The sequence below is a fragment of the Ursus arctos genome, unplaced genomic scaffold (assembly GCF_023065955.2).
Source record: "Ursus arctos isolate Adak ecotype North America unplaced genomic scaffold, UrsArc2.0 scaffold_31, whole genome shotgun sequence".
In the NCBI taxonomy this organism is placed as follows: Eukaryota; Metazoa; Chordata; class Mammalia; order Carnivora; family Ursidae; genus Ursus; species Ursus arctos.
Window position 1 is genome coordinate 11,532,369 of NW_026622997.1, and position 218,604 is coordinate 11,750,972.

General features: G+C 47.8%; 1 protein-coding gene and 1 long non-coding RNA gene across 13 annotated transcripts; one reads left to right on the forward strand and one right to left on the reverse strand.

Moving 5' to 3' along the window:
• Positions 1–20,205: 20,205 nt before the first annotated feature.
• Positions 20,206–38,703, reverse strand: LOC113264195 (uncharacterized). 4 transcript variants are annotated; one of them, XR_008956681.1, is made up of 5 exons: positions 31,271–33,276; positions 27,625–27,756; positions 22,882–23,011; positions 22,050–22,092; positions 20,206–21,228 (listed from the first exon to the last, which is right to left on the reverse strand). It is a non-coding gene; the product is annotated as an uncharacterized LOC113264195 (long non-coding RNA). The 4 variants fall into 4 exon arrangements; XR_008956680.1 differs by having other exon boundaries at positions 27,545–27,756; XR_008956683.1 differs by lacking the exons at positions 27,625–27,756; positions 31,271–33,276 and adding an exon at positions 38,647–38,703.
• Positions 38,704–38,967: 264 nt separating this feature from the next.
• RREB1 (ras responsive element binding protein 1) lies at positions 38,968–210,529 on the forward strand. Of its 9 annotated transcripts, none has more exons than XM_026511441.4 (13): positions 38,968–39,184; positions 143,379–143,486; positions 146,842–146,967; positions 147,591–147,803; positions 152,711–152,800; positions 154,065–154,228; positions 175,507–175,651; positions 176,191–176,324; positions 189,062–189,251; positions 190,287–193,185; positions 199,655–199,819; positions 204,828–205,655; positions 206,972–210,524. In XM_026511441.4, the coding sequence occupies exons 4-13, from the start codon at positions 147,633–147,635 to the stop codon at positions 207,487–207,489; spliced, it is 5,304 nt and encodes a 1,767-aa protein (XP_026367226.1). In that variant the 5' UTR covers positions 38,968–39,184; positions 143,379–143,486; positions 146,842–146,967; positions 147,591–147,632; the 3' UTR covers positions 207,490–210,524. The 9 variants fall into 9 exon arrangements, with proteins under 9 accessions (XP_026367226.1, XP_026367224.1, XP_044244668.1 ...); XM_026511439.4 differs by lacking the exon at positions 38,968–39,184 and adding an exon at positions 84,064–84,136; XM_026511436.4 differs by lacking the exon at positions 38,968–39,184 and adding an exon at positions 84,177–84,428.
• Positions 210,530–218,604: the final 8,075 nt, after the last annotated feature.

Sequence of the window (218,604 nt, forward strand, 5' to 3'; positions counted from 1 at the left end):
AGAGTATGAGGACTCAGGGCTCTGTGGGGCAGGAGAGCTCAGCAGGCTTTCTCCAGGGTGCCAGCTCCCTCTGTTCTGACTCCCCACCACCACCACCACGAAGCACCACTAGGAGCATGGGGACCCTGATTACCAGAAAGGTATGCCCCTCTTGACACACAGGCTTACCTATCGTTCCTCTCAGGGTTTCATTGTCATGAAGCAACCAGAACTGTCTGGGTGAGGAGAAAAAATTAAGTCTCGGGCTCTACAAAGCTAAGGATAGCCCTTATGAGTGTGATGGTCACATGCCTGTCCACCCCTGTGAGGACATGGCTGCCAAAGGGGCAGCTCGACTCTCTCTGTGACACGGCTTCTGAGTGACCAAAACGGTAAGTAGGAGAGCAGACTTCAAAGGGACCCACAACAAGAAGGGGGACTTTTTAGCAACCACGCCACAGAACAAAGGATTCTGGTGCTCAGGTCACCTTTTTGACATGGTTAGGAAGTGTGGGCAATATTTAGGCCAAGGAAAAAGAGCACATTCTCTGTTAGGTAACATTTGACCCGAGTCTCACAAACAATATAAACTCCGGGACTAGATTAAGGGATAAATGCTCCCAGGTTAGTAGCCTAAACAGTAGAATGCCAATAAAGCCCTCAAGAAAAACTATCAAATAAATTACTTCAGAAAGTGTTTTTTCGGGGCGCCTGGGTGGCACAGTGGTTGAGCGTCTGCCTTCAGCTCAGGGCGTGATCCCAGCGTTACGGGATCGAGCCCCACATCAGGCTCTTCCGCTATGAGACTGCTTCTTTCTCTCCCACTCCCCCTGCTTGTGTTCCCTCTCTCGCTGGCTGTCTCTATCTCTGTCGAATAAATAAATAAAATCTTTAAAAAAAAGAAAAGTGTTTTTTCATTCTGTGTCCAAAAACAAACAAACAAAAAAACACACCAAACCACCACCAACAACAACGAAAACCCCACCTAACTAAAAATCTTAAAATTAAATGGGGTGTTTACTTTTTGCTTAACTTTTTCCCCTGTTACCACACTCTTTCTGGTACTAAAAAAAATACTTTAGAGAACATTAAGGATGTGTGCTGAGAGAACAAAACTGGCAAAGGGCAATGGTAGACACCACCGAGTGGTCACCTGAGAGGACCGTGAAGGGGGTGATATGTATCAGTCAGCTACAGCTGCCATAACAAAGCACCACAGACGAGGGAGCTTCAACAACAGAAATTCGTTTCCTCACAGTTCTGGAGGCCAGAGGCCCAAAACTGAGGTGTCAGCAAGGTTTTCTCCTTCTGAGGACTGGGAGGGAGAATCTGTCCCAGGCCGCTCTCCAAGCTCCTGGTGGTTTGCCAGCAATCCCTGCCTTCATCATCACATGACGTTCTCCCTGTGTCTGTGTGTCTGTGTCTGTGTTTGTTTTCTCTTTTTTTTTTAAGGACACCAATAATGCTGAATTAAGGGTCTCCCATCCCCAGTCCGATACGACCTCATCAGAACTAATGCCATCTGCCATGACCCTCTTTCCAAACAAGGTCACTTTCTGAGGTGCTGGGAGCCAAGACTCCAGCATTCGAATGTGGGGGGACACAAGTCAGCCCCTAAGAATATTCACACTGAAACCTCCCGAAGTCCTCTCTGCTTTTCACTCTTTTCGCAGTTGCCCCTAGTTATGCCTCTTTTCATTCAATGTGAAATGTATTAAAAGTAGCCTCTCTGAAGCCCCAGGAAAGCTGCCAAAGGAGTAGAGAAAATCTGACAGAGAATCCCTGAAATCAAAGGATTTCGAGTAATAGAAGGTGGCCTGGCCTGGACGTCAGAACACGTGGCTCGGACTCCAATCAGCGGGAGAAATGTGAGCAAGCCACGTGGCTGCTGAGCTGCGGTTTCCCGCTCCGTGCGATGGAGGGGCTGTGCACCAGCTGGACGGAGCCCCCCACCCCCAGATCCTGGCTGTGTCAGAGCCAGAGAGCCCCGAGCTCTTCTTGCCTGGACTTTTCTCCACGTGCACTCTCTCTCTCTCTCTCTTTCTCTGAGATTCCAGGCTCAGTCTGTCTTTTTAACTCTAACTACATGCTTTAAATCTAACCTTCCCTCAAAACCCCTGACCCACCTAAAGATCAGTAAGTCACCCCATAATCTTTTTAGGAGGCCTGGTAACTGGGCAGCCTATAATTTCCTGGACTCGCATCACCCATCCCCACAGAGCCCAGCACTGTTCTCGGCGGGACAATTGCTGGTATTGAGTAGACTCTGGAGTTGCTCGGCTCAGCAGATGGTCTGCCACGGCCACAGTCCACACAAGGCTGTCTGGACACCTCACGCTGAAACCAAGGTTAGGCCGTATTACAGGTTTGCATAAAATCAGATCCAGCACACCAAAGTTGGGTTCCTCCCACTGCTATGCCCAGCAAGGACCGCCACAGGGGTGCCACACATCTGAAAATGGAAAAAGCACTAAAACCTTAACCATGTACCTTTCCTCCAACTGTCTGCCATTTTCCATTCACAAATAGCATAAGAAGTCCTTTTTCCTCCTCCCTGTGAGAAGAGTCTGAAAATGGCTAACACAGATCGCCAGTTAGCACTAACCGCAGTGAGGGGAAGATGTAAGATACTACTGTCACTTTTTATACGGCGGTGTGAGCATTTGAGGGTAATAATAAAGTCTTGTGTACAGGGTCAAACACCACAATATGTACATATCACTAACGTGTGTTTGCCAAATAGGCCATAACAGCTCTAAATAGACTGTCTCGGAATGACTAATAAATAATAAGCATCTTGCCTTCAAAATTAACAACAGAAGAGAAGCATATTATTTGGGGCCCTGCAGTCAGGAGGAGCCTTCCCTGGGCGGGTTGGAGGCTGCAGCAGGAGGCGTCCCAGACCCGGTTCTTGTCCTCACGTTACTTCCCGTGCAGAGGGGAGGCAGGGCCCTGGAAAGCAGCGGCGAGAGCAAGAGCTGCAGGGTAAACACGGCCTGAAGAGGTCACGTCAGAGAACTGCAGAATCTAGATCTGCAAAGAACCTTTGTGTCCCTCACCCTCCAGACCACCCGTCCTCCATATGCAGTAGCTTGCCCAAGGTCATGCAAGGTAAAGCAGGAAATACCCATGGAATCTTCCCGTCTGAGGCCCTTCTGATCTGGGGGGTCGGTATAGATACACTGGCCCTGAATGCAAAAGTCCAGAATTTCAGCCCCAGCTCTGCTTTGTGTGACCTGAGACAAAGCACTAATACCTCATGGGACAGCATGTTCCTCTGTATTAGAAGCGGCAGCCCCTACTTCACGGTGTTGCTGTAGGGATTAAATGAGATAGCGTATGTACCAGAACAGTGTAAATGAAAAATGAGACTAGGTGAAATGGGTCAAGCAATAGTATGAGTAAGAAACGCTGTATTTTTTAAAGCGATACTGTTATGATGATAATAAACTCTGAGGGAGCCGGTTGCTTTCAAAGTTGACAAACGCCGCCATCTTTGCGGCACTACAGCTTACCCCTGGACTAATAACAACACCGGATATTTATTCAGACCTTTACTGGTTTCCAAATCCCTTTAATACAGCCATTCGAATTGATTCTCACCAAGGAAACCAAATATGGAAACCCAAGTTCAGAGAAGCCAGAAATTTCCGCAAAGTCACTGAGTCAAAGAACGGCAGAGCTAGACTTCTAAAGCTACATGATGTCCTCCATCAACAAAACCACGTTGTCTCTGGACAGAAACTGGCTAGTCTGGGCAGACTAGTATTGCCCATTGTTGACAAAGATTCATCAGGATCAAGAGTGTTGCTGGGCTTGTTTGTAACATCACATGCAGCGTCCCAGAGGGTAGGACCAAGTGCCCAGCCTTCACCCCACGCAGTGCACACCTCACACTGATCACCCAAGTGGGAGACACTCCATTTCAACTTCACTCTCAGAGCAACAGGAAGTGAGGTTAGGCCCAGCCCGCGTGATGTCCCAGATCTCACATCCTGCCTCTGGCTGTTATCACCTCATGTAATTCAGTACAAATCCCGGAGTCCTTCTGGGTCCCTGATCCCAGATCTTAACCAGACCTGCCAGTAAAAACAATAATTTCATGCCCGGATAAAGAGAAATGTTCGTGGTACCAAATCGCTCATAGATCATAGGGTAAAGAAATCAATCAACTCTCCAAAGATTTTATTTGTATGTTACCAATCGTAGGCACGTGTAAATTACTTACTTGAATGTGTAAATTTGTTTTTTATCAGAGTATTTTTCACTGTAGAAAGAGCCACAGACACAAAAGGAAGGCTTTCTGCTCCTCAGTCTCCTCATGCTAAAATTACAGTTACTTCTGGAAGGTGTTTTGGCATTATCCATCAAGCACTTTAAAATGTTCCCACCCACTGACCCAGCGATTCCCTTTCTAAGAAACATTATGAGAAATTCAGACAGAGAGACATGCATGAAGATATCATCCCTTACAACTGGGAAGAGTTAACCATAAATGTCAGTGTTCACCACTAAGAGGAAATATGCCAAATGTTAACAATTGCCCCTTGGCAATGGGATTATGACAGAATTTTATTTATTTTTTTATATATCTCTGTATTTTCCAAAATTATCTATAATGAGAAACAATTCAAATACCCATTAACAGATAAGTGAATAAACAAAATATGGTCTCTACATACAATGGAATATGATTCAGCCTTAAAAAGGAAGGACACTGGGACATGTGCTACAACATGGATGAACCTGGAGGACATTGATGCATATTTTACCGAAATTAAAATTTTTAAAGAAAAAACTGTAATAAGAATGTGCTTTACTCTGATACTTGGCGGGGTTGATGGGGGAGGGGGGATTAAGGGAAAATTAAATTAAAATGTTGGTTTTGACTAGTTGAGGTCTCTTCCAGCTTTACCTGCCCATGACTTAATACCATGTTCAACATTAAGCCTCAGTATAAATGTGATGAATGTTCCAAGGCTGTCGAAGAAGAGATCTCCAGACTCAAAACTCAGATGCGCGGAGAGAGCTCTTATTTAGGTAGAAAGAATTAAGTCTAATTATTTCCTTTTAATAAGTTGCTTTATGTTTTATATAAAGTATAAACCAGAGAGAGAGAGAGACAGAAGGAGGAAGAAGAAGGTGGGGGGGGTACGAGGAAGATGAAGAGGAGGATGAGGAGGGAGGGGCAGGAGGAGGGAGAGAGGAGAAAAGAAAAGAAATTCCAAATTTAAACTCAGCATTTTGCAGTCACAAGATATACGTGCCTTTGAAAAAAATGTTTTCCATAATCACAAGAAATAGAAATTGAGGATAGTGTCCCATTACCTGTGAATTTCCTGTATTTTGTCACCCCTGTTCCATTTAGATGAGTGATAATACTTGGCAAACTGTGCTACACCTTCCTGTTCAATGGTCTGCAAAACAAAGAAGTGCTGGAGTCATGACTGTGTTTCTAGCCATGCCTTTCTTAAATCAACCGTGGCCAGAGAAGCTGTTGTTTACAAACTAACCTTAGGGCTGTGGTACTGTAATTCAACCACTGTTAGCAGGTACGATCCAAGAGCCTAAAATAAAATGACTACGAATTGAGGTATGATGCATTGTGTTCAAGTATTGATCCGTTATCAAGCATTGAGTCTTCTAAGTCCCATGTAAATTTTTTATTGGGTCCAATACGCATGACATGAAATGTATCATTTCAATCATTTTTAAGTGTACAGTTCATTCCTATGATTGTACATCCATCACCACCATCAACTTCCAGAATTTTCCGTCTTCCCAAACTGAAACCTTCTACCCATTACGTAACTCCCCTTTGCTCCCCCTCTCCCTCAGTCCCTGGCAACTACCATTCTGCTTTCTGTTTCTCTCAGTTTGACTACTCTAGGGACCTCATGTAAGTAGAACCATGCAGTATTTGTCCTTTATGGCTGGCTTATTTCACGGAGCATAATGTCCTCAAGGCCCCTCCGTGCTGCAGCCTGCGTTAGGAGGTCCTTCGTTTCTAAAGCTGAATCTGTCTGTTGTATGGATGGACCACCTTTTGTGTATCCGTTTATCTGCACATGGATACCTGGGTGTTTCCCCCTCTTGGCTCTTAGGAATAATGCTGCTGTGAACATGGGTATACAAATATTCGAGGCAGGTTTTAAGAACTGGTGAGGAAAATGTGTCCAGGAAAATTAAGTAGGTGACCTCTATCTCACTGGTGCCAGGAAATCACTCATTTCATAGAATCAGAAAATGGTAGAGCAGGAAACACTATAAAATCATCATTGATGTTTATTTATAGATGAGGAAATGGACACGAAATGACTTAACCAGGATGGTTTATAAAAAACTATTCGGTTCCTACGTTTGGGGAGGAGTGGTACCCCTCTCCCAGGCAAAAATATCTACCCAACTTGCCATGCCACATACCTCAAATTCCCAACACCAGAGATTTATTTACTTAGATGAAGGCAGTGGTACTTTTACCAGGAATCTCCTAGTAAAATTAAAATAGCTCTGAGGGAAAGATACTCTTGACCCACACCCCTTGTCTTAAAAGACTGGTTTTCCACAGTACAATAAGCTCACAGTGGGGTTCTTAGGGTTGGGAGATGGCTGCAGGGTCACGAGGAATTTTAAGCACAGATACTCTACAAGGAGAAAATCATCTCTTGAGGAGCGCTGGGCCCCCAGGGGTAGACAATACCAGTGCTGAGAGTCTGAAGACCCAGAAAATTGAAGTTAGATAAGTGTAAAGACCAACTCAGGCAGACATACGATTTTCTCTCTGGCTAGCTTGTCACTGCATCTTGTCCTTCGTGCCAAAGTCTAGGTCTTCTATAAATGACTTGAAGACATGACTCACTTCTGAATGTTAATGAAATATTTTGCTAGGTTTTCTCAGCCATATAAGGAAAGAGTCCTTTTTTCCTTTCAGCAAGAATGGAAAATGCCCAAATGTATCAGCAACCGAGGAAGTCAATTTGCATCAGCAGGTTTCAATCTCCCCAGCTGTCAGATGTGTTTCGTGATGGAGTTGAGGTAGGTCTGTCAGTCAAGGTTGTGTCTCAAGTCCAGGAGTACTCCATTATAACACAGCTCATTAGCACAAGCCTCTGAACATTCCACGGGGCAGAAAAGTGTTTTCTAGAAATACAGTAACTATACCGGCCCCATGATAGGTCGATTCTTAAGGGGAGTGTTACTTCTCCCTCCACTTCCAACATGGCAATGAGGTTCCACTGTGTCTGTGGAAGAACGTTGAGGTTTGAAAGAGAATTAGGGCCCCAAGGAAAGCATACACTTACCCATGTATTTGACAATAAACACAAATAATGTATAGGGCCTTTTGCAGTCCTAAACATCAGGGGCAATGACACCAGAAAGCCTTTTACTTATTAAAATAACAACTAACTGAGCAATAAGGCATGAAATTTACTGTTATATCTGCAAAGAAGTCAAGAGGATATGGAAATTGAGTACTTAAAACAGAGCCAGGTATTAGTAATTAGGGAAGTTTATACACATTCATTATACGGTTTATGAAACTGGGAATCCATCACGCTCTGGGCAAAATCCAGAAAACAGTATTTCTAGGGTCCTGCCGCTGTGACGTGTCTAGTATCTGATAAGTCAAGTCCACACGAACAAAGTAAGTTCACACCAAATTAATCTAAACAATAAAAATAAAACAGTAACGCTAATCCAATTCCCACTGGGGCGATGTTTGGTTTGCTTCACTGGCAAGTTAACTGAGTCAACATCTGTTTTATTCCCTTAGGTGTCTAGGGAGGCCAAGCTCACATTATGGATTAAATCCTTCCCAGAGGTCTTCTCATCCTCAGCCTCACACAACCGAAGGAAGCACACCAGACGGTTTTCAGCTAACCCCTCACTGACAGAGCCCAGAGTACAACCCTCGCTCCGGGTCCCATCATGGTGGTGATTGTCTCCAAGAACCAAGTTCGAACTGTCAGAGATGCTAACTAATAGAGGTTGCCCCCTTCAGCACTGCTAAGCTGGGTTGTTTTGGTTTTTTTTTTCCATTAAAAAAAAAAAAGACGTATGCAAAATGCATTCTATTAGTACATTGTTGTTTTTAAAAGACTGTAGGAAAAAAAGCATAGACTAAGTCCTTTTATCAGTTTGGTATCTATTTGAGCTCCTTTTCTAAACATTTATACACGTCTTACTCACTGCTCGCCATGTAGTGTGTTTTGTTTAACAAATAGGGCTCGGATCCTAGGTCTCCGGTAGTTTCCCTATAGGCTTTTTAGCAGAAATGTGAGAGGGGGGTTGGCCTCTGCGGTGCCCCTTGAGCACCTGTTCTTTCAATCTGGCTCCTCTCACTTGAGGAAGTCACATAAAAGCAAAGACACTGCCTATCTCTACAGAATGCTGTGCCAGGACGAATGGGCTCTGGCCAGACCAGCAACCCTGCTGGAGACCAGAAGCTGAAATAAAGGTAGCAAGTGGGAGCCAGCACGGCGTCTAGGGATGCCAGAGGGGGTAGTGGTGTAGACCAAGCTGGAGGACAGTGCCAAGGGCTCAGGACCAAAAGGAGAGATGGAATCCAAACATGCGAGCGAGGGTACGATGTGTGAGCTGCTCTGCCAGATGTAAAGAGTCCAGGATGTGGCAGACCCATGTGCCAGCCCCGTGGAAGCTGGGGACAGGGGTCGCTGAGCCATAAAACAGAAAAGTGAGGAAAGAAGACAGGTGTGAGAACCGATCTTCTGGAGCTGCCCTCGTCGGCTCCGGGGCACTGAGGGTGGCAGAGTCCCAGCTGACCCGCAGCACGGGGGAGGTGATGCAGTTACAGAAATGGGGGAGTGGGGCCCATGGATGGGTTTGGAGGAATGGATGAGAGGAACACACTGGTTGGGGAAGATCATGGTAAATTCTTCCTTCTCACTCCTTTTCCCTCCCTGATTTTATTTACTATAGTGAGTCCATGAAGGCAAGGAGCGTCTAAGTGAGATAGGACGTCACTTGTACCTCCTTAAATCGCCTTCATCCTTCAACCTCTTTCTTCGGGGTATCACCCTTGCTTAACTTCCCTTACGGGAAGCTCCCCAAACGGGCTCTGTGCTCCTTAAGGGAAACCCACCATCTTTGTCACCGCCCTAGCACTTTATAGAGAACCCACAGGGGATTTCAGATTCAGGGAAACAGCCAGCAGCATCTTCCCTACCTAACTTTCATAGTCTCAGCATGGTTGTGGGCAGAACAGCAGAGGCTCTGAAGCCAGCCCAGGCATTCCACGGGCCACCCACTCGGAAAAGGCAAGTGGCAGGCTGCTGGGAGAAGTAGCTAGCAACGATCAGAGTGGTGGAATCTGTCCGAGATGTCCCAGTAACAGCTGAGCCACAGGAAGGAAGAGGGAACAAAAGAGAAAAGATGGGAGAAAGCTACATACAAGAGACAGAAACTGCAAATCCCAGGCCATCTTCATGGAAAGCATTACAAAAACCGTGCATTTTATATCTCAGGAAGAAAAGAAATGGGGAACAGAATCCCAGAGCTTAGTAGAATTAGAAGCTACCTAAAAACATTTGGAAACACCAAGTCTCCTTTTCAGCATGGGAGCAAATATGAAAGTAGGTAGATTAAATTAGGATTTTTTTTTAAGATTTTATCAATTTATTTGACAGAGAGAGAGATAGCCAGCAAGAGAGGGAACACAAGCAGGGGGAGTGGGAGAGGAAGAAGCAGGCTCCCAGCAGAGGAGCCTGATGTGGGGCTCGATCCCAGAACGCCAGGATCACGCCCTGAGCCGAAGGCAGACGCCTGACAACTGAGTTACCCAGGCGCCCCTAAATTAGGATCTTAAGTGGCATGATGTAGACACAACTCTGGAAGAATCTTCCACGGTGTCCCTAGAGGTCAACCAGGTGACCCATCTGACTAGCCTGGCTCATTTACCAGCAAAAGGCAGGGAGGACATCCATTTCAGCCAAGACCTGGGACAATAACAGTCAGAAGCAAAGATGAATTAAAGACACTTGTCCAGGAGGGGCACCTGGGTAGCTCAGTTGGTTAAGTGTGTGCCTTCGGCTCAGGTCATGATTCCAGAGTCCCCGGATGGAGAGCTGGGTCAGACACCCTGCTCAGCGGGGAGTCTGCTTCGCCCTCTGCCCCTCACCCTGCTCCTGCTCTCTCTCTCCCTTTCTCAAATACATAAATAAAATCTTAAAAAAAAAAAAAAAAGACACTTGCCCAAGAAAAGCAGGTTCTGCCAGGAGTGGAGATTAAATTCTCTGAGAACCTTGGTTCTCAACCCAATCTGTCCAAAAAAACCCCCAAAAAACCCACAAACAAACAAATAAAAAAACAGGACACTAATACAAATTTCTCAAAAACAAACAAGTAAACATAAAGGAGGGGAGGAGGAGGGGACAATGTTGGAAGTACTTTGCAACGTAAAAATACTAGTCACAACAAAGGTCCTACTGCTGCCCACACTGTGGAAAATGCATTGAGGAGTCAACCCAGGCCAGCCTGCAGGGGAGCCTCAGCCCGTCTCCTGCTGGTACACCCTGTCCCTCCCCGCAAACAGGCCAAGTGCTACGGCGGAAGGCCTTCTAGGCTCGAGGGTTGGTTGGTCTCTGAGCAGTGTTTGCGTGTACACAGTACTAAATAAATAAGAAGCCCGTCTTAATTCATGATTGCTCTCTCTCCCGGCCCCAGTGCGCTGCAGACCTTTTCTCCCCCTGGCTTCTGTCACAGTGAGATTCACAGCCTGAATTCCAGCTTCCAGAGGCAATGCCCCGGGCGCTAATTTTGAACAAGGAAGTGTCACTTGGAATCCCACTCTTTGGGAGCCTTTGGAGGCAAAGTAGTGGTGGAGGAAGAGTAAGGACAAGGCAGAGAGAAGTTCAGAAATGAGCGTGTAAGGACAGTGTAACGACAAAGGCACAGGGACGTTCGTTTAATTGGATTGACTTTTCCTAATTTCCTATTCCATATGCTCCCCTTAATGGTATTTCCCCTTAGTGAGAAAGACCCAGTATCTCCCACCCCCCCATTATTTAATTAATCTCACCCTCTTGATCTTAGCACAATTATAAAAAACACAATGGGGTTCATGGCGAAGGGTGCTTTAAAAAAAAGCAATTAATGATATTTATTCTTCAGATTTAGTGCTTAAATCAAAGTTTTTACAAATTTTCATGATTACTTCACCAAAATCAAATTGAGTAAAAATTGCTTTTGTTTAAGAGGCGCCTGGGTGGCTCAGTTGGTTAAGCGTCTGCCTTCAGCCCAGGTCATGATCCTGGGGTCCTGGAATCAAGCCCTGAGTTGGGCTCCCTGCTCAGCAGGAAGTCTGCTTCTCCCTCTGCCTCTGCCCCTCCCCCCCCCCATTTGTGCTCTTGCTCGCTCTCTCTCTCTCAAATAAATTAAAAAATCTTTAAAAATAAACAAAATAAAATAAAATGGTTTCACAGACAGAGATCAGGCAAGCAACGGCAGTCACATTTTGCCCCACACAATATCACCAAAGCACAGACGGATAAAAATGAGCTAGGCCAGCATCCGGACGTTAGCTTCTCCCCTCCAGGGCGAGCCTCCAGGGCAATCTGTATCTTCCGGCCTCTCCCCCCGGGACATTCCAACTACCTGGTTCTCCCAGGAACACTCACAGGCATTTGTCTGGAGCAGGTGCACCTGGAAATGACGCACCCACAGGTGCAGGCGGGGCCTTCACTTTGGAAGCATGGCTGCCTTCTGCTTCAGTAGGACCTGCCTGTTTTCCCAGAGTCACAGGGAGAAGGGACTCCTCTCTGGGTGGCTCTCACTTCCCCCTTCCTCCTTCACTCAACATCCACCAGACTCCTGTTGCGGGTCTGTTCTGGGCAAGGAGCTCTGCCACACACTGGGAACACCAAGATGGACAGCGAGGCGGTCCAGCAGGAAGACAGTTACAACCCGGTGTAGAAGGTGCTGGACCCAAGAGAAGCCCAGAGTCCATGTGAGCACATCTGATCAGAGCCTAAACAGGCAGGGTGGAGCAGGAGTCAGGGAAGTCTGCCTGGAGGAGTGTCCCTAGTGCTTCCATCCATTCAACTGTTACCGAGCACTTACCATGTGCTCCCGCTGCTCTGAGCGCTGGCTTAGAGCAGTGGACCAACACATGAGGTCCTCCTCACTAGAAACTCACATTCCGGGAGGAAGGAACCTCTAATGGGCAGAGGACTGTGACAGAGTGACCACATGACCAGGGAGGCCTGAGGAAGCGATGTTTAAGCTGAGACCTTAATGATAAGATGGCTGGGAGGTTTTCTCAAGCAGAGGAAATGGCCTGCAATGACAGGCTAAGTGTGCTACTGGGGTAGGGGGAAAAGACCAGTGTGGCTAGAATTTAGTGGCCAAGAGGCCGCGTGAAGGGACTGAGGTGAGAGAGATAAGCAAAGACCAGATCACACATGGCTTTCTAGATTACGGTTACAAGTTTGCATTTTATCGTAGGCACCATGGCAAATCACTAAAGGGTTTCAAGCCAGACAGTGACACGCACATCCAGGCTACTTTGTCAGGCGAGGCAGAGGGAGGAGAGAAGGCGGGAAAGAAACAGGACGTGCAAAGGCCCTTGGAGAGACGGCCTCCTGTGTGGCCGGGCACAGAGCACCAAGCAGGATGGAAGGAGGTGAGGCTGGAAATGTGGGCCAACGCCAGACTGCCACGGCTCCCGTGTGCTGCTGGAGGCCTCCCAGCAGGTCTGACGTCATCTGGACTCAGGAACCTCAACTCACTGGCTTTGGGACTGGTCAGTGGCGTTCGAGTCTTGCATTCCCCTCCCCAGACAGCAAGGACCCAGCCCGTGGAATAAATTCTCTCTTCAAAGACCCAGAATGCACTCTGACTTTCCGAGCTACTAAAATGCACTGGTAATCTTCACAGTTGTACACATGAAACAAGGGTTCTCATTCTCCAGATTCCACGGGTGAAGTAGAGGAGACCAGCCCATCATTTCTATGGCATCTCACAGGAATCACTCACTTCCCTCTTCCGACTCTAGACTTCTCCTTTGGCGGCTCCTTTTCAGGTGTTGTCCTGCTTCTTCTTCCTCCTCGTACTCCGGGCCGTTTCTCAAAGCACTGGCCACCCCTTCGCTCTGCAGCCCCACCTGTGTGGCTATCTCCGCCTATCACTGCTCTATGGAGAAGTCCCGAAGCCTCTTCTGTGGTTCTGTCCACCCGCGGAGCTCCACACCCACGTGTCTGGCCTGCTGCTCTGCTCGATGTCACACTGGCATCCCAGACTCAATGGGGTCGAACTGCTCACCATCTTCCCCAAACCCTTTCCTTCTTCGGAAGTTCTCCTAGAAAGTGCAGCCCCTATTCCCCCTAACTAGTGTCCTGAATCATGCTCAACTCTCCCCTCTCCCTCATTCTCCACACCCTATTGACCAATTAAGGCCCTTCTGTGTTATTCCCTCCATGTCTTTGGAATATATCCCCTCCTTCCCTCTTGCATGACCGCCTTCCTCATGACAGCAGTCATGCGTCTACACCATTGCGAGGGACCGACAGCTGGTTTCCTCCTTCCTGTCTGCTGTCATTCTTGAATTTCTCTGTGTGCTTCCTCAAGGCCCAAACACCATCTCTAAAGCTGGCCTTATGCTGCTTAGAGTACAAAGAGGCCACTAGATTTGAATTTCCTCGGCTTTCCATCCCAAAATTTGACCAGCAGAGATGAAAATGTGGAATATGAGAAATAGCAGCAAGCAAAACAGTAGTGTTCACGACTGTAAACGTACAGTCTGAGTTTTGTAACTAATTGTATGTAAACGTACAATCTGAGTAGCTACTGTCCAACATGGTGCACAATAGCCACCTGAAGCTATTGAGCCCCTGGCTTATTACTATTCTAAATTGATGCACTATATATGTAAAAATATACCCTTAAACGTCTTTCTACAAAGAAAAGAAGAATGTAATTAATTTTGGTATAGAGTACACATAAGAAATGATACTACTTGGGATGTTTTGGGTTAAATAACATATCTCGTCAAATAAAACCTACCATTAAAATACATTTCATTTATTTCTTCTTGCTGTTTTTAATGTGGCTACAAGAAAACTTTAAATTATATATGGGTCATATAGCAGTGTATTTCAATCAGACAGTGCTGGTCTAAATAACTGGGATAGTGGCAGTGAAACTCAATGTAATTGGCAAGAAATTCTTCCTTAAGAAAGCAATGGAATGCAAAACTGAAAAGACAAGTAACCCAATGGAAAAATGGGCACAGGATCTGAATGTACGTTTCTCCAAAGGTAGACAAGTGGTCAGTGCTCAACACCATAAAATGCAAATCAAAATTACAATAATACCCCACTTCATTCCCACTAGGATTGCCATAATTTAAAAAAATGGGAGGGGCGCCTGGATAGCGCAGTCGTTAAGCGTCTGCCTTTGGCTCAGGGCGTGATCCCGGCGTTCTGGGATCGAGCCCCACATCAGGCTCTTCCGCTATGAGCCTGCTTCTTCCTCTCCCACTCCCCCTGCTGTGTTCCCTCTCTCGCTGGCTGTCTCTCTGTCACATAAATAAATAGAATCTTAAAAAAAAAAATGGGAGACTACAAGTGTTGGGGAAGAGGTGAAAAAGTTGGCACCCTTGCACGTTGGTGGTAGGAATTTACAACGGTGCAGCCTCCGTGGAAAACAGTTGGCAGCTCCTGAAAATGTTAAACACAGAGCTACCCCAGGACCCAGCCATTCCACTTCCAGGGAAATGAAAACGTATTCACACAAAAAGTTGTGCAAGAATGTTCACAGCAGCATTGCTCATAATAGCCAAAAAGTGGAAACAACCAAATATCCATCAATTGACAAATGGGGAGGGGCACCTGGCGGGCTCAGCTGGTTAAGCATCTGCCTTATGGCTCATGTCATGGTGTCAGCAACCTGGGATCAAGCCCCGTGTCGGGCTCCCTGCTCAGCAGGGAGTCTGCTTCTCCTTCTCCCTCTGCCCCGACCCTGGCTCATTCTCTTTCTCTCTCTCTCTTAAATAAATAAATAAAATCTTTAAAAAAATTGACCAATGGGGGGGGCGCCTGGGTAGCGCAGTCGTTAAAGCGTCTGCCTTCGGCTCAGGGCGTGATCCTGGCGATCCGGGATCGAGTCCCACATCAGGCTCTTCCGCTATGAGCCTGCTTCTTCCTCTCCCACTCCCCCTGCTGTGTTCCCTCTCTCGCTGGCTGTCTCTCTGTCACATAAATAAATAAAAAATCTTTAAAAAAAAAAAAATTGACCAATGGGGAAGCAAAATGTGGTGCATCCACACAATGGAATAGTATTTGGCAATTTTTAAAAAAATGAAGTACTGGTATGTGCTCCAACATGGATGAAATGTTGACAACGCAAGACCACATAATTATGATGCCTTTTATATAAAATGCGCACAATGGGCAAATCAGGAAACAGAAAGGAGATGGGTGGTTGCCTTGGGCTTGGAGGGGCTGGGGGGAAATGGGGAGTGACAGCTAAGGGGCACAAGGCTTCTTTTTGGGGTGATGAAATGTTCTAAAATCAGTTGTGGTAGAGGTTGCACATGAAACAGATTACAGCTGTTTCTGGAAGGGAACTTGACAGCGAGGGGACAAGAGTGTCCCTGTATATATATTTTTTACTACATATCCTGTGTGTGTACTGAATTTTATATCACATGTAATGTAACCTTTCCACAAGCAAATAAATAAAATAGGACTTTATGAAAAATCATATTAAGAATGACAAAGGAGTCGTAACTCCCAGTTCAATAAAAATTCAAAATGTATTAAGAAACCCAGTTAAATGTTTATACCAATACATATGCAAATCTAGATGAAAAGGATAATGTTTATGAAAATATAAATGTCAAAACTGACTCCAAAAAAAGGTAGAAAACAGGACCAGGCTAATCACCAGACAAGAAATTGAAAAGACAGCTGAAAACATACCTTCCCCCCTTAAAAAATAGCATCAAATTCAGATAGGTTTATAAGTGAGTTCTTCCAATCCTTCAAAGAAAGATAATTCTTACATATAAACTCTTTCCAGACATAGGAAAATATCCAAGACTTCCCCACTCATTTAAGAGGGATAAATGTCAGTGCACTAAGATAGGCATAAGGGTAATGAAACGGAAGGGGGGGCACGGAGAGAGGCTACACACCAGGGGTTTGGTGGGACCCACACTATGGGTTCTACCTATGGATTTTAACTGGTTGAATTTATTGCCAACATTTTAAAAATGGGGCATTGGGGTGGGGGGGTTGACGCACGGGTGGCTCAGCTGGTTGAGCTTCTGACTCTTGATCTCAGCTCAGGTCTTAACCTCGGGGTGGTGAGTTCAAGCCCTGCATTGGGGGCTTATTTTTTTTTAATTTAAAAATTTTTAAAATTTATTTATTAAAAAAACGACTTTTTTTTTCAGAAAAAAACAGACTGAAATAAAACATATGTAGCAGTTGTAATACAAATCACTAGAATGGTTATATGTTTAATTCCTATAAATCATTCGTGATTTGTCAAGCACTTAGCACAAACCAGGACGTTTTCATACTCTTTGTTTCTCAACAGAAGAAACACACAAACTTAACAGGGTATAAAGCAAGAGATATGAGTAGCCAAATATAAAGTAGATGGACAGATTGATAGATATCTGAAAGATACACCTTCTAGCAAAAATGGGATCCCATTTTTATGTACCAGATAGACAAAATGTAAAGCGCTGATGATCAGTGAGAGCAGCGGTGAGAATGTGAAGCTGGTGCGACCTTTTTGGAAACAATTTGAAAATACTTACTAAAAATTTAAATGAGGGACACCTGGGTGGCTCAGGCAGTGAAGCCTCCAATTCTTGATTTCGGCTCAGGTTGTGATCTCAGGGTGGTGAGATCGAGCCCCACATGGGCTCCACACCCAGCACGGAGTTTGCTTGAGATTCTCTCTCTCTCCCTCTGCCCCTCCCCTTGCTCGTGTACACATGCACACACCCTCTCTCTAAAATAAATAAACTCTTTTAAAATAAATACATTAAAATAAATAAAATAAAAATTTAAATGAGCACACCTTCAGACCCCAGGCAATTCATTTCTCTCTGTCTATCCTATAGAAACACTGGAAAATGCATTCAAATAGTCATGATACCGGTTTGCTATTGAGCCTAACAAGTTACCACAAACTAAACAAGTTAAACCAGCACAAAATTTGTTATCTCACAGTTTCTGAGGGCCAGAGGTCAGGTATATTTTTGTTGGGTCCTTGGCCCTGGATCTCACAAGATTGAAGTCAAGATGTCTCCCCGTGTGTTTTCTTCTAGTGGTTCCACTCAGGCAAGATCTGCTTCCAGGCTCCCTCGGGGTGTTAAGAGAACTCATCTCCTTGCAGTTGTAGGAGGGAGGTCCTGTTTTCTCCCTAGCTGTCAGAGATGAGCCACTCTCAACAACTAGAGGTCATTCTCAGGTCCTGGGGGGGGTCATGTGACCTTGCCACACGACCCTCTGTCAGCACGGTCACATTTCAGATCTCTCCCTTCAGAGATCCCCTTTTAAAGGGTCCTCTGTTTAAACAGGACCACCCAGAATATTCCAAATCCATTAGCTCCAAATCACAGGAGTTCTGTCCCATCCTCCTCATAGTGCAACAGGGGTGGGAATCTTGGGACTATCTCAGCATTCCACCTGCCACACCCACGAACAAGGATGTTCCTGCCAGTAGTTTGTGAAAATGAAAGCTTAGGAACAATTTAGAAATAAACTATGAATCAGGATACAGCCTATCCATCTGTACTACAAAATACTGGGCCGGCTGCATTGTTCAGTTGAACGAGACAGATCAGTGTGACACAAGTTTAAAAAAAAAGGCAAGTAAGTTACAGAACAATACATACAATAGGATCTTATTATGTAGAAATAAATAAATACTGACTTCCTGCCTCTATACTTGTTCTCAGGCCTCAGAGAGGCCTTTTCAGAATTCACATCTGATCCTGTCACCAGCGTTGCGCCCACCCTGCCCCCTGGCTGAAAACCTGACCTTGGAGTCCCAAGTTCTTAGGGTAAAGCCTCAACAAATCCTTATCCCGGCCTACCCGCATCTCTGCTGCTGTGCTCTGAGCCCCCACCAGCACACTTCTGCCCAAGACGTCTTAGTTGCCCATTTCACCTGGCTAACTCAGGTCCGTTGTTCAAAACTCAGTTCAAATGACACTCTCCTTGGCCCAATGCCCCTCCACCCCCCAGAGCAGCCAGGTACCGTTACAAGATCTCTTCATGTTCCCTCATTCTTCCCACAGTTTGTAAGTGTTCGTTTACTGTTGTGATTATTTGCTGGATAACTGTCTCCGCCAACAGACACTAAACTCCACAAAGGCAGGACCCAATCTGGTTTTGCTTATCACCGCATCACCCCAGTGCCTGGTACTCTGCCTGGCATAAAGTAGCAGCCTAACCAATCTGGGCTTCAGATTCAACAAATGAACTCCTTTCTCGGTCTCCAGATTCCCCTTCTAGAAGCTTCGCCTTCCTGTGTCTGTCCATCAGACATCCCCTCATCTGTGTGCATCTGTCTCCTAGCACTCAGCGTCCTGTACCGGACGTTTGCTCACAGTCCAAGCTTCCCTACCAGACTGTGAGCTCCTCCCCATGGCAACCAGCCCAGAGACAAACCCAGTAACCTAGCGATGGGTGAATGGAAGGACGACAGCTCTGCCTCTCTCTTATCTCCATTACTCCTCTGTGGGTGTCCTGTTTGGGGGTGGCCTGGGCTGATGAGGCTCAATGCGGCTGGCTGACACCCTTCCAGCAAGGAGGACTGGCACTCTTCAGACAGAGCTCTGGGAGAGGCAGACTCGCTGTGGTGGCTGGGGTGGGGTGGGGCGGAGGGAGTCCCAGTCAGGAGGAAGAAAATGGTCAGTGGCGAGTGTGGCAACAGGCAATGGGAAGTGTAGTCAGCATGGAGGAGGCCCAAAGCAAAGGGCAGGGCAGCTCACCAGGCAGGAAGGGCCCTGAGAGCAGACCCTGCTCTGAGTAAGAGATCAGAGAGGGACCCCCGGAGGGCCCATTGCAGGACAGGGCCCGGCGCAGCCTCCCGGCTGGATCACAGGCCATAACCCAATCCCCTCGGCGTCACCTTGGCAAACACAGTAGTGTCCTCTGCTCCTAAGATGGTACTCCATATACCCAAATGGGTGACCTTGAGGAAGGGGCTCTGGGACCCAGTCCAATCAGGAGTCTTGTTTTCCCAAGATAGTCAGAGGGAGGAGGAGCCTACGCCAGCTAGACAGAAGACCAACGTCAACGCCCACATGGCTGAGTATCCCGTCCCAAGGGCTAGGCTGCAACGCTGAGAACCGGAAGCAAGAAAAGTGTAGAGCAGAGCGCCTGGGTGGCTCGGTTGGTTAATCGTCTGCCTTCGGCTCAGGTCACCAGAGCTGGGCTCCCTGCTCAGTGGAAAATCTGCTTTCTCCCTCTGCCTCTGCCCATCCCCTGCTCATGCTCTCTCTCTCTCTCTCAAATAAATAAAATCAAGGAAGGAAGGAAGGAAGGAAGGAAGGAAGGAAGGAAGGAAGGAAGGAAAGAGAGAGAGAGAGAAAGAGAGAGAAGAAGAAAGAAGAAAGAAAGAAAGAAAGAAAGAAAGAAAGAAAGAAAGAAAGAACGAACGAACAAGAAATCTAGAGGACCTCCTTAAGGACCTCCTGCCATCATGGGCAGCCACCACTCTATTAAGCCTCCCCGATCCCCAGCTAGAAACATCTCCCTCCTTTCTCCTCCCACCAGGTCGAACCATTTGAAACTGCTGACAGTCCACTGTGTTTGTCCCACAGGAATGGCAATTTCATATGGCTCGATCTAACACACCAAGGGCTTTTGATGGCAGAGCCTCTGTTGTTTTCATTTGTTTCTCTGCCAGTCTTGCCGTATGGTAGATAAGATATATATGAACAGAAGAAGTTGTTGGTTTTATGAATTTGATTTTTCTCTGCCATGTAAGTCACCGGTCATTCCTTAGAAGGTTACGCTAAAGCCCTTAAAGGAAAATCAGTGTGTGTACAGCCCCTTATTGTGTGCAGTGGGGCACCCCTGCAGTCAGGTATAAACACGAAGAGAAAGGGAACTGAGATCAGCTAAGAATGTATCGGGGCCACTCACCGTACTTTTATTCACCCATTGATTCACAGCGACAATCTTGAAAAGGAGATTGTTGGTCCCATTTCAAAATTAGGGAATGAGCCTAAAGACCAACTTTTTTTTTAAATATTTTATTTTTTTATTTGAGAGAGAGAGAGAGAGCAGGTGTGCACACGAGCAGGGGGAGGGGCAAAGGGAGAAGCGGACTCCCCGCTGAGCAGGGAGCCCAATGTGGGACTCGACCCCAGGACCCTGAGATCATGACCTGAGCCGAAGGAGATGCTTAACCGACTGAGCCACCCAGGCCCCCCGTGAGACCAATCTTAAATATAAACAAATAACACATGCCATTAAAAAAGTAGGGACCCAATCTCCCAGATGTCAAGGCAACAGAGCGAACATCACAGAACTGGTACAAATGAGGACGCGAACTCCGGTCTACGTGGTTCTAAGGCAGATGATCTTTCCACCTCGCCACTTAAGGAAATTTTCTTAGAAAGCATTTTGTTCATACCCAGTGAATGAGCACACCCTAGAAACAGATGAGTTCTCCTGGGGGAGGACAAACACACAAACACAAGCTGACAACAATGAAGAAATTACTGAAAAGTTAACAAGGTGCCTCCTTAAAGATTCTCAAGCATTACAGTTCTCTGTTTTTGTAAAAACAGCCCATTCTTGTGTGAACTGTGCGTGAGTCCTGTGTACTTCTGGCAAAGTGTCGTTCCTCCACACTTGTCCCGTGTGCTCCAATTTCATTTCCGTGCCTTTCTCTGGTATTGGGAACTACGGGCTGGGCGTCTATTTCTGGAAAGGAGGCTCCTTTCGAGGCAAGTCTGATACGCCATACAAATTGAGGTGCTTGAAACACTACTGATGAGTCCTTCCACTAGGGCCTTGTTTCTGAGGCCGTCCTCATTTCTGCATATATTAATGTTGAAAAATATCCGCTTCCTACCCTCCGCACCCAGCAAACAGCCCTCTTGTGCTTGATGTCGCACGTCTGTGAAGGACGAGAGATGGATTCTACCCTGGATTCCAAGCCCTGAACGCCAATGCTTTCCGAGCAGTTTCCCCTGCTCCTGCCTGGTTCTGCATTCTTGTCCTTCTGGGCCACCGGAGTCTGAAAACTGAAGAGCTGCAGCCACGATATAGGGCAGGAAGGAACAGAAAAGTGAACGTGTGCAGAGCAGAAAGTCCAGAAATGAAAATCCTGAGGGTATGCAACGAACTCGTGCCATGCAAACTGCTGAGACCCCCACCCCAGACCCTCCAGTAAGGACAGGCAGGTCAGAGCACATGTGTCGGAGTTTGGGGAGTCGTCATGCCCAAGTCACTTCACACATTTAATGGGCACCATGTGCCAGGTCCCCCAGCCCAAATTCTAGGCACTGGATCACGCTCTCCCTCTCTTAAAATCCATTATTCTCCATTGTGCCTTCATTCGGATAGATCAGACTTCTGGAATCTAGACCCGGAATTTGCAAAACGAAGGCAAAAGCTAAAAAAAACACAATTAAGGTTATGCAAAGGAACTTTCAAAATAAGAATTCTTCCTTAGTGAGCACGTGGGGCATCTCAAGAACACGAGCCTTGTCTTTACTGCCCTTATTGGACGAAAGGGATGTGCTGCACACATCGGGAGGCAGCGGGAGTGGCGAGCTACCCAGGATTGCAAAAGAAAAGTCACTGCCAAGTGATAAAGGGGAAGGAGAGGGAAAAAGAGCCGTTCAGCACTTTAAAAGCAGAAAAACAAAGCACTGTCCCCGCCCTCCCTGCTCCATCTCACAATTTCCTTGGTGAAATAAAGGTGGATTAGAATTAAATAAAGCCACTCAAGTTCCTCCTTGGACTCAGTCTATGCCACAAATAATCCGTTTGCTGCCTGGGACCTTATCTGAAGTTTCTGTCTTCAGTTATCTGTGTGTGGATAAGAGAATCAAAGGAAATTTTCACTACCTGTTTCAGCTACTGGGCTAGGGTAGAAAGGTGGACTCCATTCCTGCAAAATAAAAGAACTACTTAATTTTCTAAGAAAATTTTCCCTTTGAAATAATTAGAAGCAGGGGAGGGGGGGAAGATGCGGGCGGGTGGCGGGGGGGGGGGGGGGGGACCACCAGGGCTTTGGAAAACCATGAAGCACAAGAAAGAGCATCAGGACAGCAGGGTGACAGGTGAGTCAGTAGGGACATCTGCCTCAGCCCCAAGGAAAAGAACACATGCAGAGAAAGCGGCCCAAGGATTCCTGCGTCTTGTTGAAATAAATCTCAGTATTTCAATCATCATCTTAGGGAATTGTAATCTAGTTCTATCTCTAAATAAAATTATTCTTCCATTACCTTTTTTTTCTTTTTTAACAGGGTTCCCCCCCAAAGCAGAGCCCAACACGAAGCCTGAACTCACGACCCTGAGATCAAGACCAGAGCTTAGATCAAAAGTCAGACGCTTAACCAACTGAGCCAGCCAGGCACCCCGCAAATAAAATTATTCTTAGTCGGCCTCAATTTTAAGAAGATACTGGCAGAGACAAAGGCATTAATTAAACAGAAAGCAAAGTGACAAAGAAACTTCAGAAAATTTGGAAATGATTGACTTATTTTGTGGCTCCTTCCTCAGATGCTGATACCCACCTTGAAAAATTCCCTTCTCCCTTCTCTCCTTATCTAAATAGTTAAGGAGACCATGCCCCATTCTTTCACCTTTCACTCTCCATGACTCATGCAACAAACATCCAATCTCTGTCCCAGCCTCAGTTCTTTGCCAGTGTCAAGCAAAAGCTAAAAGAACCCACCTCTCTTTGTCTCTGTCTCCCTCTCTCTCAGTTGTCTTAGGTATGGGCCAGGAGCCTCCCTTGAGCTCCTCTTCGTGGAATAGCTGCACCAACACAGTCTCGTCACCGAAAGCTGACAGGAAGGAACTTTCTGCAAAATATCAAGTAAGTAATACACACCACACAGACGCGCTTTAATCTCAAACTGTCAGAACTGCTCCTAGCAAGCTTTCTACTTCCAGGAAACACCAACAGCAACAAACAACCGTATTGTACAAGAAAACAAACAAACATCTGGAGTTGCTGATGTAGGACACAAAAATGAGGAGATGCAGATCCTCGCTGACATGGCTAATAAGAAACCTCTTCTATTTGCCTCCCCTGCACCAATAAAATATAGGCAAGGATGGTGTAATAAATGCTAATATTTACTGAAGCGCTCGTCATGTGCCAAACTGTGTGCGGACTGTTTCACTGAGGCCTCACAACGATCCTACGAGGTCGGTACCATTATTATTCCCATTTTACTGATGATCCACTGAGGCTTACAGTGTCTAGGAGGTGGCAACCCCACTCTGCATGCAGTCTTCCTACAGGACCCATATTCTGGTTTTTTGTCAGATTTTATTTATTTATAATAGAGAGGGAGCACACACAAAAGCAGGGGGAGGAGCAGAGGGAGAGGGAGAAGCAGATTACCCGCTGAGCAGGGAGCCCGATGAGGGACTCCATCCCCGGACCCTGGAATCATGACCTGAGCCAAAGGCAGACGCTTAACCGACTGAGCCACCCAGGCACCCCTGACATAGCCCTTTCTATCTTTACTCCCCAGTAAAATTTTTTTAATGTATTTCTAATAATCCAGATAATTATATTTTTCTCTGTTTCTGCACGTAACCATTAAATTTTTTTTGCCAGTTAAAATATTCACAAAGAGGAAGTTTTTGAAGTCTTTCAAAGAATATATTAACAAAAAATGGGAACAACATTAGTGTAGCTAATACCTGACGTTTATTGAATGTTTATTATTTTCCAGTTGCTAATTTCAAAAATGTCAATGTTTTATCTCATTTTTCAGAGCAGCTCTAATATTATTCTCACATAATAGATAGAAAAATAATGTGTGGAGGGACGCCTGGGTGGCTCAGTTGGTTAAGCGTCTGCCTTAGGCTCAGGTCATGATCCCAGGGTCCTGAGATCGAGTTCCGCATCGGGCTCCTTGCTCAGCGGGGAGTCTGCTTCTCCCTCTACCTGCTGCTCCCCCTGCCTGTGCTCTCTCTCTTTCTGACAAGTAAATAAATAAAGTCTTAAAAAAATAATGTGCGGAGAGGTAAACTAACTTGCCCACTCCTGTACAGGTAAGAAATGCGCATATCTGATTCTAACGCAGGCACTTTGACTCAAAGTCTGTCTGCGTCACTTTATGCTACGCTGTTTCCCTGAGTCTCTTTTTTTTAATTTACATTTTTAAGTCAATTTGAGCATAGCTGACACCCAATGTTACCTTAGTTTCAGGTACACAACACAGGGATTCAGCATCCCTGTACCATGCTGTGCTCACCCCAAGGGTAGCTCCCATCTGTCACCATACGAAGCTATGTCATTATCACGACTACGTTCGCTGTGTTGGGCCTTTCGCTCCCATGACATGTTCGGCCATAACTGGAAGGCTGTATCTCCACTCCCCCTCACCTATTTTTTTGTTGTTGTTTTAAAGATTTTATTTATTTATTCAACAGAGATAGAGACAGCCAGCGAGAGAGGGAACACAAGCAGGGGGAGTGGGAGAGGAAGAAGCAGGCTCATAGCGGAGGAGCCTGATGTGGGGCTCGATCCCATAACGCCGGGATCACGCCCTGAGCTGAAGGCAGATGCTTAACCGCTGTGCCACCCAGGTGCCGCCCCCTCACCTATTTTGCCCATCCCTCCCTCCGCTTCTACTTTCTAACCCTCCTTTGCAAAGATGACCTTATTTCCTTCCCCAGCAATCCTGAAAACTCAGGGAAGTCTGACTTGAGTTTCTGGAAAATCGGAATGGAAGGGCTAGAAACTATCAGTAGAACACACATCGTGTGGCCAAACATTTTCGAATTCTCCTCCATTTTACTCAGTGGCTTAGATAGAACGAGCTGGTGGCAAGTAACAAGAAGCAATTGAGGTCAGGTCAGTCTCCTGAGTCCTATCCTCTGCTCTGTCCCTCCCAGTCAACATTAGGGAGACATTAGAACTTAGTGGTTAAGAATATGGGTCCTGGGGGCGCCTGGGTGGCTTAGGTGGTTATGTGTCTGCCTTTGGCTCAGGTCATGACCCCGGAGTCCCAGGATCGAGCCCTGCACTGGGCTCCCTGCTCAACAGGGAAGTTTACGTCTCCCTCTCCCTCTGTGAGCTCTCTCGCTCTCCTTCTCTCTTAAATAAATAAAATCTAAAGCAAGCAAACAAACAAAGGGCTATGTCAGGAGTTGGCAACCTTTCAAAGCATGAAGTCAAGGTTCTGATACTTCGCACAGGGACTGAGAAACCGGAGTGGGGGTGGGAAGAGGACCATGGGTGGTTGCTTGACTCTCCCAGCAATGAGAGCAGCAGGAGGCCCCAGTGCTGTATAAACGGAAGCTACTCATCAGCGCACCTGCTTGTGCGTGATATATGAAGTACGCACACTCATGCACGATAGATTGCACCTACACAGTCTGCCAGGGCTCATTCAGTGACCGACGGGCAAAGTCTGTACTGGAGACCATATACCTCAGCTTTGTCTCCCAAGAGCTGATGATCTATGGAGACATGGGATAAATAATCATGAAAATGGCTCCAAAATACATATTAGAGAAGGAAAACAAGAAAGAGCTGGTATTAACAGCTCAGGGGTAATGGGAGAGAAACGGGGAGGGGGTGAAGTGAGCCAGGAGTTGGGATAGTCTTGGAGCAGCAATGACAGGGCTCCTGGGGTACAGTGGCCCTTCGGCCTTTGTCACACGCATGTTTGAGAGATGAAGCACCAGTGCCACCTCTGTTTTTATGCTTTCCACTCTTGTGGGGGGGATTTTCAGCCTTCTTCTACCCAGGGCAAGTCCCGCAGGAGTAAGCGCCCAGTAAACAGCTGGCTGAATCGATAAATGGGAAAGGGTTCTGTTGGTGCATTTATTCAAAATGTTTTTGTTTATTCAGTAAGTCCTGTGGTGCTTTTAAAGTATGTCCATAAATTCTTTGATGTTCTTCCCTTCAGAGAATGGAGCCTAATTCCCCTCCCATTAAGTGTGACTATATTTAATCACTTCTAATAAATACTATGTAGCCAATATACCTGAAATAATGGCCCTCCTGAGATTAGGACATACAAACAATAGCAGTTTCCTTGTTCTTTCTCTTGAATTACTTTCTCTGAGGGAACTCAGCTCCCATGTCATGAGGGTACCTAAACAGGCATCTGGGAAAGTTCACATGGGGTGAATAGCAAAGGCCTCCCGCCAATGGCCATGGAAGGGAGCCATCTTAGAAGAAGAGCCTCTACCCAGTCAAGCCTTCAGTGGACTGGGAGACATCTGGCCTGCAACCTCACAGGAGAAGCACCCAGCTAAGCTATTCCAGAATTTCCAACCCACAAGAAAACTATAACATAATAAATGTTTGCTGATGTGGGGTGCCTGGGTGGCTCAGTTGTTAAGTGTCTGACTCAGGTCATGACCGCAGTGTCCTGGGATAGAGGCCTGCATTGGGCTCCATGCTCAGCACAGAGTCTGCTTGCACCTCTCCCCCTCCCCCCCACCGAATAAGTAAAAATAAAATCTTTAAAAACAGTGTTTGTTGTCTTAAGCTATTAAGTTGTGGGGTCGTTTGTTATGCAGTAATGTATACCTAATACAGGATTCTACCCTACTAGGTACAAGGCTTTGGAGATACAACGATATGTAAGGTATGTCTGTCCCGCCCTCATAGAGCTCAACCTATTAGGCAGCATACAGAGAGACACATGCTCTCATAGAAAGAATGAGGTGCTGATGAGCAGGAGATCCAGGGAAGCACAACGAGGGTCATCCAGCCCAGTATAGGAGGTCACAGCTAAGTGATACCTAAGCTTTAGACCAAAGATAAGCAGAAATTATCCAGATACATCAGTCTGCTAGGGCTGCCATAGCCAAGTACCACAGACTGGGTGGCTCAAACAATGGAAATTTATTGTCCTCAGTTCTGGAGGCTGTAAGTCTGAGATCAAGGTGTCAGCAGAGTTGTGAGGCTATAAGGTTGTGGGGCTGTGAGGTAGGGATCTCTTCCAGGCCTTTCTCCTTGGCTTATAGATGGCCATCTCCTCCCTGTATGTCTTCCCATCATCTCCTCTTTATGCATCTCTGCGTCCAAATTTCCCCTTTGTATAAGGACAGTAGTCATACTGGATTAGGCCCCATCCCAATGACCTCATTTCACTTGACTACCTCTGTAAAGACCTGATCTCCAAATAAGCACACACTCTGAAGTACTAGGGTTAGGAATTCAGCATATGGTTGGGGAACACAATTCGGTCCATAGCACCAGGTGAAAGCCTATGAGGACATGGGAGAATAGTTCATGCAGATGGATTAGCTTGTCCTAAAGACTATAAAGGCAAGACATAGCATGTTAAGTTGGAGAATTATGAGTGTAAAGTGAGGGAATATAGCAAAAGCTGGGGCCAGGTCATATAGGGTCTTACAAGCCATGTTAAAGCATTTCCATTTTATCCTAAGAGCAGTAGCAACCACTGAAGAGTTTTATGCAGGGAGGTCACATCACCAGGCTTGCATTTGAGGAAATTCGCTCTAGCTGCCTGGCTGAGAATGGATCAGCAGGAGCAAGAATCCCCACAGGGAAGAGCAGTTAGGTTACTGCAGGCCGCCGGCAAACGAGGGTGGTGGTAGTGATGGCCTGGGAAAAAGCAGAACATTCAAGTAATTATAGAGTGAGAGGCAACAGTATTTATTGAAGAGCTGTAGTGGGAGTGGGACAAGAAAGAATCAAGGATGATGCCAAGTCCCCTGGCTCGGGCAAACAGGTAGATGGCCTGTGGTAGCCTCCACAGAGAGAGGATGCAAGAAAAGGGTTTGGGGTAAAGAAGACCAGTTCATTGTCAGACCTTCTGGGTTTGAGGTTAGTGCGAGCCCCACAGACTAGCTGGGTTCCAAAGCAGTGAAGAAAAAGCTGGTCTGGAGACAGATACGTGGGAGCCATTCACATCAAGCCGATAATTGAAGCCCTAATAATAATGAGAGTGCCTCGGGCAAGAGCATGGATCTTTGGAGAGCAGCAACCTGGAAAGACAAAGCATAGGCCAGAGAGATAGGAAGAAAACCAGGTAATCAAGAGAACAGATTCATTCAAAAGATGGCAGTCAGCAGCAAATTATGCTGAAAGTCAAATAATAGGAACTGAGATGTGCCCCTTGAATACAGTGACCAGGATATTGTTGATGACCTTGGCAAGCACATCAACCCCAGTGATGCTCATTTGGGGTCTATAAAGTAATCTTAATAGTCTTAAATATATTAAAAAGATCCTTCTTGGGGAGTGAAGCATGGGAGACTATGGACTCTGAGAAACAAACTGAGGGCTACAGAGGGGAGGGGGTGGGGGAATGGGATAGACCGGTGATGGATAGTAAGGAGGGCACGTATTGCATGGTGCACTGGGTGTTATACGCAACTAATGAATCATCGAACCTTGCATCAGAAACCAGGGATGTACTGTATGGTGACTAACATAATGTAATAAAAAAACATTAAAAATTAAAAAAAAAAGATCCTTCTTTCTTTATGAATGGATAAAAGGGGAGCTTCTTAGCCACCAGTATCACCCCAAAATCCCTTTGCAAGCAGGTACCCCACATTGGATTGGCAGAATGGCTCCAATATTTCCTAAGTCCAATGGAGAACTCACTAAGACAGCCCTGAGACAGGACTAGAGGAACCTACTATTAAAATAAAAGGTGAGCTTCAAAACAGCACCTCCACCTAACGTCCTCCTAGAACACAAGAAACAAATCCTCTTTCGGGGAAATGTGGGGAGACGACTTCATGTCTAGTGCTGTCACGGGTACAGGCAGGACCCTGTCCAAAAGGGCCCTGGCAAGCTTCTCTTTCTCTGGACAGCATAGCCTCTGTGCCTAAGTTTGAAATGTCTAACAACCCTGCCCTCGTTACTTGTCTCATCCCTCATCTGGAAAATAAGGATGACGATACAACTCAGCACAGAGGGCAGAACAGGATCAAATGGGGTTACTCAGCACAGTGCTAGGTACATAGTAAGAGCTCAGGGAAATATTTTTGTGATAGTAAATAACATACTGTGGGTAGTATAAATATTATTTGTGCTAGATCCCAGGGACCCTCAGAAATCCTCCTTTTTGCATGGCAACTTAGGAGCCTGCGGGTCATTCTCACCCTCCCCTCACCACCTGCACCTCCATCACCCTGCCCTGCCCACACACTGCTCTCCAAGAACAGGAACTCGGTCTCACGATTCCTATCACACACCCAGCGTCCCGTGTGCCTGGCACATGGCGGTAAGTAAATAATGTTTGTGGAATGAGTTAATAAATTCCAAGTGTATCTACTAAAATGTACTTAGGGGAGTAGAGAAACACTGCTTCCAGGAATGGAAAAAGTCATGTATGAGGGAGTCACGGAAAGGCTGCTAAGTCTGAAGAGGAAAAGATCTGGGGCTCACACCATATTCTGGGTGAGAGGCATGGAGATCCACTCTTCAACAAAGTTCAGAGAATGAGCAAAGCAACAGAGCAACCTGACCGCACAGCAGGAAGAAAAGATAACAGCAGTGTGGGGTTTTGTTGGTTTTTTGCCCTTGCAGGGGAACTCCCTTTGTAGGCAACAGAACCAAGAGAGCAGTTACAGACAAATGCATATCTGTTGGTAATGCCGAGGGCTGCAAATTTCTATCACATCGTTAATCAGGAGGTGGAAGTGGCAAGGGTCTGGTGAAACAGTGACGATTTGGGAACACCAAAACACAAACAAACCCCCAACATAATCTAGCAAAACCCAACAAATGACATGACATTTCAGACCCAGCAGGAGACAAAACACAGACCCCCAAAGAGGAAGTGATGTATTCACCCTAGCCAAACAATGAAGTCAACACTTTGAAAGGAGAAAAGAAAATCAAGCACAAAGGGACAGCCGAAATTCCTTAAAAGAACATGGAGGGCTGTGTCTGAAAGGGCTGAAGTTAGCAGCATCCTAGCCCAATCCCTCTCCCTCCCTCCCTCCCTCTCTCTCTGTCTCTCTCTCTCTCTCTCCCAGTCAGCCCTTGCTGGCAGACACTTATGGGCTTCCAGGCTCTGGAATGACCAAAGAGAAGTTAAAGTCTCCCTCCCCTTACTAACAGAATGTCAAGCAAGGGACACAACCCGAGGTCAACGTGGAAAAGAATGGAAGCAGAGGGGGAGGGCATGTCACAGAGTGGCATAGTGGCAACGATGGCCCAGTGACTCCGAATGCTATTCAGTGGACGCCTAGAGTTGACAATAAGATGTAATCTTCCACGTAATGATGCTTTGCCGGAATAGGACCTCTTAATCCCAGTTATCTCAAAGAAACATAAACATTAATTAGGTGTTCCCAATGCCTCTAGGGGAATTCCATTTTCATCTTTCATTTAACTGAGAAACTGAGGTACAGAGAGATGAAGGAAATCGCCCGAAGGGTAGCCGTGTGAGTCAGCAGCCTGACCAGGAAGCCAGGGCTGTGACTCCTCGCTTCCTGGTTTCCTCTCTAAATATTAGAGCACATTCCCTTCTAGAGGCAGCTTTCCAGGAGAGAAGGCAAAGGAGCTTCAGGTCATCCTGGGGAGGGGCAAGATACCTGCCAAAAGGCGCACCCAGGTCAGCAGAGAACAAAAGTTTTTCTTCCAAGATGGGGCTCTCCCCTTCCTTTACCAGCATTGCTCAGCCTGGATCATCAATTTACCTCCTGTCCTGACTTCGTCCTCCCTCAATGGGCGCTGTCCCCACGCGCCATTCTAAAGCGGCGGCTGCACGAATTAGCAGGACTCTGTCCCTAGAGCCCCAGAACCCAATTGTGCCCCAGGGTGTGCCAAAAGCTCCCCGCGTGTGCTGTGCATTGTAAAACGCTGGCACGTGCTTTGGCCAAGGATTTTGTCCCTCTTAACGGCCACCAGAAATTTCGTTTGGCCATCTGTCCCTCTAAAGCGAAAAAGGGAAAGAAAGCAAAGCAAAGGCTGTCATTGCTTCTTATAAGCCCCCAAAGCTGAGTGGAAGTTTAAGCAACTTCAAGGAAAGTGCACGCACACTACACCCCCAACCGTTTGAGGACTTTCCACTTTTTAATGCACCAGAGCCAGATTCTGGAGCAGAGGGACGGTAGCGATTATTCTAGAAGTTATATCATAGATGGTGTAACATTACCTTCTGCCCACTGGGATCTTGTCAGCCATGTGTGCCTGGTCTATTTTGAGACCCATCTGAGCCCGCTACCTGGGACAGGGGCAGTGCTGGCAAATCAACGTTCGGCTGACAGAGGTTTAACCCGCCTCATCTGGTCAGGAGCAGCAGCAAGAGCAAACCATCCCAGCAGCTGACTTTGTGGTTTGAAAGACTGCTTTTCCTTCAACAGAAAATTTCAAGGCATAAACTGCAATTGCAACCTAAATCAACCAGCTTTGGGAAGAAACACAGACACGCCTTTTTACTTGGATTTCTTTGTGATTCAGGCAAGAGGGCAAACAGTACCATATTGCTGAACTCTTTCCCAAAGGCAGGGCTGAGAGCCAGACTCCCCGGCAGGCAGGTGTAACAGGTGCTGGGTGTGCAAAGGCCCTGTTCATTGTCTTGGGTTTACCTATGGGAGACACTGGCTTTTCTCTTTGCCCCTGGCAGGTAACCAGTTCTTAGGACCTAACCTCACACTATATTTTCAGCTATTTCCACAAATTATGCAGCTCCCTGGTCTCACTGGGGGGCGTTAGCTGCTTTAAGAGGCAGCATTCTAGTCTTCTCGCTGTCCTGTCCCTCACTGCCCACCGCCAGCCGCCAGGCTTGCTACCTGCCCCTTAGCACATGCTTTCTGCATGCTGCCTCACTGCACTGGACCCAGAAACCACTGTTGCTGGCCTTGCTGACACACGCCCCTTCCTCCCAACTCCCAAATATAAGTGGCTCCCTCTTACTTCTGCACCAAGGGAGTGGTGAGGATTTATGCAGCGCCTGGGAGATATTTTAAGATATCAGCCCATCTGACTGCCTACATTTGGTTTTTGTCTTCCTAATAAGAGAGGAGAAAGTGTTTATTTCTGGCAGACGATCGTCATAGATTTGAAGGAGGGGTAATTGGAAAGGCTTCACCTCCTTCCATCTCAAAATGAGAGGGACACTGAGGAAGATGACCAGATAAGTCCTCAGCTGATGGCAAAACAGCTGGAGGTTCTATAAAGAGTTTAGAGGTGAGAGTGAACCCAGATCCAAGCACTCGAGAGAGGCTAGCGGTGAAGTCAAACTGAGAAGATGCCCCATTTTTTTTAGCCTCCATATGTGTCCAAGAGTGGGATCTTTTGGCTTCCATATGTCATTACTGACTTAATAGCTATTGTGTGTAATATCCTCTTAATTAACTTCTACTTAGGCAAATAATAAATAATCTCCCTTTCTGTAGGACTCATTCGTCTCAAAAATAATTTCCCCTCTTCCTTAAGGTAGTAAGATCTAAAGAAGTCTTTTCTGTTAACTGAAAGGTTGGTGGTTCGATCCCACCCAGGGACGCTTGTGTTTCAGGGAAAGTTGGCCTTTAAAGAAGTCTTTCAATAGCTCCCCTTTTTTGATGACTGTCTCTAGAAGGGAAAAGTTAGAAAGACCAGAATAATTAGGTTAAGTCATAACTAGCCCAGTGCCATCTGTGCGTTGAATGAGCGGGTGATCTTGGTAACGGTTAAGCCACTTACTAAACTAGTACTCACTGGGAAGCGATAAAGGAACAAGTGACTAATGATGGATGGTCTAAGGAAACAGCTGTCATTATTTGGGTTCAGTTTACACAATTCTCACCTTTCCAAAGATAAGAATAGGCAGGTGCTTAAGTCATTAGACCCTAGAGCTGGTGAGGAGGCCCCACAGGGGTCCAAGCTCCTCTCGGAAGACTGAGTGAGTAGTCTGTGCTGGTGGAGGATTTAGAGTCAGACCTAGGTTCAAATCCTCACACCGTCGCTTACCGGAGGCATGACCTTAGGTAAACATAACCTCTTTCAGCATCAAATTCCTCATCCGTCAAATGGAAGAATAATAGTATTCGCCTCCATAGTGTTGTTGTGAAGATTAGCAAAACATGCCAGGTGCAAAATAAGGGCTTAATCAGCAGCAAATAATGATTGGAGAACAAATAAAATGAAGAGGATTTGTTAATAAACATGAGACTTCCAACTAATCCTACCTCCAATTATGATTTGGACGCTTACTGTGTCATCCTTCACCCTGAACCCCACTCAGCAATGATGCCATCTGCTTGCTTGCTTGTGGTAATAATCCAAGACTAACATCCCTTAAAAAAAAAAAAAAAAAAACACCCTGCTGAAAGGTGAGTGTATAGAGAGCAAGCAGAGAAACTTCGAGAATAAAAATTCACTCTGTATTAAGAGCCTTCTGAGACATTCTGAACAACATTTGCATTCCTGACAAGGTTCACCCAATTTTAAGTTTCTACTACTGTAAAAAGTTCCTGCAGAGATCTCTATCCTGGATATTTCAGGCCTGATAGTATGCATAGATCGGGAAAAGTCCTCTTGGCTCGGAGCGCCAGAGTGAGTACATTAAGTATAAAAAGTGGCGCAGAAGGTATGCCTAGAACTTCCAGTTCTGAGCGCCAATGATAAACCCATGAGTGCATTGAATTACCCCTGGAACCATTTTATCTCCTGTGGGATATACTATATAATGAAACAAAGAAATTAGTATGTGCTTCATAGAATAAGGCTAAAGGGAGAGAGAATGTGCTTTACCAAATATACGAACGAGAGCTTCTCACCTCACCTAGAGAGCTGGTTCTTGGCTTTTGTACTGCCCCCCCCTACGTAAGAGCATAGCTCTATTTTTGGTACTCATTGATGTAAAACATACATAAGTACGGGATGATAGTATAAATTCAGAAAAGCTTTTCAATGCATTTGCAGCTTATTTGTGAATGACAAACACGGGCATTTGGACCGGCTGCATTTCTATGCCAGTGATTTTATTATTCGATCTACAGAAATTGTTGATGCACTAAAGCGTCTCTGACCCCTTGCAATAACTCAGTGCCCCCGAGGGCGTATTCAGCCACCAACTGGGGCCACAGACTCGGAGCACAAACATGATGGGAAGGCAGGAAGGGATGCTCAACATATCCTGAAAGTTTTTCTGCAATTCAAACAAGGTGAGAGAAAACTGCTTTCCCCTAAACCGCGGACCGTAAGAAGTTACTCTCATTTGGAAACTAGTTTCATCTCTATGTGCTTGGAAATCCCACCCATGTTACAGTTTCCCAGCTCCCTACAAAACAATAAGTATTGCCAATAAAATATTTATTGAATGATAATGATCTTGCTTATAACCTCCATGGTGTCTATCCCTTTAACCACATTCATGGTGTTGTCTTCGTGATATTTTGATAGTTTCCAGATGCAGGTACACCTTATATGAATAGAAAGAGGGGGAAAAAAACCCCAAAGTCACTTAAAAATAGAACCAGAATTGTAGCTACCACATGTGTTTTAAATATATTACCCACACAATTAAGAATACAGTATTATAAACCAGCTCTATAAATCTTATAATAAAAACAGTAACACACCAACTCTTCTTAGCCACAAAGAGGCCCTTAATACTATTATTGATTCCATGATAATGTGGCTTTGGGATTGGCTTAATATTTTGTAGTAAGAATGTTAGCTAGCTGAGATAAATCGTAACACATCCCCTTGCGTGTACCTAAAATGGGGGGGGGGGGATCTTGTTGCAAGGCAGAAGCAAGCTCAGCATGAGCCTGCCTTCAGTATTCCTGCAAATCCTTTGGCTTTTTACTACCATTTAAAAGTGCTAAGAAAATTTAATTTTCAGACAGGGCCTCAGGCATTGTTCTGTAGACAACACAATTGAGATCTTTTGCCTTCAACTTCAGACCTAAACTAATCCAGGAAGAGTGAGGAAAGGTCTGTGTTGGTGTGAATACAATTTGTAAATTATAAGGTGCTAGCCTATGCAAATGTCAGCAATTAAAATTACTGATTACACTTCTCCCTGACCTTGACTCAACCGGTCAGAAAAAATAACTTTCTGAAACTTCCAACAAGAAGGTATTTCAACATTATGAAGAGACTTTTTTCCCTGGGAATATGCAGAAGTAGCGATAAGAGAATAACAAACTCTCGTAAGTATGGCAATTTATGTCATTTACGATCTTCATTCCCCTCCCCCCCGCCCCTGAAAAAAAAATTGGATTATTTTAGTACCAGACACTATATAATTTCAGTGCAAATATTTCACTAGATATGTCAAAGACATGAGAATTCCTTTTCAAAAACAGCATTAATCCCAAGTCTACTTACACTTAAGCCAGTGACAATGATTCCTTAATAGTCTCTAATAAGTAAGTGTTCAAATTTCCCCCAAATGTCCCATATTTATTTTTTATCAAATCTATCTTCAACTTTTAAGGATAGTGGCTGTTTTTAAGGAACTCAGCTGAAATCCCCTTACAGTTCCTCTTAGAAATATTTCTTTAAATAAGTGCTTAGTCATGGGGCATTTTATCACCGATTCAACAATCGCCCTAGGCCTTTACGGAGATGGGCCCACACCGCTCCACGGTAGAAAGCCTGCTGAGGCTTTCTTCAGTCTTTTCCCGTAGGGCAGCACTTCACAGTGCAAAGAGCTGAGAGTCAACAAACCTGAATTCTAATCTCCATTCGGTCATTAGATAACTGTATAACCTTGAGCAAATCCATTTTCTTCTCTGTGTCTCAGTTTCCAGGCCTGTAGAATGAAAGGGGTCGGCCTGGGTCATCTCTACATTTCCTTTGGTTCTTAGGTTCAATATGTTTGATTTTATGTTTAATTAATTTCAAGTACTATATCTTCATGATGTTATCTGCAAAGATGGGAGCAGGTCTATTAGAGAAGAGAGCAGAGTATCTGAAATCATCAGACCTGTCAAATCCTGACTTGCGTTCCCTTGGGTAAGTCGTTAACCTTTCTAAGCCTCAATGTCAAATTGTATTACAATGATTTATCGTACTTACCCACCTCACCTACCAGACGCAAACTTCTTCGGAGCAGGATGTTATGTTTGTCTATCACCAGAGCCTAGTGTCTAGAACCTGGTACTTGATACCGTGATACAGTGAATATTGTACATTTTATTCACTTATTATAAAAATCCGACCTTGCCTGTGACCTTTGGTAAGAGATGATTTTTTTTTTTTTGCTATGCTAAATTTCATCTCTTTGTAAACTGTTATATGCTTGCTTGCTTCTTCTCCTGTTTTATTTTATGTTTGAGAGAGAGATCGGGGAAGCAGGGCAGAGGTAGAGGGAGAGAATCTTAAGCAGGTCCACGCCCAGGGTGGAGCCCAATGCAGGGCTTGATTTTAGGAGCCTGAGATCATGATCTGAGCCTAAATTAAGAGTGGGACATGTAACCCACTGAGCCACCCAGGTGCTCCTCCTTTTTTTTTAAAGTATACTTCTCTATGCTCAGCACCATTTTTATTTTTTTCTTTTCTTTTTTTTTTTTAAAGATTTTATTTATTTATTTGACAGAGATAGAGACAGCCAGCGAGAGAGGGAACACAGCAGGGGGAGTGGGAGAGGAAGAAGCAGGCTCATAGGAGAGGAGCCTGATGTGGGGCTCGATCCCATAACGCCGGGATCACGCCCTTAGGCGAAGGCAGACGCTTAACTGCTGTGCCACCCAGGCGCCCCCATTTTTATTTTTCTATAATGAGTTTTGCGGTCATTCTTTGGAGTCGTTGCTTAGTAGCTTAGTGCCAATTTAATAAAGCATTTTTATCAACTTCTACAAATCAAAATAATACAGGAGATAGTGTAACAGCAACATTATATATCAGATACATGAATTTTCTGATGAACGGAATGTTTACTGGGACTAGTTCCCTAAAAATGATCCTGATTCAGTTTCTAATAGAGCCGAATGGGAACAGCTGTGAATATTTCCTCAAATGGTCTCTCTCTTTTGTGTAAAGACACTGAATTTAGTTTATCATTTCATGACCCCCAATCACACTCAGGTACTATTTTGAAATGTGAACATTTTCCTTAACCGTGTTCAAATCTGGTGCAACTGTTAGAGCAGCATTTCCTGAAAGGAATACTAATCCTGAACATTCATGCTCACAAAAACCAGTGACTGGACAGACACATTTAGGAAAGCCTGCATACCATCACTTCTTGGCGATTCACAAACCCCTTAGCACACAGAAGATTCTGGAAAGTCTTGCCAAAAAGCTATTTGTTGCATTTCTTTGTTGTATAACAAACTTGTTCATCTCAGCATTTTTCAAACTTCCTTATTCCATGTACCACTAAGAAAGAAAACTAGGACTCAAAGCTAAGATGCCATCAAATACGACATCAGAGATGTTAAAACTCAAAAACGTGCATCTTAGGAGAGGAGGTGTGGTAATAGGACCACAGAACCTTTTGTCAGACATCACCTACCGCCTCCTGAGGACCTAGCGTTCTCTGGAACAACACTCTGGACGCCTATGCTCTAGCCCAGAGCGTTCACAATTATTTCAGAGGAAGCAGGTAAAAGACTATGCTTTCCTATTAAGAAGTAAAAGAATAAGAACTTTGAAGTTAAAAAAAAAAAAAAAGGAAATACCGGTCACCCGTTTTAAGTGTGAACCAGACCTTGTTCAGTTAAAAATTGCTAGGTCCGCATCAGCATGTTAACTGTCCAGCTGTCCTCAATAAGCATGTAAATCTCTTTAAATTAAGATGGCATGTAATTAAATCATTCAGCCTGTTGACGGGCTTCTCCACACAGGTAGTTTACTTTCACTTGAAGTAACCCATTTACCTCTGCAGAGCCCCACACCCTGAAGTGACTCAACTTCATAACACCACCATTAAAATCTCTAGCCCTTTACAGGCTAGGCTAGGGCGTAAAGCATCAGTAACTCTCCAGTGAGTCAGATGAAGTATGGGAGTGCTGGGGGAAGGTTGGAGGGCCTCGTAAATCTGCTTCCAGGGGAAGGGTGCGGTGCGTGGCCAGGGCTCCTCGGGCTCCCCTCTGCACCAGTGCACAGGCCTGGCCCAAGCCACCCGCGCACATCCTTCTCCATCTTGCCAATCTGAGCAAGACTCCTTCAGGGACAGCGTGTCCCTCCCCAGGCTGGCCCAGGTTCCCCATCTTCCCCGCACGCCTAAGTTCAGCCCCTCGGACGCTTCCGAACGTCTGAACTGCGCGAATCCAGCTTTCTGGACGCGAATCTGGGGGTTTCCCCGGGCTCTCCGGGCTGGCAGCACCGGCCAGGGCCTCGCGCCGTCCTTCGGGCCGGAACAAACAGCCCATGACCCCGGGAGGCCCGGGTCACCTTCACACTCGCCTCCGCCCCGCACCTCCCCCGGGGCCGGGGCCTGCCTCCCGCGGCGGCGCCCCCCTCGCCCAGCCCGGAGCCGCGGGGGGGGGGGGGCTGGGGGGGACTTGTACGGGCTCCGCCGCGCTTCGCAGGGCGCCGCATCCGCCGCCGGGATGCTGGCAGCCGGGGGACGGCCTCGCGCGGCCCTCTCCTTACTTATCCACCCGGCAGTTTCCATGGCTCCGCCGCCATCCTCCGCCCCTTCCTCGAGCAGAGCCCGGCGGCGGGCACGGGCCCGGCCCGGAGGGAGCCGCGGGGGGGGGCGGGTGCGGCGCGGAGCCCCGGGGTCCCGGGGCGGGGGCCGCGCGTCGTTCCCAAGCCCCGGGGGCACGCAGGGGCGCACCCCAGTCCTACCCCCCGGGCAGCTGTGCCACTTCCGCGGGCCCGGCCCGCCACCCCCGCACTCGCCCGCACTCCAGGTCTGTTCCCCACCGGGCCAGGCGCCGGGGCCCCCGAGCGCAGCGCAGCCCCCGGCCCGGCCGGTTGGCGCGGGGGAGGGGCGCGGCGCAGGCAAAGTTGCTGAGTTGCCTTGCACGCTCAGAAGTTGCAGCTGAGACGGCAGCTTCCCGCCCCCTTCCTGGACTCGGCGGCTCGGAACACACACCCACCCGTCACCACCCGCTACCTGCCCTCGCCCCTGCGGCCCCGGCCCGGACTCGGCAGCATCCCCTCCCGGCGCCCGCGAGGAGCCCAGGTTTCCAGCGGAGTCGGGCTGGGGGCGGGCGCACCCCACCTCCCCGCTCGTCCGGGGGTTGGGGGGGCAGGGAGGAGGGCGGGTAGGCTCCCCTCCACCCAGTCGCCGCGCGGCCGTGGTGCTTTTGCACTTTGCAAAGCTGAGAAGCCGGGCAGGCGTCGCCCACCGGCCCCCGCCAACCCGGCGGGGTTTGAGGAACGTGCACCGGGCAGCGTTCGCATCCCCTCCCGCAGGGGGGCTTTGCCTGGGCGGCGGGAGGGGCTCCGCTGGGGGCTGAGGTCGCCAACAGGTGCTCGCGAGCCCATGTGACCAGGGAGGGGCCGCGCAGGGGAAGCCGGGGGTGGGGGCGGGGGCGGGCTCCCTCCGGGTCCCCCGCAAAGCCCGACGCCGGGTGCACCCCGCCCGCGGCGGCTTAGGGAGGGCTCGAGGGTGGCTCTGCGGAGCGCCGGTACCCTCGCGGCCTGCCCGGGCGGCGGGCGGGGGGAGGAGGAGGAGGAGCAGGAGGGGAAGGGAGGGATGCGAAAGTGGGTCAGGAATGTAACTGGACGCTGCGCACCCCCACGCAGAGCCCCCCCTCCCGCGTTGCCGGCAGAGGCGGCCAGCGCCAGCCTTGGAAAGCGAGTCTTTTGCTGTTGTGGTTCCCCAGCATTATCGGTGGACGGTTACCAGGGGATCCCGAGGGATGTGTTTCCCTGTGACCCTCTGGGAAGAAAAACTTAGTTGCCTCAGTAACCGAGTTTTGCTTGGATGCAATGATGCAATGAATGTTCTAGGTGAGCCTTACCAGGACGAGGAGGCTGCGGTGGCACTAGGGGGTGGATTAACTTTTATTATTACTGAACCAAGGCGTGAAAGGAAAGCTGGGGACGCGGTGGGTTTTTGCCCTGCTTCGTGTTTGTTTTTTACTGTTTCAGAGGCCATAAATTAGACGTCTTTGCGTTAGAGTTGGAGTCTCCCAGATGCAGGCCCCGGCTGCCATAAATTTACCGAAGTTCTTAACAGACGCTGACTTAGTTGATACAAAGGTTTGAAGCTGATACCCTAGAGTTGGAAGGACTAGAGGACAGTGACAGTTTTGTATTTGGGGAAGGCTTGAGAAGCAAACATGAAAAGGCCTTTATTAAAAGGAGAAGAAGAAGAAAAACCCCAAAAACCCAGCCCTTCTCAAAGCAGAAGCAGTGAGAGCAGCCCAGCTGGTTCCCTCCTGAGCCCAGTGGCACCTCACACCCCAAGCATGTGATTAGGGGAGGGAGGGATCCAGATTTGAAAGTGATGGGCTTTGGGTTTGAATGCTGGTGACCCAGGCAGAGTCAAGGAAAAAAATCATAATGAGAGAAGAGACTGCAAAAAGAAGTTAGCGTCGTGCACTAGGCAGCTCAAAGCTCCCCGTGAGCACCCTTCCTGAGTTTTGTCCCATTTTTCCTTCTGGTTTTGTTCAGGGGACCTTAGTCAGAGGATGGGACAGGGCTGTAGGAGCAAGGCCCCAAAACCTTAATGCCACAAGCTCAGAAAAAAATGTTCAGTTGCTGTAGTTTTATTCAGAAGCAAAACAGGGGTGTGTTATCCTTTAAAGAGACCTTAAGAGCCACCTGAAAATCTGACTTAGGATTTAATGTAAATTTCTGTTTCTAGGGCAACCCAAGATGAAGGGACCTAAATTTAGATTGTAGTCTGCATTAAAGAGTGTATATTCATAGAAAGCAAAAACTGGTAGTTTTTGTAAATTGAATCATATTCTAAATATGTAAAAGAAGAGGTTATTTTGTAGTGAAAACCTTGCTGGACATCTAACCATCCCCAGGTTATTTATCTCACTAGTAAAATGGGAATAATAATCATTAATAGTAATAGTTGGTCTTCTTTGGGTTGGGAGACTTGGACATTTTACATTACTTTCTGGATAGAGGAACTCATGTTCCCCTGGTGAAAGTCTTCATTCTTTCTTACAGTGTTGGCCTAAACTGTAGACCAACTACATTGGAAGCTGACAAGCCCCTTACATCAAAATCTCTTGCACTCTGAGTGTAAAGGGCAGAATTACACAATAGTTTTCTGGAAACTTGAAAAAAAAATGAACACTTTCGTGATCTTAGATTTTTGTCACTTTGTTAAGGGGCACGGTTTCCTTCTGTGTGAGATTATTAGACTTTAAAGCCTTGCTTCAAACCAGGATTGTTGCTATAGAAATGAATTGAACATTTAAGTAAAAAATGAAGTGGCAGGGGCGTCTGGATGGTTCAGTAGGTTAAGCCTCTGATTTTGGCTCAGGTCATGATCTCAGGGTCCTGACATCGAGCCCTGCATCGGGCTCCCTGCTCACTGGGAGTCTGCTTCTCCCTCTCCTCCCCGCTCATTCTCTCGCTATCTCTGTCTCTCTCTGTCAAGTAAATAAATACAATCTGAAACAAATACAAACAAAAAATGAAGTGGCACACTTCCCTATCCCCCCCACCCCCAAATTTCATCTGAGTTCACGAAACATTTATATGCAGGGTGGTCTTCATTTTAGTTGTAACTCAGGTTTACAAAGCAATTTAAATGAAGGAGTGAATATCTGTTAAGGAAGGATTAACAATAGGATCCTTAGTGTTGTGAATTGTCCTTGTATATTTCGAACATTTGTTACATAAATTTGGGGGCACTTTTCAAGAAATCATCTATGTGTAGCAGTTTCTCACAGAGATTATTTGGGGCCATGCATTTGTAACTGTGTACTCACCGCCACCCCCCAAATGTTTTTTTGAATGAACATATGCTTTAAACATTTTCACTACTTTGTGTATAGAACTGTATGAAGCACTGTGGAGATTACACAGAAGCATATTCATGCTCCTTAAAGAGTCAGATCTGTGGTTGAGTTGGAGGCTACAGCTGTATGACAAATACAAGAAATTTAACTGTTCAGAAGTTAAGTAAAAATATGTGCATATATGCCTAAGAAGAGATGATGGATTCATAGATGAAAGGTACTAGGAGCTGAGAAATGGAATGAGAGATTAAACATTTTTTTTCGGGGTGCCTCAGTCGGTTAAGCATCTGCGTTCAGCTCAGGTCATGATCCCATGGTTGCCCGCTTCTCCCTCTCCCTCTGCCACTTCCCTTACTTGTGCTCTCTCGCTGTCAAATAAATTTAAAAATTTTTTTAAATAAATAAATAACAAGTAACATTTTTTCTTTTATTTATTCTCCAAAATGTTAGCAGTGAACGTAAATTGCTTCTCTCTCTAAGAATGAAGGTTTGATCCTTTTAGGCAGGTGTCTGGCAACCCAGACAGCCAGTATATGATTGACTATCAGTGAGAGGTCAGTCTTAAAGGGCCCCAGGAGCTTCCAGGGGGTCAGAGAGCAGAGGGTGTGAGGGACAGTGAAAGGGAGAGGTCACACCCTTGCTTAGGAAGGGCTCAGATGTTGCAGGGTGCTGGGTGTGTTCTGGGAGGGGTAGCCGTCAGGTGGCAGCCATCAGAAAGTTCTCCAGAGGGAGTTGGTAGCACTTGAACTTAGGCCTTCAAGGATGTAGATGATTTTTATAGCTAGGAAGAAAAAGTGGTAGAAATGAGATAAGCCAAGAGGCAGGAAGTCACAGGGCACATTCGGGGAATTTGAATAGATCAGCTTTGCTACCGGAGATGGATCAAATGTGAAATTTGTCATTTGACTGATAGGTGAGGGACAGACCAGTTAGGGACCATGAATGCCTGGCCCAGGTTGGTGGAAGGCCTTTATCTGCAGGTAATGGGAAATTATGACAGGATTTTGAGTAAGGGAAATGCAGGGTGACAACTGCATTTGGGGAAGGTTAGATTGGAGTGGGGGTTAGGGACCATGAGTGGCTATTGTAGGGGTCTAAGGGGGCTGGACCAGTAGAGTATTGATGGAAATTGGTTGGAAGGCAATGCTTTTTGAGTTGCTATAAAGGGAAAATTGATAATATTTAATAGTACGTGGACGTGGAGGGCAGTGGATAAGAATTTAAATCTAGAAGCTGTGAGAAGATGGTACTATGAGCAGAAATTGGAACAGGAAGCCAGTGTTCAAGGTAAATTGAAGAGTTGATTTGAGAAATGGAATTCGAAGCTGTGATTGGCAGTTGAGTTCGGGGAAAATGGATGAATCTTGGCTGGAGGTGGAGATGTGAGTCATCCACGTAGAAGTAGGTGATTATTGGCCAGAGGTGCGGAATGAACTCCTCAGTTTGAACTTGGTGGCAAAAGGACCAGCGTGAGGGAACATTCACAGTTAGAATTTTTATGTGTATAAAAAAACATATAAACACATATATATGATTTTTCAAAATTCTCCTCCTTCCTCATAAACCACAACAAAGTGATCCTTCCTTGGGCTCTAGTTAGAGCCCATCTACTGATCCAGCCCTGTTCTAGCCCAAGTGGTTTCACTCGACGGCTCCTGAGCCGGGCTCATCAGATTAAGGGGTCCCGCCCCGTAGGCACCGAATCACAATCTCCTGGGCTGGCAAGTCCGTATTCTTAATAAGCTCTCCAGGCCACTCTGGTAGGGATTCCTTGTGGGGAACCAATGCCTTAGCCAGTTTGCTCTACCAGTTCTGAGACCTCCCCCCGAGCCTCCTGTCTCCCCTTGGGAGAGCAAGAGTTCTTCGTTCGCATGTGTCCGTTTCAGCCTGTCCTCCTGCTTTTGTTTCTAATGGACAGTCATTGATAGGCAGGGCTGGCAGTTGTTTTTATCCAGATGGCCTGCTGCTGTCCAAATTTAGCACTGGTTGGAAGCAGGGATGGATGCGTCAGAAGTCCTCTGCCCTGCTAGGTAGGAAGGGGATTTGGGTTGACGTGCTGTGTATGTGCTGAGTGACTCACTTTCTGTCCATCGAAGCCTGTTGGAGATGATGCAATAAGCCGGGCCCTGGGCAGACCACTTCCTGTACCTTTGGAGACGCAGACCCAGGGTGTGGTATTTGGCAGTCTTCTTAGGGGGAGGCGATTTGGCTGATCCTTTTCAAGGGAAGAGTCAGAGGTAAGGTGGGGGAAGCTGTCAGCTCTACACCCCACAGGTCCTCCAGTTTAGGAATGAGTAGTCAGAAATTTAGGGTTCGTTTTCTAAAAGATGACTATTAACCCCTTTTTCAAAGAATATCTGTCTATCCAAGGATCTGTTCCTTTCTTTCTCGTTGGAAAAGCAAACATCTGTCCTACCGAGCAGTAGCAAACATTCCGTCACAGCCAACTTTCAATTAACCGTGATGCTACGAATTTATTATCTGGCTACAAATTATCGTGTCCCCTTCCTTTTCCTTTCTTGTTTATAAGCTATCAAGAGACAAATTCACCTTCTGGTGTTATGACATGCCTGGTGGACCAGCAGGTAGAAACTGAGGATTAAAATTGATGGGGCCAGTTGGAGGGGCAGAGTCCTCACCCCCTCCCCTCCCAGAGAGAATTTCAACTGTCCATTTTTCTAAGTCTCTAACTGTTGAAGCCAAGGGTGGTTTTTTGTCGTTGAGCCTTTTTTTTTTTTTTTTTAATCCCCACTGAAGAACAGTAAAAGATGATAGAATCTAGGTGTGGGTTTTTTTTTTTTTTTTGAAATTGTGGTGAAATACACATCACATAAAATTTACCATCTTCACCCTTTTTTAAGTGTACTCATCAGTCCTGTTAAGTACATTCACAGCGCTGTGCACTGGAATCTAGGTTTTTATTTATTTTTTTTTAAATTTTTTTTTTAATTTTTTTTTTAAAGATTTTATTTATTTATTCGACAGAGAGAGACAGCCAGTGAGAGAGGGAACACAAGCAGGGGGAGTGGGAGAGGAAGAAGCAGGCTCATAGCGGAAGAGCCTGATGTGGGACTTGATCCCAGAACGCCGGGATCACGCCCTGAGCTGAAGGCAGACGATTAACCGCTGTGCCACCCAGGCGCCCCCCTGGAATCTAGGTTTTTAAACTCATTTGCAACATAAGCGACTCTTCTAAAAATGTCCGAAAATGAATCCCAGGTTACACACAAAACTATGAATGAGAGACAATGGTATTAGCAGAGGCTTAAAGCATCCAGATGCTCTCCTGAGAGAAGGCCCTTGTAGGTTGGGCTTGCCTGGGGACAGCTTTTCACAGCAGCTAATTGCGAAGTTAATTAGTGTGGAGGAAAAAGGCCATTTTATGCTTGAGATTTCTTTACGATGCCAGAAATATTGCTAGCACCTTGATACTGATTTTAAAGTTTTCCTGAAGCTCTAAGAGTAGAAGGAGAGAAGGTGCCCCGTCAGATGTGAACTTACAGAATTTAATTTACACACTTGCTTAGAGTTTCCAGTTTGTTTTTGGTATACTCTGTAGAAATATTCTTTTAAGGTACGCGGAGGGGTAGGTCATATTTGCTGCTGTTATCCAATTTTTTTTCTGATGAAATCTTACGATTTATGAAAATAGGGGTATCAACCACCCAAAAAATCCGAAGGGAGCAGGAACCTGTGAATTCATTATCATGTAAAGGATCACGTCACGAAATGAAACAATTTTTAAGGTTAAAGAGTTGAGTAAGAGTCACAAGAAAGATTGGAGGCATTGTTGCTGTTTGTCAGAGTTCTTGGTCAACCGAAATCTACTACAGTTCACTTTTTTTTTTTTCAACATTAGAAAATTTATTTTCACAACCCTTTACTGTTTGCACTCAGTCATTCATAATACCCACAGAACAGGTTTGGAGCTAGTCATTCCGACAGGAGGTCAGCTGCAGTTACAGAGAAGCAGGGTGTTTATGTTCTACCGAAGGAGAGATGCCTTCGCTGATCTCTCGTGGCTTTGGAAAGGTATAGCTTATTGATCAACCCATTTAAAAAGTGCTGCCCAATTTGAGAAAACTTATAGAATCTTCTGAGTTTATCTTATTGGAGACTGCTTTAGTCAACTTCTGCTTATCAGTCCTGAGAAGATGTGTTAAAACCAGTTTGGCAACTTTTTTTAAATCTATCATGTGAGAAGGCCCTTAGAAAAGAGTTTTGAAACAATATCAGCGTTGAAACTAAAAGTGAACGCCTTTTTAAAAAACATTTTTAGAGAATTGAAATATAGTTGACAGACAGTATTATATTTGTTTCAGGTATCCACCATAGCGATTAGACAATTTTATACGTCATACTATGCTCACTGTGGTAAGTGTAATTGTCACCATGCAACATTATTACAATATTATTATTGTTATTTTCATTATTACAGTATTATTGACTGCGTTCCTTATTCTGTGCTCTTTATCCCCATGACTTTTTTTGTTTTGTTTTTTGTGACTGGAAGTTTGTGTACCTCTTAATCCCCTCCACCTGTTTCGGTCCCCCCTCCCCCCTCTCCCCTCTGGCAACCATCAGTTTGTTCTCTGTATTCATTATTCTGTTTCTGTTTGTTTGCTCGTTTGTTTTGTTTCACATCGAAGTAAAATCAAATGGTATTTATCTTTCCCTGTCTGACTTATTTCATAGTATCATTAGCATAGTACCCTCTAGGTCCATCCACGTTGTTGCAAATGGAAAGAGCTCGTTCTGTTTGATGGCTGAGTAATATGCCATTGTACGTATATAACATCTTCTTGAGAATTCTACCACTGAGCCACCAATGCAAGCTACCACATCTTCTTTATCCAGTCATCTATCAGTGGACACTTAGGTTGCTTCCATAACTTGGCTGTTGTAAGTAAGTAATGCTGCAAATAACACAGGGGTGAGGGGGACCTGGTGGCTCAGTCCCGCTAAGCGTTGATTGAGGCTCAGGTGGTGATTTTGGGATCCTGGGATCGAGCCCCTCCTCGGCCTCCATGCTTATCATGGAGTCTCCTTGGAATTCTCTGTCTTCCTCTGTCCCCGTCCCCCACTTGTGCACTCTCTCTCTCTCTAAATGAATAAATAAAATCTTTAAAAATAAATTAACAAACATAGGGGTGCATATATCTTTTTGAATTAGTGTTTCCGTAAAACTGAATGCTTTTAAATTAGAATATTTATGCTATGTATATTTCTCTTAGTTTGGAGGTTTCATCATTTAAAAGCCAAGATTTCATGGTAGGAGCTTAATTACCGATGGAAGGGTTTCCATTTATAGCAATACCAGGTATAGGCAGTTTAGAATTTCACCGAGAATTTGGAATACCTGCATATTCACAAGCCTGTGCACAAGTGCACGCACCCGCACACACACACACCCCCACACACACATGCACCCAGTATAATTTACTGAATTCTGTTTAGAAGCTGACTTTATATAGAAATTTGAATCAACTATTTCATATTGCAGTTTTAGAAGATGTTTGCCCTTCCCAGCACAGTGTAGTCATGGGTTTCAACTAATTGCCAAAAGAAAGTGGCTGATCACATCGCTGCATCGCAAATCTATAGAAAATGCAAGTCCAGGTGGTCCCTGGGAGTCTCGTGTATTTCAATTTTGACTTTTCTTTTTTCTTTTTTTAAAAAATATTTTATGTGAGAGAGAGAGAGCGCGAGCAAGCATGGGTGGGGGCAGAGAGAGAGGGAGAAGCAGACTCCCTGCTGAGCAGAGAGCCCAAGTGGGGTTTGACTCCGACTTAATCCCAGGACCCTGGGATCATGACCTGAGCCAAAGGCAGATGCTTAACTGACTAAGTCACCCAGGTGCCCCTGACTTTTCTTCTAAAGCTGAGTTCTTACATTTTACTAGAAAAATACTCCAGCTCTTAAGATCCAACAATCCCACAATCCATACAAGCCCGTTCTACCGTGAAATTCTGTGATGATAAACACAGGAAATCTCTACACTTCGTGTTAGTACAGAAAGATCCTGTTCAGTAGTCGCGACCCTTTGCTTTGTCATTTCTGTGTTTCACAGAGCCTTCTGCCTCCTGAAATGTCAGCCTGGCCCTCAAACTCATGTGTGTTTTACTTTTGATTACCTTGGTCCTCGGCCAGCCTCATATTCGACACTCTCCGCATAGGCAGTATGGCTGCTTCTTGATGTTGAGCTGTTAATCTTTTTACTCTTTCCTGTCACTTTTCCCCGTGATTGATGCTCGTGAGCCTGAGGGGGGAAAAGTGATGAAAATGACTTTGAAAACAGCTTTGAAAAGGAATATTTTAGGTTGGACTTGGGTCTTACCTAAGACCATAAAATAATTGAAAAAGCAAACTGGTCTGTTTGTAAGGCAGTACCTCGGCCCTTTGCAATGAGTAAGCTGGCATTCTAACGAATACTTTGTAGTAGAAGCGAAGAGGGTTTTCCTGGTGTTTTTGCGGTGATTCAGATATCCGGGTCTGTGGTGTGAGGGAGGGCAAGAATTCGCAGATGATCTGTATCCAGTTCTAGGGAAAGGTTGCAGAAAGGGGTCCTCTTTCCTTGGGGATGAAAAATAAAATTCTTTCTGAGTTGTAGTCATTACCAAAACTCAGACCCTGTTACCTCCGAATAGTTCCTCCACCCCCCTATCCAATCCAATTCACTAACTCTTGGTTTGTCTTTGGAGGCCCCCTCCCCCACTGGCCGCCAGGCCCCATTGTGTGCAGAGTGACCATTACAATGTGAGGAGAAAATATTCAAACCTCTGTTGTAGTTTTAGCTCGCCTTCTGTTTTTCAGTTCGTTAAAGTTGCAGTAAAATAGATGTCACATAAATGTGCTGTTGTAATCCTTTCTAAGCGTACAGGTCAGTGGCATGAATTCATTCACCATGTTATGCAACCATCACCACTGTCCATTTCCAAAATTTTTCATCACCTCAAAGAGAAGCCCCATACTTATTAGGCGGTAACTTCCCAAGCCCCTCTTCACCCTCTACTTTCTGTCTTCTATGGCCATTGTAGATATTTTGTGTCACTATACAGTAGTCCTCCCCTTACCCACGGTTTCGCTTTCTGTGCTTCCAGTGAACCGCGGTAAACTGTGATCCAGAAGCGAATGATCCTCCTTCTGACGTATCCTCAGAAGGTCAATAGCAGCCTAACCGCTGCATCACAGCGCCTGCGTCATGCACTCACTTCCTCTCATCACGGAGGCATTTTATCAGCTCATACCAATCCAAGAGGGAGCAGGGTGAGGACAGCGCAGTAAGATATTTGGAGAGAGACCACATTCACGTAACTTTGATTACAGAATATTCTTGTAGTGGTTCTGTGTTTTTTTTATTATAGTTACTCTCTTGCTGTGCCTAATTTATAAATTAAACTTTATCATACGTATGTACGACTAGGAAGAACATAGTAAACCCCACTGGGGTTCTTGGAACGCATCCCCCACAGATAAGGCTTATAGTACCTCGGCCCTTTGCAATGAGTAAGCTGGCTTATAATGTGTGTAGTCTGGCTTATAATGTTAATACTGGCTTATGTGTTCAGAGTTCATCCATTCCTTTTTATGGCTGAGTAATATTCCATTGTCTACATGGACCACGTTCTGTCTATCCATCTCTTGATGGACATCTGGGTTGTTTCCACACTTCGGCTATTTTGAATAATGCTGCTCTGAACGTGGGTGTACAAGTATCAGTTCAAATCTCTGTTTTCAGTTCTTTTGGGTAGATACCTAGGAGTAGAATTACTCATGTGGTAACTCCAAGCTTAACATGGTTTGAGGAACCACCAGACTGTTCCACAGCGGCTGCACCAATTTCACTTTCCCACGAACAACATAGGACGGTTCTAGTCTACACGTTTTTGCAGCCCCCCCTTTTTTCTTATTGTAGCCATCCTAGAGGATGTGAAGTGGTATCTTGTGGCTTTGATTTTCATTTCCCTGATGACTAATGATGTGGAGCATCTTCTCGTGTGGTCATCGGTCATCTGTACGTCTTTGGAGAACTGTCTGTTAAGTCCTTCGCAGTGTCCATTTTTGTATATGTTTTATAATGTCTGATAGTATGTAGATGGTATACAAAAAAAGATTTTTTGTACTCGGATATATGCAAAATGTTTTTTAAAGATGGGGGATGTGCTCGTAAACAGTTTGGAGACCATGATTATAGTTTATAACAATCATCTGTTTTATTTCTTATTGCCTGACATTAGCAGGAAACTATTGATGTGAGAGTCTTAATTGGTCAAAGGTAATGTGTTTACTGGAGCCTTCTTATGAAAGTAACCACAGGGTCCCAAGGTGATCCTTCAGGATGTTCCCCTGTTACCGAAGAAAGTAAATCTCCTTGGATGGGTTTCAAGTTAGACATGCCTTATGCTCAATCCTATTTGTGGTTAATAATGGCGTTTCTTTCTCTTTTTTTTTAAGTTTTTATTTAAATTCCAGGTAGTTTGCAGACAATGTGGTATTAGTTGCAGGTGTACAATTTAGGATTCCACACTAAATTATATTGTGTTTGCAATCACTAAATCAGTTTAGTGATTGTAAACACCCAGTGCTCATTACAAGTGCTTTTCAGGATTCTAGTGTATCTTATTAAAAGATAGAAATGGTTTTTCATGCCAGGTCACATAGGAGAGTCTGAAGGCATAGAATAAATCTAAAGGGAAGGCTTGGCTCCATTATTATTATTATTTTATTATTATTATTTCATTCATAAACCTTGATTATAAAGAGATTAGCTTTGAGGGGATTGAACTAGCTTATTTAATGACCCACGAGCATTTTAGGCCTTAAGGGTTATTTATTTATTTATTTTAACAGATTGGTTTTCCCATTGTGGTTCTCTTCTCTGAGGGTAATCTTTGTGAAGTTACCCTAAAATGCCAGCTTCTATCGAGGGTGAGACCTCACCATCCTAGCACACCATGGTGTATTTTTTGGAAAGTGTCCACACTGGCAGGCGTTTTCCAAATAAAACATTTGTTTCAGTAAACAAGTGCTTTATCCAGCAGCCCAAGTGGAGAATTTTAAAACCAGTGTTTGTTTTGCCAGCAAACATTTTGTTTCAATCCTTGCAGCTAAACAAGTGGGTAAGATTTAAGTGGCCTCCCAGTAAAAACAAATGCAGAGCCATTTTCAGAAAACTCTGGCAGAGCAGAAATCCATTTGCTGTCAGAGCGTGAGTTGAGACATTCGGGGAAATATATCGTACTTTCTGTATAGCTCTGTACTTCGTTGCAGTCAGAGTGGAAAGTCTTAGGTTTGGGTAAGGGCTCTTAATTCTGTTTTAAGGCAAAAGATGAAGAAATAGAAAAGAAGTGTTAAAAAGTATGGTGTTGCTATATACCAGTCTTGGAGCATGGCTTTAAAATGTGACTCAAACAGCATCAAGGATTTGCTCTGCTCTGCATTTCTTACCTCTTTTCCAATTATTTTTATGGCACTTCCCCCAGCAGATAATGCAAGCCAACATGCATGGGAATCACCAGGCTTTCGTCTTCTAACTTGTATAAAAATGGTAGTAAAATCAGATTTTGGTGAGCTCGTTGTTACTTTTATTTAGGGTTCCATGTAACTGAACACTCTTGCTGTCTTCAGTGGATTATCTTCTGAAACATATCTTTGAATGTTTTTTTTTTTTTAAGATTTTATTTATTTATTTGACAGAGAGAGACAGCCAGAGAGAGATGGAACACAAGCAGGGGGAGTGGGAGAGGAAGAAGCAGGCTCCCAGTGGAGGAGCCTGATGTGGGGCTCGATCCCATAACGCCAGGATCACGCCCTGAGCCGAAGGCAGATGCTTAACGACTGAGCCACCCAGGCACCCCTATCTTTGAATGTTTTAGTTTGAAAGTATGTGGTGTGCTTTTTCTTTTTGAAAAGCAAGCCTCTTTTCTATTAAGGAAGGTGAATTGCGCTTTCTTAAGAGGATAATCAGAAATTATGAAATATGGTATACACGCAGAATAGTGTAGAGAATTGATACATGTGGTTTAAAGAATAATGAACACGTGGCATACGTAACCGCCATCTAGATTAAGAAATGGAACATTGCCTTAGAAATCTACTTCAAAGGGCGCCTGGGTGGCTCAGTCACTTAAGCATCCAACTCTTGATTTTGGCTCAGGTCATGATCTCAGGGTCCGGAGATGGCCCCCAGTTGGGCTCCGCACTCAGCAGGGAGTCTGCTTGAGATTCTCTCCCCATCTCCTTCTGCCCCTCCTCACCCCATGTGCACGTGCGCGCTCTCTCTCTCAAATAAATAAGTCTTAAAAAATAAAATCCACTTCAAAACCACCTTCCTCTTCCCTCTGCGGGAAGTTTACAATTATGTAGGTCTCCTTAAATGCCATCACTTAGTTTTGCAAGTGTGTGGCATACATTACTTTTTACTTGTTCAGTTTACTAACAATATGCTTGCACAACTTAGCCATGTTGATGTGTATCTGTGGTTCGTTCATTTTCATTGTTTGGCATTCCTATGTACCATGACCATGCATTTCTCTACTTCACTGTTGATGGACATGTGAACTGCTTCCAGCTTTTGAGTCTTATGAAAAAGGCTGTCGAGAACATCCTAATCCAGTTGTGCAAAAGTTTTTCTGGGGTGCAGAGGAGAGGTGGATTGCTGGATTGCTGGATTGCTGGATTGTAGGGTGTTTGTATTTTTAACTTTCTGCTCTAATTCCAAACTGTTTTCCAAAGTGTTTGTTCCAGTTTGGACTCCTGTAACAGTGAATGAGAGTTCTTACCGTTCTACATCTTCCCCAAAACTTGGTATCACTGGACTTTCTAATTTTTGCCAATCTGGTGAATATAAAATGAGGTCTCATTGTGGTTTTAATTTGCTTTTCCCTGATTCGTAAGGTCCATTGGCCATTTGGATACCGTTTTTTCTCAAGTGTTTGCCCATTTTTCTATGGATTGTCTTTTTCTTACTGATTTGTTGCCGATTTGTAGGACTCCTTTGTATTCTGATAGGAATATTTTGTCGCTTACATGTGTTGCAAATATCTGACCACTTTGTGACTTTCCTTTTTCCTCTGTTTATGATGCCTTTGGAGGCACGCAAGCTCTTTAATTTCAGTATTGTTGGATTTATCAACTGATTTCTTTGCGGTCGATACTTCTGTATCTTGTTTAAGAAATTCTTCCCTATCTTCAGTTCATGAAGATATTCTCTTTCATTCTTTGCAGTTTTGCCTTTCACATGTGATTTTATTGTATTTTATTTATCTGAAACTGGTTTTGAGAATGTTGTAAGGTAGGGGTCTATTTTCATTTTTTGTCTAAATGAAAATTTGGTTGCCCAACCATGACTTATACTGCCTGTGTCATATGTCAAGTGGCTGTTTGTGCAGTAGACCTTTGTAATCGGTTTCTCCTTTTTTTATATTAATTATTTTTAGATTTTTTATTTATTTAACAGAGAGAGAGCACAAGCAGGGGGAGCGGCGAGCAGAGGGAGAAGCAGGTTCCCTGCTCCCTGCCGAGCAAGGAGCCCAATATGGGGCTCTATCTCAGGACCCTGGGATCACGACCTGAGCTGAAGGCAGATGCTTAACTGACTAAGCCCCCCCAGGCGCCCCCATAATCAGTTTCTGTGTCCCCATTCTATTCCATTGGCCTCTGTCAATGCTTGATGCAACCCTGCACTGTCCTCATTATCACAGCCTGGAGTGAGTCAGGATGTTGGGGAGGGTATGTTCTTCTGCCTCCGTCTTTGAGCGTGTCTTGGTGTTCTTGGCTTGCTGCCCTTTAGGTAAATGTTAGAGGCAGCACAAATTCCCTAACAGGACCTATTGGAGTTTTTGTTAGGCCTGCACGGAATCTGTAGACCAGTTTGGGGAGAAGTGACGTGTCTACAGTGGGGAGTCTACCACATTGAAGGCAGGGTGCCGAGTCTTTGAGGGGATGGTGCCCACCTTCCTGGGGTTCAGGTCATGGCTCTGCTCTTCATTGGCCACATCACCCTGGACAATGTATTTAACCTCGATGTACCTCCATTTCCTTATTTGCTAATAGGGATGAGAAGAGTACCTACCTTATGGATAATCAAGAGGATTAAATGATTAAATGTGTTGCATATAATATGTGTAAACCACATAATAAGCATTATATAAGTGCATAGACACTGACTTCTCTATGTTTATTCATATCCTTTTCATGTCCCAAGAAAGTTTTGTAATTTTCTTTATAAAAGGACATATATATCGAACATATTGCTACATATACATATAGAAATGTAGATGATATATATTCCTAGGAACCCTAAAATCTTTGGTGCTGTGATAAACGGTATTTTTTAAAGCTTTTTGGAGGGTGTACAATATTATTGTTTTTATTTAATATCTTTTATGAGCTGAGTATGATCATCTTTGATTAATGCTTATTAAGTGCTTGTGCTGCGTAAGATACTGCTAAGAGCAGGCAGGAAATACGGATGCTTCCAACTGGGTGATTGCCCATCACAATTATTGCTCTAGTCTCATGGGATTGAACGTCTTATCCATTGTGCATAATTTTAAACGGTTGTATCCCATTGATTTCTGTTGTTGAAACCTGTGTGAGAGTTTTGGCAGTCTGGTTCGTTTTATACTGTACTTTAGGCTGCTTTCTGTTCACTGTTTCTTTTAAATTTATGAGATCATTATATTCCAATCCTTTCTTATAGACCACCCATGGTGTGCTTGAGACCTCATTATGTTTTATTTCTAGTGCTCTTATTTCTCCCTAAATTCAGTGCTATAAAGATGAGATTAGAGTCACAACTTCATACATGGACTTGAATCCAGTGTTCAGTAAGCTTCGTCTGGGCGATAACTGACATTGTCTCTTTACCATTCGTCACATGTGTCACACATGTCTCCATGGAGTTACAGGTTTTTTAAAAAAGCAAGAAAGGAAGCAAATACGGGAACCTATATATATGTATGTGTGTGTATATATATACATATAGATATATCTGTATATGTATGTGTATATATAAGTATATATATATACGTGTGTATATATAGATATCTGTATATATACACATACATATATATACACACATTACATATATACACATACATATATACATATACATACATAAGTATATGTGTGTGTGTGTGTATATATATACATATAGATATATCTGTATATGTATGTGTATATGTAAGTATATATATATATACGTGTGTATATATAGATATCTGTATATATACACATACATATATATACACACATTACATATATACACATACATATATACATATACATACATAAGTATATATGTATGTGTGTGTGTATGTGTGTGTGTATATATATATATATATATATATATTCCCCTTGACTTGTGTTTCAGTTCTAAGCTTTCTGGTCATGTGGTCCTCCACCTTATGTGGGAGGTGAGGACCCATGCCGCGAGCCTCCCTATGATTTCATTTTGTATCACAGGAGGCAGAAACTCAAAGTGAAACCAATGAAAAAACCAATGTATTCTTAATGGTTTTTACCCAAACCATAAATCCGTCTCTTGGAGGGAGAGGGGAATCACCCAACATTTGATCTGGTTTCTTCTGCATGTTCCAGCCAGTATTTGCCAGTTCAGTGACCATCTGCTGGGATTCCCTCAGGGGCTTCATTGAAAATTCAGACTCCTGGGCCTGACCTACACCAAGGGAATAAGACAAGGGGCGGGGAAGAGGAGGCAGGGATTTGAATATTTTCAAAGATACCCTGGTGATACTGACAGTCACATAGGACCTGGTAATAGGTAGGCTTTCGTTTTCATTGCTCACACAACACTTGATGGAAAAATTCACAGGAGGTTTGATATAATGTAGCTAACACCTAGTAAGTAGCATGTGTTGGGCACTTCATGTCCGATGCTGTGAGTAGCCTATTATTATTAGCCCCGTTTTATAGAAGAGGAAACTGAGGCACTCAGAGGTTAAATAACTTACCCAAAGTCAAACAGCTGACGCAGAATGGTCCTTGTCTTTGTGGATCCTAAAAACAAAATCCTGACTTTTGTTAATTACAAAATGAATTGGTCTCCAGCAGAAATGGATCATAATTGTGTCTTGGTATCGTGTTAGGGGCCTTGTAAGTTATTCGTTCCTTTAGCAAGTCCTTACTGGGGCATTTAGCATCCCCAGAGCTTGGGGTAGAGATTCTACAAAAGGAAGGCATGTACAGGAAACCAGTATATCAGACAGACTATTGACTTCTTAGCAGATGCCCGTTGGGAGATAGGAGGATTTGGGGTGGGGTGGAGGAACTATTGAGCTCTCCCCTTGCAGCAGACTCTATGCCAACTGGTTTGGGTGTATTCTCCCATGTATTCCTCACAAGAGCCCTCTTTAACTTCTATTAATAATCGATTGAAGAGGAAACTAAAACTTAGAGACCCAAGGAAACTTGCCTGTGGTCATACAGGCTCTCTGACCTGGTTGTGATAATGAAGATAATGTCTGCCTCTCTCCAGAGCCTTGTTTTGAGCCACTGGATTTTCTGCTTTTAACTATATAATCAAATAGCATTTTTCTGTTTTCTAGAGATGCTATCCATCTGATAATGATCCAGATAGCCCAGTCACTAAGATCACTGGGGGGTTTAAAGAGATCTTTTCAATGGCTTCTAATGTCATTCATCATTTGCTTAACCTCCCCATTTCGTCCCCTGGTTCTGTTGTCTTTGCCAGGCCTTTGAGTCAGGTAAGAATCCTTCAGAGCTATTATCATGGCCAGGTTCATGGCCCAGAACAAGACTGACAGATGTCTAGGGACTGGAGGAAGCCCAGACCGTGTTTTAAAGGCCCATCGTAACTTTGCCCATAAGCACTCCATTTGCTTACTGCCATGCAGAAGTGGGGTGGCCTTCCATGCCCTGATGGCTCTGTAGTGTTCATGAGAGGATGGCGAATGTCTGTTAATGTGCCATATGCAGGTGGGAGTTCAGTATACTTATTTCTGAGCCACTTCAGAATTGTAGAGTGTATGGTGGTGAAGAAACATTAGAAATCATCCAGCTCCATTGCTCCATCTTACCGAAAAGGGAAGGAGAAACCTACATTTTCAGTGACTTGTTTAATGTGACTGGTGAGTGGCAAGACCAGAACCCGGTTCCTGACACCCAGCACAGTCCCTTCCTTCTACCCTTTTCATCTGGGTAGGTTTTATGCTGGCACTGCCCTGATCAAGCTGAATCATGACATGATAAGCCATAAGGATTTTAACCTCAAAATGATTCATATGGTATGGCTTTTTTTCCCCCTTTCTTTTAAGTAGGCTCCACGCCCAGAGTACAGCCCAAAGTGGGACTTGAACTCACAATCTTGAAATCAAGGCCTGAGCTGAAATCAGGAGTCAGACGTTCAACCTACTGAGCTGCCTAGGTGCTCCTTCTTTTTCTTTTTCTTTTTTTTTTTTAAGTTTTTATTTATTTATTTATTTATTTATTTATTTATTTATTTATTTATTAGAGAGAGAGAACATGTGAGCAGAGGGAGAGCCAGAGGGAGAGGGAGAATGAATCTCAAGCAGACTCCATGTTGAGCGGGAAACCTGATGCGGGGAGCCCGATGTGGGGCTCGATCGCATGACCCTGAGGTCATGACCTGAGCTTAAACTAAGAGTCTGACGCTTAACCAACTGAGCCATTCAGGTGCCCCAGGGCTTTCTTTTTAAAGGTAGATTTACTATCCTTATTATATATTATTTAGGCTAGTGATAAAGTTATCTTACATTTCTAAATACACAATGCTAGATGATAGGAGGACTCTTCTAAAATACTATCAGGCCTGCTGGAGACCTTAATATCCAGCAAAGTGGAAAACCCACTTATGGATTTTCTGTGTTTGTGCATGTTTTCAATGGAGAAGAAGAAAGCCTATCAAAAAGAGAACCAAAGAAGAGGTACATATTGTTGTCACCATCATGACTTTTTCATCTATTTTAGGCTTCCTGCCTTACTGTCCCGGCCTCAGACACACTTGCGTGGGTTGTCATTTAGACCATCCCTCTGACACATTGACCTTGGAGAATGGCCCATGGTTGGAGGAGACCTAATAAAGCATACATTTGTTAAATGTACTGTTTCATTCATTTAAAATAATGCCGTCGGTGTGGAATAGGTAAAGCAGTAACATCCTAGCCCGTGCCTCAAACTCATGACTGCCTCCTGCTCTTCTCCATACGAATTTTGTCACGTCGACTTCCACTGACAGGTGGAAGAGCCCCATGGCCTTTTTCTTGTCTTGTTAACATTCTGCTGAAGTATAACATGCACACAGAAAAGGGTACACATCATAAACGTATAACTCCCTGAATTTTCACAAAAAGAACATACCCCCAGAGCTTTTGAATACCACAGACCTGGTTTCATCATCTGGCTTCGTCGATTCTATTCATGTAACTTTAGGCAAATTATTTCACCTTTTTGAGCCTCAATTTTCTCAACTGTTAATAGCATTTCATAGGTATTTGTGGAGAGAAAAGATGATATACATGAAACTGACCTGATATGTTCCTGCTTCTTCCTGTCATTAATTCTAGGACAGCTTCTGCAAATGAACCCCCTCAAAATGGTTTAGGCGAATGGTAATGAAAAGTTTGTAACATTAAGTAACAGCTCCTATGGTTTTGGAAATGTACATAATACTATGGGCCATAGGAAAACAAGAGCTCAAGGTTCCCTACTTCCCATGACTGCCTTTGGCCCCTTCTCTTGGCTTGAAGTAGATTACACCCTATTTACTTATTCTTGTATGCCCTGCTCTGTCCTCAAAAGGGATTATAGAAATATACATAGGACAACAGTATTTAAAATAAGTAAGGGAATCAAAGCTGAAGTAGAAATGTACTAGTTGTGTTGTGAACTCCAGAACGTGGGCTTCCCAGCTGGCTCTGAGCTTCCTAGTAGCCAAGACAAATAGGGGAAATGATTAGTAATAAGATTTAGAGGGTGCGTGTAATAAGAAAGTAAATCAATTATGTAGGTCTTGGCACCAAGACCTTTTTTCTTTTTTTTAAGATTTTATTTATTTATTTGAGAGAGAGAGAGCATGAGATGGGGGAGGGTCAGAGGGAGAAGCCGACTCCCTGCCGAGCAGGGAGCCCCATGCGGGACTTGATCCTGGGACTCGGGGATCATGACCTGAACCGAAGGCAGTCACTTAACCAACTCAGCCACTAGGGCACCCGGCACCAAGACCTTCTTTTCAATGATCTTCACAAAGAGAACTCGATGGAAAGTGGTAGGATTCCCTGTAATAAATATAATTATCTGATTTATAATGCTGTGTCTTAGGCCCGGCCTCGCCATATGCAGGTGGCACGAAGCCAGTGTCTAATTTAGTAAAAATTGTTTTATAAATAACCATCAACTGATGAAATTCTATCCTCGAATATATTTCAGTGATACAATAAAAATTAATGTAGGCTGGTTACATGTAACCAATAAATCCATTTATGAAGTTTCTAAATCCATCAAGCCATGGCATGATAAATGGGAATTCCGTGCTTTGGCTGGATGGGGGAAGAAGAATTTTCAACTATTCTCCTAAAGAAAACTCTAAGGAGGAAGCATGCTTTTTAGGAAGTGAAGTTAGGAGAAGCAGAGTGGACTTTCCCCAGTAAACGCAGTCTGAAATATAGTATAGCCCATAAAGGACTTGACTTTGGGGAGGTGAAAAATATCTTCATTGGAAAAATTGGAGTACCCTCACCCCTGAGGAGCAGGTTTGGGGTAGGAGAAAGAGGTCAGTTTTGGACATGTTGGGTTTACAGTCTTCCTGCATGGGAAGTTCTGTTTTGTGCACACACACACACACACACACACACGCGCGCGCATGCATCCTTGTCTTATATTAGGTAGGTAGAGTGGCAGATTCCAGCTGAATGAGAGGGTGTGTGTGTGTGTGTGTGTGCAAATGATTTAAAATGGGGTTGGTTTTAAAATTTGAAGTTCAGATATTTGTCAAATAGAACTCCCCTAATAGTAGAAACAAACGTGGTGTTTTCTTGTTATCATTGGTCAAGCAGTGGGCCTCAAAGTCTGGCTTGGAGAACCCTGGGAATCCCTGATTATCTTTTCAATGGGTCCAGGAGATCAAAACTACTTTTATGGCAATAATAAGATTTGCTTTTTTTTTTTTTCCTTTTTTAACTCTTTTTCTCTCTGGACTTACCCAGAGGGTATATGATGTGTGGTAACACACAGGCTGCAGAGAATGCAGTCATCTGTAAAGCCGGGCATTAAAAGAGATTTGCAAAAATGTAAAGCAGTGTCCTCATTAAATTTTGTTTTGAAAATATAGTTATTTTTCATAAAAGTATGCTATTTTTGTTAACGTGTGATGGGTTTATCATTATTATTTTAGATAATACATTTGATTTATTCTCAGTTTTACTGTCTAATGTGGAAAATCCTGAGAGCCATAATCTACATAAGCAAGAGCTCCTTGGGATCGTCAGTAATGTAAGTGCTTAAAGGAGTCCTGACACCAAAGTTTGAGAACCCCCGCGTTGGGGATTGTTTACCGTAGACTTTGTTTGCGTGATGCCCTAATGATGGTACACAGGGCAGTGTGGTCCCTAGGATCTAAGAAATGTCCCCTGTACAGCACTGCAAACCTGCAGGTGACTACACAGAATTGTTCCAGATAGTTTCGGTATCTCCACTTTGTTTATCAGTGTGTTCATACCGCGGATATTTTGTCAGCAGGAGGATTATGGCAATTAATAAAACAAACAAGGTCTCTGCCCTCATGGAACTTATTTCTAATAAAAATGTGTCAAGAGGGGCGCCTGGGTGGCTCAGTCGATTAAATGTCTGCCTTGGGCTCAGGTCATGAGCCTGGGGTCCTGGGATCAAGTCCTGCATTGGGCTCCGTGCTCAGAGGGGAGTCTGCTTCTCCCTCCCTTGCCCCTCCCTCTGCTTTCTCTGGCTCTCAAATAAATAAGTAAATTCTTTTTTAAAGAAGTGTCAAGAAATCAGAATTATTAAGCAATTTTCAGTATGTAAGAGACCAACATATCCTGTTGGTATTCAGCTGTGACTCTGGAGTTGGTAGAAAGGGACCCTGTGAGCGAATGAATACCACTGTTCACAGTGGGCAAGGCTCTGCGCGGAGTACGTGTGGGCATTACATTTTATAGCCGTCCTGGATAGTATCTGACGTTGTATGTCTTTATAGGTGAAGAAATTGAACCTCAGAGAGATTAGATAATTTGTCTGAGTTGTTTGGCTAATAAGGGGGAGAACCAGGATTTGTGTGCGTGTGTGTAGTGTCTTTGCTGTAGGTAGTCTTTCTCTTTTAAGGAAACTATGGACTTGCCCTTGAGCAATCCCAGATCCCGCTGAAGGGCTGGTCTGGCCATACTGTTGCGGTCTTTTGAACCACGTTCTCACACACGTGCGGAGAGCGGTGGTAAAGAAACCTTCACATCCAGGCTGGAAATCTTCCAACACAAAAGCAGTCAGGTAAATCTGACTGATGTTATCTACAAAGGAGTTTCAACCAGTGTGGAACCTTGGTTAACCGGAGAGCCCACCCACCAGGTCCTGGCCGCCAGTGACAGAACCCCGGCGAGGCCTGAGTCCTCGTACCCCTTCTGCCACGGCCGGTTAAGATTTCAAATCACTTCTTTCTTGGCCAGGTTAGATTATTGCGAAGCATCTGCTGGAGGCGACCCTTCTGGGCCCATAAATGGCCTAATTTGGAGCCTGGTAGGTGCGGTGGGTCACGTCTAGGAGCGCCTTTAGATTCAAAGCCAGCAATTTCCAGCGACTTGGGGTCTTCGTGGCAGCTGCCAGAGGTAGGTGTTTCTGGTTCCAGAGGCACCTCCTCTAAGCTGATGCACGACCTCCCCTCCCCCTTGCACCCTCTCATAGAACTTTCTCCACTAGCCGCCAGAAAGACAACGCCACCTGTGGTCAGAGCCCAGGGTAGGGACTGCTTTGTGTATCAACCCCTCCAGAAAGCAGTCCAAACCCTGTGCACAACTCTGGAATCTTTCAGGAGCCTCAGAAACCAGAAACAAGTCCCTTCTAAATGGAGAGCACCCACGCGTGCGCACCCACAAATAATCTTCCTTTCAGGGCGGAATCAGGGCCTCTGTTCGCCAGATTTTGGAGTTCCATACTAGCTCCACTCATGTCGTTCTGTCATTTGAAACACCCATTGCAAGTTCAGCTGATGAAGCGTGAGGAGGTGGCCGGTGATGGGAGACTGCAGACAGGAGCAACCGTTTGGCATACATCTGAGTTCCAAACGTTCCGTCTTACCGGTTTCCTCCGGGTGGTTTCTTCGGTGGAAAAATTGCTTGCTGTAGTTAGCGTGCCAGCAGAGCTCTCTCGCTGCGTGGATGGCACATCTTCTCTCATTCCTCCTTCCTGCGGCTGCTCTTCGCAGCCCTGCAAGAGCTTGCAAGAGCTCTCGCGCAGCTTCCCGACCGCTCCCTAACCCTTGCCCTGGTAGCTCCGTGAAGTTTGGTGCATGCGCGGGGCAGGCAGGAAAACAGCATGTCTGTGCTCAGAACAGCTTTTTCCCCCCTTTCATCCCAAAGCCCTCCTCATACCTATAACTCTTTCTACCATGGTTTAAATAAGGGCCCTTCCCCAGCTTTGTCCAATCCAGTGTCTTGCTTTGCATTTGGGAAGGCGGGAGTAGCAGTTCCAGGACGAGACTTAGAACGAAGTGAGTTTCCCGCGGGCAAAGAGTAACTGACTACCCTTCTAGCATCTCAGAAAACGGGTCGTCTGCTCTTCCCTTCCGCCTGGCATTTCGCAGCTCTGTTCCTTCCCGTCCTCGAGGTGACGCACGCTAACAGGGAGGGTGACACACGCTGACAGCAGACTGGAGCATCCAGAGTTGTCCGAACAAAGCAAGTGAGATTTGTTGGTCCGTTTTAATCCTAGCCCCTTTGAAGAGAGTCCGCATCCTTATTTCAAGTAGGGGTAAGGCGGGTCGGAGGGGCCCTCATGGGTGTGATTTCTGGAACGGTGGTGGTAAAGCCTGCACTTCGGAGTGACACGGGGTCGCTCAGACCTGGGGCAGTTTAACCCCTCTAAACCTCCCTTCTACAGAAGGGGAGCCTATATCTGCCTCCAGGGGTCATGCAAGGGTCAGAAGAGATCGTGTCGGCAAATCACCACTTCACTCAAGGTTGAGTCAGGGCTCTTGGTATATGTGACCTTTTGTTTGTACCCAACTTTGTGGTCCAAGCCTATTTACCAGGCAGGTTTTTGTGGCTCCAAAACCCTCTACAATTGGTATTAATAAAACCAAAGGAGACCATGATGTCCGTGGGGCTATCCTTAGCTGCTTGGGACAATGGAAGGGAAAGAGAATAGAGAGGCAGGTAAAAGCAATGCTTCAGGCTACTAGAGCTGCAGGAGAGCCGAGAGAAAGGCCCAGGGCAGATGAGGGGCCCCCAGGGACGCGCAGGCTGGGGAAGCTCTCCATCCTGGTGGGATTGCGCCCCAGCCTGCTGGCTCTGTAGGTGCTTTTCCCTCTTTCCCTGCTTTCTTTTCCTCCTGAACGGCCTGCCACCAGACAACTGGAGAGCTTGGCAGGGCTCCGGGAATCCTTACCAACACCACGCCTCCTGATGACATCGCAGACGCTGGTGGTTCTTGCCCACAACAGCCACGTGGCCTTGTCGAGCCGCCGTCTGAACAGATGCCTTCAGATTTCAGGTAGTGAGAAGGCACTCGACTCTGGAAATCAGGAGTCCCGAACCTGAGTCCCAGGCTTACGTGGCTCTGGACCTTTGCAAGTCACGTCAGCTCTCTGAGTCCGCTTCCTCCTGTGTAGATGAGTTATGGTGAGTCTAGAGAGCTGTGTTACAGGAGGCCCTGAGATCTTCCCACGCGCCCATGGGTGCTCTCGCTGCCCTGTCTCCAGGCCCCCTCTGGAGACGCAGCACTCTTGGGATCAGCACCCGAAGCACGGTCTCTAACTACCAGTACCTCTCAAACCTCGATCCGTTTTCGAGAAATCACGGTGCGGGGGACCCTGTGATACGCACCCGTGAGCAAGGGTGCTGGAACAGCACGCGGGTTCCCAGCACACCCGCCGGCCCAGCTGCATCACCACTTCCCCTCAGCCCTGCCTTTCTCAGCTCCCACCTTAAACCTGCTTCTCCACCACAGCCTGAGAGCTAGAGACTCATCAATGAATCTTTCACTTTCAGTGTGCTCTTCCTGAATGAGTCGTAACTTCCATTTTTTTCTAGCTTTGCTCTCTGATCTCAAGGGTCCCATCTAACAGAATGCTCATGCTTTAAAAAAAAAAAAAAAAGGATATTGAAAAAAAACCATCTCTTTCTCTATTAATCGAAATGACTTCGCTTTAAATGAAATGCCTTACACAGAACTCATTTAGGAGAGGAGAACTGTTCGTTAGAAAGTGAAAGTAGCTGATAATCCTTTTCTATATGTGAGAAAACTGACAAGTCATTTAAGCCTTTTTTCCTCCTGGTAACTTAGCAAAAATAAGCAAAAGTATTTGAATTTTGCCACCTTTTATTTTTTTCCTTCCTTGTGCCCGGGATAAAGATGTCATAGAAGCTTTTTACGTTTCACACTCCTGCTAAACGCTTTAGGTAGGGGAAAATAATTGGCTTTTTCCTTGAGAGGAGGGTAGTAACAGACTGTGTCTGAGCTATTCTCTTGCAAATCCCCGCGGGTTCTGAATAATAAAGTCTGTCTAGCTTCTCCTCTGTTACTCGCTTTCCTTTGAACAAGGGCAGCAAGTTGCTCTTTTTCTGCCCAGCTCTCGAGCTGAAAAAATCCAGTAGGTGGCCAAAGAGTCTTTAGAAGACTAAAGACAGCTTCAGAGAGCCATTGGACCAGGTTTTAAAAAGAAAAGTGTGCTTGTATCTTTGTACGGCAAACAATGCCGGTGGAATTGAATGGTGCTTCAGGACCCCAGCTTAGGGACAGGTGACTTATTTAGGCAAGTTACAAATTGACGTGTTTGACTCTAGCTAAATTGAGTTCTCAAAATAATCCGTGAAACTGAAGCTCAGACTGTCGAAGCAAGTACGCAGAGCAGACCTCTCAGCCGCCCTCATTTTAGCCTCAGATTGATGACATGGTGTCATCCTTTGCGACTTCACAGAAGAGCCCTTCAAGTATTGTCTATGCAACATGAAAGAACTCTGTGGGCGATACACGAGCCCAGGGGTGCTGTGGCTGAGAACTTCGCCTTTTGTAAATTACTTTGGTAAAATATTCTCAATTGAGGAGATGCCAGTAGGGAAATCACGCTGCGTTGTTTTATGGTTCCAGTGCTCGGTTTCCTGTGGGTGCCATGTTCTTCTTTGGTTTGATGCCTAAGAAGCAAGCATGACCCTGCTCTCAGTTGCCAGAACTGGCTACGGCTCAGTGTACATTCCGTTTACCCAGCCACAGGTGTATTTTGTGTCGTCAGGACATTCCTCGGAGCAATCTGCATCTTTGAAGAAAATACACAGTGAACGTGACTGGTGCCTTTAGCATTCGTGCGGCAATGGTCTTTCTCTCTCTCTCTCTCCATATACGTGTGTGTGTGTGTGTATACACACACACACGTATTTATAGTGGTAAAATATAGATTACATACAATTTACCATTTTAACCAAGTGCACAGGTCAGTGGCGTTAAGTACTTTTCACATTGTTGTGCATCCCTCACCACCATCCCCACCTCCAAAAATTTTCATCTTCCCAGACTGAAACTCTGCACCCATTAAACACTAACACCCCATTTCCCCCACCCCAGCCCCTGAGCAACCACCCCTCTGCTTTCTGTCCCAATGAATTTGACAACTCTAAGGGACCTCCTACAAGTAGAATCCTACAGTGTTTGTCCTTTTGGGACTGGCTTATGTCACTCAGTGTCATGTCCTCAGGGTTGATCTGCGTTGCAGCCTATGGCAATGTTTCCTTCCTTTTTAAGACTGAGTAATATTCCATTGTTTGTTTCCCCATTCAACATCTGTGAACAGTGCTCCCACCTTTTGGCTACTGTGAATAATGGGTGTACAAATGTGTTTGAGACCCCACTTTCAATTATTTTAGGTCTATATGCAGAAGTGGAATTGCTGGATCATAGGGCAATTCTACTTTTAATTTTTGGGGGAACTGCCGTACTGTTTTCCACGGGGGCTGCACTATTTTACATTCCCACCAGCAGTGCTCAAGGGCTCCATTTTCTCCACATCCTCACTGACACTTGTTTCCTGGGGGTTTTTTTTTGTGTGTTTTTTTTAAAAAGATTTTATTGATTTATTTGACAGAGAGAGAGCACAAGGTGGGGGAGGGGGAGAGGGCGAGGGAGAAGCAGAAGCAGCTCCACGCTGAGCAGGGAGCCCGATGTGGGACTCGATCCCAGGATCCCAGGATCATGATCTGAGCCAAAAGCAGACGCTTAATCTACTGAGCCACCCATGCGCCCCGTTTTCTGGTTTTTGGATACTAATGGGTCTGGGGTGGTACCTCATGGTGGTTTTTGGACAATGGTCATTTTAATGTTGGTGTTCAGAGGCGTGTGCAGCTGAACCCTCCTCGTGTGTTTCTGTGGAATGGAATGAGGCAGGAGGAGAAGGCTCCTTACCCTTTTTGTTGCCTGGACTCTTCAAACCTAAGCACTTGCTCTGCTCTGCTCTGTAGCTGAGCTCTGAGGCTTTTAGGCAATTGCAAGTAAGAGATGTGTGATCTGACGCGCTCTGAGCTCCATCCTGGAGAAAGGAGGTTGTAGCAGCTTGGGGCAGGTTGGGATTCCTTCAAGATCTTTCTCCCGAGCACACGGGCGGGGAAAAAGGCACTTGATTTGACCAATCTGCTGAAGGGTGTGCTTCTTTGGGACACTAACTCACCACTCACAGATTTTTTTAGTTTTACAGAAACATACTACCCCTTCTGCTGCTTTTAACTTCTTAAATGGAAAAATACAAGACCCACATAAAACCCATTCCCATCCCTCTGATGTTATTTATCATTTTGATAAATTTATTTCCAGTCCTTTTTTACTTTAAAAAAATACCACATAATTGTAATAATATGTATACAAAGTATGTAAATAAAACTTTCCAACAGGGTGGTGCTCGTTTATAAGGCCTTAAGTGATACAGCATATGAGAGTATATCCACTCATTTCATTATATCCTGGAAGTCTGGACATATTTTTTTCTAATTTAATAGAGAAAAATTAACTATTTTTCTAAATTTATGTTTCTTTTGTAATTTTTGCTACCAATTTTTTTCCAGTTCGTTTTTTTTTTTTTAAATCTAGAGACGGTTCATACTTCTATGTGGTCAAGTTATTTATGGTCTTTCTTTTTCTTTATGTCCCTTTAATTTTGAATTTTATGTGTCTATTCCTTATTTGCATTCAAGTTTTAAAACTTCTTTCTCCTCTAGTGGTATAATACATTTTTTTTCTCTCCAGGAATATGATGATTTTTTTTTTTAAGATTTATTTATTTGAGAGAGAGAAAGAGAGGGGTAGAGGGAGAGGGAGACAGAATCTTAAGCAAGCTCCTTGTGAGCATGGAACCTGATGCAGGATTTGATCTCATGACCCTGAGATCACGACCTGAGCCAGAACCAAGAAGCTTAATGAACTGCACCACCCAGGCGTCCTGACAAATTTTGTTTTTATCTTATATTTCTGTTTTGAAAATACATCTCTATTTAACTAGATTTTATTAATCCATAAGGAGTTTACTTGCGTGTATGGTGTGACGTAAGAATTTACCTTGATATTTTCCCAAAAATTGGTAACAAGTATTCCAACAATAACTAATTTGAATAATTATTTCCTTCTCTAATGATTAGTGGTATTTCTTTTATCAAAAACTGACTTCCAGTAAGTGTATAGACATAATTTTTTAATAATTTTACCCCTTTTCCCTACAGTTTTTTAGTAGAATTTTCCTTACTATTCTCACCTCTATCTTTCTTTTAGATGCATGTGGGAATTCTTTTGTTACATTTCTCCCTATAAAATATGTAATCCAGTTGGATTTTTTTGAATTTCATTTAACATAAAAATTAATTTAGAATGTACATTCTGAAAATTGAATTTTAGTTTTCCTATCTAAATCTTAGTTCATCTCTCTTTACTTCATATACATTATGCCTAGGTGGATTTTTTCTTTCATTGGTTACTCACAAACCTTTTTGAATTTTTTGTGAATGGGGGTTTTTTAAATTGTACTGTTGTGACGGTTATTCCTTTCAACGTGTGTGTGTGTGTGTGTGCGCGCGCGTGTGTGTGTGTGCGTGCTTATACATCATAACTATATACTTTATAGAGCAAAGCAATAAAATATTGAAAAGAACACCAGGGGTGCCTGGCTGGCTCAGTTGCTGGAGTGTAAAACTCTCGATCTTGGGGTTTGTTAGTTCAAGTCCCATGTTGGGTGTAGAGATTACTTAAAAATAAAATCTTAAAACACACACACACACACAAAGTCTTTTAAGTCTTTGGAATCAATCAGACTTGGGTGTGAATCCCAGTTCTAATTCTTTTTTGTTTTTTAAGATTTATTTATTTATTTGAGAGAGAGAGAGGTGGGGAGAAGGGGCAGAGGGAGAGAATATTCAAGCAGACTTCCACTGAGCACAGAGCCTGACACGGGGCTTGATTTCACGACCCTGAGATCATGACGTGAGCTGAATCCAAGAGTCAGATGCTCAACTGACTGAGCCAGCCATGCACCCCTCCAGTTCTACTTCTTACCAGACACATGACTCTGGGAATAAAGTGCTGCACTGTTGGACAAATAGGAATTCAATAAATGATGGCTTTTATGATTGGATTTCTCTTGAATATAGTTTTCCACTCATTTCTTTGGGTTTTCTAGTTTCACAATGATACCATCTGTAAATAATGATAATAATGTTATCTTTTTTTCTGATATTTAAATCTCTTTATCTGTTTCATGTCTTATTGCATTGGCCAGAAAAACTTGCAGAACAATACTACATAATTTTTTTTTCTGTCTTGGGTTTTATATTCTTATTTTTCTTTAATTTTTTAAAAGATTTTATTTATTTATATGACAGAGAGAGATAGCAAGAGAGGGAACACAAGTAAAGGGAGTGGGAGAGGGAGAAGCAGGTTTCCCGCCAAGCAGGGAGCCCAATGCGGGGCTCAATCCCAGGACCCTGGGATCGTGACCTGAGCTGAAGGCAGACGCTTAATGGCTGAGCCACCCAGGTGCCCCTATATTCTTATTTTTAAAGGAATTTTTCTTTAGTTTTTCACAATGAAGTATAATGTTGGTTGTTGTTTGAAATGGATACTCTTCATATGTTGAAGAAGTATATTTCAATTCTTACTTTTTAAGTGTTTTTAAATTAGAAATCTGTTAGCTTGGAAGATTCATACAATTTGAACAACTTTATTTGCAAGTTACAATATTAGTGTTACCTAAGAGGAAAGAGAAATTAAAGATCAATTCTATCGTGAATATACAGGTTATTATTTCCTCTAAAAACAGTTGTCTCTGCATGAGATCTTTATGAATCCTCCCATGGATTTGAATACTGAAAATTAATTCAGCTCCTTGGGGGTAAGGTGTGGGGAGGAGGGGTGGGGGGTTACATCTTCATTTTAGTGGCCTAACTACTAGTTTGTTTATATATTAGAAATCTGTATCTTGCTTTTATATCTCGTTTGGGTTTCACAGGAACTTTTTAATTTTTTATTCTGATTTTGAATTCCCGTATTTACCAATACTTGGAACATTTAAATTTTAAGTTGAAACCATATTTTAAGGTCTATAATCTTAAACTACTAATTCTTCTAGTTCAAGTTTATTGGTATTTTAATAACAACTGTTTTCCTGATGTAAAATTAATATATATTCATTGTAGAAAATTTAAAGAATGTGGAGAAGCAGAAAAACAAAACTTAAAAATAGCACATACAGGGGACCTGGGTGGCTCAGTCGGTTAAGCGTCTAACTCTTGATTTTGGCTCAGGTCATGATCTCAGGGTTGTGAGATGGAGCCCCGTGTCAGGCTCTGTGCTGGGCATGGAGTCTGTTTAAGATACTCTCTCTCCTTCTCCCAGTGCCTGTCTCTCTCTCTAAAAAGAAAAAGAAAATCACATACAGTTTTGTAAGATTTGTTTTTCACACACTATATTTTGTGCATTTCCCAAGTAGCTTTCTACTTCATGATTGCTGATGGTTAACATGTTACTTCCTCATGTGAATGTTTTACCATTCATGTACCAAAGTCCTATTAGTAGACTTTTAGCTTGTTTCCAGTTTTTTATAAGGACAAATAATCTAATGACAACCATCCTTATACAAATATCTTTGTGTGTATCTCTTTAGCAAAATTTCTAGAAGCCTTTTTTTTTTTTTTTTTTTTTTAGAAGTGGAATGGCTGGCTGAAAGAGCCATTTTTAAGAACAAAATACTTAAATTTTCTCATTTCTGTTTAAGGTGATTGAAAACAATATCATTCCCACAACAACACATATCTTTTCTCTTCAGCTTGGCCAAAATGAGATGTTGACATTTGAAAATATTTTTTGCCAATCTGATAGAGAAAAAAATCTTACTGCATGTTTTAATTTGCATTTCTTGTGTTACTACTGATGTTGAACATGAAAAATGTGTTTATTAAGTATTTGTATGTTTTCTTTTGTGGATTGCTTCTGCATATCCTTTGCCCATTTTGCAGTGCAGGTGTTCTTTCGGTACCGACTTGTAAGAGCCTGTAGTGTATAAAAATTAAGAGGAAAAGCTTGGAACTCAGGAAGAGTTCTACATCCACATCTCTGTTCTGCTACTTATTAGCTATGTGTCCTTGGGCATGATACTTCTTAGCCACTCAGTGTCTCCATTTCTTTATTTTAGGGTGGAACTAATTGTATCTCCCTTATAAGATGATGGCAAGATATAATGTGCAGAGAGCTTAGCATGTTTTACACCTAATAAAAGCTCAATAAAGTGTAGCTTTTATTATATTAAGGCTCTTAACCAACTCTGCCTGTAAATATGCTTTTTTCCTAGCCTGTAATTTCTCTTTCAGTTTGGCCTATAGCGGGCTTTTCTAAAAATGTATTTAAATTTAAACTGTTATGTGATTGAAAATGCACATCTTTCCCTTTATGGTCTATTCCTTCTCCCTAAAAAGCCCTTCTATACCCTCAAAGAGCAGATTAATATTTACCTATTTTTCTTGTGATTCTTTTAGGATTTTATATTTTACATTTAATTCTTAATCCATTTGGAATGAATTTTCGCTTTTGGTGTAAAGTTAGTGTGAATTGGTATTTGGTGTGAATTTTTTTCCCTTTCAGTTCAACTATGATGACTAATCTGTCTTTCTCTTCCAGTGGTTTGAAGTGCCATCTTTATCATTGACCAGATACTTCTAGGTTTTCCATTTGATTCCATTGATAATATGTCGCTGCATTGGCATTAGAGCGTAGTGTATAGCATACGCGCGTTGTGTGCCTTCTAGATTTATTGCATGGTTTAGTATCTGGATGTGCTCATCCCCTGTCCCTCCAATTTTTTTTCTAATTGAAAGTTTGTTTCTGTGTATAACTACAGACTTAGAGCCTACCCAAGATATAAATTTTCCTCTCATTCTCTACAGTGCAGCAGAGAGAACTTGAGCCATAGACAGAGGACTTGGATTCCAAACCTGTCTCTACCACCCACTAGCTGTTCAGGTTGGACATGTTTTGTGCTCTCCATGTGCCTCTGGTTCTCTGATGAAGTAATTGTATGAAAATCAGCACTTATCCCAAAGTCATCTGAAATAACAGGACCAACTTGACCAATCATAGAGTCACATCACTCAAGTCTTTCCCTTTCTATAAAATAAGCCATTTTTCTTATGACTGCAGATTTCCAACTCAGTATTTCAGTTATAACCGCTTAATCTTGTCTGTCGTCACCATGATGTAATTTAAGTAACATTAAAAACAATTATGAGCAGCTTTCCTTTATAAGCATCTTCTATGCATACCCATGCACACATATATATATCCAGCAATATATACATACTCATAAATGGATGATTGATATCACACAGCAGTTAAGAAATAATGACCTTGATGTGGCACTATTCTGTTTGGCTTTGTTTTTAAAGATTATATGGGGGTCACGTGGGTGTTGCAGTCAGGTGAGCACCTGACTCTTGGTTTTGGCTCAAGTCATGATCTCAGGGTCCTGAGATCGAGCCCTGCATCAGGCTCCAAGCTCAGTGTGACGTCTGCTTGAGGTTCTGTCTCCCTCTCCCTCTACCCCTCCCACCCGTGCGCACGTTCCCTCTCTCCATCTCTCTTTCTCTCTAAAATAAATAAATCTTTAAAAAAAAAGAATTGAAAAAAGATTACATAGGGAATTTGATATAACCTTAATACTTTTATTGGATTAAGATATTTGTGTTTGATTGCAAAATGTAAATATTAAGCATCAAAGTTTTATCTATATAATAAGAGCTGTAGTTTACTGCACACTTACCATGGGCCAGATGCCTTTTTTGAATGCTTCATGCATGTTATCTTTTTTAATCCCCATGACAGTGCTCAGGTGGTTATTCCATCTGATTTATAGTTGAAGGAACTGAAGTTTGCCAGAGTTAGGCACACCTGAACTACAGATAGCCGGTAAGTAATAGAACTGGGCAGGATAGGACCCAGGGCTGTCTCATGTCCCGGTGCATGCTCTTTCCTCTGTAATCTGCCGCTTCCAAGGATATTTGCAGTCCTCGTTTTGCTTTATAAAATCAAATTTCTGAGAAACTCGAGGAGAAAGAAACACTCTTCTTTTAGCTGAAGACCGAAACTTGGATTTCAATTTAGGAATCAAACCATGATCTGATACACTACGTTATGGCTGAAATCCATAGGAAATATGAAGAATTGCTGGAATTATAGCATAAAGACAAATGGTGAGGAAGAGGAATGGATTTGATGTGGAAAGAGCTGTGTGTTGTAAGATGTGAACTCCTTATGTTGTCTAGGACATCCTGTAGATGATTGCTTCAAATCCTTGGGTTCGATAGAGATATCTAGGACATCAAAGATAGTCATTTCATGTAATGGGTTTAATGATACTATTTAATTTTTTTCCCTTATAACAAAATCATTCCATGTTTATTATAGAGAAAAGAAAACAGAGATAAGCAGAATAGCAAAAGATAAAATATTCCTTCTACCTAGAAATAAGCACCGTTTTAACTTTTTGGTGTCCACCCCTTCTGTCTTTTTTAATTTATATGTGAGTAAAAATTGTCATTGTTGTTTTTCACTTAAAAAAATACATCACGAACTTTTAAAATGAAATTAATTTTTCTTCTACAGGATCATTTAAAAAGGTATAACGTATTTGTTTCATGGATGTGGGATGGTTTTAGTAGTTAGTTTAGTTTCTTAAACAGATTGCCCTCCAATTGGCTTCACGTTTAGGATTATCACAAATTTGTCTTACCGTAATATCTTCTAATCCTGTTGGCTCCTTTAAGGTCCTCTCGTTCCATTGGGTCTATACATAGGCGCTTGTGCCCCAACCTCGAGCTTACAGTTCTGATGAAATTGTTCTAACTCACAGGTATCTGTTAGAACTAACAGATAAGGTTTAGGCTTTGAAGGCTCTATTCGCCTACTAGGGCTGCCCTAAGAAAGTACTACAGAATGGCTGGCTTAGACAGCAAGCACTTATTTCTCACAGTTCTGGAGGCTGAAAGTTCAAGATCAGGGTGTGGGCAAGGTTCGTTTCTTCTGAGGCCTCTCTCCTTGGCTTGCAGATGGCCGTCTTCTCCCTGTGTCTTCACATGCTGTGTGTGTCTGTGTGTTTGTCCATGTCTTAGTCTTCTGTTCTTATGGGGACACCAGCCATATTCAGGGCCCACCTAAATGACCTCATCATCTTACCTTCATTACCCCTGTAAGGTAATCATGTTACCTAAATTATTCCCCAGTCACCTTCTGGGGTCCTGGGGACTAAGACTTCAACATAGGAATTGGGGTGGGGGTGGGGGGACAAAATTCAGCCCACAACAGAAGCATACACTGGCTTTATCGTAAAAGTTCCTACTGAGGAGACAACTTGTAGTATACCTGTTAGGATTTTCATGATATTGCATTGTTTGAAACATAACACATCTTCAGCTTCTGTGACTCACTAGGACAGAGAGATCTTGCATGCTTTGTTTACTGTTGTATATAGAGCCTGGAACATTATCGTTGCCTACCCATTGTTGAATGAATGAGGAAGTGAATGTCAAGTTTCTTTAGTCACGTGGAGAAATCACATCAAATCCGTCCACGCATTTTAGAATACCTGATTTTTTGAGCACGTACTCCATTATTTACCTAAAGTATGCATGTTAAAGTGACTGAAATTGCTAAGTCCGTTGCCTCATAGAAGTCAGAAGCAGTGGGTAAAATCAGCCCAATCCCCCATTCACCATGAAATGACACAGAGGCACTGGCTAGGACTTTCTTTCTGAGGGAAGGAGAGTTTTCTATCCATGAGGATACACACATTGTGGTTTTCAGGTTACAAATGGGCAGGGTTTTTCACGGCTATCTAGTCGTGTGATTTTCTGCAATTTCTTCAGCCCTTTTTATAGTTGAAAACTCAGTCTGCTCCTTGGACCTGGGAACGTGGGGACCTATCCTGTGCGCAAGCTGACCAGTGGCCGGGCGAGGTAGACGGCGCCTTCGGGAATACTAAAGCCCTGTCAGTGGCCTCTACTCAGGAGTGCCATTTGGGGGTCTGCTTAAGACAAACTCAGAAACCTACTGTGGTTTGTGCGTTCTCAATTGAACACACAGGTACACAGACACATTTCTCATTGAAGAAGTATTTAGTTCACTTATACTCTGGCTTATGATTGAAGAGCTCCCTCCCACAGAGAAACAAATATTGAATCATAAGTACATGTCTTAAAGGCAAAGAAAGACTCCATCCAATGAAAGGAAAGCAATTTTTCTGATATCTGTCATTCTTGTCTGAAGGCGGAAGGAGGGACAACTGGCCCTTTTGTATACCCTGAAGTTCCATCATTTTAAAATTATAGTAAGCAATGAACTTTCATCACGGAGGGCAAGTTAGCTTAGAAGAGTTATTTATCTATCCTTCCCTACATGGTGATATCTTTTTTTTTAATTATTTATTCGGGCGGGGAGAGCACAGGCAGGGAAGGGCAGAAGGGGAGGGAGAGAGAATCTCAAGCAGACTCCACACTGAGTGCCGAGCCTGATGCAGGGCTCGATCCCAGGACCGCGAGATCATGACCTGAGCTGAAACCAAGAGTCGGACACTTAACCAACTGAGCCACCCAGGCGCCCCTATGCTGATATCTTTAGAACACCTTTTATAAATTAGAAATATGCTAAGAACTCATCAGTCTAAAACCCAAATGATCATCAGGAAATAAGCATCTCTTGGCTACTGGGCAGCAAAAGGAGGTGCTGGTCCTCAGGCTTACTTTAGACACATTTCTTAACAACGTTGGTGATACAGTTTCCTAACCACTATGGACTACAAACGATCACTTAGAAAAGGACGAGGTGGTTGCTATTAGTAGGCACACCGAGTTCAAAAACAAGGGACAAGGGATAGCCAGATAACAAGGGAGGGAAAATAACAAAAAGCAGACAAAAACTCAATTTGGAATTTACTGCAGAGTCTCAGGGTATGCTAGGAAATAGCTATTACATACCTCAAGATATGTAGTTTCTTGAGGCTATGATCACTTGGTGACCTAGCACAAATCTTGTGTATAAGAAGTTATCTTTGTGCGACAATCCAATATAATATTTGAAGTTTACAATACTATCATTTTGTTCATATCTTAACTTCCCGATTTTTTTAGAAAAGGAAGAAAAAGCAAGCAGTACATAATACATTTTAGAAAAAAATTCTACTCCAAATGGTTCACATTTAAAGGGAAAACTGTCGGCCACCAGAAGTAACGCATTCCTCCAGTTATCTGAGTAGCTGAAGTAATGATGTATTTAGGATAACAGCAGTTGTGTAAAGGTGCTCTCAGTAGCCCATCCCGACGACTCTGCCCTGCTTATCTGAGAGGGAGAGTTTAATTGTCTGCATTACTAAGGGGATTTGGAAATTCTAAAGGACATCTCTCCACCTGCCTCTCAGCCTTCTGCTATATTTACCACTCCTGGGCAACCCCCTTCCTGGCTTCTCTACCACTCCTGGGCAAAGCAGCTTCCCCTGTGCCCCCCACCCTTTCAAGTTCATCCCCATCCCTCCACGTCTGCACACTTTGCAAAGCAGATTCATTTAGCACCTGCAATATGGAAGTCCCTGGGCTAGCACGGGGGTGGAGAAATCATTCGCGGGACTAGGCCCCACTTTCAAGAAGTGTGCAATCCACTGAGGACATGGATCCCCTTGTTCTAAGACAGATTTCTCCACAGTACTTCCCCTCCTTCCGCACCTCAATGGATACTTGGTTTGCCTTCAGAGATCACTTCCCTTGAAAGCCTTTCCTCAAGACTAGGCCTCCTGCTCACCGGGGAGGCTGTGGAGTCTACAAACGTGCTTTCTACTGTCCCTTCATCACCAGGCTCACCATGTTTTCACATCCCTCCTTCCTGAATCAGTCAGCTCAGGCTGCCCTAACAAAGTATCATGGTCTGGGGGCTTAAACAACAGAAATGTGTTTCTCACAGGTCTGGAGGCCAGAAGATCAAGGCGCTGTCAAGGTTGGTTCCTCCCGAGGCCTCTCTCCTTGGCACATAGATGACTCCTTCTCCCTGTGTCCCCACACGGTCTTCCCTCTGTGTGTATCTGTGCCCTAATCTCTTTTTACAAGGACACCAGTCCTATTGGATCAGGGCCCATCCCTATGACCTCATTTAACCTTCATTACTTAAGTAAAGGCCATATCTCCAAATACAGTCACATTCTGAGGTACTGGGGGCTAGGATTTCACCATATGAATTTGGGGGGACACAGTTTAGCCCACAAGACCTCCTCTGACACCGGTGCCGTCTGTTCATGCCTGCCTCTTCTCATCTGTGCAGGTCACCTACTGACCTCTCAGACACGCTTCCCTCAAGATCGCCCGAGGGACCAACTCCACATTTTTCCTCTTGAGCCTTTCCCCTCCTTCATTTCCAGTGACAGGACCATCTCTCCCAGCCACCCAGACTGCTTTTCCTCCTCACCTCCGTGGCCCTGACCACTCCTGGCTCTTAGGCTCAACGCCTTCAGTGTCATCCCCCTTGTGATGGATTTTACTCATTTCAATTTCCAACTGTCCATAATCCCTACCATATGTTTTCTCTCTTCTGTGGCTCCGTGGCATTGAAGCTAAAACAGCAGAATTTTTCTGCCACCAACGCCTACATTTCTTCTCTCCTTAAGCCTCACCGCCACGCTGCTTGCCTCGCTCTCTGGTTCTGCTGCTTTTCCATATTCAGAACCAACAGCCGTGAAGTCCCACAACTTGCCTGCTTCCTACAAATATTTCTCAGTATGTTCCTACTATTCTTTCTCTTTTTCCTCCTGTCACAGAATAAGAAGTATCCCTCTTTTCCTCCAAGGCTGATCTCTCTGCTGTTGACAGACACACACACACACACACACACGCACACACACACACACACACACACGCACACACGCACACACACACACATCTTCTTTCAAAAGCTGTTTTCTCTTTCATTTATCCGTAGTCTCTGCCTCTCTGGATCCACATTCCTCACCTGTTGATCTCAGTGCTCTGGGTCAGTTACTCATTCTGAAATGTCTTTCCTGGATACTGATATTCCTAAAGATCATTTTCAAGACACCATTCAAGCAGGGTTTCTCAACCTTGACACTACTGCCATTTGGGATCACATATTCTCTGTTGTGGGTGCTGTCTTGTGCCTTTTTTTTTTTTTTAATTAAAAAAATTTTTAGGGGCATCTGGGTGGCTCAGTCATGAAGCATCTGCCTTCAGCTCAGGTCATGATCCCAGTGTTCTGGGATCAAGCCCCGCATAGGGCTCCCTGCTCAGTGAGAGGCCCGCTTCTTCCTCTCCCACTCCCCCTGCTTGTGTTCCCTCTCTCGCTGGCTGTCTCTCTTTCTGTCAAATAAATAAAATCTTTTAAAGATTTTAAAAGCGAGCAAAAGAGAGAGCACGAGTGGGGAAGACGGGAAAAGAGAGAGGGAGAAGCAGACTCCCCATTGAGCAGGGAGCCTGACATGAGGCTCCATCCCAGGACCTTGGGATTATGACCGGAGCCAAAGGCAGACACTTAACTGACTGAGCCACCCAGGCGCCCCTGTCCTGTGCCTTGTAGGATGCTAAGCACTATTCCTGGTCTCTACCCATAGATATTAGCGGTACCTTTCCCCCAACTTGTGACAACTAAAAATGTCTCCCTGGTGGTGGGGGTGGGGAGTCCAAATCACCCTGAGAACCAGTGGTATAGAGAGTAAAAGCGTGGACTCTGCTGTCCTGGGTGTACAAAATATCTGGTGACAGCTTTAGAATGTAGTCAGACATACAGAACATGATCTTTGGAGAACAGAAAGAGTTTGTTAGGTTCATGTGAAAGGGGGGGTGGTGGTTATAAACCAAATTAGCAAAACTTAAGCTCTCCATTCACTTATCTTGCTAATTAAATCCTTGTAAAAACAACCTCACAGTGGTTCTTCTGCACAACCCCAGTCAAGAGCATTTTAGTGAGATGAAGTCCGACCAAGTAGGCATTTTTTATTAGCAAACCACTTAATTCTGAATTGAGTGACAGCTGCCGTCAGAGAGCGGGTTCTGGGGTCAGATGGTGTGGTGTGCATCTGGCCCCGCCACCTCTGCCGGGGCCCAGTCCCGTGATGCTGGGACTCGGCTTCAGTTTTGTCAGTTGCAGAACAGGGGCGATAACAGCGCCACCCTCCCGGGAGGGTGGAGGGGAAGCCAGATAATCCACACGGGCCCCTTAGACCCGTGCCTGGTGCCTAGTAGGTGTGCGGTGAATACCAGTGGCTCTTCCCCCTGCAGCTGTGGCTCTTTTCTCTCCCTTCCGTTCATCGCCTAACTTCTCAGCAGAGCTGGGCTTTCACTTCCTCTTCCAGGGGCTCTGGAAGCCCTCGTGTGCTGGCCTGCCTTCCACTCCCATCAACTCACCTTCTCAGACCTCACTCCTTCGGGGGCCCTTTGGCTGGATTTCTTTGTATTTGAACACTGTTGATCATCATTTTCCTTGACAGCCCCCACTTCCTTAGCTGTTTTGCTCCTTTAGGGGAAAAAGAGAGCACCCTTGTCACTCCCTCGTCACCCACCTCACTGCAGGCATTCCTCCGGGTTCAGCTTCTAGCTTTTCCTGCCCACCCTCTCTGGCCCTAAGATGTCTCTCCAGGCCTTCTCCCTGGCTCCAGCCTCCTCGCATCTCCCCCACACCACCCGCCTCTCCCCAGCACTCATGCCACTGGTGAGTGGACCCACTCCCCATCCAGGTACCAAACCTGAGCCCAGGGAGGTAGCCTTCTTTGATTCTCCCTTCTTCTCCTCAAGCTGCAACCGGTTGGGCCCAAGCCCAGTGGATTCCATCTCCGTAATGTCTCCCACCTGGTCTAGTCCCTCCACTTGTCCCACTGATTTTGCTCTAACCCCTGTGCTGTCATTTGTCACACCAAGATGGCTGCCATGGTGGTTTCCCTTCTTTTGGTGCCACACCCTTGGGTCAGGGCTCCAGAGGGATTGTTTTCCTTTCTCTCCTATCGAATTGGTCAAAGTTCTCTGGCATCTACATCCTAATTCTATTTCCAGGCAATCCATTCTTCCCTACCTCTACAGCCAGGGCTTCCTAGGTCCTCATTATTTCTCAGACGGGCTCTTCTGTTAATCCCTAACTAGCCTTCCTGTCTCAAATCTTCCAGACCCTTCTCCACAGTCCCACGAGGGAGGCTCTGTCTACCTTCCTCCTTAAGCCTTTCAGGGCCTCAAGGTTGGATGAAGTCCAAGTCAGCCGCGAGGTGCACAGAGCTCGAGCGATCTGGCCCACTGGCTGTTTCTTCGGCTCCATCTCTTGCTGCTTCCCCTCCTCCCTCTGCTCCCGCTACAGAGGGAGGTATTTGCAGTTCAGGAAACTGACCTTGTTTTCCGCCTCTATGCTCTTGTGCTTACCACTCACTGCTCCCTGTGTCTGGAGTGCCCTGCCCCCCCGTCTCTGCCTGGGGGACACCTTACACATCTTGTGGGGTTCCATGAATGTCACCTCATCCACGCAGCCTTCTCCAATCCTTTTTCTTCTTGATTCTCTCCCCTGACATAGCAGCACCTCCTCACACTCAGTATCACCTACTCGGTCATCTTCCACCTCAAACGGGCTTTGACCTCGGACTTTCTCATTTTGTCATTCATTCCCTCAGCCACCTGGCTAAGAGCCAGGCTTCCTCTGGGCCCTCACTCCTTTACACCCCCATCCCTGGTCCACCAGTTGCTCTTCTCGCCTTCCTCTGGTTCCTGATCTTCTGCTCTCCAGTCCCTCTAGCCCTCCCCTAGTTCAGGCCCTCATACCTGAGGTTTTCCATGGATGGAATTCTTTGTGGTAGAGCGTCAGCTTGTTTACCTTCTGGTCGTGTCACCTGCATATTCCTGTATATGTCATAATCCGGCCATTCTAGATTCCATCCTGATCTGTGAACAGGACCCATGACTTGCTACAATCATGCCCTTGCATCTGCTGATTCTAATCCCAGTCTCCATCTACAAAATTTCTAGCTGTTCTCCATGGCTCAACTCCATTGGCTTTCTAACTTCCATGAAGCTTTCCCTGATCACTCTCATTAGAAGTGATCTCTTTTCTCGGAACCCCTGAATCTTGCAACCGATTTAATGGTTCTTAATATGTTGGTCTGCATGTCATGATTACTTCATGCGGGTGCAGAGATGAGACTATAAATTCTCTTAAGGCATGGATATAAATTATCCATTTTTGCATCACTTCTCTGCTAGAGAACCTAGCACAATTTCTTGTCGTATATACATACCAGCTTGATTGAACGATGACTTACCTACCATACAAATCACCCATTCGAAGTGCACAATTCAGTGGTTTTTAGTATATCCGGAGTGTGTAACCATCACCACTATCAATTTTAGAACATTTTCATCACCCCAGAAAGAAACCCCATACACATTTGCAGTCAATCCCCATATCCCCCTAAGTTGTCAACCCTGAGCAAACCATTAAATCTACTTTCTGTTTCAATACGTTGGCCTATTCTGGATATTTCATATAAACAGAAGCATGTAATACTTGTCCTTTTGGGTCTGTCTTCTTTAGTATGTTTTCAACATTGATATATAGCATACACTCCTGCTTCATTGCTTTTGACTAATACTCTGTGTATGGAAGTGCTGCATTTTGTTTATTAATTCATCAATTGATGGTTATTCAGGTTGTTTCCACTTTGAACATTTGTGTACAAGTTCTTGTGTGGACATATGTTTTCATTTCTTGTGTATGTACCTAGAAGTGGAATGGCTGGATCATATGGCAACGCTCTTTTAGCGTTCTGAGGAACTGCCAAGCTGTTTTGAAAAGCGGCTGCACCATTTTACGTTCTCACCAGCAATGTATGAGGGTTTCAATTTCTCCACATCCTTGTCAATACTTGGTAGTATTTGTCTTCTTGATTCTAGCCATCCTACGTGGGCGTGGACAGGCATCGCTCTCTGGTTTTGATAGCATGACTCTTTTAACCTATTAGATGTCCAAAAATATTTGTTGGATATATGATATTTATATGAGTATGAACAAACAGAATTTTGAGCAACTCATTTGACTCCGAAGTTTACTAATTAGCTAGGAAAGATGAACACAGAGCCCTGTTTTTATTAGAATTCAATTTTTTATTTATCTATTTTTTTAAAGTAGGACTCCACACCAGACGTGGGGCTTGAATGCATGACCCTGAGACGAAGAGTCACATGCTTTACTGACTGAGTGAGCCCGGCAGGCACCCCTAGAATTCAGTTTTTAAAAGTTACTTTTAAACAGTTTCTCTTTTTAGTTGCCAGTATTATCTAGCTGACATTATAAAGGTGGTGATTCGTCATAAAAATTCATGTAGCTTTGCAAGTTTCAGTGTATTTTACAGAATAAGCTAAAATTACAAGCAAAATTCCAACTTTAATGTTGTTCCTATCCCAAAGCTAACACTTGCTGGGGAGACCAGGAATGGCTAATAATTCTTGAATCTTGAGGCAAGGCAACTAAATAAACTAGCGTTCCCTACCTGGCCCTTCTTTTGCCTTCCTACTGGAACCAGACACCGATTCTATGGCGAGCGTGTGAACTAGTACTCCTGCTCAGAGACCTGCGCATTGCCTCCTCTGGCATGCCTGTCTTCACAAAAGCACTTGATAACATACTTGGGGACATGGGGGGGGGGGAGTGGGGGGGAGACATAGGAAAATGCAAGTGCTGAAGTTTCTCTGACCAGTTTTCCTCGGTAAACAGTAGACCCTGGGAAACAGAACAGGTTCTGAAAACTTAACGTTGATGATTCCCGACGCCAGAGAAACAGCAGCTGAGTCAGTTCCCTCTTGGGCAGTGGTTTAGCTTACTTATCTCCAGTCAGAGGTAATGGTCCAACTGCTTTTGCTTGTTCTATAAAGTTCTGTCTTGGCCAGAATCCGTTCATTTCATCCATACCTACATAGACACTTCCTCCTATATCTGTAGCCCTGAAAACCAGCGTTCCACTGAAGGCCGCAAATTAAAGGGTCGTGATTGCACTTACAACTTTGTACGGCAAAGTTGGTGTGGTAGAGCCAGGGTCAAAGGTCATAGTAAGTAGAGCGTAGCCAGCTTTGTGTACCTGTAACATCATCTTGCCTGACTCATCTCCAACGCATAAGTCTGAAGTAGTATTCTCTACAACTATTCAGGAGGCACATTTATCCTCAGAAATTGGGGGAGTGGGGCTGGTGTTTATTTTCCCAAACCCACAATCATCCCCTGTCTAAAGATGTTTCCAAAAGCCAAGAGCAGGCTCCTCGCCGAACCCCGGTAGGAAAAGTATTAACAGTGGGAAACATGTCAGCTGCTTGTTGGAGGAAGCACAGCCCAGGCCTGGTTTCTCTGGGGCTCGGTGATAACTTGGGCCGCCTAAGCTAAGAAGCAAGCGTGGTGGCAGCCGCCTTGGGGATGGAGCACAGGCAGCTCCAAGGAGGGCCCCTGCGTTTCAGAGTTGAAACAGGAGCCCTCTGAAAGAAAGAGATATTGCGTGTGGCTTCCCTGTTGCCTCGGAGGGCGACGTGGATGACACAGCATCAGCAGTGCCGTCGCGGGGTGGGGACACACAGGCGGTAGGAGCCTTTGCCATCCTCAGCCCCTTGGGGGCGAGGCAGCCCCCACTTAAGCATCAATTGTGGAATGTGGGGAAGGCAAGGTGACAGAAGCCGAGGCAGCTTTGAATTTGTTGGACGGAGAACACGCTCCTGGGCGGCAGCCCCAGAGCTAGAAGGACCGGGCCCCAGGAGAGAAACAGCCCTAAGTTGGGGGCGGGGTGAAGCGCTGGTTCCTTAATCTCCTGCCCCATCATCTACTCGCCCCACCTGGATGCAGAGCGAGGACCGCGTGGAGAGGGAACCGCGCGGGTGGGGCTCACCCTCCCGTTTGCCTCCGAGACCGAGCGGGGCGGTGCCGGGCCAGGGAACCCGACCCCCACGCCACCCCCTCCCGGCCTCCGGGGCGCCCCTCTCGCGCCTCCCGGGCATCGCTGCCTCGCCGTCTCCTCCGTTAAAATAGTGAAACAAGCCCTGGAGTGAAGTGATGGCAAGCCGGGGGCGGGGAGTTGCCCGCAATGAGGGGCTGAAGGGGAGGGGGCGCGGTGGTCCAAGAGGGTGGCCGGCCGGCGAGCGCTGGGCTGATCGCGATCGCGCTCAGCTGCGGCGGCCGAGACCCTTCCCCTGGGGCGGCCCGGCCCTCCCGTGGCCCCGGGCGCCTGCGGAGAGCGTGGGGCAAACCTGGGGCTGCAGTGGGGGTGGGGTGGGGGACTCCACCTCCATCCATCCCGGGATGGAAACTGCGGTCGCCCCGCCAAAATCGGGGCGGGGGCGGCGGTGGGCACCCGCGGGTACCGCGGCCCCCCCACCCCCCAGCCCGAGCCGCCGCCGCCGCCGCCGCCGCTCAGTAACACGTCCCCAGGAGACTCGCAGGAGCAACACGTGATGTGTCTACTTATCAGGGTGAGAGGGGGAGAGCGAGTCTCCGAGCGTGCGGGCGAGGAAGCAGGGCGGGGGGCCGAGGCGGGGGCCGGGACGACGGCTGGGGCGCCGGGGTCGCCAGCTCCTCGCCCACCTCCCTCCCTGTGGGAGAAGAGGAGGAGGGGAAGTGACTGCGGAGTTGATGAACTTTGCACATCCAGAAACGCCATTTTGATTCCTTTTCCGGAACAAGTTTGCATCTCTCCTCTTTCTCTCCCTGAAGCCCACCGGTCCCCACTGCATCATGCCTGGGAGCCAAGAGCCCTGCCGGGCCGTAAGTACGCGCCCGGGGTTCCGGCGCCCGGTACTCGGGTGGCAGCGAGATGTCTAGGGCTGAGCGGGAGCGACCTTTTAAAGAACTTTTGGGGATGGGGAGGGTGAAGTGTGCAGAGCGCGTTGTACTTTTTAAACTCGGCGTTTCCCGGAGCCGAGGACCCGAGCGACCCACGCCGCGCTACGTGCGCTCGGGGCGGTGGGGCCGGCCGGGGATGAGCTGGGCAGCCCTCTCCCCTCGGGCTGCGCGCCGGGCCGCTCCTCCTCCTCCTCCCCTCCTCCCCCTCCTCCTCCTCCTCCTCCCCTTCCTCCGCTCCTTTTCCCCTTCCCGAGCTGCCGGCTCTGCCAACCAGCTCCCAGCGCGAGCCGCCGCGGCCGCCGCAGCGCCCCGCCGCCAGGACCTGATGCGCATCCATATTAGCCGTCCGAGCGCAGGAATCCGGCCCGACCCGCGCCACCGCGCCCGCCGCGGAATTTATTTTTAACCAGCACCGCCGGGACTCGGATGGTGCGCGCACCGCCGGCCAGAAACATCTTCCCAGCGCTGCTCTCCATCTTCCGCCCTCTCTCCCCCGACATCCTCCCCCCCATGTGGGAGGGGAAACTTTTCTCCTACATACTTTCGAGTCCCTCTCGGGCCGAGAAGCGCGGAGATGACGGCGCCCGCCCGCCGCCGCAAGGTATCCGGGGGTGCCCGCCTGGGGTGCTCGTTCGGGGGTGCCCGCTCGGGGCTGCGCGGTGGGAGCATCCGCCGCGCCCTGCTCCGCGGACTTTGATCCTCCCCGGCGGACGGCGCCGGCCGGGAGGGGGCCGCGGGCAACCCTGCGCCCTCCCCCATTCCCGGCTCCTGGCTGGGGGTCACGCCGACCACCGCCCCAGGGGGAGGTGGGGGCCGGAGCCGTGTCCGCGCGTATTGTTCCCTTGCCCTTCCGTTGGCGGTGTACGTGTTTTCGTGGGAGCCATCGGTGTGGAGCGGAGCCTGCATCGCGGGGGGGGGGGGGGAACCTCGGCACCCGGCGCCGTCACGAGCACAGGAAGGAGGCCGGGAGCATCCGAGGCGGGGCCGGCCGCCGGGCCCGCTTCGCCGCCCAGCTGTGGAGCGCGCTCGGAAACTTTTGTCCGCCGCCCGCTGGACCAATTTTTCCCGAGTTCTGGGGCTTCCCTTCCTCCTCCCATCCCGGCCCGCAGCGCCGAGCCGGGGCGGGGGCGGGGAGGGGGCCGGCGTCGACGGGCAGGGGACCCAGTGCGGGGGGCCCCCCCACCCGGCCTCGGGCCCGGCCCCCCGCGCCCCCTCCCCACTCGCGGTCTCTTAGGAAACTGCGACCTTAATGGTTGCTAAGGAGCAGGGGAGGTCCTTCCCGTCGCCGGCCCCCTCCCTGGGAAGCGGCGTGTTTTCTGGAGGGGCCGAGGGTCGCGTCGAGGATGTGGTTACTCGCTCCCCGGCCGCTCGCGGGGCCGGGCCAGGCGCGTGAGTGCGGGACGCGGCGGCGGAGCCCACTTCTCTGCGGGGCCACTTTCTTTTTCGGGCGGGCGGGGGGGGGGGGTCGGGGGCGGCCCCGGGCAGAGGAGGGGCGCAGGGGGCACGAGGACCCTGGGGTCGCGGGGACCGGCCAGCGGGCGGGCCGGTTGACAGGCGCCGCGTGCAGCTCGCGTCCAGCGTCCGTGGTGCATCCGTGATGGGTTATAAAAGAGGAGGAAAGTATTTCTCCTTGCTCAGCAGATTTGCCCTCCCTCGCTCCTTACTGGTTAGAAGATAGAACGTGAGCCCAGATCCGGACGAGCAGTTCACATTCCATTACGAAATTCTACACGGCTTCAGAGCCAGCAGCAGCACACATTCGGGGCACTTTGGAGTTTTTTCTTCTTTTTGGGGGGATGGTGGTGGTGGTGCAGAGAGATAGAAGGGTGAATAAAAAATATAACTTTTTTGGTATGCTGAAAAACCTGTCTGAGGGTTTTCATCAATAGAAAAATTAAGCCTCGTGCTTGTTTTAGAGTTTAGATTTAAGCCTAGCCTTTTAAAAAGTCAATGGAAATAAAGTTTGTCTCTTGGATAGGGATGCTGGAAATAGCGAGGTATTTCGGTCTCGAAGAGGAGACTTGAGATGATTTCTGCAAAGGCTGAGTTGCTAATGTGCATCCCATATTTTCGAGATCTTTTTCCTTTTAGACACGAAGTGGTCTGTGCATGCGCGTGAGTGTATTCTGAAATAAGTTTAGTTGAAGTGGAAGGTGGAGAAAAGGGAACTGCAGAGCAAAGAATGGTTTTTGTTAGTTTTAGGGTGGTGTTTTTTTTTTCTTTCTTCTCCCCATAGCCCTTAAAAGCATCCTCTAGACCTGGTGCTTTTTCGAGTAGGCAGGTATGGTTCTAAGACATAGTGTAACCCGGAAGTCTCAGTTACAGGCTGGAGTCCTGGCTGAAACGTTTTTTTTTTTTCTTCTTAAACATTTAGTTCTGTGCTTCTTCAAGAGTTACACAGAACTTTTGAAGAAATGAGTTCGAAATTAGTCTTCAAATAATTTATGCAGCGGTGAGCCACTAATGTTAGGGGTTTTTTTTGTTATTGTTTGTTTGTTTGTGTTTTACCTCTGCATTTTGGAGGGAGCTTTCTGGGTACCCGCTGATGGATCCTGCTTTGATGTGTTTTGAGCTTTGGTTACACTGATGAATTAAACATTTGAATGTCTTTTATCAAGTTTTAAATGTGTGAAAAAACACCTTCTCTCCCACCCACCTCCACTTTTACAAAAGAAAGGGAGAGCCCTTTGATTTGGTTATTTGTTTAGCTTCTGCTCCATTTTAGGTTGTTAATGAACTTGCACTGTTTTATCCTTCTTAAAAAATACTGCTATGCAGATTGCATTTTGGGGTGTCTTGTTTTTAATGGATTTGCTGGTTCTATGGTAAATGCTGCTGAGGCTTACTGTTACATGGCACATCGTTCTCTGGGGTTTTCTAGGTAACTACCTCATTTCTCATCAGAAATTCAGAGCCTCAGCCCCTACGGCAGACATGTATTTGTTATGTGATGGGGAAGATGGGTCTGACTCAGCTGGTACAGGTGGTGTACCCATTCCTAACTATTTACGTCATCCAGCAAGTGACCTTTTGATTGAAGGGTCTTTTCTTTTAGGTATCTTCAGGGAGACTGCTGAGATCTTGTTTGCATCCACCACAGGTCTAGAATGTTGAAGAAGGAAAACAAACCTGCCTTGTTAGTGTGCATCTGATCGAGTTGTTTATTGGTTATCTGCTGTATTGTCAGGCAATAGCTAGTTGCCATGATGTGGCTTGCGTTTTTACTCTTCAGTTTTAAACTGCTGTGTTGATCCACTTCCTCAGGTCAGTTTGGAAGTCTTGGCTTGCGGTCTTCATGCTCTCACTTGTTAACATCACTTAACTACCTTCAGCAAAGGAGAATTCCTGGTTAAGGACGTTAAAACATTCTACCCTTTTAGGATTTTGTAGGATATAATTAATATAAATTTAACTTCTACAAACATTGGTTAAACATGCTCACTAGAAACAGTCAGAAGTGAATCCTTTTGGTGTTTCTATTCATTATCCTTCTGAAAAGTAGGTGGTGCTTAAAAGGTCATAGGATAAGGGTTGCTAAGCAGCTAAACAGAAGGATGCTAAAATTAACCGAAGCATTTTTGAAAGGGAGTCCTTCCCTGTTTTACATTATTTAGTAGATTTAATTAATTTCTGAATCCTCCCTGTCCTCTGACCTAGGAAGGTAGTAGGCTGTTAAGTTTGTTTTGTTTTTGTTATCATATTTAAATAATCTCTCTTTCTTTTGTGAGTGTCTTTTAATTGAAGTTCATGCTCTCTGACCAGCTCTGGTGTCAGATGGCAGCTAGTCTGGGCCGCCTTCTTGTCTGATACCCATGTGTTCAGGTTAAACCTCCCCTTCCTGAGGATGTATGTGTGCGGCTTCACCGTAGCTCATTCATTCAAAGCAGTTTGCTTTGGAAAATCTAGCTCATCCGCGAAGTGATGTCTGCCTTTACTCCTTATTAAACGGATTTGCATTAGAAAGATAGAAATGTAATATAGTATCGATAGAGAGTATGCGATATAGTCCCTCCTGATAACAGGACAATGGTCGGCTTCCCCCTTGCCTGAGATTAGATTAGGCTTTGGTAGGATTCCAACTCCCCATCTTAGTTTATTCGGCCCAGTTTTTAATACCTTTTAGAAAATAATTGTATTAGGTTTGGAGTATCTTTGGAAGGGTGACCAAATGTAAAAAAAAAAAATTTTTTTTAGGTGTGATTTATCTAACATTTCTGCTGTGAGTGGGTTTAAGGATCTTGAAGTTGTGCAGTGAGATAAAACCGTTGAAGTCTTAACTGAAGCCATGGTTGGGAAGCATCATCTCTTGGTTGAAAGGCAAGCCTGCTCTAAGTCCGAAGTTTCCCTGCCTCAGATTCGCTCCCGTACATCTGACCTACTGAACAGGCGAAGTTGAGTAACATTTTTTATATCCAGATATAATTAAGAAATTGGACGGGTTCTTTGGGAGGGGGCAGGGTACATGAGTTCTCCCTCTCGCCTTCTCCGTCAGACTTAGAAAGTGATTTTTGAGTAGAAAGAGCCACGGCCCTCTTCAAAAAGCAGGGGTCAGATTGTGATTTCCACGCCCCGAGGGCCTCCCCTAGGAAGCACAGAGGGAGGCATACGATGTGCTTTCTGAAATGCATCACTTATTTTTAATTTCCCCACTCCCAAAGAAGGCAGAATAGAGAGGAAATACATCTGCTGTGTTTTCACCATGACTGAGGTCGCAGAACAAGGAAGGTGGGGGGGTCAGGGAGACAGACTTTTTACGTTGACTGCCCTGCCTTGTGGGACAGTGTCGCCGCCTGTGCTGGTCTCAGGGTCTCTGGTCACCTTCGGGGTGTTTGCCCTTCTCATGAAGGGAAGCCAGCGTGGAGTGGAGCCAGAGGCCGTTCTCCCTTTGGGTTGGTGGAGTCCAAGGGAAGCCTGGGAGGAGGGCTCAGGGGGCTGTTCCTTCCAGTTCCTGGTGCATCTTGTTTCTAATGGTCCTCCAGGGTATAGGTGAGCCCATCGGCCCATCAGTGAAGGTGGTGGCCTGTGAGTAGGTGCTTCAGACAAAAGAAGTGGGAGAGGGTGGAGATGTTTGCTCAGTGTGATTCAAGCAAGTAATGCTAAGAGAATTCGAAAGCCTCTGTAAAGTCCCCAAGACTGGGGAGACTGGGTGCTGCCTGCCCTTGCGGGATTTACCTGAGGCCTTTCAGACTCCCTGAGGGCGGGTGGTCCTGATAAGGTAGAGACAGCCCAGGGAATACCCCCCACCCCCATTTCTTTGTCAGCCAACCAGACTGCAACGAAAAAGTCTCAGTGGGGGTAATTAGATAAAGCTTTTAAATGGCTCTATTTGTTTTTCCACTGTCTTGCTTAGTATCTCCTCCCCCCCCCCCCTTTTTCAGAGGCTGTGGGGTAGGATGGTCAAAAGAATGTTTGAGGCTTAGTGGCGTAATGACTTTTAAAATTTCAGCTTTCACGAGAGTGTACCTTTGACAAAGTCTTCACCCTGCTTTTGTGAAGGCCTTGAACGGAGATTCAGGAGATTCGTAACTTATCCTGAGAGCAGCAGACACGGCAGGGGTTAGGCAGGTATAGGAACCCATTTTACAGCTGTGCCAGTTTCCACTCTGGCTGGTAATAAGCCTGATCCCAGTCTAGCTCCGTATGACACCTGCTTTTTAAAGTCCGATTAGCCTCAGAACACTGAGCATTAAATATGTGTTTGTCTGTGTGTTTTAAATGAGACCAGATCCTTTTCACAATAATTCTGTGTTGAATTTGAAGATGTAAGGCAATGAAAAAGAAACTTTTTAGCCTTTGGCACATCTCTGTTGATGAATGTGATTATACACATTTTTTTCAGTAGGTTTTCTACCTCCTGGAATTGTTGTAAGGATAATAAATGTTCCAGAAACTCAAAATCTATATATGGAAGAAAGTGGTATATTTTGAGCTCAGGAAGCTTTGTGGGTATCCACTCTGGATTTCCTTTCCAGAGTTGTGCACAACTCCAGGACTTGAGGCAAAATTCGCCTAGGGTTTATGTTCTAATTGAGGAAATGCAGCACTTTCTTTTTGCTTTGGGTGCCGAGAGACAAACAGAACGAGTCGATTTTTCTTAATGAAGTTCACTTCGGGGTGGATTTTAAGGACAAGGCACGTCGTAAGCTTTGGACTCACCCTTTAAAGCAGTGGTTCTCAGAGTTGGCGGTTTGCCCCCAGGGGCATTTGGCAATGTCTGGAGACATTTTTGATTGCCTTGCTCGGGGGAGGGGTGCTACCGGCCTCCAGTGGGTAGAGGCCCGGGATGCTGCTACTCATCCCACAATGCACCGGCTGGCCTCACAACAAAGAATTAGCCAGTCCAGAATGTCAGTAGGTGGAGGTTGAGAAAGCCTGCTTTAAAGGTACGGTAGTCGTGGCCTGTGGCCTGTGTGCAAGTAGCCTGGGTGTCCTCCGTGCAGGGCACGTGATCTCTTTGCAGATCTGAAATTTCATAAAGCAAGTGAGCTCCCATTACATGCCTGTAAGGTACCACGGTTGGCACATTCAGGGTTTCACAGAAAATTCGGGGTTGGGGAAAACATTAAGTGGCGTTAAATATATTTAAAAACCCCATAGTAAATAAAAGTTCTAGAACTCATCTGCTCCTAAAACAAACCAGATTCGTTGGCACTGGGAAACTGTTCCGAGTCACTTCTTCAGTTATTGGGAAACTCGGTCTGGTGCTGTCATCTGCCAGTTCTCCCTCATGTTTTAAGTTATGTGGAGTGTCTCTCCCCGCCCCCCCAAGTGTTTGAACTAGCCTTTACTCGCTTGACAGTCCATGTTTTTGCACTCGTAAGTGCAAAAGAAGTCTTCCTTTGTTTTGTTTTGTCAAGTTTTTGCAAAATTCTTACATAACTATCCACCCTTTTTACAAGGCAGAGTTTGGGCACTGGTCTTCTGTCCATACATCTCCTCTTGAGGGGGTGGCTGGCGGGCTGCTGCCATTGCTGGAAGGGATGGGGAGGGAACATGGGGGAAGACACTGGTTATTTTTGTGTTCATGAGACTCCTGGATCTCACATACGTGAAAAGGTAGTTGATTTAAAGAAACAGAATGTGGTATATGAACTTGAAACTGAATTTCCTCAGGCCCAGAAAGGTCTAGGATAGTGACAGGAGTGATCATGAAGCCACAGGTGCCACTTGCCTGACCCTTGTTCTCCCTGCCCCGCCCCTGCCCACCACCACCACTCCCCAGGCCTCTGTCATACAGGCAGGAGGTGAGGAGCTAAGGAGGCAGGAAGAGAGGGGGAGAGAATTGCAGAAAGAGAAGGGCTGTTTGCCTGTGCTGGAAAGTCGCAATTGCCCCTAAGATGGCCTGGGCTCCCACGGATCTTAGAGAAACACGTGGCTCTGGAAGGTAGCTTTTAAAAAAAAAAAAAAAAAAAAAAAAAAAAAAAACATCTTAAGCCCAGGGATAGACAGTAAGCATCTGTCTGCATCTGTTTGTGCTGCTTTTGCTCAGGCACCTGTTCTGAAGCCACCTTGGCCATCTTGTCCCGAAAAACGGGAGCCGTGGATTCTGGTGCTCTTCTGTCCTCTCCTTTAGCCTGTAATCTGGCAGCTCCCTGCCCTCTATCTCCATTTACAGCTTTTTCCAAGCCCAGACCTTTTGTCACCCAGCTCTCCTGCAGGTGCTTCAGAGGTAACCTGTAAAAAGAAAAGTCCTCTCCCTCACTTCTAGAAGGTGGTCTGAAATGCACCGTCTACCCAGTCTTCCGGCCAGGAAGCGCTTTGCCATCCTTGCTTGGGTCCGTCTCAGTCCCGAAGTTCAGTGAGCAGTCCCCCCCGGAAACTCCTCTGCAGTCAGACTCTGGTATTGGCTCTGCAAGGCCCCTGACCTCAGGTCCTCATCATGTCGCAAACACCTCCTCAGTTAGCTTCCCGCCACCCGTGTTTCCCTGCTGCAGCTCATCGTCCGCTCTGCTCAGAAACTCAAGCTGTACGTGGTGTTTGCCTGCTGAAAAACATCTCTTGGCTCCCTGTTGTCTACAGGAAGAAATCCAAACTCCTCCACTTGGCACCCGAGGACCCTCATCGTCAGCTTCCAGGCTGTCTTACTAGTTTCAGCTCTTGCCGCTTCTCTGCGCCACTGACGCACTGAATGATTTCTGACTGTCTTGGTGTTCGCGTGGGTTGTTCACTTGGACTTGTCCCCATCCACTGCTAGCAAACAGTGTGTCTTAGATCTTCTTTCAGTCCGCTCTCAGAACCACCAGGGAAAATCTGGTCCTCCATCCAGAGTAACTCTTACCCCCCCATCTGTCCAGTCTGTCATAATTTACCTATTGACATGTTTTCCCCACCTCAAGAGTGGGGAGGGACTTTGACTCTTATTTTTCCACCTTCTGTACCTAGCTCAAGCATTGCATAGTATGTCTTTTGAATCCATTTTCTAATGCAAAAGCGAGAGTATTTAGAGAAGAGCTCATATAATTTGGTAGCTAAGTCCTACATATCAGTACAGACTGAGAGAAGGAAACAGAAGTAAACTTGAGTTTTTAACACACCCATCACACAGAGAGACTTGGTGCTAAGTGCACGCTGGTGGAAAATAATTTTGAATTACAGAAATTTTAAAATAAAACTTTGCTCAGCTTAATTTACTCGAAATTAAAGAGGAAAAAAATCTTTGTTAATGCCTGATTGCACTAAAAGCTGTCTCACTAGGGCCCTTACTAATTATAACCACTTTTCATGGCTCTCGGTTTGAAGTTTATATTAAATAGGGGAGATGGGCACACAGATCAAAGCCCAAAATCATTTCAGAGCTCCAACGTGTGGGCCCATTTTCTCTGCTTAGTTAGACTTTTGTTTCATTAGTGGTATGAGTTAATAGGAGTGTTGGTCTGTGTATAATTTAACTTTTCTTTTTTCCGTTACTCCTTGGATTTAAAACAAAATACCAAACCAGAAACCTACAGGTCATAGATCTTGCTTTATGTGTGTGTGTGTGTGTGTGTGTGTGTGTGTGTGTGTGTGTGCGCGCGCACACGTGCAATATTCATATTTGATAGAAGCTGATTATAGATAATACTTACAGAAAGAATCATTCCCCTGTTTTAGGGGAGCTAAGACTCTCCCACTGTTTAGGGGAGCTTCGTTTATTATTTAAAAAAAACCACTTCTGAATACACAAAGTCCTCTCAAACTGTGTAAGTTTCTTTTAAGGGAGGTATATAGAGCTTCAGAAAGAGGGGAGATAGCAGAAAGATTGGATCAGAGAGAAGTGTTTTGCTTATGGACCCTTTTGTACCTTAAAAAATTTTTTAGAACTGCATAGTCGAAGTTCTTGGTATCCTTGATACAGAATGAAATCCTAGCTGATTAAAAATATATTCCTACCTTTTAAATAGTCCTGTCGTGCTTACCTAATAACTAGAGTTCAGGCTCAGGTCTGGCAGATACATTCAGATCTAATAGTCTAACTCTGGGGGCGCCTGGGTGGCACAGTGGTTAAGCGTCTGCCTTCGGCTCAGGGCGTGATCCCGGCGTTATGGGATCGAGCCCCACATCAGGCTCTTCTGCTATGAGCCTGCTTCTTCCTCTCCCACTCCCCCTGCCTGTGTTCCCTCTCTCGCTGGCTGTCTCTATCTCTGTCAAATAAATAAATAAAATCTTAAAAAAAAAAAATAGTCTAACTTTGTTGTATTTCTGAGGAGGCTTGTATATTTTCCTCTCTGCTGTGGAAAACAGATTTCGTAAAAGTCATTTCTCTTCCACTTTGGGGCTTTTAATTGTTGTTTTGAGGGATAATTATATAAAACTGTTTAGTGAACATCGCAAACAGGTTTCCCATGACTTGGTTAGTTAATTCTGTATTGGATTAAACTGTTCTCCTTAAAGTTTTAAACTGAGTATGATTTAAAAGAGGCTTACCTTGTACATCTCTAAACTTAATTTGTATTTAAATCATGAAAATAAGGTTTCTGAGAACTATCTGTTGTTCAGTAAAGCTTCAACCAGCCCCTTTTCCTAAAATATTTTATCATGTTGGAGTCAGGATCAGACCCCATCTGCTTTTAGAAAAATGTTTCACCTGCAAAGTTGCTAACCTCATAGTGCTAAAAAATTTTTTTTACATTTACAGATCTTTATTTGATTTTTATTTAGTATTTGAATATATGCTATGTGAAGGCTGCAGTGAGTACGAGGAGTGCTAGTAGGAGCAAGAGACAGTTGCTAGCTTCATAGAGGTTGGAAAACCCCCATTCAACCACTAAGTCGTGTACCTCTGTGCCAAGTGCTAACAGTGGAGTGTAGAACAAGAGCATACAGAGTTTAGCCTCTGTGTGTGGCGGCGACGGAGGATACTGCGAGGCAGGTCAAGGAAGCCATCCGTGGAGCTAATATCTGAAGGATGGTGGAGGGAAGGAAGAGTGTGTTGGAGAACAGCTCATGCAAAGGCCCTGAGGTTGGAGGGGGTGTGTGTGCCCACCGAAGGGAGTGAGGCGCAGTGTACGTGTGTGTGTGTGTGTGTGTGTGTGTGTGTGTGTGTGTGTGTAGGGGAAGAAGACACAGGAAATGAATGACAGCCCGGTGAGGTAGGTAGGGGGCTTAGCACGCTGTTTGCAGCCCACAGGTATTTGGAATTGTCTTAGGAACTTAAAGGGTGTTAGGCCAAGGAATGGCATGATGAGATTTGCGTTTTCAAAGATTATTCCTGCTCAGAGTAGAGAATAGACCAGATGACAAGGAAGCTACTGTTTTGCTTTCCATTTGCAAGATTCCTTAGGAGCCTAGTTCTCCAGATTTTGAAAATCAGTAGTGGCTTAGATATGGTGGCCATAGAGGTGGAGAGCCTGGAAGGCTTTGATAGAGATCTCAGTGGCGGGAAGGACTGGCTGCTGGCTGGGGTAACATGGTGAGAGAGAGGGAGAGATGGCTTCCAGGTCTCTTTGGCTTTTGTAGTGGTCAAGTGGGGGTGCCTTTCTCTGAGATTAGAATGCTGGATAAAGCAGGGTTTGTAAACACTGTATGTCCCCTGTTCTTTAAAGAGGGATTTTTATGGTCTTTAATACTTCTAACATCTTCTCTACTTGTACTGTTTTCATTGGTTAAATGTACATGCCCGGCCTGGGTAAAAGCCTGAGAAGTACAACTCTATTTTTTAAAAAAAGTGAGAAAAGGAAACAGACGACTAGCTTCCTCCTTCCCTCCTCTTCCTTCTTTCCTTTCAATTTCCTGATATCAAGAGGAAATGGCAGATTTTCTTGTAGATGGCCTGAGCTTCTGAATGCTTCTCAGATGAGATCTACGACGAAAACTTGAGCGCATTTAAGTTTCTGCTTGTTTTAGCGATGCTTGATGTGTTTGACTTGTGAGCTCAGGGCTCAGGGGAGGCGGCTTTGGGTGCGAACCAAGGTAGGACTCTCAAAAGGGCACGAGCCCTTGACTTGGGGGGTGTCAGAACTCCTTCACGACCGGATTTTCCAACGTGTTTCTTCGTTTCTCAGTGGTCACCTGAGGCCCTGCGTGTCTCAGCACTCCATCTGTATTTTCCTTGACCGGTAATCTGTGTGGAAACAAAGTTCATTCAGTAAACAAAACTTGCTCTTGTGTCTACTGTGTGCTGGGCTTTACACTAGATCTGTGGGTGTCAAAGGAAAGGATTTAATCCCTGCCACAAGGAACGGAGCTTGTCCCCACTGAGCGATTGTCTAGCCCGTGTTTGAACACCTCTGGTGATGGCAGCCTTGCTCCCCCCAGGCAGACCTTGGGTTTTTACTGTTAATTGCCTTTTTTTTTTTTTCCAACGCAAACACATCTTTCTTTGTGGGACAAGATAGAAAGTGACGTGTTTTCCACTGAATGGGTAAAAACTAGAAGCCAGAGTACAGGCCCGCTGCTTCTCACAGTGGGACCCTCAGAGCTCAGGGTGCCGCCCTCACTTACGTTCTCCGGCACTAGAAGTCCTGCTTCCTGAGGGGGGCGCTGTCTGCCTCACCTGCCTGCACAGCCATCCCCTTGTGTGGGAGCTGGGACGCCATCCCTGCAGGTGATCTTGCAAGAAAGTGTTAGCAGTGCTTCTGAATTGGGGTAATGCTTTTCTCTGACGTTATACAAATGACTCATCAGGGCCTCAGATGAACCCCGGCATGTCCCAAAGATGCTTCTCTTTTATGGTATCGATCCTGACCAAGGTAACCCGAACATCCCACGGGGCCCCAGATAGTGCTGTTGTTCGCCCTCGTTGGGATCAACATGATTTTCCATTTCTTGCTCAGGAGCTTGGGTGTTTCAGCATCGCTACAACCATCAATCCCATTGGAACAGACACCACACTTCATTCCAGCCCTGTATTTGATAAGATGAACCAGTTAGGGTAAAAAAAATAAGAGAGAAAGAAAAAGAAAGAAAGAAAGAAACTCCACAAAGTCCTACTTCTTTCTAACTGACATAGCTTGGTCAGGAGATGCTGAAAACTTCCAAGCCTGGGTGTAAGCATATTTTTTAAAAATTGAAATTTTAAGGTACTATGCAAGCAACTCCGTCTTCCAGCCTCACGGTGAGGTGTGGATGTGGGGGGTCTGACAGGAAGTTTGTTCCCAACACAGCTTACTAGATAGTGGCCTTGTGGAGAATAACCTACGTAGCTGTCCGTATATTCAGTAGCCAATATCTGGTGACAAACACATATAATCTCACTGTTGGATAACCCTTCCGTAACTGCGGACAGTGGTGACGACACACGCTATCTCTTTGGTAATTTATTTTTCTTCACGCAGTTGTGTATTTGCATCTGGTTGCCCCTCGTTGAGGGGCTCAGTGGTGTTAGGTTCCCTAGGCATTGGGGTGTTGGAATGTCTGGGTGGCTGGGTGGCTGCCTTCTGGGTATATTAGACCATCTGCTGTGTTAAGATTAAGTGGATGAAAGTTTAATATATTTTATGTAAAGCTCCTGAAGAGGTTAGTGAAACAAGTTAATAAAGAAATACATGCTTCGGAATTTTAATGAGCTTTCTTCAGAGAATTTCACAGCGTTATCAAGAAGGCCAGGCTGTGTGATGTTCTTCAGGCTGTCTGTGATACGCCCCTCCATTGTGAACCCAGAGCCATTGTTGTCTTGCGAAGACTGTGGTGTTGGGATAGGTGCTGCAGAGATGACTTTTTCCTCAGGGAAGTGGCTGCCCTGCCTTGGAGTGGGTGAGTCCCAGGCGCACGTGGTCATGTCATGTCAGTAAGCACCGAGAACCCTGGTGGTGACACGTCTTCCCATTTCCATTGTTGTTCTTGTTTCCTTTTTTGAGGAGTGCTTGATGTGGATGTGGGTGATGACCATGGTGTGTGGGTTGAAGCAAGTTGCTCTTTATCAGTCCGCTGGAGAGTAGATGCTGTGCGGTCATGTTCCATGCTGTGGTGTCCTCAAGAAAAAGCGTGGGGGGAGTGTATGTGTCTTGGGGAGGGACTGTGGTCAAATCATTATATTTAGAGAATGTGATCAAAATGGCCGGGCAGCCTTATTTCATTGTTATCTTGATAGTCCCTGGGATTTGGGAAGGGCACCTGTGGCTGGCCAGCCCTGGGGGGTCTGCTAGTAGTGTTGCAGCCCGTGTCTCTCTAGAAAGCTGCATGCAGAGAAACGCACCGTTAGACAGCAGGAACTGGGATGTGGTCATTCATAGTACAGAAGAGTCTACCCAGGGTGCATTTAACTAAGTTCAACAGACCGCATTTGGGTTATAGACCACCTTTGGTGAGAAACATCACTAGTCAAGGCCCGCCTGTGTTTGCTTTAAATCAGCTAAACCAGAAATCAAGTCTTTCAGTTTCTCTTCTGCCCTTGCTAGACTTGATCCTGATCGATGACTCCAATCTGATAACAAAAATCTCAAGCCCTTCCACTTTAATTTTCGCCCTTCTTTGATGGTTAGGCTTTCACGTGGAGGAACTCTCAGCGTGGGTGCTGGGAGCCGCCCGGAACGACGTCTAACGTTTAGGGAGCATGCACGGTGACCGTGAGCCTAAATGACGCCGATGGTCTCATTCTTTCCTCACAAAACCTCTTTGACCCGATGATGTAGGTCAGTTACCCTCATTATTCAGATGAGGAAATGGAAACCCAGAGTGGCCACCGGCTCCTGGGGATCAAACTGGGCAGCCTGAGTCTAGAACCCACGCTGCCTCCCATAACGACACAGTATATTCAGCAAGTAAACATCCCCTGAAATCTGCCGCGTGCAGAGAGCCCTTTGGTGGCCATGGAGGGGAAGTGTGTATGAGAACGAGCATGCTGCGGGGTTGCTGGCTTCTGGCAGTAGCGGGTTATCCAGCATTTGACGAGATGAGTTCCAGTAGACCATGACTTCGGTGGAAGATCGGGAGGGGAGATGTGTGATTGCTGGAGTGAGAGGCTTGCACAGGTGGTGTTGGTTCACAGATCAGCTGGAGGGAAGTGGCTGTCCCCGGAGCCTCGGGCCGGCGCTGTAGGAAAGACCCAGGGACGAAGCCCTGAACAGACCTTTGTGGAAGATAGAATTTCCCCCAGGTCTCCATCATCAGAGAGGTTCCAGTGGATCGGAGGTTGTCTTTCACACGGTGAGGGATGCCCCCGAAGCGAAAAAGCACGTAGGCTTTGGACTTAGGGCTTCTGCTGGTCCTCTGTGCGATGGGTAGTGGGGTGCGTGCCTGTCTCTCAGGTTCTTTCTTCTGGACACCCACTTTCAGCCTCACTGAAAGTGCTTGAGCTCTGCTTCAAAGTAAGAGTAGTATGTGGGCCACTTTGGAAGAGCCTGGAAACTGTCAGCTCTATAATCAATTGAGTGTTGCTTTGGGTTTTTGTTTCAAGGGCCAGTGCCTTGAAAACAGGTCCCTTGTTGGTTTATGTTATAATGTGTTGTCATTGATTATATAAATTCAGGATTTTGCCTCAAGGTGTTGGGGTTCAGAACTGGCGACCTAAGAGGCCTGGGGATCTGTGGTAACTCGTGAAGTGGGTGCAGCAATTGATCTAATTATTGACCTGATCTTAAAATTTGGCCATATTCAAGGGAGGTAGCCTTTGGGAGGTATTGTTCTTTTGTTGCTTTTTAAGCAGCAGGAGCCCTGTGGACTGGAGAGCTGTGGTAGAAGGATGGCCTGTCTCCCTTCGGATGATTTTGGGATGGAGGTCACCATTGTGCATTGATCTGCCCTTTTTGGGGGTGCCTGAGGAAGTTATGGGAACTGGCAGATCTTGAATTGCAATGAGCACTTGATGGTCTGTTTCCTGTTTCCGGTGGGTCTGTGGAGAGGGATTGTTTTGAAATTGGTAACAAATAGAAAATTGCAGCCTTGTGTGCCGCCAGCCCGGTTACAGCGGGGCTGTCTTTTGTGCTACCGTCCTCAGCCCCCTCAGCCCGAGGCAGTTTGAGTTTCAGGAGAAGAGTAGTGACAAGGACTCTGGATTAGGAGGCCTGCATTCTGTGCTCCTTTTCCCATCTGCGGAATACCACCATCGGCTTCACTGCCTCGGGAGTGGGCATCACTTCTGGGACACTTTCCCCGGGTACTAGGCTCCGGGGGGCGCACAGATGAGCAAAACACGCCCTGACACTCTCCGGTGCACCCTAGCTGGCAGGGACCCCGGGGCAGGCAGAGCCCTGGGGAATGGGAAGTGGTGGGGGAAAGAGGAAGTGATGTCTTCAGATGTGAAGGGCTGGCCATGCGGAGAGCCAAGGCGGGGGGCTGCTGACTTCTAGGCAGAAGGACCCTGTTCAGTCCTGGCCCCAGAGTATAGAAATACGAGTTTCTTTGGGGCCGGGTTAGGGCAGGAAGTAGAGCGTGGCTGGAGGAGAGGGTTGGGGGTGTTGAGCTGAGTTAGGCACGAGACGGGTATTGAGATGGGATTCTGGAAAAATAGACGGGCTGGGGTGTGTGGGCAGTGGTGAGCCATCACGTGCTTCGGAGTGGGGCCATGATGTGAGCGGCGTGTCTCAGAGAAAGAAGACTGCTAACCCTTTAGAAAAAGGAGGCAGTGGGGGAGACATGTCTAGCAAATGCAGAATGAACTTGGAATTTGGTGCCGCGTTTAATAGAATAATTTATCCCCGCCCTCAACCCCTTCACGCCCCCCCCCCCCAAAAGATTTTTCTACCCAGGTTGTTGTGTGGGCTGCCCTCTGAAGGCTGAAATGATCGGAAAGTGGTGGGGTCCTTATTTCAGCAGGTAGAACTTGGGTCAGCAATGTATGAGCTCCCTCAGTTGTGTTTTACTCCTGGGTGCTTATAGACTTATCAGGTAGCGGAATTAGAGGAGAGAGATGCCTTTCTTTTCCCTCTGAGGGTGACATGGGGAGTCAGAGGGGACTGCTGATGCTATAATTATAATCACCCGTTTGTCAGCTGGGAGTGAATGGGCTCGGAGAGGGAGCAGGCAGCGGGCTGGCTACTGTGCAGTCCTGGATGACCTGGGGGTGAAGGTTTCGGGGGCTGAGAGCCGCTCTTGGAAATTGTCTGTTCCTAAAGAGGCAGCCGCCTGAGCAGGACGGGCTAGTGGGTCCCCCTGGTCACCCGAGCATGTGCACGCGCCCAGGTAACCGCTCTGCCCCTCCTGCTTCCTGCCCTCTGCCCAGATTCCGTCTCCCTCTCTGAAGATGACGTCAGCCGGGAAGGGGAGCCCTGGATGCCCAGGGCTTAACACCCCCGAACCCTGTGTGTGTGTGTGTGTGTGTGTGTGTGTGTGTGTGAAGTCCTATAGCAGGCCCCAAAGACCATCAGTGGATTTTTCACTACAGTAAGGACACGATATTACCTTTATTCTTAGGTTTCAAAGTCCCCCGCCCTCTAGGGAAGCCACGTCCAATTTCGTATGTGTGGCTTGATACATTTCAAAGCCGGTACTCCTGGACTGAGGGAGCTAAGAGGATTGTGAAAAATATGGGGAGGCCCCCTCAATTCGGGAGGTGGGACACAACACAGACCTTAACGTTAATAATTTCTGTCACCTAAAACTGATTTTCTAGGTTACGATGCTGTGAGCTGTGGGCCACCTCCTGTGTTTGATTTTGTCTCTGAACGTGGTCTCTCATTTGCACCAAATGTGAGCTGGAGGAAGTGGGGTGCTGGTCCGCTCTGGTGGTCCTCTCCAGCAGGGGAATGTGGCGGGAGGTATCTTTCTTGTGCTTGTGTGACAGTCGGGGCACTGGTTTGGGAAGGAATGCCCTGGGTCCGCCCCGAGCCTTGTGCTGGGTGGTCGCATGCCTTACTCCATGGATGAGGGGGAGGTAGTATTCCCCTCTTTTTAGGAACAGGAAGCTGAGGCTTACGGGTGCTCCTATTTCTGAGGTCGTGCAGCTAGTGTCGGACTGCCGGGAAGCTTTCTGTCCTGGCCTGTCTCCACAGTTTTAAGGGACATTCTTTTACACAAAATCACATAATACCTTGGTACCTGGAGAGCTCCTAGCTGGCATTTCTGAACCTTGATTTCATTCATCTTCATTCTTTAACACTTTGCTTGGATTTGAGCAGAACATGGTATTTGAATGCCTCAAAATTTACCTGAAATATCCCTGATTGGACCAACTCCCTGTGTGTAGGACACTGGGTTGAGGCATGGTGGAGCATGGTGGTTCCTGCCTTTGGTTTGCATTATGAAAGGGATTCACGCTGCAGTGTGGACCCGGGGCCAAGTACCCATGGAAGGCTGAGGCTAACAGAAGAAGCCGAAGTGTGGGCTGAGGTTCAGGCAGGAAGGGGCAGGTGGGGTTTGGAAGTTCGGGTGATAATTTGGAGTTGAGGACCTCGTAGTGGGAGATGGTAGGATTGGAGGGCTCTCTGGGGCGGGTGGGGCAGAAGGGGGAGGGAGGGAGTCCTAAGGTTTTGAGCAGAGAAGTGACAGGTTGGCCCGAACTTTGGAGACCTCAGAAGGGGGAGCGTGGCCGTGTCTGTGCTTTGGGTGGCTGCTGTGGCTTGCTTCACTGTTCCCTTGTGGCCCGAGGCAGAGAGTATGTCCGCATGTCAGCTGGAACAGGCTGAACCAAGCGGTGCTCGGGATCTTGGGAGTGCCTAAAGCCACTGGCGTGATGTATACACACAGGGAGGCTTTATTTCTTTACAGCCATAGATTTGTTTAAAAGCTGAATCACATACTCTGGCTTAATATTTGACTTCTTAGTTACCAGCTCCAGATGAGCTGCCCTCAGGAGGGTGATGGGTGGAAGGGAGGGTGCCCGGAGCAGAAGGAGACCTGGTTTGTAGAAGGGCTCGGTTCAGATGCTTCTGGGCTACCCTGTCCGTCTTGGGGGCTTGTTCGCTAAAATTCTGTATCATCTTTATAATGCGGACACATGGGTTTGTATGTTACTGGTGCTGGTTTACTGAAGGTGGGGCCGAAGGCTTTCTTGGCACATGTGTGCCCTGAGCTGTGGTGGACACCTGGCTGGGAGCGCTGTGGCCCCAGGGACCGGAGCCAGTCTGCCAACCCCACCCCGCCAACCCGGTTTTCAAGTCTGTGGCCGTCTTCCGTGGTTCCTGGTGAGAGAGAAACTGGTGCTGTCTGCCACAGCCCAAAGGAGAGCAGGGATGCTCTCACCTGCCCTAACTGGGGAAAGGAAAGGCAGTCTGGATGGAGGAGCTTTACTGATAACTCCCCCATATCATGTTTACCCTTCACAGCCAACCTGCCTTCCTGGAGAAACCTGCCAAGTCTAAAGCCCTTTGCAGCCTTTCCTTTGCTCTTCGGCCCTTGGGTGAGGCTGGAAGGGCCTGAAGGAGAGGCAGCCGGGAGCCAGGGCCTGCATAACCCACGCACGCCAGATGCCACCCCCGCTGATGCAGATTCGGGGGATCTGTCATGTCACAGCCCCCTGCGTCCGATTCCACTCCGTGGACACACTCCGTACCTGTGTTCGGAGCACAGCGCTCTTCCTGGCTCCTACCCGGATGTAGCCTCCCCAGCACTTTCGCTTTTGAGCTCTGGCCTTGGGGATGCCACTCTTGCCCCCTTCCCATTCATCTGTGCCCCTAGTCATTTTGAAGAAGCAGATACCAGCTGTCCTGCGCCAGGGGGGGTCACTGGTTTTCATGCACTGTCTCCATAGTCCACACAACGGCCGTACCATGTACCATGCTGGTGTCATTATTCACAGCTTGCAGGTACAGAAGATGGGGTTTGAGGAGAGGGTCCTAATTATACCAGGACACAGTATACAGGACACTGTGTGCTCCCCAGCTTTTGGTGCTTTGTCTCATTTAATTTGTGTATTGACCTTGTGAGGTCATTGTTTTCTCCATTTTACAGATGGGGAAGCCGAGGCTGAGAGCACTTGCCTGGGCACTCCAGCCCTGAGTGACAGAGTCAGAATTTGAGCCCCAGCCAGTGGCCTCCAGTACACGTGCTCTTAATCTTTGCTCTTCTGTATTTGTTTAAGCAGAAATTTCTCCTTTGGGGCCATCTTAAAGCTGATGGCTTCCATTGGATGTGTCTTCTAACACTGCATTTCTTTCAAGGGGGAGGAGAGGGAACTAATGTGTATCACGTACCCATTAGAGTTTTAGGCACAGAGGATGTGTTTTCCTTATCCTAGAGTACAAGCTCCACTGCGGGTTTTTTGTCCTTTTTATCTGTTTTCTCCATCCATGATGCCAAGCCCGGACCACAGCACCTGGCATGTCTGGGTGCCCCGTGAATACTCTGAATGAACGGACGAGTGAGGCAGGCTCCTGTTAGCCATATTAAGGGCGGAGGCCGTGAGGCAGAGTTGTGTGACTTGCCCGTAGACACACCACAGTTGCGAACAACTTTTGCTCTTCGCAGCACAGATCTTTTGTTCCTTTAACAGATCACTTTTACACACGTGAAATTTAGGGAGTACTCAGATCTATGTCACGGGATCGTGGGGCATGATACAAAACACTATAAATACCCAGTCTCTGGCACAGAGTAAACATTGGATGAGTGGCGTTGCGTTGGCCGTGTTTCCGATCGCTCATCTGCATATGGCTTCATTTGGGGCAGGGTTGCTGAAAATTTGCTAGCCCCTGAAACTTTTAATTTTATTAATCGGATGTTCCTATCTCTGCTGTACTCTCTGTCAAGCCATAACAAGTAGAAAAATCGGTGAAATCAGGTTAAATCTACCCCAGGCAAGGGGCTCTGACTAGCAAGGGTTGATTCAATTATATTGGTGTCTGCTTTGTTTCCAGTCAGAATGTTGTACTGGAAGGGGCCTGAGGGATCCTTGTCCAGTTATTCCCCTTGCACCCCCTAAATTTACAGGTGAAGAACCTGAGGCCTGGAGAGGTACAGGGGCAGGACTGGGGGGAACTTAGGTTCTCTTCCATGTCAGCAACCCCACCAGGTCCAGACTCCCAGAGATTTGTCCTCGGTGGGATTGTCTGAATGCTTGTGTAGGAGCCGCCATTACTCCTGCTAAGGATGTTAGTGAGTAGATCCGATCAAGAGCCCGTGAGTCAGAATCACAGTACGACGTAAACATTTCTCATTTATAAAATGTTCATATTTATTGTAAATAATACGAGGGAGTGTGAAGAACATAAAACTTCCTGTCATCCTGTCACTCAGATGGCAAAGGAAATATTCCCAAGTCTCAAAAAATTGTTCTTCCCTATTAGATTTGTGTTATGTTCTTGCCCATTTAACTCCTGCTCACCGTAGAAACTTCTAAATGAACAAAAAGGAGGAAAAGTCTAGTAAAGCACAAAGGAAGAGAAAGTAAAATTATTTACTTTCATGAGTCACAAATAACTTTAGTGCGTGTCCTTCTGGATGGCTGACGTGATGCATATACACTTGCCGTAAAAGTGGAATTCATTACATTTGTGGACAATAAGAAGCCCATTTTTGCACATGCCTTTACACCAATCTATTAAAGATTTAATGTGATAGGATAAGTATTTGCTGATGTATTTAAATATCCTTTGACACGAAAATCACATTATTTTGATGTGGCACAATTTGGTGGGAGGGCCAGAGACTGATGTTTTCATTATTTAGCCTTCCCTGGGCATTCACCGTGTGGAAGGGGGGAGGGGTATTTTCCTAGGTTAAGTGAAACCGATCTAGGATTAAAATTTTTACTGTAAATTAATCAGAAATTGATCTATACTAAAGAGGAAAACGCTGAACAGAACAAAATATATTTATTTTTTGATTAGTTATGATCTGTCATCTTGTTACTCTATAAACAAATTAGTCATTGATGAAAAACATATTGAACAGTTCAAAAAGTCCTTCTAAAAGGTCAGAGTGTCTTGAGAAGAAGATGTTTTCCATCCTCTATAGGACACTGTGTTGTGAATGTCCCATATGGTGTGACATGTAATTTACCTCTGGTTGTGTTTTTAACTAGGTATTTTGCTTTCATCAATGTCACGTTATTTGGATGTTTTAGAGCAGTTATTCCCAATTTTTTCCAATATAAGGACCGGTTTTAATGTAAAAACTTTTGTTGGTAGGCTCTGACCAAAAGTTCCTAAAAACAGGGGTGCCTAGGTGGCTCAGATGGTTAAGCATCTGCCTTCAGCTCAGGTCATGGTCTCAGGGTCCTGAGATTGAGCCCCGCATTGGGCTCCCTGCTCAGTGGGAGTCTGCTTCTCCCTCTCCTGCCTCTCCCTCTGCTTGTGCTCTCTCTCTCTCTCTCTCTCTCAAATGAATAAATAAAATCTTAAAAAAAAAAAAGAGACTCTTAAAAAAATTCCTAAAAACAACAGGGTTCGTGGAATTTATGTTAATTAATTACAAGAGCATCTTCATACCCTTACCTAATAGTACACATATGTGTACAGTTTACTTGCTTTGTAGATGCTTGATGAGCGTGTGAATAAGCGGACCCCCTGAAATAGCTCCTGGAGGCACCTGCCCTAGAGGAAGATAGAGCCTACATGTGAGTAACTCTAAGGTCTAAGGTCAGGAAAATAACAATTAGATCAGTCCTGAAGGGCAAGCGGAGTTCTCCCAACTCCAGGAACAAGGTGTAGGCGGAAGATCTGGGGGCCATTCTACAGCAGGTTAGGAGCACACATTTCATTCCACCTGCTCCCTACTGATGCTTCCGGAGGTCCCCACCCAACCTGGTTGTCATTATTTCAAAGGCAGGAATGTCATTGGAAGAGTAAATTGAGAAATACTTCAACAGACCTTATGGAGTATCTCCTAAAGCCCTTCTGATTAATTTCATATGGTCTGTTAGAGAGAGGGCTGGATATGTAGGCTAGGTGACTAGTTAGGTTCTAAACCCAGCCCAGCCTTGATTAGGGTTAAAGGAGAGATATTACATTGTATACCTCGGTCTCTCCACCTGTAAAATGGGCAGAGTCTCTTTACTTTATCATATTCTTAGGAGGGGACTTAATGATGCTTCCAGGCAGTGTTTTTCTTTCTTTTTAATCAGTAGAAGCCAACAGAAAAGCCTTTGTGAGGCTAGATGTTACTGTCCTTTCATATCAAGGATAAAGGACCATAAAACTAGGGAAGTTCTGAGTATCCCGAAAGCTTCTTCAAGACAGAGCAGCAGCCAGGGACCTGCCAGTGGAGTGAGACCTTCCTCAGAAACTTCCTGTCTCCATGCTCCCGAGGTTCCATTTTCTTCTCTTTAAAATGAGGGTGTTAGTGGCTTAGTAATTGTTCAGTAGTGACGCCTCTTAACACACTGTTCTTGGGCTCTGACAACAACGTCCTTGCACTGCTCCACCCCTCAGAAGCTGCCTCCTTTCTGATGTCACCATACGATCGGAAGGAAAATCATCCCGGTGTTTTTCTAGGAGTCAGGGCCAGGAGCAGGTACTCTCTTTCAGTTTTAGGTGCTGTCTGTGCATTTTCAAACAATGTCGAATGGAATCTTGATTTCAAGCCTGTGTAGCCTTTTCGAGTTGCTCCAGGGAATCTTCAAAAGAGGCTGTACAACCAGCCCATATCCGACTTGGGAAAGGGCAGGGCTGGGGAAGTGACTGCCCAGAAAAGACCGTGTGGGGTGGATTTTCTGCAGATAATAAAACTGGATTTTTACAAAGGCAGGAAGAATTACTTTCGTTAGGTGGACCTGAGGTGGCATGTGGCTAGAGTCTCCTGAATTCGGTGACTGGGTTGTGGCTGTCTGTATAATGGGACCAGCACCTCCCCTGCCTGGTGCCCCCAGCCGCGGTGAGGCTTCTCCAGGACACATCAGAGTGGGTGGTTACTCTGGATGAACAATGACCTCACAAAGGTTTCCAGGGGAAAATCCCTCCAAACATAATTTCCAGAATTCTGAAGCAATTTTACCATTCTGATTCTAAGAGAGCTTGGATTGGAAAGGGGACTGCCATCAGCACCTTCTCTTCTCTTTGTTTTACAGATGTTAGGAATGATCATTTAAAAAAAAAATAGAAATGAGTTATAAATGATAACTTAAGGATTTTAGTTGAGTTTATTTTTAAGTAGTTTGCTTCAGGTTTCAATGACTTGGCAATACAGAAAGAATAGTAACTAAGCCTTTCGTAAGAGATGTTATTTGAGGAGGGGTTACAAATGAATAGTCAGCTTAGGAATGCAGAAGTGAAGTTTTCTCTGAACTTACCTGCCTTTTTGACCAGGAGGAGAGATGATTTTTTAGGCATAAGAGTTCACCAAGTAATGAGTGACAGTCTCTAAAGATACTTAACTCTGTGAACAGAGCATACGTACCTTTACTCAAAATGGATTGAGTTCTGAACCTGATGTTTTCAGGAGGCCTTTATTATCAGGTAGCTTGTAACGACACGTCATTAATCAAACCTGTTGTGTTTCCCACAGAATTTCATTAAAAAGGTTCCCATACCCCTTAGACGAGGGGGCAGTGAAACAGAAACTTGATAGAACTACTAGGGAGGGGGGAAAATAAAGCCACCGTGGCACCTGGGCCTCCTTTCACTTCCTTTCCTGATTCTGCCCCCTTTGAGATGTCTTCGAGAAGATGGAGGAAGCCACTTGGCAGCTGGGGTCATCACCCTGGATCACGCCCCTCCTCTGGATTTGGGGACGGGAGTGGCTCAGCACTGGGAGTGCCTTCCCCAGAGCCCGGTGCTGGCTCTTCACACTCAGCCCTGTCCCCCAGGGCTTTCTGGGCAGGCCTGGGACTTGGCAGGGGCAGGGTGGGACAGAGAAAGTGCCTTCCTCGGGGCCTTGCCTCTGCCGCCCTCTGGGCCACCAGGGAAGGGGCCGGCCTTGCCTTCTAGAATGGGGTGCAGGCAGGGGACAGTGAGTTGGAAACCAGAGCAGAGGGTGGAGGGGCTGCTGGCAGTTAACGTCCGCGTGTAGACCGAGCCACCCGGACTGTGGTGCAGACGTTCTTGCCTGGCTGTTGGCCTTTCCTCTTCACGTTTTGGCATTCAGTGATCACATTCGATACATTTATGGTTTGCAAATGTGAGTATGATGCGCTCGTACATTTTTTGGGGTGTTGACTAGGCAATAAAACCGAGAGGCCAAATGCTAAGAGAGTTGTTGTTTGACTGATTCATTGAAAACTAGCCTAACTGGCCAAACTGTGGGAGCCATTCGCCCAGACTCCTCCGGGTAATGATTTTTGCTCGGTCCGCTAAAAAACATTCCTCGCGAAGGTGCAGTGTCAGAGGAGCGAGAGGTTCGGTTCTGCTTTGGTGGGGTGCCTCTGAGATGCTGGGAGGAGAGGATGGGAGACGTGAGGCGCTCCTCTCCGCTGTCTGCCTGACTCCTCCTCTTCCTCTCGGGGCCCTGGAGCTGCAGCGTTAGCTTTTAGAGCACAGGGCCTGGTGCTACGCCCAGCAGTGGTATTTTCAGGCATTTCTCAGTAGTTTTTAGGATTATCAGTCATCACTTGCAGGGTTCCTTTTCATTTTCAAGGGCACCCAGTATAACCGTTTAGTTCCCTTTCAATAGCCCTCTTCACTCACTCAGGGCCCAGTCAGGAAGATTAATAATGTTCACTGATTTACTGTCGCTGCAAAAAAAGCATTAGTTAATTAGACTTTTACACCTCAGTCAGATGGCATTAGACACCCTTTGTGCACTTTAACTCAAGGATGTTAAAGACCTAAATCTCGGAGAAAAAAGAAAAGAAAGAAAAAGGACAGGCACTTTTCCAGTTTAAGCTGCATGTTGGTCCATGTTAATTAGGCATTTGTCCCTTAGTCTGGAGGTGATAGAAAATGCCAGTTACTGCGGTATTTAACCGACATCAAACTTCTGTCCAAATAATTCAGTTGGGCCCAGCCTTCTCTCCTAATTGGTGGGAAGGAAAACTCAGGCACACACCCAGAATAAGGAGGGAACTGTTACTTTAACATTTAAAAATCTCATTCTGGAGGATCTGAAGAACACTGGTGTGTTTTTTGTTGTCGATGTTCACTATGCAGTGGAGCTTTTTTAAAACACAGTGACAACAGAATCTCCTCTAACACTTCAGCTACCCCCAGATGATTAGCTTTTGTCAGTCTTCAGTAAGTGAAAGTTTGGTAACTGTTGTTCTCCAAGGTCAAAAAGTTATCCAGGGCCTTTATAGATTTATAGATCTGTTTGGCACCATTTTAAAAAAGACATTTAATGTTGTAGCACACGGTCAGATCTCTGTCAATCCTGGAAATTAATTAGTGGGTCAGAGTGCCAAGCAATATGCGTTTTAAAAAACCAGTATATGGAGGCATATTAAAAGAATGGTTTTGTAGGAATAATTAGATGAAATGTGCTCATTGAAAAGATTTTAAGCCACTTCTTCCTAGTTGCTGGAGAAGGTAATTCTCAGTGACAAGAGTTTGGTTTACCTTATTCATGAGCTATGTAAAACAATTCCAAAAATAATGAAAAGATTTTTTTCTGACTAGGGGTAGCCTTATTTGACATTAAACCCTCCTTGCTTTGTCTATGGTTTCTAGCCAAAAGTTCACACGTTGGAGAGCACTTCATTTTCAGTACTGAACTACTTTTCCGTGCACTGAATGAATGCAATATGTTAACACTCCTGTCCGGCCCAGAATTGCTCGCTGCCCCTTTGGCCTGCCTGCCTGGTACTGGCTGAAAAGGTACCATTGTTTGTTCTGCAAACACTGGGTGATGTTTGTTTCCAAGGTGACTGGTTCTATTGCTGCCCTTTAAGCAAGGGGGATGGGGGAGAGAGAAAGTTGGCTTTAAACACCTGAGAGCATCCTGTACAGTCTGTGTGTATGTGTGTAAGTTGAAATATTATTTTAACTGAGTTAATGGGAGAAAATAGGGATAATGTGGAAATGTGAGAAAAAGACAGATTATCAGTAAGTTAAAAAAGATGAGTGAGTTCTGATACTGAACTCTGTCCTTAGAGCGAATGTAATGGTAAGAAATGTTAGAACTAAAGGTCTGATCAGACGGAAATGAAAATGAACTGTTTTTACATTTGAGAAAGTAAAGAGTCAAGGGAAGAAAAAATATTTTAGATGATAACCGTGGAAATGTTAACTTTATGTTTGCATGAAATAGTTCTTTAGCTGTAATTGTAAACAGCTCTTCAGATGAATAAGAGTATAAGGAAAACTGGTTATTAACCAGGTAGCTAGGCCTTCAGAAATAAGTAAGAGAATAAGGTTGGTTTCAGTTTTAAGTTCTGTAAAAAAAAAAAAAAAGAAAGAAAGAAAAAAAAAGAAAAATGTTAAATAGTTGAAGTTCATTTGTGTCAAAAGTTTTCCAAGAAGGTAATAGATAGCATCTTTGGTGGTATATAATTGACTTATTCATCAGTGAGACATTTTTAGTTCAAATTAGAAGGAAAAGAAAATGATTCCTCCCGTTTTGGTCCCCCACCCCCTCTTTTTTTTGTTTTATTGTACATGGATGCTGTTAACAGAACTTTGCCTTTTCACTCCTATCGGGTTTAGTACAGTTCATGCGCAGGTTTCAGTAAACATTAACTACTTTTATCAGGACTTGCAGTGTGCTGAATGGTTAGCAAAGAGAGTGTACTGCAAGAGACAGATGAAAATGAGAGAGTCCAAGGTCACATGGTGGTTGAATTTTTAGAAATTATTGAGAATTTAGGGAGGAGACCTCCAGTTTCACATTTTAAATATCCTCTCGTTATTGTGGGCCTGAGACAAGGCTCCTTTGCCTCGCATTTCTGTGTACTAGGGTTAAAACAGATTTCTTCAGATGCTCGCCCTGAATGGCAGGCAAATGATTTTAAAACATGGTTTTTACTTTCATTAAAAAAAAAAAAAAGAAAAAAAATCTCGGCTTGATTCAGAACTGCCTTCTAGGATGAGTGTTTCAAGGTCCCAGCAGTGAAGTACTCTAACATTTATCACGGTGATTCTTAAAGGTCTCTTTCGGTTTTATGGGGGGTTTCTTTTTTCCTTTCTCAAAGATAATTTGGGATTGATTGCCGTCAGATAGATAACCGGTTTCGTTCTCGGAGTTAGCACATTAAGTCATAAACCAAGTGCTATGATGAAATACTGGCAAATAGAGAATAAACCTACTCTTTTCATTAATCATGTAATATTATAGAACTTTTGCCTCCCCGCATCCTTTTCAAAAACAGGAACGTGACTTGTGCTTTTCTATAGGACATGCATGTTTTTAAAATTACTGACAGTAGAAATGATTGTCTTCCTTGCCCCTCAGTGCAGCATGGTTTTAAAATTACTGACAGTAGAAATGATTGTCTTCCTTGCCCCTCAGTGCAGCATGCATGGAAGCAGCCCAGTAAAGTTTGTCCCCGGGGCATCGTGTCCGGCTGCGTCGCCGCCGAGTCGTTTCTGCGTCCACCCGGACCGCGACGGCAGAGCCCCGGGCAGGGTAGGGCTGCGAGGAGAACACCCGAGCCGCCCGCCCCTCGGGCTCGGGTACCCCCCCCTCCCCCCGCCGGCCGCAGACTCGAGGCGGTGCGGCCGGGTGTCTGCTGCGCTCCTGCGGCGGCCGAGCGGGTGGGCGGCCGGGGAGGGGCCTGGGAGGACGCGCGGGCGGAAGGCGGCCTGGGCACGCCGCCCCTTTCCTCGGCGGACGAGCCTTTGTGCGCCGGGGAAGCCGTCTAAGCCGAGGGGTGTTCGCACGGCTGAAAGTGCGTCCGCCGTCGTCCCGGGGCACCCGCTCGTTCCCTTCCCAGCGGAGTGCGGCGACTGGGAAGCGGACGGGGGCCGGCGGGGGTGACCCGGCGGGGGCGCGGGTCCAGCCCGGGCCCTCTCGGGCAGCCCGCCCCACCTCGGCGCCCGCGCAGGGCGGCCCTGTGAGCGGGCCGCGCGGCCGTCAGTTAGGGCGGCGGGCGCCGATTGGCTGGTCGGCCGGCGGGGGCGGAGCTCGGCCCGGCCTTCCCGGTGGGCGGTGCCGGCGTCGCTTCCAAGAAGACCTTGACGCGTTCTCCTCGGCCCGCGACGGTCTGAGCAGCAATTTAATGAACAACCAGAGATCTTCAAAGAGCCGGTTTAGTAGTTGAGCTCGTTTTTGAAAAGTGAATACCTCTCAGGAAGAGATTAGAAAGTGTGCGCTCTGGGCGAAGTCCTCCCTCTCCTCTTTTTTTTCCTTTGGCTGATTTGAGACCATTTAGCCTGTGACCACTTGGAATTTTCAGAAGTTTTGCATAGGCGTGAGCTTGCCCACTTGCATTTTGTACTTGCTTTCCAGGACAAGCCCACGTTAACACATTTGGTATATCCGATGGCTCTTTTAAATGAAAGCAGCATGTAGCTAGAAAATTATCTGCAGACCTTTTTTTTTTTTCCTCAAAGAGGTTGGGTACAGACATTATAGGCAGCAGACCTGGAACTGGGAGAAGGAGCTTGTGGAGAAGAGAGGAGAGGCGAGAACGTTGGCCGAGCTTGGAAGCAGGACGGCTCCTGGTCCTTTCTATCCTTTTCCGCTTAATGTCCAGCAACTGTTGTCCCCAGTGTGATCTGCCTTCGGAGAATGGAGGCGGTTGGGCAAAATACAAGCAAACGGGACAAGTGGCTTCAGTACTGAGTTACTTCCCAGCAGTGCAGGAGTCAGACCTCCTGCACCTCTCCTGAGAGTGGGGTGCCCCTCTCTCCTTCTCCCTTCGTAATCAGCTTGTCGATAATAATGGGGCCTTTCAGCTGGGATGCAATTTCTTGATGTTCTGTACTTCAAGTGCATGACTGCTGGCGGCAACAGGTGGTTTGGAGACCATCAACCTTACTTCTGATGGCTGAAGGCGGCCTGCCACCGAGGTACCCTGAGTGTGCCCTGAGCTGGCACAGTGGGTGATGCACATGGCCCTGCCCGCTCCTCCGAGTCATGTGGCTGGGCAGAACCTGAAGTGGGCAGCTTGCTGTCCCAGGGGCACTGCTGCTCCCACGCTACGAGCAGCATGGAGTTCCTAGTGACTCACGTTGCTGTCTCGCCACTTGGTGACTTGTCTCGATTTTTGTGAGTCGCCCTTGGTGATCCCTCTTCACTGGGCTGCAGCATCTAACACAGGGATTCTTAAACTGCAGGGAAAACTTTTCCCTAACACATGCCAGGGCCCACTCCCGACAGGTCTGTAGTAAGGCTGGGGCTTGGCCTTTCGAAAATATTCCTGGGTGATTCTAATGAATTCCCCTAATAATTAGCATTCAAAACTGTATTTATAAACAGTCTACTTTTGTATTTATGGCCGATGAGACAACTGAATACACTTGAGCCACTGGGAATTTTTTTTAAAAAATAAAAATAGGAAATGATATATAAACCTTGAAATTTTCCTATCTGATGCTTGCTTGTTGCATCCCTGAGTTTCCTATTAAGGCAGGTATTGTGGTACCTGTGCTAGAAGCCTGATAGGCCGTCTGCACTGGCAGGTGTAAATGCTCCTAATTAATTTTTTAAGAACTTGGCACTCTGACAATTATCAGGGATGCTGAGTAGTTGGTACCAGATGTTTCTTTTGTTAAGGCCACGAAGAGGTAATGTCACAGGTAATAGGCTATGGACCTTTAATCCCTGGGTCTGAGGCTATGGATTTTGGCCATGCTGAATATTTTCTTTAAGAAGGGTGGGGGAGGATATACGGTCTGGTTTCTACTGGTCCCCCCCCCCCCATGCCCCCACAGCTCTGGCAGATTATCTTATGTAGAGGTGTTTACTCAATTATCATTAGGCCCAGCTCTTTTTAGAAGAGAGTAAATGGTACTTGGGGCCTTTTTATCTAGACCCTCTTGCTCACCATTTTGTCACAGCTGAAGGGACAGCCTGTGCCTCTAACTGAATTCAATCCTCCTTCAGTCTTTTAACTGCGGAACAAGAGGAAAGTCGGCCGCTCATCATTTCGTGTGCAGACTTCACAGCCTCTGAGCGGCCTCTGCTTACGCAGTTCATGAATGCACCATTTGTTGTTTCGAGCACAACTGTTAGATACAACTGGCCTTGCAGCCCACTCTGCCCGGGATGAGAGTGTATCACTGCAGCCGTCCCCCCCCCCTTCTCTTTCCTCTTTTTTTTTTTTTTTTTTGTTTCTGCATAAGCCGGATTTTTGCTTTAAATATCACCATTTTGTCCACAGTACTGTTTCTTTGACCCAACTTATATTTTTCAAAAGTTTCAGAAATAAGGTTTAATTTGCTCAGACTGTTAGTGTAGGGGTGCTGAATAAGTATAAGTGTTTTACTTTATTAAAGGAGGAGGTTATTTTTGTGGCTTGGTTTTGCATACATGCTTTTTAAAAAATAATCTCAAAGAACATGTCACTTTGAAATTTGGTTTTAAATTGCATTGAAGTTAGAAAGTTTAGGTTTTTCCTAGGTCATTATAGTTCCTTCTTTTTAAGCTTTATACACAATCCCTTTGTCATCAGGTATTGTCTTCAGTTGAGAATTTAAGAGAAGCCGTTAAAACCAAACTCTGCAGTGTGGTTTTTAGGAGTATTGGAATATCATCATTACAAGTAATTATTATTCTTTTCTCCTCTTGAAACCAGGCCCCATCCAAAAATGATACTATTAGTGTTAAAATTTTCATTCTTGTTTTGTTTCTCTCACATATAGATTCCTTGGCCCTGTAATTATATATGGGTTATACTGCATGTTTACATAGGTTGGCGTTATGCCTTTTTAATATTTTGTTGAATTGTATTTTAGTTAGAAGTGTGTACTGACATATTTTTTTGCTATCCTTTATATATTGAACAACTGGGCCAAATTGTTACTTCTGACTGATGTTAGGCCCTCCTCTGGCTCAGGAGACAAATTTCTGTTAAAACAGCAAACATCCTACAGCAACCAGCTCTACAAGCCTCTGTGTCCTCGAGCTTCCAGAAATGAAAGTCGTTTGCTGAAAATGAAGAAGCTTTCTGTAGTTGAAATTTAAAGTAGATGTTGAGGTTTCAAGGAATAGATTTAGTTGTCTTTTGAAGAAGTTGGGGAGGCCCAGGATTGTGTTTGTGTTTTTGTTAAAATTGAGACCTACAAACATGTTAAAGGGAAACAGTGTCATCTTTAGTGAGATGCATGCGTTCCTTTTCATCTCACTAGTTGGAGGGGGAAGCTCTATCTCTTTGTGAAGATTAAGTCCACCACCTCAAGAGTCCTTCTGGTCTCTTGATGTGAAGACTAAGCAGTGACAAGTTCTAGGGAAAGTGACCCTGGGGTTTACTGCTTCCAAGAGCCATCCTCTCAGCCCTGAGTCTGCTCCTAATATTTAGAGCACCTCCCATATGCTGTCCTGCAATTTTCAGGCTTGGGTTTGATCTGCACCTTTAAGCTGGGTAAACTCTCATTGGACTTTTCTCCCTGTACCACAGTTTCTTGACTGCTTCTCTCCTGTGATTAATATGTGTATTGCTTAAAATGGCATTCGAAACATCACCAGGTATTTTCACCAGGTAGAAACTGCTTTTCCTGTGTCAAAACAACCAGTGTGGCTTAGTTGATGCTTCTGTTGCTAAGCAGGTAAATTTCTGGTCTGCGGGCTGTCGGTTAACTCTGTAAATGCCAAATGTCAAGCAGAAAACAAGAAGAGGGAAAACCGAAGAGGTGATGATGCTTCCTTTTTACATAAGGCTTTGCTCAGGTGCGTGACATCTGGGCCTAGCTCACCCCAGCCTCCACCTTACGGGTTGTCAAGGATCCAGACTCGACTTTTGTGTTTTTGAGGGGAGGAGGACCAGGGTAGGAGGTGGAGAGGGCTGGAAAGTTAGTAGTATCCAGGGAGATGACAGCCCAAGGAGCTGGTAGTGAAGGTGTCTCAACGTATGACAAAAATTATGGGCTTCAGTCCCGTCAGTAATGGCTTTAGCCTTTTTCTTTGGGACTTTTCTCTGCATGTCTGCCTTAAATTGCAGTATGGCTGTGGGGAAAAGAGGAAAGAAAGGGGTTGCTGTTTGCATCCATTTGCCAGAAAGGAGTTAACAGAACATACCGCAGAACAGGTTGGGCAAGACTGTTAAAGCCAGTGATGAAGCCTTCCTCCCTCTCTCTCCCTCCCTCTCTCTCTCTCCCCCTCCCTCCCTCCTTCCTTCCTTCTCCCTCTCCCTCTTGTTCCAACCCTGTTCTCCCTTTCCTCTCCCAGGACTTTAAAACATCTTCAGATTATCCCCTACTCCCCCCCCCCCCCGCCCCTCCCCACGTCAGTGTCTGGCTTTCCCTCTCCAGGGCAGAACATTTGATGTGATGAAAATACTTTGTGGAGATGAGGAGCCTGTGGGAGAGGCCTCAGCCATGCCAGCTGTTTCTTGAGAAATCGATGGTGCGCTTGTCTGTGCCCTTCGCCATGTAACATAGGCCCCATTCAGCAGAGACATTCTTCTGTGTGCATTTATGCCTCTGTGGGACTGCGGGGTGGGCGGCCTGTGGGGGGCGAGGGGGGCTGGGGGGGGAAATGAGGTCGGAATGGAGATGTGGGAGATGTGGAGGGCAGCGAGGGAGGGTCCCTGTGCTCTGAGTGCCAGGAAGTCATGAGACATTGCATCTGGAAGCTCTGAAGTTTGCTTGGACTTAGGGGACAGTTCGCTTGTGGCCATAAATGCAGAGAAGCCAAGCTCTTGCCAGGCCAGTTCTGGTCTGATATAAGTTCTGCGTGGTGTTTGTATCTAATCCCTCCGTAAACATACCATATATAGTCATGCTTGAGCTCGCTATAACACACATCACAGGGGAACCTCTCCTAATGCACAGATCCTCGGGCACTTAGAAGCAGGCTCAGGCTATTTCTGGTGTGCGGTGGCTTTTTTTTTTCCCCCTTTTTGGAGGGATAAGGAGGGGGCTTTTTTTTCCCTTCTTCACACTGTTTGAAACATGTTTCTGATCCTTGTGTGTTTGGCACCCTGAACACTGAAGAAACTGTACCATCACACGAGGGGGAACGGAATTCACTTCGTACATCTGTTTTAGCATAAAAACCTGGCTTTTCTTAGTATCTTTAACGCCACACACGGTTTGTGTTTTATGGGCCCCCGTCTTCAGCGGTTTGTTTTTGGAGCATCTTGTAACAGGGTGAGGGGCGCTCTCCCCTGTAACGTGTTGCTCGGAGGCCCGGGAGAAGGTGCTCTGGAGCCCTCCTGTTTCCTGTCGGGATCCTCCCTGCGCTGTTCTCCTGTGTTCCTTCCACCTTCCGATCGCCAGGGCAGAGCACGCAGCTCTCTGCAGAACTCAGGGCCGCCGTTTGCCACTTGGCAGGGCTGGGTCTGTGGAGCAGGGGACACAGGAGCTGGGAAGAAGAAAGAAATGCAGTGCGGTTGTTCCTCCCCCCCCCCCCCTTGGAATACCTAGGACACAGCCCTTCGGCTTGTTGAAGTGAGCACTGGGAGGCATTTGTGGTTCAGATAAGAGACCTCTTCCTTTTCCTCCTCTTTTCCTTTCCTTCCTATCCCCCTCCCTCCAAAGGGTATTGCTTTTCTTCTCTGGTCACGTGTATAGATAACCCTTGAAAGAAAGGTGTTTTGCGGCGCTGGGATATTTGGGTATTCTGTGTAAAGAGACAAGATGGGCATTTTCTTTGCCTGGTGTCCTGTCATTGGCCTCATCACAGTGAATTATATCTGACTGTGTGACAGTTAATGGTACCATCCTTCCCGTTTCTTAAGCTGATAAGCCCCTTTCTGTCTGTCTCCATCAGGCCTCTTTGTTTGAGGAGTTCCTAATGCGGTAGAGGAACACAGTGACAGTTTTCTTGTTTACTGAAGTCTAAAGCACCTTCATTATGCTCTTTATCATATCTTTTTTTAGAACTTGATTCCTTTAGCATCTGCAATTGAATTGTTCCAAGTAGGACAAGTGACTGATAAATTAAAACTTCCTTAAAAATATCAGTGAGACCAGAAAAAATTTAAAAAAATTTTTTTAAGGCTATGTGTATTTACTTTAAACTATTAACAGTGCTTGGTAGATAATGTTCAGAGTAAGACATAGGGTCTGCCAGAGTACCAGTTGCCCATAGGGAAAGAGCAGTTGATTAGCTAGCTAGTATTCAGTCAACTTAAAAGTAATATATCATTTATGTGGAGGCCGCTTCTTTGGCATTCTTAAGTCCAGAATATTCAGCATGTGAGTGAGGGAGAAGGGGGGGGTGTGTTTGGGGTGGGGGACGGGGTATGCAAAATAAAACTTTCAAAGGCCATGCAGGTGTAGGAAGTCTTGGTGCTAACAGCCTATCCTTGAATCATGATGGTCCCCTGGGCCTGTACCTTAGCATTATTTATTTCTAATGTAAATACGGCCCTGACCACCTTGTCTCCCATTTTCTTCCATTTTCAAGTCAACAACAAATTAGAGGCCAAAGTTGGTGCTTGGGGGTGGAGAAAAGCCATCAGAAAGACACATTGACAGCAACAAGAAAGCATGTCAGCAAATGAGCAGAAGAATTGAAACAGCATGGCTGGTTACCCCTGGGGTAAACTGGGCATCGCTAACAGAGGAGATTCCTCTGTGTTATTTCTTACAACTGCGTGTGCATCCACAGTGATCTCAATAAAAATTTCAGTTAAGAAAAAAGCATGGCTGACTGAGGCCATGTGGTACAGGGGCAGAACTGAAATAGGGGGGATGTTACGCTAGTTTCCGAAGGCACCTTGTGTAATGGTTGTTCACTGTAATGATCCTGAGTCATCGCCCAAAAAAGTAATATTAATCATAACGTTGATTCACCATGCTCTGCTTAAGGAGATGGGGAAGTTTGAAAGGTACTTCAGAGTGATTTATACCCAGGAGTTTTATATGGAAAATTAATTTCTGAATACTTCCCCCTACAACTCCCCTCAGTGATGTGCACCTGCTTTATGAGTTAACATGAAGTGTTAGGATAAACCTTCTAGTATATTCATGAATATGCTTAAATAATACTTATTTTGCGCAAATGTGGGGGAGGGGAGCAGCACAATGCGTTAGCAGAATCAGATGATGTCCAAATACCATTACCAGGTTGTTCACCTGTATTCTTAATGTGGAGCAGTGTCTGCATGGCTCTTTTGGCCAGGAGGAACAATTCTAATTTGAAAAACTAAATGCTCGCTTGCCAGCAATTATTCCCTTTTAGGTTATTTGTTAAGTTCCTTCCTCTCCATAGCGCCATTTTGCAGATGGAAACTGCTGTGGCACTCCACGGAGATACACCAAAAATCTCTCTTGGTATCGTTAAGAATCTGGAGGACATTTTCATGGAAATCCCAGGATTGGAAAGCCCCCAGGGCAGCTAATACCTAGTAATGGTGCTCACGCATTTTGATTTTTTTATCTGCATGTGGCGTGTTGCTGGGACCTGAGTTTTAATAATCATACTCCTAAGTGCATTTAAATTAGCTTCTAATAGTAGTAGATTTCTTTAGGTCTTTTGTGCATTTTGATGTGTGGTAATGCACTTAACCTGAGTAAGATTGGTATAACCTTTTCTGCTTCTGAATCAAATAGGCTTCGTGAGTTTTGTTTTGCTAAGAGAAATTACTCCCTTTGAAAATGTAATTAGTTTTGTAATTTGGTCTTCTGCGTATCCATGGAAACTCTAGCTCCTGATAGCCACGCTGAAGGTGGAAAGTATTCTTTTATGGGTAGACGTTTGTGACTCTGTCAGGAAAGGGAAATACATGTGTGTGAACTTCATATAATAAGAATTAGTTCTCTGGATGTGAGACGCTCACAGCAGATGGAAAAGTAATAAAAAGCATTACTTCCCAGGAAGCAAGGAGCAGGTCTTTGTGCTGACTTTTTGGGGTGGAGACAGAGCAGGAGGGGTGTGGCACAGGGTGGAAGGGCTTGTGTCTTGTTCTGTGTGATCGAATCTGTGAAGTGACCCGTAGCTCCCTGCGAGGCTTAATTGGGGATGATGTGCTCACAGCATCCTCTGAGTGGGCGGGCCTCAAGGACAACTGTTGAGAGGTTGGGATGGTGGAGCTGGAGGTGCTGGGGAGGGAAACATCCAGGCCTAGATTTGAACAGCTGCTGGCTGCCCTGGAGATCAGCCTCCATGAATCACAGGCTCACAGGACTCATATGTGGGTCTGGAGGCTGAACATGAAGAAGGAAGCGGGCAGCTTTCAGTTAATACTCTGATGCCCCCAGAACACTTTAAAGGCCTAACAGAAATTTGGGCAGTTACTAGCATCTCAGTCCATAACGCTCATTGTCCGTTTGAAAGCATTTCCTCTTCACATAATCCTAATCCTTTATTTAAAGTAAATGCTGGGGCGGGGGGGGGGGGTCTGCTTTAAAAGTTGACTAAAATAACTTTTGTTGGACATCAAGTATTTATAAGGGGAGGGGGTGTGGTGAGACCCAAAGAGAAGAATTTGATCAGTTGATTTAAAGTTGTTGGAGGATTGAAATGTGACTTGATTGCTGGTCTTATCCAGGATTTCGAGATTTCAAGGAAAAATGGACAATGCCTGCTTTTATCCGAGGGATTTGAGCAGTCATATGATCAGCAGACCAGCCCCCGGGAGCAGCAAGCAGCAGTCTCCTTACGGAGGCGAGGAGTCTGGAGAGAGGGAACTTCGGGGTGCAGGGGCAGTGCTGGTTTGGGAGTCCTTTAGCCAAGATTGGGTTGGGTCATGGCCTGGGTGCGCATGAAAGTTCCACATTGCAGAGACTTGCATTTGTATAGCCCAAGTTTTCTTGGGGTGCCCATTGGAGAGGCAGCAGCAGTGAGAGCAGAGGGGGGCAGCTTTGCTGGTGAGAACACTGCAATTCTCTGAGTGTAGAAGGTGGCCGCCAGGCTGGGGCAGCAGGATGGGTGGTGGAGAACCATCTTGTTAAGCAAATAACAGTCACACTCACATTGTCCTCATGCAGCCATGAACCTCTCTGGGCAGAAGTAAATGGAAAGGGGCTTCTGGTTATATGAAGCATAATGTTTATAAAAACCCCAGGAATTGACTTAGAGCTTGATTCTCTCAGCTTGAACCTGACTATGGAAGAAAGAAACTGAGCAAGTTAGACTCTAAAAATCGCATGAGATCGCTTTTATATGGCTTTCATTTTCTAAATGTGGATGTTCCTATTATGTTTCTCTCATAGATGCGCACACAGTAACTCATCTCACATCCAGCGTCATAAAATGAACTTGCTAAATTAATAGGGGTTTCCAGGGGTCTTCCAGGAGAGTACTTGCAAGATGTGATGCTGAGTTCCTTTAGCTCTGTGATTATTAATAAATCCACCTATCGTTGAACTCCACGTTATTCCTGTTCTCTCTGATGTCCTAACAGAGTATCCTGCGGTGTTGGCTCCTTAATGAAAAGTGAAGAAGTAACCCTATTTTAGGGTCTATGTGATACTTTATCGGTTTCTCTAATGTCTTAAAGGTAATGTGTTGTACGATATTTTTTTTAAAAGAGATGTTTAAGTTTTCAGGTTTTCATTTTTTAAAATGACTTTTTCATATCTCCTAAAAGAATTGAAAAAAGAAAGAAAAATTCATTCACCAAGAAAACCCCACCAGTTTGCTGAATAGCTTTGAGTGTTGGGGCCTTTTTAAATTATTTTCAACTCTGATTTTACAGCTGAGTTATAATATGTGACCAAATGCATTACATGAGTGTTTACCTCCTTTTTTTTTTTTCTCTCTCCCGTTTTGGCCACATGAAGGTACCTAAAGAGATGGAATGTGCCACACCCCAAGAATGAGGCACTCTAGGGGCCTCAGAACTTGAGAAGGCCAGAAGCAGCAGCTTAGCCTCGCCTGTGCTAAGTGGGGAGCAGAGAGCCACTGAGCTCCTTCGAGAAGAGTTTTAAAATGTGTGTGTGTGTGTGTGTGTGTGTGTGTGTGTGTGTGTGTGTACACCCAGAGGGGTGGTTCTCCTGCCCTCTGTAGAAAGAGGGAGAATTCTAGCCAGAAGTCTCCCCACCATTGAGATCCATTGTAGATCCCACCCAGCTGAACTTGTCCTCACAGAGGACCCTCCAGAGAAGTGCTGTTTTTTTGCTCTTTAGACCAGGAAGGGCTTATATGATGGTGTTACCTGTTTTTAAATTCTCTCTCCCCAATTTTTTTTTTTTCTTTAAACCTGTGTATTTCTCTCTCTTGTTGAGTTCTAGATTACGCTTTGTTTCGGCTGTGTGTGCATCTGGCATTTTTAGGAGATGAGAATTTTTATGGTGTTCGGTTCCACACCGTCCAAAAGGTTGTATGTTGCGGGCATTATCAGCCTGTTGAATCACACATTTTCCTAGGTTGACTAGAAATCATCTTTTAAGAGTCGTTTTGTGGTTAAATGGTGATGGTTTTACTTAAAGAGCTCGCCTTATTTCATTTGGGCAAAATACATTATCAGTTCACACATGATTTAATAAATAAAATTGGAACCCTTTCTTCTTGGCCAGCCTTTTAGAATCAGAGGATTCCAGGAGTGTAAGTGTGTGCGTTTTTGTTTCATGGGGCTCTTGATCTGAAGCCTTCGGGGTATTTACTGTCCACGTTTTTGGTACTTCTTATCATAGTTAGCTTTCTAAATTGTTGGCAACTGTTAGATAATCATGTTGCGATGAAGAATTTTAAAATTTGGTGAGGTTAAAAACAAAACAAAACTCCCCTATTTCGATGGATTGTAGTGAATGACAATAGGGTAGAAATCCTAGCTAACTGACTTGATTATAAAAGACCTCACATCCGTGTTTGACAGGTTGTCCTTAATAAGACTGATGGGGAGGTTCTTTCCATAACCACTTGTCTTAGGTTAGGCTCAGCTGTGCTGAAGCATGAAACGAACTTGAAAATCTCAGGGGCTCAACCCGGGCGCCGTCATTTCTTATTCATGTGAGATTGGTGCAGGCCTAGCAGCTCGGTCGTGTGGCTCCCTTTGGGGCAGTGGCCCAGGGATCCAGGCCACGCTCATCTTCTCGCTGCGCTGCCGTCACCCATCCTTCCCGGTGGCCCCAGGAAGGCAGGAGCTTGCAGGTCACATGGCATGCTAAAGAGCTTCAGCCTGGAGCCCATCGGCCAGAACTTGTCATGGGGTTGGCCACATGCCCTGCAGAGGTATAGGGGTGCCGGGCAGCATGGAAGAGCACACGGCTGTTCTCTGAGCGGGATGCTTTGCCACAGGCGTCTTCGCTACTCCCCTTTGCTTACTGGGTACATAATAAACTAGGTAAGGCTTAGGCCCCGAAACGTGGCATGGAAGGCGTTAACTGTGCCAGTGAGTGGTGGCTCTCCAGGCGTGATCCCCAGGCCAGCAGCATCAGCATCACCTGGGAACTTGTTCAAAAGGCAGATTCTTGGGCCCCACCCCAGACCTCGCGAATCAGGAATTCTGGAGAGGATCCCCAGACCTCAGTGACAGTGAGCTCTGTAGGTTCATGGGCAAGTGTGAGGACCATTGCCCTGGATGAGTGGCATGTCTTTGGAACCCGTTGAACTGATAATTAGTGAATCAACCCCGACGTGCCGATCCGCCCTTGCTAGTGTGTTTGTGCAGCAGACGTATGTTCAGGGCTGAGCACCTATATGATAATAGCAAGCACTTGGAGAGTTGGCAGTGGACGCCCCAGACTGTGTGAAAGCACTTAGCAGATCTAACTCAGACATTCCTCACAACAGCCATCAGACGAGGAGACTGAGGCAGAGGGACGTGCCGTAGCCGTCTCGGGGCAGTGTCACAAGGTCAAGCCACATACCACGGCGGGCAAGCGGAAGAGGTGGGATTTGAACCCAGGAAATGTGGCTGGTGAGTCCACTCCTTAACTGCTGTGCCGTTCTGCCTGCCGATCTCCGGGTGGTAGCCCAGGCGGCCCTGCGGTGGCTCTTCTCTTTTTCTTGGAGACAGTCTGTCAGAATTAGCAGGAAGTGTGGCGTGTCGGTGGCAGTTCCCATTACCAGCGTGAAGCCCCCTCACCGGCAGCTTCGGTCGTTGGTGGTTTACGCATGTGGCAGGCTGCCCGCCGCGTGGACCAGCGCTGGAGATGCATGGCTGGGCAGCAGGTGCCCAACCGTGTAAAACTGAACGGTGACAGGACGGGGTTGTTGGGGCTGGAGCCCAGTGGCTGCCGAGAAGCATCTTCTCAGAGGGAGGTAGCCTGGCCCCACCACAAGCACATTTTCTCCAGCTAACCCTTGCATAAGCTTCGGGCGTAGGAGAGATTCTTCTCAGGCCCTTTCCCATCCTCATCTCTCCCTGAGGTGCTCCTCTGAGGCTTCACTCCACAAGGTGGTCTGAAGAGCTTTCTGTTCAGTGTTCATGATCAGGACTTGAATTATAATAGAGGGAAGCGTGTTTTTCCTTCCCAAGAAAACCGATGAAAGGATTCCCCTCCTTCCACCTGGAATATTCAGGAAGATTTAGATGGATCAAATCTTTCCAATTTTGAACTGATGGAAAAGGCTTTTCCAAATGTCACCGAGAGCTGCTTCGCAAGCGGTGCTGTTCCCTTGCATCCTTTAAAAGTTGTTAATGATTAACTGTCTTTTCCCTCTCCCAGGTGGGTCTGTTGTTTGTCTCGTTGAGGTGTACTTTGCTGGCCCCTGCACTTCTTGCCTTCTTTGTCTCCTGTGCTCAGCAGGCTAGAACCGAGCAGACTCCTTGGCAGCCCTGCCCAGGCCGGCACCAGCTTTGACTCTAGGTAGAGGATAAAGATAGCATCACCCCTTTCGGTTTTCGTGTTGGCTGGGAACAGCTGCTACGCTTTGTATAGCTCTGAACATAACATTTCATTCCAGAATTGCTGAAATTTTTAGTTTCCTGCAAGCCAGGGCTTAACCACGGGGTTTTTCACATTCAGGCTTAAGAGTCTAGAATCTTCCTTTAAGAAACAGTTGCTTGTCTAGGAGTTTGGTAATGTAGAGAACAGAGATTGGGGGGAGGGCTGTTTTGCCTACATTGTTTTATTAAAGATCCCGTTCCTTCCTTCCCTCTCTCTCACTTCGGATGGTTTAATTTGCTTAGGTACTCTAACAGAGGTGTGGATAATTGAAGTAAATCTTGAGTCAGATCTAAACAAAAGAAGAAAGTAGTGACCTAAAAAGAGCAACTGAACTCAGCTAATTGAATCACAGGGTCTGCGTGCATTTGCCCAGACCAGCTTACCCTGGGAGAAGGACGGCGGACCCCTGTGCTGGTGGAGGGCTGTGTCCTTCATAATCCGCTCCTGTGGGTCCCTTGCGATTTCCCGGCTGCATTCCGCACTGAGGCGCATCTGGGTTAGAAGTTCAGCCTGGGGGGCGGAAAACCCCATGAAAGCCATTTTGGGTTGGGCGTTTGGAAAATATTCTCTCTCCCCTCGACCTGGTGCCCTTGGTGTTTGTAGGTAGGATCCCACTTGTTTACTGTCCAGGAGAGCAGCTGTGTGTGTGAATTGGGCATCTGTTGGGAGAACCCTGACAGGCTCGCCTCAAATAGCTGGAATAAAAGATGCCACCGTTTGAAATAACATGGTTTTCCTTCCTGCTCTTCAGCCAGCTGTCCACAGTGGGGAACAGGATGCCAGACTCACCCTGAGTGGGAGGCTGGGGTTCCAGGGAGCAGCTTTGCTGCTCCCCGGAGCCCAGTCTTACTCCAGAGCACCTCCAGATCACGATCACGTGGTTGTAAATACCTAAGCTAACAGAGAGCCACCCCCCCCCCTTCAGCGTCATTGTCCCTGGCTGTCCCGGTGCTGGGCTGGCCGCTGGGGAGGCCTTTATTTATCTCTGCCACTGTGCTCCCTCCCACCAGCTCCCTGGGGCCCTTTGCTCCTTAAACCATCAATTCCCCTTTTCTCTTCCTCCTCCTCACAGCATATGACCCCCTGCCTGTTTTCTTGAGATTACTAATCAGTAAAATATCTGAGTGCCTACTGTGTGCTCCAGATTAAGTTCATGCAGCTGTGAGCTTCCTTGAGCACCCCCTCAGATGGTTCCTTTCTGTGTTTTTCATCTTCCCAGGCTCGGAAGGGTCCTGTGGCTGCATTGCTGCTGCTTTCACATTGATTTGGACACCACACCCTGCTCCTTCCTGGGGACCTCATTCCTGCCAGCCCTTTTTCCTGTCTCTGTGGCGTAACCCTGGACCCTCTTTGCTCTGACTCCGGGCTCACCCAGCGCAGGCCCTGCCTCTCTGCGGAGGGGTGGCTCCCATGTGCACCCATAAGCTCCCATTCTCACCTCTGTGCTAATCCCGTAGTACCCAGACCTGCCCTTCTGATTCCTGCCATTTCTTCACTTAGCCTGACTGCCTTCACCCCCCCAAACCTTCTTCCCAGTCATCATCCCAGGGCGGCAGGAAATCTAGCCCATGGCTCTTGCCACATACCCCCTGACCCCCTCTGCTCCTCCGTTGTGTACCCAGCCTGCCTACATCTCTCCGTGTTTCATTTGTTCCAGTTTCTAGTCAGGCCTCCCTCCCCTGCAGTCCCGTTCCATGTTCGAACAGGTTCTCTGAAAACTGACATCATCTTCTCTGCCTACACCGAGCCCGCAGCCCCGCTGCCCCAGCTCCCCGCACCTCACCCCCACACACCCTCTGTCAGCCGGACTTGGCTCCGGGGCTTCTCGGGGTCCGTTCTGCATCTGGGCTCCTTGCAGCCTCGCTTCTCCCTCTCACACCCCTGTGCTCACGTACGCCAGTGTTCCCCTGGACTTAAAGTTAGTATGACATAGACGGCACTTAATTCTCTTACCTTCTCATCGCTGCTGCTTTCTCTCACCCAGGTGGTGAGTTTCTAGAACACCCCCAACCACGCCAAGTCTAGTGGTAGAGCCTGGTTACCAGTTGAGGTAACCAATAAGTGCATTTTTATCATCACGCAGCATTTGAGGGCCGCGGGGGGGGGCGGATATTGTTCCCTCCAAATCAGTTGAAAGCTGATGGCAGCTCCCATTGGTTAATTTTTTCAGACAAGTTTGTTTCGTTTCCTTTTAACCTCTGACAGCTTGAAGACCAGAAAAAAAAAAAAATTCACCTTCAAAGGCTACAGAGGAAACAAGGACCAAGCCAGCCCCCTTCGCCCCATACCGTTTCGTCCGTCTCTTTTCCCACTCCCCTGGTTATGACTCTTGAATTTTTTAGTTGATATAATCCTCCCGTTTACAGCCACTTTATTTTATTTATGCATTGCAATTTAAGTAAGGACTATTTGGTGCATAGAAGGACTCAGTTTCAATTCTTCGCTTCTATTTAAAAGGCTCAGTAATGCCATTACCTTTTGTTAATTGCAACACAAACATCCTCCTGGAGACCACCCTCTATTCTGGGACCTCTTTGAGAGTCCCAGGAATTGCTAGTGTTTGGGCCACATTTACACCTCTCCGTGGATCTTACAGAAAACCTCCTCGGTGCCTTTGATGGCCTAGAGGGGGTGGTAACAGGCACTCAGAAAGTTTAACAGAATAGTCAGCATCAGGGAACTAACTTGGTTCCAGCAGCTGGCTCTTCCTGGAGTAATTGGGGCAACAGAACAAAAACGTAAATGCAGTGACAGAAATGGGGATTCCCATGATCTCTCCCCAACCCTCTTTTTGTAGGGTGAATTCTGTTCTAAAATTGTAACTGTTTGTAGTAGGCATGGGGAGATCGTTTGGGGGATTGATTTCACTCACTTTTATTAAGTCACTACCATGTATTACCTGACTGACCTCATCTCCACAAGAAAAAGGAACATTTGAAAATCGGATCAAATTTATGGACTCTTCCCCCAACAATGAATACCACAGATTTTATGTACAGTTTCAAGGATATGAATCTTTTTAAATTTTTTATTTAAATTCAATTTAATTAACATGTACTGTATTATTAGTTTCAGAGGGAGGATTCAGTGATTAATCAGGCGTATGACACCCAGTGCTCATTCCATCACGTGTCCTTCAAGGGTATGAATCTTGTACTTGTCTGTAGAATGGGGCTTATCAGTCTGAGCATCTCACCCCTTCATCAGCCCATGCTTACTTAGAGTGAACTGAACAGACGCCTCCTGTGTGCCAGGCCCTGGGCTATGACTAAAGATACATAAATTGGGGGAGGGAGGCAGGGGAACAGTTTCATATTTAAGAGGGAATGCTGTCTATTTTCTTTTTTTGTATATTAAAAAAATTAATTAGAAAAATCAAGTTTATAATGATACTAAATTATATGTTTCTCTTTAAAAAATCACCATATTCCCATGAGCCATATCTCATTTCTGGTTGCATCTTCCAGACTTTGTCCATAAATACATGATCATACTGCAGAATGCTCAAAGGTACTGACTTGCTTTTTAAACTTGATCTGATTTTGTAACATTTTCCCATGTTTGTACACATTGACCTTCATGTTGGAGGTGGGACCAGGTCTGAGCAGGTTTGGGGTAGATGGGGCAGGGTGGTGATGACTCACTGCGAAGAACTCATTCTGGCTTGGGAGATGTCCCTCTGTGGTTGGTTTCATGGGTGATTTCCCTTTATGCATTGAAACTCGGATAAACACCGGGAAGAATGAAGACTCATAGCAGAGTATATTACTTCTGGGATCAGCTCACTCCCTTCTCATGCCTGCAGGTAAAACCATACCAGATCATCTTTATTCCTGCTCTAGGGCTTAAAAACCCCAGGAAGCAAACAAATGAAGGACAACAATCTAGTAACCCAAGATTACTGGAGGAAAAAAAATACCATAAACCTATGCTGTCCAGTACAACAGCTGGTAGCCACATGTGGCTATTTAAATTTAAGTTAAACTTAAGTAAAATTTAAAAATGGAGTTCCTCAGTTACTTTAGTCTCTGTTCAAGTGCTCAGTGGCCACGTGGGGTTAGCGGTTACCATATTGGGCCTCACAGGTAGAGGCCATTTTCATTGTTGGAGAACTTTCACCTGGACTTCACTGCTCCAGATCCTATCAGTTCCATAGAATGTTTCCCCCAGTATCTAACATGTGAGTTTTATATGATAGGCTCTTGGAAAGAGAGGAGGGTGGATTTTGTTTTTCTCTTGTTTTACATGTGGTACAGTTTTGTGTAGACTTGTAACCTGGGAGTTAAGGCTCTTTGTGCCCTTCCCCCCACATCAGCAGCTTATGTCAGGGTTCATTAGCACAGTCAATTTGACAATGAATAGTTCTGTTTACATGGCTGCATATGTTATGTATTCCATTCAGGCCCGAATGTTTCATCTTCCCGTGCCTGGCAGCCCCCTGCCCTCCTTTCCCACCTCCTCCAGAACCTTCTTTTTTCCCATCTGCTCCTTTTCTGGCTCTGGTCATGTGAGGTTTTCTCTGGAGCAGATCTTTTCTCTTAATCCTGCTACTGAATAACCAGTCCCTTCCTGCCGCACTCTCTTTATGCTATCCTTGTACTGGGGATTTTTTTCTGCATCTCCGTTAACTGCCTTGCCACCCACTCTGTCGCCAGTGCAGGAAGCCCAGCATCTCCCTGGTCCTCATCCTCACTCGCCGGCTAGGTCCGGCCCTGGGTGATGTCTTCCTGGATCCCACGCGCCTCCTATCTGCCCCTTGTATTGGCAGTGGCCTCCTGACTGGGTTATGCGCCTCTAATTGTCCATTTCTTAAACTACTGCCAAGAGCTTTTAAAAATACAAATATGATTATTTCATCTCAGTATTTTTTTTTTAAAGGAGGGGGTGGACCTTCAGTGGGTTCTCACAGCCACAGGATGAAGTCCATCCCCTGTGGATGGAACTTTGACACCAGCACAGTTTTGCCACCCTGTCTTTGCCCTTTGCCCCACTCCACTCTCCCTCCTTTCAAACGAGGCACTGGTATATAGTCTGGTGGCTCGCAAGGGTTTTGTTTTCAGGGGCCAGAAAGTCAAGGTAAAACTTTGGCAGGTAGACACAGGGGATGGCCTTTTTTTTTTCTTTTGCCAAAAATAAATCACCATTAATAACCAGTCTCAACCATCTCCTATGCTTATCGTCTCATTTTAAAAGGAGGCACCTGAACCTTGGAAAATAATACGTTCAGCTTTGTGAGTATCTCAGCAAATCGTCTGCTTTTTCTTGTTTCACTCAAGAAGGGGGAAAATGTAGGCACGGAGCAGCCAGTGCTTTCGTGACACCAGGGACCATGCAGACCTTCTTGGGTCTCCACGCATTTCCTAATTGGAACGCCCTGTCCTCGGAAAGCCGGGAGCTTCTTTAAGCTCATGTTTGCTTCTGCCCTACTTCCCTCACACTTGATGACTTGCCTCGGGAACCTTGCAGCCCTAAAGTGCTTGGCTCATGATTCGCTTTCCCTTGGATTGGAATTTATCTCCTTGTGCCCTGTCTCCTCGATCTCTAGGCCGGGGGCTCTGTTGTGCAGCTCCTGGTAGTTCTCACATCTGGGACCTTCGTAGACGAACATCTGAGAATGGCCACCATCCTGTTTCAGGTTTTCCACACTGATAACCAAATCTCACCCTGCGTCCAGGGCACAAAGAGAGTATAGAACATCTTCAACAATGAATTTTAACCCTTTGCAGAGAACGCACATTTTCTGTGGACTCTCCTGGGCTTTGGCCTGGGTTCATGGAAAGCAGCAAGGGTGGGCCTGGAAGTCGGACCCCAGGAGACTAAGGAGACTCATTTTTTTAAAGTTGAAACCTACCTGTCTGGTGGCTGAAGCCATAGAAGTGATAAAATACAGAGAAGCTGCGAAAGTTCTAAGCCTGGCAACTTTGACGGATTAATGCGTCCCTTGGTTTTTTCTTTCTCCAAGCTAAAAAAAATTTAAAGGAGCATTTGCCTAACGCGAATAATCGCATTTGACTATAAATTTGGGTTGCATAGCATACATGGCTCGCACCAGTAGCACAGTACTTTTGAGATCTTTATGTCAGATAGAACTGGAATTACTTTGCATATCTGTCTTCCCAACTCTAGGCCTGTTGAATGAATCTCAGCTGATAGGGTAAAAAAAAAAGTTATCACAATTAGGAGCTTCTTGTGGGTGAAACCTGAAAGGATTATTCTTGCCTTGGCCAGAGCATAACGTTAGTTAGGGGTTAACTACAAGGACTAAAGAGATGGTAAAGGTTTTTTCCCCCCACATCTCTTTCTTGCAAACAGCATTTTTCCTGTAGTCAGGTAGCAAATCGTTGTATAATGTTTTAGGCCTTTCTCCCCTCCCTGCCTTAGGAAAACTCTGTTTTCAGATTGGGAACATGCCAGGATGTCACTGGCCTCTAAAAGAGTTTATAGAAAAGTGTCAGTTACAATTCCAAATCTGTTAACTAACCGGGGCCATGCTCTGGACTTATATTTTGACTTCTGCGTTGTAGTTATGGGGCCGGCAGAGCATGAAATTGGGTTTGTGTGAACACGAGCATGCCTGGGTGTAGGGGACTGCGTTTTCTTTCCAGAATTGTAATGAAGCATCTGAAAAGGTCTCTGAGAAAGTTTCCTCGGGCATATTCAGTGAGCAGGGTAGATGCCCTTGTTTCGCAAGTTTTCGCTTCTCTTTGTCTGTACAGGTTGTTCTGACTTCATGGCTGGGAGGAAACAGAGGACGTTGCAGAGTGTCTGCTGTTTGGCCCGTGGGGCCGAGCCAGGGAGCTGGCTCCTGTTCTCCAACAGGCCAGCGACAGGGCTGAGCCCTGTGGCAGCGAGAGAGGGGCCACAGAGAGTGCAGCCTCCTGAGTTTTGCATGGGGACCGCGTGGCTGAGCTGCTCTCTGAACACTCTTGTTTATTATCTGTGCCTCATAAAGAGAGATCCTTAAAATACTGGCTCCGTCTTGGAGTGATGGCACAGAAATTTGTGTTGCAAATGTAACGTATAGCCTGGCTTCCGTCACTCATTGGCCACCGTTTTATCCATGGCCATGCTTACCGTCATCACTCCACTGCCTGCCTCCCTCCCCCTGTCCCCCAACCCTCTTCCCTGGGAGATTGTGAGGGGCTAAGGGGTTACTTAGGCAAGGAAGTTTTTCTTCTTTTTAGTTGACTTTGTAAAGATTTTTCCTGTACTCCAGGAACTCTGGTGGACTGTTTGAAACATCTGATATTATCGTTCTCTGAAACCATTAACCTCACATATGCTGGTGTGATGCTGAGAAAATGGAACTCCTGGCCTCAAATGGCAGGGAGTCGAGGTCCTCTGTGCTCTGATGGGTGAACTCCTTCTGGTCATTCCATCCCATAAGTGGCACGTGGTCCCACAACTGCCTTAATCTGCTACGAAATGGGAGTCTGCTGCCATGGCCAGCCTTGGACGTTCACAGGAATGCTCACCGCGTTCGGCAGCAGGTGGAAGTGCTTTTGAGCCGGGACCTGTGCCTCCCAGTGGAGCTGAGTCTCATCCACAGAGTTAGGCCTGGAAGGACATCAGAGGTCATGGCCTGTCCTCACTCTCCAGACGAGGGGTGCAGTGTATTCCAGGCTTATGCAAGGAAGCACGTGGCATACCGCTCAGTGTCCTGGTGGCTAAAGGATGGGATTAAATGCCGCTGAATTATTAGAATAATAACAGTGTAAACTCAGAGTTTAACTTGAGCTACTGTAAGTAACATCTGGGGTTTGTGGACTGATGAAAGTGGCTCCTGATTTGCTGCAGACAAGAAGCAAATACATACATGAGCCTGGAAAGTGAGGTCTCTTTCTTGGAAGCAGTAAGCCTCCCACACCGAGGCACGAGGAGTCCTGGTACATTGGACTTGGAGGCTTTCAAGGTTGGAGCTGAAATGGATGCTGGGTAGGTGTTGCTGAGGCATCGTTCCAAGGTTCTGGAGGCCAGTAATATTTTAAACAAGTCAAACAGCCCCTCGGCGGGCGCTTCAGGAAATCCAGCCCTTGGCTTCACGTGGTTGCGTGGTCAGCGGGAGATAAAAGGGCGGACTGTTGGAGGCGAGGCCCCTCCTATCACTGGATGGCAAACTGTTAAGGGAAGATAAAAGGAAAGAGTAGGGTGTTCTTTTTGAACAACACGAGGGTGCCTTTATCACAGGCATTCAAGTAAAATGAAACGGGTAAGAGGAGGGATCCTCATATGACTGCAGGTGGGCTTGAAGACTCTATTCGAGAAACGGGACGTGGTTTCACAGCACAGTAAAAGAATTTTGTGTCAGAATACGGGCAGAGGCCAGTCTTTTTTCAGCTGAAACCCCCACTTGACTGGGAATGTTTGTGCTCTACGCTACCTGAGTTAATCGGGCGTGCGCTGGGGTCGCTAAGCCTTGTGCACCAGACACTTTCCCTGTGGGGGGTGTCTCACCCATGGGGACCCGAGGGATGCGTCCGGCCCTTCTGGGGCTGAGCAGACGTGCAGAATGGTCCTGCACGCCGTGTGCCCTGGTCTCCCAGTCTGCCAGCGAGGCCCAGGGCCCAGGACCCTGTCTCTGATTTCTCGCTGCTGGATCTCCTCTTAGGCTCACTGCTGGTGCTGGCTGAGTGCTCTCCCCTTTTGAGATCGTCCTTCCTGTTCTTTGTCACTCAGAAGGGAAGTTGAGGGGCTTGCAAAAGGTTCTTAGGGTCAGGGTGGGGCTTGTCTTGCGAGCGGAGTGCCCCCTGTGCGCTCAGATGCAAGCGAACAGTGCCCGGCGGCTCCTCAAGGCTGGGGCTGGGGGATGGCGCCACGTGGCACCTGCCTTCCTGGAGCCCCATCCTGCCCTGGAGTAGCTTTTTGGTTTGGGCTCAGCGAACTTAAAGAGAAACCACTTGCTAATGTTTTTGACTGGTTGGCTGGTGATAAACGCTTATCAACTGCTTATATCTCAGAGTATTTGTTTTTCTTCATAGACGTGGGGTGGATACTTTTCGTAGAGGCAAAAGTGAGGGGAAAAGACCATCCGTTAGAGGGCATAGAGGGCAGGCCACGAGCGCCTGGTAGCTTGGGCATAGTACAGTCATTCTCAGCTGACGGTTTGTAATGTCTGATCACCCACTGTGAAATATTGACCACAGCCGACCACTTTTCCAATGGGCGAGGAAAGATGTGATCTCCTTCCACTACTGCCTTCTCTGAGCGGTGAGGGTGGAAGCATTTCAGAACAACACTTTTGTCTCCCACAAAGTAATTTTGGTTTTATAAGGGCTGGTCCGCCTGAAATGGCCCCGAATTCTGGGAATCTGAAGCCCAGATCTGAGGTTACCCATCTGCCCTGAGGGGTGCTTATCCAGCTCCTCCTGGGGGCGGGGGTGGAGAATCCTATTTCTGCAGCCCCTTTACCCAAGCGTGTCTGAAAGGCCAGCCCCACAACCTCAGGGCCTGTGAAAGAGTTGCAGGATATTGCCTAAAACTCTCTGCAAACGGCTGCTGAACTTTACTCCAGCCTCCTCTGTCTCCAAGCTGTAAATGTGATTAAAGGCACCCAGACCCACTTCAGAGGAGTGTCTGGGGCGAGGGCTGGGTGTCAGCTGCGCTGCATTCAGGTTGCATAGCTGGGAGGGAAGAGGTGCTGAAGAGCTGGGGAAGAGGGAGCCAGGGCCCCGTGGAAGCCAGCAGTGCCACCAGCTTCCTTGATTAAGCAAATGCAAAGCTGCCCAGGATTTGTTTCAGCAGCGAACTGAAGCTGGAGGGGTTTTATTTCCTGCTCTCCCTACAACATTGCGAGTGAGCGTGGCAGCAGCTGCTCTGCCCCTTGTTCATGAGATTGCATTCGTGATAAGCTACATTATATTTCATCGTTAACCTTGGGGGCTGGAATGGAAATTTTTAAAGATCATCCAACTGACCCCGGCTGTGAAACCGTTGGCAACAGGGGAGGCCCATGGATGAATCTAGAAGATGGGGGGAGTTGGCCCAGGAGCCAGGGAAGCTGGGACATTGGGCGCTAAATGGCGTAACATCGATAGCTGGTGTTGGTGGGCGCTGTACCGCCTGTAAAGTGTCTTACTAAGTATTCCTTTGATTGATTTCTGTACCGTGAGAGCAGTGTGGCTAGCTTTGCTTTCCGGATGTGAGCCGAGGGTCAGCTCCGCTGGTGGCAAGCTGAGCTTCAGTCCAAGATTTGAGACTCGGCGTCTTGCGCTTTTAAATCCTACTGCTGGAGTTTATTCTGCTCGGGCCTGTTTCTGAATCTTACAGGCTTAGGAGAAAGGGACCATCCTCTTCCTCTTCGATGTAGAGAATCTGAAAGTCAGAAGGATGACCTGATAGGGTCTCCCACCCACTGCAAAACTGAAGTTGTGGTTATTCGGCCTCTGCTTGCATATTTCCAGGGACAGCAAGCTCATTACGTTATTGGGGCCTCTTTCCATCTGTGGGCAGGGCTAGTTGTTCCAGAACTCTGGTATAAAGGATTATGGGGTCCCAGACCTGCTTCTTTGTGCAAATGTCATTCATGCTGTGGACACACACCCCTCCCATGTGCTAGGCCTTCAAGGTGTCTCCTATTCTTTCTCTTCCATGGGCTGAACATGTCCAGTTCCTTCAGTCATTTCTTGTCCCCCCCCCCCCCACTTGGCTTTCCAGTGCTCATTGCCCTTCTCTGCATGGTTTTTCCATGATCATCGTTGTGGTGCAGAGGAAGGTGTAAGAATTTTGGAGTCGGACAACCCCAGGCTAGAATCTCGGCCCTGCCTCTTAGGAGCTGCCTAATAGCTAGCAAATAACCTCATCATTGCCCTAGATAAGGTTTGGGGAAGGGTTAAATGTATGTAAAGTACCTAACACCTTTTCCAGCCCAAAGGTCTATGTCACAGAGGGTTAATGCCCCCTAATTTATTAGGGAAGGAGGTACTCTGACAGACATATAATTGGATGTACACTAGACTTCTGACATACCCTTATTTAAATCCTGTTTTCTATTTTAACAATAGTCTTCTTTTCTGTTTTTAAATTCCCTAGTCAAGGTGTGATGTGGGGGGCCTCTCCCCACCCTTTCCTGATAAGCCCCTGGGCGGATCTTAGGGTGGGGTAGGGTGGGGGCTTCTGCATTCAGTCTCCTGCAGAGACATCTTCTGGTTTAGGCTTGAAGAGCCTTTCGTGCCCTGGGGGTAGGTGACGGTACCCGGTGGGTCCTATGAGCCTCTGCCCAGCTGGAGTGCTACCTCGGTTAGGCCCCCTTGGCTGCCCACCTCTTTCTCACCTGCTTTCTCAGGCAGAGAAGGGAACCAGGCACGTTTCTGCTAAGTTAGGGCAAGAACATTATAAAATACCAGATCCCAGTGGCCGGTTTAGGAAAAGCCTAGCTCACCTGGAGAGAGAGAGACGGGGCCAGGCCCCGTGGGCCAGTGGGGCCCCCACCTGGAAGGCCAGGACACTGGGGAGCAAATGGCTGCCGTGTGGCAGCTGGGATGTGGCTTTGCAAGTCTGGCGGTGGTTCGACCCTGTCAGTGAGACGTGCTCCCGGGAGAAGAGCTGCAAGGCGTGGAGCCCACTTCTTCATAGTCTCAATGACCGACGGAGAAGCTTACAAGCCAGACTTTGCCCCACTTCCTCCCTCTAAAGAAGCCAAGAGCTCTGTGGAGAAATACAGGAAGAAGAGTAGGGTCCCACGGATGGTTTCATAAATGAGCATGTTCCAGAAAATCGGTCCATCTTTCCAGTGGTTCGTATTTCAGATAGTAAATTTAAGCTGACTTACGCAGCTACATTTGGTAAGCAAGAACCCTGCTTTCCGAGGCAACGCGTGCCTCCCTGCCGCAAGGGTATGTCCTGTAACCATCAAAGCGTCCAAGTGATTTTTATTTTTAAGAGAGAAGCTGCTTCCAGCATGGAACCTGTCACTCCCCTGAGCAGCTCCTTCTCCCCCGCCCCCCACTTTCCTGAATATTGAAATGGTCCTTTACCTGAGGACAGTGAACATTCCTTGTGGAGGGTCAGCAGCCTGTGGTATTCCTGGTGTCCACGGGGGCTCCTGAAACGTGATCAGTGAGGGGCAGCCGCTGGATGCTGACGGAATGATCTCTGCGTGGGTTTTCCCTCTCCATCCGACGGTCCCATTAAGAGACTGCTGGAGACCTTGAGCTCCTTCTGAGGCTGATAGGGCTTCTTTAGGGTTGCCTTCCCTCGGGGCTGTCCCGCCTGACCGGTCCTCCCACCTGCCCTCTTGGGGGCGCACAGACTGCCGGTGAGCAGCAGAGACATTGGCGGGGCCCATCAGGGTGTCCAGGACCATCAGAAGTCCTGGCTGCAGGGCTGGACTGTGGAGAACATCCCACAGCACCCTTTCTGGGAGTGACAGCTTGGGGAATGCCATTTGCTGGAGAGATAGCTTTGAGGTTCCAGAGTTTCCCCGGGGCCAGGCTGAGTGGTTTTGCTTCCCGAGCACTGCAGGCTGGCCCTCCCTTGTCTGAAGTTCACATCTGACGTGTTCCCCGTTCCTGAGCAGCTAAAATAGGTCCTGAATAGATTACCCCCCCCCCCCACAGACACACGTACATTCCTTCCTTCCTTTCTTTGCACTCATTTCATTCACTCATGCAAAGTGTGAATACAGCTAAAATGAGAACCGAGATCAGAGTTTCTAGCGCCTTGATTTTTGCTCTGGGGCTGTGATAAAACAGTGGCTCCTTCCAAATCCTCCCAGAAGGGAAGTTTGTCAGGGAGATCCTTGGTTTTGTGTCAGCCTTCTTCCAGAATTCTCCATAAAGATGAATGCTGGTTCTCAAGACGGCATCAGAATCCCCTGAGAGCCAATGTGCAGACCTCCCTGGAGGTATTTCTGACGTAGTTGGTCTGGAGCGGGGCCTGAGCATCTGTATTTCTTTTTCCTTTTAGTCTTATTGCAACATCCTTGATAGGAGCACTGTGTAAGCTTAAGGTGTACAGGATAATGACCTGACTTATATATATTGAGAATCGGCATTTCTAGCAAAGGTCTGTGATGCTGCCACATGGGGACCACACTTTGGGGTGGCCTGTGTGGGAGAGTCCGTAGTAGTTAACGTCTCACTGGCTGGATGAGACTGTGTGAGATTTCCTTTGCGTCGTGTTTACTTCATTTGTGCTCTGTGCAGTTCTGTCTACTTCCTCCCAACCCTCTGTGTTCCCCCTCTTCTGCCCTCCCCCACTACATCCCTCCCCCAGACACGTTGTTGGAACCCCAGGACCTGAAGGTGCAGGCTTCCTGTCAGAGCTCCCCTTGCTCCAGGCCTGTGTCTCCATCTGCATGGATGCAGAAGTGGCTTAGAGGACATAGGTGGCCTCTGAGCTCACATTGGTGGATGGATGCAGAAGTGGCTTAGAGGACACAGGTGGCCTCTGAGCTCACATTGGTGGATCAGTTGGATCCAGTCACTTGGGCAGACCTGGGCTGTACAGGATTTCAGGCAGAGCCTGGTGGCTTCCTTCCAGTTGCCTTCTCCTTCTAGAATTCAAGGGTGTAGAATGTGGAGGTTCCCCCCCACCCAATCCCTTTTGCACAGCAAGGGCAGTGAGTGCTTCCAAACTCCTGCCCTGTGCCGTGAACTTTTTAGTCTGGGGTGGAAGTCTGGTCATGCATCCTGCCAGAGGGAGGAAAACAGAGGTGAAGGTATGAGGAGGGAGCTCCTTTCCCTGCCTGGAAACAGGCAGAAATGCGAGGCCAGGTGCCGAGCAATCTGGAAGGGCAGAAATGACTCAGAATATGATTGTGACGAGTCAGAGAACGTGATTGAGGGAGTACATCTGTTCTCTCAAGCCCCGCGCCAGGGTTGCAGATTTTGTCCAGAAGAAACGTAGCAGCGTTTAGAAGCTGGATTCACTTTGCTCTATGACCGTGATCTTGGGGGCAGGTTGCTTAATCCCCTGCACCTTAGTTTTCTCATCTGTACGGTGGGACCAGTGCTCCTCGGGTGTGGCGAGGAGGATTCAATGAGATACTGCACTTAGCGTGTGGCAGGTAGTGTTCAGAACTCATTAGCGGCCATCATCATCATCATCATCAGTAGTATTAGTACTGATGTTGCAGAGTCAGGGTTTTATAACAGCTTCAGGAATTCTCTCAGTGGGAATGAAGGAGGCTTTGTGTGAAAGGTGGCCCCGAGGGATAGGATTGGAGGAGGGCAGCATGCAGACGTGCATTCTGGGGGAAGAAACTGAACAGAGAGGTCACCACGGGCAAGAAGGCCAGGCGGTAAACTAAGGCCAGAGCGTGGAGAGCTTTGAATGGCAGGTTAGAAGGTCTCACTACTTCCTGTCGTCTTGAGGGGATGGAAATGGTGGGGGGGGGCGTGTTTTGGAGGCAGACCTCAGAAGACGGCCCAATGGGAGGGCCCACATACATGGTCCCCAGCGGGGAGGATGCAGAAGTGGCCAGAGCAGCTCGCGGTGCCCAGTTGTGCCCAGCCTGCTCGGGTGTTCCGTGTGACACTCCAAGGCCTCGTTTGACCAAAGCCCGTGCCAGTGAGGGGGGATGGTGACTTGCCTGGGTTGCCGCCCTGTGCAAGGCATAGGCTGAGCCCATCGCCAAGAAACACATCAACTTCCTGGAACTCATAGCCGTCATCGCAGCTGTCAGCCCTCACAGCACACACCAGGCTGTCCTGGTCAGAGGAGACGGTTTTGCCCCGAGCTTTGCAGGCCAGGGAGAATGGCCATCGCCATGGTGCGACATCCTGTCTCGTTCGGTTTTGTCCCCAGCCTAGCTGAGACTGAGGGAAGAGTGTTTTCCTTTCTGACTCAGCCCATTCTAAGAGAGACGTCCTTGCTGCTTGTAAAGCTCCCTAGTAGTAGCTCGAGCATTTTAGTGGCTGAATTCCTCACAACTCAGACCCTGTGAGCCTGTCCTGGGTTGGCCTGAACCGGCCAGCTAGACTGTTCACTAGGCTGTTCCAATCAGCGGGTCAACCATCCCAAGTATTCGTGGACGTCTGTAGGCTCAGCACTGCGGCTCTCCTGGCGCGGTGTTGTGAAGTTCCCTATTATAGGATCCGTGGACCTCTGCTGTCATCCTAGGCATCTAACTTACCCCATCTGTCCTTGCAGGCCTTTAGGACAGATTTTAGATTTCACCCAAGAATCCTCTGGTTTTCAGAAGCTGAGAAGCTTTGTTTCTAGACCATCTTCCCTTTTATCTTTCATCTCCCCTTTGCTATCTCATTGGACCTGGAGACAGGCTCCTTAATCTTTTCTTTCTGGCTTTACATAGCATTGTTCCTTATCTCCTCCGGGGGCAGGGGCTGGAGGCCGGCCTTCCCTGCCCCCTCATCCTCACAGATGGACCTCACAGATGGACCCCTGCCCTCTCCAAGTCTTCCTGCTTCCATCGGATCTGGGCAGAGCCTGTGTGGGAATGCAAACTCAGAAGTTCAGCATCCTCCCAGGGGAGCCCCGAGACCCACCTCTCCAAATTCCCAGCCTGTGTTCCTCACATTCCCCTGTAGGAGTCACCTTCTAGGTGACTAGCCTCTCCTCACCTGGTCTTCCCCTGCCCCCCTTTTCATCCCCTCCCCGCCCCCCGCACCACACCAGGCAATGGTGATAGAGGTAAGGGGTATCTCGAATTTTCTTCCAAGAACTCCCCTCTACTTTTCCACTTGCTGAGTTCTGTGAATCCCTCAGGCCTGGTGGAACCCCAGACACACAGGGTAGTGACTCTTGTTACTCAGCTTTAATTGCAAGACATCCTCAATATTCAGATCCTTTACACCCAAGATCAGAAGATGGAAGTTTCAGGGTCAAGTGGGTTGGGTTGGCACTCTCCCACTCTGGTTCTCTGTGTGTACTGAGGAGATTACTCGGTGGACTTTTTTAAAGTATCTTTTTAAGTGAGGGGAGGGACCGAGTTCAAACGTTAATGAGAGTCTTAGTTACTATATTCTGGAAAGTTTAAATTTCAGAGACTCATCTCTCTGATGTGTATTTTTAATAATTATATATAGAACTATAATTCACATTATTTATTTGGAGATCATGGTAGTTTCTAGAAAACAACCATGGAACTGTTCCTCTCCAGACTTTCTTCCTATTAAAATTTGCTGTGGGGGTGTCTGGGTGGCTCAATCAGTTAAGCATCCGACTTTGGCTCAAGTCATGATTTCGGGGTCCTGGGATCTGGCCCCTTGTCTGGCTCCCTGCTCAGTGGGGTGTCTCCTTCTCCCTCCTCTTCCGCCCCTCCCCCCTCTCGTGTTCTTTCTCTTTCTCTCAAATAAGTAAAATCTTTTAAAAAATTGTTTAAAATTTGCTGTGAATTAAGAAATGAATAATAACAGGGAAATCTGGCTTGTTTTTTTGTGGGTTTTTTTTTCTTCCATGGTGTTTCACTTTACCCTGGGCATCTTTAAGTTTGGGCGGGGATGATCTGAAAGGATGTTTTGTGCATTTCTAAAACCTCATGGGAATTTTAATAAGCTTGATTTGATTCATAGTTTAAAAGAAGGTGGGTTATATGTCAAATAAAAACAGGATTCTTACCCTGCTTACCCCCAGGATGAGCGTCTGGGGTCCCTGAACTCTTGATGCTGAAGGCAAATGTTCGGGTAGCATTAGGTACCTTTTCCTGTGGGATGGGCCATAATTTTTTTTTTTTTTTTTATCAGACCCTTAAGGAGGTTCTTGCCCCCACCAAACCAATGAGAATTACTGGGGTAGTAATAAGGATTCCTCGAGGCTTTCAGGGTCTCCATCCCATCCGGGAGCTGTCCCTATGAGTTATTCCTTGTTTCTTGATACTTGGCTCGAAATCCAAAGAACTTTTCCAGAGGGAAAGGGGCAGAGAGAAAAGAAGGAGAATTGAGACAGTGAGGTGTGGAGTGTTCAGGTGTCAGAAATCTCCAAGGCGCTGCTTGCAGTCAGGTTGGTGGCACTTTCTCCCCCCAGCTGACCAGTCCAGCAGGGAGCTGGCCTGCTCGAGGTGCTCAGGAACCCGGCACCCACAAAGTGAGGAACGTTCAAGATGATAACTGTACGTGTAGCCCAACTGAGCAGCTTTCTTCCAGGCACTCCGAAAGGGGATAAAAATGAGAAAATGGGCCAAGCAAGTGTTTCTCGACAGGGTTTGTCTCGGTGGTGGTTTGATTTATGTCCTTTGGTCTCCCACTTGGGCACTCCTCAGTTCAGCTACGGGATGTCATTTCCAGAAACAGGATGTAGCTGAAGGCTGGGCAAAGCCGGGAAAGGCTGCGTTCCAGGGCTCCCGGACTTTCTCCCGGGGCAGGGATTGGAGGGCCCTGGCACCCAGAGCGGACATGTGTCACTTGAGAAGTTTTCTGTATCCCCCCTACAGTAAGGAGAAGATACACGCTTGGTCCTAGCTGAACTGTCGTGGGTACTTCCCCCTGTCACTCAGGAGAAGGTGTACCCATCTGTCCTTTACGTTAAGGGGCTGTCTGGTTCCATGTTGTTTACTCTCTCCAGCTGTCTTTCCACTCTGTTGTGGGCAGCACTTAGTGCTATCTTGTTCGTCTCTGCCCTTGAAACCCGAAGTCCATCCCCATCAGCTTTAACATGCCCGTTAACATGCCACTGAGATGCCCAGAGCCCCGCCTGGGGCCAGCGGTCCCAGCTGCTCTCACGCGATGTTGCACCCAGTGCGCCCGATTTGTGGGGCGTGCTTTGGGGGGTTCCTGTCTGTCCGAGGCACACTGAACTCCAGTCGTCTGGGCTCAGAAGCTAATGAGTGGCTCTGGGCGGCATCGGCCTGGGACCTGGAAGCCTGCTTATGCACACAGGCGGGGATGTGACTGCCCTTCACTGGTGACTCTCGGCGCTAAGTGGAGAGAAGGACACAGAGACGGGATCGTTGCTGGTCTTGACTGCCCCTTCATGTCAGCTTTTCTCGTTTGCGCAGGTGTGCTGCCGAGGTGGTGGCTTTGAGGTGTGACCCTGCCCGCGTCTGGGCTCCAGCAGCGCCAGCCCCTCAGTAAGGAGGGCCAGCTTGATAAGACGACAAAAACAGGTCAGTTAAACTTGATTGACTTTCCTGGAGTCACAGTAAGTTGAAGTATAGAGTCTTCCTTTCCCTTCCCCTCCCTTCCCCTCTGTTCCTCTGAGTTGCCCTTTCTCTTTCCCCTGGTCCTCCTGAGGCTTTGATGCAAAACCACAGTGAAATTGTAACCCTGAATCGCTACCTCTTCCTGAGCCAATGGACTTGAATTGTGGGATGAGAAATCTCAAAGGGTGTCGAGTGTTGGTCTCCCACGGAGCAGTGTTTCAGACCCCCGTCCCCTGCTTCTCCCCCACCCCCCAAATTCAAACTGTTTATGTTAAAAACTGGAACGCCAAGCAAGTCCATTTGGCCACATCAACAAAGATGACTTCTTATCTGTGATTTGGGAACTTTGTCTGGGCCCCCAGTCCTCTCTGGTTCCAGTTGGAGCACATTGCATTAGAATGGGGCCTGTGATTTTTATTTTGTTTATTGTCATAATTTTATTGTTGTTGTTATTTGCAGTAGTGGGGCTGATGTGTAGGATGGTATCAGGGAGCAAAGGAAAGAATGAAGATACTGAGACTATTAATATCCATAAAGAAAATGTGCTTTGTAAATGGACCTTAAGCTGTGCAACTTCTCTTTCATCCCTGAGATCAAATCTCAGAAGGTTTAGGCTTGATAGTTTGGGTTGTTACCCCAGTACAGTCTGGTGTCGGGTGTGGGTAAGTAGAATTAACTAATACTGGCCAGCTGGCCTCTGGTGAAATTAGTGCACAGACATGCCTTACTGCAAAGGTGGATTTTTTTCTCCCGTAACCTGGAACAATGAGCTACCTTATTTTACACGAGGTCCTTTCCCTTCTTCCCTGTTCCATCCTCCCAAAGGGAGAAAGAACTCAAGTATAAGACACAAGAGCAAACAGGAGTAAAGACCTCCAGCTCCTTGGGGCTGGTGTGGGTTGCTTCTGAAACAGCTTTTCAGGGATGAATCTAATCACTGTGCTCTTCTTTTCCAGCAAAGTAGCTGGGGGGTTCTTTTTGCTCACTGCACTTTCTGATCAGAGAGGAGAAGTCTCTATTAAAAATATATATTGCTACTTACTTACATGTGAACTCGGTAAAGGAAGTAAGTGTCGATGATCTTGGCGTCATCAGTGGGTAGTGTCATGCTTTACACTTCCATCCCCAAGGAGGAAGTAAACGTAGCAAATGTTTTCCTGTCCAGACAAAATGGGAAACAACAAGTTTGCTTTTCTTCTTTTCCAATTGGGATTAGTCCTTGCAACGTTCAGCCCTTACGTTGTTAGCTGTCATGGCTATGGCTAGGTATTGTACACTGAAGACACTTAGGGTGTTCGCAAGAATCTATGTTTGATGTTATAATGACTGTAACAAAAATTCTTACTAGTAATCTGGCTCTGTTACATGAATATTTTTTTTATTTTACATTTATAATTTTAATTTTCATGTGACTGTGTCTTCGCTGTCCCATTTTCTTTCCCTACTCAATGATAGAATGAGAATATAATTTTTACAACTTAGAGTGTTTTTTTTTTAAAGATTTTATTTATTTATCTGACAGAGAGAGACAGCCAATGAGAGAGGGAGCACAAGCAGGGGGAGTGGGAGAGGAAGAAGCAGGCTCCCAGCGGAGGAGCCTGATGTGGGGCTCTATCCCAGAACGCCAGGATCACGCCCTGAGCGGAAGGCAGACGCTTAACGACTGTGCCACTCAGGCGCCCCTACAACTTAGAGTTTTACATTTAGTCCTGGAAGTGTTTAACCTGTTCCCAGACTTCAGTAAACTACCACATTTTTCTTTCCTAAGTGTAGTATTAGGACAAAAGCAAGATTATCTTCTAAACTCCTCCTAGAAGATGCTAGAAAAGTTAACTTTCTTTTTACTGACATAATTACAATAAAGAATTATGGTCCGTTATTTTCTAATTTGCCGTACATAAAACTATGGGGGAAATACATTTGAAAGAACAAGATGGTTTTAGGATTGAAGGTATCCACTTATTTGAGCCAAACAGATAATTATATGCTGATTGATTACAACAGTTCTAGGGAACTGATGATACTTTTAGAAATGCATTAAGAAAGAAATCAAGAGTGTGTGTGCATGTGTGTGCGCACACTTACGTGTGTGTGCTTGGGTCTCACAGTTTTTCCCAGACAGAAATCTCCCAAATAAATTTTCAAAGACCATTAAAAATAGGAAGTTGGAAGCACAATTTTCAGTGGCCTTCTAGCATGGGGAAACTTCACAGGACAGCACTTTGGTTTTTCTTTAATTTTGGATGTAGCTCTTCTGTTTTTGTGGGAAAGATGTGTGGGGTACGGCTCAGTCAAGTTATCTTCAGTTGGCACGTTTCTGCAGCTAGTCCTTTTACTTACATTTGGAAACCTGTTACAACCCTATCTTCAAGATGTCTGTCCACAAGGAAGGCACATTTTGTCTCTTGACTAGAAAAGTACTGTTCCTGTCTCTGGCTCCCTCGTAAGATTTTAGCTGGAGACTTCTCAGCTGATGGCAACATCACTTAATGAAGTTCTGTCCCCAGGCTCTTCCTGCCCTGCTGCTGGACACATTTGTAGCTGCTCGGGGTGTTACCATTTGTCATATCCTAGGTCACATCCCCTGAAGTTGGAGGAGGAAACCACAAGAAATCATGTTGTTTCTGGTGGTGTTTCTAAGCCTTCACTTGGCCGCTGAGATAAGGAGCTTGATCTTTGACTTCAAGTCCAGCCGAGGCACGCTGTGGGATAATAGGATGTGTGGCTTACTGGCAGGGCTCTGGCTCTAGAATACCTTCCCAGATAAAATGAGGGAAGTAGTTTACCTGCAGACTTATTTCTGGCCATTAGCTATAGCCACGGTCAGGTACGGAACTAGAAAAGGCTGAATGGCCATGAGCCCTGGTGTTCCATTTAGTCATTCTGTTCATATTACTGGGTTTCTTTTTGGTCTGACCGTATACCTTCTAGACCATGAAACTTTCGTGAGTTCCTTTCCTGCCTCATCTTCGGTCCGTTTTGGCTAGAGGCGGGAAGGGGGGTCAGGTAGGAGTCTGAATGTTTGTGTGAGGAGGAGACTGGGCAGTGTGGGTGTAAACGGGATCCTCAGAAAGTAAGATACCACAAAATCGTTTTGGCTGTTGGGAGGGTGACAGCACTGTAGGGAACATCAGTTAAAGGTTGAAAAAACAACCACAGAATGTGGTTTTGGAAGAAAAAGATGACTTAAAATCGCCTCCCTTTCGTGTATTCTCATGAACAGAGTGGCCTGAGATTACGACAAATACGTGGTTTCGGTTTTTTCTTCCCTGAGTGAAAAGGCATTCACTGAATCTTTTTGCCTTTGCTTCCCTTCCAGTGTCCACAAGTGATACAAGAGAAGAAAAACCCAAGAAGCGAACGCAGACTCCTTTCCTACTCCACGTGGATGATAGCTATAGCAGGGGAAAGTCTCATAGTGTGTCAGTTGGGGCAGAAAATGGAGGTAATCGGCAGTGGGGGCTGGGTTGTTCTTCTGTCCACTTTCTGGGGTATAGGTACATTCCCTACTTGTATATTTTAAGAAAGTCTTTTTTTTTTATGTTGATTTGAAATTTGGTTATAATTCTGATAGGATTGGCTTTTCAGTTGTCTTACACAGTTCGGGCTCCCCTGTAAAATCACTGTGTTGCAAGCAGTGGAGTGAAGTAAGGCCTGACGACCCTCGAGTCATTAGCTGTTCAGTCTAGAACATTCATGTAGTAGTGGATGAGTTAGGGTTATCAGGAGGGGGCTGGCCCAATGTCCGCTCCCTGGCCTTTCCTGATTGTTGGCTTAGCCTTTCCCGCTCTGCCTAGTGAAAGATTAGGAAAAGCCAAGAGACCCGCATCTGCTGGTTTTGGGGGTTGTGTCGGTGTATACGCTCAGAAAGAAAGCGAGGTTGTCAGTCTCTGGCATGACATCGCCTCATTCACATGAAAGCTTCAGTCATTTTGGGCAGCTTGAACCGAAGGAGGGTTTTAGGTGTTTTGGCCTGACTTGTGGTTATGGTAGCCATGGCCAGCGCTCCCTGGCTCTGACAGACGCTAAACTTCGCAGTGACCAACAGCAGCGATTTCCGATTTTCAGTTCTATGGCAGAGGCTTCTTAGAAGCTTAAACCCTTGACCCAATGACGTCAAGTTCGCCCATTGGCTTGGAAGGTTCAGACTTGTCTTCCGTCAACACCATGATGTCAGCGGTAATGAGTGTAGGGAAGGTCGCCGAGAATGGCGGGAGCCCCCAGAGCACCAAGTCCCCCACGAAGCCTCCGGGACCAAATCGGATTGGCAGAAGGAACCAGGTAAGCTTTTGTGCGCTAGCTGGTGACGTCTGGTGGCTTCAGTCTATGAGAACGTTGGGAGAAGGATGTTCGCTTGAGCCCAAGCTTCCTAAGCCAAAACCTTGGACGTGTTCAGAACTAAACACATACCGTGAGGCTTCGAGAGTGAACTTTTCAGGGCTTATGTCAGTCTCCTTTCATGGAGAAAATTTGCTCTGCTCTGGTGTCAATATTGGTGGAAGCATCCTTATTCTCTGCCCTGTAATTTGATTCGATTGCAAGCTTTCTTCATGTGATGGCAAAGGCAAAGAACTTGACTTACTCCTCTACTGTGATGTGGTTCATTTCTTTACGCAGCTGGTTAATTGGGTTTTCGAAGCCGCCTCCTTGATTTTTTTTTTTTTTCCTTTAACTCTCTTCAGATTGGGTAGCAAGTAAGTACTGGTTTTGCTGGATCCCCCATTCAGCTTTCCACCCTCAGCAAAGCACAGAATTTGGCTCTGGGGAATTCCACTTCAGATGTGATTTAGTCCTCTTCAATTTTTAGTGGCCTTTGGAGCAGGAGGAGTGGGAAGGAGGAAGTGGGTGGGCCAGGGTTGGAAGGACTAATTAATGTGTTAACAAAAGTCCATGTCTCCTCCACTGGGGGGTAAGATGGATCTTTTAATTGACGTACCCATTGGGGCACTTGAAAAGTTGTTGCTCTTCTGTTAGCAACACATTCAGCGAAACTCAAGGAGTGAGGCAGAAAGTGAGTAGTTCTCAATTTTTCTCTGAATCCATGTAATCGCAACTGGTGACTCCACATTGAGTTTTTGGTTGAACTTTCTTAATGGGCTTATTTATACCAAATCCTCGGGGGAAGAGGCAGGCTTCTGAGTTAGCCTCCATTACCAGGGATGGACTGTTGGGCTTTGGTGAATTCATCTTCTATTTTGTTCATAATCCTCCAGTGACTGTCCTTAGAATTGTCTGAGCACCATCTATGATGGTTTTCTGTAAATTCTTAGAACATTAACCAATGTTCCTGTCCTCCAGGAAAAGTCATACCAGCCTAAAGCTTCTCCGGCAGCGTAGGAGACGGGTCTGTTTGCTCACGTCTTCCTCGCGGCTGAAGACTTGGCAGGGTTCAGCGGTGATGTAGGGTCAGAGCATTGATACCTTTCTCTCTTTTTTCCCTTGTCTCTGCCTGCCTCTCTTCCTATGGGTACCTGAGAAAATACTCAGCCTGTATGACTGTGGCCTGAGTCAAGAAGGAGCGCTAGCTCTGGGAAGAAAAGGTTTATTGCCACTCTCACGTGACTGTCCGTCCATCCATCTGTCCGTCCATCTTTCCATCCACCCACCCATTTCACAATACATACTTCCGGCCAGGTCCTGCCGCAGGTGCCAGGCATTTTGGGATGAGCGAGATATGTAAGGTCACTGTCTCCTCATCCTTCTGTGTTCGACCAAGAGAAAGTGGCATGGGTGGTGACGAGCCCAGCATTTCCCCGGCACAGGTTGCGTTGACCCAAGTCCCATCTGGGGTCCCTTCCCGGTGGTTCAGAGACTGTGGGGAGAACCATAGAGCATGACCAGTAGAACCTGCACCCCTGCATGGTAAGTGGAGGGGACTCCACGGGCAAATGGTGCAAGTGTACCCAAGCCTTTCTCATCTACTTCCCATGTCCTCCAGGGCTCTTCGGGGCGCTGGCTTTGTGTTTGAGAGGGAGGTCTGGGCCCCAGGGACTGTGGAAAGGCAGCATATTAAAAACACCAGAGCACAGTTGGGGAGAGGGAGTGCGTCACCCCTACCTGGGAGCGGACAGGGCAGGCTGAGGGCAGGAGCCTGGAGAGAAGTCGCATCAGTGTTAGGACCCAGTTCCAGGACAGATTAGCCGCAGCCGGACGCCAGCAGGGGTGCCAGATTGTTTCATTATGGAATGGTTAGTTATCACATTAGCTGCTAATTTTATCTGTCAGCTCAGGAAGTCTGCTCCTTCCACCAGCTCAGCCGCAAGACCTGGGTTCACACTTCTCCGGCACGGCTGTTCTCTTTTCTCTTAGGTCGGTTTGCAAAAATTAAATCTGAGTCCAGAGACGTGTTTCTCCCAGGCTGTTGTGGATTCCGTAGATCTGCGTTAGGGTCTGCAGCGTGCCACTGCCAAGCCTCAGAGAAGGCTTGGGTTCCGGTTCGTGATAAACCCTGGACTCCGGGCCAGAGAGTCCTGGGAGCTACTCAGTATGTTTAGTGTCTACCTCAAAGTGAATGCAAGATGGTTGGTTTTCGTTTTTTTTTTTTTTAAGATTTTATTTGTTTATTTGAGATAGACAGCACAAGGTGGGGGAGGAGCGGCAGGGAGAGGGAGAAGCAGACTCCCCGTGGAGCAGGAAGGCTGAGGCAGGACTCGATCCCAGGACCCTCAGATTATGACCTGAGCCGCAGGCAGACGCTTAACCAACTGAGCCACCCAGGCGTCCCCGCAAGATGGTTTTTTTAAAAATATGTTGCTTCAGGAGGCTGGCCACATGGATGCCTGGCTTTTTAACTCACTTTCTTGACATCTTACCGATGAATCTTCCTTTAAAAAATTTGTTTTAATATATATTATTGTTAATCTAATAATTGAACAAAAACACCCCAGAGACTGAGTTTTGGCCCAGCTACGAGACCTCCCTCGTTACTCTAACAAGCGCCCTTATTTTGTTGCAACTGCTGTTTCTGGTGTTTCTGTCCAGTGGTTCTTGGCCAGCTCCATTCTGACGGGAGTCAATGGGCCGAGGAGGAGAGACTTCACGCGCATCACGCCCCTGGGAGGACGGAAGGGCATGGGTGACTGGATGAGACGTGGTGGCACTCTTTCACTGTCTCTGGGTTAATCAACTTCCTTAGACTTCACGTCTGTCATTTTTTAGAATTTGAGAGCGAAAAAACGTGTAGCATGCCTAATCCTCGGACCCCACGCCACAGGTTAGACAAGCATTTGTACCGCTTAAAATGAGGCCTGTTAGACTTCGCAGAGAAGACGGAACCGCCCCGCACAACACCATCCTAGACATCCTCATGCATCCGCTCCACCCCGTCTGCTGTGTGGTGCCATTTGTTTTTATAGTCTTCAGGGTGACTTGTATTTTCATCATGTCTCACGAGCCAGCACAGGAGGTTTCCTCTCTTGGGGTTAACCCTTTTTTTGTTCAGACTTCCATAGCATGGTGGCTTACGGCGTGGGCTGAGGAGCAGCTGGCCTGAGTGTGACTCCTGGGTCTGCTACTGCATGATTCTCTGCTTTGGGACAAGTTCCTTGCCTCTCTGTACCTGTTTCCTCATACAGAAGATGGGATCTATAATAGTGGTTGTGAAAAAACTGACATTTCCACGGGTAGAGTTGAGCATATAGTGTTCAAGGATGGTTATTATTGACAAAGAACAAAAACTCATTCAAATGAGTACAAGTAAAAAGAGGTCTGTTGAAGGAAGCCTAAGGGTCCAGCCTTAGAGATGGTGCCATCCCCTCTCCGGCTCCGTGGTCTCGCACTGCCATGAATACTGGTGTCCTCCCCAGCTTCAGTCTCGTGGCTTGGGCTTACCACAGTGCTCAGCCCAGGCCTGGGGCCACAGGAACTTACTTTCTTTTTTAAAAGATTTTTTTATTCATTTTGGAGAGAGAGCGCACACAAGCGGCGGGGTGGGGGCAGAGGGAGAAGCAGGCCCCCCACTGAGCAGGGAGCCTGATGTGTGGCTCCATCCCAGGACCCTGAGATCATGCCCTGAGCCGAAGGCAGATGCTTAACCGACTGATGGCAGATGCTTAACCCTGCGTGAACCTCCCGTTCAGGTGTTGATGATCACCTGAGAGGGTAACTTAGTCACCCCCAAACCTGGGGAGCTTACGAAACAAGCAGATTTCTGGGGTACAACCCCCCACCCCCAATTTGCTTCAGCATGTCATGAGTCTGGTTTAGAAATCTGGTTCAGAAAAGCTGCAGTGGGAACCTCCCCAATCTCAGTCTCCAAGCATCGCCATTTCAGATTCCTGGGACAGGTGTCCAAGTCTTGCTCCCATTGGTTTTGGGGATGAGGACGCACAGACTGTGGTGCTTAGGGACTGTGTGAAGGCACGTCTGGGGCAACTCCATGAGTTACCTGGAAAGAGGCGCCAAAGCATATGGCCAGTGAAGGAGCTCGTCCTTTTCCTTAAAAAGGTAAAAATCTGTTGTTTGAGGGAAGCCTGTCCCATGTGTTTTGAGGGAACATAAGCCACCTCACCAAGTCGTGAGCTGGTTCTTTTGTCACCTCTGTGGAAGTCTTCGTATTGGGTCATCATTCCCTGTCACAGTGTGGAAAAGGGCAGCATTCTTACTCCTTACGAACGGTGTCAGGCAGGTGCAGGCAACAAGTAAGAGGGTCGAGTTGATGCCTGTTAGGCACGCAGCTGGGCGCCGAAGGCTTGCACTGTTGGGTGGATGGGGTTTTGTTAGGAAGACTGTGCTTGGGACCCTCAAGACCAGGTAGAAAATGGTGACTGGAGCTGCCTAGATAGAGCTTGGGGAGACATGTATTCCATGTCTAGCTCTGCTGTGACTTGATCCTTGATTTTTTTTTTTTGTCCTCACTGATGATTAATTAAACAGTGTTTGATAAAAGCACTAATATTTATTGAGTACTTAGGGTGTACGAGGTACTATTCCAGGGCTCTGTGTGTGTTGATTTAATCCTCATCACGGTGCAATGTGGTAGATGCTATTATTTTTCCCATTTGACCCCTGAGGAAACAGGGCAGACAGGCCTGTGACTTACCCAGGCTCCTACCCAGACAGGCTCTGGAGCCCGTGCTCTCAGCTGATTCATTGTTCTGGCTCTTGAGACACAGGTGCTGACATCAGAAACAAGAGGCCGTGGCTGACTGTGCACTGAACTTGATTTTCCTTGTATTATGTCTTTTCAGGAAACAAAAGAGGAGAAGTCTTCCTATAACTGCCCCCTGTGTGAAAAGATTTGCAGTACACAGCATCAGCTGACCATGCACATTCGTCAGGTTTGCTGCCGATTTTCTATTCTGTTTGAAGTCATTCTTCATTAAGAGAGGACCGTTTGATCTCCGCAGATGAATTGTGTCTGCGCTCCATTTAGATGTAATATTTGAACAGTCTTCAGGGGTGGTTGTGAAATAAGTCTTGTGTGTCCACATTACTCTGACCAAAATCCCAGGTCAGCGCAGAACACCTTTTCAGGCTATGGCAAACATCTCGCTAACTGACCACATGCAACAGAAGACCTTTCATCATACGCAACTTGTCAGTTTGAACCAAGTCTCTTCACAGTACAGTGAGATTGTAGATGGCGCCCCTATCCTGTCCTTTATATTGCTATAAACTTACCTTGTGCATCAGGGAATTTGTTTGGGATTTCTTTTGGCTTCTATATTAGGACATTTATCCTTCTTCCTTGCCTGCTGTGGTAGATTGTAGATTCGTGATGAAGTATGGATTAATCTAGAACAATGAAGGATTGACAGCATATATACATATTTGGCGTGGGAATGGATAATTTTTTCATTTTGTTTTCATCATGTTAAGTGCCCTCCTTAGTCCTCATCCTCTATTTCCCCATCCCCCACCTACCTCCCCCTGATAACCATCAGTTTGTTCTCTAGAGTTAAGAGTCTCTTTCTTGGTTTGTCTCTCTGTCTCTTTCTCTGTTGCCTTTGCTCATTTGTTTTGTTTCTTAAATTCCACATATAAGTGAGAAGGATTGATGACATTAAGATCATAACTTGATACTGAGTAATACCATCATTTAGTAACTTGGGTTTGGATAGAAATGTGCCTTCTTAACATCTTCCAGAGGCCAGAACTCCAAACCGTGCAGGTTTCAGTTCTCTTTCTCGGACAGCAGGACTGAGTCAGCGAACTGGAAGAAGGGACACGGCCTTAATTTGAAGACCATATTTCACGGTAGCTTCGTAGTCCAGGGGCCTTCTGTTCATGTTAATATATGTGCTCTGTTAGTCTCTTTGGGTCTCCAAGAAAGACCTGCAAAGGCTCCACCTCTCTCTCAGCCTTGCAGACAAGTATTTCAAAACTGGAACACGAAAGTGGAAGAAATAGTTATTTGCCTGTGTTCCTGACAGATTTTGACATTTGGGAAGATATTTAAAACAAAACCAAAAACTATCAGAGAAGCTGTATTGGGTGTTTTTTTGTTCTGGGTTTTTGTATAAAGTTCTGACTTTGCATTTCATGATAGCCAAGTTTTGACCCATCCTCCTAAGTGATCACTGTGACGATCGCTTTCCACAGCATAATACGGACACTGGAGGGGCAGACCATTCGTGCAGCATCTGCGGGAAGTCGCTGAGCTCGGCCAGCTCCCTGGACCGCCACATGCTTGTGCACTCTGGCGAGAGGCCATACAAATGTACCGTGTGCGGCCAGTCGTTTACCACCAATGGGAACATGCACAGGTGGGTGAGGGCGGCCTCTGCCCGGTAGCTGCCGTCTGGAAGGGGACAGAAAGCACGGTGGCCTCGGAGCCATCAGGGGACCTGCCTGAAGGCCTGAGAGCTCCTGGGATCCGCGCGCTGTATGGAGAAGTCGGAGGTGGTATTGGTGCCTTCTGCGTACTCTCTCCCGTGTATTGTATGTGTCTAGCCGTGGGAAACAGAAGTACGTGGGCGAGGACTTTGGCCTTTGGGGATCTTCAGAATGAAACACGGAGTCCTTCCCCCTCTGCCAGTTGGAGCTCTTTGTTTGGGTGCCGGAGGTGGGCAGCTTATCAGATACAGAGGAAGCCTGCAGGAGGAGCATGGTAACCCTTGCCTCTGAAAACCTGTTTGCATATGCCTACCAGATTCCCTGCAGCCCTTCTCCTTGCGAGAAGTTTCTGGGGCCTTTGAATAAATAGTTAGGTGGCCTGGTCTTGGAACTTCAGGATAAGATAGGATAAAATGAAGAAAAAGAAGATCTGATAAATGGCAGGAATTTACTTCCTGAGGGAAAAAAGCTCACTCAAAAGTGGGAGAGAACTCAATGGTGGGCATATTAAAATTCTGTGGGACAAACAAATAGAAAATACACTTTATAGAAAAATTACATAGGTTCTGAGGGATTAGCACAGAAAGACTTTTTTTTTTTTAATGCTCATTTTATCTTTTCCATAAACATTTAGGAACAGTGGGACTCTAGGAAAGACTTTTAAAGGGACTCAAAAAATTTCACCTTCTTGGAAAATCGGACTGTTTGCTTTCCTATACTCCCTTCTAGGCGTTATGCTGCTTTCTTTTTAAAAATTGACTTTTTTTTTTTTTTTTTACATATTTGTTTCAAAAGAAGACTTTATATAGTTACTGTGAAATTGATGCCTTACTACCTAGCAACAGTAAAATGGGGTGGGCCAGTTTATTCACCTAAAGCCGTGTTGTGGACCGCTGAGGGTATAGCTGGGACACACTGGAAAAGTGGCAAATCTCGGGCTCTTGGTATTAGGCACCTGATGTCAAATCTCAGCTCTGCCACTTGTAAGTTTTCCGTTCTTGAGCAAGTTACTTAACCTTTGTGCCTCATTTTCCTCCTCACTGGAACGAGATTTTTAAATAGTATCCACTTCATTGGAGAGGGATGAGGGTTAGGGGATAATGAGCTTTGCACACAGTCGAGGCCCACGGTAAGCACTCGGTAAATGTTATCTGTCATTACTGTTTGCGTTTCTGAGTAATGCCGCAATCGTCTAACTCCTGGAAGTGGAAGGTACAGGGTGACTTTATGAGATTTTTTACAAAGTATTTTACTTTTTTTTTGCGCATGTACATTTCAGTCCTCTTTGCCCCTCACCCCCTCCTAGGAGTGTTAAGGGCATGGAGAAGGAAGTGAGTAAATGCCATCCCCATGGTTTACTAGCCTATTTTACACTCTAGCTTTTTGCTTTTTTACCAGCACAGTCAGCCCGGTAGTATCATTTTACCTTCTGTTTCCCATTTTATTTTGTTTTGCCTGGTCCTTCTCTCTGTGCACCACCCCCCCTCCAAAAAGTCCTCCGTCCCTTACATATTTGCGCTCTCAAAATCCGGTCCTGGAGGCATGGCCTTTCCCTTTTTGGGTGGTTTCCCTGCTTTTTCTTCCTGAGACCCATCTGCGTGGATCTCCCCATGGGCCAGCTCTGACTCTGGAGAGGGCAGTGGGGCACATTAGTGAGATGTGCCCTCCTTGGGGCCGCTTTGGCCCTGAGCACTCCCTGCTTATGATCTTCCATGAGATATCTCTGGTCTTGGGCCCAGTCACTCCTGATTGGGAACATTTCCATTTTGGGAGAGCGTCTGTGACTGAATAAGACACGTGTCCAACACGTCCGTAAAGGGCATAGTTACTCCTTCTATGCTGACGTAGCAGACAGTGCCCCTTACAAACAACCATAGCTGAAGTCGTGTTGTCCTGTGCATCAAGCACTGGGCTCAACGCTTTGCTTTTTCTTTTTTTTTTCTTTTGCACCTTTATGCCATAGATTTCACCCATTTGAAGTGTCCAGTTTAGTCGGTTTTAATATATGCACAGAGTTCTGCAGCTATCACGATAATCAGTGTTAGGTCATTTTCATCGCCCCAGAAAGAAACCCTGTACCCATGAAACAGTCCCTTCTCATTACTCTGCACCTTCCAGGCCTAGGAAAACACTAATCTACTTCCTGTCTCTGGATTTGCCTGTTCTCCTGTGTGGTCTTCTGTGACCTGTTTCTTTGTTTCCCATTATGTTTTTAAAACGCATCTGTGTTGTAGCACGTCTGCACCCCATTCTTTTTTACTGTCAAATAATAGTCCATTGTATGGATCTACCATATTTTATATATCACTTTCATCATTGGTGGACATTTGAGTCATTTCCACTCTTTGGCCATTACGCATCGTGTTCCTGTGAACGTTCTGGCCCATCTTTTTGTGTGGACGCGTGTTTTCCTTTCTGTTGGCCAGATACTTCAGAGTGGAATGGCTGGGTCATGTGGTTACTCCGTGTTTAACATTCTGAGGACCTGCCAGACTGTTCTCCAGAGCGACTGCATCATCTTACATCCCTACCAGCCGCGTAGGAGGAGGGTTCCAGTGTTTCCACATCCTTGCCAACACCTGCTCCCGCCTGTCTTTTTCATGACAGCCATCCTGTGAGGTGTGAAGTGGAATCCCATGGGTTTTATCATTGTAGTTCTTACATGTAAGTCTGGGATCCATTTTGAGTTAATATTTGGGTATCGTGTAAGGAAGGGGTCCAGCTTCAGTCTTCAGCACTTTGTTGAAAAGACTTTTCTTTCCCCCGTTGAATTGTTAGGCCACTCTTGTCAAAGTTCAGTTGGCCATAAATGCAAGGATTGATTTCTCTACTAGTTCTGTTCCATTGAACTGTATGTTCATCCTCAGGCTTTGCATTATATTGAGTTCCTACAAGTCTTTAACCAAGTTTTGAAACTGGGAGGTGTGAATCCTCCAACTGAGGTCTTGTTCAAGATTGTTTTGGCCACTCTGAGTTGCTTGCATTTCCATATGAATTTTAGGATCAGCTTGTCAATTTCTGCAAAAAAGGCAGCTGGTAGAATTATAGGGATTATAAAGTGCATAGATCAATTTGGGGGTGTAGCCACCTTACCAGTATTAAAACTTTGAACATGGGATATTGTCCATTTATGTCCATTACGTCTTAATGGATTTCTTTCAACCGTGCTTTTAAATAGTTTTCAAAGTGTAAGTTAGTTAGTTAGTTAGTTAATTAGTTAGTTACTTGGCAGAAGGCTTTTTAAAGATTTATTTATTTGAGAGAGAGAGAGAGAGGAGCCAGGGGTAGGGGCAGAGGGAGAAGGAGAGAGGATCTCAAGCAGACTCAATGCTCAGCATCGACATGGAGAGCTCCATCTCACAACCCTGAGATCATGACCTGAGCCGAAATCAAGAGTTGGACACTCAACCAAGCCACCCAGGCACCCCAAGTTTTGTATTTATTTTGTTAATTTATTCCTAAGTGTCTTATTCTTTGGGGCAGTATTGGAAGTGGAATTTTTTTTGATTGTTCATTGCTAGTGTATAGAAATACAGCTTACATTTTGCACTGACCTTGTTTCCTGTAGCCTTGCTGACCTGTTCATTCGTTCTAACAGTTATTTCGTGTATTCCTTAGATTTTCTGTATATGCAGTCTTGTCATCTGCAAATAGAGACAGTTGTGCTTCTTCCTTTGAAACTAATCTGGATGCTATTTTTTTTTTCCTGCCTGTGAGCCCTGGCCAGCCGCTCCAGCACAGTGTTAAATAGAAGCAAAGAGAACAGACACCGTGGTCTTATTTCTAATGTTAGGTAGAAAGCATTCCATCTTTCCTCATTAAGTGTGATGCTAGTTACGGGTTTTTCATAAATGTCCTTTATCAGTTTGAGGAAGTTCTTTTTAGTCCCAGTCTGCTGAGTGTTTTCATTGGGGAAGGGGGTCAGATTGTGTCCAATGCTTTTTTGGCATTTATCTAGATGGTCTGGTGGTTTTATCCTGTCCTCTGTTCTATTTTGGATATTAAACCAACCTCATTCCTGGGATGAATCCCACTTGGTCACATTGTATAATCACTTTCATATGTTCATGGACATGGTTTGCTAGTATTTCATTAAAGAGTTTCCTATGTTAATAAGAGATATGGGCCTGTAGGTTTCTTCTGAGTCCCTGTCCGGTTTTCATGCCAGGGTAATTCTGCTAGCCTCATAGAGTGAGTTGGGAAGTATCCCGTCCACCTCTGTGTTTTAGAAGAGTTTGTTGGTGTTAACTCTTTATGTATTTGGTAGAATGCACCAACAGAACCACCTGGGCTTTTCCTTCTGAGACGTTTTCAAATTACTAATTCAGGCTCTTGTGATAGGTCTGTTCACATTCCTGTTTCTTCTTGAGTTCGTTTCAGTTATTTTTGTCTGTTCTAGGAATTTGGCCATTTTATGTAAATTATCTAATTGGTTGGCCTACAGGTTGCTCACAGTTTCCCCTTCTAGTCCTTTCTGTCTCAGGGTGAGTAGTAACGTCCCCTCTTTCATTCCTGACATTAATCATTTGAGTGTTCTTTGTTTTTTTTTCCATAGGCAGTCTAGCTAAACATTTGTCAATTTTACTGATATTTTCAAAGAAACAGTTTTTGGTTTTGTAGGTTTTCCTCTGTTGGCTTTTCATTCCTTTCCCACTCTGTACATTATTATTTCCCTCCTTCTGCTTGCTTTAGGGTTAGCTTACTGTTCTTTTTCCAGTGTTTTAAGGCAGAAGGTGAGGATATTGATTTGAGAACTTCTTCTCTGCCATAGGCGTTCACAGCTATAAATATCTTTTTGGAATTTGCTTTAGTTGCATCCCACAAATTTTTGTATGTTGTGTTTCCTTGTTCATTCATCTCAAAGTATTTTCTTATTTCCCGTGTGACTTCTTCTTTGACCCGTTGGTTATTTTGGACTCTATTGTTCAGTTTCCGCATATTTGTGAATTCCCAAATTTCTTGCTGCTATTAATTTCCAATATCGTTCCATTGTAGTTGGAGAACATACTTTGTATGATTTCAATCCTTTGAAATTTATGGAGGCTCGTTTTATGGCCTAGCATATGGTCTGTCCTGGAGGATGTCCCGTGTCTGTTCGAGAAGAATGTGTATTCTGCTGCTGTTAGTTGGCATGCTCTCGAGAGGTGCTTTTAGGTCAAGCTGGTTTATATGTTCACATTTCCTATTTCCTTATTGATCTCCATTTATTTTTATGTGCTCTGCCTGTAAGGTTTGTGGAATTATTATCCCATTTTGCAGATGAGGAAACTTGCTTAGGATCAAAGTAACAGAGAAGGCCGAGATTGGAACGTTGGCTGTCGGGCTTAGAGACCATCCCTTTAACTATTATCTCAGAAATAATTGATATAGTGCTCACGTCACTTTGTATATTAGAAAAAAATCACTCTTTCATACTGCCCCCCTCCAAAACAATTCCATGTTGCTGTAGAGCTTTATAGTGGACCCTTGAACAATGCAGGGGTTAGGGGCACTGACCACCAGGCAGTTGAAAATCACATAAAGCTTTTGACTCCCCTAAAGTTTAACTACTGATAGCCTACTGTCGACTGGAAACCTTACCGAGCACATAAGCATATATGTTGATTGACACGTATTTTGCGCATTGTATTAGGTATGCCGTAATTTTAAAATAAAGTAAGCTATAGAAAAAGATGTCATTAAGAAAATGATAAGGAAAATACATTTACAGTAATTTACTGTTCCAAAAAATTTTATGTACAAGCGGACCTGTGTAGTTCACCATGGTGTTCAAAGGTTAACTGTATTTTCAGTGTGAAACTGTTGTAGCCAACTTACTAGCATATACACTCTATTTGGTGAGCATGGAATAGCTTTTTATTAGATTTACGACGGTGTGCTGTTTGGGTGCACATGGATAGATTTTGAAAGGATCTTTCATTTTTTATACCACAGCCCTTGATGTTATCCTAAGGTACATTTCTTATTTGCGAACAGTGTATATTGGAGTTGTTTGTGAATTATTACTTGTAAATTTTCTTTTTTAAAAGCAGGCCTTAGGGATGTTTGTGCTAATTTTGGGTTTTGTACTGATTTTATTTATCGTGAATCATCTTGATTTGGAGAAGAGGGCTAATTGTTACGGGACCAAGCTCTGGTTCTAATTCTGCAGAATTTACAGGAATCTCTTAATTTGTCTATCCTGTCACAAAGTGGCATAGGAAACCCTCACTGAGGACTTGGGCTCAAAAGTTTGTGAAAGCATCCCAAAGGTTAACAATATACCGTGGGAATATCCTGGGTGGGGGGTGTTTCCGAGTTTGTATTGTTAGCACTGAAAGCACTCTAGTGATGATCTGTGAGCTGTGTGACCCTAGAGAAGTTGTTTGACCTCTCTGTGTCTCGGTTACTTCATCTGTAGAAAGAAGTGATACCTGACCAGTGTTGGGGTAGCATTGCGGGGATTCATGAATTAACACATGCAAAGCCCTTAGGAGAATGTTTGTTAAATCAGCGGTCACCAATATCACTATCCTATGTGCCACTGAAGTAAACATTCCTATAATACCAGAAAAATAACTCAAGAGATTCCTTTTACTTTTGTTTTCTTTTTGCTATCCTAAATGGGGTCATCTGAATAACAGGATATTTGAGTTTATCACACTACATTGGCTTTGCCTTCTCTGCAGAAAATCGCAAATAATGAGTTAAAAGAGCATTCAGTTTTTGGTAATCATCCACAATCATCACCCCCTTCATTTGTTGGTGAAACTGTACTTTTGAAAAAAAAGATGATAAAAATGCGAAAACACTTACAAAAATGTGCTAGAGAGTGGAGTTTGATTTATTTGTCCCAATGGATCAGTTCTAGAACCTGAGGCTAGAATGCTGAGCTGTGGTCTCTCCTAAGCACATACCCGGGTTCCCCTGGTTAGGGCCAGAGCGACCCCAGGGACATGTGTGTGCAGGAATGAAAAAGAACCGTGAAGACCCAAGTTATGATGGGTTTTCAGAGCATGGAAGGAGGTCAGTCGACTGTGAGTTTGCCGCTCAAGACAGAAGCTCTTCCCTCTCTCCTTCTTTCTCTTTTTCCTTCCGCTGCTGCTGCTTCCCAAGGGCTGTGGCACCGGCTGGGATCAAGGAGAGCCAGGATCACTGGTGGGGTGATCGGAGACCCCGTGCGTCCTGGGCACCCGTGTCGTGTTCTGTCTTGTTGATACCTGTTCCAGGCCCTCCCTTCCTGTGCCCACATCAGGTTCCCATCTTCCCTCTCTCCCCTGAGGAGTGCAGATCCAGCAGGACCCCTGCTAGCACATGATTTCCCTGTGCTGTGGCTTTCTAGAGCCATTTCCCCAAGGCTTGATTCCACAAGGCTGGTCTGGCACACAGTGTCGCTTAGGAACACAGAAGTCACCTTCCTGGGGCCTCCTGCTCCCCCCTGCTGCTCTGAAGGGCATCTGCACGTGCAGAGGTGATGCGTATCTCTGGGTGTGCACATTCTTCCAGATAAGCCTTGCCTTCCTGGTATTTACTGTCGGGCCACATGCTGTAGGGGCAGATCTGGGCTCCGCCCCACACTCCTGTTGCTGCATACATTGCAACCCATACTCCAGGAACTAGATCTTTTTCAGTTCTAGGTGGTTCTTAACTGACATTGAGGTACTCTGTCCTCACCCCCTTATGAAGCAGTAGTTACCTCTGGTTTATAAGGCGAGTCAGTCTTTTTGTAGGGTTTCCTTTATCTTAGTTGTAGCAGAGGACCCTCAGCACCCAAGCAAAAAGGCCTTCTGGGTCTATTACCCAATCTGGTCCAGTTGTTCAGGCTGCCACTTTCCCAGTCTGCGGACTCTTATGTTTTTGAGGTTTGGAAATCCTTCATCCCAAACCTCTCTGATCACAGCTGAGTTCCCAGGCAGGATAATAGCCTGCATCAAGTGCAAAACATGTATCACGGAAACATCACCGTGGCTCCAGCTTTTAACTTCCCAGAACTCTTTATCAGTTGCTCCCACGTTGAAAATTTGGATTGAGCGGTGCTCGTCTTCCAAAACAAACTTGGGAAACTGAGCCAGAGCCGCCTGCTGGGAGAGCTCAATGTAGGAAAAAGGGCACTGAGCTTTGCAATTTGCAAAACTTTCCAGAAGACGCTGGACTTCAGAGCTATGAAGAAGTGATGATATTTGAAAGAGAAAATTGAATCAGATCTCCTTTGGAAGAAATCTTACCTCTGAGATAGGTGTCTTTCTTTTGCCAGACCGTAATTGCCTTGGGAAAATAGGAAATTAATTGCCACTTTGCTCCTCATTTTCCAAACTATAGACCTTTAAGCTACAGAGAGAGCTGCGGAGTACGTGTTACATTTCAGACACGCCGAAGACCCTGGCAGGAGCAGGCTTTCCTAACTGGCTTCTCCGTTCATTCTCCAGAGAGAGGGGTTGTGTGCTCCTTTCGTCCGTGTCGTGGAAGGGCGAACATGAGGCAGGGAAATCCCTGGAACATCATCTAGTTGTTTTGGCCCAGGTTTGCTTTCCTCCTGCAACAAGCATGACTTTTTCTGTTGCTAAGTGCGGGAGACATAGACCCTGAGGATGCCCTGGATAACGGACAGTCTTCAGGAACAGAGGCTTATGTGTTCCTATTATGCTGGAAGAAAACGTTCGCTGCACAGAAATGTGACCTGCTCCATGACAAATGAGACCACAGAGGCTCTGAATTTAGCACACTACTCTCAGATGCTTAGGCAGAGCCAGCCCTTGGCATGCACAAGTGAACTTGGGTATCTGAACAGGTGGCCAGCATTTAAGGACAGAAGGAACGGGGATAGGACAGTGTCTTGGGAGGGGACAGTCACTTCTTTACCCTCAGAGCCCAGCAAGAGGAAGGGCCCTGTGAACTTCGCTCATGGTAATAATGAGTTTCTGAGGACCCCCCAGAACTAGTTTTGGGACCTGCTGTTTCTCCAGATTGGAGGTGGGCACTAAGAGGTTCAGCTAGTCACATCTTGAAACAAGTCTTAATCACTAGGTACACACTTCCCTGACCTATTCCTATAAGGGAAGAAAGGTATCAGGTCCCATGGGAAGAAATAATTTGTAGGATAAAAATCTGTGGGTCACCCTACCTAGGACTGTGGGAATTTTTTTTCTATTAAAAAGTAGGAAATGGGACACCTGGGTGGTTCAATCAGTTGAGCATCCAACTCTTGATTTCAGTTGTGATCTCTCGGGGTTGTGAGATCGAGCCCCATGTCAGGCTCCATGCTGGGCTTGGAGCCTGCTGAAGATTCTCTCTCTGGCCCTCCCCCTTCTCTAAAGTAGATAAATAGGTAGGTAGGTAGGTTAAATAGGTAGGTAGGTAGGTAGATAGATAGATAGAAGGAAAAAATGATTATATAATGACATTTCAGTTATCTACAACTAAGAATCTTTCCCTTGAGGGAAAGACAAATCAGAAGAAAATGTCTTTAGGGGATGCTCAGAAATCTTAACATGTTCGGTTCCACTTAGAAGATGATAAATGTTCTGTGATCATATGTGCAGCTCCCTACAAAGATAGTCGCACAGTCAGCATAATGGGCAGGTGTGATCTCTGCGGGACACAGGACCACTTACATTTGGTGGTGTTTGGTGACTGTCTGGTGGTTTCATGATGGTTGTACTTGGGTCTCATCTGTCTTAGTACTATGGGTACTGAAGTAGTCAGACATACTTTGAGTATCGTCTAGAAAGCTTTTTTTTTAACCAGGTTGCAACTTCTTTCTTTTTAACTAGGGAAAAAAACATCATGTAAGTGTATTAGTCCATTCCCTGATCATGCCTTTTAATATGCTTTTCATTCTCTTGGAGAGTCCACATCATGAAGAGGCCCCGGATTTTCCCCTTTAGCGTCAACATTGACAAATCTGTGTATCACAGCAAATTGTCTGGCTTCCCAGTTTCCCCCCGGTAGCATTATTAAGCTTTCACCAAGTGAGTTTATCGTGTGATTATATTTAAACGCTCTTAGCCCTTTCTTTACATCTCATCGGCTGAAAGTGAAACCTGTGTGCCTTTATTTTAAATACAGTAGTGGTTTGTATAAAGGCGGCCTCTCTGTGTCCTCTGAGAGCTCTTCCTTCCTCTCTGGCTGATGCTGATAAAGGATGTTCCACAGAGTGGCGGAGAGCGCCTCCGTTTCTTCATCTTTAACGGGGTGACGTTCGGCTCTCAGGAGTTTGTTATCATGAGTATTAAATGCTGTAATATATACCCAAGCCCCTAGCTCACATAAACGTTCGGCGAATTGTGGTTGCCTTCCTTTCTCTTCTCTCTTAGGAAACTTAACCTCCCAGTTCCTTCTGCGTGCTCATAAGCGTGTGTGTTTACAAAACCAAGGAGAGACCGTGACCTTTGACCACGAGGGTCCCATATGCTGTCGTCTAAGAACCTGACAGTCTGGAAGGGGTATTTTGTAAAGCCGCTGTGTGCCATAGGCCTGAATTTTCTTTTCTGAATTGTGCATTCCTCATTATTATTTGAACCCTTCTTTTTTTTTGGGTGGGATTGCTTGTTTTGAGGTGTTTTTCTGTTTCTCATGTGGGTTTGCATTTTCCTATGTGACGAGAATCTGTGGTTCTTTTCAGAATTCTTACTTTTACATTTTAGAAATCTGCAAATAGCAGAAAGCTATCAGTATGAGAAAAAGAACAGGTCAGAGTGATTTGTCACAGAATTTTATTCTTCAAATAAAGTAAAAAGCATAAGAAAATAGCAAAGCGGAAAGTTGACCCATTTCATTTGACAGTCTCTTGCGAAGCCTGTTTTATGTTTGACTGACATTCTCTAAAACATTTTCCCTTCTACTTTGTGCTTGTTTTTTTCTTTTCTAATACCCCTCAACAATGAGCTGGTCTGGTGCTCACTTTTTATTCAGCCATTTTTCTTCTGAGGCCCACGTCAAGTTCGGTTATACCAAAGAGGGCAGACCAAACGTCTGCACGTACGGGATGTGAAAGCCTGTTTCATCCCGTCACCGTTTCTCGGATTATGGTCTGCTTCATAATTAAGCAGTTCGTTATCACTCCGCCAGCTGGATGCGAGTAATGTTCATAATTTAGGTTTGCTTCTATTTTGGCAGAGGTAGTATTTGTTTTTGGAGATTTGAGCAGACGCAAAAGAAGTTTCTTTTGAATGCAGGCGCTGGGGTATTTTTGACCTATCTCACTGAGATAGTTTGAAAGCTCAGTTGCACCAGGTAAAGGTGGTGAATGGCGTCAAATTCTGGAGCACCCGTGCTTGCCCACACTTGAACGGCCCGGCAATCGTGAGAGCTAGAAATTAGGTCACAGAAGGTAAGGCCTGTGTTTGCTGGGGGTAGGATAAGGAGCAGAGGGCCCACCTCTGCTCCGGACCCCGACGGTCACCCTTCTCCTCTCCCACCCTGCCCTCTGCTCATGTCCCGACAGCTGCAAACAGGTCCTGAGCGTGCGTCCCACTTAGTCCTATAATATCAAAGTAGCAAAGTGAGGAGGGAAGGGGAGGAGGAGAGCGAGCCTGCCTGCCAGCGTCAGATCACCAACTTAAACCCACAGCTCTGCACCTCGTGCTTTATACCTTGCATTTTTCCGCCTTTGTTTAAATATTCAACCTGTCCAACCTGTTCGGGCTGAACAAGCTGGTGCTAGCAAACATCGAAACGTGCCCACTCACTGTCAACGTTTTTTCTGATTTGTTAAGGAAGGTGATTAGCAGCAAATTCTGTCTTCCCCCCCAACCCCCACCACCCCCACTAAAATGTGAACAGGCAGCACAGAAATCTTAGCATAGGTATTGATCACACCGAATCCCTGCTCACGTGTCCCGGGCCTGTGTGTGTGTGTGTGTGTGTGTGTGTGTGTGTGTGTGCCAGAGGGCCTTTCTCCTCAGCTGCCTTCGGGGCTTAGGGTTGATAGAGAGCTTGTCGGTCTTCAGTCAGGAGAGATTTTGTATTTCCTTACACCAGAGATTCGGTTGCATAATAGGTATTGGTATGTAGTGTCAGCACTTAATTCTTCCTCTTCGTGCTTATATAACCCAGCTCACTCGAGAGGACCGTTCCAGCTCAGCAGGCAGGAAAATGGAGGTCTGTGATGTTACAGGTTCCGCTGAGATTGGAAGCAAGTCCTGGACCTCTCTTCCCTGGGTTCCTGTGGGTAGCGCGGTGTTCCGCTCTCCCTCGCAGCACGTCGTTTAGGGACTCGGGTCACCTTTGGCAAGCAGAGGCCCGTGCGTACCACATTCATCCCACTGGAGATGCGGGGTGACTGGGGACCGATGCCTTCGCCGAGAAGGGGCTCTGTTGCCTGACTGGGTTTTGCAGGTGATCGTTCTCCTTGGATTCATTTATGTTCATCTTTTTTTTCCTCTCATGTCGGACACAGTGTGATCTTGGTCCTCCTTTCCTTCTGGGCTGTTTCTCCCTGGCCCCTGAAGAATACAGTATGGTGTCCCCATAGTGGTGGTGACTTTCCTTTTCGCCATGCCCCTTCTCTGCATCCACCACCCACACCTTCCATTTCCCTCTGTGGCATGTGGTGGGCCGTCATGAGCTGCTCAGACTAAGCATTTCCTGTTCCTCTTTTGGAAGAGGCTGAGGAGTAGCCAGCAGTGAGTTGGCGCTACCTTATCGTGGAGGTAGTCATCTCTCTTCCTCCTCTGCAAAAAGAAAAAGGATGTGAATAACTAGGTGCTACCGTCTTTAAGAAAGAAAGCTAAAGCGAACTCCCTCCGGGGCTGAAGTGAGAAAAGGGTCTGGGTGACCACCTTTCAAGTCTACCATGACGGTTAGGACTGGGGATTTTTAGCCGTTTGCTGCAGAAAGCCATCGTCTGCAGGGTAGGGTGGAGGTGGTGGTGATTGCTTCCCTCAGGTAGTGGCTCTGGGTTGCCCTTCGGGAATGTCAACTTCTAGGTGGGCTCCATCACCAAAGGCAGCATATACGAGCGTCTCTCCTGGGATTGGGACCTCGGGCTGTCTAGGAGGGTTGAAGGAATAAAGGGTGGTTAGCTCAGAGAAGGGGAAGAGTCCATAACAACATGGCAGCTGCCCTAAAAGATGTAAGGGCCCGTCAGGTGGGAAGGTGGTAACATTCTACTTACCGTTTCCTGGTTCAACACAGGGACAGCCCAGGCAGGCCAGTTTTAGCTCTGTGTGAATGAGAGAGCTCTCTGGGTGCGAGAGAGGTCAACACATTCAGCCTCTGAGGTCTTTTATTTGTTTTTTAGGAATCTGTGGTTTTATATGGAAATATGTACTGTGTGTCTTTGTGGGTATTATACACAGGTATCCAGGGAGCCAAATAACGTATAGAGAGTGTGTTAACAAATAAATTATTTTAGCAAAACGAGGGCAGGCAAAGGAAAGAAAAAGTACAAGAGGGTTTAAGGTGTACTGATCCCAAGAACCTGTCTAGGAACAGGGTCTAGAATAAAGATTTTGCAGAGGTTGATATTTATTGACGTAGGCCAACTGCCAAGCTCCCCTACACTGTATTTGAACGCTGAGAGAGGAGGAAGGAGCTTTAGAATGAGCAGTGAAGGGCCCTCTGTTTTCTGAGTAAACCGTCAATAACTGGAGAATGTTGGACCTCGATTCTGTTCTGAGGTCAGCGGCTTCAGTATCCGTATGGAAGGTAGAGGGAAAGGACTGTCGTAGCCAGAAGGTTGCCTTTCTCTTCCCTGAAGGATGGCAGGGGCATGGGGGCCATCGAGGGAAACATACCCCTCAGGCATCATAACCCAGCTCTGTCCATCAGGGAGGAAGTGTTTGTACCAGGGTTTTGCATGAGAGCGGGATCCAGAAAGAAGTGCCTTCACCACCACTGCAGGGGAACCCAGAGACAGCAGAGCAGAAATCGGGGCCATCCAGGACTGTACCCCTAGTCAGAGCTGCGAGCAGCTGTGGACCGGGGAGCAGTGGAGAGGTAGAAAGTTCAAAGGCAACTGTCATGAGCAACATGGACCCAGACTCCTAAGGTTCCTTGACTCTTCGTACTGTTCCGATTCATGCCTACACCGGCACCACCCACGCACCAGGCTGCAGTCCGCAGGAGGAGAGACGTTCTGTACCATTGGGATGCGTTTCCCCCTGTTGCAGGGGAAGAGGAGCTCATGGAGAAAAGCTGACGGGGGGAGGTGGCTTTGAAGTCGCCGTGCTCATCTTTTGCCCCCGAGCAGCCGCGGGAGGAGTAAACTGCACGTGAGGACTCAGGTGCAAACCTCCCTTTGCTGTAGTGTCCATGGGTCACGCTGTCCCGGTCAGAGGACGTGGAGTGTCGCCGGCCTGCGGGGCGGGGGGGGGGTGCAGTATCCGGGCACTTGAGCAGAAGCATCCCGAGAGCGCTGGGAGCAGCCCGCCGTAGGTGTTCCCACAGCCAGCCTGAGGACAGCGGGGAAACGCCTCTCTGAGGCACACACCTCACCGGAGGCTGACTTCCAGAGTTCTCTGAGGGTGCTGTCTTCAGTCCGCGAGGCTGCTTACATCCACCATGGTCAGCCCTCCCTCCACACCCAGGCACAGCTGGCGTGACCTGCCTTCCGGATCAGCATGACTGAGCCTGAACAACACCCGAATTACTAGAAGGTGGCTCTGCGTTCAGAGGTGGAACCACACTGGGAGTCGGATGCTTGAAGCCTTGCCAGCTTCTCCCCGGCCCCTCGTCTACCTCTCTCTTCACTCCCCTCCCCGCCCCTCAGGTGCTGGCATAGGCCTGGGTTGACTTGCAGGCATCACTCACAGCTCTCCACCCTTAAACCCCTGCCCTGTACTTCTGTTACCAGAGACCTACAGGAATCTTTCTGGAGGCTGGCTTTTCTTTAGCCCAAAATGGAGGTTGTGGAGCAGTGATGCTTGTTAATCTGATTCACTCCCTCTTTTGGCTGTCACAAGACTTTGTTGGAAAAGCAAAGCGAGCACCGGTAGGAATGGGGATAGATCTGTCATCAGGCTGCAAAAACCTGTTGGAGCCTGTCGGCTTCAGTTTGGTGCACCCCCCCCCCCCCCCCGCCAAAAGCAGGGCCGAGCGCTGTTTGTGTGCGGTTTCTGTCCTCCTGGGTTAATAAAACTTAGGAAGAAATTAAGCAGGAGAAGTTAGCAAATACCAGAAGGGTCTAGATCTTGCCTGAACGTTGACCTTCTCAGGTACCTGAGGTAAAGTAGCTATGGAAAAGCTTGAACAGTGTTTCAGACCTGCCATCAGGACGCCTTCCACTAGGCGATCCTTTAAACTTGTTGAGGCTTGTCCAAAGGATTTGACCCCCAAAATAATTTTGAGGATGTTAAATTTCATCACTGTTTTGGTCATGTACTTATGCCCAATAAACTTGTGCAGAGTCTGCGGCAGATTGCAGTGTGAGCCTGGGAGTGGTGTAATGCTCGTATCCCCAAGATGGCGACATTCCAGTCAGGTGGTTAACCGAGCCTGTGACCAGGTTGAAGGGTTGAAGAAGTGAACTGTGGTCCAGTGGTTCTCACACCTGAGCAGGCATGAGTATCACCTAGAGAGCTTGTGGAATTCCAGGGTGCTGGGCCCTGGCCCCAAGTCTCTGAGTCTGCAGGCCTGAGAACTTGCATTTGTGACAAGCTCCTGGCTGGTGCCATTGCTGCTGGTTGGAGGACAGTTTGAGACTGGCAGTTTTGTCCCCATTTTACAGATGTGCAAACCAAAGGTGAGGTAGTCTGGGGAACGTGTGGTGTCTCCCTGGGTGCTGAATGGTAGAACTGGGATAAGTCTACACTGTCTCAGTGCTCAAGACCACCCCCAAGGCTTCAGTGCCATCACATGGTCTCTCCGCTACACCATCGTCCCACCCAAATTTGCTTTGTCATCTACCCGAATTCCCACTTCTCCGAGCAAACCAGTGCTCGAGTGGTAGGAGTTTACCTTCATTGCCAAGTCTGCAGACTTACATACCTAAGAAAGGTGAGCAGAAAGTTCCTGTATTTGGAGAGCTGGAGGTGAGGAAGTTCAGGGAGGAAGAAAGGGATATGCTTTAGAAATTGGTCTGTCTCTGCTAAGTTACTAGAGTGGCATTCAGTTCTTGTGCAAGATGTATTTGTTTAGCTGTGATGTGTTCGGTATTCTTATGAACAGCCCACCATAGCTAAACTGGGTCTTTTTACATTTTAGAAGATAAAGAACTACATTTATAAGAGGAAAATTTGAGTTGAAAATCAGCATCCATGCCAAAATTCAAAGTAGGCCCCTATCAGTACTAAAAAGCACTCAGATTTAGATTTTTTTTTTTCTACTTTAAAAAACATCTGCAATATTTGTTTTTGTTCATTACTATGGAAACCTCCCCCCCACCCCAACCCCGGGTGTTACGAATGGGAGAAAACTTCACTTGAATCCTCAAAGAGTTCTGATAACATTCCTTCCTTAGACCATGGTGTGACAGGATTTCTACGATTGAAGTGACATGCCTCTGAAGGAAAGTTCTAGAATTTTGTGCCAAAAGCAGCTTACTGTGAATGTAGGTGGAGTTGAATACACGAACACAGATTTGTACCAATAATGGGAGAAATTCGAGTGGGTCCTCAGTTCATCTTTGGTGTTTTTCATTCAAGTCCCTTTATCACTGCACTGTTTATAATCTCGTATCGAGTTGGCTCACATTAAACCCCAGTAAGGGCATTAATTGCGGTTTTTTGGAGACTTGAGGACGTGGTTGTGGTGATTTTGCAAGTGGACAGGTTTTCTGCATGTCCTTCGTGCATTCATCTGTCCAGCCATTCAGCCATTTGGCAGGTATGTACCCACTACTTACTATGTGCCACCAAGGGCCAGTGCAGAGAACGAGAGAGACAAGGCTGTGATGACATTTATTTTCTATTGAGGCCGAGGAGACCGTCAAACGAGTGAAATACACGGTATTTTCAGTTTCTGGTATGTTCTGTGAGGAAGGTAAAACAGGGCAGGGGGCTTGAGAGCCTCTGCATGAGCGGGGTGGGACACTTGCAGGCATCCAGGCCTAGGGTCCGGAGATGGAACAGCTGAGCAGAAGAAGTGGCAGGTGCACCAGTCCTGGGGCCTCTCTCCCAGAGAACGAGTAGGTCCGAAAGGGCCTTGAGGTCAGGTTGGGGTGCAAGCCAGTGAAGCCTGAGAAATAGGCCGAGGCCAGATTCAGTTCTAGGAGGGGAGCCGTCAGAGGCATTTAAGCAGGAGAGTGGTGTGATGTGAGCCATGTTTTAGAAGCTCAGTCTGGCTGCGGTGTAGAGAAGGCATGGTAGCAGGGCAAGAGGGACATCAGGGAGGTCAGTTTAAAATACTAAGACCAGCCGATTGAAAACGCTGTTGTCGTTGGTGTTTTTGCAGTTTATCCATCTGTGAGTTATAATGGCACCTCAGTCCTTGTGCATAAATCCTTGCCTATTTGTTCAGCTCTTTAATCTTCAAGACAAATTTCTAGAAGTGAAATTTACTGGGATAAGGGGCATACATATTTAAAATTCTGCTCCCTGTTGCTTAGCCGTGTTGCAGAAAGGTGATTACATTTTTACTCCCATCAACAGTGCGGTCTGCCGGTCTGGCAGATGAAAAGATGGAAAATGCTCGAGTGTAGAGGGGTGGAGACAGGGCTCAATGGCAGTTGGAGTGAAGAAGTCACGGGGATCTTTGTTGGAGCTGAGGGTGTGACATCACTGTTGAACACACACGCACACACACATACACACACGGGAACCCCAGCTCTGTTTACGCCACCCGCAGAGATGGTCACCGCAGGCCTGTGCCCCGCACCCTCAGACCACATCCAGATTGCCACTCCTTCTAATCCAGCATGGCAGGAAGAATATCCCTACACTGGGGCACATCCCAAGGTTAGGAATGACCAGTATAATTCGGCAGAGTGGAGAGGGCTGTGAGGGGGCTGGATGGAGAAGCCGGAGTTGTCCACTTCGGGGAAGAGAAACTTCAGAGAAACACAGTAGTCCTCTTGAATTACTTGAAGAGCTGCCATCTAGGAGAGAAGGTAGACTTAATTCGACATTGCCCCCAAAGACAGATAGACATTTGAAGGAAGGAGGGGATTTTTGGCTCAGCATGGGAAAGATGGTTTTAGTAATTAGCCTCATTAAAAATGGAAAAGTGTTGAAGCATCATGACATGCTGACCTGTCTGGTGTGCTGGGGGCTTTCTGTGCTGAAGGGGAGGCTGCCTAGCATCTCAGCTCCCTGCCAGATCTGAGGCTCATTATAGTTTACTGGTTCTTAGGGTACGTGGAAATGAGAAGCATTCGTCCTTGAAATAAAACCTGAGAGAAAAACAGACCCAGGCCTTGTAAAGAAGAGACCGAGAATTGCCCTCCCCACCAGCCCTCCTGTCTGCTTCGGCCACACTCTGTGGGGAAGAGGCCATTACTGGCTCATTTTAGTGACACGCCCCACTTCCTGTGAGCGCTCGGGAGGAAGTGGACAGTTAATGTTGCCACTCCTACCGTCAGAGACCGGGGAAGAAGGGAAGGGGTCAGGTTAGACGGCATCTTAACTACAGACCACATCCAACTTCAGAAATGGCTGTGGCTCCCAGAGTCTGGCAGCTGGACTCTTGACTGAGTTGAGTTCATGAGCCTGCAGCCATTGGTCACCATGTTGCCGAAGGGACGGATCGGAAACTCCCCGTGTCTTGGCCAGCAACCAGAGATTTGACTCCAGAAGGGAGCACGCTGCAGCTTTGAACCTGAGGCTCCAAAGGGCTCAGTCGGAGAGCTGGAGTGGGTTGACGTGCTTGCCACCAGGGCCTTTCAGACTGCTTTGATCTGGTCTCCTTTTCCTGCCTTAAGCAACGATGCAACTCAAGGGCATCCTCAGTTTTTCGGAGTAAGACAGAGGCAGGACTGGAGGCCAGAAACGATCTCTTTCATTCTCCTCTTGGCATCTGGCTAGAGCTTGGTCCCAAGTGCTAGGCCTTGGACCACAGTCACTCAGAGAGGAAGTGTCTGGGGTCAGGCTGGAGCCCTGAGGTTCCTGCTGGTGATACAGAACACAGATCAAAGGCTTGGCCTTAGGAGGCAGTCTGGGGGAAAAACCCGGACTCCGCAGTGGGCACACCTGGGTCAGTCCTGGCCGTGAGGGCCCCGGGCGTGTCAGCCTCTCCACATTTGCACGGCCTCATCTGCAGAGTGGACATGAGAATCTGTAAACTTCCCACCAGGTCCTCGCTGTATTCTCACTGCTGTCCTTCCTCATCCTCTGCTCTGTGGAAACCGCTTCCGTCACACATCCCAGAACTAGATAATAAAGTATCACTTTGTAAAAATGCAGATTCTGTGTTAGAAAAGGTGTAGCTGGAAGTGAGCTAGTGAGCCGCTTACGGTTGTCAGTCTCGGATTTCCAGTATTCTCGCAGGTGATTTGTGGCCTTGTGTTCGTGGACACAAGTCACCGATTGGCCATAGAAAAGGTCTTCATCTTTAACTTAATTTTTGAGTGATTTATTGAGAGGGTTTGGTGCTAATTTACATCCCGTAGTATTTTTCATTACTTCTTCAGTTCGTAGGTGCTTCAAAACATTTTTTTTATATTTCTAAAACTGGAATATGTGATACAATAAATATCAAAAGAAACTTGATAGTCTTTTCCTTTTTCCCTCTGAACACTGATAGTAAGTGTTGGTCTCTAAATCCCAATCAGCTTGGAATAGAGGGGATACTTAGAATGAGGCTCTTGGTTCCCAAGAACTTTCCTGGGGCTTTAGGTGACCAAGAACTAATAATAAAGCATTCTTCCTTGATAATCTCAGCAAGGAATTAGGTGGACGTGGGCATGGCGGTTCTCTGTGGTTCTTTTCCATTTTCTCCCTTTAGATCTTCCTGCTCCACCACACTGACACCCTGCTCCCCACCCCAAGCCCCCCAACCCAGAGAACCTGAGGCCCATCTGCTCCAGGGCTAGGCCACATCCAACATGCTGGTGGGTGGCTGGGCTGGCTCTCTGTGGGCCGTGGCAGAGACGGTCAGGGCTGGTTGGGGGCCCTCTGCCTCCTAGAGTGTATCTGTAGAACAGAACAGGAGATGCCCAGGGTCTCACCCCCACACACCCATGCACAGGGCAGGGATGTGGGGGAAAAGGCCTTATCTCAGCTGTCTCTTTGCACCATTGGCCCACATGCTTGAATTTCTGCCCCTACTTAGGGTTCGCAAGCTTCTTAGCCTTGTCATCCCTGGCCTGTCCCCTCTAAAGAAGGAGTTGAGCTGTGCTGCGCTTCTTTCTGGAAATGTGACGGGACCGTTTCTGAAGGCCTCGCCGTCTCTCCCCATTCCTAAGTGCTTCCTCTGTGAGATAATCCAATGAAAGAGCTCTTTCTGAAAAGCTGGGATTCCATTCCTACATCTGGCACAGTTTAACCCCAGTCAAAGATGATGATGGTGATGACGGTTGTCATTAGGAAAACCAAACCCTTTATGTCACAAAGGAAGGAAATTGAGACTGACTGTCTTTTTGTAATCTCTCTCTTTCCTATGGGCCTTGGGACCATATTCTTAGGGTGTTTGCTTTGGAACTTGATAAAGTAATGCCACCTAAATCAGGTCACCCGTAAAGCCTTCTTTTTGGAGCAGACAGACTCTATGTAATGCTTTCTTACACATGTGTTCCTGGCCCTGCAGATGTCAGGGTCACAATGTGCAACTTACTCATTCCACTGCCCCAGCTACTCTCACTATTTATAAATCCGCCTAACACCATGAACAACATGGAAGGCCTTTCAGGTTCGCTCCAGACATTTGCTGTGTTAGCACTTCTCACGTTTGACCCCCAGCATGCCTCCGAAAGCAGAGGAGAGCGAACACGTACTAGCATTTGCGAGGTGGGTTGTGGGGGCAAATGCAGAGGGATTACTTGATGTGTGAACTGGCCATATCTGGGAGTTCTTTATCCTGTAGAATCGTGTGTCCAACAATAGTACCTTTCGTCTGAATAATAGAAGAGGCAATCACATGGTGTTTTCATCTCGTTAGTGTCTGTGAAGTTCATGACTGTCTTCCGACAGACAGCAAAGTGTTGAGCAACCTTTCTGGATAGGGCTTGTGAGAGCTTTATGGAGGGCTTCAGGAAGAGCATAGAAGGCTTTAAAAAGAGAGCAGTCACTGTATAAATCATACCTTCTGTCTTAAAATTGAAGTACCAACACCTAAACATATAATACGAAAAATTTAAAAACCAACTCAGTTTTTTCCCAAATCATATTGTGTGTGTATGTGTGTGTGTTCTTTCCAGACATATGAAGATTCATGAGAAGGACCCTAACAGTACTACAGCTACGGCCCCCCCATCCCCACTGAAGCGCAGGCGGCTGTCCTCCAAGAGGAAACTGAGTCATGATGCCGAGTCAGAGAAAGAAGACCCAGCACCTGCTAAAAAGGTTTTCGCCACCCCCTGCGCCGATGTTTCTCACCGCGGGACTCCTGGCAGAAATACCTCTGGTCTTTATTCTGACAGTCTGGGGACTTGGCAGACATCCATCCTAAGCTCTTAACCTGTGTTTTCCCACACTGTTTTTGCAAGGTGTCTGCAGGAAAGCGTACCTGTGTGCACTTCCTCTGTGGGCCCCCCTCGCTGAGCCCCGTGAAGTGAGGAGCTTGTTCCATTGCTCTCTGCTTTTGGTTTCTCCAGCCGGAGTGGAAGCGTCTTCATACGTGTTAGGGACTCCTGTTGTTCTCTGTCCCTGTCAGATACTAGGTGCTCCGTAAGCGTGCACTGAATGGATGAGTGGGTTGAAGGTGGATGGATGGACGATGCGGTGAGGATTTGTTGCATGGATGAAAGACTGGTCCCTGGCTTCCTTCATCCCTAGGAGGGAGGCCTCCCTGTAGATCCGGATTGGGTATGGGCCTCTCTTCTGACGCAGCCCCATGTGGGAGACCTTCCTTCATGACTTCACTTTTTTCCTTTCCCCCCAAGATGGTAGAAGATGGGCAGTCGGGTGACTTGGAGAAGGTTGATGAAGTGTTTCACTGTCCCATATGCTTCAAGGAGTTCGTTTGCAAGTATGGACTGGAGACCCACATGGAGACCCACTCAGATAACCCACTAAGGTAGGAGAAAGGGTGGAACGCCCCCGCCCTCTGGAAAGTTTTTTTTTCATTTCTGTTTCCTTGGACTTAGGACTGATCCTTACTCCCCCCCCCACCCCTACTCCTCCAGACTGAGCTAAAGGGATTCGACTTGGGTTTGGTGACAAGCCAGGCAGCTGAGAAAGGTGGATGGTGCGGGGAAGCCAGGCTGAGAAGTGTCAGAGAGAAGGAAGAAAGTGCCTGTAGCCACAGGGTGTGTTCACCGAGGTCTGCTGTGGTTCCTTTTGGCTTCTGGCGAGGTCCCCAGAGTGGTTGCCGTGAGTGCCCTGCACACGGGCATCTCCCGTGACAGGGGGCTTTCGAGCAACAAGCACGTTTTCTCTAACACAAGAGGTGTCGCAGCCCAGGTGATTGTTAGCTGTACACGCAGCCCAGGTGATTGTTAGCTGTGTGGTAAGCACGGAGGGGCATACCAGCTGCTCATCGGCGTTTTGGCCGGATCGGACTGGTAGCACAGAAACCGAAAAAAGCCTTTTGGGGTAAGAAGAGTTCTACTTCATGCAAGACACCCGACCTGACGTGAAGCCCGTCACAGGCAAACAGTGTGAGGTGATTGTTCTGCTGTTCTGCGTTGCTGGCTCCAGGTTTGCTGGTCCTTCTCCTGCCCAGGCAGAGATGGGACAGTGCTAGGACTCTCCAGCAGCACTCAGCGCAGGGCTGCGGATGGGGTGCCCTCAGCTTTCCTTCCCCATCTTCTCGTACAACTTTCTCATCAGGCAGCAAGTCCTGTGTTCTTAGGGACAGATAGGCTTGGAACGTTTTCTGCAGAATTGTCACGTTTAAAATGCTACTGCCGTGGTTTTTAAGCACCAACAAGAACCAGGTGCCACAGGAGAGTGACAAGATCGGAAGGTCGTGTCCTGCAAGGCACGGCTGAGACTTCACCCAGAGCAGGGCGCACGCACGCACGCTCACAGCGCTGGGTTTCGGGAGGCAGCTTGGGAGTGTAGGAGTCTGGACACCTGTTGGCTGGACACCTGTTGGACTTCCCGATGTTTGGACCAGCTTTCCTTCCTCAGGACACGTGTTGGGTTGTGACTTGGGAGTGAAGAGGTCTGAGCCAGCTGAAGACTTTTGTGTCGAGGGAAAAGCCTCACCGTGTGATAACTTAAAGCCATGTCAAATAGCGTTATACTTCACAACGTCAGCTTGACATTTTCCATTAGGAGAAGAAAGAGTTTATAAAGAGTTTAAACTGCTGAGCCACTGAAGTGCCACAAAATGTCTTTTCACAACTCCCCCGTCTCAGGAAATTGCCTGCTGGCCGCGTAGGAGAGGGTATGGGCTGGTTGTCAGAACTTCTGGATCCCATCCTGCTCTCGTGGGACCTCGATCGGCTGTCTGACATGACCCTCGCAGGGGAGCTGGACCACATAATCCCTGTGTTCCTTTTCAGGCCTTAAATTCTAGGGGTTGGTCTCTTAACAGCTGTCCTTCTGTCCACCAAGAAAAAGCGCTTGGCTCTTCCTTTTGCTGGCGCTCTAGTCCTGAGAGATTCGGGAACGTTCATGGTTTTGTGAACGTCCACAGCATCCCCAGGATGTGGGCTTGTGGTGGGTCGTGACTATTGAAATAGCTTTCTCGACTGAGGACCTGAGCAAACAGAGGTGAGGCCTCACGTGCTGAGTCGTGGGCAGAGCCAGCAATGGCTCATGGGACCCCAGCCCCTGCCCTGCCTGCCTTCCCATCCGACACGCGACCCCAGCCCCTGCCCTGCCTGCCTTCCCATCCGACACGCTGCGGAGCGTGAACGCACTGCCCGTCTCAGGGCTCCTCTGTGTGTTTTATTTCACTTCGTGCTTTAGTCTGGGATCAGTTACCATCTTAGGAACGACCCGTTTGCCCCCTTCTAGAGAATCCTGTCCTACAGGGAAGGTAATCTGACTCTCGCGAGAGATTTTCAGGCAGCTGGCACCTGCATGGCACAGTGTATAGCAGTGGGACAGGAAGCTCAGGTGTCCCCTCTTCTTACGTGGTGGCCTGGAGGAGGGTGTGGGTTCCCCTGGAGCGGGGCCTCCCGGACAAGCCCCTGTCCCAGGGACAGGCTGGGCTTGCTACTCCAAGGCAGGGATGGGAAGTGCATTGGACGCTGGTTGTCCCGTTCCGCACACTTCAGTGGGTAGTTCACTTGCTGTGTCCCCAAGGCTGTGACAAGGCAGATACGTCATGAGGTCGAACCTCAAGTCCTGCCTGTTCTCCCTGCCCACTCGGAAATAATGCCGTCTCTCTGGCGAGGAGTCTCCTGGAGGCGCTTTGCAGCCTGCTGGGGATTCAGCCCCTTCCGGCAGCCTGCCACCCCACTGGAGCCCCCGGACGCTGTGCCCGCAGCGCGTCCTTTGTGGGGGATGAGCCAGGCGTCCCCTGTCTAGTGGCTGTTGCGATGTGGGGTGGGGCTTGCATCTGGAAACCAAAGGGACTTGATTATAGAACATAGTTAATTTCCCTCTTCTCCTCTCTGCTCTCCTGTTGCACATAATAGCCTGCTATCAGAGGAGGCCATGGGGCAGGCAGGAGCGGGCAGGGCCCAGCCGGGCAGTGAACTGTGACAGTAGCTGGTGGGAGAGACTGCTTGTTAACCCAGAGCTAAAACAGACACCGACTCCATTTGCAAACCCCAGCGGCGGCAGAACCACAGTGGGATGCTACCAGTTTTAACAGAAAGTGTATAACTCAGAACAGCTGTTGGCTTCTCCCTCTCCTGCCCTAACCACCCCCCCTCCAATCCCCAAAGCTGGCAAGGTGCCCGTTGTCCCTTAATAAAAAGTGTTGGAAGTCCAAACGGGTGTAAATGCCAAGGCTGTTCCCCATTCCCGTTTGACGTTCACGAAGCGCATGTCGGCGCAGTGCAGAAGGCAGGGCGTTGCCTGTGCCCGGACGTGACCAGCGGTAAATCCGCAGCCCCACACAAGGGGTGCTGGCAGAGAGCCGGCATTTGGAATCAGACGTGATGGACAGAGTGTTTTACATTTTCTAGCGGTACATTTTAAAAAGTAAAAACAAATCGACAAAACTGATCATGCTTCTCTGCTCGTTATAGTAGTAATACCAAAATACAGTGTCAACATATATTCGGTGTAAAAACTGCCGGTGATGTGTTTTGCATTCCTGGCTGCGTACAGAGTCTTTGCAGTTCGGAGGGTATGGTGCGATCACGGCCCTTCTGAGTTTTGAGGCAGCCACGGCTCAGGTGTGCAGAGCCCACCACGCAGGCCAGGACAGGCCCGCCCGCAGCACGGAGGGCGCCGGGGCCACAGGCTGGCGGGCGAGGCCCCTGGCCTCGTGTGGGAATGACTTGTCTCGGGCCCTTGGGGGGCTGGGCCAGGAGGGGTGACAGCTGGCTGGTTACCGTGGCTCTGGGGCTGCTGCTGAGGGCAGAACTTAGCAAAAGTTATTGTCTAATCTTACATGGCTTCTTGATGAAAGAAGGGCGGGTAATAAATAATTAAGTTATTTCAGTTAAAATGTATCCAAATGATTGAGTGTGGATTGTGTGCCCGGCACTTGACCAGACTTGAAGGAGAAAAACAGTGATGTTGGAGACAGGCCCTTGGAGGGCTGGTCAGAAAACAAGGAAATGGGCAGTTATAAAGCAAGGCGAAAGGGATAAATTCGGGGCCAGGAGGGGCACGGGGTTGCCTGTTGTCGAAGCAGAGGGAGCCCGTAAAGCTTCAAGGACATTTTCCATGGGCCGAGGTGGTACTTCACGGTTTCTTCCAGGTGGAGTCTCTCCTCAGTCTGATCGAGTTCTTGATCTCAGTTGTCTGGAATCTAGGTCAGGATTTAGTCTTCGGGGAACACGAGCGGACTCGGGCAGGTACACCCCCCCCTGCTGTGGGTGGGCCTGTCCTGCACGGTGAGGGTGAAGCAATTACAGGCGTGCAGGCCAGGCTGAGAGCCACCCCCTCATCCTGGTGGTGGAGTGAGGTGCCAGAACCACCTTTCTTCTGGATTCTCAAGTGTTCCAAGGAATGTTTGGCTCCCTTTGCTGCACCAGCTACCCATACGCACCCCCATCACCTGCAGGGAGCCCCTCGGACTAATTCACATGGCATTGGTCCCACACTTAAAAGTCATCCTAAAAATAAGGAAAGAGTATCGAAAATACTCCTGAGCATCTGGTATTTAAGAGTCCCAGGGGTTGGTGGCTTGGCCAGGTGGAGGCAGGTTTGAAACAGTGCTGGGGGAGGGGGACGGGACACATGTGTCTGTCCATCCCCGGCCAACCTGGAAGTTGGAGGCACCTTTGTCAAATGCCCTCTCTCCACCCTGCCCGAGGGCCTCTCCAGAACTCAGCCTGTTGAGAGCCAAGGCGTCTGTGCTCACACCGACCTGCCTGCTGTGAAGAGCTTCGGACCTGCCCTGACTTCACTCCATGCTGGTTGGTTGAACAGTCCAGGCAGGGTGTCGGGACGCGGTGTGCAGTCTGGTGGATTCCTGGGCGTGGGGAGGGCAAGCTGCCGCCCGCCACTGGCCAGGGCCCTGTCACAGGGCCCTCACTGTTGCTCCCAGCAACTGGGAGAGATTAGTGCAGCTGTTGGATGTCAGTTCTCTGGCTGGGATGGGAGGGGAGGGAGGGGAGGGTGGGCACCAGGGCAGGAATGTCTGAACCGGGTGGGGCTCCGAGGAGAGGTTGTTTGCACTTACCCCTTTTTGCCTCTGGAGACAGAACAGGAAAAAATGAAGCATGAAATCCCTTTTAAAAAGGAATGTCAGTCTTTCGATTAAAACACTGTAATGAGCAAGAAATTCAGTATCTCAAGGAAGTAGCCAGGGTGAGCTCAGCTTTCTCGGCAAGGTATCTCCCAGGTTCTGATGACGGGGCTGGGCCGGCTGGCTGCTCAGGGAGTTTGAGTGGCAGGGAAGGCTCCCAGGTGAGCCACTGTCCGGTGTCCAGCCATTAATATGTGCTCTGGGTTGGAGAAGGAGCTGGGGCGTCTGCCAATCACTGTCCTCTGAGGATAGCGTCACAGAGTGGGAGTTAGTCCAGCCAGCTCCATTCCAGCCTGCCACCTAGTGTGTCCCTGGCCCACCCGGGGTGAGCCGAGGCTGGTTCCCCGTCTGGTAAATTCATTTGTGGGCTGTGGTGAGGAAGAAGGGGGCAGTCCAGTCCTCGGACTGCAGCAGACACCAGATAGGTATCCCATCCCAAGGAAACTGAGGCATCCCATTCAGGGGCTTCTCCCAGGTACTTTGTATTTGACAAGAGAACATGAAAACCATCTGCTCTTGAGTTCTTGTCATAGAGAGCCCCTTTGGTCTCGTTCTGCTCTGGAAAACGTTGGGAAGCTGAATGACTATTTAAATTTGGTTTGAGTCCTCCCTACCACATTTTGTAATCCAGCTGTGAAAACTGGATAGTTAGAAGCTTGAAGGGACTGGCTAGCTTTAAATAGTAGAACCGTGTATCATGTTCCTTAGATGGTTGGGGAAACCGGAGATTCTAAAGAAACGTTTCCTAATGTTTGAAATTTGCCAAAGCAGCCTTTCAAAAATTAAATGTTTAGCATAGTAAAAAAAAAAAAATTATATAATTTATATAAAACCCTTTCTTGATGGAGGTCCCCTGCCCCTTAACTGCCGTCATGGTAGATGTGATATTGCCATGAAGGCGAGGCACCTGGAGGGGAGGCGCTGGTTATCTCTTCCGATTGCTCTTAAGTTTCTCTGTGGACTTCAGAGTTTTGTCTTGTTCTGGAGAGTTGAGGTCACCAGGTGAATACGGTATTACTGTAGCAAGGCCTGGGAGGAGCTCATCCCAAATTTGTTGAGCCACAAGGTTTTCGTTTTTTGTTTTAAAGCTTTTTGGTGGCCTCGCATTTTCCACGTCGGTCAATCCCATTGCTAGTAACTCTGCCTTCAGACTTACGTTGGCTGGACTCTCAGTCTTGGATGCGTTTGCAGGCTTCCTTCCCATCGTAGGTACTTCGGGAGGGCTATTTGGGAAACCCGCTCCAGTTGGTGGGGGCGCATTCCTTCTTTCAGGGCTGGTGTCCCGAATGGTGACAGCTACTCCTGATAGGGTAACTGTTTGCTCTCCTATGAGCCTTCAAAACTGCTGGCTTTGTGTCAGGTTTCCTCTTGGACCCTCACCCCCTGCACAGACTGCCCAGGCCATAAGAGCACATTTTTCACATTTCTACCCCAGCCCAGGGTTATATAGTTTTCTCTGAAGAAATCAGTAAGAGGGAAGAATGTAGCCTCTTCCCACAAGGGCATGGGTTGTAAAAGAACTGATACCATGGTGCCCTGTCAGGTGTGCTGTGGGAGGAGTCTGTCCTTAGTTCATGACTTCAAAAAAAAATTTTTTTTTAAAGATTTATTTATTTTTTTATTTGACAGAGAGAGACAGCCAGCGAGAGAGGGAACACAAGCAGGGGGAGTGGAAGAGGAAGAAGCAGGCTCCCAGCAGAGCAGGGAGCCCGATGTGGGGCTTGATCCCAGGACCCTGGGATCAAGCCCTGAGCCGAAGGCAGACGCTTAATGACTGAGCCACCCAGGCGCCCCGTGACTTGAGAATTTTTTAAGACTAGTGGGTCTGGGTATGAGTAAGAACATCATTCGTTGTCATTTAAGCCCTTTGAGAATTTGAAAGGAGAAAGCCATCAGCTAAGGAAGGAGAGGATCTCCCTGACCTGCTGGAGCTGGCTTCTTCCAGCCCTTGCCTCGCTGTCCATGGCCTGTGACAGCCCGCCCCAGAGGCTGAGCTCTGGCTGGTGGCGTCGGTCTCTCTCTGGCTTCAGGACCAGTGCAGGTCATAGTGCCTGTGAGAATTGGGCTTCTCTTCCAGGCCAGCCCACGTCAAATCTAGGGCTGGTCTGCTGTGTGATTTTGCTTATTTGTTTAATTTTTGCAGGAGAAGGGACAGGAAGGGCTGTGGATAAAGTGTATATTGAAGGCTCTCTGTGTTGGTGGTGTGTCCCTCCAGCCCCCAGGGGCCGCAGTGGAAACTTGGCTCATCCCCTACCCCCGCCTACTGCTGGGAGGCATTTCCCTCCCCTAAGACCCCCACCCCAGCCCTCTCCTATCTGTGCTTCACACCTACCCATACCCCTTCAGTGACCGTGCAAGTGGCGCTAAGGGAGGCAGGGGTGGGGGGGTAGCAGATAAGCTGCAGGCAGCTGCTTCGCCCCTCTGCTGTTAAGACAGGCCTGACTGCATGCCCCGAAACTATACCTCCTGCCTTCCCACCCACCCTAACACAACTGCAGAGTCCCGGCCCCGGTAACAGGAGCCGCCATGACCGAGCAGCCCTGCGGGTGGCTGGGATGTCACATGGCGGGGGGAGGGGGTTGTACGATCTCCGGGATTCTCAGTTTTCTTTCTGATAGAATCATTTGCGAAAATGTGCTGGAATGCAGGTGTTTTCTGGGTGAAACACTTTCTGTGAGCAGACTAATTTGGAGTTCACACATAGACAGGTGTATGTTTGTAAGTTGAGGACGGGCGGAATGTCCATATTAGCATTCCTCCGTATGTTTCATATGTGACCTCACCTTGTCTTTGGAGTGTTTCCCTCCGATGCATTTTTGTTTTCCTTAATTTATTTCAGTATGTGATTTAAAAAGGAAAAAAGAAAGTTTTGTTTTTAGAAGAGTTCTATTGGCATCTGTAAATCCTGTGACTAGGATTCAGTAGTTACACTTTCCCCCAAATGCACTCATTTACTGACAGTGAAGTTCTCCATTTGGGAAAGTTGCCCTCCTCTTGCATTGCCACGGTATCAGAAAGCAATCTCTTGAGTTTGTGAGATTTCCCTCTGGCACACTGTCAGAATCACACACAAGATGAAATCGCCCTCCAGCGCTCTGCGGTCCTACGACTTCTAAAGTGCAGTCCTGCTCCTTTGGAATGTTCTGCAGTGGTACCGTCCATGAGTTCCTGGAATGGCATCCAGGGCAGGGGGTGAGGGGAGAGTTGTGGGGCCCACCTGACCCATGGCCGTGGTCTTCATGGAGACTGACAAGCCCAAGTGAGGTTAGCAAATACCCCAAGATCAGAGCCCGCAGCGCGCAGCGTCGCCCACAGAGTGACAATGATCTCCATTGTCCTTGAAGAGCTCTTAGAAACAGTTGCAAAGTGTTCTTCCCGGGACCTTGGGAAGGCTGGTTGAACCAGAGTGTCTCTGGCTGACAAAGGCCTGTCCAAATGTTTCTGGGTGATGGTTTTCCACACTGGTTGTATTTAAGGTCTGCCAACAGGTGCCAAGCGGGAGATGGGAAGCTGTGTTTTTCTGTGGGGTTTCATTTTCTGCCTTTAACCATCCCTGCAATGTGCTTCTGGTTTCAAAGCAGGGTCCCCCCCCGCCCCCCCGCCACTTTTCAAGCAGCTTATAAGATGACGTTCTGTATCTTTTCAGAAGTGAAATAGGAGCGCATTGATTGAATCCCATGAATGGAGAGGCGTGAAGTTGTGGCTCTGGGCCTTACTTAGATTTTATCAGGGGCCTCTGAGCGCATGTGCAGGCTGGGATGGCCTGCGCTTCTCTTCTGAGCTGCGGCCCCGGGAGCATGGGTGGGGGCAGGGAGGAAGCAGGTGGCTCAGGACAGAGGGCAACTAGGAAGAACGTGCATTTCTCCCATACGTCTCAAGGTTAAACTGAAGCAGTGGAGACAGCGGGAAACTTACTGAGAATGAAGAGAGAGAACACATTCTTTCGAAATTAAAATTCATTTTCCCTGCGTTTTTATGTTTGTTATTGTGGCCAGGAAATGGGCTCTTCCTGATGGTTTTTGTTCCCAGCAATATACAGTCATGGTCAAGTTTGCAGTAGCACCTTGCAGTTTTCCAAGCATTTTATTCTCTATCCCTGACAGTAACTTTAACAATCCCCATGTTACAGATGAGAGAGAATTGGGGGATCAGAGAAGGATGGGGAAGAGCTCTACCAGGCCTGGGACATTGGGTGTCCACAGATTCAAGGGCCTGTCACTTAGTTCTCATTGTAGTAAGGAGGTCACTGAGGGGGCAGTTCCTATCTCAGGCCTGTTTGGGAAATTTTGCCCAGCAGGCAATCAAAATACAGATGAAATAAGTTGTCCAAGATGGCACAACCTCCCCTTCCCCTCCCACCATCTCTGGTCCCCTAGCCCATCTCACACCACTCCCCAGCTGCCTTCCATGGGGGACACAGAGCTTGTGGTTTGTGCTGGTTAATTCAGCCTTGCGTTTATTGAGCACCTACTATATGTGAAACTGTCCTGGAGGCCAGAAACAGGAGGGGCTTGAAAGTGAACAAGAGAATGGAATGAGGAGATAGACATGTTAGAAGTGAAGAAAACTTGGTGTCATTAAAAACTCATGGCTGGGCGCCTGGGTGGCTCAGTCAGTTAAGCAACTGCCTTTGGCTTAGGTCATGATCCCAGAGTCCTGGGATCGAGTCCTGCGTCGGGCTCCCTGCTCAGCGGGGAGTCTGCTTCTCTCTCTTCCTCTGCCTGCTGCTCCCCCTGCGTGTGCTTTCTCCTTCTCTCTGTCAAATAGTCTTTTTAGAAGAAACACTCTGCAGATGTCCTACACAAAATGTATGTAGTCAGTGCTCACCATTCATTTGGAAAGAGCAAGTGCAGACGTCAGGTTCAGAGTGCCCACAAGTGGCGGCCCTCAGCGCCTGCCTTTGACTTCATCACCTCCTCCGGTTCTCACCTTCCAGGGAAGGCGCAGACCAGCTCCCGTTTCCCGCAGCTTTCCAAACCTCACCTGCTTCTGGCCAAGATAGGACAGAGGAAGGGAGGCAGGGAGAGAGAAACTTGGAACCATCTCTAGTTCACAAAGGGCCACGCCAGATGAGGCCACAGGGTGGCTCGCTCTGCCTGCTCGTAGATCCCAGCTGTGGAGCTTCCCGAGCCCTGGGCTCGGCGCCTCCCTCCGGCTTCCGGCCTATCCACCTTTCTCCCAGAGGTTCTGATTGTCCCATAGGTTTGCTGGGGAAATGGGCTCCTTTCCTTCTCGCATGCCAGAGTGAGACTTAGTGTAAGGGCTTCTCTTCTGGGGTTTTTATAGACTGACCCCCCCACCCATGCAGGTTCCGCAGATCGTGCTTTGGATGTTGTTGAAGCTCAGAAAAAGACGAGAAGGCAGCCCGCTCTCCTTAGCCATCTGCAGTTAGCTGTGTCTCCCTCTTTTCTTGTTTTTCTTCTTTAGGTGTTTCTCTTTTACGTGTATTAGGATCATTTTAAACATAGGACAAGCAGAGTGCAGTGCGATGAGTCCTCATGCACCCATCCGCCAGTTTCAGGAATACCCAGCCCACTGTGTTTCCTCTCTCCTCCCATCCCAGATAATTTCCCAAGTCCCAGGCATCACATTTCACTTACCAGTATCTCATTATGTATCTATAAAGGAAAGCGACTTAAAAAAACACAGCCGTAGTATTACCACAACTTAAAGAAGTAACAGTGGTTTCTTACTATCATTCAATGTCTGGTCGGCATTAAATGTCCCCAGTCCAGACGCTTCTCTCCAGGTCAGTGGAGAGCTTCCAGCTGATCGCTGGGGTGCTGATGGGGTGGTGACGAGGAGTGTGCAGTTGAACTTGAGTCTGGGGGGACTGAAGTCACCAGGGTGGAAGAGAAGAGCGTCGTTTCCAGGGCAGCAGGACAGGACAGAGCTGCCGTGGGGCCTCGAGGCCACAGCCCCTCCACTCATGCAGCATGACACTTGACCAGAGTGTCACCGGAGCAGCTGCGGCCAGGCTCCTTCCCTCCTTCACTTCCTCACGGCCGAGCACTCCGAGTGCTTTGGCCAGGGTTCCCTGTGGTTGGGGGCCACCCTCCAGCCCCCCTGACCTTGAGCTGTGTGCGTGCAAGGGATTGCTGGGGAGCAGGGCCAGGGAAGGAGGAGGAAGCGGCGTCGTGTGGGCCCATGGCCGGGAGAACTGTCAGTACCTAAAGGCAGCCTGGGTTCTCTGTGGCCCTGGCTTCCCCGGAGCCTTCGTCACACTCGGTGAGCCGGAGTACCACTCCTCAGAAAGAGTTTTGTGTTTTGAGCGGCTCGTGGGAACCCGGTATTCTAAATTTAATGGAACGATGACAGGAATCTCGATGGCGAGATGCGGCCGGGGTTGGCCCGCAGATAGGAGAGGTGGACATAGAGCAGGACCTCGCTCGCCGTGGCCTGCCACAGCACGATAAGGACAGCAGAGTTGCACATACTTGGCACTTCTTCCTTTCAGCGCGAGAGGAGGACGAGCTCAGCTGCTTCACGGGTGATTTATTATCTCTTTATTAACAGAGAAGAATTTCAGAGCAAAGAAAGTTTCCACTAAGGTGTGTGCGGTGAAAACTCGGGCAGGTGGCTCTAGCCCTCGGTGTCCCGCGTTCCTTCCCTGTAGAGCACTAGTAGCACCGGCTTGAGGACAAATGCGTTTGTACGTGCAAATACTTGGGAAGGTGCTAGGCCCACAGCGCTGTCCAGTAGAACTTTCTGCAGTCATAGAAGCATAGACATGTGTTAGAGCTACACTGCCTGAGGCCACTGTTGAAATGAGAGTAATGTGACTGAGGAAATGTTAATTAAATAGCCACATGGGGCTCCGGTGGCTACTGTATTCAGTACCGGTCTAGGGGATGTTGATAATACCTTAGCGATCGGGTGGTCGTTAGGAAGGTTCTCAGTGAAGACCCAGAAGGTGACACTGGTATGAAGAGTGGAGGAAGCACATAAAATGCATTTTGGGGCGCCTGGGTGGCTCAGTCAGTGAAGCATCTGACTCTCGATTTCGGCTCCGGTCATGATCTCAGGATTGTGAGATCGAGCCCCACGTCAGGCTCCTCGCTGGGCGTGGAACCTGCTTAAGATTCTCTCCCTCTCCTTCTGTCCCCCCTCCTCCCTCTCTCTATCTCTCTCCCTCCCCCTCTAGAAAAATAAAAATAATAATAAAATGCATTTGTTTCACATCTGTGGGGCCCAGGACACTTAAGATGTAGGTCATCTCTAGGGCGGAGGGTGCCAATCTTCAGATGGACTGCATCTGTGGGAGTCTTTCAAGGAAAAGGCGACAGCATCGTAACAGGTGCGGGCGGGAGGATGAACGGGGTTCGTATTTTATCTTTGCTTCGTACTGGCTGTGTGACCTCGGCCACGTTGTGTGAGGTTTTTGAGCCTCGGTGTTTTTATCTGTAAGGTGAAAGTCAGGATACCCACCCACTGGCCAGGGGCGTGCTCCCTGCCCCTAGTCTAAGAGCCACAGTTGTTTTTCACATAATGATGGTAATAATATCAGAATTGATACATAGTCACTGTTGTATGCTATTAATTCACTTGGAGAATTTGATTATCATTTCATCCTGATCATTTCATCCCCATCAGAGACCAGGGTTGCTCTAGATTCTTTGCAAAGGTATTTTAAACATTTATGGTCTTTAGAATCCATTGAGCCAAGGGAGGGAGCAAAACCTTTGAAATGATTGCTCTATGCTGCATCATTCAGGTAAGGAGTAAGCCTGCAACTGTGGTTTCGGGTTCCCGGCTAGCTTATTGGAAACACCTGTTCTGTCTGCAAAGATTAGGATACCTGGAAGTTGGTAAAATGTCATTTTTTTTAAAGGAAGAGTTTTCTTGGTGCTAACCATGAACAGAGTGGCTTCTTGATGTCCTATCATTTTTATTTCAGTGAATTGAAGCAACAAAAACATATGCGCTACTGGACAAGCGGAAAGTCTGACTTGACTGCTCCCTTATATCCTGTCCCTTTTTTCTGCCAGATGTGACATTTGCTGTGTTACGTTTCGAACACATCGAGGATTGCTGCGCCACAACGCCCTTGTCCACAAACAACTTCCCAGGGACGCGATGGGAAGGCCTTTCATACAGAACAACCCTTCCATTCCTGCTGGCTTCCATGACTTAGGATTCACTGACTTCTCCTGTAGGAAGTTTCCTCGAATTTCTCAGGTATGTTGCTCAGCCTGTGGACCCAGCAGCCCCCTCCGCAGGCCGTGTCATTGGACTAGACCCCCTCACCCTGACGCTTCCCTTCCTTAAAATGTTGTCAGTTGGGTTTTGTCTTTATTATTATTTTTTTTTAATCACAACCTTTTCTCTTGAAATTCACCTTGATCTTTTCAGTCTTCATTGGGTCGTTGAGCTGAGAGGGATAGTAGATGGGTTTTTATTTTGTGTTGTATTTCTTATTAAGTTGAGTATGTGTCTGGCCTCATCTGTGCTTTTTGCCCATTCTTGGGGCATTTGGATTTGAAGTTATAAATTGCTCACCACCCCTACCCCAGCCCTATCTGAATTGAATTTGTATTTTTTAAATACTTCTATTTTAATGCCCATATTCCAGGTAAATGTTTCCAGTGTTGTAGTTTCTATTAAAAATGTTTTGAGTCATTATTAACCTGAACCATATTTGTTCTCTGCCTAGAAAATACCTGCCAAAACTATTTCGAATCTATTTTTTTTTTAATTGAGATAGAGGATATCAACAGGGAAACTCTTGAGGCACAGAATCTCAAGTTCAATAAATTATTCCATATGTATACACCCATATGCATACAGCCACATGTATGCACTCACATAACCCTCCCCCAGGTGGTGCTGCCTCACGCCCCTTCCCAGGCAGTGCCCTTTCTCCCACGATCACGAAGGTAGCCAGTTCTCCACTGGTGGTAAGAAGTCCCCAGCCCATTAGTTTTCCAGGACACCATTTTTAAGAGAATTCTATCTTTGTGCTGTTGTTACTTAACTGTATTTCATTGCTTCTCTGAGGTACCCTAGGGATTGATGTCATTCATCGGGCAAGATGATGCTTAAGATGCTTTGGGGTTTTGCTGATTCAGTCCAGAACAGGAATTAGCAAGCAGGGGGAGGCCAAGGCTGGGGACTGGGGCCGCTTATACATAAACAGATACCTTCTGCATCTCAGGGTAGTGATTTTTCCATCCCCTTTCTTCCCTTGCTGTTGCTGACCTGGCATCCACGCAGGCCTGGTGTGAGACAAACCTACGAAGGTGCATTAGCGAGCAGCACCGTTTCATCTGCGATACGTGTGACAAGGCGTTCCCCATGCTCTCCTCGCTCGCCCTGCACAGGCAGACCCACGTCGCCACGGACCAGGCACGGGAAAGGCTGCAGGCCAAGACCCTGCCCGGGGACGCCCTGGACCAGAAGGTCTTCCTGGCCTTGCTGGGCCTGCAGCACACCAAAGACGTCAGGCCTGCCCCCGCCGAGGAGCCCTTGCCGGATGACAACCAAGCAATACAGCTCCAGACACTCAAGTGTCAGCTACCTCAGGACCCGGGCTGCACCAACATGCTGAGTCTGTCTCCTTTCGAAGCTGCTTCCCTGGGCGGCTCTCTCACGGTCCTCCCGGCTACCAAGGAGAGCATGAAGCACCTGTCCCTGCAGCCCTTCCAGAAGGGCTTCATCATCCAGCCCGACAGTAGTATTGTGGTCAAGCCCATCTCCGGTGAGTCGGCCATCGAGCTGGCGGACATCCAGCAGATCCTGAAGATGGCGGCCTCGGCTCCCCCTCAGATCAGTCTTCCGCCGCTCTCCAAGGCCCCCGCGGCCCCTCTGCAGGCCATCTTCAAACATATGCCCCCTCTGAAGCCAAAGCCTCTGGTCACCCCGCGGACGGTGGTGGCCACGTCCACGCCCCCGCCCCTCCTCAACGCCCATCAGGCCTCCCCGGGCTGCATCAGCCCCAGCCTCCCCCCGCCGCCCCTGAAGCTCCTCAAAGGCCCCATGGAGGCAGCGTCCAGTGTCCACCTGCTGCCGTCGCAGGCTGGAGCCCAGCCAGACACAGCCACGCAGCTGTTCCTGCAGCAGCCGCGGGCGGACCTGCCCGGCCAGGCTGAGATGAAGACGCAGCTGGAGCAAGACAGCATCATCGAGGCCCTGCTGCCGCTGAGCATGGAGGCCAAGATCAAGCAGGAGATAACGGAGGGGGACCTCAAGGCCATCATGACAGGGCCCGGCGGCAAGAAGACACCAGCCATGCGCAAGGTGCTCTACCCCTGCCGCTTCTGCAACCAGGTGTTCGCCTTCTCCGGGGTGCTGCGCGCCCACGTGCGCTCCCACCTGGGCATCTCGCCGTACCAGTGCAACATCTGCGACTACATCGCCGCCGACAAGGCCGCGCTCATCCGCCACCTGCGCACGCACAGCGGCGAGCGCCCCTACATCTGCAAGATCTGCCACTACCCCTTCACCGTCAAGGCCAACTGCGAGCGGCACCTGCGCAAGAAGCACCTCAAGGCCACCCGCAAGGACATCGAGAAGAACATCGAGTACGTGACCAGCAGTGCGGCCGAGATGGTGGACGCCTTCTGCTCCCCGGACACGGTGTGCCGGCTGTGCGGCGAGGACCTGAAGCACTACCGCGCGCTGCGTATCCACATGCGCACGCACTGCGGCCGCGGCCTGGGCGGCTGCCCCAAGGGCCGCAAGCCCTTCGAGTGCAAGGAGTGCAGCGCCGCCTTCTCGGCCAAGCGCAACTGCATCCACCACATCCTGAAGCAGCACCTGCACGTGCCCGAGCACGACATCGAGAGCTACGTCCTGGCGGCCGATGGCCTGAGCCCCGCCGACGCGGCTCCCGAGGCCTCAGGGAGGATCGAGGACGCTGGCGGGACCTTTGGCGAACGGAAACCCCTGGCCCCCTTCCTGGAGCCGCAGAACGGCTTTCTTCACGGGGGCGCCACCCAGCCTCTGCCTCCTCACGTCTCCGTCAAGTTGGAGCCCACCAGCAACTTCACGGTGGACTTCAACGAGCCCCTGGACTTTTCCCAGAAGGGCCTGGCCCTGGTCCAGGTGAAGCAGGAGAATGCCCCCTCCTTCCTGAGCCCCTCCTCCTCAGCGCCCTATGACTGCTCCATGGAGCCCATCGACCTGTCCATCCCCAAGAACTTCAGGAAAGGAGACAAGGATGTGTCTGTTCCTGGCGAAGCCAAGAAGCCTGAGCAGGAACCAGGGAGCGGGGAACAGCCCTCTTCCTGTCCTCCACCGTGCCCAACCCTGCCAGTGACCTTGGGGCCCAGTGGGGTCCTGGAAAAACCCATGGCCTCTGCAGCCTCCACTCTGGAAACCCACGCTCAGCCCCTGCAGGGCTCTGTGCAGCTTGCTGTCCCCATCTACTCCTCAGCTCTGGTCAACAGCTCCCCCATCTTGGGCAATTCCACCCTAATCAGCAGCCCAGCGTTGCTGCGGCCGCTGCGCCCCAAGCCCCCGCTGCTCTTGCCGAAGCCCCCCGTGACGGAAGAGCTGCCCCCACTGGCCTCCATCGCCCAGATCATCTCATCTGTGTCCTCGGCCCCCACCTTGCTGAAAGCGAAGGTGGCAGACCCAGGGCCCACGAGCACTGGCAGTCACAGCACAGCCCCCGACAGCTTAGGAAGCGCTGTCCCCAGAGCTGCCGCCGCCCCCACCAACACCAGCAGCCCAAAAGAATCCAGCGACCCACCCCCTCCTGCCACCAGCCCGGAGGCGGCCTCACCCACCGAGCAGGGGCCAGTGGGCTTGTCCAAGAAGAGGGGCCGGAAAAAGGGCATGAGGAGCCGGCCCCGCTCCAGCAGCGGTGGTGTGGACCTGGACTCCAGCGGGGAGTTCGCCAGCATCGAGAAGATGCTGGCCACGACGGACACCAACAAGTTCAGTCCGTTTCTACAGACCACAGAGGACGACGCTCAGGACGAAGTGGCTGGAGCCCCCGCAGACTCCCACGGGCCCAGTGACGAAGAGCAGGGCAGCCCTCCCGAAGACAAGCTGCTGAGGGTGAAGCGGAACTCCTACGCCAACTGTCTACAGAAGATCACCTGTCCCCACTGCCCGCGGGTCTTCCCCTGGGCCAGCTCCCTGCAGCGGCACATGCTTACCCACACTGGTAAGAGGGCCCGCCAGGCCGGGAGTGCTCCTGCCCGCGGGGAGGCTTTGGCCTGGCCGGCCAGGGATGGGGGGCATGGGGGACAGGCTCGGAAGCCTGGGACACTTTCCCCACTACCCCATTTCTAGCTTCTCCCTCAGTCTTGGAAGCAGGGGGCTTGCCTGCTGGTGCCAAGAGTTCTTCCCTGTGTGCCCTTGTCACCAGAAGCACCTGTGGCCACTGTGTGGGCCCCTCCAAGGGCTGCTGGTGAAGGCAGGTGTTACATGTGGGTGTTTGGGGGTGAAAACAGTCCTGGCCCATTGGATCACCGACTTCGTCCACCTCATCCCTTCCGCAGGATGTAGCAAGATTACCTGCTGACCCACAGGAGGCAGTGAGGGGAAAGCAGAAGTTGGTGTTAAGGGACTGGCCACGGTGGACTTGCCGCTCTGGCAGGAGCCGCTGCACCCCCAGTCCACAGAGCAGCTTTTCACATTTTGAATGTTCCGTGATTTTTTTTGACTCCATATATTCTTAAAGGGAATAGTGCAAATTTCACAGTCCTCTGTCATTGCACTAAGGCAGTCCCGGCTTCCCGATTATGGGGAAAATCAGTGACAAATAGTGGTAGAATTTTTTTTTTTTAATTTTATTTATACTAAAATCATTAGCCGTTCTGGAGAAACACCCAAATATAGTAATGTTCTAAGTCTAAGGTTCAGACTTAAACTGCCAAAAAGATATCCCAAAGTATTTTTCAAGAGTTAGTTTCTCCGTGTTGATTTTTTAAAGAGAAGTTGAAGAGGATACATTTTTAAGTAATTTTATACCAGGTGCTTCGCATAGTCTCACATGACCATACACTCTCCTCTTAATTCTAATCTACTGAATATTTATACAGAGTTTATATCATTGAACTAAAGTTAAATTGGGTGAGATCCTTAGCCTTTTGGAGATTACCACCCGAATACTAATGGGTGGGACCTAAAACCCAATAGACAATTGTATGATACAGGATTGCCAGGTAAAATACTGAATGCTAGTTAAATTTAAATTTCCGAGAAAAAGCAAATAATTTTTAGTGTAGGTATTTTTCCATGCAGTATTGGGGGTAGACTAAAAATTGAATTGCCGTTTATCTGAAATTCAGACTGAAGTGTTTTTAGTTGCTCAATCTGTCAACCCTAGTCAGTTACAAGGCTTACAAGGCTAAGGACCAGTAAGGGGAAGGTACTGGGAACTAGGTGTGAGCCATGCGCTGTACCCAGGGGGAAAGGCTTCATTCAGAAGGGGTGGTCATCACAGAAGCTTCCCAAGAAGCCCATGGCAGGCTGTTTATACTAACGAGGGGGGGAGGTCGCCAGGCCCTCCCTGGGAAACGGGGAGGGAAGAGCAAGTTGTTGTGGGGGGGGGGGTCTCTCTGGGCTGGTGGGGCCTCGAATCCAGGACTCAGGTGGCAGCAAGCCTGGGATGCCTGTGCACAAAGGACTCCAATATCAGAATTTGTAGATTTGTGGAGTATATGCTACATTTTCAGACTGTCATTTTTATTTGAAATCCTATAAGCCTGACAAAGTCAAGTCACAGTTCTCTGAAGAAGGCGGTTCAGAAAAGAAAATGCATCATAAACGGGAGGTGCCCCGAGCCGCAGGCTCTTGCTGCCCTTTTTGGGGGACATTTATTTGTCACCTGCAGAGCCTTTGGAGAAGTGAGTACTTCTGTTACCACTTTTCAGAAAGCAGATGTCTGGACCTGGTGGCACTCACCATGCCCTACCCTCTGCAGCCCCTGATGCCGCCCCCACCACCCTCCCCACAGCTGGGAGTCCTGTGCTTAGTAGAAAGCATGCACATTGTCCACGGGTGAGGCCATTCATTCCCGGACTTTCTCTTCCTAGCAAACCAGCAGTCTCCCTAGGAGGACCAGAGCGGCTGGCATTTTCTTCCCAGAGTTGTGTCCATGTCTTGCACGTGCCTGATAGGAGTTCCCACTTGTGAATGCAGTCATTTCAGTCACCTGGCTTTTGAATGCCAAAATGTCCTAGTGGGTGTAAAGTCTCGTAGCTTCTGAAACCAGGCAAGGAAGATGGGAGGTTTGTTGAAGGTGGGGTAGGGTGGGCGGAAATACCAGCATGTTCTGCCACTTCTCCCTAAGCAGTTCCTAGACCCCTGGTGGCTGTGTCTGCTGCACCCATCCATGACGTCCTGTCCGACCGCGTCCTCCGGCCTGGACTTGAGGGGAGCCCTCAGGGTCGGCAGAGACACCTGCCAGAGCTAGTCTTCATGACTATCCCATGAGGGCGATGTTGTCCACATCTTGAAGCAGGGAAATGAAGGCTGAGAGAGGCTGAAAGCCTGGCGGCCTGTGGGTGGGTCGTGAGCTAGTGGAGCCCGAGTGCAGAGCCCGGGTCACGTTCCCTGCGGCTGGCCCGCGTCGGGGTGTGCGGTTGCTGCTTCTCTGTCAGCCGGTGTGGAGGGTGTGCCTGCTTCTGCCTTCGTGACGTGTCCCAACATGCTCCAGTGCAGAAGACTGGCAGGGGGCTGGAGAGGAGGCGGACGCAGACACAGACCCGAATCCTAGTAGTGAGACCGAAGCATGGCCCCGGGATGGGACTAGCCCGCGTAGACGCTGTATGAGCCGCGCTCCCCGGGCTTTGTTAACTGCCTCTGCTGTTCTCCTGCGTCAGCTTCAGGGACAGTCTCAGCATCACTTCTGTTAAATAACTTCATGGAGCACTTGGCTGTGCCTGGTGCTGTGTTAGAACATTTTCCATTCATTGAGCGTCGCAGCTGGACAGAGCCTGGGAAACCAGCTGACCCGTCCCCTCTTCCCACAGACGGGTGTTTTCCTGGTAGAGGCTCTGCTCTTGAGGAATCCCCCGGCTGCGTGTGTTTTGGGTTCCCTGGCTTTCTGCAGAAACCTTGGAATAAGATGGGGGCACATATGTGGGCACACGGGAGTTCAACACGGCTCTGAAAGGCCCTGTAAACAAAACGCAGTCTACAGAAAAGAGGCTTTTTTTTTTTCTTTTTTCTTTTTTTTGGGGGGAGGGTAGTGTTAAGATCTAGCTGTGTTCCAGCCCGAAGCTCTGAGCAGTGTCTGGGGTTCAGATTGTCATGAGGCAAACTGCCCCTGGGTCTCGAGAGTCCACCTCCTCCTGACCCCTTAGCAAAGGCACAGAAGGACCGGAACATGCATACGCTGTCTCCGGCAGCATCAGGGAGACCAGCGGGGCTTGCTGCGGCCGAGGGGCCCGTGGCCTGTGTCTCAGGAGGAAGCCGGCACCTGCCATCCGATTTCATCTTCCCTGCTGAGCTCTCTGTGCACTCTCCTCCTGGCCTGTGTCCTGGTGAGCAGGGATGGTTCCTGGTTCCTTGGCTCCTCTGCCTGAATAGTGCTGCCCCTTTGGGAGAGGACAGTCCGCTGTCCCTCCCCTCTCCCCCTCGTTTAGGCCACAGGCCAAGAGAACACAAAGTGCTGTCAGCCCATTTCTGCTCCTCCTCATCTTCCTCTTTCTCTAATCCCTTTTCTCCTAAAATGAAGGGTTCGGGAGCCTGGGATGGCTGAGCCTCCAGCTCTGACATTTTGGGATTCTCCCAGTTGGTTTTAGTGCCTTTTCTTTGCTAGCCTGAGGTCCTCCGCACTCACCCTGTCCCACTTGCCGCTCACAGGCACCCGGCATTAGGGTTGAAATCAGTACGATGTGCAGACCTCCGCGTGGAAAGCGCTTTGGACACCAGTGCTGTTTGGCTACTTCTGGCTTTCTGAAGTGGCAACCTTGGCCCTGTTTGCCCAGCCAGCCGTGTGCGCACCTCTGTCACAGAGAGCAAGAAGCCTTCTCCGCGAGGGTGCAAAGCCTTGGAAAGAAGTCTGCGGGCGGGAAGCTGAGTGATCAGACTTACTCTCGCTGTTCATTCTTCTCTTCCCGATGGTCCCGGTGGCTGCCAGATAACATCACGTAGTACAGGGTTGCTCTCTTCTCCTGACTGCTCTCTGGGAGGGAAACGGGCTAGCTGATGGTTTTCTCGGCTCCTGTGGGAGGTGGAGGGAGGCCGTAGGTCTTTGGTGCTAAGGAAACTCCTTGTGGCTGCAGGTACATTTAGGAACACTGCTGAGAGCAGTGACTTGTGGCAGTCACCCAAATAAATGAATCGTGTGATCTTTCCATGGAGATTACCAATCAACAAGTTTTGGGGAAACCTGTCTGATTAAAAATACTGGAGGGGCTCATGCTTTTCTCTGTCCATGCACTCCAGAGAGCACACCACCCTTTAAAATGTAAGACTTGTCAATTAAACGTCAGTAAAAGTAACCAAGTGAGTGAATGAATGCATAAATGTTAGGCTTTTGCAGTGAGAAGGGGAACTTTGAGAGGTTCCTGTTCGTTGTCACATTGAGAACCTTCTGACATCATTGGGTCAGTGTCTGAATTTAGCACAAGATTCTGAATCTTCATTGTGGGGCGTGAGCCTGGCTGTCCAAACCCAGCTGTAAAATCACAGAGTAAACCCTGTAATGGGAAGAAGTAAGAATCTTACAGTTCCTCATCATCCCAGCTTCTGACTGGTTTTACTCCCAGCTGGGTCTCTCCCTCTCAGTCTGGCCTGGCACAGAGAAGCTATGATATTTGATCTTGGACGATAAAATGTTACTTTTCATACTTAAAGACCGAATAATTACGAAAGATTATGTTCAATTTTTAGTGGAAAGCAAGAATAATTTGAAGCATATACCAAAAAATATTAATAATAATAAATAAAACACTTCCTGGGCTTTGTGGAGGGAAACTTTGAAGCAGTCCTTGGGTTCTCCTCTTGATCCTGTAGGTCCCATGTGAGCTCCTTAAAAGCACACATGCCAGGCTTTTGGGTATCTCATTCCATGGTCTTTGCTGGTTCCAGACATCTGTATTCTTAAAAGTTCACTGGTGATTTCGAAGCATCACCTGAAAGGGTCTTGCAACTCAAGAGGGAAGGGATGGCCCCTTTCTTTGCTGCTGATGCTGGAACTTGTCTGGGCAGTGATGTGATGCTGGGTTGCACACCAGCATGCTCTGTGTGAATGGCGCCCCCTGGAGTTGTGTGGTGTGCGGTGCTCTTTCTCCCTTCCCCTTGTGCTAAGCCCCCGGCGCCAGGCCCAGGTGGTCAGCTCGCGGTGAGTGCCTGGTCTTGTCACCTGCACAAGGTTGGGCATCCGTGGATCGCCCCTGGGAGGCTGAAGGGCCCCTGTGTTGGTGTTGCGAGGGGGTTGTGCTGGTTGACTTTGCTGGCAGTTCTTGATCACTCATGTGTCTCATTGTGGCCGTCCCAAGGTTATGAGGCACCCAGGGAAGGCTGCAGCTCTGACGTTGTGTTTGTTAGTACACAAAGCCTGTTCTCCTGTCAAACCAGAAACTGGGACCTTAGCACTTGGGGGAAAACAGAAGAATCCAGTGATAGAGTAAATGATTTACCTCCACCTTCTCTCTCCAGAACTTCAGCTCCGCCCCCCATCCCTCTTACCCCCCCTTCCTCCCCTCTCCCTCCTCGCCCTGGCTTTCCCTGCACCTCCAGCCACACAAACCCAGGACAAGTTGCAGAGGACCCTGGTCTGCGTTTTGGAATATTGTCTGTACGGTTACAAAAGGAATCAAATTGGAAGATTAAGACAGGCAAAGCAGAGCAGAGAACTCCTCTCTCGGGAGCTACCCGATGGTGGAGTGGGGTGGAGGCAGGGCCTCTCAGCCGCTTCTCTCCACTGGCAGGTCTGTGGCCCAGAGCACTTGATCTCCCAACACAGACTCGGTCCTTTGTGGGTCACTGTGTACTACTAGCAAGGGCATAGAGCCAGGGGAACAAAGAACCTGTAATGCAAGGAGCGGGCCTCCTTGCCCGCTAGGACTGCAGTGAGCTCGGGCAGAGGTCACCGTAGCACTGTCTCAGCAGGTCGGACAGGAGGTGGTGCGTTTCCCTGCTTCAGGGCCACTGCAGGCCGGGCAGGTGGGCGGGCCACACCCGCCTGGCCAGGGGGAGGGGAATGGCTCCTGGGGACATCCTGGGCTTCACGATGCCAGTTTGATTTCCCAGCGTCAGAAGTCCGCCAGAAATTACCAAGAGGTGGCTTCTCTTTGTGACAGACTGGAGGTGTTTCCTTGCTGTGCTCTAAAATCCCTTTACTCGATCTTTTTTGTTGTTACTGTTAAGATTTTTAATTGTAATACTGTTGTTTTAAACGTCTTGGTTTCATTGTTAACTTTTAATATTTTGAAGACAAAACCTTCATTCCATTTCACTCAGGATAAGGGAAGATATCACTTGAGTTGTTGATGTTACCAGTATTTTTTTTTAATGTGTGCGTGTGCGTGTGTGTGTGTGCGTGTGCGTGTGTTTTAAAGGAAGGGGTTGGATGGGGGGGAAACATGCCAATTGTCCCAGGGGAATGAATGGAAAGCGACTTTTTTTTTTGTTGCAGTAGAAAGCCAGATAAATATATATTTTTTTTCCTGCTTCAGGTCAGAAACCCTTCCCTTGTCAAAAATGCGATGCCTTCTTTTCTACCAAATCTAACTGTGAACGCCACCAGTTGCGCAAACACGGAGTTACCAACTGTTCCCTGAGAAGAAACGGGCTTATCCCCCAGTCCAAAGAGAGTGATGTTGGACCCCATGATAGCACAGGTAGTGCTTCCGGGTGCTGGACAGGAGGAGAGGGACAGAGGAGGGCCACTCCGAGAGCTCTGCTGGCACGGTAGCAAACTCCAGCCGTGCAAGCATGGCGGCTGCCTTTCCCATGCCTCTCTCTGTAGGACTCGGCAGGCGGTCCCTAGAAGCGGGCCCTGCCGAGGACTGGGAGCATGCGTGCAGCAGGAAGGGGCCTGGGGAAACACTGACGGTGCCCCTAGATCGCTTTCCTGAGCTGCTAGAGGAGATCTGTGGTGCTCCCAGCAGACCCTCTCTTCCTGCTGCGGGGCCCCTCTGGAGGTGGGAGACGAGGTTGGGCAAGCAGTTCTAGCTCTCGGTAGGATCACATCTAAGAAGGATATGAAACCCTACTGGCTTGGGGTGTTGTTTTCTCTAAGCCCAGCCTCTGCCGCATCCTACAGAGCAGGGATGGGCTCCCTCCGATGTCAGGTTATTTCAGGAAGTAGTGATGCCCAGCCCTCCACAGGGGAGTGGTGGGTGGGGAGGGGGTGTTTTTCTCTTCAATAACTCTCTTCCCAGTAAAAAACTTTGTCTTGTTTGAAAAAGCACTCTGCATGTCCTTTCTTTAATCACATCTCTGCTTGACCTGAATCCGGGTATTATTCTCATGTGCTGATATGTGCTTCCTTCCTCCAGCCCCTACAGAGCAATTAACGGCTGCTCAATGCGTCTCCTGCCACCTTTTTTTTTTTTTCCCTTACAGCTTCTGTATTCAGTCCTGTCCTCTATTCATTACATTCCGGCATCTCCAAGTCCTGGGGTTCTGTGCCTCCCACCCCCCCGAAACAGATCAGAAAATTGGTTGCTGTGCGTTACCTACATACATGACTGGTTGGCCATGGGTTAGTAACAGGTGTGGATTCAGCCCTGCAGATCTTGAAAGCTTGACATTTCCCCATTGCTCAAAGCCAGAGAGGTTCTCCCCAGAGGCGTTTGTCCAGGGCTGTAATTGTGTCCTGTGCTTCTCTCTCTCAGATGTGGGTGGGGGTGGGGAGCTGTGTTGTCTGGGAGCCCCCTCCTTCTCCCCAGCCCCCTTGTCCTTATCTGACTTACAGGGGGAGAGGGACACATCTGAATGGGTAGCATTTCCAGGAAGAGGAATTGATCCCGACCCTCTGCTTCTTCCCCATGCCTTCCCTCAAGCCCTAGTGAAGCAAGCCAGCCCCTGAACTGCCAGGCCCTTTGGTTAAGATCAAACCCTCTAAGGGTATAAAAATGTGAGCCAGTTGGCCGCCGCCTCCCCCCAGCTTCCATGTCTGCATAACTTGCCAGGATCTTTGGGTAAAGAAAGATATGGAACCTTGGATCCCCAGGAGCCAGAGATCAGCTGTTCCATCCCCAGGAAACCCGCAACGATGCTGGCAGGAACTCAGATTTGCTGCAGACGATCACTCTTAACGTTTAGTAGCTGGCCACTGTGTCACCTGGTAGCCCCGAGCATTTTCTTGAAGCCTGGTTTAAGAAAGCAGCTATGTGATTCTACCCATAACGGTCCCAAAAGAGGGAAAGCAGTGGATAATCGAGGTCAATTGAGGGGAGCCCTCCGTTTCCCAGGGTGGCAAGGAAGAACCAAGTGCTGGGCGCACATTTTCCATTCAGCTTCCTGAGCCTGAGGATGAGTCTGGAACCCGGGCCTCCTGACGACATCCCGGGGGAGGGGGGCAGCTGTAGGAGCCTGCAGACACAAAGCTAATCAGAATATACATCTTAGCTTCAGTTCAGCACCAAACTTTACATTGTGGGTGTATTTGTTTTTTAAATTTGCTGTTACACGAGTTCTTTTTTGCCAGAGCCCATCCAGGCCCCTTATCTGCCCTATTCTGGACGTTGTGTAGGGTTTCCTTAAGGGACGAAACCTCTGGAAAAAGAAAATTCACTGAAAGCTGTAATGTGAAACCAGCAAAGAGAAAATAAATGTTTGGTTTCGTTGTGGTCACAATCCATACATAGTAAGAAAGAGGGACAAAGGAGTCAGGGAGGGGTGGAGTTCAGTGATTTCAAGGAGAGCTGCAAAGCCAGCTGAGCATTGCGGGAGTGTGGGGTGAAGCTTGCTTTTGGTGCTACCTCCCGTGAAGTTAAAAGTGAGGCTTTAGAGGAAGACCATAAAAACAAAACAAAACAAAAGGGCAGGAAATGACCAAGGAAGTTCTTGAGGGGTTTTCTAGGTTTATATGCCTAGCTTCAAGTCCCTAAACATGTGTTATAAGTCTGACTTTTTCAATCATATAAGTTCTTTCAAGAAAATATTACCTCGATTCCCCACCCACCCACCCAAGGAATGCTAACAGTGCTGCTACGAAGGGGCCCATCAGTCATTGGCCTGAAGCTCTTTGTTCACTTTCTCGAGGGCAGAGAGGTTCCCTAGCCCACTTTGTCTTTGGGGGATACTCGTGGTTCCTCAAGTGATGCCTGTGGGAGCCTTCATATTTGGGGGGGCGCCTGCACATGACTTTCTAAGTCAGGAGAAACGTGGACGCTTCATACCGCTCCTTACGGGCATCGCCCCTACCAGCCAGAAGAGCGCAGGGGGCAGCACGCACAGCACCGCAGGACATGCTTCTGGGGAGGCGAGATGCACATGGTCGCTTCCCCAACAGCGTGCCCTTGGCCAGGCTGATTGGGTGTTTAGATTGATAGCTGATCACATCAACTGAGGAACATGGAATTTTAGGAAGCAAGAGGTATTTCATCGTCAAGCTGACACGAAAGTCTCCACTTTCCCCCGTAGGAGGAGCTGTGGGTTTATCATCTACGAGTGCTCGCAGGAGTCCCGCTTCCTAGCACAGTTTTCTTAGGTTTAGCATCACGAATGAGGGAACTGACAGGGACAGAGAATTACCAGGTAAGGGAGGTGGCATTGCTTAGAGAAGCCATCTGTGCTGCTGCTTGCATTTGAAACTGTAGGCGGTTGAAGAAGGTGGGGATCAAAGTAGGACCTGGCGTTAGAAGCTGGATGTTCATGAAATGAGAAGAGGCTAAGTCTACTGTTGCCAAGAATCACTTAATAAGAATCTGTTGGAGTGGCTAGAATTTCAAGGGCACGGGCTGCCCTGTTAAAACACGCCCCCTAGTGGAAGTTTGCTAGAGCACGGCCAAGCCCCCTTTTGTTCACCAGAGGAAGTGAGTTGGCCTTTCAGGGGATTTAGGGTGAGCTCTCCATTATCCACGCTAACTAAGGAAGGGCCCAAGAGTGAGGACAATCTGAGATTAGCATATTTACTTGGGTTTGGTTCCAGAATTCACCACTTTTTAAAATAAGATCATCTTAAGTATGTTCTGCTACAGTGAACTTGAAAACCCATGTTCTTTGGTGAAAAAAAAATAATGAAGAGAAACAGCCTAGAATATACTGGGACAAATAGGAAAGTAACCAGAGATCAAGCTTTTTTTTTTTTTTTTTTTTTTTTTTTTTTTTTATTTTAAGAAACAGCATTCCATACTTTTTTGTAATAGACTTTATACCAAAATTCATTTAATAGATGCTCCCTATTGGGATGATTCAAGGAAACGAGTATAGTTTTTTTTGTAGAATAAGGCCTAGATGTGTATATCTCAGGAGTCCTCTTCTTTAAACTTTTGGATAATTTATAAAAAATCATTTATTGACACATTTTGTATTCACACCATAAGTATTTGTTTCTTTCTGAAACTTCTTGAGACACTCAAGTAGTGCCCGTCAAAAGGCACAGTCCGAATAAAACCAATGAAATGATGTCAGTGGAAGTATAGATGGGTGTAGGTGAGCCAAAAGCCCCAGACAGGTGTGACCATAGCAAGGGTAGGGCCAGCTCCTTCGCCCCCTGCCGTAGGACCGCCTTGATGGCAAAGAATTGACCAGGTAGAGGGGTACAGGTGGACATGGTGGTACGTCTGGTCACGTATGTGAGGAGCCAGCTTAGGTGCCAGAATCCGCTGGCTCGGGCACTGTAATTAGGGATCTGGCATACGGAGGGACGTACATCGGACCTGGGTGCCACGAAACTGGATTTTGTCAGCCCGATTGTCAGAGGAATTTCTGAATCCCTGCAGTAGTAAGTTGGCCACTGGATCGATAATTAAATAGTGGGTCTCAGCCACAACTTCACGGTCTTCGCACATAATGAAGAAGTCATTAAGCCCTCATTCAGCCTGAGTGAAGAGCAGATGGTGCTTCTGATAAATGCTGTTGTCTGTTGGGTGTCATTGGTGTTGCCACAGTGCCATCCCTTAGGAAGGTCATTAAAAACTGGGAGACTTCCACATTTGGTTTTGCTGTGAAGGGTGGACAGGTAGGAGCAAATGAAGAGCTAGGAGATGTTTCCACTCACTGCGTGGGGTCCTCACAACAGCCAGGGAGGCCTGCAGGTGTGCATGCATCGCCTTTTCCACCTCGGAACTCTGGGAACTAGCCGGCAGGCGAGAGCACGTGTACCGTAGCACAGAGTACACGCTTTGGGCCATTTCTGTGAGACGCTCATCAGGTACTACGTTCCGGGAGCGGTCCTGCGTGTGTTGCATGTTTGTATAATCTCTTTGCACTGGAAAAATAACTTTGACAGCTCCGCTTCCTCAGCCTCCCTAGTGCTGCGAGTTTCTGGAATGCACCAACTCTCCTCTCTCGCCGATCCTTCTGTCTGTGCTGCCCTGAGTCGCTCACACCTTCCTGGGGGCCTGAGCATCCCTGTGTGTGGCAGTGGAGGGCGCCGGGCACCGCTACGGGGGGCAGTGGAAGGGGAGGGCCAGAGCTCCGAGAGCAGCTGGCCCCTTGACCCCAACCTGTGTGTATGTGGAGGCTCCTTTTGCCTTTTGTAAACTAACCCCAGGTTCACCACGGCCTTCCGGGGATGTGAGTGGGAACAAGGAGTGGGGGGAAGAGGCATCCTTGCTGGGGTTGGCATACAGGCTTGGGGAGGTGGGTCCAGCCAAGAGTCCCAGTGGGGCTCTTGGAAGGCGCGTGTTGGGTGGCGTTGGGCCTCAGCCTGTGCCCCTGTGCTCGCTCCCGCAGATAGCCAGTCGGACACAGAGACACCAGCGCCGGGGGGCGAAGTGCTGGACCTCACCTCCCGCGAGAAAGAGCAGCCCACGGCCGAGGGAGCCCCTGCGCCCAGTCAGGTCCAGGAGGAGCTCCCGGCAGAGGAGGTGCCGCGGGGACCGGCCGCGCCCCCCGGGGATGGGGAGGCGCAGGGAGCTGGGGAGAGCCAGGAGCACGAGGACAAGCGCGGAGTGGAGGAGAGGGACGAGGACGCGGACGGCCCGGAGGAAGACACCGTCAGCAACAAGAGCCTGGACCTCAACCTCGCCAGCAGGCTGATGGGCTTCAAGCTGGCCGAGGGCGACGCGGGCGCCACGGGCAGCGGGGGCCCCGCCCAGCAGGACCAGAAGTACGCCTGCGATGTCTGCGGCAAGAGCTTCAAGTTCCAGGGGACTCTGAGCCGCCACAGGAAGGCGCACGGCCGCGAGGAGCCCCAGGAGGACGGCCCGGGCGCCAGCGGAGGGGGTGCCGAGGGCCCGCTGCCCGGCCCCGCTGCGGTCCCCGCTCCCGAGCCAGAGGAGAAGCCCGCCCTCCCCCCGGAGGAGCCCCTGGCGGAGGGGGTGGCCTCGTCGTCGGAAGCCTCGGGGGAGAAGCAGGGCGAGGAGGCGGAGGGCGCCTCGGACGGGGAGAGCGTGGCCGAGAAGAAGTCCTCAGAGAAGAGTGACGACGACAAGAAGCCAAAGACGGACTCGCCGAGAAGCGCGGCCAGCAAGGCCGACAAGAGGAAGAAGGTGTGCAGCGTGTGCAACAAGAGGTTCTGGTCCCTGCAGGACCTGACCCGGCACATGCGGTCGCACACAGGTAAGGGGCGGGGCGCCTCTACTCCCCACACCTGCGGGGCCTGCCCGCCGACTGCCGCCTCGGGCCTGGACGAGGCCCCTCCCCGGAAGCAGTGCGGCCCGGCCCTGGCGTGCGCGCGGGCCCGCGAAGCTGCGTTGTTTCCTTCGCAGTTGGCCCATGCTAGCTCCTGGCAGGGTCACGGAGGGGTGGCCCTTCAGCAGTGGTAGTTTTGAGAGCATTTTGGTCAGCTCTCTGAGCCACCATTTTCCTAGCTGTAGAACGGGAGGAGGGCTGCCCTGTCCCATAGAAGCATCTAGAAGAATGTGGGTGCTGGCTGTTTGGGGCCCGTGGTGAGCCTGGGAAGGACTGGGCTTGTGGCCTGGGGAGCGGGCATAGGGCAGGTGCTCTGCGGGACTCTGTGGGAGGCACCTGGGCTTCATCCTCGGCCGTTCGGGGGAAAGTTGGCTGCACGTGCGCACAGCCGGGGGCTTTTCCTTTGCCGGCTGTGTGGCAGCCTGACTGATGTCACCGAACAGGAGCTTCACAGGCATGTCAGGGCGGCCGTGTTCCACACATGTCCTTGCTCCTTCTGGAACTCCCCGCCTACAAACCCTGGAGAAGGGGCCGTTGTTTTGGTAGAAAGGAGGAGACCAGGTTATACTCACAAAGCCAAAAGATTTAAACCTATCCCCCCCCCCCCAAAAAAAACCCCACCTAGAGCCTGCATCTTGGTCTCAGCTTTCCGCCTGTCCCTCCCGTGGCAGCCATGGTGCACACATTCTCCCCACACACTCCTCCGCCCCGCTGCTTGGGGATTTGGAGGGCTCCGGTGTTTGGCTCCCGGCAGAGAGATATTCTTGGGCTCCTGGCAGGTGCTGCGCTCAGCTGCTCACAGCCCATATTTGTGAGCGAGAGGGAAAGCCCCAGCTGCTCTGGTGCCTCTGACCGGGGAGGTGCCACTGTCATGCGCAAGCCACAGGAGTGGCGCCCTGTCCCTGTGACAGGGACCCTGCTGTGATCCTCCCCTGAGGTTCTTTTCAGGCCAGTCTGGGTGTCCGTGAGGCTTCCACCTGGGGACCCTGGTTCCTGCCTCAGTATGTGAACAAGCAAGTTGGAGAGATGGAAGCGAGAGTGAAGCCCAGGCCGGCCCCTTGCTCCCTTATTTTGCCAGTTCAGACAATTAGGAGGGTTCCTCCTGAGTCGGGGCGGGGGCCTGGCCCCTACTACCTGCTGCTCCTTTTCCTGCTCACACGGCTGCCGCTCTTGTGTAGCACAGAGAGCTGGGTACTGGTGGCCTTACTGTTAACAGACACGACCTCTTTCTCCCGTTGCTCCAGGAGAAAGGCCATATAAGTGTCAGACCTGTGAGCGAACCTTCACCCTGAAGCACAGCCTGGTTCGCCATCAGCGGGTCCACCAGAAAGCCAGGCACGCCAAGCAGCACGGGAAGGACAGCGACAAGGAGGAGCGGGGTGAGGAGGACAGTGAGAGCGAGTCCACCCACAGCGGCAACAACCCTGTCTCAGAAAACGAGGCCGACTCGGCTCCACCGGCCAGCAACCACGTGGCTGTCACCCGGAGCCGGAAGGAGAGCCTGGCCAACGCCACCAAGGATCCCGGCCGCAGGGAGGAGCGGGCAGCAGGTCGGACGGCGGGTGCCGGCCAGGCTGAAGCCGGCAGGAGTGCTCCCAGGGCTGCTCCATCAGGCAGCCCCAAGGAGCAGGAGTCTCAGGGTGACCCTGACCCGGAGAGCCCGGCGGCCCTCGGGCAGGACCTGCCCGAGCTGCAAGGCAAGAGGCCCGCCCACCCCATCCGGGCCTCAGATGGTGCCTCGCCACTCCTGGGAATGGAATGACAGCCCATCTTGTCCCCCCACCAGCACACAGACGAAAGCCAGCAGAGCAAAGTGTCCTGAATCTATATTTCATGAGGTTTCCTCAGTGCCCTTCAGCTGTTGGGGAGTGAGAGAGAGAGAGAGAGAGAGAGAGACGAGCAGGAGCGGGCCGTCTTGCCCAGTGCCATAGCCTTCCATCTCCGTGCGAGAGACGCAGCACGCACACCTCCAGTGCCTTAAATACTCACCGGTCCTTGCTGTCAGCCTGGGTGTTGTGTTTCCCCAAGATGACTTTTTGAAAAACAAAGCAAATATGTTAATGAATTATTTGGAGAGGACCTTTTCATTTAAGCATTAACGTAACCTTCTGTATTGGTGTGTGTGAGCTTGTTCTTGCGAATCTGTGATAGTAACGTATGTTCTGTGAGCTGGAAACAGACGAAAAAAAAATATGCCCTTGGACACCCATAACCAATAACTGGAAGAAAATGATGTGAATTTCATGTAAATTACCAGAGGAAATATGGATAAGATGTTCTTTTTCTCAAATAGACCTTTTTCTTATTCTGTTTGCTACATGGTGGAGCTGTAATTTGGTCCCCGGTATGGCGGGATATGGTTGATGAAGGTTTCCAATTTGGTGCCAGCCAAAACCAGGAGAGATTCTAGCTTCAACCTTGTACGTGTTTTCAGCGTTAGACATGGTATTACTGTTCAAGTTTCAAGACATCCGTTCTTAACTTCCAGAGAAGAGTTACGCTGGCAACTTTAACCTATGGAGAACATGCACAGATGTCCTATATCTGATTTCCCCCCTTTTGGTATATGTATTATTAATTATTATTATTATTATTATTATTAGTTCATCAGTTTGCTGGTCTCTGCAGTCAGCAGAAACAAATGGGCAATATTTGTCCGGGGAGACCTGGGCTGCCCCCGGGTCCCCATGTGGGCATGTGCCCGCAGCTTTCCTTGGCCCCCCTCCCCCGGGTGGTAGCTCTTCTACTGTACTTAGACAAGCCTTTCTTCCGTGACTGCAGAAACCAACCGGGGCCAGGAGCTGTCCTCCCGCACGGCCGGCCGAAGAGCAGCTCAGAGAGGGGAGAGCGAGGGTGCACGCGCCCCGCCCGGGGCTTCTGAGAAAGCCAGGCAGCGACGAGACCTGTCCCTCACTGGTCTCCCTGCCAGACCCGGCCCAAGCCTTACCCGCCTGTGCTACTGTCGTTTGCAAAGCGAAGAAGTACTACTACTGGTAATAAAACTGCACATGCAAGATTGGAAGATGAGAAATAGATTTGTATTTACCTTCCTGTGACGTGGGGTTGGTGCTTGAAGCGAAACATGCTGTCTAGTGTTCCCGAAGTAGCCTCAACCCCTGGGTGCGAAAAGGCAGGTTTTTTTTTTTTTTATGAGCATCCCATGCAGGTGATAGAATTGCCTCACGGTAGCCGCCGGCAGTGACAAGAGAGATCTCCCTGCTGTAGCTGAGCTTGCATTCAGCGTCCTGTCCCTCAGCCGAGACCTCTGGGGCTCCCGAGCCTTCGCTGCCAGGGGCCTCCTGCGCTTGCTGCCCCCCTGCCAGATCCTCCGGCCTTCCCCCGGCCACCCCTCCCCGCACTCCAGCCCCTTCCGGCCCTGAGCCTCCCCCCTCTGCCCACACTCACCAACACAGACCCTTTTCTCCCCACTTCCTGACTGATTTCTCGTGGCCAAAATCCCAACTGCCCAGACTTCGAAGGAAGCTCTATGTTCTTTTGGGAAAATGACGCGCGATCTCTTTGCATGTGAAAGGAAAAAGGTTGAGGTATCTATGACTTTTAACTGTACTGGGGATGTCTGAACCCGAGGTTTGATTTACTCGAGATGAATCCAAATCAGAACCAATGATCCCTTGTTATCACTTTATGCCCAGTGTGGTTTGCTTAGTTGAAAAACCAGTTCATGCATCCCTGCATTTTTTTATGACTATTGTTATTGTTGTTTTTGTTGTTGTTATTATTTGGGGTATCTTGTGTTTTGTTTTTCTCTGCAGCTCTCCACACTAAAACTCGCGACTCTGTGGGGAGAAGCCATGACTTAGCGCGGCGGTGAGATGTAGCAGGAACTGGCCCGGCCGCGTGGCCAGGGGCCACAGCTTGCAATAATCACTATTGAGTTAAAGCTTTATTTAGCCTCCATCTGTACCCTGGTAGTCGATAAGGTCTTGCCACATTTTATTAGTGAGGTTGAGAAATGTATTATTTGTTTGTTGTCCTGCCCCCCCCCAATATTAAACTGTGAAATTTGTGATTTGTTTAAACTCTGGGTGAATCGTAGTTTAGTTTGCATGTCCAGCTAATTTGTTTCTATACATTTTGTTTGATTCTCTTTCTCCTTCTCTCAGGGCTTTTACAAAAAAAATAGTATATATATATCCATATATATATATATATATATATATATATATATATGGATCTTCTGAAAAGTTTTTTGAGGTGCAAGTTTTTCTCTTGTTTTTCTCTTTGATTTATGGACACAATGCTGAGATTCAATCACTACATGAAACTCCTGGCTGTGAAAACAAAATATAAAACCCAGGGCTGTTTTCCACGCAGCCCGGGGGGAAGCTACATGACAGTCAGATGCTAGTTTCAGAAAGATGCGTCGTACCTTCCACGCTCTTCGTCTCTGTCCTCTCTTTCTTCAAGAAGGAAGTTGATCCCAGTGATTTCAGCCCATGCATTAAACAGGAAACAATAATAAATGTGTAGAATTCATATTTTTCTAAAGGGAACTTAACTGCTGCTACGTGTTATATACAAAACCGGTTTATGCCACATGAACAGAATCACAGGTTTGGTTTTGGTACTTTTTCCTCTTTGTATTCAGTTTGTATAGTACTTCCAAATTCAAAATGAGAAGAAAAGCTGTTCTGTATCAAACCATCTAAGCAATAAATGTTATATTTTAAAAATGGCAGATTGCCGGTCACACGGCCGTCCTGTGATTTGCTGTCATCCCGCCAGCTGGTCTGGCCCCCGCGCTGCAGCCCGCGCAGGACGGGCCGCTGGTGCCCGGGGGCCATCAAGGGACCCGCGAGCCCGCCCCCGCTCAGCACGCCCCCCCCCCCCCCCCCCCCCCCCGCACACGGCATCTCGGAGAAGAAGCCTCTGGCTCATGGCTGCAGGTGCAGGGCTGGCTCAGGCGGGAGAGTAGGAAGAGGAGAGAGCAGGGCCTTCGTCGTGATTTCACTGGGCAGCCCCCCCGACTTGGGAGGTGACGAGGCTGTACTGCTCTCGCAAGCCCTAAAGCCAGGAATCGTGTTTTCTGGGCAGCACCTCCTGGGACATCCATTCTGCTTTCTCCTCCTCTGATCGGTTAGAAGGGGTTGCATTGTCCGTGGGCACGGGAGAACCCACGAAGAGGGGAGGTCTGTCATGGTAAAGTCGCAAATGGGCCAAGGCCTGAATCTTCTAAGCCAGGACTCAGAAAGCAACTCTGGAGGAAGCAGGGTTCACAGGCGGGTAACTGCGGATGGGGCTTAAAATGTGCTGACCCTGCTGTCGGTCCAAGTGCTGGGTCACGGACAGACCAGCGCCAGAGTGCTCTGGTCTGTAAGGTTTCCAGGGTCCTCTGCTGGGAGACACCCCACACACACACACACACACACACACACACAGCCCTCCCTCACCAGCCCCAGGACGCTGGCCGCAATGCTAACCAGGGGTCCTGAACTTGGATTAAATAAGCAAAGAATTTGGGAATGACTAGATCCTAACTGGACCAGCCTCTCGAGTCGCGGGGTCTGGGTGCGCTGGCCACCGACGAGCAGCGCGTACAGCCCCCCGCGCCCCCCGCCCCCGCCCCCGTGGGTGGAGTCATTTTCCTGGTGGGATTTGGGCTGCACCTGGTCCGTGTGAAGAACAAAGGGGCAGCTCCCGGGAGCGCGACAGAAGAGACCCAAGACACCCACAGTCTTGCGGGGAGCTCGAGGCCCTGGGCGCGGGTCGTTGTGAGAGGAGGCATACAGGAGGTGAAAAGGGGGGTTTACCAAGAGTTGTGCGGGTTGCCGAAGGAGCGTGTCTGGGCGGCCGCCTCCGTCCTGTCCCTGGCACGCAGGTTCAGGCCCTGGGGGGCTCACCGCAGACACATGTCCAGCGTCCCCTCGCTCGCAGGCTGGCGGTCCCGTCGCTGCCCCAGGGCGGAGCCTGCGCCAAGCTTTTGTGCCCGGCTTCCAGCTCCGCGCCGGCTGGAGCCCCACACAGCCCTGCGAAGCCCACGTCCTGGACGGCGGCCGGTCTTCCAGGCGGCTGTTCTGGAAAAGGGAGGGAGTTAGCACATGTGCACTGGACGGTTTTTGGCAGAAATTATTTCTTGGTTCCCATAGAAATGTATAGAATGAGCTTCGTTTAACCATAGTGTGTTTATTAGGGAAGAAGGGGGGTGTGGGTTTTCTCTTCTGTGGTGCCTTCCAAGAATCCCGGCCCAGCACAGGTAGCCCTCAGATGTATACCAAAGGCTGTCTTAGCCGCACGCCTTGTGCTGCTTCCTCCCTTTCAGCCCTCTTCTGGACGTCTACTTTCCCTACTGGAAGGGGGAACGAAAGGCACTTATGTTTAAAATCGTCTCGCAGGGGCGCCTGGGTGGCTCAGACGGTTAGGCGGCTGCCCCCGGCACCAGTCGCGATCCCCGGGTCTCGAGCCCGAGCCCGTGTCGGGCTCCCGGCTTCTCCTTCTCCCTCCACCTCTCCACCCTAGTTGTGCTCTCTATCACTCTCTCTCAAATAAATAAAATCTTCAAAAATAAAATAAAGTCCGTTTCACTTTTGTAGTTGTCCAAACGTGGCTGAGGCCTATGAGCCGCCCCGAGCTTGGGGACGTGTTTTAGTCGTCAGTCCCTCCTGGGGATCCGGTTAACGTTGATTCTGCATTTATTCAACAAAGCTGTTCCTGGGCAGCCACTGTGCGCCCAGCACTGTCCCGGGCACGGGGAATACGGCAGGAACAAAACAGATCTCTTTTCCTTGTGGAACTTGGGTCTTGACGGTGGTAGGCAATACGCAGACTAGCCGAGGAGGATGCGGGATTAATGCAAGTCCAAGGGGAAAAGGAGACCGTGGCGGGGTGTGGCCAGGAGGCACGCACAGGGTGACCGGGGAGGTCTCAGGACAGCAAGCAGCAAGAAAGTCACCCACGCGGGTGTCTGGGGAGGGCCCTGGAGAGTGAGGCGTTGGGGGAGCCAGCCAGGCCCTGCAGAAGCCATGTGCTGGGGTGGGATGAGCAAGGGGTGTGGCAACGGGGGACGAGGGCAGAGGGGCTTGCTGGCTGCGTGTGGACTGTGGAACGATGGGACAAGGGTGGACACGGAGGCCATCAAGCGGCAGTCACAGTGATGTAGGCCAGACGTGGTAGCAGCTTGAAGCAGAGTGGTGAGGTGGAGACATTGAAAAGAGGTTGGGGTCGGAGTATATTTTCAAGGGGAGCTGACAGCATTGGATGGCCCATCAGATCCATGAGAAGTCAAGCTTGGGGAGTCTTCCCAGAACACACAGGCTCAGAGCTTAGCTGTGATGTCCAGATGTTCAGAATTCACTTTTTTAAAATAAAGATTACATTTATGTATTTGAGAGAGAGCAATAGATAGCATGAGTTGGTGGGGGGGAGGGTCAGAGGAGAGGGGAAGACAGACTCCCCACTGAGCAGAGAGCCCGATGTGGGGCTTGGTCCCAGGACCCCGGGATCATGACCTGAGCCGATGGCAGACGCTTAACAGACTGAGCCACCCAGGCACCCCCAGAATTCACTTTTAGAAGAGGGGGCTTCACAAGTGTCCATCAACAGAATAATTGATAAAGAAGATGTGAGATATGTATATATATATAATGGAATATTATAAAACCATAAAAAAGAATGAAATCTTGCCATTTCAACAACATGGATGAAACTAGAGAGTATCATACTAAGGAAAATAAGTCTGTCGAGAAAGGCAAAAACCATACAACTTCACTCATGTGGAATTTAAGAAACAAAACAAACGAACAAAGGAAAAAGAAGAGAGAGGAAAACCAAGACACAGAGTCTTAACTCTAGAGAACAGGTGGTCACCAGAGGGGAGGTGGGGGGATGGGGGAAATAGGGGATGGGGATTGAGGAGGGCACTTGTGATGAGCACCAGCTGATGTATGGAAGTGTTGAACACCTAAAACTAATATACACTATATGTTAACTATACTGGAATTAAATTTAAAAATTTAATTATAAAAATACATAAAAATAAAAGAGGGGGCTTCAGTCCTGAAAATTAACCTCGGTAGAGGATATGTGGCCAATGAAAAAAAAAAAAGAAAAAAGTCCTTAATCTTTTCTGTCCACGCCACCTGAGCACCCCATTTCTAGGCAGCGGCTGCTACTGTCCCTGTGACCGGGAGCACACAAGTCTTTCTGCGGTGGGTCCCAAAGAAACTGCAGCCTCCTCCCTCGCCAGCATGATTTCGGGGCATGCCCCCCCCGCACCCTGACACCCGCTGCTCCCCCTCCCCCAGCTCGTCGCCCAGCCTGCCTGTCCTCTGCAGGGGGCACTGCGGTCCTGAGCAAGGATGGGACAGGAGGTGGTACCAAAAGGCTGGGGTACCAGACACATGGTCCTCGATGGGACAGCTCCTCGACGGGGAGGGGGAGCCTTAGGATTTCAAGCCCGGACTGCAGCCCAGTGGCTCTTCCTGAGCAAAACCAGCTCTGCTGGGCCGAGGGGACACTAATCCCAACAGGCATGGCCTCGCTTTCGCATCGCTCTTCTCTAGGACCAGAACGAGCACGTGGTAATAGACGCACGTGAACACGCCACGTGCCTATTCGTGCCTGTCACTCCCTCATATGGTATCTGATTGGGCCCCTCCTGGAGGAGCCACAGCTGGCAAAGTGACCAGTGGGTCCGGGCTTGACCTTGACTCCCTTGACTCCGAAGTCGGTGCTCCTGACCCGCGGGGCAACCATCGCCCTCTGTGCCTTGAGGATTTAGGTCCAAGCAGGGCATCCTGTCGCTGTCCTCTCTCCCCCCAGAAATGGCGTTAAGGACTCCTTGCCTCTTGCCCCTGGTCTCAGGTCAGAACAGCACACGTTACTGTGTGTGATAAAACACACAGCCGAGAATTTACCCGCTCCTCTTCCAAGCGTACAGGTCAGTGGCGTCAAGTACATTCACGCTGCGTATCATCTGCCTCAGAACTTTGCATCTTCCCAGACCGAAACTCTGCCGCCATCAAACACAAACTCCCCTCCCCCACCCCAGCCCCCCGCAACCAGGTTCTACTGTCTGTCTCTGTGAACTGGACTCCTCTAGGGACCTCCGAGAAGTGGGAGGAACATCACATGTTTGAAAGAGAATTTCCTCAACACACGTGCCCCGAGAGCCTGATAAGTGGGAGCTCAGACAGGGGACAAGCCTGCCTGCGTGGAACTTATCCAGGTAGCAGATGGAGGGGAGGCAGCCCCTGCGCGAGGGGTCCCAAATGTCAGGTCCCTCTGTCTGGAGACACAGCTAGCTGTCTGCCCCCGTGACAGAGAGTCAGGGTAGAGAAATGGCCAAAAGCCGGGTCACAGGGCAAGCTGGCTGGTGTGCAAATCCCAGCTCTGCCTCCTAGGCCTAGTGAATGACCATGTGCCTCAGTTTCCCCATCCCTATGAAGGGGAGAAGAATAATTACCTGCCTCGTGGGATTCCCGTGCAGACTAGAAGAGCTGGATGATACGTCAGGTGCTTGGAACAGCCCCTGCTACCATGTAAGCAAAGCAGACAGTCCGAGTGTCTCCTTCCCGCTGCTCCTCGTAAGAATGCTGTGCTGGTTGCCGGGAGGCAGGTGGGCAGAACGTCCACAGGACACCTTCGTTCCATAGATGTTGGGGGAACAGCCTGCCAAGGGGGTCGTGGGGGATGACCGAGCTTCGAGGCCCCAGAGGTCTAGGCCTCTTCAGAGCCCCTGCTGGCTCCCTGGAGGGAGGAGAGCCAGACAAGCAGGGAAGGAGCTCTCCGGTGAGCAGGCCCGATCCTGGCCAGCTCTGCACACACTCAGTCCCCAAGGTCCCAAGTCAGCCCACGGCCCCAGAGCGCACACGTCTCTCTCTCTCTCTCTCTCTCTCTCTCTCTCTCTCTCGGCCCAGCTGGCCTTCTCCAGTTTGAATGAAGGAAGACGAAGGGCCCCCGAGAGAGTCCTGGGGGCCCCCCACCTGCCTTTGGGCCACGCTGCTCTGCTGCCTGGGGCTGGGGAAACATGGGGGCCTCATCCAAGCAGCCGAAATGCTCCCTGCAAAGCAGGAGAGGCCCAGAAAGCGGCAGGCAGGGCAGTCACCTGGCCACTCCACGCCGCAGGCCTCACGGTGGCTGGGGACTCCACTGGGCCTTGGTGTGCAGCGGACATCCCCCCCCCCCCCCCGCCCCCGGAGTTGCTGGGAGGGAGGCACCTCGAGGCCTTTAGGAAGGGCCTGCCTCACGGCCTCCCCCCTTGCAGTGAAGGCTGGGGTCTGCCTCCACCAGGCCTGCTGGGGGCGCAGTGCAGCCCGCAAACCTGGCATGAGGTCTGGGCCTTGCTGCCTTGCCACAAGGAGCCTCTCAGGCCCACAGACCAGGAGTCAGCCTCCGCACAGCGGCAAGAGCCCTGGGGGCGTGGGTCACACTGACCTGGGAGCCGGAGCCTGGAGCTGGGTCCCCGAGAACACAGCTGGAGGCTCGCGCTCAAAAGAAAGAGACCATCCCAGCAGGAGGGACGTGAAGCCCAGGTAGGATTTTAGAGTGTTTGGATTCTGGGCCCTTCTGGCAGCAACGCCCCCAGCCCCTGCTTCAGCCGCTCGATGGGCCCACACATAAGTCTGAATCTCCTCGGAGTCTCTGCATTTCTGCCCTACTCATGGGTGCCCAAGGCTCCTTGAAGGGGCCAAGAAGCAAGAAGGAGACCCCACCATGCCCCGGCCTGCCAGCTCCCCGCCTGGGCGCCAAGCGGCCTGGGGCCTCTCCTTGTGCAACCCCAACCCCCCAGCAACTCCCCGGGAGGCCGTGAAATGGGAAGGGCGACCGGGTTTATTTTAAACTGAAAATTGAAGGTTGCTCTTTAGTAACAGCAGAACAGTCCCCTCGGACACTAGGCTGCCAGCGCCAGTGTCCCAAATAAGAAAGCAGCGGGCTCTCCTTTCCCGTTTTGCTTGTAGGGGACTGAAGCCACAGCCACACGCGGCAGTGACGTGTCTGGCCCTCGCTGTGGGCCGCCCGGGGCCGCCTGGCTGTCGGGGCGGAACCGATGCTGTGGGCCCGGGAGGCCAGGGTGGGGTGCGCCCCGGGCAGCTCCCGGATGGGCCTTTTAAATCAAAGCGATCGCTGCCTGCTCAGGGGAGACAATTAGGGAACCACCGGAGAAAAGGAAGGAAAAAAGTAAAGCAGTCATCTCGCTGCTCAGATGCTATTTTCATTCGTTGAATCCTTATGTGTTAGGGGGGCCCCACTTTTTCTTTCCCCTTCCTCATCTGGGACGTGTTTATGCAGCCGTGTGCCCACTGCAGTGTTCCTCTGGTTTTCTCCCTTGTTGTCACCCACACCCAGGGAGCTGGGAAGGAAAAACAGTCCTTATCGTCTCAGAGCCAAGACAGGGGCCGGAAGGATTCGCCCAGGCCGGCCAGCTCATCGGTGGCCTTGTTAGGATGCCATTGCCCGCCAGAAAAACCCTAAGACAGATCGCGGGTGTCGTGGGGTGCCTGTGATGGTACGTGTTGTCCGTCGAACACCCGGAACACAAATGTGACGTGGGCGCCATCCCGGTGTCCTCACGGTCACTCAGTGCATTCCCACCTCTTCCAGCTCTTTCACCGCAAAGCAAAGGCTACCAGGACGTGGGGTCAGGGTCGGGCCGCTTGGGCCGGGCTCTGTGGGGGGACGGCTGTTCTCTGCCCCACGAGGCGTCTGCTGGGGCAGGGCTTCCCGGATGGACAGATGCTTTCTCTCCCTCCCACCTGGCACCTCAGTGTGGGTATCCCCCACCCGCATTACCCAACCACTGAAGAGAAATTTCTGGATTGCTTGTTAAAAATTCAATGTCAGGCCTAGTGATTCAGGATCTCAGGAGGTGGGACCCGGCCATATGCATTTTTAGCAAATCCCCAGAGAATTCTGAGACCTAGGAAAGTTTGAAAAATCAGAGCTCCAGAAATTAAAGACGGTCCCCTGCTTCGGTTCCTCAGTGGCACCTCTGGCTGCCCCTCAGGCTCACATTAAGCCAAACTGTTTGCAAAAATGCGCTCTCTGAAATCTAGGAAATGCACCAGAACCTTCCATCCGAGTACCCCTGGGGGGCTTTTCTAGCCTGTGTAGCTCCTCACCAGCCTGTGTCAGCACAGGACCCCACCTCACCCTGGGGCCGTACCCCAACCCCCAGGAAGGGAGCCTCTAAGAGCCTGTGCCAGGGCTCAGCCTTGGCACCGTGTTCTGGGAACAGGTGCCTGCTCCTGACGCCCCTGCCTGGAACTTCGGGCTGCCCTGTCTTCTGGGACCTGCTTCTCCCTCCACGGGGGGCCGGCTACGTCGTCTGTGGAGCCAGTGCAACACGAAAATGTAAAGCCCTTGTTCAAGAGGCAGGAAATAACCCCTTTCCTTCTCTCCCCCACCCACCGCCTCCACGGTGTTTCTTGTTTGCTATTTAAGGCCACACTGTGTCAGGCATGGGGGAATCCTCATGGAGAGGTGCCCACAGGTGCTGAGACTGCACCCCAGCGCCCCAACATGAGGAGCATACACTCCAACACACCGACCTTCCCTGCACCTGCCCCCCATCCTCCACTTGGGAAGTGGGGGAGGCAGGCAGCCAAGACCCCTTTCCAGCAAGGTAGGAGGCGGAGGAAAGCGGGACCACACATGAGCCAAGCCCCCAAGCCCCCAAGCCCCTAGTGCATGCTCCCTTGTCCTATTGGACTTCACTCCCAAAGCCCAGTTCAGAGATAGAATCATAAAGAATTTCAAGATGGCGCCCTCAGAGCACTAAACTCCAAGCACTGAGCTGAGTGACTGGGCTGGGTATGCTCCCAGGAAGCGGCCCCAGCCTCAGCCCCTCAGCCCGAAGGTCACCTTCCTAAGTTCCTAAATACCCCCTAGTGGCCCATTCTCCTCTCTTGGAGGTCCAGAA

Coding starts and splice junctions, on each gene's coding strand:
- RREB1 (XM_026511441.4), top strand. CDS start 147,633: ATGACGTCAAGTTCGCCCATTGGCTTGGAAGGTTCAGACTTGTCTTCC. Junction 176,325..189,061: donor CACTCAGATAACCCACTAAG/GTAGGAGAAAGG, acceptor TTTTTCTGCCAG/ATGTGACATTTGCTGTGTTA. Junction 189,252..190,286: donor AGTTTCCTCGAATTTCTCAG/GTATGTTGCTCA, acceptor GCATCCACGCAG/GCCTGGTGTGAGACAAACCT.